Below are 288,358 nucleotides of genomic sequence, written 5' to 3'. Positions count from 1 at the left end.
ACAATGTCATACATTCACCCCAGTACAGAGATCTGGGCCTAAATCCATTGTTTTTTTGCACTCCACACCACCCCAGGTCAGACATGGCCATATGCAAATCAGCCTTGACTCTGTGCCTCATGGGAACAGTCCAGCCCGAACTGCCAAGCCATGTCTTTCCTGGACCGGAATCAAGCATCCAAGGACTGGTTTCTGGCTATCAGCCGTCATCAGCCTGGATAGCTTGACTTCAGTGGTGTGGAGAGCATGGGACTCACGTCTGAGCATACCCATCCCACTCGAGGTGACAAATGCAAAAACAACAATTGGTGGACCAAAAAATAAGAGTCAGAAGAACAGCTAGAAAGCTCAGCTTCCAAACATGAGACTATGGGCGATTGAATACCACCTTTGGTTCCTCTAACATAGATATTAAAGATCTCTAAGGTTCTTCCCCCATTATTTCCCCTAAGAGTAAGCCTTAAGAGATCGGGAGAAGTACATTGGTGCTGGATAATTGTACAGTCCAGTGAGATACTGACCCATATTAGAAGACCCCCAGAGGTGCGCCCCTTTCCTAACGATATTGCTGGGATACAGTAAGAGATGTAGCCCACTTTATGGAGGGGCACCATGCTTCATGTCTCTTGGAAAATACAAATGGTATGGCCCTCGACCAAATTGTTCCAGTCGGGCAAAAGGAGCTTTTTGGGGAGACCCACTATATTAATCTTAAGGTTAAAAGCATAATCCCTAGCATACTCTAATTCGCATGTTGGCTGGTCCTGCATATGGTGAAATGCAGCTATTTGGCTCGTAGCTATTAATGGGCTTGGACTTATGTCTACAGTCCTAGTGGCATATGTACTTTGGAGTATGCTCAATGAGCTTGATAGGGGTGACGATTCCTGGTCGTGTTTACTAGGTGGAACAACAGAATCAGTACTCACAGGAACATGTTCAAATTCTAGGGAATATTCAGTACTATCTTGCACATTTTTTGCCAGTCAATCGATATCATTTAGTTGAGACCCCCTAGATGGTCTTCGCTCAAAAATATTGTCCCTGGTTCTTGCGGTATTGACTGATGGAAAACGTCGATCTGTATACCCGAAGAGCCAGGTGGGCAGGTCTTATACTCTAGTGTTAATAAGCCCTCAGCCAAAAGGGGAGTGGTCAATGTGAGCTCAATTGTGTCTAATGGTTGGCCATAAAAAGAGTGCCTCCAAGCCTTGACAATATCTTCTCTTATTACCGAGCAGCACCCTCTAGTGTGTCGAATCCAATGTTGGTTAGTGAGTCCCCCTGTTCGTAGCCCGCATGTTTAGGGACGTTCACCATAAAAACTGTATGCTTTTCGGGAAAGGAAGGATACTCAGGAGACGGTGAACAGAGGGCTGTAGCTGTGTAACTTAGCTGAAGAGATGTTGGAGTCAGTGCAGTTAGTCCCATCAGGGGCACTAGTTCGAAAGTGACCTGGGATTTGGCTCATGGAGTGTGCCTGCGAAGATGTCTTAGTAAGCACAGGCGATGAAAGCAATGCAGGAGTAAATGTGGATTGCTTTGATGTAGGTATTGGGGTAATTCTCCCTGCATTCTTGATAGCTTTTGGCAAAGGTTTTGGAAGCTGAGAAATATCTGGTAGTTTGCATGACGAATGGAGCAAGATTACATTTTTGATGGAGGCTGCTAAATCGTGGCCAAAAGATTTTAAATCGCTAACTTCAGCTCTTAGAGAGTTTACAACTGACACTAGATTCAAGGGGTCTGTGCTATGTACTACTTCGCCCTCCATCTGATGTTCAATTAGGGCGTCCAACGGCGCCTGGGTAATTGTGTCGTCAGGGGAGGCTAACTCATCGGCCAGGGCAGAGAAGCGATTGGAGCAAACTATAACAGTAGGCTCCAAGTGCCTCTGCCCAGGATGTGCCGGTGACAATGGGGGCAGGAGAATAGCGACTTCTGGACTAAGCTGCCCTAATGGTGCCTCATCTTTGCTGGTGGGTGGATTCAAGCCAGACGATTTGTAAAACATCTGGGGTATGCGTAACGGCTGGGATCAATTACCAGTTTCAGCAATCTGAACGTTGGTGAGATCTATGTTCAGGGGAGGGTCTGCCACTAATATGTTTTCACATTCGTCAACAAATGACTCAATCCGATTGAAAACACAAGTATTGGTCAATTTCTTGTTACTTTTCCTGGCCTTCTTCACTTTCCTGGTTCCCTAGGCTATATTCAATCTCGTGGTCCCCCCTGCCCCTTCCATGTCTTTCCTTGTGCCCATTCTAACAATATTACACAGTCAACAGTCCACCTTTATAGATTTTAAACTTGGGACAAGAGACGGTACCTTTGATGATGGTATAAATTCAGTACAGTACCTTCTATCTGGTAGATGTCGGTTGATGTAAGGAGGGTGGCCCTGCCCTGCCTCTTCCTGTCTATGACGGGCTAGGACGGGCCCGCCCTTGGCCCGGGCTTCACCCGCAACGCGCCCACACGTGTCCCGCGTAGCGGGAGGCGCAAGCTGCTACAAATGGGCTGCCGGCAGTGAGGGAGGGGCTGAAGCACGCCCTCGTGGTCCCGCTGACTCCTGGGACAGGTAGTATCAAAAGATGCCCCCGCTGCTGTACGAAGCGCCTCCCGCAAAGCGGGAGGCGCAAGCTGCTACAAATGGGCTGCCGGTAGTGAGGGAGGGGCTGAAGCACGCCCTCATGGTTCCGCTGACTCCTGGGACAGGTAGTTTCAAAAGATGCCCCCGCTGCTGTACGAAGCGTCTCCCGCATGGGGAAAATGTGTTTTGAAACCCCTCTTTTTTTCGGCACTGCTCAATGGATCACCACAAAACTTTCCAGGAAGGACCTGCAGTAGATGAGATAAATTTTTTGGGGAAAGTTTTGTGATGAATTGTCAAACAGCACCACCATTATTCGCAAACCAAAAAATCTATTTACTATGAAAACATGGTCCTACTTATAAATTCTCAATGATATATATGAGCAAGGCTCCAAGGAGCCGAAACGTCATGCGGCATACTCTGCGTTAAATAAATGATATGCACTTAACTGGTCCGTGTCCTGCTGATCTTTGGCGTCTTACCTGGCGTTGATGTGGATATTCGAAATATATATATATATATATAATTGTGTTAAAATTATTTAAAACTTTTATATTTCTTTAGTTTAATAATAAATGTAATTAAAAAAATAATGAAACTTTTATTAAAAAATAAAAAAGAATGTAAATTAATTCTGCACAACTATTAACAAAATTTACAACATACTATATTTTAGATTTTTGTTTAAAAAAGTATTTATAAATGAAATTAATGTGTATTTTAATTATTTTATACACATTTAATTTAAGTGAATGTGCAGCTATATTTTATTCTATTAGGTCTACGTCAATAGTTCAATTTAAATAACATTGTTATTATACATTTAAAATAATGTATCTTTTTTTAAACAATAATAAAATGTAATCATTTTACGAATATTTTTCTATAGAAAGCTCTTTACCTTCGTGGGCAAAGTCAAAATGAGTAACTTTAGAGTCACAAATCCTGTTTTAAGAAGCTACTCCTCCTGCTTTGAAGGGGTGAAGACAACACAAGTAACTTTGTCCCCAAAATGGTAAAATGTTTGTTAATGGGTACAATGATGATGTTATATAAAGTTTAAGGTAAAGGATATGGAGCATCAAGATGACAAGCTAACTCTACTACCTCAGTACATAAGGATGTAAATTCATATTTCCCAACTAAACATAATATTGATGAAATAAATATGAATTTGTCATTAACAAATTACCTGTAGATTAGCACAACTCAGAAGCAGAATGTGGAAACTTTCTCAAGGAGACACAGTTAGTCACGTAATAAACAGGAGCATTCTGTTCATTCATGATAGGCAAATTAAAAGTGATGAAATTTGTTTGTAGAAAGAATTGGGAATTTGGCCAGTGACAAGGCCTTCCCTCCCCAGTTCGTATGATACGGGTCACTTATATACCATTGCTAACCGCATGTGTGCTGTTTGTGGATACCATTTGTCTGCAGGGAGTTATGTGAGCTGTTTGGTGTAGTAAGGATGTCATCACGATAAATTGAGTAGGAGCCATTGCCAAACGATTTACAACAAGAGTCTATGGGCCAGATGTAGGTAAATCTTTTTTCCCGACTCTTAAATACCGACTCATACCGAATCGGTATTTCAGAATCGGAAAACAGGATCTAGGTAAAAAATCGGTAACATTTACCGATTCGGTATCACTTGGAATTCAAAATCGGTATTTACCGATTCGGTATTTTCCGAATCGGTAAATACCAAGTCGGTAATACCCATTCATTCCTATGGTCCTTCTGGCCCATAGGAATGAATGGGATTTACCGAATCGGTAAATACCGAATCGGGAATTTGAAAAAAACAAACATGTGAGCCTGTAAACCAATCAGGAACACCCACCACCCCCAACAACAAAGGTACAGAGGAACCAACCAATCAGATTCAAGCACCCCTCCCCAGTACCTGGCAGTGGCCACACCCATGCAGGTGCAGAGCAACTGAACAGTTTGGAGAGCAGGAGGAAAGACAGAGGAGCTGGCTTACCTGAGCATACCTGAGCAGCAGAATGGAGACCCATGATGGCCAGAAGGATGCAGCAGAGCACAGGAGGAAAATCCAATTCAGCCCAGCAGAACTGCAGGTGCTAGTTGAGGAGGTGGTTAAACACCAAACCCAAATTTTTGGAAAACAGTCTCTGCAAGTTGCAGAGTCTGTGAAACGTACTACCTGGCTTGACATCCAAGCCAAGGTCAATGCCATTGGGGTCACCCACAGGGACATAGATGACCTCAAAAAAAATGGTACGATCTGCGTATCATCACTAAGAAAAAACTTGCTACACACAGAAAAGAAGCTGCTGCCACAGGTGGAGGAAAACACAGAGCACCACGACTGACAGACCTTGAGGAGCTGGTTGAATCCACCCTGGAGCCGGAAAGTATCCATGGCTATGGGGACGCTGACAGCTCTGCCAGAGCTGCAAGGAAACAAGGTAAGAAACATGGACATTAATCCCCTCCCATTTCCCTGTCCCCCGTCCCCACTGTGTGTGCCTGCATCACACTCCAGAACAGGTTTTACTTATGTCCAGCAACGCATCATGGGAGGCGTAGTCATAGGTAGATACATCAATGCAGTCACCATAGAATTCAGCAAGGCATGCCACACACTACTTCCAGAAGCTGATGAAGACCAGGCAAATGTGTGATAGAAATGTGATTTAATCATGACACACAGGTGAACTACACCACTGACCCAATGTCCATATCTGTCCACAGGAGAGTCATCGCGCAAGACAGCACAGGAGAGGGCACCGACAACAGAGAGGAGGGAGAAGACAAGAGAAAGAGCAGGTCACAGCGCTGTTCAGCAAGGGAAAACCACAGCGTAGGCAGCCACTACACCTGAGCGACCCACCACACCACAGCCTCAGTCACCTCTGTTGTTTGTGACTCAAGAGTCAGAACCAGCAGCACTTTCCCCCACACCAACATCACAGTCACGCAGGGAAGGGCAAGGAGGCTTGATGTGCCCCCTCTCCGGATTCTTGAAACATCAGAGGAGGAAGATGAGGAGGGTGACATGCCAACCAATCCACCTGTGTCAGACAACACTGGGCAGCAGACTACTTCAAGAGCTGTGCGGTCTAGTGTCCGAGGCCAAAGGGCACGGGAGAGAGGTGAAGGCCAGGATGGTGAGGGGGTCTTCTGCGGTCTTGAGGCCACCATGGTGAAGGTACAGCACCTGCAGGCAAAGGCAATGTTTGCAGTTCACAGGCAGGTGCGCAGTATGAATTGCAAGATGGCAAACATCGACCAGGGCATAGGCAACATGACAGTGAGCATGCAGGCGATGGCAAAGGGGATGACAGACATGACCCAGTGCATGAGTGCTCTATGCAACAAATTAGATAGGGACCACTCAGAGAGGTGCAGAGATCGTCTGTGTAAGCGGCAACAGAAAAAAGCATTGAACCACTTTGCCACTGCAACCTCCCTGCTGTGCCGCGGTTCTGTTGCTATGCAGAATGCAATTGTGCACTGTTGCACCGATTTGTCAAGGGGGATGGGTAGAGTCACCTCTGCCATGGAGCTGATGCTCACGCAACATACAGCCACTGCTGGAGACACAGGTGTGGGGGAAACGGATGAATCCACCAGCAGGAGTGGCTCGAGCACTCCTGTCCCTGAAATGCGTAGGAGTAGCAGGCGCCAATCTGCTGAGCCAGGCACCACCGAAAGCCTTGAGAACCAGCCTCGTGCATCCTGCACTGTACTGCGTGGACGCAAACATTGAAAATGCCCTCAATCCACAGGACAGGTCACAGTGAGGTTAACTGTGACCACCCAGTCATGATAATAGACATTGTAATACCATGGTGTGGTATAATTTGAATGCCGTAGTGACAATTAAACTAAGTACTTCATATTCTAAGCCTGTCTGTGTCTCATTACTTACTTAAAAAAATGTTGCCGTGTGATCTCTGCCCGTCTCAGTCTCCCATCTGTTGCTGGTGCTCCTCCTGTTGCATAGGGCTCTGCCTGTTCTGTGTCGTCATCAATGTCCTCATGATGTGTAATCTCCACCTCTGTGCCTTCCTTGGTGGCAAGATTGTGCAACATGGCACCAGTAGCTATAATTTTGCAGCACAGGATTGGAGTATACTGGCGTGCACCTCCGCTCTTGTGGAGGGAGCGGAACTTGCTCTTGAGGAGTCCAAATGTGCGTTCCACAACGTTGCAAGTAGATCTGTGAGCCACATTGTAACGCCTCTCACTCCTGGTAGATGGATTGAGGTAGGGGGTGAGCACAAAGGACCGCAGGGCATATGTGCAATCGCCTAGGTGGAAAAGAGAATGCCATTAGTTACATACTCATGATACATTCATCTGCTATGACTGTCAGGGTGTGTCATAGTAATTTACCTAGCAGGTATCCGTCCCCAAAATCTCCAGCAACTAGGCGTGTGTATATTCCACTGTTCTGGAATATGTACGAGTCATGGGTACTCCCAGGGAATTTAGCCACAATGTCTGTAATGATGTTGCCAGCGTTGCATATCACCTGCACATTGATGGAGTGCGTTGACTTCCGGTTCCTGTATATGTTTTCTGTGGCTGCAGGTGGGCAGAGTGGGATGTGGGTGCCATCTATGCAGCCTATCACGTGTGGGAAGTGTGCCAGTTGATATAAATCTGTCTTGGTCTTTGCAAGTTACGCAGGTGTGTCAGGGAAACAAATATAATGATGCATACTCTGCATCATGGCCTCAAGGAACTTCCTATAGAAACGGGACAGGCAGCTCGGGGACACACCACCTACTGCAGCAATCACATTTTGGTAACTCCCAGAGGCAAGCAGGTGTAGGCTACACAGCACCTGCACATGGGGTGGGATGGCGTGCGCCCTTGGTGTTGGGTGCTCCAGGAGTGGGAGCAGGTCCCTGATCAGGTCCAGGATGGTTTGGGGGTGTAGCCTGTACCTTTGCAGTATCTCTGGCTCAGTCAGTTGGAAAAGTGTTATCCTCTGCCTGTACACTTGCTCCCCCCTTATCCATTCCCTCTCTCCTGCTGCCTGTAGCCGTTGCCGCCTTGCTATGACGTAGAAAGCCGCCATTCTGGTTACACTGTTGCATTTTGGGGCCTTATTTTATAGCCTGCACCTGGTTACCACCTGCTTTCAATCCATGGTAAATACAGACTCTTAAATACCGAATTTCATTGATTTCGGTATTTTTTTGGTTTCCTACATCTCCATTGGCATTTTGTACCATTTCTTATTTACCGATTCGGTAAATAAGATTTCGGTAACTGAGGATTCGGTATATTCCGATTCGGGAAAATACCGACTCATATTTTCCGAATCGGTAAAATTTTAACTCCTACATCTCATTTTCTACATACTGGTCGGTAACGTCCGAAATTACCGATTTTCGGCCGTTACCGACCGGTATTGGGCTACCTACATCTGGCCCTAACTGAGGATATGTGTGGCCCGATATATTTCGGGCCACACATATACATTACAAGGGAGTGGCGTGCAGCCTCTCACTTCTATTATTCAATATGCTAGACAATTACGCCCTTTCTAAGTGTATCTTTATGCAAAAATGTCCACTGTTATTTGGCTTGATACCTACCTCTGACTTAAATTATCGTATGAGGAATTGTATGCCTTTAACCTCCCTAGAGATTACTAAACCAAATACTGGAAAACCCGTTTCATGGCCTGTCACACATACATGAATTTCTCTATGATGACAGCACCTCTTTATAATCATGCAGCCTATTCAGTTATGAACCTAAAACTCTTTGATCGTTAAGCACTCCGCTTATGGTTTGGTGTTCAGAATAGAAATTATTATCTTTAGTGACTGTCTTCCACAATATCAAGATGAAAAGTGCAGTTCTACTTTGTTGGATGCACTAGAGATATTTATAGAGATAATAGAAACAAATTATTGCAGCGCGTACAACAGTGAAATCCTCAGAAGACATATAGGGTTTCAGAAAAAGAAAGAACAAATAGCTGATAATGTGGAAATTGATGTGTATCTAGTGGAACAGGCCCATATAAATATAAGACATCAGTTAAAAATACATAAAATTGCTTTGTAGAATGCTGCTGACACTGCGGTCTTATTACCAACATACAGATGATTGATGGTGGGTTTGGTGTGAAACCAGGAGTAAAAAGCAAGTTGTAACTTTACTGTGGATTGATAACAAAATTTGCAAGACACGAGTATATAATACTTTTTTGACAGGACATTTTTAAGTGAATATATGTTTTCATGACAAAGTCAGGAGTAACAACAAACATGAATCACAATTAGAGAAGAAGGGAATAAGACCAGTTATTGCCCGGCCTATTATAAAATGCTACAAACCTACTTCCCTCAAATATTTTTCTTAAGGTATCAAAAATAATGTAAGAAAAATAAAGGCCTGTTATGGCTGTACATGGAGTCCTGTGAAAAGATAACAAGATCTGACATGGGAAAGCATAAAGTATCTTTAAATTTCCATGTCTAACTCGTCACACAAAGTCAGATCCTTTCCACAATGCATTGTAAACGGTATACATCCTTTACAACGCAACTTTTACCACGCAGTGCCTTTACGACGCAACTTTTACAACGCAAACTATTACAACGCATTGCACTGGGGGGCGCTCTAAGATAGGGAATAGGTTTAATGTACTATCCAACACGTTCCCTACTATCCAAGGGGACTGGAGTTGAAATAGTAAATTAAACTATTCACTATCCAGCGCCTAAAAGCACTATGCGTTGTAAAGGTATGTGTTGCAAAACTTGCGATGTAAAGGTAGGCGTTGTAAAAGTATGTGTTGTAACGTCATACATCCATTGTAAACCACTGACTTCAAATTCTGCAATACACCAATGACTTTGATATGCTTGACCTCAAATGCATTACATAACTATTTTTTATTAAACATTATTTTTCACTGTTATTCATAAACAAAGACAACTGGCAGTTTTGAAGCAGGTTACACATGTCAATGATCATAATGATGAATACAAGTATGGTAATAGTAAGTGCATTAATAAACAAAAAAAGAGTGTCTAGGAAAAGTAGGTTTTGCCACAGCGGGGAGCAACGAACTCAAGTTTATGAGACGACCTCACTGGGAAGTTTAAAGAAAGCCCTCACTCACCACCTAGTGATGACATGCTTCATCATCGGGCTTCACCCAAAAGACCGAATGTCTCTTGGGTGTGCTGCAACGCCAGAATTACTGCGGAGCGGGATAGTGACGAAAGGACGTGTTGAGTGAAAACTAAATTAGTGAGTGATGAGGGTATTAAAAAAGGTCAGTAGTGTATCACAATGAAAATTTTATTCTATGGTCACTAAAGACAATGATTAAAATAATGTGTATGGAAGCAGTCCACAATAAGTTGAGTGGAGGATTCCTATGCATCAGTCGACATGTTTCTTGCCATTGAAACGGTGTAATTTTACCCGGCAATTCTTCAGGACTAAAAAGTGTTCTATACCCTGGTGGTATGGACGCGCTAAGGCCCACCCTTACCTAGGGGCGTGAAAGTGAAAATTAAACAAAAAGTGAAAAGTGCAAAAATTAGGAAGAAATAATGGCTTCCTAATAACTCCTGGTTTAAGAGGTTTCGATTTAGCGATTACTGCACCTGAAAAAGGAAGGGACATAGACATACATATAAGACATAACACACATTTAGTCATGAAACCGAATGTTGCTGTAGGTCTATGGTGCTCCATTCAGTGGCAAAGAGACAGTAGTGGTAGAATAACGTTATTTTTATCACCACCTATTGTCCCTGGGTCCATAACTGTAAACTCTGGGAAGTGCTGTGCACTATACGTGGACTTGGTGTGATTAAAAACAGACGGGGAGACAACAAGGATAGCGATCAAATTAATTTGCATTGTTCGATCGCAGCTGGTAAGTAAAATAAATTAAAATGTCTCACTTTTCTGGCGTTAAATTAAATCACCATGGATCTCAGGAGGGGGGTGGGAGCGTATTCGGCACACCCTGTCCAGTGTCGAAATTGAAGGAAGAAAGGGACATGACATAACTGTAAATACGGATAAGCACTTCTAGTAAAGTCGGTACTTAGCTTGGTGCTGAAGATCATAAGGAACTAGAGAAATTACTCACGCCCTCGAAGCTCGGCACCCTCAGTCTACCTGCATCGCTCTCGGACTGGATCCTGAAGATGTCCGGGCGGCGTGCGGTAGCCGTTTTTGTTAGTAAAACACCGAGGCGGCAATTGCTTCCGGGTGGGCGCGGCCTCAGGGGTGTTACATCACAGATCGTCTAAGCCACTAGGAGTGCAGCGAGGTCCATGACGCGTGAGTCACGTGAGCGGGACTCGCTGCAAAGTGGTTGCTAAGTGACGGCGAGTAGCCTGCATCTGCGCAAGCTATGGTGATATTTCAAAACTGCAGAGGAAGTTGTTTATGAGAACGTTCGGCTCAGTTATTTTAATGGACACCGAAATATTGGCCATGCTCGCAGGGATATTGGTAAACACTGTAACTACTGCTAATATAGTGGGGGCCACCAGGTACATGATAAAGTAATATGTAGATCGTGCTGGTATTCTCCTTCACTAGCGTAAATTGGTACGGTGTCCATTATCAGACGGACTTTATTTCATCACAGTATTCCAGGCAATATCGTCATTCAGACCGATGAGGTGTGTCCCCAATCTGTAAACCCACCTCTGTTCTTTCTCAAAGAGGCGGTTGACAATGTCACTGCCGCTATTTACATGTTCAATAATAGTCCAGTGCATGTCGTTGGTAGTATGATTCGTTTCCAAAAAATGTCTGCTCATTTTAGTGGTTAGCTTTTTACATCTTATGTTGGAACGGTGCTCGCAAATTCTTTGTTTTACTTTGCGGCTGGTCATTCCTACATATCGAAGATTGCAGGGACATGTGATGAGATATACCACGTTTTGTGTATTACAATTTGTGTGGTCTCTTTGTGTCCAGACTTTCCCTGGTTCAAGGTCTAATGTTTTAGATTGTGACATCAGGTGGCAGACACTGCAATTTGTGCAGGGGAAGTGTCCGGTCACCCTCGGTAGACCCCAAATCTCGGTGACAGGTCTATCTGTAACCGGGGCTGTGGATTTCGGTCGTGTATGTACCAAAATGTCTTTTAAGCTGCGTCCTTTTTTAAAAGAAAATAATGGTTTCTCCCAGTCTTTTTTGTTACTGGATAGAATTCTCCAATTCTTGTTGATTGACTTTTTCAAGTAATTGGACAGGGTGCTGTATGTTGTTACACATGTGAGCAGTATCTCTTCACTGCTGGGGACCTTGTCTTCTAGGAGAGCTTCCCGTGGTTGGTTGCGAGCCCTTTTAAATCCTTTATTCAGAGTGCCCAAAGGTTAACCCCATGACTTTAGTTTCTCGGTGAGTTCTGCAGATTGTGTTTTAAAATCCTGGAGGCTCGAGCAATTACGTCTAATCCGTAAGTACTGACCATATGGCAGATTCTCCTTTAAAGGGCGAGGGTGAAAGCTGGTGAATTCCAGAAGATTATTCCGTGCAGTGGGTTTTTGATACGTTTTTGTGGTGAGTCTAGAATCGCTAACTTTTATTGTCACATCGAGAAATGTCACTTCCGACTGACTGAATTCAAAGGTGAATTTCAAGTTAGGGTCAAGTGTGTTTATCCAGGTAAGGAAGGCCTGTAACTCCACGTTATTACCTGTCCAAACCACCAGGACATCATCAATATAACGTTTCCAGATTTTCACGGAGCTAGTGTGGGGGCTGTGGGGTCGTAATATGTATTTTGCTTCAAAATCAGCGACATACAGGCCCGCCACACTCGGGGCAAAAGTACTCCCCATAGATGTCCCAGTGGTTTGTAGGTAGAGATTGTTCTTAAAGGAGAAAAAGTTCTCCTTTAGCGCTATTGTAGCGCAATCCAGGATGAAGCTTTTTGAAGTCTGATAGTCCCAAGACACTGAGTCTAGAGCTGTACCCAGGTCCTTGATGGTGTCATCCTGGGGGATGCTGGTGTACAGACTCTCAATGTCTAACGTGACCAGTGTCACTGTATCACCTGTAAGGTCTAAGTCTTGGAGCAATTGGAGTAGGCTCTTGGTATCTTTAAGGTAGGAAGGGGTATTTTGGACAATAGGCTTTAGGAAGTGATCGCAAAAGCATGACAAAGGCTCCAATAACGAGCCTATGCCCGACACGATTGGCCTCCCTGGTGGTGGTAGCCGGTTCTTATGTGTCTTAGGTAGCGTGTAAAAATAAGGAGTGACACTTTCACTCGTGATGAGGAAGTCTGCTTCATTTTTGGAGATCTCTCCCATCTCTTCCGCTCTCCTTACACGATTGGTGATTCGCTCTCTGAGATCTGGTGTAGGGTCCCTTGGTAGGAGCTTGTAGTTCTTCCTGTCGTCTAGAAGGGTTTGGCATGTCTTGTCATAATCAGCTGTGTTTTGTATTACCAGGCCTCCACCCTTGTCCGCAGGCTTAATTGTGATATTCTGATCATTTTGTAATGACTTCAGTGCATGATGTTCTGCCGTACTGAAATTGTTAAAGGATGGGGTATCCTGGTAACTTTCGAGATCCAGAAAGACCGCTTGTTCAAATGCAGTGATAGCTGCTGGTACTGATTGAGGAGGGGGAATGAAGGTTGAGCTTAATCTCAGTCCAGTGTCTCCTTTTCGTAGCATTTCGTTAGGATCTTCCTTATTCTCAAAGAACGCCTTGAGTTTCAGTTTTCTAAAGAAAGCCGCAAGTTCGCAATGGAGTCTGAATTTATCTGGGCATGCTGTGGGGACAAAGCCAAGTCCTTTTTCGAGAACCTTGACTTCGGTTGGGGACAGAACTTTGTCCGAAAGGTTAGTTATGAGGCTTACAGGCCGCTCGGTCCCGGCTGTTGGTCTCTGTTGCGGGTGTGGTTGCTCACCGCATCGTTGTCTTCCCACGATACATGATTTGTCGGTTGCTTGGTTCCTCTTCTCTTCCCTCTCCCCCTCCGGCCCCCATCTAAAAAAGGCTGGCGGTATTGCTGTTGGAAGTCCAGGGGGTGGCATAAAGGCTGGGTTCCAACCCATCATAGGGTACGGGGGTTGGTGAAAGGGGAATTGGTGACCCATGACTGGCATCTGCGGTGGGGCTGGCCATCTTGGTGGTTGATTGTGAAAACCTTGGCGTCCACTGTTGTTACGGTTTCCCCTGTTACCCCGTCTTCTACCTTGACGGTAGGATCCGGTACTGGATCCACTGCTGTTAGATGCATCGTCGTCCGACTGATCATTAGTGTTTAGATTTCTTGTTGGCGGTGTAAATGTGGGAGCAGAATAAGGGTATATTTTTTCGAATTCGAATTTTTTCAGATCTTTCTGAAATTTGTTCACCTTCGCTTGTGTTAAGTTCTCCTTATATTCATTAAGTTCTTTATTTATTTCCTCAAGTTTTTTCTTATAGCCGGTTATTGTTGTTCGGAATTGAGACTCCGTCTCCTGAATTTCCACCTGCAGGGCATCAGAAAGTCTTAAGGCAGTTTTAATAATAAGAACGAGCCAGTCGCGGGTACAGTGCCACGCGATCATGGCCCATTCTTTTCTGAAGGTGGCATCATTTAAAAAAATACGGGGAGCATTCGTAACTAGCAGTCCACGTGGAGCAGCATTTTTCAGGAGGTACTGTTTTAATATTGTGCCATGGAGAATAGTCCTGATTCTATCACGTTTAATCTCAGTGAGTTTATCCCATTCAGAGGTGTGGGTTATCACCTGTGAAATAGCTGGATCCGCAAATAAGTTAGTATCCGACAGGATATCTGCTACTTCCGACTCAGAGTATGTCAGTCCCAGGTTCGACATGGTGGCTACTCAGTTGAGGAGACAGGTAGAGATAAAAATCTTAAAAGAGACACAACGTGCGCTCATTAAGAAAAACTCTCACAGCTGCGCGCTGCTTAGTATAGTTCAACAAAAAGAGAGATAGGGAGAGTCGTGTGACACTCTTGGTCCCCGGTCAATCATTAATAAACAAAAAAAGAGTGTCTAGGGAAAGTAGGTTTTGCCACAGCGGGGAGCAACGAACTCAAGTTTATGAGACGACCTCACTGGGAAGTTTAAAGAAAGCCCTCACTCACCACCTAGTGATGACATGCTTCATCATCGGGCTTCACCCAAAAGACCGAATGTCTCTTGGGTGTGCTGCAACGCCAGAATTACTGCGGAGCGGGATAGTGACGAAAGGACGTGTTGAGTGAAAACTAAATTAGTGAGTGATGAGGGTATTAAAAAAGGTCAGTAGTGTATCACAATGAAAATTTTATTCTATGATCACTAAAGACAATGATTAAAATAATGTGTATGGAAGCAGTCCACAATAAGTTGAGTGGAGGATTCCTATGCATCAGTCGACATGTTTCTTGCCATTGAAACGGTGTAATTTTACCCGGCAATTCTTCAGGACTAAAAAGTGTTCTATACCCTGGTGGTATGGACGCGCTAAGGCCCACCCTTACCTAGGGGCGTGAAAGTGAAAATTAAACAAAAAGTGAAAAGTGCAAAAATTAGGAAGAAATAATGGCTTCCTAATAACTCCTGGTTTAGGAGGTTTCGATTTAGCGATTACTGCACCTGAAAAAGGAAGGGACATAGACATACATATAAGACATAACACACATTTAGTCATGAAACTGAATGTTGCTGTAGGTCTATGGTGCTCCATTCAGTGGCAAAGAGACAGTAGTGGTAGAATAACGTTATTTTTATCACCACCTATTGTCCCTGGGTCCATAACTGTAAACTCTGGAAAGTGCTGTGCACTATACGTGGACTTGGTGTGATTAAAAACAGACGGGGAGACAACAAGGATAGCGATCAAATTAATTTGCATTGTTCGATCGCAGCTGGTAAGTAAAATAAATTAAAATGTCTCACTTTTCTGGCGTTAAATTAAATCACCATGGATCTCAGGAGGGGGGTGGGAGCGTATTCGGCACACCCTGTCCAGTGTCGAAATTGAAGGAAGAAAGGGACATGACATAGTAAGTGCATGACATCACAAAATACTTTAGTATCTGATTAGTAAACACCCTCCCCTTCCCCCCCGACCCTCCTTGCGATGTTCCCTCTTTTCAATTCATTTAGCCGTCTCTAATCTAGGTTATTAGGATTGTTCCCTCCCCCCTTGTGCCCTCTCTGCGCTATTGCGGGTGGTTTCTCCCGCCCCTGGGTCCGATTCCGAATGTCTGACAAAATATAGAAAGACAAAATATCGACCTACAAAAATATCGGAGCAATAATATCGATGTCAACAATATAGACATCCTATCTACAAAAAGGTAAGTACAAAAATATCGAGAAAAAAATATCGATGTCAAAAATATCGTTAAAAAAATGGAATTAAAAAATATGTACAATTAAATTAAAAATACTTAAAAAATATAATAAATATAGTAAATGTATTATATTATTTAAAATTAATAAGTAATATACATAATTTAATAAAAAAAATACCTAAACATATACATATAATATGTATACTTAATAATCAGCAATAACTTATAAGTATGAATGCTGAGAACAGTGAAAATGAAATACCTTAATGAAATGTAAAATACTATTACAGCATAACACATCTATACTGTTTTGATTATAATATGCACCTATGCACTAGAAAAATTAAAAGCTTATTATGTCATTTAGGAAAATTTTATACTAACCCATTTATGTTTTTTTGCTTTTATGGAAGAGGTGAATGTCCTGGAGTAATGTAATATCCTTGTTAATTCTTTGTATGTTTTTATAACTTATATTGTCAAGTTACATGTCAAGGCAGAAAGTGAAACGGCCACTAACACATCTAGCAACCCACTGATACAGCCATTCACACACCCGCACTAGTAAATACAGTCACACCCACTTGCTCATCTATACAGTCATTAACACACCCACTAAACAAACCAATACAGCTAGTTACACTAAACAAACCAATCCAGCTAGTTACAGACACACACACTGATCTATATAGGTAGTGACACAGTTACTTTAGCAAAGATAGAGCCATTGAGATAGGCTCTCAGTCAACCATATACCCACTGACATACCCACTTGGTAACCCATACAGTTAGTAATGCATTTACTAACTCACCCATACAGCCATTGACACATCCACAAACATACTCATGCAGACAGAGTCTCTCCCTCTCCCTCTCCCTCTGCCTCTGCCTCTCCCTCTCCCTCTCCCTCATACCCACTGACATATACACTCACACACTCTCACTATAGCCAGCCAAAGTGGGCTATACTGGCCAATATAGGCCCAAACCAGCGTTAAACTAGGGGGGAAGCCTTTCATGGCCGTTCTAGCCCACTAGAGGGGGGGGGGCTATAAAGCTATTACAATATTCCACCCCTAGAGGATAGAATGCTCCAATTAGTTAATCACAGGCCTCATGGAGCCAGTGGTGGTTGAAATCCCGAAAGGCTCCGTAAGGCCTTTGTTCACAGCAATAGCTGGGAAAGCAGAACATTGAAATATTAATTATTCGTGCTTCTACCAGCCATTAGTAGCCCAGAACACTCCATTGTCTTCAATGGAGCACTTAACATTCCATTGTTCCAATCATGAACACACCCATTCACTCATCCATACAGGCGTTTATGCACCCACCCATACACCACTCATGTACTCACTTATAAAACCACTTATGCATCCTTTCACTCACCCATATAGGTACTCACCCAGTCACTCACTCATGCACCACTCACACACAGTCACTCACCCATTTAGTCACTGAAATACCTGCTCACTCACCTGTTAAGCCAGCTATGTGCCCTATCACTCACTCATACAACTACTCACACACCCACTGAGTCACCCATACAACTACTTACAGACACATTCATTCACTGATACAGGCAGTGCTTCCTGCACTCACTTGCCTATACAGCCCCTAATTCACCCACTCACTTATCCATACAACCACTAATACACCCACTCAATCATTAATATAGCCACTCACACAGGTACTCACTCATACAGCCAGTCACAAACACAGTCACTCACCAATGCAGGCAATCACACACACACTAACTAACCTATGTAGCCACAGACACAGCCACTCACACACTGTCATACACATATACCATTGATGCAATCACTCACTTACCCACACAGATAGTCACACACTCAGTTATCTAATCATAGCTAGAGATACACTAACTCCCTCACTCACCCATACAGCCTCTCCTGTACCCATTGACTTATCCACTCATGCCTCCTTTCACTTACCAATACAGGCACTCATGCACCCTCTCACTCACTGCATACAGCCACTTATGCCCCCACTCACTTACTGATAGAGCTACTCACATACCCACTGACTCACCCATACTGCCACTCATACATGCACCGACTCACCCATATAGCCACTTATGAACCCAATCACCCATCTAGCCACTCCCATACCTACTCAGTTATCCATACAGCCACTTATGCACCCACTCACTCACCTATACACCTTCTCACAAACCCACATACTCACTCATACAGCCACTCACACCCTACTGAGTCACCTATGCAGTCACTCACTAATACAGACAGTTCCACATGCACTCACTCACCCATACAGTCACCCACACATGTACTCACTCACCCATACAAGCAATCACACACCCACTCACAGACCCATACAGCCACTAACATACCCACTCACTCACTCACTCATTTAACCAGCAACTCACACAGGTATTCCCTCACTTATACAGCTACTCACATACCCATTCACTCACTTATATAGCTAATCACAAACACAGTCACTCAGTGATAAGGCACTCACATATACTAACTAACGTATGCAGCCACTAACACATCCAGTCACTCACTCACCCATGCAGACACTAACACACCCACTCACACATCTACACACTCACTGATACACTTGGACAATACCAGACATATTCACATTGTTACAAACATACATGAAACATATAGTTTTTCTTTTTTAACCAGAATAGGTGGTTCTAACAGAAACCATTTTTTTTATTTTCTAACAATTTGTTTTTTTGTTTTTCACATAAAGCAGTAACACATATTGCTTTGTCACCAAACAAAAGTTCTGCAAAAAATGATATAACAAAAAAACTATTGGGTGTGTTACAGAGCAGGGATTGACTGTTACCCTCCCTGCTTAAAATCTTCTTACAATTGGGGCAAAATTGCCTGACCTTCGTGAACTCCGGTCGTCACAGGAACATCTGATGACATTTGAGGACCTGATGATGTCCCTGGCTGTTTCCATCATCTCCAGCAGTTGTTCCTTGCTGGCTCTTCTCCCGCTCTTTCTGAGCTCATTCAAGATGTTTATGGTGGACTGTTTTAAGGTGCTTTAGCATGCTGGAAATACCGCACAAGTATTTCTTGTCTGTGCCCCTCGATAGTATCTTCTGGCAGATGTTGCATTCCACCTTTTTCGCCACAACTTTTTTTCCGTCCGATGGAATTGAAAAATACTGTCAGGTAATACTCTCTTTTTTTGGCTTTAAGTCCTTCTCCGATGCAGAGCTTCTTTGATCTTCTCCGTGAATCTCAGGAGCAGTTGCCATTTTTTGCAAGAAAAACTAACCAAAACAAAATCAAGAAGGAAGATGGAGAAGTGTGAAAATTCACACCCGCTCCTAAACAATACAGAAAATGGGAGTAACCTTCCTCTATTAATCATTGAAAGGTGTTTAAACCAATCAAATCCATTTTTCATGTGTAACATGGGATTCGCTATCATGCCGCAACATCATTGCGAATCTGGAAAATGAATTTAAATGAACTTTAAATAGTTTTGTCTAGAATTATAACACTTTTATCCCTTTATTAGTAAACAACTTACCTTAACTAATCAATTCAAAGTCTCTATATATGTTTTTAACTATTGCCAAAAAACCTCTGAGTCGCAACTCTCCCGTGGCCACCGAAATATGAGACAGAACAAATTTGAGACCCCCCTCCCCAAAAATACTCAATAACATAAACCAAAAGATTATGAGGAATACCGCTCTTTAATTTCCACTCTAATAATTTCATTGGGCCGACAGTGGTCTCTGCCATATGGTACTGGGAGTAATGGAGGCTCAACTATAAAGCTGTGCATTCGATCACATTACCAAATGCACACAACGTCACTGGAGACATTTCTTCACGGTCCATTGCAAATCTGTTAAGTAGAATATGCACTAGATATTATCCATCAACGTAGCACTTACTAATTAACCAGTAGAAAGTACTCCAACTGAGTAGAAATTTTGTGCAAAACTGTGAAACCTTGTAGGATAAATGGCAGGTAAGGTTGCATTCTGGCCCTCGTGCTGATTTCAGAAAATCGTAATCTCAACAGAAAGCACTTACAAATATAAACATATCAAGTGCCCCAGAGGAACCTCAATATCTGTGTAAAGCACAAATGATCTTAAGTCCGTCACTTACCCAGCCGGTCATCAGTCACAGTTCCTCCTTGTCTCCCTCCTTCGATTTTTCACAACATTGTTTTGTTTACTGTACCCTACCTAACTCTTGTAAATGATGTAACCTGTAACGCAACAATCCTAAACGTAAAGCGGTCTGATACCTTCTGGGGTCTAGTTCGCGCTATATAAAACTTTATAAATAAATAAATAAGTTGTTATGCTTGGTAAACCCAAAGGAAGTGTTTTTTCTCTACAATTCTACCTTGAAAAAGAATGTGAAAACCTTGATGCAGCGTTTATCTGTCAAACCTCAATCTCTATATAGTGAGTGTCACAAGTGAGTTCTTACTTCTCTTGTCCTGGTGAGAGCAGGCTCCATCATTCTTTCTTTACATTACTACAAATAGGCAAATGTGCAAAATTACTTAAAAGCTCTGACCATTTGCTTTTGCACCGTCCCCATTAACAGTAGGCAAAGGTCTAACCCCCCGCCTCCCCCTTTTACCATGTTGATGGAATGTTTGTCAAAGGGCCTCTTAGGCAGCTTTCCCAACGGTTGTGGTGACCCATGCTTGATGCAGAGGAATATGAGGACAGCTCCACCAAACAAAGAAACACATGGTTCCTATAGTTAAGAGAAAGTATTATTGTTTGGAGGATATTCACACTTTAATAGTCTTGTCGTCTTCTTTATACGAGTATTCAAGTTACCAGAGACTTCTGAGACAAGACACTAGAGGAAAAATCACTTTGCCAAAGTTAAATACACACAAGAGCACTGGAGACATTACTTCATGGTCCTTTACATAGCTGTAGTATAGAATGTGCACTAGAAATGTACCCAACGAGGTAACACTTACTAATTAACCAGTATATATTTACTGTAAAAACAAAAGGTTATAGTGATTTTACAATTTGGGGTGGGCGAAATTTGCGTAGTCTCGATATGCAAAGCTCATCGAAACGGTAAAAAATCTCGCGAGCAGACAAAAGTTCAGCAAACACGCGGAATTTCTTGTTCCGTCCGTTCGTGATGCTTTTTTCCTGTTTGCGGATGCTGTTTGCGTGCTCGGGGAGAAATATCTTGCGAAGACACATTTTGAAAGCGCGAACAAGCAAAAAATTCCACGAAGCTGCGGATTGCAGAATTTTTGGCAATTCCACGTTCTCCGCGGAACGCGAAATTACCCAAATTCCGTGAGCGGAATGGAATTTACTGCCCAGGCCTAGTTACAATTAGGAAATGGAATTTAAAAAAAAAACTTAGAATTCATGAACAAAAACCAAAGGTTACAGGGACATCATAGTTAGGAATTACAATGCAAAAAACCCTTAGCAATTCTTTAAAAATCCATTACAGGAACGTTATAGATAGGAAATAGAATTACTTTTTTTTTTTTTTAAATGCACTAAAAGACCCAAAGGTTACAGGGACATTATACTTAGGCTCAATTTCACTTGTATAAAACCACAGACATTCAGCAGTTATAGTTACCTGAGCCAACTATAAGTTACGCCCCCGTAATGTACTGCTTATGACCTCACATATTACATCACTCATTACATAGTCAGTGAAATCACTGATGACATCGATGTAACCAGGCCCTATGGCCAATCCCTTTAAAGGCAGCTAACGTCAAGCTGCACAGGCCCTTCAATTATGCATGGGAGGGGGTTAACCACAGAGCCTGGCCCGAGAGCTCCATCCCCCAGGGCCTGTTTTTTTTATTTCAAAGTGGAAGGGGTCGCGTAGCACCGCCGCCCCAGACCTAATATGGCCCTGGGGACTCCATTCCCCTGGGCCATATATATTTTAAAGGGGAGGGGGCCATGTGGCACTCCACCCTGAGCCTTATTAGACAATGGAGACCCCATCCCCCAGGGGCTTTTTAATTTTATTAAAGGGGAGTTGGGCCACAAGGACCCCTCCTTGAGCCTAATATGGCCTGGGGTCTCCATCCCCAGGCCAAGGTCAGGCCTGTGGCTAATCCCCCTCTAAGCACAATCAAAGGCCAAGCGCAGCAGGAGGTTAGATTTATGTATGGTAATTAAATATTACTTTGCATTAAAAAAAATCTTAGCAATTCACTAAAAAACAACGTTTTTTATATTTATTTTTCAAAAACCTTTATCGACAAATTCAACATTACCAAAATACAATTTTGTATCAAATCAGAGCATCATACTTATTAGGCCATTTGGGGAGTACTTCAAAAATAGGGAAAACAATCAGACAGAAGTATTATCTTGTACAACACGGCAGTAGCACTATTGAACAATACATAGCTGCATAATGTGGTGACTGCACTGCAGAGGAAAGAGCAGGTCCGGCCGGGGAGAGATGGGGACAGGGAACAAAGGGGCTACTGACCAACACTGGTGGCCGCCACGGGTGGAGTGCCAGCGGGGAGCGCGGGAAAGGCAGTTTGGCTCGGGTGTGAAGGTACGTTACTAGGGGGCCCCATATGTCGGGTGGGCGAGATCTAGCAGGCATAAGGTCCCAGAATTCAGATAGTAGGGTATGACATCTCAAAGCATCATCAAGCCAGTGGGCGAACTTAGGCGCCGGCCTATGCCCCCAGAACATGTACACCCTACGCCACGCAAGGACGAGCAGCATTGCGACCAATCGGTGAGAGGCATCCGGGCAAAACTTAACAAAGCCCAGCAGGCATAATGGTGTGTCGGGCTGGATCGGTGTGGAGGTGATCTCAGAGAGGGCGGCACAGACCTCCTGCCAGAAATCCGACACCTTTGGGCATAACCAAGCAAGATGAGAAAAAACTGCGGCAGGGGCAGAGCAACGCAAGCACCTATCGTTAGGGATGAGTCCTAATTTATGTAGCTGAACTGGGGTGCGATATAGCCTGTGCAAGTATTTGAAGTGTATAAGACGGATGCGATAGTTTGGAGACAGTTTCTTCGTCTGATTGCAGCAATAGAGCCAGTCGGATTGGGAAATGTCCTTACCAAGATCCTCGCCCCACGCCACCCGGGTGCGATCAGTGGAGGCAGAGTAGGTCGACAGCGTAAGGGCGTATCATTTGGTCACCAGCTTCCGGGGGGTTGGGGAAGGAATATATGAAGTCAACGGTGGAGCAATGTGTCCATAGGACAAGAGTTAGCAGGAAGAGAATAGAAGGTGTTTCCGGGGGAGAGATCCGCCAATGTCTCCAGCCCCAGGCGGGTGTGTTTGGACATACCAGATGGTTGGAGGGGAGTGAAGGCAAGGTGACGTACAATCGGCATAGTATTAGCCGATAACATCGGGGCGTTAGTGATGGAGCGAGATAGAAAACAAAATTTTGTTTAAACTCGCAAAGTCATATTTCCATAACATGAATAAAAATATTAATGATTTGTGATATGTCGTGCTAATACAACCTAGATTAAACTTTACACGTGGGGGGACTAACATGTGTGCTCATAAACGTGCATAAATGTTGCATCTTTTTGTTCGTGCAAAATAATAAAATAAATTATTGTTTTCGTTTTTGTCATTACTAACTGCTGCAAACTTAAAATAAGCATGTGCTTGTTTTGCTTTTCCTTGTCTGTGTGATGTCATTTCTACTATTCTAGGTGCATATGGGTCTCATAGATAAACGGAGACTGGTAAATATAAACGCTGCTTTATTTGTTTGCAATGGCTAGGTAACATTTTGATTAATCGGGTGGGTTAATTATTTAGTAAACTATGGGGTGGATACAGAAAATACTTTATTTCTTACATTAATACTTTTCTTGTGTTTGTTTTATACTAGAAATCATAAGTTGCCTGCTTTGAGGCCTAACTATTTGAGCCGCAAAATAAAAGCTGATCTGTAATTCTGCAGAAAGTCACGAGACGCCCATTCTGAATTAAAACGTTTATTGAAGCTGCATTCACAAAGCAAAAACTGATGAGCTGACATCATTCTGTCGGACATGGCCAAGGTCGAAAGTGAACTTTTTGTCAGTCCTTAACTTGGCATCCGCGGAAGTTGTGCTGTAAAACTATGGAAGCTGCGAGGATGACTTAAAACAAAGTTGCAATCGCAGGAAGCCTCTGGCTTCACGTGGAAGAGACAATGGTCTTTGTAAGACATGATTTTGTGGAACTTTTTAAGAATCTGGTGACATGTCACTTGTCACTCTCAGCCAATGGGACGTCGAGTATTTCTGAAAACTTTCCTTTGCTAGTTTAGTTAGCGTAGAAAGGTATAAAAAGTCATGCCCTTAGGGTTGGGCTGGCTGCTGCTTTCTGACTTTCCGATGAGGGTGATGTGCTGCTGGACTTTGCGTGGAGCACGTAAGAATCCTCAAAGAACTTTACTTTAATTTCTATCTATTTAGCTCAGTTAGGAAATTAGGTTTTAGAAATGCTAAACTTTATATAATTTCTTTAAATTTGATTCAATTGCTTAAATTGTGTTTTTCCATATTTCTTACCATCATGTTTGCTTTATTGCTAATAAATTTCATTTATAAAACTTTCAACATATATACCATAATTTAGAAAATAAAATCTTACTTTTGACAAACAAGCTGGTCTTGGTTATTCATGAGTGTAGGTTACCATTAGCTAGATCACGTCGCCTATGGTGGTCGTTTAAATGGTTGGGTTTTATTCTAATGACAATATTCTTTCTGCAAATGTATAAAATGTTTATAGTTTGTAAATAATGTGTATATAGATTTATTCTGACCACCTGATTCAGTAGGCCCAAAATATATCAGGTTCATAAATGGGTCCATGTATAGTATAGAATTTTGTTTATAGGTTATGAAGTTGGGTAGCGTAGTTTATGATATATTTTCTATAGCCCGCTGGATCAATTATCTGGTAGCAGAAATTGATGGTTGCTAAGAGGTAACCAAGGTAACATGTTGGTTGCTAAGGGTTGCGTCATGGTATGGAAATAGGATCGATGTTTTAACACTTGTTAAGTTCGTTTTTCGTGCCTATCTGTAAGCTATACCGGTATAGATTGTGTGGCGAGAAATTAGTCACGCAAGCCATCTGTTCTGTTTGTAGTGATATCGCCGAGTATCACAAGAGGTATCGCCGTGTACCATAGTGTTGTCGCCGAGCAGCACAGTTTTAGGGCTAGGTCTGAATCTTGAATAGTGAGGATTTTCTAAGAAATCAAAGCAGCATGAGAATAGGGACAAAGCGCCTTCCATAAAACTCACTGTGATGAGAGTATTAGTTATATCCGAGCTTGAGTGAAGGGTAAATTTTGCGTCGGTGCATGATTATCTATAAACAGGTTAGAGTCCTGTACGGGTACATGTTTCATATCTATAAACAGGTGAGAGCCCTGTACGGATAACGTCGTTATTTTTGCTAACGGTGCATGAATTCTATAAACAGGTGAGAGTCCTGTACGGATTTCATGTGTGTTTGAATTTAGGGAATTTTCCGTGTAAAAGTGCGAGTTTGAATTGTATTTTATGTTCAAGTGGAACTCTTAGAACTTTCACTTCGCGGTGGGTTCAGAGCAAAGCGAGTTCATAATTATACGTGTTAGAAGGGTGGGGTAAGGTTACTCTACTGACAATTGAATATTATCCTTAGTGTGAATAGCGCCGTCTATTCCGAAGTGTGGATACTTGAATGTATGTAAACTATCCTAATTAGTGAAACGAACAGATGTTGTCTTTATAAGTCATTGTTAAGAATTAATTTACACTGAAAAGTGTTCTTAAAATGGCGCTGTGAAAAGATTTTGTGAAGGAGGGGTAAGTGCCAAGAGTGAGAAGCAAGAAACCGCAGCTGCTGTGTACGTCACAGAGCCGCGCTGGGATTGGGTGACCTACGTCACAAGCTGTATTCTGATTGGCTCCTGAGTCTCTGACGGCCTGTGAGCTGATTGGTCCTTCGGAAATTCTCCAAATTTATTGGTTGAACAGGAAACTGACGTAGCTCAACTGCCATTGGCTTGTTGGTGTGTTTCGCGCACGGATTGGTTATTTTGCGGAACATCCCGGAAATATTTTAGGAACGATTTTGTGAATTAAATTTAACTTTTAAAAATGAGTTATCATTTTAAATATGCTGAGAAAAAGACAACTTTATTTCAGAAATTTAAGAATTTATTTTCACCTGATAAGAAAATCGAAACGCGAGGTGGTAAACTACTTCATAAGTATAAAACACCTGCAGCGTACATGGAAGGTGAATACGGATATCATACTGTCTTATGGTTCGACAGTTGGAAACGTTATACTAAAAACGATGGTGTTTTGGCTTGGCCTGATGATGGTTCATTTAATGTAAGAGTTCTAAGAAACTTACGAGAGAAAATGAATGCTCTAGTTCCAAAACCGAGACCAACTCAATTTGAAGCTTTAGTTGAGTGGGAAGATGAGATGTATCAGTTACAAAGAGAAGCTAGTGGAATTAAAAGACCTTCTAAAAATCCATCATGGAAAAGAGAAACTCATGAAGATAGATTGCGAATGTGGAGACAGGGAAACATGAGTGAAGGATTGTATTTAATTCATGAAATGGTAATGGGTTCTCCTACAGGAAAATCTATGGAAAGTGAATCTGAGGATGCAATTATGGAAGAAATATATACAACTGCTAGAAATAAACAGCCTAATCAGCCTTTGAGACCTCCTAGATCATGGTCTACTCCGGTGGTTTCTACTGAAACTTCACCGAGTGCACCTCCTATTAGTGAAGCTCCTAAACTTTATCCAAATAATTGTGAAATCACTGAAACTCCTAGAAGACCAGAATTTGAAAATGCTCGAAATGAGGGTAGACATTTTTCAATGACTCCAAGAGCAAGGGAACCTCCAAAAGATTATGCAAGAGAAACAAGAAATGTTGATGATGTCGATTATAATGAATATTTAAGGTCTAAAGAAGAATTAATCAAAAGAATGACAAAAAGCATGGAAGCTGTCACGGTTCCAGTAACAATAGGTCCTGTTCAGCCTGTATTTGATCAAAGAGATACAAACAAAACTGGATTAACTATTCCTTTAAATACAGAAATTCAAAAGCCTGCTGAAAAATTTTATTCAGACTTGACCGAATTAAACACTTCTAGATCGAGAATGCCTGATTTAACCTTTAATGAGGATTTATCTCCAAAAACACCAATGGGTGCTATGTCGGATGTAGGGAGTCCTGAAGTCAGGGTAACCACACCAAAACTTGATGTGGCCAAATTAAAAGCTAATATAGAAGAATTAATAATTGGAACAATTGGCCCAGATAGTTTAAATTACTATCGGGATGATGAACTACTATTTATTTGCAAAAGTATTCAGTGGAAAACGAAAAATAAATATGATCAATTAGAGGATCTAGCTGCAGAACTTGAAATCGATGTAAGTAAACAAAAGAATTTTGCAAAGCATTACAGATTAGATTTTTCAGAAAGCGACATTGAGAGTTTGAACTCAATGGGAAGAATAGTTCACATTAAAGATTTGATTGTCTATATTAAAAAGCTAGGAGAACTGAACAAATGGAGAGTGAAATGGACCAAAAAGAAGGAAGATGAAAGATTAGAAAAATTGTCAAAACAATTTCCAATGAGAGAAGTTGCAGGTGGAGGATATGTTCATGTTCCTTGGTCAAGACAGGACATTCTGTTATTCACAAATGACTTTCCTAAATTAAGAGAGAAACCTGTTGAGTGGTACAGGCAAGTCGATAGATTTATCAAAGTGTCAAAAGTTCTGTGGATTGATCTAGATGGATTTTTTGACATTGTTGTTCCATCTGATCTTTGGACAGAATGTAAAATATCTATTAGTTGGCCAAAAGCAGAACCTGAGCGAATTAAAGAAACAGGTGCCCCGAATCCACTTGTAATGGATTTTTATGAGAAAGTAATTGTTTGGATGAAAAACAAAATTCCACCCAAAGAAGTTGATTGGGTTAAAATAGAAAGAACAGAGCAGGAAACAAAAGAATCAGTTCATTCTTTTTATGAAAGACTACTGTTAATCTTTAAACAATACAGTGGTTATGAAAAATTAGATGAGAAAGACATGAGTCATTTTATCTATAGATTTGTTTATGGATTAAAACCCGAAATTGGAGAAATGATCAGAACTAGTATTGTCGGATGGCAAGCACTATCTATAGATGATATTCTGAGAAAAGCAAAATATTGTAGCGATGAATTAGAAGTAAAACAGAAGAAGCTGAAGGAGAAAGCCATGTGGGCACAGGTAAAGGTGGCTGAGCAACAAATTGCCAGCATGGGAAATAAGAACACTAATTTTGTTCAAACTGGAAATACGAACCAGATACAAGGAAAGTTTAAAAGTAATAATTTCCAAAAGAAATTTAGCCCAAAGATAGAAGAGCTGAAACAAAGATTACCTTGTTTTAATTGTGGCGAAATTGGACATTGGAGGGACGAGTGTCCTCATCCTCCTAGAAACTTAAAGAATCCCTTATTGAATCCACAGATGCAGAATGGTGTTAACCTGCAGCAACAGCTACAGATGCAACAGGGGTTAAATGAATTTAATATTCAGCGACAGTTACAACAACAGCAACAACAACAGGTGAATAATCGTCAAGACCAATTGCCACAACCACCTTTTCCGAATTGTGGGGGAGTTCAAAAATATAATCCAAACGTGGGATTTCAGGGATGTGAACAGGTAATAAAACCACAAAAACAGCAAAAGCAGCAAAAGGTTCAAATGCAAAATGCTTCACAACAGTTTTTATTAACAGAAAGCCAAGACAGTGATTCTGACGATTATTGCTGACGGTGCCCGAGAGAGGAGGAAGAGTGTGTTGTTGGAGCCACTCTTGAGGTTGACCAGTCTGGTCCTTATGTAAACGGGAAAGTTAATGATGTAGACATCACTTTTCTAGTGGACACTGGTGCTACCCGTTCTACTGTTAGATCAGTAGAAATTGAAAACCTACCTCTCTCTGGGGATACCATCCAAGTTGTCGGAGTAAGTAATCAGCAAATTAAAACAGACTTAACTGATCCAGTACCAGTTGAAATTGGAAATTACAGAGACAAACACAGATTTGTGGTTTGTAATAGTAGTCCAGTAAATCTATTAGGCAGAGACATCCTATGTAAAATGAATTGCAGAATATATTGTTCTCCTGAAGGAGTTGAATTACAAACAATGGAGGAAGATGGTTTGTACAGAATGACAATGATGATGATGGAAGCAGAAGAAACAAAATTGTTTCCTGCATTTGAAGAAAAAGATTTACCTGAAGAGCTAAAGAAAACAGTGAAATCTGAAATATGGGATTTTACTGGGAATGAGATGGGTCTGATGAAAAACGTAGATCCTGTTAAAATTGCATTGAAACAGGGAATAGAATTTCCAAACACTCCACAGTATAAAATGAAAACAGAGACAATTGAAGGTATTACACCTGTAATTGAAAAGTTAATCAAGCAAGGTGTATTAAAAGAAATGAAGAGTAGCTCTTGTAATTCACCAATTATGGGAGTTAAAAAGGCTAACGGAACGTTTAGGATCGTACAAGATTTGAGAAAGGTTAATCAAATTGTTATTCCATGTTGTCCTGTGGTTCCAAATCCAGCAGTAATTCTATTTCAGATTCCATATGATGCTGAATGGTATACAGTCATTGACCTTTGCAATGCATTCTTTACTGTTCCTCTACACCCAGACAGTTATGAAATTTTTGCTTTCAGATTCCAAGGTAAGACCCTTGGATGGACAAGAATCCCTCAGGGCTATACAGAAAGTCCTTCAATCTTTAACGAACTGTTAAAAAGATCACTAGAAGATTTAGACTTACCAGGTAGGTCTACGCTGGTGCAGTATATTGATGATTTGTTAATAGCTGCAAAGACAAGAGAAAATTGTGTAACAGACACAATAATTCTGTTAAATCGCCTTGCAGAAGAAGGACATAAAGTGTCCCCAGCAAAACTACAGTTTTGCAAACAAGAAGTGAAATATCTTGGTCACAGAATTGCAAAAGGAAAAAGACAAGTTACAATAGAGAGAATAAAAATGATTCAAGCAATGTTACCGCCAAGAACACAAAGACAGGTCAGAATGTTCTTAGGAATGGTAGGTTACTGTCGACAATGGATAAGTGGATTTTCAGTAATTGCGAAACCACTACAAAGACTGACCAAATCAGATGTAAAAGATCCAATTATTCTCAATGATGTTGAGATGGAATCTTTTGAAAACCTGAAAAAGAGCTTATGCCAAGCTCCTGCTTTGGGTATGCCAAATTATGAAAAAGATTTTGAACTGTATTGCAGTGAGAGAGAAGGATGTGCATTATCTGTATTAATACAGAGACATGGAAATCTAAAGAAACCTATTGCATACTTCTCTGCAGTTCTTGATCCAATTGCAAAAGCATTACCAGGTTGTTTAAAAGCAGTTGCAGCTACAAGTATCAGCCTTGAACAAAGTGAAGGAATCATTATGGGATTTCCTGTGAAAGTTTTTGTGCCTCATTCAGTTGAAATATTACTGACAAGAGGTAAGACTCAACATTTAACAAGTAGCAGATTGACAAAGTATGAGAAAATCATACTGGGAGCAGATAATGTTTCGATTTCAAGATGTTTGAATCTGAATCCTTCTACATTACTGCCTGATTCAGAAATCGTTAATGACATTGAGACAGAACATGAATGTTTAGATGTCATGGAATTCTGCACTAAACCAAGAAAAGACATCAAAGACAGACCTTTGCCTGAATCGGATTTTGTCTACTTTGTAGATGGCTCATGCTTAAGATCCGAAGGTGGTGTCTTGAAAGCTTCATACTCAGTTTGTACAGTCGAAGATGTTGAAGAAGCATCATGTCTTGAAGGAGTTCGTTCAGCACAAGTGGCTGAATTGATTGCTTTAATTCGTGCATGTGAAATATCAAAAGATATAAGAGTTACCATCATTACTGATAGCCAGTATGGGTACGGAGTTGTGCATGATTATGGACAACTCTGGTCACAGAGAGGATACATGACATCAACAGGATCACCAATTAAAAATGCAGTTTTCATTAGAAGATTAATTGAAGCAATACAATTGCCAAAAGAAATTGCCATAGTCAAGTGTGCAGCACACACTAGAGGAACTGATTATATTTCCAAAGGAAATGCCTTCGCAGACGAGACAGCAAAGTACTGCGCAAGAAAAAATTATTCTTACAATCGGAATAGAAGTACAGAAACTGATTCAAATTCATTAATGCTGACAACTGTTGTAGAAACATGGAATGAAATTAGAGATTTACAAAACGAAACAGATGATGAAGAAAAAGACCTGTGGTTAAGATCAGATTGTAGACCACGTGATGAAGATGGAGTGTGGGTTTACAAAGATGGCAGAGTAGTTTTACCAAATTGCATGATTTCTGACATGGCCAGATTATATCATGGTCCTGCACATTTAGGAAGAGATTCTATGGTCAGACTTTTTAGAGAAACATGGTTCAATACCAAATTCAGAACAATTGCAGAATCTTTTTGTCAAAGGTGTTTGTCATGCCAACAAATGAATCCAAACAGAAAATCAGTGGTGGGGACAGGAATAATTGGTCGAGAGGGTGGTCCCTTTACCAGGTTACAAATAGATTTCATTGAAATGCCCTTACACAACTGTTTGAAGTATGTACTTGTAATTGTATGCTTATTCTCAAGGTGGGTAGAGGCTTTCCCCACACGACATTGTGATTCAATTACAGTAGCAAAACTAATGCTCAGAGAAATCATCCCAAGGTACGGTTTTCCAGTCACTATTGAGAGTGATGGAGGAAGCCATTTTGATAACAAACTGTTGAAGTTGATTTGTGAAGCTATGAGCATTGAGCAGAAAATACACTGTGCATACAGACCAGAGGCATCAGGTGTTGAACAAATAAATGGAACTATCAAAAACAGAATTGGAAAAATGTGTCTAGAGACAGGAGTTAAGTGGACTGATGCTCTTCCACTTGTTTTGATGTCATTAAGAAGTACACCAGATAAAAAGACAGGTCTGAGTCCTCATGAAATTTTAATGGGAAGAGTTATGAGGCAAGCTTTTGTACCTGTAGGTAAACTGTTGAGCATAAATGACAGTGCAATTTTGGATTACTGTAAAAGGTTATCTGATATGGTAACTTCTGTGTCTAATCAGGTTGGAACTGAAGCTCAATCAAATGACAAAGTTTTGACACATGATCTGAGACCTGGAGACTGGGTCAGAACGAAAGTACATCGGAGGAGGAATTGTCTATCTCCTAGATGGCAGAAACCTAGGCAGGTAATCTTGATCACTACTAATGCTGTAAAGTGCAGAGGATTGAAGCGCTGGATTCATCCAAGTCATACTATTCCAATACCAACTCCTGAGAGTTCTGATGTTGAAAGTGATACCACAGATGACTCTGATTCTGAAGCAGAAGACAGAACAGAAGGTGAAGTAATTCCAGATTCTGAAGATCGACAAGAAAGTCGACATCTGGAAACTGTGCCAGAGAATGGAAATCTGACAAGAAAAGACTTAGAAATAATCGAAATAGATTCTGAAGGTGAAGAGAATCTGCTAAAAGGAAAGATAACTGAGGATTCGGTTGTCTATATTGAAGACAGAGAAGCTGAACCAAAAGAAGTTTCAGACCAGGAGAGTATCGAAAGGCAGAGAACAAGCTCTGAAGTAAGGAACAAAAATCCAAAATCTGGGAAGCTAGAGGTAATTGAGGAAGAAGAGGAAAACGAATTACCGAGTACCAGTGATGGAAGACAAAGTGAAGTTCCTGAAGGAGTGAAATTGCCGAATAGAGAAGTTCCTGAGTCAATAGAAATTTCAGACTACGAAACTGAAGAAAGTGACGTGGAAGGTGGAAGTGAAAACGGAAAGAAAAGGACTTGGAAGTCAGAATCAAATAATTCTGAACCAAAGAAAAAGTACGTGAGAAAAGCAGACTACTGGCCTGGTGGAAGATTGAGAGTCAGATTAATCAAAAAGCCAATAGAACAAGTTGAAGAAATCAGTAGTCAAAAGAGTCCAGGAAAAGAAATTGGAGTTGGAAGAAAAATAGAGGTGATATCGAGAAAAGGGAAGAGAATAATTAGACCAAACCAGAAATACAAGTCTCCTGAGTGGACTTACTTAGTAATTCCACCTGTTATTGACATATATGATAGTAGTGAAGAAGAGAACGAAATCCAAGAAATTAGTGACAATGATTAAAATACAAAATTATTAAATTGGCAAAAGGCTGAAGAAATCCTGTTAGTTGACACAAGGTCGAAGAAAAACTGTTTAGTAGAAGAAAACTTATGTATGACATAAGGTCGAAGAAATCTTGTTTAGGGTTATAAAAGAAAAATATATTTTAAAAGGGGGGTGTATATAAAATTTAAAATTTATTTTTATTTTTGAGGCTAAAACTAACCTGAAAATGCCTTACATTAAGGAGAGCACTTCAAAATGTTCTGTTTTTAAAAGATGCTGTAAGATGACTCTGGTATGTCTGCTCATTTTAGTTCTGCTCTGGTTGGTACTAGCTGTGATTATACCTTTAGAAATAAATAGAGAATTACACAAAGTTAACATAACAAGCAAAGCTCTGGTTAGTCAAACTAAACATAGTACATCTGCAAAAGTAATTGATCATCAGCCTAACATTCATCAAGATAAATCAATAGGTGATTTTTCAAGCAATACATTCACAAAGCTTTTGAGTGAATATGTAAAGGTAATGGATGCAAAGGATTGTTATGTATGCGTTAAGTTACCCGCTTCTGTTTCAGAGGGAGTAACATATAATATGCTTCCTCTCACTTATGCTGTTACATGTAGTGTATTAACTAGTTTATTTTATCAAACTGGTCGTTTAGAATATTACTATTCAAATTATGATGAAATTTTTGCTAATGTCAAGATTGATAATGCTTTAAATAAGCATAAGAAAGCTAAACAATTGAGAGAATATTTCCTTGTTACTAATGAACTCACTTATGAGTATGCTTATAAGAATAATCTAACATGTAAATTAAGTGCTGAAGGAAAGAAATTTCTGAATATGGTTGAGGAGAGAAGAGCAATTTATAAGAGAAATGAATTAGTCAAACAGACTAAGTCATCCTTCTGGCAAAAAGAGGATGAGAAACTAAATGGCAAAATGCTTGAAAATATTGCAATTCACATAGACAAACCTGTTAGTGGAAAGCTTTGCATTAGAAGAGATAACACACTTTTTGATAATTATTTTGTAGGTGCAAGCAACTGTGAAGATACTTATCAGATTATGGGAGGTTGGGGATTTAAAGGTGGAAAAGATCCTATCTTTCCTGGAATTTATTTTGTTTGTGGTGATAAAGCCTACTACAACCTTCCAGACCATTGGTATGGAACTTGTTATGTGGGAATTGTTTTTCCTAAAGTGTTTCATGTTGACAGAGATTCAGAAGGATTATTTAAAATTCATAATTATGTAAATAGAGCTAAAAGAGAAACTTTTACTGAAGTTTTGGGAGATATTTTTCAAGCTGTAATACCTTTTGTTGGTATAACCTTAAATGCAGGGAGAATCAGAAAATTGTCCACTATAGTTGATAGATTATCAACTGATACTGCTGATGGATTTCAATTAGTGAATGTTGAAGTTATTGCAATTAGATCCATGGTAATTCAAGATCGTCTTGCTTTAGACATACTCCTAGCAAAAGAGGGAGGAGTCTGTGGCATTTTACATGTCCAACATTGCTGTACATATATACCAGATGAAAGTAAGAATATTGAAATGTATATTAAGAATATTACACAAATACATTCAGAAATAATTCCTTTAGAAGAAGAAGATTTTACTGGGAAACTTTCAAAAAGGTTTCAAGCAATTAAAAACTGGTTTCATAATATCGGAAGTTCAATTCTTGGCAAGATTCTGGCACCTTTGATTATAATTATATTCATTTTTATTTTGACTAAAGTAGGTTGTTTGTTGCATAAGAGAAAGAAGCATTTGAGAGAAAAGAAAAGAATCTATAAACTCAGAAAAGAAGAGGAAAGGGAGATCGAGTTGCAGGAGTTACATAGAGAGCGTCATGTTAATTGCAAAGATTATGCTGAAACTGACTTTTAGGTTTACTAATACAAATGAATTTGAATCGATTTCTTTAAAATTTAATTTACCAAAATTTTGAGTGCTGGTGTGGTGATTTGTTAATCACCAGATGAGGGAGTTGATGGAGCGAGATAGAAAACAAAATTTTGTTTAAACTCGCAAAGTCATATTTCCATAACATGAATAAAAATATTAATGATTTGTGATATGTCGTGCTAATACAACCTAGATTAAACTTTACACGTGGGGGGACTAACATGTGTGCTCATAAACGTGCATAAATGTTGCATCTTTTTGTTCGTGCAAAATAATAAAATAAATTATTGTTTTCGTTTTTGTCATTACTAACTGCTGCAAACTTAAAATAAGCATGTGCTTGTTTTGCTTTTCCTTGTCTGTGTGATGTCATTTCTACTATTCTAGGTGCATATGGGTCTCATAGATAAACGGAGACTGGTAAATATAAACGCTGCTTTATTTGTTTGCAATGGCTAGGTAACATTTTGATTAATCGGGTGGGTTAATTATTTAGTAAACTATGGGGTGGATACAGAAAATACTTTATTTCTTACATTAATACTTTTCTTGTGTTTGTTTTATACTAGAAATCATAAGTTGCCTGCTTTGAGGCCTAACTATTTGAGCCGCAAAATAAAAGCTGATCTGTAATTCTGCAGAAAGTCACGAGACGCCCATTCTGAATTAAAACGTTTATTGAAGCTGCATTCACAAAGCAAAAACTGATGAGCTGACATCATTCTGTCGGACATGGCCAAGGTCGAAAGTGAACTTTTTGTCAGTCCTTAACTTGGCATCCGCGGAAGTTGTGCTGTAAAACTATGGAAGCTGCGAGGATGACTTAAAACAAAGTTGCAATCGCAGGAAGCCTCTGGCTTCACGTGGAAGAGACAATGGTCTTTGTAAGACATGATTTTGTGGAACTTTTTAAGAATCTGGTGACATGTCACTTGTCACTCTCAGCCAATGGGACGTCGAGTATTTCTGAAAACTTTCCTTTGCTAGTTTAGTTAGCGTAGAAAGGTATAAAAAGTCATGCCCTTAGGGTTGGGCTGGCTGCTGCTTTCTGACTTTCCGATGAGGGTGATGTGCTGCTGGACTTTGCGTGGAGCACGTAAGAATCCTCAAAGAACTTTACTTTAATTTCTATCTATTTAGCTCAGTTAGGAAATTAGGTTTTAGAAATGCTAAACTTTATATAATTTCTTTAAATTTGATTCAATTGCTTAAATTGTGTTTTTCCATATTTCTTACCATCATGTTTGCTTTATTGCTAATAAATTTCATTTATAAAACTTTCAACATATATACCATAATTTAGAAAATAAAATCTTACTTTTGACAAACAAGCTGGTCTTGGTTATTCATGAGTGTAGGTTACCATTAGCTAGATCACGTCGCCTATGGTGGTCGTTTAAATGGTTGGGTTTTATTCTAATGACAATATTCTTTCTGCAAATGTATAAAATGTTTATAGTTTGTAAATAATGTGTATATAGATTTATTCTGACCACCTGATTCAGTAGGCCCAAAATATATCAGGTTCATAAATGGGTCCATGTATAGTATAGAATTTTGTTTATAGGTTATGAAGTTGGGTAGCGTAGTTTATGATATATTTTCTATAGCCCGCTGGATCAATTATAAAGACGACGCAGTCCCATCCAGGCCCAGAGCAAGGTCTCGACCGTGTCCACCTCAGCTCGTGGGCGACTGGCCGGGGCAAACATGGCAGTGTTCAGCGGCCAAGGGATAGCAAGGTCAGCTTCAACGTGCGGCTGGTAAGGGGTGGGGTGAATCCAGAAATGTAAAAAGCTGGCCTAGGCACGTAAGGCATAAAGTTTGAAATTGGGGGCGCCCATGCCACCAACCAACAGGGGGAGAGTAAGGATATCGTATGCAATCCTGGGTTGTTTGCCAGCCCAGACAAGAGATATGATCAGGGAGCGGATCTTATGAAAAAAATGGGCAGTTAGTGGTATGGGGATATTCAAAAAGAGGTAAAGAAATTTCAGGAGGACCACCATCTTGGCAATGGCTATACGACCAACCAGTGACAGGGGGAGCCAGTTCCAATGAGGTATTTTGGACTCAAGCCAGTCCACCGCACATTTGAATCTCGTCACAGAAGACGGAGTCGCGGAGAGCATTCAGGGGGAGCCGCCAGGTGAAGGCCCACCGTGGAAAGGGAGGAAGGAGAAGACTACGCTGGACTGGCGCATGATCAGAAAGAGTGCGTGCCATATTATTAATGGAAGTTAGCCAGGTGGGGACCTCAGGAGTGGTGATCCAAAGAGCAATACGGGACCAGCAGTCTTGGCACCGGTGACACAAGTTCCCTCGCGGGCCTCGGGCCACATGTGATGCCACGCATCATATAGCGAGTTGTCAGCAAGTATGGACTGAAGGAGGGCCGTGGAGCGTGGGTGGGAGGAGTAGGGGCCAGAGCGATCCAGGACTGCAGAAAACGTAACGTTAAAATCCCCCCTCAGAGAAGTGCTGCGGTTCCCAAAGACAAGATAAGGTGCCACATATGAGTAAAGAAATCAGGGTTGTCCATGTTAGGGCCGTACACTGCCACAGTCGCCAAAGGTTGGGACAGTAGGAAGCCATGCAAAATAACGTACCGTCCATCAGGGTCAGTGAGTACCTGAGTTGTATGCCACAAAAGCCCCCTTCGTATCAAAATGGACACTCCCCGGGAATAGTTGGAATAGAAAGAGGAATGCGTTTCTCCACAGTATCGAGACTGGTGTTTAGCAGAAATCGCAGGTAACAGGTTTCTTGTAAAAGGCAAATGTCCACTTTGTGCCAGAGTAGGTGGGAGTGGATAAGCCTTATGGTAATCATTGAGACCGCGGATATTCCAGGTCCAACATATGGTGTCTGTCATACCGTGTTAATACAAGGAAGAATGGGGCGCAAGGCAGCGAGTACAGTCAGTGGCCAAAAACTGGTGTTAATAACAAGGCAAGCATACTTGGAGAGAGAAGGGGCGAAGTAATCGAATGGAGTCTGAAATGGGGCTAGCAAGTACCTGCAAGTATGAATGGCAGAGCAATGGGGGTGAAACATGAGTAGACGAGAGAGGGGAGGCAGGCGCAAATCACGCCGGGTGCCCTTTCAAGGATGTGCAGGGCCGGGCGGTGCGACGAGCGCGCTCCCAAGCCCACTGTGGTTCGCCCTCGCAGCCGCGAGACTCAGCGGCTGAAATGTCAGAGTTGTGGCCGCAGCGTGAGGAGTTGGACGTCCAGCCTCCAGCCGGTGCAGAGCAGGCAGCACAGACCAGGCCCAGCCGAGCGAGCAGGAACCAGGGCCCGGGATCCCGGAGGCACCGCAACCAAGCGCAGCCGGGTCGTAGGGCATCGATAGACAGCTCAAAAGATGCCCCAGATAAAGGTGAGCAGCGATGGTAGGGTTCCAGGCAGCGGTTAGCAGGAGGTCTGCAGGATGATGACGGATTAAAGGCTTGGCCGGCAGAGCCCACTCAAGGTGCGGCCATCTTGCAGCCGGCTAAGCCACGCCCCCCAAAGAACAACAAAGGTTAAAGGGACGTTATAGGTAGGATATGAGTTCTAGGTACATGAGATACCTAAAACTGGGAAATTTCAGTGGTCTTTAGAGTTTTAAACATTACGTTGTTACTGAACATTTCCTCTAACTATAATGTTACTTTAATCTTTGTTTTTTTCAGTGATAATATATATTACACGTTGGCAGACGTCACTAGGTAGTTAGACACAGGCTGTGTTCTCCCTCCTCTTTTTGTGATTGGTTTCTTGCTGAGTTATTTGGCTGACAGTGCTCTGGGACTGGTACTAACCCTGAGAAGACAGTAAATAGCATTGCCAGCACCCCCAAATTTCACTTGTTAGTCTCTACTGAGGAAGGACAACAATCTTGAAATGTGTCTAGAGATACACAGCACTGGCTGCACCAACAGAGGTGACTACTAAAGAATTTCAACTGAAGTGAGTGTTATCAAGCACAGCATTTACCAAAATGCATCTGGACTACTTGTATGCGGATCTGTCAGGCAGTGTGATCCCTCCTCTATTTGTGATTTGCTCAATTCTAGGTAGCTACAGGGAGGTCTGGGTTTCCCTAGACAGAGTGTTTTTTTGTTTGCTAATAACGTTGGCCCTGTTTGACAAATCTTCACAACATTTTTAAAAAAAAATCTCATCCACCTCAGGTCCTTCCTGAAAAGTTTTGGGGTGATCCCCAAAGCAGGGGCGGGAAAAAGAGGGGGGTCCCAAAATGCTAAATCCCCATGCATTTTCTATAGGCTTCTTTAAGACGGGCTATAGCAAAAAACACTGAACGGAATTACACTAAATTCGTCTGGAAGGTCGATTTTGGTCTGCAGAGTGGGCTTTTTGTGCTTTGGTGTAAATCTGTTCAGCGTTTTTTGAGACTTTAAGGGACAAAAAATATAGGGGCTTATTTATGAGCACTTGGGTCACTTTTGCGCCGCTGGTGCGTCACTTTTTGCGATGCACCAGCAGGGTAGGAAATGCGCCATGTTGCGTCATATTTATGAAGTGACGCATCTAGGTCGATGCGTCACTTTGGAAACCCCTGCGCCACATTCTACCTACACCAGGTATAATGTATGCAGGGTGGGTGTTTTGACGCAAGTAAGCCTCATAGAAGTGACGCAGTGAAATCTATGAGATTTCACTGCGTCACTTCTAGGATGCAAATGCGTCAATATCTTACGTCTACCTCACAGCAGGCATAAGACTGATGCAGGTACATTTTAAATGGGACTTGCCCATGTGAAATGACCCATTGATGGAGTTGCGGCACTTTTGTGACACACTCCAGAAATGCGTCATTTTTGCGCCTACAGATACATCAGAAATACTGACGTATCTGTAACTCCTTGTAACATGATGCGTAATACTGTAAATATGACGCTTCCAGCATGTCGCAAGGAGGGCGCAAAGAAAAGTGACGCATCGCTGTTTTCACACAGCGATGCGTCACTTTTCATAAATGAGGCCCATAGATATTTCGACGGTTGGGCCGGCAAGAGACTCAGAGACTCTTGCAGGAACGCCAACTAAAAAAAAGAGCATTCTGATTAAATGAGGAGGAGGCGGCATCACCTCCCCCCTCCCCGAGTCTCAAAAGGCCACCAGGAGCCCACCTGAGACCGAACTGAAATGTAAACAAAATAGGGAGGGGGGCCACTCAGCTCCCCTCCCTAAGACTCAAAAGGCCCCTGGGAGCCCACTCCTTGGGCCAATTCCTTAACGGCCCTGGGGACCCCATCCTCGGGGCCGGCTCAAGGACTATGTCATGTTGAGCCCACCCCCAGGACATAGTGGTTTCCCTGCCAGCAGCGGCATGGGCAGGAAAGCCTGTGTTTGCTCTCGTTTAGGCTGTAATTGGACTAATGAGGGGGGCCCATGCCCCCCATAAAAATTAGGAAAGGGACTCGGGGATGGGAAACCCAGGGCCAAAATCAGCCCACTTAGGGGTCTGCATGACCCCCCTACCCAAAAAAACATACCTGGTATGTGGGGGGGAGGCCTTAAATTGGCTGGGCTGAGGGGCCATGCGCCCCTCTCCCCAGGCATGCTGGACTTCCTGGGGATGGGGTCCCCAGGGTAGAAATCGGCCTGGGGAAGGGGGCTGTGTGTCCCCCTGATAATAAAACCAGGCCCCGGAGGATGGGGTCCCTGGTGCTGATAACGGCCAGAGAAAGGGGGCGCGTTGCCTCCTTCTCCTCTAAAATTCTCCAGTGCCTGGTAGACAGGGTCCCTGGAGCTGAAATCGGCCTGAGGAGGGGGGCTGCGTGCACCACTTCCCCTGCAAAGGGCGCTGGGCCCCGGAGGATAGGGTACCCATGTCCAAAATTGGTTTGGGGAGGCGAGCCGTGTGCCTCCTTCTCATAGAAATCATGCCCTCCCCTTTATTTAAAAGTGGCCCCGGTGGATGGGGTCCCCATGGCCTAATAAAGCTTGAGGAGGGCACTACATGGCCCCCTCCCCTTTATTTGAATAAGTGGGTCTGGGGATGGGGTCATGAAGAATGATAACTGCTTGGGGAGGGGGGCTTCCTCCCCTTTTATAAAAGAAAAAACAACCTGGGGGGATTTGGTCCAGAGGGTCAGGCCCTATGGCCAACCCCCCTTTGGCCATGCACAGCGTGGGGTTGACTGTATAGGGGTGTTGACTGTAAGGCCCGACAGGGTGTTGCATTTATGTATGGTAATTAAGTATTACTTTATTTTGACCCGAGAAATTTACTGAACCGAATGGAGTTGTATCTGTGATTGCAGTAATGATGGCTGATATTCTCCTGAGCTATTTTGCACTTAGACCAATATGCAGGAAATTGAAGCTTGAATGATGTCATGAGTCATTTAAGATACCATGAGTGATGTCATAAATAATGCCATAGAACATGTCATGAGTGAGGTCATATGTAAGGTCATAAGCAGTGCATGACAGGGGCGTGAGTTATAGTTAACCCAGCTAATTATATCTGGCGAATTACTGTGTTCTTTTTGTTTACTTCAAAAAGTTAATGGCATCACTGACATAGTCACCTAACTATAATGTTACTTTAACCTTTGATATTTTTCTGTGAATTTCTAAGTTTTTTATCATACCTAACTATAATGTTACAACTGTGGTCACCAGTATGTAGTCATAGTTAGGATCTAGTTTCAATAGGAAAAGCGTTTTTTGACATGCCATTATCTTTGGTGCCAGTTGACGAATCCCAAAAAAGTCCCCTCAGTGATTCCTGTTGCGCATGGAAAGGTTTGGGGCAATCAGTCAAGCGGGGGCCAAGAAAAAGGGGGGGGGGATACAGAAATAAAGTGTGTCTCCCTTGTTAATTTCCGTAGAGATTTTAGGTGCGACTACAACCCGAACCACAGAGCGGAATTTACCCAAATTTGTCAGACCAGTAGCTCTTCATCCCGAAAGAATCCTTTTTGTTATTTGGTGTAAATCCGTTCAGTAGTTTTTGAGATATTAAAGGGAATGTAAATTTGTGTGTAAAGGGACGCAGATCCTTCAAGGATCTAACAGTCCACGGGCTGAAATGCAGGTGTTGGCAGCCATCTTGGGATTCTGCTTCAGCTGAGTCCCAAAAAACAACTTTAAAAAAAAGAAGGGGGCAGGGTAGGAATACCCTTATTCCTTAGGCTTCTTGGAGCGGTATCACCGGGATCCCACCTGGGGCTAAAAAAGCATATTTTCTTCAGTGTCTTCTGCTGAAGGAAAAAACAAAAGCACGGGCTCCCATGCTTCTCCATTAGTTAGCCGCCGGGGGCATGTGGGCTTACATAACATTTAGAGAGGGGCACATGGGGCCCGCCTCCTTGTGCATTTTTATGCCACCGGGACACCACCTTATATTGTGTAATGGGGGCTGCATGTACCCCCCAGGCCCTGGGGAACGCCACTTCCCAAAGCAAATTCTAAATAAATTGGTATTGAAGTCACTGACCATGTCATGAGTGATGTAATATGCGAGGTCAGAAGCAGTACATTGCAGGGGCGTGAGTTCTAGTTGGCTCAGGTAACTATAACTGCTGAATTTCTATGGTTTTGTACGAGTAAAATCTGAGCCTAAGTATAACATCCCTATAATCTTTGTTTTTTTGTGGATTTCCAAGTTTTTTTTAATTCTATTTCCGGACTATAATGACCCTGTAACCTTTGTTTTTATTAGTAAAAAATAAATATATATATATATATATATATATATATATATATATATATATAAACATAAACTGGATTCCATACCAAGGAAAAAGTATAGAGAGGCACACTGGGCGGTGTCAATATTTAATTATCAAGGCAGAGAAAATAGCGTACTTTCTCTGCCGTGCCAATTTAAGAATAAGAACACCCCCCGGAATGCTGCTCTGTGCTTTTTCCTTGGTATGAAATCGAGTTTGCATTTGAATTCGCCTGGGAGTTGACGAGTACCCCATGCGTTCTGGTTGCATGTTGGCTGTACGCCTTCTAAGGAGATATATATATATATATATATTCAACCACTAATTATTTGAACATTAGTTCCTAAAGGGTGTTGTTTTAGTTCCCTGCCTCCAGCTTCACTATGGAAGGGTGTTGCTGTACCCAGGGGTGCCTATGTGTGGTGCTTGATTTACTCCAGGGCTTAGCTGGAATCCATTTACACCAGTTTTTACACCTTTAGGGCTGTAGAAGTGTGTGTAAATAGCAGTGATCTTACTCTTTTGCATGGTGTGTTTGTAGAAGCATATCTCTTCCTAGACCGTCTTCTTAAATCTCCTTAACACCCCCTCTCCCCCCACACACACTTTTTCGTAGTGGAGTCGAGGTACATCCCTTTTTTTAATAGAGTACTTAGTATAGAGTGTGTGAAAGCTTTGGGTGTTGTATGTGACGTATGGAGGATTGCTCCAATTTTATCATTGCAAATTTGCAGCAGCTGTTCTACATGAAATGAGGCAGAGGCAGTTATTTGAAGATGCATACTGCCCTTTGAGATGCATTTTGATTAAGGTGGTCTTAATATCTTTCCCTAGGAAACAGGGTTCCTTGGTTGATTACGACAAAGATTTGTAACTAGTAGGGTTGGGGATAGAGAACTACATTTTGATCTGTGCTGGAGAGCTCTTGGGCATGGGAACTGTAGGCAGTGAGATCTCTGAAAGGATAGACTCCAAAAGAACATACTGCCTTGCCATCAACAGCAGTGACTGAGTAGATGTGGTCATTGATAACTCTGCTTTGTGGGAGATCTTATCATCCTTCGGTGTTCCAAAATGGAGGCGTACCTTAACATAACATTTCTTGGGTGCCTCAATATCAAGCATGGGGGTGATGGTGTTACTCATCTGAATGCTGCTGCTTTTGGAGGGGCCATTCAAGTTCCAAAGTACAGGAAGGACTACTGCCTTGAAGCTTGCTCTAGGACTCCTTGGTACAGAGTTCCGTGTATTTTCCAAGAAGGCTCAACGGAGCTCACAAGCCTCAATATCCTTCAAGCTACTAAACATCAGTTCATGGCAAATTCCACAAATGAGTCCAGAAAATAAAAGTTGTATTTTCTTCGAGGACTTGACTTACCACCTAATAATACTTGTCAAAAAGATGACATGGTGATGAGAACAAAAGTGAAAAGAGGCTCACTTTGGCATAATAAAGAAGAAAACTATGTTAACTTCATGAAATGAAGGAAAACAGTGACTAAAACCCCAAAACGTGGAGAGAAGTAAAAATGTCCAGAAAAGGCAGCATCTTTACTTCATGAGGCACATAAATTAACTGCCTGACACTGGACAGCATAATAAGACATTGCACCGTCGAGAATACCTGCAAGGAGCAAGGTCAGATTTCCTCTTTTAAAAACAATGCCTATGTCATAATTTCAAATTCATTTTTCTTCGTACAAGGGTTGATTTTTTTTCTCCAGCCAAATGTAACCTAAAGTGCTGAATTACAAATGATGCTTGGCATACTGATAAGAAGTCTGAATGCCTTGATTATGATAGATATGATTTGTAAGCAGAAATGCATGTAGCCGTAATAAAACTGTTTACATTTTAAATGTATTCCTGGATCCCCTGATTTGATTTGATTATCATATTTCTAAAGCGCACGATTGCCCGAGGGCGTCTTGGCTTGCTTGGTAGGATATACTGTTTAGCATAATCGGAAGTAGGAGGCTAGTATGTACAGACCTTAAATTAACATAGGCATTGATATGTTTATCTTAGGATACATTATTTTATCCATTTATAATTAAATATATGTTCTAGTCAAATTAGTCAGCATTGAAAAAATCAAATCTGCAGATTTCTTAGATTTAAAGTATATCTCAATGACAACAAAAGGAAAATAAGATAAGTCAGTTTTAGAAAGTTACAAGATTATTTCCCTAGCAAGAAATTAAAGAATACGATGTGAAATGTGATTGTCAATATAATTAAAGGATAAATCAAGAGTCAAACATAGGTTTGCTTCATTCTGGCTTTTCTATATTTTTGCAAGCTACAATGGACTCTACAATGATTTATGAAACCTACATTACTAAGGTGGTAAATATGGTGCTTGGACAACATATAGAGTTAGAAATATTAGGAGACAGAAATATCAGAAATTAAATATTGTGACAGAGAAATATTGTGATGCACAAATATCGTTGACAAGATTACAATTTTTTGAGGCAAGTCATTTTAAATAAATTTGTTTTTAATAATATAGTGGTTAGAAATGTTTTAATTATTCAATGTGTTTAGTTTTTTTTTTATTTGCATCAGAAGGGACAAGCAAGAAAATACAATAATAAACAAGATTTGTCTGCAGGAAATTCAGCCAAAACAATAACATTTATAATACAAAGATGCATAAATCATAAGCAATGTAGAGGTCATACAGAAGAGAGAGAAAGAAATCATACTATTATTAAGACATAATTAACCCCCAAATTCTGTCCATTTTTCGTTTAGCCTGCAGGCCCCTTGTACCAGCAAGGGCAAGCTCCATATTATATGTTTCCTTAACCAGGCTCCACCATTTCATAACCGTTGGTGGATTTTTTAGAATCCAAGCTCTAGCAATAACAAGCCTTGCACAAGTAACTAAGATATTCAACAAATCACAAAAAACACTCGTACCCCCGCATATACCCACCAGTACATCAATTGAAGAAAATGAAATAGGATGAGCAAGTCTATCAGAAATCACCTTAGTTATTCCATCCCATAATTCACTGAGATGAGGGCAAGAAAAAAACATGTGGATAATATCAGCACCACTTAGATCGCATTTTGGGCATTTGGTACGCTCACTGAAATTAATATTCGTTGCCCATTTAAGAATTCTCTCGGGGGTATGATATAATTGGCATACCGTTTTAAACAACTGTAATTTAAGACTAGAAGATTGAACTGATACATTTAGGCTTTTGAAAGATTGAGTAATTAAATCGGATGGTACATTCATTGCCAGTTTTCTATTCCATTTCTCGGTCAATTTGGTAATGTCGCTAGTATTAAAACCTGAAAAGATCTTATATCCAATACTAATATCCAATACTAATCATGGCTTTATCTGCTTCTCTATAAATGCAATCCCAGACCTCAGAATCTAATACCGAGGTAAGCTCTAATTTCCTCACTAGATAGTCTTTGATCTGATAGCATTTAAACCTAGCCAGTTCCGGTAAATTGTAGCACCTCTTCAGTTGTTCATATGCCATGAATCCCTTGTGATCATATAGATCACCCAAGAATCTAATACCGGAATCTAAAAGTAAACAACAAGCTGAGTCATGAAAAATTACAGGTAAACCCGGATTACCCCACAAGGGTGTTTTACAATGTAGAAGAGAAACTTTACATTTAACCATAATGGAACGCCAGATATTAACTGTATCTCGTATCGTCTTGAATTGAACCCTTTTAAAATAATTAGGGTCGTTTAGCCTGTAGAGGAACATATTAACATCTTGTCCAAGTAGAAATCTATGGAAGTACAAACATTTATCGGAGACCATTAGGCTCGAAATCGAGTCAAAAAAGCCGACCAATAATAAAATTTCAAAGCCGGGAGGGCCAATCTGCCTTGATTAAAAGGAAGTTTTAGTAAAGAAACAGCCCGCCGGGCTTTTTTATATCCCCATATAAAGCTGCTAATAGTTCCCTCTAATCTGAGAAAGTAAGAATTATTTACCCGTAAGAGAATTGCACGGAATAGATATAGATATTTGGGTAGAATTTTCATCTTAACTAAGTTTATTCGGCCAATAATACTAAGCGGTAATTTATGCCATTTCTTAAACTGCATAGCAGTCTCTTTTAGTAATGATTCATAATTTAATGCCACAACTAAATTAATAAGAGATTTTAACCCCCAAATATGTTGCTATATGGCAGATTCCTGGAAGAGGGGCTGGCGATTGGTAATTCATAATAATTTGAGTTTTAGTGGTGTTGAGTCTATAGCCAGAAACTGATCCATATATACCCGCTTCTATTATAATACCCTTCAGGGCTTGGGGCACATCAGAAGAAAAAACTGCAACGTCATCCGCATAGACAGTGATATCAAGTTTATTTGAGCCATTAAAAAAAGGACAAATTAAAGCCTTACGTTGAAGTGCAACTAGGAAAGGTTCCATACCTAAAGCAAAGAACCGGGGTGATAGAGGACACCCCTGCCTTGTCCCTCTCTTAATTGGGAACATAGAGGAGCATTTTCCCATATAGGATACCTTGCCCATAGGGTTATCATAAAGCGATTGGATCCATCTAAAAAATTGGCCTTTAACGCCAAATGCCTGTAGTGCCGCCCATAAAAAGCCCCACCCCACTCGGTCAAATGCCTTTTCTGCATCTAATAAAATCATACCGAGTGGGGCGGGCTGAGTCCGAGCAGCATCAAAAGCGGAGATAGCCATATTAATATGCGCTGTAGTGTCTCGCTTAGGAATAAATCCATGTTGCTGGGAAGAAACGAGCTGGGACATTACTGGCGCCAACCTAGTAGCCAATATTTTACAAAAAAATTTTGCATCGCTGTTGATAAGCGAAATCGGTCTGTACGAGCCTCTCTCTTGAGGTATTTTGCCCTTTTTAAAAAAAAATAATAATTTGGGTTAGGTTCCAAGATTTTGGTACTTGTTGCCCATTGCCTATAGCACGGATCACATCAATTAATAATGGTATTAATTCCTCAGAGCAGCATTTAAACAATTCCAAAGGAATAGAGTCCTCACCTACAGCTTTGCCCATTGCTAAGGAATCAATGGCACCCCTAATTTCTGTTGCTGTAATATCTACCGCTAGTTGTGTGGATTGTTCCGGCATTAAAGTTTTGACTTTATTTAACTCTATATAGTTTTTAATACTATCATCCGAGGCCACAGTTTCAGGTGTATATAGAGTTTGATAGAATGATGCGAACTGTTGCAGAATTGATTTAGAGTCACAGAATAGTTGGTTGTTATCCCCTTTAATTTCTTTAACAACATTCTGAGATCGATCTTCAGCAACTTTATAGGCCAAAAGTTTTCCGATCTTATCACCATTTTCATATTGATCGAGTTGATATTTCTTTAATTTACTGATACTCTTGGCCCTAAGAAGATCATATAATGCAGCTTTAAGTTCAATTAGTTTGAAACTTAATACATCCAAGTTCGTTACCCAAATTGATAGAGCTTCTGATATTTGATGTTCAATATCGGGTATTTCTCCGAGCCTTTTCTCATTTAGACATTGACGTTCTTTATTTTGTCGCCATATATATTGTTGTGTAAATCCGCGTATGCTAGCTTTACAAGCATCCCAAACTATCAAAGATTGAGTAGAATGTATATTTATGTCAATGAATTCCTTAATGTGTTCTTTAAGTTGGTTCACAAACCCAAGATCAGTGAACAGGTATCTTGGAAATGAGAAAGGGCGAGGAGAAGACTCAGCAACTGTAACCTCAAAAGTTAAGGAAATCGGGTTGTGGTCCGAGGTTACCCTTGGGCATATAGCCATGGAGCTAGTACCAAGAATAAAGTCTGAGACCCAAACCATATCTATGCGTGAGCATAGTTTATGTGCCGCAGAGTAATATGTGTAACCGGCCAAATTAGGGTATAGGCATCTCCAGGCATCTTTAAGGAGATGAGTTGCTGCCAAATCCAAAATTGCAGCTCTAGTTTTCCTCATTCACTGAAGGGAGTTTTTCCTAGTGGTATCTAAATTATAATTCATAATACAATTAAAATCACCCAACACAATATATTCCCCATCCCATACAAGCAATTCCATATTAATCTGGTCAATAATTGTTGGCTCATCTTGATTTGAAGCATAGACCCCACATATTATATATTTTCGACCTTCCAGTTTCATCTGTGCAATTGCCCATCTGCCCGCTCTATCAGTTAATGTCTTAAGTATTTCAGCTTTTAGATTTTTATGCTTTAAAATCGCCACCCCCCGAATTGAAGCATTAAAGTCCGTACAAACCAAAATATCGTATCCTAATTGTTTAAGTAAGCTCTTATCTTTATAAGCTATATGAGTTTCAGTAATGACCGCGATTTGAGGATTATACATCCTAAGCTCCTCATATACAAGGCTCCGCTTTGTTCTGTTATTTAAGCCCGCCAATTTAATGTGTTTAGTTGATATAATTTTATATTACAACATATAAATGTTAATAAGTTGTTTAAGAAAGCTTGTAATTTTAAGTGATTTAGAATGCTTTATTTATATTTTATAAGTAATTTATAGTCAAAGCGGTTTGTTGAATTTGTAGGGGACATAGTGGGATGTTAATTAGGCAATATTTAAATATGAATTATTTAATACATTTTATTTAAATATACGACTGATTTATTATGTAAATTATGTAATACTGATTTGTTTTTGCTATATATTATTTGTGGCAAAATACAATGTCTCAACTGGACAATATTTCAAAACAAGACAATTCAAAACAGTGATCTCGGATGCTTCATTCGTCCCAGCACCTCTCGCAGCGCAGAGGCTTCATTTCTCCGCTGCAGCTACTACTGTCCAGCCCGGCCATCATGCCACCCGGCCCCAGGACTTTCTGCCTACTGAAATTCAGCCAATTGCCCTATTACCGGTTGCGGTCTTCCTTGATTTACACAGCTCTCGCATGCTCCTTACACACTTGTTCTTACCCTCCAGGACCCGTTCTGCATCTACATATTCGCTTGATGCCCCACTGAACTTGAACAATTTTGGATCATTCCACTCTTTGTTAGAGCACCACCCTAAACAGTATGACCATTGTCCTGATGATGACCGCAATCATTCAGATTGAAACGTTATTGACTACCCAGCCTAGAACTCAGGCGCTGTTGTGGTCAATCTATTTACCTGAATATCTTGTACAAAAACATTGTATATAACTTGCAATTCTGAAAACCTTAACCTTAATTTTCTCCCTGTTTTTCACACCCCAGTATCACTGCGCCGCCCTACTCTCTCTCTCACTTATACGCCCTGTGCTTACCTTGTGTGTTATGGTCATTATATATTTATGTACTGTAGTGCTTCTTTACTTATGAAATTATAGTTTATTTCACTTCATCCTACCATTACGTTGTGGTCTACCTTTCCTTTTTTTTCCCCTTTCCAATTGCGATTTACATCACTGCTTTGAATGGTCTTTTTTTAAAATATTGTCCAGTTGAGACATTGTGTTTTGCTTTAAACTGCGCCCGGTCTCATCTGGGTTAATGGGCCTTACTCTTGTTATTGATCATATATTATTTGTGGGCTGTTAGGTATGTAGGGGTATGGTGTGTGAAGTTAATTAAGTAATAATTATCAGTTAATTATTAATGATTTAATTGATTTTTAACTATGTAATACATGAAATACTTATTTATATCACTTATATTTTAGTTGTTGGTCGTTAGGTTTGCATGACACGAGGGTGGAAAATGAATTAAGGAATAATTAACAATGTATTATTCATTAATTATTAAATAGATTTTTACTTATGCAAATTATGAAATATTTATTTTAATTATATTCTACTTGTGGGTTGCTAGGTTTGTAGTGGTCTAGGCTGGGGAGTTAAATAAGTAATGATTAAATAAAAAATAATTATTGTTCATTTTTAATTGATTTGAAACATGTAAATTAGGGAAAACTTATTTTAAAAAAAATATTTTAGGTGTAGACTTCTAGGTTTGTAGGGATATAGGATGCAAAGTTACTTAATAATTGAATGACAATTATTAAATCAATAATTATTTTATTGAGTTATTATGTAAATAGATTGTTTTAGCTTTTAAAATACATATCTAGAAAATCGTGTACATTAATAATCTTTATATTAAAAGTGTGATATTTTTTACACATTCATGGGGTTCCTTATATATGTAATGTGTTTGAAGTGAAGTACTTTCCTTCCTCTTGTTTAGGCAGCAGTAGGAATAGCAAAATTAACCTCTTCATAGTTTAACACTTTCCCTTCTGTTGCACTGTTTGGAGAGGGAATAGTAAATTTGAGCCCTCTGAAATACGCTTTCCCTTTTGTTGCATAGCTTGGAGTGAGAACACTAAACTTCGCTGTGGGAGGTCTGGGCGGATAAATAGGCGAGGAGGCTTTATATATTTCTTAATGATTAAGTTTTATTGTCTCCGACCGACATTGTAGGTTTAAAGTCTGACTGCTGTATTATGATGACAGCAGTATAGTTTAAACCGGCCGGGGAATCTGACGCGGTTACAATGGGCTAAAGTTTGGCCGGTCGGAAAGCCCTCATAATCCCTTAAGGGCGGGGGGTTCCGCCATCAGGATTATGATGTTGGTTTCTGACAGCTAATCCATGTTGGCCTTTCTGACATGGATTGAGAGTCGGAAACTGACTTTGGGGGCCCCTAACAGGGCCCCTTTCCTCCTGGCCCTCCGCATTTGGCCCTGGGGCCACCTAAGGTGCCCCCTAAACATCCCTCTACCATGTGGCAGGTCCCGCAAGGTGTCTGTCACATGGTGCAGGGATGTTTAAAACTTCAATTTTCAAATCAAGCTGGTGCTGCAGGCAGTTTCAGCGCACCACACATGCTCCCATTGAAAAATTGATGTTTCCGACCGCATCCAAATAATGCGGTCGGAACCGCTGACCTGAGGTCGGTCGGTTCTCTATCCTCAATGGTGTCGGTCGCAGGCAACTCCAACGGGCATCATAATGAGGGCCAAACTATTTTGTAACATGACCCCTGGGTCTAGTAGGACTCCGTATGGTCTCATGAGACTTGCTTCTCTTAATGTCTTCCTTCGGATTTTCTGTCCATCAAGAGGGTACCACCTGGCAGTTCAAGGAAAAGAAAGAGCAACAGTAAGTAAGAGTTCTGCAAAAAAACCTTCTTCCAGACCCGTCACCACACCTTATAGTTTGGTGTTTGTTGGCAGGGAGAAAAAGGAAAGAGGAATGTGCCAATACTAACAGATGAAGTAGGGTGCCTGAGAGAATTAAACATGCATTCCATTTCCTTTCTTATGTCGCTTTTATTCCCAACTTGTCGTTTCTGAGTTTAGGAGGATGTAGGTATAATCTTTCCCAAGTGTGTTAGTTCCCGTCTGCTTTGCGGTAATGCTTAAAATGAATGATATAATTTTACTCACAACAGCACCTCTACCCAGTATTAGAGATTTAAAGATATTTAGAACCTCAAGGGGCCCAGGGTATTTCCCCTGTGACTTGACAAATAGAAAATAAACAATGTTGTGTTCCCATTCACAGTGTTCCCGTTACCTCCTCTACCTTCCTCAATACAACCCCTACCTGTCCGCCTTCAACGTACCCACAGCGAGGCCACTCTCTTGAGTTGCAGCCGCTCATCTGCGCCCTTGGTGGGGGTCCACCACTCTTCACTCCATGAGTTGGGCTATTGTCAGAATCAGCGTCTTCCTTCCACCAGTAGGCAAACTGGTCTTTCATCCTGCTATCCGGATCGTTCTCTCTTCCTTTCATGACTTCAGTCTTTTTCGCACTTGTCTTTCTTCCTGCCTCAATGTCTTTTCACTGCCTCCAGGATCCAGGGATTGCTTGCTGCCCCCAGGCACTCCTCTCCTCTACCCAAGACAACGACAGTCCTTTGTTAGTGTTGGGGTTTTGTTTACTCTAATGGTCTTTTCTATTTTTTTTTACAGGTCCTGCGAAGGAATTGGGAGCCAGCTGCGGGAGTCGACAGTAGGATATATGAAGTAGGAGGGGGGTCGGGGATCGCTTCCTCACATTCACCCCTCCAAAGCCCAACACTTTTCCTAATGTTGTTTAGACTGGAGTGATTAGCCCGTTTTTTGCAGATCAACACCCCTCAAGAGTGGGTTGTATTATCCCTGGTGATAGATGGGTCAAACATTTTGAGCGAATCTATAGATGGGTGGACCTAGGGATGAATGACAATCAGTGGGAGCCCAGCATAGACATGCATCCATTGATTTTTGGGGTACACGAGGTTCATAAAGCAATTGTGGCTACGGCTGGGAGAAAAGCACCTGGGCCAGAAGGGGTTCCCGCGAACCATTATAAAGCTGATCCCGGGAAATGGGCTAAGATTCTGACCCAGGTTTTTAATGCGAGAACGAGTGACCTACCGCCCTCTATATCCACTGGTCTACTGCGGTTATTTTACCAATTTTCAATTTTTTTAAAAGGTGCTAGGGATGACCCCGCTTGTTATCGCCCGATCTCTTTACTAGATTCGGCTACAAAAATTAAGGGGAAGGTGATTGTGGATCGCCAAAAACAATGGCTAGATGATAATGTAATCTCAGACCTGCATTATGGCTTTAGGAAAGGAAGAGGGACCGTGGACCAATGCATCAATTTGCTTATGATGATTGGAAAATACACAAAAGCCAAAAAGGGTTGTATGCACATGGCATTTATGGACTTAACGTCCACATTTGACAGAGTTAATAGGTCGAAACTATGACCCTTGCTACTAGATATTGGCATGGACGTCATTCTGGTGGCCTTTTCCCACTGGTCATATTTAAATCTGACTGCATCGGCCAGATATAATGAAAATGGCTCTCTCTTACAGCATCATGGGATATTTAAGCATGGGGTAAGACAGGGATGCATCTTAGAACCCGTTTTATTCACCCTATATATTAATAAATTAGGGTCTGCAGTGTCAGCTGCAAGTAAAGATATCCCCAGAGTAGGTTTTAAACCCATCCCGGCTCTCTTCTATGCAGACGATGCAGGTTTTGCTTGCCAGGACAGCTGTGGGGCTGCAAAGACTTTTAAAAACATTTATTGATTTTATGGTCTCACTTGACCTTTCCATACATTTTTTCAAGTCACATATAATGACGACAAGTAACATAAAGCTCAACAAACGCAGGTTTGCATGAAGAGGGGGAGAATTGACTAATGTTGCCACATTTCCATACTTGGTGTCTTGTTTGAAAGAGAGTCATGGGTGGCTCAGCGAACACTCAAACAAAATACCTTGGCAAAAGCAGTAGGAGCCACTATGGACTTCGCAAGGAGATTGGGGGCCAAACCGTTATGCCCACTACTGAAGGCCTATAATGATAAATGTAAACCAATGGCCACATAAGCCAGTGATGTTTGGGCTTATTAGGATGCCTGTGATTTGCAGGTGTCTGAGAATAAATTCCTCCGCAAACTCATAGCAGTACCCCACTGCACCCCGTCCTTCATGGTACATGAAGAACTTGGGCAGGGTAACATTTCTGATCTTATAGTTATGGCCCCTTTAATACGGTGGTTAAAAATATGGTCTAGTCTCACTCCTACCTTGACCCAGCCTGTTCTGAAAGACTGTATGAGGTTTGACAGGGCTGTTGACATTACCTGGCTGGATACTTCTCAGAGCAGTTGATGAACTTAGGGCGCCCAGAGCTGTTTATTCACCGTAGACTGATGCACCCCAACGAGTTGAGAGTCATAAAATCACTATTTCTAGCCAGGAGGATAGCAGAAAGGGAAAATAGGGAAACTCACCAAGCCCACGGTAAGGAAATACACAATATTGAGCCCAGGGACTTTAGAACAACCCTATTGGACCTATATTAATAACCAACACCATTGTTTTCTTTTAATTAGGTTCAAGTTTAACTATATCCACTGGTGCCTATCTGTGACTTAGGGTTTTCTAAGCCGGGTGCCCTAAAGCCTTGCTCTTGTGATGATTTTTCGGAACAAGAACTTTTACATTTTCTTTTGTGAAGTCTACGGTGATCTACAGCAAAAATATTTTACCACTTTTAAAGCACCGTCATTTTGCACAGGTGAAGCCAGCCTTGATATACTTTCAAATGTTGTCTTCACCCTTGATTCGTTTTGGTGTTGCTAGTTTATCAGGTGCACTAAGACAAAGAAAAAAACTGTATAAAGCTTAAGTGAGATTAACTGTATACATCTATCTCTCATTTTTCATGCACTGAGCTGGTTTCAGAAATTTTAACATATTATAATAGTGTCCTTTCCTTTATAAAAACTATGGGGCAGATTTACAAACCCCTTGCGCCACTTTTGCATCACTTTTAACATGGAAAAGTGACGCAAAAGTGGCGCAAGGGGCTTGTAAATCCGCCCCTATGTACTGTATAATAATGCACTTTTAAAGGTCCGTCAAAGTTTAGTCTTCCTGTCTTCTGAGTTAATACTCTCAGATTGTTAAATACAGCTTATGAAAAGGGTTTAGATGGTTCAGTGATCTGTATTGTCAATTGTATATGAAAAATTGATCTGTCCTTTTACCACGTATTGACTAATTTTAGTATTTATTTTTTGTGTGCTTTATGGTCAATATCGGCCGAAATAAAGTTGTATTTCACTTGATAAGGGATTCACACAACAGGCAAATCCAACTAACTCCACCTGCCAGTAGGGGAAGACCCCATGCAGGGTCTGAAGACAGACTGCTAGCCAGCAGCCTCAAAAGACCAGGGCAGAAACACTGATCTTGCAACTGATGCCACGCAACGCACATAACAGCGTGACAATAACAAGGGAAAAAGGGAAGGGGGGTAAGCTAAGAGTCTGACCCTCCTCGACTAGCCCAAAACCTATGTAAGACCACATCTGCTTGGGCTTCAAAAAGATGAACCCCATCAAATGGCATGTCAGGCAAGGCAGACTGGACAGCTTCAGAAAACCCACATACCGGAAGCCAGGGATGCCGGCGCAATGCTACAGCAGACACCAAGGCTCGACCAATGCAATCGGTGGAGTCCATTCCACACCAGATGAGCAGTTTGACTGCCTGACGACCATCTAAATTCAACTGGTACAACTCGCCCTCTTTGGTCTCTGGGAAGAAAGGTAAAAGTTGTGCCAAGGACTCCCACATACATAGAGAAATCATCTCAGGATGCAAATCGTGTTGGTAGAGTGCAACACTGCACTAAAGGAGGAAAAAACGTGTTTGTCGCAAGAACCTTGCTTCCTGGACTCCCTTTCAAGGGGGGAGTGGGCAAGGTTCTCCATCTCAGGGGACACCGTGATGGCCTGGAACATGATTCTGCCGCAGGTCAGCTGTCGAAGAAAGCAATCAGGGTCCCCTGGGGCATGGTGATATTTGTGGGTAAAAGTATGTTTCAGTGGTATACCTGACTCAGGTTATGTCCATGCCCCCAATAAAATATCAGGCAGTGCCTCGCAAAAGGGGAGTACTGGTTCAACCCCCAACTGGCCAGGATAAAAGGACCTCAATAAGAGAGTCAGTAGCCTTCTCCACTGCAGATAGAGTTAGATGTAAGACATCAGCCACTGTTTTCAAAACTTCTGCCAAAGAAGAACTGGCTTCCAAGGCAAGGCCAGGAGGCGATAAAAAAGAGGAAGCAGGGGATTCATCTAGCCTGCTCAATTCACTTAGCTCGGCAATCCAGCAGTCCAACATAGTAGGAGCCACAAGCATTGCCTGCTCCAAGGGGGCTATCCCCTAACGTCCTTCCACAAACTGGTCCTGTGAAACATCCACCAAAACCATTGGTGCCGAAAACGGCTCCGTATCGACCTCCACATGGGAAGGAGGAAAGGCATCAGACAACAATGGTGCAGATGCAAGGAGCCGAGCTGAAGCTGACCCTACGAAACACACAGTGTCGTGCATGGACTCCGGCTGGGAGTCCTTCGGCACCGTAGAAATAGGCAGTGGTGGGTTACCGACGTCACTAGTGGAAGCTCGAAAGGACTGTGCACAGACGCCTCTGTGTCTGAGACTGGAACTGCCATCGAGGGTGAACTCGCTGGCGATGATGCAGTTACTGCCCCTTCGACCTCCTAGGTGCTCATATGCGCTCCTGAGGGAGACAAGGGCCCAAAGAAAGCATGAAGAGCCTAGTAGTACTCCTGCATCTGGTTCCAGGTCTCCCTGGCTCCAGCAAAAGCTGGGAGGCGCGGGAGCGATACCGGAGCGGAGGTAGAAGAGTGTCTGCAATCCACATTGCGAGTTGAAGGAGCCAGAGAGGGTTGGGACTTCGATCTCTTGTGAAGCCACTTACCATGAAATGCAGCAGGAGACGAGGACCACTGCCGTTGACCACTGGGTGAAGAGCGGCGCTCAAGGGAATGACCCCTGGACTGGGAGGATGACCGACGCTGCGAGGAGCTGGAGGCCCGCGACAACCGTGCTGTCAGAAGTTTCATGCACCACAACCGCAGTGCCTTTGGCTTAAACCACTTGCTGGTGTCACACTCATTGGCGTCGTGATGCTTGCCCAAGCACCACATACAGATAGAATGTGAGTCCGTACCAGACATCTGGCAAGCACAGGGCCCACAGTACTTAAACCCAGAGGGCAGAGGTATTTAACACACAGTTTCAGATGGGAAAAGTTCATCACAGAGGGGCGAAAAATGGCCAGAGATACGCTACTTCGAATCCGTGTGCAGTGCGGAAAAAGAAGAAACTGATGTCAGTGCGCCAGAGGGGACTTATATGGTTCCACTGATGTCATATACGGAACCAACGTCATACGGAGCCATGCAGCACAACCCCCTGGAGCGCAGAGAAAACATTTCCAGCTCGAGTCTGACACCTGGGGAGAATTCAAATGTTAAGGAATCTACAACTAGATGTCTCTATCAGATCACACTAATAAAGCCTGCACAGAATCAGAGATATTTCTCAATAACAGGCAGAAATAAAATGATAGAATACAAATTGGCATGCTGCATCCTGGCTCCCCTCCTTTACTGGAGTGCTGGACCTAAAATTGGCACTCCGGTTCAGGAGCACTAAGATAAATGTATGTATCATATTGTACAAATATTCTAAAATCATAAATATGACAAATATGTCAAGATGGAATCTTGTAAACTGTGACCTGGATTTTGTTCTCTTAAATCCAAGCAATTTCGTCCATTTATTTTTTTTAGTAAGAAAATGCACAAGACGATAAAAACATTAGTAGCACCGACTTTCACACTTTAAAGAATTACCTTGGGCCACTTTTCAATTTTATTCAACATTAAAAAATAAATTGGTTAAAATCTCAGGAAAAAAACACAATGGTAACTCCAATAGTCAAAGTACCAATGGCACCAGAACAAGTCTGTGCATGTTCTGTATAATGTGCATAGGCAATCTTATTTAATACGTAAAATTAGAAGAGTTGGCCCTGCGGACCATACATTTGGTACATCATGAGTTCCAGTTAATAATGCAAACCACCAATTTAAATTTTGGAATCAATATACTTAGAACGTGGTGCTTGAATATCAAATGTCAATCTCAGTATCTCAAATCCCTTCACTGATCATGACATAACCACTCTATTGCACTGCAGTAATGGTATTTTTTCTACCACTGAAGGATGGGCTAAATTGATCGTGTTTAATAGTCCCTTGAATATGATTATTGACTCATACCATTGATAGAAGGAATTCAGCTCTTTCACGCATAGCAAAAGTTTGCTTTTGCTGAGGGAACAAGCATAAAGTGATTGTTCTGCTGTATAGATCATGAGCGGTACAGCCCATGCTTTTCCTGTTGCCTGTAAACAGATCTGCATTCTTAAAATGCAGACAGAAAAATGTCCATATTTAGAATTTCAAAGCCTACCAAATAAGTACATGATAGAGAGACATGGAGCGTGTCCTCCGACCCCGTAAAAAGAGGAAAGAGCTGAATTCCAACATTATGATTCAAACTCGTAGAAAGCAAAACAAACCCTACTATTGTATAAAACCTACGCATTAAAAGCAATAGGCTATGCGGAAAGACAAATGTGAAATACTTTTTTAGGGTAGCACAACATTTGATTAACATTCACAAATTCAGATAAATATTGCATGTTTTTGAATACGTCCAAGCCCCCCGCCCCCTCCTGGCCCATGTTACCAGTTCACCTTTTCAGGGTATATTTAAATACAAAAAAAAGCAGCAACCATTTAATACAGGGTACATTTTTCAGTCTGAGAACATGATATTTCAGAAAAGAAGACAATGGTTATGCTTCAACTTTCATTTTAGTTAAAAAAAGAAACTTTGAAAAATGTATATAAATTCCATTCACTGGTCAAGGATGCCACTTTCCAAGTAAGACTGTATATTTCGGACCCTGCGATAGGAGGAGAAAAATTGTCTGATGTCATCTACAACTATTAACAAGAGTACAGATTTGTACATTCACAGATATTTTTAAATGTTTATCTTCCTTTATAATCTTGAGAATACTCATTGTATATAAATTCAGTATTAAAAATGGAATATAACTAAATGCTCTCGTTTTTTTAAATACATGAAAACAACTCAAGAAAACATCATGGGCAGGAGTCCTCTGTAAAACCAATATCACTACAAAACATTTAAAGGAAAAAAAACATTTGATGCTTTTTTTTTAACCTACATTGGCAAATACAATTGAAGATGTAAAGGCACTTTGAAAACCCAATATGGTTTGGATCATTAAGTTTGCAAAGTACAAACAGGTTTTATGAACATATGACTATGCAGATGAATGTCAACATGGGTGACATTACGGCATGAAACAAATGTCCAATACATGATAACATTGGTTTTGGGAAGAAAAAGAGGTATGAACTATAAGCAAAACAAAGTATAATGGAATAGATCCCAATTATGCTTTTGTACAAATCAAAAATAAAGTACAATAGCAGAGGAACAAAAAGGGTTGGTGAGTTGAGAAAAGACAAAACCAATGGTCCAGCACACATTTTTTAATGATTACTCCCCAGAAGTAAATTCCATGAGTAGACATTCGAAGGCTGAAGAGTCTACTTAGTCCAGATGCTTTGTAGATGGTGGCTCAGCTTCCAAATGAGGAGCACAATGTTTTAGATCAATACAGTACCAGGAAACTTTGGTCCACAATTCAGAACGTAAGATGTTTCTTACATAACCGCAAAGTCAATCTGTACATAAAGTTGCCTCACCCCAGCCTGTAAAAAAAAAAAAGAGAGGAGGAAAAGAAAACATGAATATGTACATAATGTCACAGGCAGACTAACCAGCCATAGTAGGAAGGAAAGGTACTATAAGTAGGCTTGATAAAACCTCATGGAGCATTTGCCAGTGTAGAATCACAGCCTCCTGCCGAGAACTAGAATGGTTGTTAAAGGCACTGAATCTGAGTTATAACCGGGAGGAGGGATTTTAACAACCAAGGCATTAGAGTTATAAAGCTATTTGAACTTTCCAACCACTGTGTGTAGAATGTTCTAAATTAAAAAGAGAGAAACAGTAACACAGGCCTTGGAATGCACTAGTAGCCATTATTTGCCATGAGCTACTAAAGCCGTAAAGCCCGCCGTAGTGGGCTCTACAGGGCATTAAAGGCTGGCTCCAGCGTTGGCGAGGGCCTTTAACAAGTGAATGGGCCTTTAATGACCGGTAGAGCCCACTACGGCAGGCTCGAAGGCTATTAGAACATCCCGCCCCAAGAGGGCAGAATGTTCTAATTTGAAAACAAAGGCCTCACAGAGTCCGAGGAGTTTGAAATCCTCTCGGGCTCCGTGAGGGTTTGTTCACAGCAAAAGCTGTGAACAAACATTGGAATGTTTAGAGATCCGAGCTTCTATCAACCATTAGAAGCCCAGAGCACTCCAATGTTTTCAATGGAGCTTCCAACATCCCAATATTCTAATACACTTTCTTCAATACAGCACTCAACATTCCCATGTTCTAATCTGATTTGGTGATATCCTTGCCCATTCTTAACTTGCTAGGATGCTTTGAAAAATCATGATATTTGGTTCATTACGACCACAGGCAATATAACTGGAGAAAAAAGCTGCAAATTACAATTAATTGACATGCTTTGCCTGGTTTAAGGTTTGCAGGCATAAAAATGAAAATGCTAAGATTCAAGAAGCAAAATGCATATTCATGCTGTTGAAAACAGTCAGCGCCCGTTCTTTAAAGAGGCTACTCTCTCTTATATTAATCCTTGAACAGTGTTATGACTCCTGTCTTACAATGTTCTTTCCTTGTCAGATGTTTTTCCCTTTAGAAAGTTGTTTTTTAAGTACAGCGCCTCTTACTCTATTCCAGCAGTTTCTAAGTGCTGTAACCAGTGTTACTATTAATAACTTGATGACATTACCTTTTTTCTTTCTAACATTGTCAAATTTAGACAAGGCCCTACCCGGAGCTCAAACAAAACTTCTATCACTGTTTTTTACAGTAATGACAGTTTATATCAGGGAGCTATCTAGTCAGTCTCACTCTCTCATTCCTTTTCTTCATATTCTGTCTGGACCTGTTATTCAAAACGGTTCAAACTCTCAATTCTCTGCCAGCCCACATCAGAATTTTACATGTCCTCATTAGTCTAAAGATATGGTCTCAAATACAGTGTAAGTATACTCTAAATGATATCGAAGAAATGACCTCTACACTAGTATTAGGATTCTTTTCTTTAAAAAAAATACGCCAAGAAACCGTCTCGGTGTATGTGCGCGGTATAAATATTTTAACATAACAATGTAGTTGTTTAGTATACAAACACTCTGTTGCAACAAGAGAATCCCTAAACAGGGAATCATGAAATTAAACATATGGGGCCTATTCTGACGACATCTTCGGTTTAAATTCCGAAGGGTTGATTTTGATTCAGCCGGACGGAACTGAAACCAGTCAGTCATACCGGCTGGCTTCCGGCGGGCAGCCGGAACCAGCACGTAATCCAAATGGACGGCGCTTTATGCCGTCTGGATTACGATGCACTGTTTCTGGCAGGGTTTCCATGCTGACCTTTCTGACATGGAACCCTGTCTGAAAGATTTTTTGGCTCCTAGTAGTGCCCCTTTCCCTTGCAGGACCTGTTTGGAGGCAGAGTTGCCTGACATACTAATAGGCCCCAGAGTGTATAATTGGTGTCAACACGCAGATGTGCAACGCTGAACACAGGGTATACATTTAATGCACAAGTTACTACTTGTGTAACGATATATCTGTAAGAGACATTAGTTAGTGATCGATTTCTTACCTTAGAATATCCCCAGGCGTCAGACTGGATCCGGACATTTTTTGCGTAGCAGTACCCATGCGCGTCGGTAGGCGTCGTCCGCGGCTCCACGTCCGTCGTCGGCGCCGTGATGACGTCGTCGGAGTACTTAGACGCCGCCTCCGCGTGCTGACGTTAGTTCTTATACACAGCTTTTCCGTGCCAGAAACGCAGAGCCATGATAAAAACCAACACTGGTGCCATGAAACTAGGGCCCTGAAAGAGGATGACCTTAACCCTAGATATCGGTTCGCAGAACGGGGAGGATGGGTGGGTCGGTAAGGAATCTATCACTAACTAATGTCTCTTACAGATATATCGTTACACAAGTAGTAACTTGTGCATCTCAAAGAGACACGTTAGTGATAGATTCCTTACCTTAGAATAGGTACCGCAGCAATACCAACCCCGGTGGTGGGTCTGTGAACCAATAATCACACCAGAAAGTCCTGGAGGACGGAACGGCCAAAGAAGCCATCCCTCCGGACTTGGCTGTCCAGGCAGTAGTGTCTTGCGAACGTGTGCAGCGAGGCCCACGTAGCTGCCTGACAAATGTCCTGTAAGGGGACTCCCCGGCCCAGGGCAGTAGTAGTCGCCGTGGCCAGAGTGGAATGGGCCCTCAGCCCAACAGGAGGTTCCTTTTTAGCCAAAGAGTAGCATGCCTGGATGCACAACACAATCCACCGAGAGATGGTCCGTTTGTGCACCGCCCGTCCCTTCTTAGCGCCCACGTAACCAACAAAGAGTTGGTGATCCACCCGGAACTGGCGTGTGCGATCCAGATAGTATGAGAGCGCACGTTTTGGGTCCAGACGGTGGAGCCTCTCTTCCTCTTTCGAGGGATGCGGAGGCGGAAAGATGGTGGGCAAGGTGATGGACTTCCGATGTGGAAAGCTGTGACTATGTTGGGCAGGAAAGAGGGTCTTGTCCGCAACACAACCTTGTTTGGATGGACAGAAAGGAAAGGAGGTTTGGAAGAAAGAGCCTGGAGCTCACTCACTCTCCTGGCAGAGGTGAAAGCAGTCTTCAGAGTAAGAAGGCAGAGAGGACAGTTATGAAGTGACTCAAAGGGAGCGCACATCAAATAAGTAAGTACAAGGTTCAAGTCCCACTGAGGCATCACGAATGGAACAGGAGGGAACATGTGTGGGATGCCCTTCAAAAACCTATTTACAATTGGGGACTTGAACAAAGATGGCTGATCAGGTAGCCTTAAGAAGGCGGAAAGGGCAGAAAGGTAGCCCTTAATAGTGACCAGAGCAGAGCCCTGCTGGGCAAGAGAAAGAAGGAAGAGGAGAACCTCAGAAAGGGGGGCAGAGAGTGGATCCACAGCCTTTGCTGTGCACCATGCCACAAATCTGTTCCACCTGCAGGCGTATACCGACTTTGTGGAGGGACGCCTGGCTGCCAGAATGTCATTACAGACTTCAGGAGGCAAGTCAAATGGCCTCAACTGTCGCCGCTCAATCTCCAAGCATGGAGGTGGAGACTGGACAGGTTCGGGTGGAGGACCGTCCCCTGCTGCTGCGACAGAAGGTCCTCCCGAAGAGGCAGACGAATCGGGGGATCGACAGACATGCTGAGTAGCTCTGGATACCAATATCTTCGTGCCCAGTCCGGAGCCACAAGGATAACCTGGGCCCGGTCGCGCCTGATCTTCTTCAGCACTCAGGGCAAAAGTGGTATAGGCGGAAAGGCGTACAATAGACCGCAACTCCACTCGCGACGAAAAGCCTCTCCGAGCGAGTGCCGCCTTGGAAATTCCAACGCGCAGAACTGATGACATTGCACATTCTCTTCTGTGGCGAATAGATCTAACCAAGGCTCACCCCACTGCTGAAAGAGGCCTTGCGCCACGTCCGAGTTCAGACGCCATTCGTGATCCATCATGCACCGACGGCTGAGTTCGTCCGCCCTGGCGTTCAGAGAACCTGCCAGGTGTTGAACCACCAGGGTCACGCCCTGATGTTCCAGCCACTGCCAGAGGCCCCGCCCTGTTTGTTGCAGTACCACATGGCGGTGGTGTTGTCCGTGAACACCTGCACTACACTCCCCCGGACAGAGGGGAGGAATGCCTTCAGTGCAAGTCGGATCGCCCGCAGCTCCAGAAGGTTGATATGGAGCTGGGACTCCGCCGGAGGCCAGAGGCCTCTGATCTCTGCCTCTCCCATGTGACCCCCCCAGCCCTGGAGGGACGCGTCCGTCACAACTACGTGCTCCAGTTGGGGTAGGGAGAGGGATCTGCTGCTGACCCAATAGCGGTCCGTGAGCCACCACTGCAACTGTCTTGCAGTGCCCTCCGAGATCAAGACATGGTCGGACAAGTTGCCCTGATGCTGGGCCCACTGAAACTTCAGGTCCCACTGCAGAGCCCGCATCCGCAACCGGGCGTGATGCACCAGAAGGATGCAGGAGGCCATCAGCCCCAGAAGCTGCAGTGTCAACCTGACCGAGACTCGGGATAAAGGCTGAAAGATCGGAATCAGAGCCTGAATATCCCGAACCCGCTGTTCGGGAGGATAACCCCGAAACTGCGCCGAATCTAGAACCGCTCCGATGAAGAGGAGCTTCTGAGAGGGACACAGGTGTGACCTCGGCACATTGATGGAGAACCCCAGCAGGTGCAGGAGGTCGGCCGTAGTCTGGAGGTGGCTGAAGCCTGTCTGGAGCAAGTCCGCTTCCAACAACCAGTTGTCGAGGTAGGGGAAGACTGAAACCCCTAACCTGCGCAGATGAGCTGCGACCACCGCCATCACTTTCATGAACACCCGTGGGGCGCTCGTAAGGCCGAAGGGGAGCACGGTAAACTGAAAGTGCTCGTGGCCTACCGTGAACCGCAGGTAACGCCGGTGGGCCGGCAGGACGGGGATGTGAAAATTAGGGTCCTGCACGTCCGACGCTACATCCAGTCTACAGGGTCTAGGGCAGCTAAGACCTGAGCCAATGTCAGCATCTTGAACTTCTCCTTTCGGAGGAAGCTGTTGACGTTCCGTAGGTCCAAGATAGGGCGTAGGCCCCTTTGCCCTTCTTGGGTACCAGAAAGTAGAGGAAGTAACAACCACACCCTACTTCTGGCCCAGGAATGCGTTTGATCGCCCCCTTGGCCAAGAGGGCTGTAACTTCCTCCTGTAGAAGTCTCAAGTGATCCGACACGCGGTGGCACTGCGGTGGCATGGCTGGAGGGGACGTCTCAAAGGGGAGGGAGTAGCCCCTTCGGATGATTTGCAGCACCCACCTGTCCGAAGTGACTGTGCGCCAGTGGTGGTGGTGATGGCGAACCCTGCCCCCCACTGGCGTCACATGGGCCTGAAAGCACGGACTAGGAGGGTTTTGAGTCGGATGCTGCAGGGGTAGGTGTGGACTGGCCTCGCGGTTGTCCCCGACCGCCGCCACGGCGGTTTCCACGTCCGCCACCGCGCTGGATGGTGGTCTGCGGCCCGTGGCTGGCAGAACGTGTGGGGGCGCCCCTTCCTTGGCCACGAAATGAGCGAAAGGCAGCCGTTTGCTGGCGCGGGGCTGCGAGGCACAAGGACTTGGCCGTAGCCCTGGAGTCCTTAAAGCGCTCAAGCGCATGGTCTGCCTTGTCGCCAAAGAGGTGACGGCCATCGAACGGCATGTCCATAAGTGTGTTTTGGACATCAGCCAAGAAGTTGGCAGATCTCAACCAGGCGTGGCGACGAATCGCCACCGTCGTTGCCATCGCTCTGCCCAGTGAGTCAGTAGTGTCCAGCCCACACCGGATGGAATAACGCGCCGCATCTCGACCCTCCACAAGGGCTTGGCCGAATTTAGCCTGGACCTCCACCGGGCATTCTGGCAGCACGTCCGTGACCGTATCCCACAGAGAGTGGGTATAGCGGCCCAAGAGGCATGCGGTATTGACTGACCGCAATCCTAAACTTAGGGAGGAGAATACTCTCTTTCCGTATTGCTCGTACCTCTTGGATTCCCGGTCGGGGGGAGCCGATGGGAATGCGGTCTGGGAATTAGAGGCCTGGATGACCAGGCTCTCGGGAGTGGGGTGGGTAGACAGAAAGCAAGGGTCGTCCGGAGCCGGGCGGTGGCGACTGGCCACGTTCCTATCCACAGGCTGACCTGTGGCGGGCTTGGACCAAGTGCCCAGAAGAACGTCTGATAGGGCCTCATTAAACGGCAGCAGAGGCTCGGCCGAGCTTGCCTGCGGTTTAAGGAGCTCAGGGAGGAGGTTAGTCCTAACGGCCGCGACGGGGAGCTCAAGGCCCAAGGCCTTGGCAGCCCTCATCAGCACCACGCTATAGGCAGCCCCCTCCTCCATAGCCACGCTAGGAGGGGGGACAAAACCAGTGTCGGGCGAAGTATCCAGACCACTGGCATCCCTAAGCTCTCCTGTCCAGTCCGTAGAATACTGACACTCGCGTGCCAGAGGGTCCTCGCACACCCCCCCCGTCCCCCTCGTCACCCATCGCCTGGTACTCAGGCTCAAAGGATGGGGCCGGGTCATATAAATAGAAATCTCCCATCGGCGCCGCTCCGACGCCGGACCTGAACCGAGGGCAGGACCAGGGACGGCGTCGTCCTGGGACGGCGCCGGGGGTGACACCCTTGGGGTTGGCGCCGGCGAGGTCGTGTGGTCGCCCGGCGGTGACCCGGATCCGGAACCGAATCCAGTGGGGCCCTGCACCCGACGGCGCCGGGGCATAAGCACCCGGCCCGCGTGGGGACCCAGTCGGGACCGCTTGGCCATGGGGAAGTCATCAATCTTCCCCGGCGTCGCGTTCTGCCTAGGGACCGGCGGGTATGGCGCAGGCCGTGACACCTGCGGCTCCAGCAGAGTCGCGTGGGTGGTGTCGCCCGAACCCCCGGCCGCATTGCGCGAGCGCCAGGGGGAGTCAGAAGAGCGATGACGTCTCTTCGACTTCTTGTGCTTACCTGAGGAGCCCGAAGACCGTGGACGACACCCGGAGCCACGGTGGCTCCGACCCCGCGACCGGTCCCTCGACCTCCTCGCGGACCGGGACCTCGAGCGGCGCGGGGCCGACTGCCGGAGCTCGAGTCGCTTGCGGGACCGCTCCCGCCTAGCCTTAGATGTCAGGGCTCGACAGTCGGAACAGGCCTTGTCGTCGTGGTCGAGGCCTAGGCAATGAAGACTCCGGCGCAGTCGGCGCAGGGTTTGAACGCAGGCATCCCTACCGGCACCGTCGGAGTCGTACAGACTTCGAAGCAGATCAAAAATGATCGAAAAGTTTAGTCAAAAATAGACTAAGGGTACCACTTTTTCCAGATCAGCGCTTGCTGGCGCAGAAAAAAGAAAAACTGACGTCAGCACGCGTAGGCGGCGTCTAAGTACTCCGACAACGTCATCACGGCGCCCACGACGGACGCGGAGCCGCGGACGATGCCTACAGACGCGCATGGGTACTGCTACGCAAAAAAATTCCGGATCCAGTCTGATGCCTGGGGCTATACTAAGGTAAGGAATCTATCACTAACGTGTCTCTTTCAGATATAGCAGTACAGTATCATCAACTCTTTTCTTATAACGTGTTGTCGCTGTAATCCCCTATCCATTATCCTGTCCCTCATGAGCGAATAATCACACTACTGGCTCCGTGAAAGACATCCAAGATCACCATTTTGTTTGATGGTTTTGAGAACCTTCTAATTGACATGAACATCCCCTTGGAAGAACAAGCTATATAATAAACCTTTCAAAACATTTTTGCATACATCGACAATAGCCTTGACTAACTTTCTATTCGCTATTGTATTATTGTTTCTCTTTACTTTGCTTAGTAGATGAATACAAAATAATGTTGCTAACTTGGCTGTACAATATTGGTAGGGACTTTTTAGTTATCCTCTTAGGAATTCTTAGCACTACTAGTAAGTAGATGCATGTTTACAGGGCATAGTGGGAAAGAAATTGTTGTGAGATCAATGCGAGGCACACCAACCTGGACTCCCCCGGATGTCTAGTTTTGAGAACTGTGTTGGTTTGGTACGTTTCCCTCGGTTCTGCCTGAACTAAGGCCCAAATTCCACAGCTTGCAAGTTGCAAAAAAAAAAAAAGGGGAGTTGTGAATGGAAAAAGTTGATTTATCCATGTTGTGTATTGGGCCCTTTACTGTTGCAGGGACCCTTTCCTGTTGCAGAGGCTGGGCCCACCCACATAAGTGAGATACCACTTTTTATCGGGAAACTTGAGTGAACACAGGGTAGTAGTAAATGTGTGACTCCCAGCAGATTCCAGAACTTTTCATCACAGAAATGTGAGTAAAATGTTTGTTTTTAGCCGAAGTTTGATGTTTGCAAGGGCCTTTGGGTAAAACAAAATCCTGCCACCCTGGACTTCCCTGTGTGTCTAGTTTTCAGAAATGTGCAGTTTTGGTAGGTTTCCCAAGGTGTCGGCAGAACTAGGGCCAAATTCTGCAGCCACCAACAACGCAGAAAAGTGTAGGTGTTTGGGTGGAACATTTTGATCAGTTCATGTTGCGTTTTGGACATTGTCCTGATGTGGGTGCATGGCCCACTCCCACATGTGAAATACCAAGAGGGGGGCCATTGCATGGTAAGAAACGCGCGCTTCCCTGCAGATTCCAGAAACTTCCCTTGCAGAAATGTGAAGAAAATGTGGTGATCTTTGGCACAATTAGAGATTTGCAAGGGCTTCTGGATAAAAACACTGCATTAGAACCTCAAAAGTCAAACCACCCTGGACACCCCCCGAGGGTCTAGATTTTAGAAATGTCTGGGTATGTTAGGTTTTCCTTGGTGACGGCTCTGCTGGGGCACAAAATCTACAGCTACCCACATGGTAAAAAATCATGGATTCTGCTGGTTAAAATATGATGTCTTCAGGTTCTGCTTTGGGGTGTATGGGGCTGCAGGTGCTAGGCCCAACAACAAAAGTGTGGTGCACATTTTATTGTGAGAAACGTGGAAATACAGAACAGCAGAATGTTTTTTATTACCAATTGGATTTCTCTGCATTTGTGCTTTACAAATGTTAGTCAGAGTGTAAGAAAGAAGGCATTTTGTAAAATATCCTCTTAATCACATGCTAGTATGTGAACCTACATATTCAGAGTGGCACAAATAATCACTGCTCCTAATCAGGATAAGGTGTGCAACCAATCCAGGCAAGCAGATCATCCCACCGCTCACCAAACCCCTAGACACCCACAATGGCAACGCATGCAACGAAGATAAAAAGTCAGAACTGCTACCAGTCCCGCAACCTGAGGAACCATCAGGACATGAAAGCAGAGGAGGACGCCATAGAAAACAGTAACAATAACTGCCAACACAACAGCCAGGAAGGCAAGTTGCCAATCCATATGAACTCGGACATCCGACACACTCGCCCCACCAGAATAGCACCTGTCAGAGCTACTAACTTTTTCCCCAAGGATTTCACTGTCAATGTCTCCGATGTTGCTGCCCTTAGAACCAAACTAGAGACCGGGAAAGACTCTGTCAGGACAACCTACATCATGCACACCACAGAGACCGAAGGCCCCAACTCCACTGAATCAATTAAGCACTGCCAACAAGATGGGCCAAGAAGGACCCAATCAGGAGGGATGGGAGCTAAAGCACCAGGAATCCACAGGAATCCACCACATCCCAAACATACTCACCCCCGCCGGAGAGAGGCATTGCAGACTACCAGTCGGGCGAACAGCACCATGGAGCAAGGACAAGCCAGACTCTTTGGTTTGGCTCCACAAAGAGAGCCCCGTAAGCCAATCAGCTACTAGCCGAGAATATACCCCCTGCCCCCTCATGTAACCTAGATGTCCCCACTCTGGCTGGAGGAAGGCACCACAGACCTCCGCCGGAAAGCAAAGTGTGCAAACAAACCAAAATTAACAGCAGGAAGCCACAACAACCCAACTCACTCACCTTGGGCGGAGAAAGGCAGGGCAGACCACTGGCCGGGCGAACAGAACAGCAGAGCAAGAAAAAGGCAGCAGCACCGTGTGCAGTGCTACTCCTCTTGCTTGCCTGAGGAGAAGCTGCACTAGATGTACAGCGACTGCACAGAGCACAGTTAGGTTGCTGAAATCACACCGCTCTGGCATAACACAGAAAGCCTCGCAGGACAATCAGCTGGTCACAGAGGTGACAAGGCCACCCGAGAACCCCAACATGCCCAACTCAGCTGGAGTAAAGCATCGCAGACCTCCGGCAGGACACTCCGACCAAACTAAATCTTCAGAGCAGGCCCCAATCAACCTTCTAACACCCAACACAACAGTCATGGATAAGTGTGTCAGCAGGACAATTACGAACAGGCACGACCAGAATCTCAAAAGGGTCCGCTGTCACAAACAGGAGTATTGACACAGACACAGCAGTGTTCCACCCCCTACCAGAACATATGACAAACCGAAAATAGAAAAAAATGCATTTAAACATATGTATCAAAAATGACTACCAAGCTCTGAATGACAATCCAGGGATATACAAGCAGAACGCCACAGGAATGATTACCCAAGACATAATATGAAATGTCTGTTAAGCCTGAAAACCAGAACACAGCTCTACAAATGTTTTGGACATCATGGCCAAAAAATACCTAAGGCACAAGTCCAGCCCGAAAAAAACAGCAAGTAAAATGTGAACAAACTTCATATTTAATAGACCTGGCAAGACTCCCTGACCGGACCTGAACCTCTGGCTAAAAGGAGAGGATGAAACCATAGACAAGTGCGTGCCCCAATGAGCTCTAACTCCCCTCTACCTGCCGGCCTTCTCCTCACATACATCCGTCGTACATCGCCACAATAGTGTCCACAGCCCTCACTTCCTGAAATGGTGCTTATATCAGTGTCCCCTACAGGCGTATAGCCACCCTCTGGAAAACCCACCCTCTCGTCTCCTACTCTCCACCCTCACCAGGCAGACGATGCGGAAGCGCAGCAACACAGGGGTAGGCCAGACTATCGCATTCAAAATTGTTACAGATATCACTCCATTGCATCCCCCACAGGCGCCCAGCAGCCTGGGGAGGGCCGAAATCTCACCTCCCAATCTCGCTGCTCAGCAAGGGGTAACAAAGAGGCGCCACAGCATAACCTGCATACACCAGGCCCACGAGAAAGCCGTTCCGGGCCCACATGCTCCGTCACGTAAACACTGAGCCATGACCAGTACGCAGAAGAAGGATCAGAACCTGCCGTAGCCTGCCGAGCAGTCTCAGACTCTATGCAACGGGAGGGTCTCCAAGAGAAGAATGCTGATCAGCTGGTCACCTCGGCAACACAGTCACTCACACTCTGGCCAGAGGAAGACTCAGCAGACATTTGGCCGGAAGAACTCAGCCCTTGACAAACAGGCCACACCCACTCCGGCTGGAGGAAAGCACCCGAGACATCTGGCCGCGGAAAAACTTCAACTAAGAAAAGGAAAAGTCTGCTCCACTCCATGCAGACGCCGCTCCCTTGAAACCCACCACCATATTAATTGCCAGTTACCACCAGGACCAATGCTATCAAGCCGCCCTCAGGCTCATCGCACGGCGATGAAGAAGCTGCTGACCCGGCTGGAGCACGCACACCTTGCCTGCCCAATGACGTGTAGAAATCCCCAGCCGCTCACCTCCAACGAGTTGTGCGATATGCTGCCAAACCATAAGAACTGGTAAGACAAAACAAACCAAGCCTGGCTGGAGTGAGCGCGCTGCACTCACCCTACAGTGTCTACAGACAGAAAAGAACAGGAAGTGTGGTGGGGTTGGGCCTTTTTTATGTTGGTTGGAGTTGCGTCTATGAGGTGTAGGGATCTCATTGAATAATAGAGATATTCTCCAGCATCAGATGATACTGATATATGCTGTAACTGCGTGCAGTCATTAAAAAAATGATGCTCACAACTAACTAATAACTATAACTAGCCTGCTTCAAACCTTCCGAAAACAAAACGTCCACTGAGTTTCATTTTGGAAAACTGTATTTAGATTGTTAAGGAGGGAGAAAGTTATAGGCAGCAATACATGTTTAACTAAAATGACTGCAGTGGATTACTGATAACACGAATTGCAAAACCACATGACCACGGACTATGTCTAATCAGTACTGGCGGTGAAGAATGACCAAATAGTGTGACCAAAACCTACTGGGATCAGCCAAATGTTGTGCCTACCACAATTTAAGAGACAAAGGCCAATGTAGGTACTTTCTGGTTGCAAACATTGGTCACAATTTTCTACATTGCGAGACCAGAAACTGATCTTGTACTCAAAATAAGGAATCCTAGTGAGTGCAGACCATCCTCTGTAATAAGTGTTCAACAGGCAGGTCACAATTTATGACTCGCTGCGATTGGCCACAATCACAAGGATGGTAGCCTGCAACGGGCATCCCTGTGATTGCATTTAAAAACAATCTTAAAGGAAATAAGGCTGTTTGTGAAAAAAAGTGGACCACTTCGTACCCCTCTGAAATTTGTAGCTAAATTCGCTAATGGGTTGGAGTTAAATGGCTACCCCTTTCCTTTTGCAAATAAGTTACTACCCCTACTTGGGAGTCTGTAACTTATCAATGGCTTTCAGTCTGGAATTCCGTATACAAACAATTCATACATAGGACACCAAATGGCTATTTGGAAAGGACAATGCACCCTCCAAATAGCGAGTTGTAAACCATCAATAAACTCAACGTTTTACAGACTCCTAAAATTGGTTTAGTGCATAGATTAATTATATTTAGCACAGTTTAACAAATCACAGGTTTTAATACCACTAACATGTTTTCATACATCTGGCCCGAAGAGTCTGATGTACAAAAACTCATTTACATTGGCAAAGCCTGCTATTTGCAAAATCAGAGGTTTTGCTACCACAAATGAAGAGGAAGCAATATACTAAAAGTACTTTGTAAATTAGAAATGCCTCTCAGGCATGCAGTATCATTCTCTTCAATGGGATTCACAATGAATGAATGAATGAATGAATGACCCGTATTTGTATAGCACACCACTACTCCTTCGAGAGTGTCCTGGCGCTGACAATTAACAAGTGCACATCCAAAGCGACTTAGATTTTAAATAGCCACGTTTTCAGCTGTTTTTTTAAAGTGGGAGAGTACTGTCAAAGTTCTCCGAGCTGCCAATGAAATGTATTGATGTTTTGCAATCACATTTAGGATCCCAAGCCATTGAGTAGATGCTAACATCAGGCATAAACTTAAGACCAAGTATGTCCTTTCTTTGTATTACAGTATGATGTGTTTTGCAGACACCTTGGCACACTGGTTTGGTGCTAGGTCTCTTCAGTGTGTCTTAATTCTACTAAATGTGTGTTCCAGGATACAACTCAGACTTCGGACTAATGGGTATGGCTTTTATGTTTGACTCCTAAAATAATGACTATTGATTTTGCCTTAAATATGCTACTGATGGTTCTCTGGCTGGACATAGAAGAGAGATCACAGCGATACCCACGCCACCTGGGTGATGCACTTCACCGTGGTCATTGACCGGTTGGAGGCAGAGACTATTTAGAACAACTCTTTCTCAAACGCTGGCTTTAAATTGACTAGAGAAATGCCACAGACTTTTCTTACCTTTTAAATATATCAAGATATATAACATTGAAAACTCACCATATACTTTAGTCATTTGATAATCTTTGGACAACATGGTACCTAAATAATCCTGTAAAAAATAATCATTGGATAAATGTATTTGAGGTTCCCCTTGATCCTTATACCAATAGCCGAGCTCAGGCTACTATGGAAGATTGAAAAACAGTTTAAATTCATATATAGTCATCTCTGCGGGGACAGGGATGAGACGCCTTTTCACCTACTCTGCATACACCCAAAGTTACTAAGTGGACGAATAAGATTTTTAAATCCATAGTTTAAATAGTTTGTCTTTTTTACTTACTTGTTGTAATGAGTTTAACTGTACTATAAACATGTGTAATTTAGAAATATTCATGCAAAGAAAGCTGTTACCTTAATTAGACTGTGATGAAACAATGTATTTATATTTTTAGGCTCCAGTTTAGATTAAATGGATGATGCGTGGTGCTTGATTTCTAAAAGGTAAAGTCTGACTTCACAGTTAAATATTAAACTATGCTTGGTTTACTCGAATCCCTCAACATAAATGAAAGTGGCCTAGACAGACTGTAGAAGAAAAGGTTGAGCATGTTTCTTTCAAACGTTCATTTACACTCAGACAGAAAAGTGATATTTTATTATGAGAGCTTACAAACAAGTCCTATATTGCCATAAAGGGTTATGGTTTGTAAATATTACCCATTTTGTGTCACGTGCTTAGTTTGGTGCAATTATAAACCAATATTTTTTTTAAACAGGGAATTCTTTCTTTCTTTAACTGAAAACGAGAAGTTAAATAATGGATTATACGGTTTGTAGCAAAATGAAAACTAAATTATTTAATTATGAAGTTAAGATTACAGCATTTAGAGAAAGCAGGTTTTGTTTTATGTATTAAACAGAATATCCATTCTTTGGAAGTGAGACATTTTTTGAGCTGCTGCCAGCAAGAAGGGCCTGGATGCAATAAGAATGGTAGTTTTTCATGACTGCTAATTGTAAAATAGGGAATGGTTAAACTCAAGATATTTTTGAAGTTGCTCCTGCAATATTAAGCTAGCAATGGTCCCTGACTGTAATTAAAGTAGCCAGGCTTAGCTTAGCTTTCATGAAGATAACACTAATTAAACAATGGGCAATCATACCTGCCAACTCACATGGTGCCACAGTGTGACACACAATATCGGTTGTAATCACTAATGGAGAGTGATAGATAGTGAAAACAGTTGCACTCGCTCACTATCGAACATTACAATCACCCAGGCAAATGATTCAACAAGGGTTCTCTGGAAATATATACAGGTCTCTCTTCATAACAGGGTGTCAGGTGTACTCTCTTCTCTGCCTGTTTATTTCACTTCTAAGGGGGTATCCAAAGATTTTGGGGTAGACGCCTCACTCACTTATCGTGACATGCTTCATTATTGGCGCCTATCCACACCCAGGTAAGATAATACTACCAGGGCGGACTCAACCATAGATGGAAATGGGAGTTCTTAGATAAAGCAAAACAGGATATGCAGGGATCCAGGAAAGTGATATATTAAAAATACCTCAAGGTATACCCAAAAGTTTAATTTTATTGAAAGGGTCCCAGTGGTATGAATAAAAACGTAAACATTGAGGTTTCTATTGAAAGGCAATTCTCAAATTGTACGATATCGGTTCCCATCACATGGGCTACTGGTAAGGAGCCGATATCACACTGTGGCAGGGAAAACGAGCTGAAACCCACTGTAAATAGGGGGTTTCCAGCTCTATTTCGAGAGGCTTTTAATTGTAAATATCCATTAAGGGGTGTGAATACACCCCAGGACATCGGCATCAGCCTCAGCAAACGTGTTTTTCTTTTTTTGGGAGTTGGGAGCTTGGGGGCAGTGTGGGGTTCAAAAAGTGCCCCCGTAGCACGAGATCCCGCCCCTTTCAAGGCCCTGCCCCTCCTCACACTGTGACATTGTTCTTAAAGTTGGCAGGTCTAGGCAATGGTGAAGCTTTACAGAGTGGTCTGTGACGTTCATGCATGAAAGCTAATAAGTTGAAGCGACGGAATTCAGGCTGCATCTAGGCCTCCCCTGGGGCAAAATCATTATTTCTGAAGCATCTGTGAAATGACATCCTCTTCCTGTGAAATATAGCTTTTTAAGACACTGCACTTTGTGGAGCAAAAGTATCTAAGCATGTAATATATAGGATGTCCACAGTGTAACATGTAGTTAATTACGACTATTGAGTTTGGGGAGGGGACATCAATCGCGAGAGGTGAGGTTGGATGGAGCAGACTTGTGACTGGCCCTACCCTAGACTTCATGCCTTTCATATATGTGCCTGGCATGAGAAACACTCCAAGGTGACGTTGCAGCATGAAGCAAACCTGCCCCAGAACAAGTCGCCTTTCACAGGAAAGCCTCCAGGTGCCCTCTTTCCATTTCTAGTATCTCCAAAAATTCTCTTGCACGTTCCTATGTGTGCAACATATAAGTGTTCTGTGGCTGTGGAAGTCCTGAAACGCTTGTACAGTACATGTACACATTATAGTAATTATGCAGAAAAAGTACAATCTTTTTGTAGGATCCTGCTTATTTGAACTGCACTAACAATTCATGTTCACTGTACCTTGCTTGGGGTTGGGAGGTAGAAGGATTAACAGAGTAAGGTCTCTGAGGCTGAAATTTCTTCCTGTAAATCATAGGGGAGCTGAAGTATAAAGCTTGTAACAACATAAGTTGTGTGTGATCTTTTCACATGCTAGGAACATAGCAATTCCAAAGATTACATCCCAAGCCTAATGTGATTTGCTTAAAGTTCTGCACAAGGGTGCCTGATAAAAGGATTAACTTATAAAAGGAAGATATAGCATTGGTAAATATTTAATCTAAAATGTAGCTTCTATTAATAGCTCCCTAACTAATGATATAAATGCAACACTGGAGGACATCCTCCTGATTAAGCAGACGCCTTTTGTCTGCACTGAAGATAAATGCTGATGCCACACAAAAGTATGGATTTTGTCAGTGAAGGTGTGACTGTAAACGTTATTTTTTTTATTTTATTTTTTTACTTTCAGGATTTTTCTCTGGTGGGTAATACAGAACAATCTACACCTAAATCAATTCAGAAAAGGGGTGCACTCAATTGCAATATCATAAGTACACACATATGCTCGTAACCGGGCGAGAGTCATTTCAACTTGCATCCCATAGTTCTCACTTTTTGTCCGGTATCCCACTGTATTTTTCAACAAGATCGAGGAACCTCCTTCAGACATAGGAATAACTTTGGGTAAGTCTAATATTGCTGAAACCATATATGATTGGCAGGTGAATAGAAGTGCCTCTAAGGTATTGTTGAATAATCCCCAATGTCTTCCAGCGAAAGATTAGGACTATTCACCTTCAGTTGACTTAAAGATGTAAATTTGATCACTTTCTAGAAGAGGAGACATTATGAATCGTGTTATCTTACTGGTTTTAGTGGCTCTATCCTAATGGCCTAATATTCTGCGAGGCGGGTTCTTTTCGGCAATGGGACAACCTAGAGGAAGAGGTTGTAATTGCTTCCCTTTAAACACCTGTATCAAGAATCTTCTATATCAATTGTGATCGGTTTCATAAAGGTACAGATAATAATCAAGGGGCCTGGATATATCAAATAACAAATTCTGCAACGAATCAGTTCATAATCACATAGCGAACTACTCATAGGCATGAATGGAAACGTACCTGAGTAAAAATATTGTGAGTCTGGCTTAAAATCCACCTGGCATCTGCATCGGGAGCTACAAGAAGCTTTAAAGTTCCAATGTAAACATCTGTACATAGCGTCCAAAAGTGAGGATCATGTAGACTGTAAACTCCTTGTAACTGTTGTACCTAAAATAGGAAAAAATATAGCATATTCATTTATGTACTAAGCAATAACCACACTTTACATCCTCCATAAATTGGCACGCTAGGCCTTTGGAGATGTTGCATCAGAGTTTTAATAAATGATCTTGAGAAGTCCTGCAGGTATTCTGATCTATTTTAAAAAACATTTTTGTGGATTAAAAGTTTTGTTGTGGGGTGTATGTTAGAATTATTATAAACTGCCCGGAAAGTAGCTATGGGAACTTATCATTTGATTTCCATCATAAGCTTAATGGACAAAGCTTACAGGCCAGGCGATGTGGACGCCACTGAAATAAGCATATAACAAAACAAATTCACAAACCAGGGAATTACATTTCCAGAGAGAGCACTAACCCTTTGGTAACACTGAGGCAGAGCATGGTCCAGTGAGGGAGGCGTCCGCTGCATCAGTATTCCAATTGACTGTTTCAGCAGAGGTACCACACTAACAAAAGAAGACACAATGGACAATATAAAGATCACTCACTTAAAAAGCAGAGGTACACCACTGTATAAACTCATGTAGAATAGGAGAAAGTTCAATTACATTGAGCTAGGTAGTGAAAAGAACATCTTTGTACTGCACTGCATTTAATTTCAAAACCACACAGAAAAGGGTAAGATTAGAAGCATAAAATAAGAAACTATAATTACCTGTAATCCGGTACATTGAATACGGACTTCCAAGTAGACAGCACTTTACAGATCAATAGGAGTAGGCAAAAAGTGTAATCATAAAAATGAAAATATAAATTGTAATAAGGGAAGTACTTTGACAAGGAGAAAATGGATAAAAGTGGTGTGCCATATTTTGTAAATTAAAAGAGGAAATTACACTGACAAACCCAAAAAGACATACGTCGGATTGTGTTCTTTTGATGCTGTTAAAAATAACTGAACTAGGGGGGTTTTGAGCAGCGCTCTCGCTTACCTGTGGTCACGCCAGCACTCTGCCTCAGTCCCTGGGTCCCTGGGTTGCCTACGCTGTGAGTCTCGCCGCCATCAACACCCAGGAGCGGCTAGAGACTACAGCTCCCAGTGGGCTTAGCGCGGACTTCCTGCCACCGCTGTTCCCGCGCCCGGAGGCGCTACAAAGCGGAGCCTCGCCCTCGGTGGAGCGGGGGTTTTGAGCAGCGCTCTCGCTTACCTGTGGTCACGCCAGCACTCTGCCTCAGTCCCTGGGTCCCTGGGTTGCCTACGCTGTGAGTCTCGCCGCCATCAACACCCAGGAGCGGCTAGAGACTACAGCTCCCAGTGGGCTTAGCGCGGACTTCCTGCCACCGCTGTTCCCGCGCCCGGAGGCGCTACAAAGCGGAGCCTCGCCCTCGGTGGAGCGGGGGTTTTGAGCAGCGCTCTCGCTTACCTGTGGTCACGCCAGCACTCTGCCTCAGTCCCTGGGTCCCTGGGTTGCCTACGCTGTGAGTCTCGCCGCCATCAACACCCAGGAGCGGCTAGAGACTACAGCTCCCAGTGGGCTTAGCGCGGACTTCCTGCCACCGCTGTTCCCGCGCCCGGAGGCGCTACAAAGCGGAGCCTCGCCCTCCGCGTCGCGGACGCGCGCGGACGTCGCCGGGCGGAGCCCGGGCAGAGGGCGGGCCGTCTGTGGCCGTCCGTGGTCGACTGTGGTCGGGCGGGCCACCCCCCTAAGATCTGCTTGAAAGTACGTATTAACATGGGTGATTTTACTGATACCACTACTCAAATTGACATATTATCCCAGGGGGCTGATACCTCCGTCTCTCTACTTACATCTTTTGAAACTTTGATTGATACTGCTTTTAATGAAATAGTAGAGACTGAGAGGAGGTTCTCCATGGGTTCTTTTGCCACTAACAACATACCGAGCGCTACTAACTGTGTAAACGGGAATACACACATCATCCCTGAGGTTACTGTAGTTAAGTCTTTACAACCGTCTGTTAATGTGCCTATTGTTGTGGAAGACGAAAATACTGTTATCTACATAGCTACAGATTCGGCACCTTCAACAACTGCTGCTGTTAGCCTACAGTCGATACCCTTATCAACATCGTTGGTACCGACACAAGTAGAAACTAGCCAAATCCACACAACTGTTCCCCAGGGTGATGTTATTACTTTGGATATTACAGACTCTGGTAATAATAAATTGGGAGGGGAAAAAAGAAAAAGAGGCACTATCAAACAAAGCACCAATAAAAGGAAACAACCTTTATTGAATAAAAGTCAGCCCACCCCCCAAAACCTGTGGAACAAACAAAAATCTATGGGGGCGGTATTTGTTCCTATGGAAGGCAAAGACCCAGTTGATACAGATAGCATTTCCCCTTCACCTATCATTCAGCCCAGTGACAATGGTAATACTATATGGACCCAAACAACATTAATGGGTGATAATTTCAATCTATCTAAACAAAATGGGAACCTTATAGATACTATAGTGGACACAATTTTTAACCGTTTGGAAAAACTTATGATCAACCAGTTTAATAACGTTTTTAAAAGACTGGACAGATTAGACAATCTGGTAAAAAATGACGTAGCCAAAAGGAAGGGGTCTATTATCCTGGATCAAATCAGAGCTGATCGTTTACTAAAAGATCTTGATTCCTTAAGCAGCACTTTGTCACTAAAAACACAGGACACCCGTATTATATTGGATGAGGGCATGAATAACCTGGGAACAACACTACCATCTTCTAACATACCATCTATTACCCAACCCCGATCTGCTAATACAGGGGCTAAGTGTGCTAAAACTAGTGAAGTTATTAAAACTATCCCTACACCTGCACCTAGGAAAGCCACCCCCTTGGGAACTAATGATAAAAATACTATTAGTAAGGGTGACGGCTTTACTCAACCTATCACAGCTGTAACTTCAGCTGTGGATAACAATAAAGGTACTGATTATGCTGGTTTTGATAAACCTCGTAAACATGAAGGGCGCATTCGACCCTTACACCTGCCACCGCAGCATGTCCGTTTGTCCTGGTCCTGGCAGGAGTACCAGTGCTGAGGGAGGATCAGGGGGAAACATGGGTACAACTACGAAATAAGTGCATAGATTGGCTGACCAAACACAAAGGGGTTGGATATGACATATCAAGAGAAATCATATCGGTCCGCAGGGTGCCCTGGATCGGACCACTACCTAAAGATAAGGACGGAGATTGCATAGTTCTTAACTTTAAAAATCCAGGCATCGTAAGGCATTTGCTCAACATAAATGGCAATTGTTCGGCCATTTCTACGGTTGCCACTATGCTACCTTTAGGTTATTTCTATAGACAACCCCCTAAGCATTTTCAACCACCTTTTTTGCAATTCCATCCGCCATCTAGGTATTTTCAGCCACCTGCTATGCAATTCCAGCCAGTACTCCCCCCTTTTAATACATACAATAGATTTGCACCTTTGTCAGGTTTGGATATGTTAGATTGACCCTCTCCAACAAAGGAAGCTGACCCTGCTGTTCCATCACCAATTCTGACGACTGGAAATCAGGAAACCTTGCGTTCCTTGGCAGGGACTCCTGGAAGGGGCCAAACTATGGTTAATAATCATGTGGATTCTGTCCTCTCTCTTGTAAGTTGGAATATAGCGGGTCTTAACTCCAAATTGAAAATTAAAGAATGGTTGGAGTGGGTCAACAATAACTGTGACATCTTGTTGCTTCAAGAGACTTGGTGTTTAGCCAACCCCACAGTGGAGGGCTTTTGCTGTTATAACTTAAAGGCCTCCGCTTCATCTATGGGACGCCCCAGTGGGGGGCTATCAATCTGGGCTAAGATAAAACCCGGGGTACAAACCAAACAGATCCCTACACCAGGCAAATGTTTTATGGCTGTGAAATACATTAACAGGATGATTTTATGTATAATTAATTTTTATAATAATGATTTTGTTAACCATCCAAATGGAAACTTTTTGGCTTTATTTAATTTTATCGATGACATCGTGGAGGGGAGGAAGTATGGGCCTTTTGACGGCATCTGTATTGGTGGTGATTTTAATGCTCATATGTTTCGCACTAGTGTTCCATGTCGTAATGGTGAAGAGCTTAAGAATTTATTAGCATCCCGTAACCTAGTGAATTCTATGGAAATTGCTGGAACTAATGCTGAAAACACATCTGCACCTACTTACATAGGCCAAGGCTGTGCTTCCACGATAGATTATATATTTCTTTGTTCTTCCCTGTGTGATGTTATCCAAAAAGCTGAGGTCATCTGTTCTGCATATAGTGACCATTACCCACTTAGAATATATTTAGACAATCCTCAACCCATAAAGGCTGCTTTGAGAACTGAGAATGGGCCAAAGAATCTGGTACTGTCTACCGATAGGCTAAAACTAATATGGAAAGGGGTGGATAACAAAGCTATCCTGGCTAAGGTAATCAAAAAGCATCCTCTGATAATAGAGACATGCTTGTCACTTGATAGTAATGGCGAAGCATTAACTGCTGCCTTCAGTAATTTATGCGGGGCTATTAAAAGGGAATCTTCCAAACCTTTTAGGCCTAATACAGATCATAGCCCCCGTTGGTTTGACTCCGCATGCTCAAAGGCTAACAGGGAATTGAGGGCAGGTTTACAACTTAAACCTAGGGATTTTAACCTAGTTAGAGAATTAAGAACTAAATATAAACTTGCCCTGCGGACAAGATCCGAGGCCTTAGTGGTTAACCATTGGGAGTCACTCACAAGGACAGCCTCGCTAAAAGATACTGCGGGGTTTTGGAGAGAAGTTAAATCACTCAGGTCCTTTGGTTCAAACATCCAACCAATCAACTGTAATATAAACGGTGAGGTCTGGGTGGAGCATTTCTCCAAAATCTATACTGCAGCAGCCCCTATCACAGATTCTGTATTCTCATTAAAAAAGGTTAAACAACTGAACTTCTCAATATCTGAGGTGGAAGATGCAATCTTGGAGAGCGCCAGTAATAAAGCCCCTGGTCCTGACGGTCTATCTATTGACCAGATTAAATCGGAAGTCAATTTTTGGGGCCCTTTATTATGCAATCTATTCAACAATTTGTCCGACAGCCTCATCCCTGAATCTTGGTCAAACAGTGTCATCGTACCGATATTTAAGAAAGGTGATAGGTCTGATCCGGCCTGCTACCGTCCGATTTCACTGATTGACAATACACTAAAAGTCCTCGGTAGGGTACTATTTAAGAGGATAAGGGAATGGGCTGATGATAATAACGTGCTTCATTGCAGCCAACTGGGGTTCAGAAGCCATGTGGGCACGGTTGAGCAGTGTCTCAACTTAAATCTGATCATGGCCAAATATATTATTGTTAAGAAATCCCCACTTTATTTAGGTTTTATGGATTTGAGTTCAGCTTTTGATTTTGTCAATCGTTCTAAGTTATGGTCACAATTGCTTGATTATGGTTTAGATGATGCACTAGTATACTTTCTTTCATATCTACATAGGGACCTTAAGGCAAGAGTACGCATTAATAATGAAGGTGACCTATCTGATGATATTTCTATCAGAAGAGGCGTCCGACAGGGCTGCGTACTCGCCCCCTTGCTTTTCATTTTGTATATTAATGGTTTGAGCCCTGCCCTGTGTAAGAATTCCAAGGACGTTCCAACTATTAATGGTTCCCTCATTACTACTTTACTTTATGCGGATGACGCAGTATTAATGGGGCGTACTCCTAATGCTTTGCGTTCATTAATTACAGGGTTTGTTGTTTTTATGTCAGATTTAGGTTTAAACACCAATTTTAAAAAATCATTTATCATGAACTGTGGACCAAAAAGATATAATATTCTTTCAATTAAAAGTGGTGATAATGAATTAAAATGCACCAGCACTTTCCCTTATTTAGGGTTATTGTTCTCCAATACTGGCTCATGGCAGCACCACACTGCCCACGCTAGAAACAAGATTGGTAAATCCATTAACTCAATCTTGTCCCTTCGTCAACCAAGAATGGCTGATGTGATTACGCCCCTGTTAAACATCTACCGTACCCAATGTCAGCCATCTGGGACATATGGAGCAGAAGTGTGGGGCTACTGCAATAGTCTGCCTTTGCAGCTGGAGGAAAATAGATTCTGCAGGAAGGTGCTGGGTGGCACCTCATGCGCACCAACTTTCATTTGTCACCAAGAACTTATGTTGCCATATATAGCAGATTTCATTAGGTCAAGGCCTACGCTTTTTTGGATAAAATTATGGACAAATCCAGCGGCTTCCTTGACCCAAAGCATAATCACAGATTGTCTATTACATGAACAATCCCATCTCATACCCTGGCTTAATGCAGTCAAGACCAGCCTGCTGAGCGTGGGACACGGCTCTTTGTTTAGCTCTCCAAATACCATTGTCCCTGCTCACAAGAATATTGTTAAACGGGCACTATTTGAAATATATAAAGACGAACGTATGAGAATTGTGTTAATGAAACCTGCTATTATCAAATATCTTCCACTAACTGAGACAGGAAATGATAAGATAAATAAACCTTATAACCCCTGTAGATATTTGTCGAAACCAATAGCAAGATGGAACCGGAGCCTTCTATTTAGGTTCCGAGATGGTAGTATTGTAAATCTATTGAGTTTTCCACTTGGCTATAACAAGAATTTAGAAGAACTTGATTGTCCTTGTTCTGCCGGAGGGAAACAAAGTTTATTGCATTACTCTATTTTCTGTGGCCACTACAGACTGTATATCCATCACTATTTAATGCCGATATTTCGAAAATACAATTTGAGAGACCATAAATTGGCATTTAAATTTTTGCAAATGTTACCAACTGATGATGTTATATACAATATAAGCTGTTTCATAAAAGCCTGTGTGAAATCGAGGGCAAGTATGGAACATGCATAATTGGTCTATGTACGTATAATGTATTTTTATTCTACAATAGAACTAGGTCAGATGATTAATTATACGTACGGAATCAATGACTATTGGCATCGGCTAAACAGAAATCCATGATGCATCTTCTAACTGTGTAATGTTTTATACTACTGTATCATGCACTTTATACAACATGCTGCTTATGGCCAATTGGGCTGTTTTTAATCTTTTTATATGTTTTTAATGCATTTTTAATGTTTCATTCTGTATGTACTTTTATGGATTTATTATAATCCGAATAAAGATCATTTCATTCATTCATTCAACTGAACTAGTTTGTTGGAAGAGCTTTCAGGCGTGTTTCTCCTGCCAATTGAGAGCAAACGAAGAGTGCTGGGCTGTCAGAGGGGAAAGTGACATGTGGAACAAGCCCTGGGAATGCCAATGGGTCTCACTTTTGTAAGCCAGTGGGACTAGCTTGCAGCTGAAAATGCAAGTCAGACCTATAAGCTTTGGCAATGCTTGTTCATACTGCACACTGAATCCAATTATTTTACCATTTTATACTTGACAGAGACTCGACATTGAAACAAGCAGGAAATGCACAAAAAGACCATACTCAAATGTGGTATTCAGATGTCTTCAATGTTCTGAAAAGCTGCAACCACCCGTTTCCTGATGCAGGCTGCAATACCTTAGATTGTTACTACGTGTGCCTGGAGTCAGGCACAGATCCTTTCAGTACCTTAAGCCAGACCCACCTACCTGCTTTAGGAAGCCAGAGTAACTAGAGCAGTTATCAGAGGCCCCTTGAGTCACACACAAATACTTGGTTGGCAAATTGCAGAAGCTGAGACTGTTAGTAGAGGTCTACAAGCATGCACCACAGATTATTTGCTCTCTAGACACCAAACAATTATGAAGAGGGCAGATGCCCTTGAATGACAGCCTTTGTTTAGGGTGGAAAGAAACAATGGCATAAAACGCAGCTGTGCTTTCCTTACAAAAAAGTGGAAAGATTTTGACAGGAATGGGTTTCCCACATTCATGTCCAAATAAATCCTATGGATAGATTTCAGGCGAAATGTGAATTCTTTACTTTGAATTGGGGCAGAAAAACTAGGCTTAATCGTGCACCTTTATTGCCTCTACTCATCTCTAGGAGTTTTTCTAGTGGTGGCTCTATTGCATAAAGACAATTCCAGGCTGCCCAAGGGATAATTTCTGTTCTAGAGAAGAAAGCAGATTTGATGCAGATGTCAGCTTTGTTTTAGTAACAATCAGAAACGGTCTTAGGGTTCGGTTGTTCCAGGGCTGCAATGGTCCAGGCAGTTTCATGAGCACATTGGTTAGATTCCTGATGGACCTAATGGATCCCAGTGGGGTTCAACTGCAAGGTCTACATCCTGGAGACAGATGACAGACAACCAGCTAGCCATGATTGTTGTAGGACCACTTTTGCCCCTGATAATCTTGAAAACAAACACCACCCGCTTTGGGGGTGGGGGAGAGAGGGGGATTGTGGACAACCCAGTCAATGAACCGATAACTTCCAAAAAAGCAGGAAACTCAATGACTGAACAGGGATGTCTCAAAGCTTAATATTTCTCTTCTTTCTTAAAGTATTGATACCACAAGGTCTCCAGCGAGCTAAAGTTCTGTTGAAAAAAAACATCGAAAGAAGATTGCAAAGTGTTTACAATGAAAAAGATGGTAATTGTATTCTATACATTACAAAATGTCATTTAATATAAGGTTCGGCAGAAAAAGAAAATCAGCAATCTCTGGTTTTCATCTCTGCGTTTGGAATAATTAATTAGTGTAGAAACATACTTTTCTGATGAAGAACGGTGGGGGGCCGTGGGGGAGGCAAAAACCAACATTTACTTCAGCCAAACCTAACCATGATGACATGGTAGGATATTAAAAGAGCAAGCTCTGCATATTATTGAAAAGAGACAGATTCCAGTGCCCCCTCGAAGCCTCGAGAACAAGCATTTGGAAATGATTAAACACATGCATGAGTTCCAAGCAGAAAACCTGGCTTTCCTTCTTCTGCCAATGCCAAATAAGCCGGTGTGCTGCACATAAGCATTACAATAAGAGGTAACCAGCTCCAATGCGGACAACGTGTGTGCAGCGGGTAGAAATAGAGCATTAGAACTAAAAATGAAAAAGTGTATTTAGATGAAAGTCTGACATTCTTATTTCGGTCTTGCAGAGTGTTCATATGTTTGCAGAGTTAGATCACTTGTGGCCAGGGAGTGATGTTTCTTAAAGTGTATTAGCTTCCCGCCAGTGAGCTGTACTGGAGGGGGCTGCTCATAGCCAACTACACTTATGTGGTGAAGCTCGCGGGAACACAGATTTTTGCAAATTTTGTTCGCACGGGCCAAAAAAGCTGCACGGTGTTCCACTTAGCTCTGTGGCGGTGGAAGTCATTCATTTTGGGAACATTTCTACACAAATGGAAGTTATGTTTCTGTTAATACTAATATGAATTTCTGGTGAAAAGGGCACGTAGCGAGCATATATATATTGACAGGGAAGATGCATTAAGAAACTGGAGAGTTCTGCGCCTTGGTTCAGATTATCCCAGGAAGTAAATGGTATTTGGGTATTTTATGGTAAATGCAGTTTAAATGAAGATAATATTGTAATAAATTGTATTGCACTTGCATTTATATCTATACTACTATTATAAAGGAAGAACTTTGAACCTTTGAGGCGGGTAAACTCGGGAAACACAGCGCCAATCCACACACCCGATACATCGTTGTAATCGTCAGGGTGTGCAGATGGACATAGGCTATATAAAATTAATAAATATACGTTATTTAAAAAATTTACCGAAAAAAAAGTAGTCCCTTGGAAGAAGCGCCGGCCGCGACGTGCGTGCCCGACGTGAGGAGCGCGGGGAGGAGCGACGTCCAGGAGCGCGAGGAGGAAGGGCGGACATGGCGCGGGGAGGAGCGGCGGACAGGCGGTAAAGAGCGGCGGACAGGCGGGGAAGAGCGGCGAATGAGGTAGGTTATTTATTTATTTAGGAGCGGTGGAAAAATGAAGCAAAAATGAAAACCGTGAGCAAGACAAACGGAGCATTACAAAAGTGAGACAAACGGTGCATTACAGGAGGAAAGAGTTACGTGTGCAGGTTACAAAAGCGTACATAGTGAGCAAGAGGAAGCAAACGGAGCATTACAAAAGTGAGCCAAAAGGTGCATTACAGGAGGAAAAAGTTACGTGTGCAGGTTACAAAAGCGTAGAAAGTAAACATAGAGGCATAGGAGGAAAAAGTGACGTGTGCAGGTAGCAAGAGGAAGCAAACAGAGCATTAAAAAAGTGAGCCAAACGGTGCATTACAGGAGGAAAAAGTTACGTGTGCAGGTTACAAAAGCGTACAAACTAAACATAGAGGTATAATACTGCAATATATGGAGGAAGGCTCCGGGGGACCCACGGACAACGTCGGGGCGGGGGCCCTGAAGCCTAATTGCTCCCGGACAACGTCGGGACGGGCTGCTAGTAGCATTTATAAAGCACTTATAGCCCCTGATGAGGCATCAAAGTGCTTTTTCGGCAAGTAGCGCGCTACTCCAGAACCCAAAAGCATTAATGGTGAATTAGTATAGTGATATATGGAATTAATTTGAGCAGTGGATATATTAGTCTGTTATTTAAATTGAGCAGGATAGTGGAGGAATAGAAGAACAGGGAAAGGTTTACATTTATATAGCGCTTGCTACCCCTGATGAGGTGTTGAAGTACTTGTCCGCGAGTAGCACGCTACTCCGGAACCAAAAAGATTAGTGGTGAATTAGTGTAGGGAAATGCAAAATTAATTTGAGCAGTGTGACACTGCGCTGGCACTTTGTAGAAGAATCAAGGGCACGGACTGAAATTCAGCAACATACATTTAAGCATGTGGCTCGCACAGTTGCAGTTACTTGTATAAGAGATATGACACCCATTGCACATATATGTGGGGAGCATGAATTACGCATTTTTTCCAACCTTTTCTACAACTGTTCATGTTATTTACTGTCCTTAGTGTTTATGTTTCTAAATCTTCATTTTATTAAAGAAATAAAGATGACAAAACCTTTAATATTAATCCAGGGGAAATAGCATCTGCTGAGCATGTAATTTCTCAGCGTTAATAGATCAATACACTGGAAAATAATGCGGCTGAACCTGCCCCGTCCCGCCACACTTATGTGCTAGGTGCGCAGAGAAGCATTCACCTACAAATTGTCAAACTTACAGAGCCCTACTGTAAGAGTAAATAATGGCTCCTCTTCTTATGGGGGCCGCTGCGCGGCAGTGAGAGCGACCCATGACCCTGCCTCCAGGCAGGTCGCTCCCCACGCCACGCAGCTCCACCTGACTGCGCCCGTGTCCCTGCCCAGCTGCCGCTGCTGCTGGAGTTCGAGGCCCGCCTCCACCCACATGCTAAATGTAAATGTGTAAATGTAAATGTCATCCTTGGGGGCCAGTGGCAGGCCCTAGGTTTGTTTTCTGTCATAGGCATTGTATTTGGTATTGTGCTCTATATGCTTCTGTGACCGTTTTTATTGCCTGTATTGTATTTTGTCTCATCTGTTTTCTGTGACCGTTCTCATTGCTTGTATTGTATTTTGTCTCATCTGTTTTCTGTGACCGCTCTCATTGCTTGTATTGTATTTTGTCTCATCTGCTTTCTGTGACCGTTTTCTTCCCCTTGTTTTCCGCTCGCCCATTCGTCGTTCCCCCCTCCCAGCTGCTCCTCCCTCCCACCTCCCCTTCTTATGGCGGCCCCTGCGAGGCAGTGAGAGCGACCCTTGACCCTGCCTCCAGGCAGGTTGCTCCCCACGCTACGCAGCTCCACATGACTGCGCCCGAGTCCCTGCCCAGCTGCCGCTGCTGCTGAGGGAGTTCGAGGCCCGCCTCCATCTGCAGACTATCATCTGCGCCTTATTCCTGGTGGCCAGTGGTAGGCCCTAGGTTTGTTTTCTGTCATAGGCATTGTATTTGGTATTGTGCTCTATTTGCTTCTGTGACCGTTTTTATTGCCTGTATTGTATTTGGTATCATCTGTTTTCTGTGACCGTTCTCATTGCTTGTATTGTATTTCGTCTCTTCTGTTTTCTGTGACCGCTCTTATTGCTTGTATTGTATTTTGTCTCATCTGCTTTCTGTGACCGTTTTCTTCCCCTTGCTTTTTCTGCCCTTTCGCCCTCTCTCTCCCTTCACCGACCCTTCTTCCCATCTTGCCGCCACTGCGTCCCCTGCGCCCCCGCTCGCCCATTCATTATTTCCCCCCTCCCAGCTGCTCCTCCCTCCCACCTCCCCTTCTTATGGAGGCCACTGTGCAGCCGGGCCGCTGGCACGCCAAAGGCGCGCCTAAGGCAAGCCCGTCTGTGCCCGTCCGCGCCTGGACCACGCCCAGCAGCAGAACCCCTGGCCCCTGCGAACGCCATGACGCCCGACTCCGCTACGATACCAGCACCCTCCATGCACTCAACTTCGGACGAGAACACACCTGCTACCAGGCCACCCCAAAGCGCACCCAAGGACCCCAACACCTGCCGGAACTGCAGCTTCTTGAGCATCCGGCCCGCCAGACCACCAACCAGAGAACCCAACTACCTCAGATGCATCCTCCTCAACACCAGCTCCGCCCACAAACAAGCCATCGAACCTCAGCACCCGGCATCGCCATAGCCATCCCGGAAGGCTACAAGATCTCTTGCAGGGACCGCACAAACGGAGTAGAAGGAGGAATCATCATCGTCCACAAGATCACCCTCAGAGTCTCGACCAACACCGACGACACCCTCAGCACCCCCGAACACCTGCACTTCCAGATCCACACCGGCCTAAACACCACCCTCAGAGGAACCCTCATCTACAGACCCCCCGGACCCCGACCACAGTTCAGCGACTCCATCGCCGACTTCATCAGCACACACGCCCTCGCCTCCATGGACTACATCCTCCTCGGGGACCTGAACTTCCACCTTGAGAACAACAACACCAACTCCACCACCCTGATCGACAACCTCGCCAACCTCGTACTCAGACAACTCATGACAACACCCACCCACGCCGCAGGCCACACGCTTGACTCCATCTTCTCCGCAAGCCCCCATGTCTCCTTCAACCACACCACCGAACCCCACTGGACCGACCATCACTGCATCCATTTCACCTTCAGGAAGCCACCACGCACCACCGCACCCAACAGATGCCTTGTTGCAGTTGAGGCAAAGTCACCAAAGACCAGCTAACCACCACACTCAATCAGAACCCACCCGCCCAACCCACCCACCGAACCCCCCTGACCCAGACTCCCGCAACCTCAGACAGTGGATCGACGACTGCGCCAACACCCTCGCCCCGCTTAAGAAACCCTCCACACCAGCAAGAAAGCCACCTGGTTCACTGAAAACCTCCAGGCCTCCAAACGAACATGCCGAAAACTGGAGAAGAACAGGCCCCGCGAACAAACATTGGACAGCTACGCAGCCTACAAGAGCGCCACCTGCAGACACCATCACCTCATCAGATCCGCCAAGAGGGCCTCAATCAAAGACCGCCTAGACAACAACGCACACAACAGCAAAGAGCTCTTCAACATCGTACAGGAACTCCCTAACCCCAGCTCCAACTCCAATGACATCCCACCTTCGCAAGACTTGTGCGACTCGCTGGCCACCTTCTTCCACAGCAAGATCGCCGACATCCATGACAGCTTCAATGTTACGACCGCCCAGACAACCACTGAGACCTCCGCCCCCATGACCACCACCCGCACCAACCACCTGCTCTCCTGGAAATGCATCAACGACGAGGAAACCAGCAAGATCATGAACACCATCCACTCCGGATCACCGTTAGACCCATGTCCACACCACATCTTCAACAGCCCCAGCACAGCCATCGCACCCCACCTCCGGAAAGTAATCAACATCTCATTCGAGACAGCAACCTTCCCGGAAAGCTGGAAGCACGCCGAGATCAACGCCTTACTCAAGAAGCCCAAGGCGGACCCCAAGGACCTCAAGTACTTCCGGCCCAACTCCCTGCTCCCTTTCCTGGCAAAGGTTATTCGAGAAAGCGGTCAACACAACTGACCCACTACCTCGAGGAGAACAGCATCCTGGACCGATCCCAGTCCGGATTCCGCGGCAAACATTGCACCAAAACCGCCCTCATCACCGCCACCGATGACATCAGGACCCTGCTAGACAATGGAGAAACAGCAGCCCTCATCCTCCTGGACCTGTCAACCGCCTTCGACACGGTCTCCCTCCGCACACTATGAACACGCCTACACAACGCTGGGATCCATGAGAAGGCCCTGGACTGGACCACATCCTTCCTCTCCGGCAGAACACAGAGCGTCCGCCTCCCCCCTTCTGCTCCAATGCCACCGAGATCATCTGCGGCGTACCCCAGGGCTCATCTCTCAGCCCGACGCTGTTCAACATCTACATGGCACACCTCGCCCACGTCGCCCAACAGCATGACCTCAACATCATCTCCTACGCCGATGACACCCAACTGATCCTCTCCCTCACCAAAGACCCTCACACCGCTATGCCCAATCTCCACGAAGGAATGAAGGACGTCGCCCAATTGATGAGGAACAGCCGACTGAAGCTGAATTCGGACAAGACAGAGGTCCTCATCCTCGGATCCACTCCTCCAGCCTGGGACGACTCCTGGTGGCCGACCACACTGGGAACAGCCTCGACACCCACCGACCACGCACGCAACCTAGGGGTCATCCTCCAACCTCTCTATGACTAAGCAGGTCAACGCCGTCTCCTCCTCCTGCTGCTTCAACACCATCCGCAAGCTCCGCAGGATATACAAGTGGATCCGCACCGTAACGAGAAGAACGGTCACCCAGGGCCTTGTCACCAGCAGGTTGGACTACGGAAACTCCCTCTACGCAGGAGCTTCGGCCAAACTCCTGAGACAGCTCCAATGCATCCAGAACGCATCTGCACGTCTTATCCTCGACATCCCCCGACGCAGCCACATCAACCCCACCTGAGAGACCTGCACTGGCTCCCCATCAACAAGAGGATAACCTTCAAGCTCCTCATCCATGCACACAAAGCACTCCACAACACCGGAACAGCATACCTCAACAGACGACTGAGCTTCTACACCCCCACCCGCCAACTCCGCTCCGCCGGCCTCGCCGGCGCCGCAGTCCCCCGCATCCAAAGAACGACAGCCGGCGGCAGATCCTTCTCCCACCTCGCCGCCAAGACCTAGAACACCCTCCACACCCACCTACGGCAGACCCAAGACCTGCTGGCCTTTAGAAGACTCCTCAAGACCTGGCTCTTCGAGCAGTAGCAGCACTCCCCCTCCCCCAGGGCCTTGAGACCCTCGCGGGTAAGTAGTGCGCTTTACAAGTGACATGATTGATTGATTGATTGATTGATAGATTGGCTCAAATTATTAAAGCTATGTTAGTGAACACGTTCTAATCTTATACTCCTCCATATAAAGTTTTGTTGTTAGGCGTCTTAAATAACAACATTTAAAATTATTAATGATTAAAAAATCACATCCTAATTTATTCATGTTATTTCCCAATTAGTGAGGCAAGTTCAAAGCCTATGTTAAACAACAGATCTGCGTAAAATAGAAGTGCCATCACTCACAGTCTACGTATTCATCTAATGTCATGCATTTTTAGAACTAGGAATAGGCAGTCAATCACTGCGGTCCGCCATACACTAGAACAGGGGTCCTAAGTAGGTTGAGGGGGGAGTGGTCCATGATTTATGTTCAGGATTGATTGATTCAACTGTCATCTTTCTTCTCTTCCCCCAAACTAAAAGTTAGGAATCTTGTTTGACCTGATACTGGACATTGAACCCTCCTTCGGTCCTCCGGTAAAGAAGTCAAGAGCATCGACTTGTGGCTCTCCACAGCATACTTCCACTGCTTCAATAAGACCACCAGATGGAGCCTACTAGAGCCATTGGGATGGCTTACCTTGATAACTGTAACATTGTTTGCATTGTGGTCCTAAAGAAACTCATGATGGCCGTCAAAGCATCCAGAATCAAGGCAAGAGAAGGCGCCTCAACTTATAGGAGCACACAGACATAAAACCAGGTTTAAAATCTATTGACTGCTTTCAAATATTTAGAAAAAACAAGTTCAATTTCTTTGCCCATGCACCACCCTTATGGGGTAAAAGAGCGGTATACCTGCAGAAACTGGTCACTATGTTTCCAACACAACCTTGCATTCTGATACTATCAACCTTGTTTCACAAAGAGTTTTCCAATGGACGAGAAGTAAGGCAAGTCTCTGGGAGTTCACAGACCCATACTGCAGAACACATTGAACCCATGCATCAGGGTAGAACAAAACTACCTGTTTCAGATAAGGCCTGAAAACTGGACTGTTCCAGTATAATTTCAACTAAACCCCACATCCCACTCCAGGTGAGGCGTTTTAAGAATATCGGACCAGAACACTCCTGTCTTCAATAGGACTTGAGCTCACCCTTCCCTGAATCTCATTTTCTGAATTACAGCTAGCAGGCTGAGTTAACTGTAAGGAGGCACGTATTATTCTATCAAAATAAATCTCAAGAATTAAAAAAAACGAAATAATACTCAACATTCCATATTTACGTAATGTTAACACCGGGGATTGCTAACCATTATGGCCTAAGATTATTACAGTTATGAGTCTGTAATTCTCACCACACCTGTGGAGCTGATCACTGTAGTGGAACGCGCATCTAGTATCTGTACTGTGTTACTTTATTATCCTTATTCCCAAGGTTTATGGCTTCAAGTCTTACAGGCCACATACCTGCTAAACCACTGCTGGTAAACAGGCAGGGCTGTTATTTTTACTGCACTGCCGCAGGCTCAGGGCTTGAAAGGGTCCTTACCTATTTTTCTTGAGGAACACTTAGAATATATATATATATATATATTGATACTCCAAACACGCAGCAAAACACCACGCTAGACGACACCATGTGCTGGCCAAAAGTTTATTCAAGTCAGCCCTTCGGAGGCGTTTCGCCTGACCAGCAGGCTTGATCACCGAAAGTTTATGTCTCATAGCGGCCATTATAAACGCTGTGCAACAAACCCCCATCACGTGACAATAGAACTACAGCGTGAGAGACATGGATAACAGACTCGTAGTTTCTCGCATACATTGCAATGTCAAAACATTAGACCATTAAGATCAAACATCTAATATTGTACATTTCACGGGTTACATATTATTTTGAATGCGCATATACCACATGTGTGTACAAATGGGGGTTTGTTGCACAGCGTTTATAATGGCCGCTATGAGACATAAACTTTCGGTGATCAAGCCTGCTGGTCAGGCGAAACGCGTCCGAAGGGCTGACTTGAATAAACTTTTGGCCAGCACATGGTGTCGTCTAGCAGGGTGTTTTGCTGCGCGTTTGGAGTATCAATGTTAAGGACCTGACTACGGAGGTCCTTTGACGACGACACACCCGCTGATCAGGCAGGTGGCAGCGCACTCCGTGGTGAGGAGTTGGGAAGCTGTGAAATCGCCGCCGCCTCTCCCGAGCACTCCATTGAGGAAGAGTGAGGGCGCATTCTCCTCGAGAAAACGAGAAAGTATCTGCTGCCGCATCGAGCCGCGAGTGAGCCGAAGGACCCCTGCGACGAGTTGCTGGGCGGCAGGTAGGAGACTCCGAGAAAGTGCCGGGAAGCGGGGAAGCCAGTATCCGTGCGAAGAGTCCTAAGGGTGTTACCCCGACAGACACTGGCGGTTGCTGACCTGGGACATTTGTTCCAAGATAGTGCGAAACACAATGTCAGACCTTGAGCTTAAGGAGCGGGAGGAAGCTGCCTTATACAATTTTAACGATAAAGCTGAGACAGGAACAATAACAACTACGCGGGAAACAAGTGAGAAGGCCTCCGACACAGTGACCCGTCTGAAACGCCTTGAGAAACTAAAGCGCGGTGAACTCTCCAAATGGTGGGAGCAAAGATCTCTACAACGCTATTTGGAAGTTAAAAGAATCCCACGCGGCCTCAGAATAATGGTGGCGCCAACATACGAACAGCCAGACCCAAATATGTTGCATGAGTGGGCTGTGAACAATCACGAGTCATCCAGTAAAATGCTGGGAATTTTGATTAAATATGCTGAATCTGATAGGCAAAAGATGCTGCTGGAAATTGAACAAATAATGGCAATGCTGGAGAAAGACACTGACCAAGACCTAATATTGAAGTTTTCTAAAGAAATGAAGGATAGACTGAAAAAATTGGAAACTACAATCAAAGAAAGAAAGGCGCAGAAGTTTCTGCGGGACAAATTAGATTACGAGCGTGGGCAGATATACACGTTCGCAAGAAAGTTTGACACACTAAGAAAACAAAAATTAAATGCGAAAGCGGCAAGATCTGGCCCGCAATCAGATGCTAGCAGCGTGCTGAGTTCGGATGTTGATACGGACTTGGACGAAGGTCAAAATCGTTCAATTAAACTAGTGGCTCCGTCGGTGTTGGATGAATTTGCTTTTTTAGAGGAAGAACGGAGGTTCAACCTCAGACCCAGACAACAAGTGTCATACGGAAAGCCAAGAGGAAGAGGCAGAGGCAACGGAGGCGGAAAAGCAGGAAGCAATATCAACGCAGCCTCAGAAAAAGGGAACAAGTAAACCTGGAGAACACTATGGATGACACGACTATCATCAATTTAACGCAAACACCTCTCACGAAAAAAGAAGAGGGCATTCTAAAACTTGGCCTCTCCTCCTGCCCACCAGCAGAATTTAATTATGTTGACACAAGGGTTGAATCGTACAAATTCGTAAGAACACTGAAACTGAAGAAGTTTTTTGCATTAAATAAACACCAGAAAAAGAAAGCCCCATGTGTAACTGTGGGCAATCCAATCTTGAACAAAATTTTGTCAGTGGAAGATATAGATATGATGCTAGACCTGCAAGACATTGACTGTTTGCCAACCAATGACTCAGCCTCACAATTAATGGCAACAAATAGTGAATCAACAACACCGACAACCAGCAGTCAGGCAAGACAAGTGGCATTGGAGCAAGATGTAGACATTGGCAGCAGTGTCTCGACAGACTTCAGATCTAGCTAAAAATTTGTGCCTGTGAATGCTCGTGATTCATTGGATGTGTTCCATGAACTGATTACGAATGATTTAAAAAATCTAGAGAAATGTACCAGTGTACAACAAAGTTTTCACAAAGCAAGAAAAGGAGTTGGACGCTTTAATTACTAAACTGATAAAAACTGTATAGTGCGAGATGCAGATAAAGGGGGGAATATTGTCCTCTGGGACAAGGAAAAGTACTTAACGGAAGCATACAAGCAACTAAATAATCGATCCAACTATACTAAAATACTGGAGAAAGAAATGTGGAGCAGCTATGATGTGTATAATAGTCAATTACAAGAATGGTATAGTTTAAATCTTTTGACTAGAGAAGAGCTCCATTATCTTAAAATTTTCAACCCAGTGACCCCAGTACTCTACCTGATCCCAAAGGTACATAAAAACGCAGAAAATCCCCAGGGCGACCCATTATTTCCGCCATAGGAGGTGCGTTAGAGAATGCATCGCGTTACATCGACTCTTTTCTTTGCCCCATTGTAAAACAACTCCCATCACATATTCAAGACTCAAATGACTTCCTAAGGAAAATCTATGATCTTCCTTGGGAAAAGGATCTTCTCTTGGTGACCATTGATGTCACCACGCTCTATACTAGTATCAAGCACGAAGATGGCTTACGGGCAATCAAACATTTTTTGAAAGATTGCCCAATTAATCTCTGGGCTCATACCCAGATGTTAATATCCATGGCTTCAGTATGCTTAAACAATAACTTCTTTCTCTTTGATTCAGTACTGTACAAACAAATCTGTGGGACCGCGGTGGGCACCTGCTTCGCCCCCAGCTATGCGAATTTGCATCTGGGCTGGTGGGAGGAGCAGGTGGTCCGAGCGGATTTCACAGAAGAATGGGACAACAATGTACTACATTGGAGTCGCTACATTGATCATCTTTTTATTGTCTGGAAGGGAACCGAAGAAGCAACTCGAGGTTTCATTAAAAAACTCCGGAACAATAACTTGAATCTGAAATTCACAAGCAATATTAGTAATACATCACTTAATTTTTTAGACCTCACAGTTTTTGTGAAAGACTCCAAATTGCACACAAATTTGTACAGAAAACCTACGGCTGTAAATACACTGCTTCATGCAGCAAGTTTCCACCCGAAAAATCTGATAAAAAGTATCCCCTCTAGGGAAAGCCTTAGAGCAATACGTAACTGCAGTGATACAGCAGACTTGGAAGTAGAACTCACTACATTAAGCTCAAGGTTCAAGGAAAGAGGCTACACAGATGACAACATCTGTAGTTCGATCAAAAAAGCCAAGCAAAAGAGCAGAGAAGAAATCCTATTCAGCAACAATAAAGAAAAGGGCAAAAAGAATACCTAAAAAAGCCAGATGAGAATGATTACTACCTATAATCGTAAGCACAGGAAGGTCAGAAACATTCTGAACAGACATTGGCACCTGATCTATAATGACCCAATATTACAACCATTAGTCCCAAAGAGACCAGCCATAACATTTAGAAAAGCCAAATCGTTTAAGCAAATGTTTGTCTCGAATATGCTTCCACAAAAGACAAAAATTAGCACTACAACCTGGCTAAAAAGGAAACCTGGTTTTGTAAGATGTACAAAATGTAAAGCTTGCAAACAAGGGAAAAATATGCAAGCATTTACTTCGAATTTGTCCAAAAGGGAGAAAAAGATAAGAGGAAGTTTTACCTGTAAAACTGATTATGCCATTTACGTACTTCAGTGCCCGTGTGGCCTGAGATACGTGGGGAGCACAATCAACCCGGTCCACTTAAGAATTCTACAACACATGAGGGCCATAAGAAATGCTGACAAAACATACCCTGTAGCCCGCCATTTCGAGCTGGAACACAATAAAGATGATGCAGGATTAATCTATTTTGTTATAGATAATGTGCCGCACAGTGCCCGAGGAGGGGACAGGGAGAAAAAACTAAGACGCTTGGAATCACGCTATATTGTTGAGCTGAATACTAAGGCTCCGATGGGTCTGAATGTGGAAGAGGACCTGATCACTCACCTGTAGATAGTATTGCACTATTATGATATGGATTAAGTAAGACAATGAATAAAATGAAATTTTGAAATAGATACAGCAACCCAGCCAAGCTCGATTATAAGGTTTTAATGTAGGTTTTAAATGCAAACACTTTTGCGACACTGGGATTATTGGGGTTTCACTTAGACGGTGAGTTAGGCATCAAAAGAGCATATGCCCACTATGTGCTAATTCCCTAAACAGACAAATTGTAAGATACACTCTGCATACTATGTATTCAACTAGCCCACTAGGGCGATATATGATGATGTTAAAATTGAAATTAAAATTAAAATTAAAATACTTCTTGAGGCTAGGCGCGGTAATTTCCAAACGCACATGCGCGACTGCCTAGCGAGGAATTATTGCATGAATTTATCGCCATATATAATTGTTAATGCGATGTCAGCAATGACGACTAAGATACAATAAAGTTGCATTTGAATAAAACGGGCAAGCGAGAATGAAAATAATAACTCTCCCAGTCACAAAAGACAAGCGCTAAGATATTTGTGTTGATAATGATTTGTACACACTTGTGGTATATGCGCATTCAAAATAATATGTAACCCATGAAATGCACAATATTAGATGTTTGATCTTAATGGTCTAATGTTTTGACATTGCAATGTATGCGAGAAACTACGAGTCTGTTATCCATGTCTCTCACGCTGTAGTTCTATTGTCACGTGATGGGGGTTTGTTGCACAGCGTTTATAATGGCCGCTATGAGACATAAACTATCGATGTCTCTCACGCTGTAGTTCTATTGTCACGTGCCCTGCATTCCTGAAATCCCTTATCAGTCCCTATTGTCCCTCACGCAACCTCAGATCCTCTCACCTCCGCCTCTTGGTTGTCCCCTCTTTCAAACTATGCAGAATCGGAGGTCGGAGATTCGCATATCTGGCCCCTAAATTCTGGAATTCTCTCCCACCCTCACTTAAATCCTCCAATTCGCTCTTCCAATTCCGTAGATCTCTGAAAACATGGCTTTTCCCACAATCTGGCTAACCCCCCCTGTCCACCCCCAGCACCAGATCAGGGCCAGGAAACCCACGGTGACAGAGCGCTCTATAAGCTCACCTTAACATAACATAACATAACGTGATGGGGGTTTGTTGCACAGCGTTTATAATGGCCGCTATGAGACATAAACTTTCGGTGATCAAGCCTGCTGGTCAGGCGAAACGCGTCCGAAGGGCTGAATTGAATAAACTTTTGGCCAGCACATGGTGTCGTCTAGCGTTGTGTTTTGCTGCGTGTTTGGAGTATCAATGTTAAGAACCTGACTACGGAGGTCCTTTGACGACGACACACCCGCTGATCCGGCAGGTGGCAAAAACATTGAGGGAAATCATCAGTGCTGGAAAAAATGCATGAAACTGCAAAATCCTAAGCAAAAGTCAAGGAAAAAAACAAATAGTATTCAGGTATGATAAGGACTGAGAAGCATTCACTTCAAATTCCAACACAAGGCAGAGGTGGTGGGAGAAGTGTACCGGCTGTGATGTCTTGAAGTATACTTGAAAGTCTAGTGCCCAATAATATCAAATGTCTGCTAAATACTTAAGAACTCGATTTAAAATGTTTCAAGATCATTACTGAAAACCACTGCTAATTACTCAATGAACTACGTGAGTAAATATTTGTATAGCACACATAAAAAAGATGGCTGACCGCATTTGCAGTGCATCACTCCATTGGATGAAGTGATAGCCAATGGTCTAGAGAGCAAAATGAAACACTTCATTCAGATTTACAAAATGCGGAGAAATTTGAAGCCATCTACATCTGTCAAATTCTTTACATCAGCTGACTAATCTATACCTTGATTCATAGACCTCAGCATCCTTCATATACTATCTAGTGTATAGCACCTTGGGAACGGACCACTCAAAGTTGTGTATGTAGTGGTACATGAAAATTTGAACTTGATGCACTTGCTATCAGGTGCCATTGAGCAATCGTCAGCATTGTAAACTGCTTAAGTCCGCGGATCGCTTTTGCATTGTTATTTTGGACACCATTTGCCTTTTCAATTATATTTAGTGAGCCTCGAGGCCCCAATACTGTGCCTGTTTAATTTATAATAAGTTATAGCTCAAAACACAACGACCCTAACTCATTGTTGGGAATATGGAGCAACATTTTTTGTTAGCTGATGATGGTCGAAATATACCACCTGCGCAGCAGCTTGAGTATGTCACAACGGGCAGGCTTTGCTAGCAAAACAATCATCAGGTTACTGACTTCATTCTAAATTGGGACTGTCTTTCTAAACAAGAGTTGCAGCAGTTCCTCAGAGTAGTTTATGAAGGTCACTACTGAGAGAGAAGAGCCTCTGTTGTTATGCCATTCAACAATAATCATCTGAACTTTATAAAATTCTAAATCTTGGAGAAGTATGCGTTTTTTTGCCGGTATTGCTCCAAGTGACCGTCCACTGTAATGAGAGCTGAGAATTGTCCTTATCCAGAGGACGAGGAGGATGAATATGTCTTTGACCCCCTAGAAGACTTAGAAAATGATCTCCTCGATGAAGACTTTGAGCAAGCCTCCAGCTCTAAAGCCATTAAAGGTCCAACAGGGGTGGAAATGTTTAACCCTAATCAGATCACTCACCCAAGGGGATCATACTGGTGGCCCATGGACCACGTATCACAATTTATTAGACACTGGATTCGCAGTTCTCTTGAAAAGGAAACGCGAAATTTGATGGGGGTAGAATGCCCTAGACCCTTCCTATAAAATAAAGAAGAGATGACAACAAATTTGGACCCCGAATTGATAGCGTTCTTATTTAAAAGTGGCAAAGACCCAAGAAAAGGCTTAGAGCGTTGCCTCAAACAATGCCAGGACAAGGTCTTAGATATTTTGGGACCTCTTTCAAGAATTTTGGATCTGGCAGAAGAAGCTTCACTAAAGGGCACACATGTAGATGTCGACCTACTCAGTGGCTGGAGGGAGTCAACGCGCCCTATGTCTTTTGGGCAACGCTAACGCTGGCCTTTCAGCAGAGAGTAGAAGGGCCATACTTATGAGGATTAATCCTAAACTCTCTGACTTGGCCAACAAAGATCCTAAGGGTGACTCCAATGGTTAAAAACTAGCAATAGGATTTTGGGAGGGCCCCAACTAATTCCAAACGAACTAGGAGAATGCTGTGCTCCACAGTGTCAATGGCTGCAGAAAGAGAATGCAGAAAGCGCAAAGAGATGTTGTTCCTGCCTGCAGTAGGAAGAACGCGTATCTGTGGAAGATCCAGTTAAGGAAAGCCTCAATCTTTCCCATGAGTTATACTCTCAATTGATCTATGCAAAATAACACTATTCCATTATCTTCCAGGCTCAGCTACTCCTTTTGCTTCCTTGGTGAAGAAAAGTCTAAAACTCAAGTATGGCTATGACATGCAGGCTGCTCTTTTTATGAAATAACTTTAGGCCAAGGGACTTTCAGCAAGAGGAATACTTAATGCTAACAAATAAGAAACATGTAGTGCATTTGCTATTATGCCTTCTGTACCAAGCACGGTCTTAAAAACCTTCTTAGAAATTGTGCCAAAAAGGTGTATGATTGGACAAGTCCATGAATCAATAAGGAATTGTAGGAATTTGCCACAGTATCTATTATATTTAAGCACTTGAGCATAGAGACAAACGGTCAATTGATAGGAATAAAAAATATAAAATTAAAATATGTCAAAGAAGAATCTAAACATCACCAAAAGATTGTCTATTATGCAAATTGAAGTAAGTTTTCCTTGAAGGTGTAAACGAGTAGTAGTACGCCTGTGCAAGAAGTCTTCACTAAGGTTGGAATTTAGGACCGCTGAGTGGGTTGAATACTTGACAGATCACCATAATGTGACCGCATAGATAATGTATGTTTGAAAATTGCTTTAAATATATTTGGGGCTCGAGGTATGTTTTGTCTAGTAATGTAAAGCTGAAACATGTCGACAGTAGGCCTTCAGTAGTGCAGTAGGTTACAATTCACTCTAGTAGAAAACTCTGGATGCTTGATATTTAATTTGAGCTTCCTGTATACTCCTGTATATGTAATAAGAAGGAATGAGTGGATGGCGTCCTTGTGCATCCGTACAAAACACATTTATAAACAAAATTATAGAATATCGTAGGTATTTGAAAATATTATGAAAGAATAAATGTTACTGCATTTGGCTTGACTGATTAGTAAAAAAAACAATTATTACACAGTGAATATGACATAATGGGCAATTATCAATGGAATAAATGTATATATTACACTAATTGTGGACTCAATAACTTGTTGATTAAGACAATAGCATCCTGATATTTGAAGTCACTTGTGAATGAGGATTTAATTATGATCTTATGGAATTCCAATGACTACAATACAGGGCGCAAGTATTCCATAAAGCAAAATACATAGATATAGGATAATTGTCTGAAATTCCATAACCTTTTAGGGGCGCTTTATGGCCTACAAGATGTTCATTTTTGAGTATTTATAATGCAATTTCAGTTCCAGGGTGGTTTGTTTGGGCAAAGAAAATTGAAGGAAAAAAGACGAATGGAACGGAAGCAGAGGGCAAAGCTTGCTGTGACTTGATTGGTGGACCATACTGATTTTGACTGGTGAATTTTTTTTCTTTCAAAGTCTCTTTTTTCTTTTCGTAGTAAAAATCATTGTGCATAATGGTATATTGTATTTCTTTTGGTGGTTTTGTAAAGCACTGATAACCACCCTATGGTGGCTTTGAAAGGTTTTGGGAATGAGTGCCCATTTAGGAGGGGGCGGAGAGGAGCTGGTGTTGCAGAACCAATCAATAATCTCGCAGCAATGGACAGTGCTTGGAGATAAGCCACCATCAAACTCGGCAAAGACTTGCGAGAACAAGGGATGTGAGTGCCTGGGTGAAGGGACGAGCCAACCTTCGGGGCCTAATGAGGCTGGACTTAATATACACCAAGGAATGCCAGTCATGGTATTTGAGCCGGTATCTAAACACCAAATTCAGAAGGGGAGTTGCTTATCTTCTGAAACTGATGCAGTCACTTTCAAATCTCATTTGAAGAAATAAGGAATTCTACAGGGGGAACCATCGATGTGGAGAGACCGACCTCCTAAACCTGAATAGTCAGATTGACATTATATACTAACTGGCAGACCTATGATTTCTGGTTACAAACAAATGAGCATGAGTGTTTGGAGCATGGCTGTGGAGTACGATGTGTGGGAGGTAAAGTGTTTTAAAGGACACATTTTCTTTTACTGGGAGCAAACAGAGCAACTTACGGGTTGGTGTGATGTCGTTGTGTCATTTTAAGCAAGCAGCAGGTGAGCTGCACTGTTTTGAACTCTGAAGTTTTGACGAAGATGTGTTGGGCAGACCAGGGTACAGTCTGTTACAATATTACAGGCTTGCTATGACCATATTGAGGCTTACGGCAATGTTCAGCGAGCAGTGGTGTGATGGCAGGTCCACATTCAGGAGCACAGATAATCAAATGCTGCTTTTGATGACCTCATTTTTGTGGCGAGTACATGAACAACCGAGGATCATTCCCAAAAGGGACGGCAGCTGCATTAACAGGATTTAGGAGTAGGATTTAAGTTTTTTCGGTGCTTAGGCAGAGCCAGTTCCTTTGCACTTATCGATGAACTTGAGAAAAAGTAGAGACATAGATTGGGAAGGTTGCCAGCAACATCTTCAAGCTTGAAGTTCTAGTGATAAGGCAGTAGGGTACAGAATTTAGATGCACCATTTTTAATATTGAATATCTCAAAGAGGAATGAGCCTATTTTGACTTGATGAGTACGGGTCTGCAGGAAAGAAGCAAACCATGACAATGCTATTCTGCTGATCGTGGTTGAAGTGGATACATGTTTCAGTACGTTTTTAAAGGACCAGGGTAGGATTCTATTGGAAAGGTAAGTATTCATTAGTTTGATGATGATCAGTGTAAGTGCTTGGAGGCCAAGGTTGATGGACGTAGCTGATGTCCCAAGGAGGAGAGGAGCTTTTGAAAGACACTGAGATTCATTATGTCGAGATTTGGAGTTGGGCATAAAGTGGCAGAAAAGGCTTGCAAATGACGGAATAGGAGAGTGAGGACAAGGCCCCATGGTCTGTGGCATCATAGGGGCACTCCAAGCCCAAAATAAGTCACTTTGCTTTTGAAAGAGAGGTGATCGCAGGGATCTGATGAGATAGTTAGCATGCTAGTCGAGAAAATGAAGATGCAATCTGCGTACAGAGCAATACTTTGGCAGCGTTCGCAGGATCAGCAAGGCAGGCTGGAAGTATTATTTGTCTACCCTGGCAAAGGTTCTTTTATACCCTCTGGAGCTGGCCTGACAAGTCTTGCAACAGGATGATAGTTTGGTTTTATTCCAGTGTCTTTCTAAGGCGCGGTAAAACAGACTCTGGCTGCCAGAGGATTACATTAGTTGACAATCTCTCTATTTTTAATCCTCCATGTCTTTTGAGGACAGTATGGCACCCTTTATGGGAAATAAACGACACTTTTTGGTGTTCTAACACACGGTGTGCATTCTGACCCATGGGGTTTATGAGGCATGCGGATATCCCAACAAGTAGGAGAAAAAGTCACCACACTCGGCACGTTTCGCGACAACATTTAATGTCAGCATATTTCAACGTGAGCAGTATGTGAAAATGCACATTTAACTCCAAGTATGCACATAAACATTCATGAAGCCCTAGAAAGGAGGACAGAAGAATAGACCAGATTTCCCATGACTTGCAAAACTGAAAAATATCTATATCCTACAGTGTATACTGGCGGGTGGGGGAGGGAGATATAATTTACGATTTCGATTAGCAAACTGTAACCTGTTTTACTGAAGATTTTTTTTTTTACAAATCTTTGTTTAAACAATCACTTCATTATTTTACAAGTCTAATAAGTTGGGTCACAAATGGACCATTTATAAGGGGAACCTGTGAGGAAAGAGTTAAAAGGTACTGACGGCCTGAGGAAGCATTGAAGTTGGTTTTGAGCTGGGCTCAGGTTAAAGCCTCCACGCTGTGATGTGTGGTACATAAGAGCCTCTGCAAACACAGGGACGCCAGAGTAAACACCTTTTAACATTTCTGTCGCTGTTTGAGCCAGCAGGGTATCTATCACACCTGTCGCCTGAGGTGGCAGCTTCCCTGTGAACAGGAAATTTAAGCTCGCAGCCTGCACAGTGAATGCGCTGTCTGATGGGAATGTTACCACATGCTACGCCACTGAACGGCTAAGTACTGCACAATCGAGGAAGTGCAGTACTCTATCACTAGCACCACCTGCAAACACAAAGAGTACGTGTTCTCTTCTACAAATACTGTAAAAGTTCCTAAATGGGCAGTTATGCTTTCCAACTATAATGTACAGTGCTTCATTTGTAAAGCATTAAGTGCCAGGGCCCTCGTCAGGAGGCCATTGCAGATTGTGCCATCCACTTACCTGCCAGTGACGGTTACAGCCCAACTACTAACCATCACACTCCTACAAGTGTGACAATTCAGACTATTGTCGGCCCTCAAAGTTACAAGAGTGGCTTGTGAGGAAGGTATCAGTCAGTCAAACGTATATAGAATTAATAAACCACTGTTTGCCTGCTCATCTCTAAATGAGTCAAACAATGCCACCATGTGGCAGACTGTAATAAGTGCCGGTGTTGACAATGAAGTGCCGGTGCCAAGCACCGGAAACCACCTGCTCAAATTAAGCACTGCATTCACATTACTCGCCTCACACCAGTGCTCTTAATATTCGGGGTCATTTTTACATACATCTTTCACTAAACTCGATGGATAACGACAAAGGAGAAAAAAAACATACATTGTATGTATTAAACGGATGAAAAGTGCACCCCTGCGGCAGAAGTGCCTAGTTAACTTTTTTAGCGCTTTAAAAATGTCAACGAGATGATGAGAAAAAAAAAGAACAGTTTTACAATAATATATGGTAAAACAGAAAATAAAACAAATAATTTCCAGTGATAAACCCCTCTTACTAATATAAATCAAGTTACAACAGATCAAAGAAAACAGTAAAGAATAGACTCTAAAGTACACTCTAAAGGATAACTTGTAGAAAAAAAAATCAACATTGGACAATGTGCCAAATATCTGCACTCCTAGCAATAAATAAACATGAATGGAATCACAGTGAATGGGTTGGCAAGTGGCGAGACGTGGAGGAAACATTTAAAAATAACGATACAAATGTGCGTTTTATACATACGGCTCATACAACATTTTTATGAATTCTATGCGCTATAAATAACAGCCAATCCCCAAACTCACTTCAATGGTGAGAAAGCGGTGTCAAAACTAGCGACCTACAGATGACGGGATACCTCATTAACTTTGACCTCACTGGACCCCTCCTCCCTGCTTTACCTGGAGCCCTTCAACTGCACTCTGCTTTGAAAGACAACTAGCTTACACGACAGAAAGTCCCGAAATACTAGATCTTAAAATAGGAAAACAGGCTTGATAATGGGAACCGGTTTAGTGCATTTAGTATGCTATCCAGGCGCTTGGATCACAGTCTGAGGTTAACAAATGCTATGACAAAATACAGTGGCAAACATGGAGAACCTGTAAGTGTTACAAAATGAATAATTTGTGAGATACATGAAAGACAGACAGCGTAGAGTGATTTTGAAACCTCCCCCCAGGGTTTGTGATATATTAACATTAACAGCGACAGTTACAAAGCAGTATGGCTCTGCAAGGGGAAAGCCACTGATCTCGCATCTTCCTGCATATCAGAGCAACCAATAAGAACAAGCATTGGTAAAGCCAACAAGTATGGCGAGGGCAGCCCCGGTTTTTGATTTGTGGGTCCTTGTTTTGTTTCTTAATGGTTTTTGCAAGAATTGTTTCTTGGGCAAGCTGGAAGGCCCTAATCAAAGGAAAAAAATCAATTGGCTACATGCAAAATTATTTTTGGGGGTCTTGTAAAGCACACAAGGCTATAACAGAGCCTGGCACCGAAGGAAACTACTTGCCACTGAAGATAACCAGTGGGTGAAGGGGGCTGACCCATTGCCTGTGCTGTATGCTATAGTGGGTGGAAGAAAAATGTGAATGACACAATAACTGACCAATGGAATAAGAAGGCTATAAGCATGGCCACTGGAATTATGCAGCATGAGAGGGGCAAATTGTGTGGCAGGGTTGAGTAAATTATGTGGCAAGAAAAGGCAAAATATGTGGCATAATGTGGAGCATTTTTTTTTATTTGAGTTTTATGTAGGGCAAGCTCGACCCGAAGGTATCAGAGCACTTTATATGAGCACCAGTGGCGTTACAGACAGACACATTCATGTTTGCTAGTTTTTGTGATAGTATAACTTTATTATTTTAATCAGTTAAGTAGTACTTTTATAGCGGAGTTTATCACCCTAGAGCAGAGGTCTTCAAACTTTTGGATGCCGAGACCCCCCGTCAACATTTTCAAGCATAAGGACCCCCTCCTGACAAAAATTTCTAAACCTCTAGGTTATGAGGAAGGTGAGGACCAAATTATGCGACAGGCTTGACTAAATTGTGTGAGTAGAAAATGTAAATAATGTTCTGTGATGCTGCGTATTTTGGGGTAGCATTGCTTTATTATTTAGAATTATTTTAAACACAGTAATACTGAGGAAAGATTTCGCCCCATCAGTACCAGTTTATAACCAAAATACAGCAATTAACATCAGAAAGATGTCTAGTCAACCTCTGTGAAGGGCCTCCCAATCCGCAGGGATACGCGCTGCCACATTAGAAGCTCACCTGGCCATGACCGGGAGCAGCAAGGTTGCATTCAAACCGTGGCGGTCTTGTGCAGAGTTAAGCAGTTTACCCATGCCCCTTTCCTCTCACCCCCTTCCTTCCATCCCTCTCTTCTCTCCTCTCCCAACCCCGGATCCCTCTCTCACCTAGCAGGCAGATGGTTATTAACCCCAGGACACCTTTTGGTAACAGTAGCGCACTACAAATTTAAATAATAGGCAGAAGCAGGGGATCCACTAGACCCAAACTTCGGGGGACGGGGGGGGTTTACACTCCCGCCAGGGCTTGTCCAAGCACTGGTCGTACACGGTGCAACAGTCTTTCCACCTTCTCCATGAATTCCCTCACTACCACTCACCAACAATACACCTCATCTCTCTATGGCACCTGTCTGACAAACATTTCATTTTTTTATAGCGCTACTCATAGTTTACTCACACTCAGTTCTGTGATGTGCATGGTACATCTTCTTTGTACCAGGCACTTTAACCTTCTGCACTGTGTGGGTGACAAGAGTGCCCATGTGACTGCACGGTGAGCAATGCAACAGTGTGAGAGTAGGGTAAAAGGAGTGATTGCAGGGTGAGTGAGGAGACCATATGAATTTGGGTTCGGCTGTAAGTGCAGAGTGGGACGAATTAGTGCATGGTTAGTGATGGCCGTGTTTGAGTGAGCTACAGATTGAGCAGTAAGGGGGGGACAGGTGAGTGAAGTGTCACATGAGTGCAGGGTGAGAAGTGTGCTTGTGTGACTGCAGGGTGAGGTACAGAGTGAACAATGCAAGCAAATTTTTAGTGCAGAGTGATCACTGTGAGAGCAGGGTGAGCGGGTGAATGTTGTGAGTGCATGGTGATCAGTGTGAGTGCATTGTGATCAGTGCGAGTGCATTGTGATCAGTGTGAGTGCATTGTGATCAGTGTGAGTGCATTATGATCACTGTGAGTGCAGGGTGAGCGGGTGAATGGTGTGAGTGCATGGTGATTGGTGTGAGTGCAGGGTGAGCGGGTGAATGATGTGAGTACATTGTGATCAGTGTGAGTGCATTGTGATCACTGTGAGTGCAGGGTGAGTGGGTGAATGTTGTGAGTGCATGGCGATCAGTGTGAGTGCACTGTGATCAGTGTGAGTGCATTGTGACCACTGAGTGCAGGGTGAGCGGGTGAATGGTGTGAGTGCATGGTGAGTGGTGTGAGTGCATGGTATTTGGTGTGAGTGCATTGTGATTGCTGTGAGTGCATTGTGATTGCTGTGAGTGCATGGTGATCAGTGTGAGTGCATGGTGATCAGTGTGAGTGCATGGTGATCAGTGTGAGTGCATGGTGATCAGTGTGAGTGCATTGTGATCGCTATGAGTGCATGGTGATCGCTATGAGTGCATGGTGATCAGTGTAAGTGCATTGTGATCGCTGGGAGTGCAGGGTGAACGTGAAAGTGAAGGCGAGAATGAGAAGTGAGTAGTCTGAAAGCAGGGTGCATTCCCAGAAACTTGAAGCGTAGGGATTCAGATATAAGTTAAACTATTGTTATAATGGCATTAATCAGGGTTCGAGGGTGGAGGAAATAAATAATGTGCTGATCCTGCAACAAACTTCCAGTCTAATGATTAGGGTTACCAGCTCATTATTTTGATGTCCCAGAAATAAGCAGTCACCTACAGCTGTATTTTTTGCACTTATCTGTGAATACTTAGAACAGCAAATATAAATAGAAAGCACTTTTAATTGTGTTCTAGGGATGCCTCAATGATCCATGACTAATAATTAAAGAGAATAAAGACAGAAAAGTCACATAACTAATTAATACATACTTTTTTATTTATAACTCGATTTAGTGTCAAGAGCAGATCTCTGCGGGATCTTTAAACAACACATAGCAGGCATGTTTCTTTTGGCAACCCAACTTTATATTTCTTTTCATTAAATGCATTCTCACACTACAGCAGTAAGTGTAAAAATACAAATGTAAGGAATAGGCAGAGTGGGGGCCCAGGGGGTACTGGAACCATAAAAAACTAAGCTTTGGTAATCAGTTAACAAAGGCATGTAAATATGCTAAGGGTCTTTAAAGACCTCTGAAAAACTCAGCCGGAGATAAGACTCCAGACACTGCCCAGCCGAGGCCCCAGGAGCGCGAGCTGCACTGCAGCAGCCCGGGCTGAGACACAGGATGGGGGAGGAGGAGGGCTGAAGCCCTGGAGGGCAGGGCAGAAGTGACACTGTGAAGGCGCGACCCCCTTTGCATCACTCCACGGCCCCCCTGGGAGTCGCACCCCACAGTTTGAAGACCCCTGGCCTAGAGGGTATACAGGCGCTGTGCTGTAAGTATCATTGATGAGCCAGGTCTTGAGTCCCTTCCTGAAGGGGGTCGTCGCGGAGCGGAGGTGCAGGGGGAGGGCGTTCCAGGCTTTGGCGGCGAGGAGGGAGAAGGATCGTCTTCTGGAATGGCAGCGGCAGATACGTGGTATCTATGCGAGGGTGAGGTGTGCGGAGCAGAGATTCCTGGTCAGTCGGTGGAAGTGCAGGCGGTGGTTCATGTATGCTGGGTCTTGGTCGTGGAGGACTTTGTAGGCGTGGCTCAACAAGCTTGGACGGGGAGCCAGTGGAGGTCCTTCAGGTGCTGTGTGATGCGTGTCCTCTTGGGCAGGTTTTAAACTTGGTAACACAGTCTGGCATTGATTGCACATCATTAGCACCAGTTTAACACCCAATTATAGCAATAAGCAAGAGAAAGGTGACCAGTCAACCTTTACAAAAGGCCTTCCACTTCGTGGCAACAAGTGTCCCTCATATTTTTAGGTCTCGCCTGTCGATGCGCATGCGCATCGAGCTTGCGAGACTATTGCGGCTTAACCACTCTTTAACTAACAAGCAAGGAATCGTGGCGATTCCTTGCAGTGCCCGTGACTTTTAAGCTCAATGCACATGTGCATTGAGCTTAAAAGCGCGTGCACATCAGTTCCCTCAGCCGCACTCCAGGCCCCTGCTGTTTTCACACCCTCTCCCCGCTCCGCCCCCTCCCCTGCCCGCCGTGTCGCAGATCACAGAAGCTTGTTTATTTACTTTCAAGCGCACGGCCGCTAGGCCGTGCCTCCCCTACTCTCCTCCCCCCTCCTCCTCCTACTCTCCTCCCCTGCCTGCCGTGTCGCACCTCTCCCCTCTCCCCGCTCCGCCCCCTCCCCTGCCCGCCGTGTCGCAGATCACAGAAGCTTGTTATCAGCCTGTGTACATTCTTATCTCTGGCTTGTTTGTTGTGACTTCAAAACAATGAAGGAGTTTTTATACATTCATTCTCGGTAGCTGTGCCTATGTTTATCTGAATCCTACGCGCTCCGCTGTTTTCCAGCACTTCTCAAATGCAAGTAGGCACTCTGCTTTAGGGTACTGCATGCCAGTTTTCCGTATGAGCCGTGCCTCCCCTACTCTCCTCCCCCCTCCTCCTCCTCCTCTCCTCCCCTGCCTGCCGTGTCGCACCTCTCCCCGCTCCGCCCCCTCCCCTGCCCGCCGTGTCGCAGATCACAGAAGCTTGTTATCAGCCTGTGTACATTCTTATCTCTGGCTTGTTTGTTGTGACTTCAAAACAATGAAGGAGTTTTTATACATTCATTCTCGGTAGCTGTGCCTATGTTTATCTGAATCCTACGCGCTCCGCTGTTTTCCAGCACTTCTCAAATGCAAGTAGGCACTCTGCTTTAGGGTACTGCATGCCAGTTTTCCGTATGAACCATTGCACTCCTAGTGCCCGCGGACAAAACTTTTACCTCCGCTGTCTGGCCTGCGGCCGTAGTACCTTCATTTGATTATGTAATCCGAGTGAGTGAGCGTGGACTCAAGCGCCCATCCGCTTACTCGTTTAACGTTGTGAAATACATTTCTTTTTGGGGAAAATTCACTTTCTATGAGGTTTGCCATTTATGTGCTGTCTGGTTATTAAATCATTCGAGTAGGCACTGCAGCCTGACTCCTTGTGTTTTTGTTGAAAGTAAAACACGTTGTACGGTCCTTGTAAACTTCTTTTTTTTTCTTTGTGTGTTTTTGCTAGTTGCGCGTCCTGGCTGTCAGATTGCGATCCGACAGGGCTGTTAAACAAGGGATTGGAGTTTTAGTCAGAGGTGCCCTGCGGTGATGCCCAGGGGAGCCCGCCAGCCCGCTTCCCGGAAGAGCCACGTGACCGACATCTCTCTTTCACCGTGACCCACAGTACTGCTGCTGTTCAGGGCTGGTTGTTCTCCGAATGCAATTATTTATAGTCAACAACACGTTCCTCTCGTCTCTCATCCATCCGTGCCCTCAAGAGATACGCATCTTATTTTCGAACGCATGTTTAAAGTGGCGGGTTCTCCGCAAACGGGTTGTTGGTGTTGCATGGGTACTCTCTGATCGAATTGTTGAGCAACTGGGGGTATATGTATTCTGCTGGTGAGCTTTAAGCTGGCTTGGCACTTCTGAGGATATGTTGAAGGTATTACTGGATTTTCCTGCCAATTGCTACTCTTAGTGTTTGAGTGCCTGATCCTTTGACACCCAGGCTGATTGCCACTTCTTTACTTGCCCTTAATTATCCGATTCACTGTTTCTCTAGGGTGCTGTGCCTATTGGTGTCAAAGCTTCTATGTTAAATAAGTACACTTTTTTTAAATTTGAGGAGACTTTATCATATTTTCAATAATTATCACGGAAGGAAGCCTATCCTTGGGTGTCTGTGATCGTTCACCAGTGGCACCCTCACCCTCACTCACCCTCACTCACCCTCACTCACCCTCACTCACCCTCACCCACACTCACCCTCACTCACCCTCAACGCCTCACCCTCACTCACTCTCAACCCCTCACCCTCACTCAACCTCAACACCTCACCCTCACTCAACCTCAACACCTCACCCTCACTCACCCTCAACCGTTCACCCTCAACCCCTCACTCACCCTCACTCTCACTCACCCTCACTCACCCTCAACGCCTCAGCCTCACCCTCACTCACCCTCACCCTCACACTCACTCACCCTCAACCCCTCACCCTCACTCACCCTCACCCTCACTCACCCTCAACCCCTCACACTCACTCACCCTCAACACCTCACCCTCACTCACCCTCAACCGTTCACCCTCAACCCCTCACTCACCCTCACTCTCACTCACCCTCACTCTCACTCACCCTCAACCGTTCACCCTCAACCCCTCACTCACCCTCACTCTCACTCACCCTCACTCACCCTCACTCACCCTCACTCACCCTCAACCCCTCACCCTCACTCTCACTCACCCTCACTCAACGCCTCAGCCTCACCCTCACTCACCCTCAACCCCTCACACTCACTCACCCTCAACACCTCACCCTCACCCTCACCCTCTCACCCTCAACCGTTCACCCTCAACCCCTCACTCACCCTCACTCTCACTCACCCTCACTCACCCTCAACCCCTCACCCTCACTCACCCTCAACCCCTCACTCACCCTCGCCCTCACTCACCCTCACTCTCACCCTCACTCACCCTCACTCACCCTCACCCTCACTCACCCTCAACCCCTAACCCTCACTCACCCTCACTCACCCTCACTCACCCTCACCCACCCTCAATCACCCTCACCCACCCTCACTCACCCTCACCCTCACTCACCCTCAGCCTCACTCACCCTCAACCCCTCACCCTCACTCACCCTCACCCTCCCTCAACCCCTCACCCTCACTCACCCTCATCCCCTCAGCCTCCCCCTCACTCACCCTCAACCCCTCACCCTCAACACCTCACTCACCCTCACTCTCACTCACCCTCACTCTCACTCACCCTCACTCACCCTCAACCCCTCACCCTCACTCTCCCTCAATCACCCTCACCCTCACTCACCCTCACTCACCCTCAACCCCTCACCCTCAATCACCCTCACTCACCCTCAACCCCTCACCCTCACTCACCCTCACCCTCACTCACCCTCACTCACCCTCAACCCCTCACCCTCCCTCAACCCCTCACCCTCACTCACCCTCATCCCCTCAGCCTCCCCCTCACTCACCCTCAACACCTCACTCACCCTCACTCTCACTCACCCTCACTCTCACTCACCCTCAGTCACCCTCAACCCCTCACCCTCACCCTCACTCGCCCTCAATCACCCTCACCCTCACTCACCCTCACCCTCACTCACCCTCAACCCCTCACCCTCAATCACCCTCACCCTCACTCACCCTCAACCCCTCACCCTCACCCTCACTCACCCTCACCTTCACCCTCTCACCCTCAACCCCTCACCCTCACTCACCCTCAACCCCTCAACCACCCTCAACCCCTCACCCTCACTCACACTCACTCACCCTCACTCACCCTCACTCACCCCCACCCTCACTCACACTCACTCACCCTCACTCTCACTCACCCTCACCCACACTCACCCTCACCCTCACTCACCCTCAACACCTCACCCTCACTCACCCTCAACCCCTCACCCTCACCCTCACTCACCCTCAACCCCTTACCCTCAATCACCCTCACCCTCACTCAGCCTCAACCCCTCACCCTCACTCACCCTCAACCCCTCACCCTCACTCACCCTCAACCCCTCACTCACCCTCAACCCCTCACTCACCCTCACCCTCACTCACCCTCACCCTCACTCACCCTTACTCACCCTCACTCACCCTCACCCACACTCACCCTCACCCTCACTCACCCTCACCCTCAACGCCTCACCCTCACTCACTCTCAACCCCTCACCCTCACTCACCCTCAACCGTTCACCCTCAACCCCTCACTCACCCTCACTCACCCTCAACCCCTCACCCTCACTCACCCTCACCCTCACTCACCCTCAACCCCTCACACTCACTCACCCTCACCCTCACTCACCCTCAACTCCTCACCCTCACTCACCCTCAACACCTCAGCCTCACCCTCACTCACCCTCAACGCCTCACCCTCAACGCCTCACCCTCAACGCCTCACCCTCAACCCCTCACCCTCACTCACCCTCACCCTCACTCACCCTCAACCCCTCACCCTCAACACCTCACCCTCAACCCCTCACCCTCACTCACCCTCACAACACATATTATGTTACAATAGGTGTCACATTTGCGGAAGATAAAACTATCTAGAGATGTAGCATAACGACCAGAGCTGCCATATAAGTCACGTAAATACAAAACATGTTGCATTCCAAATGCTATAGGTGTCACATTTGCAAACGTTATAACTATTGGCATTGTAAATGACAAAGCCATCAATATAGCAATTTTAACATCGCAAAAATAAATAATTTATGTCATTTACAAGACCAATAACTACAACTTTTCTAATGCGAGACCTATTGCATTCCAACCCCACTCATCCACGCTACGCCACTCACACACGCAACGCCACTCACACACGCAACGCCACTCACACACGCAACGCCACTCACACACGCAACGCCACTCACACACGCTACGCCACTCACACACGCTACGCCACTCACATACGCAACGCCACTCACACACGCAACGCCACTCACACACGCAACGCCACTCATCCACGCAACGCCACTCATCCACGCAACGCCACTCATCCACGCAACGCCACTCATCCACGCAACACCACTCTTCCATTTGCAAAACGAAAAATTTCTAACTATTCTATTGCGAGACCTATTGCATTTTCAATGCTTGTTTAACTTTTGAATCGTTTAAGCTAGAAACCTTTTTGGGGGATAGACATCTGCAGATTATGCAGCAGATGATGGATTATGCTGCAAATCTATAATTATGCAAAAATAGCAGAAGCAGCACAATTGCATAATTCCGTTGCCCTGGCTTTAAGCAACACCTGACCAAAAAATGTGGGAAAACATAAAAAGCACAGGCAGTTTACAAAACTGCTACAGCTGCTGATGGGGTGGCAGTAGAGCTTATTTCCTTCTGCATGAAGAACCTATCAGTTTCTAACTCAAGCACCAGCCTCTAACTCAACGAAAAACACTGTCACCAATCAAGCATCTCCTGGCAGCACAGCTAACAAACCTATTAAAGAGATGCCTTCCCATGGTACACCCTTTGATAGAAAAGAATTTCAAGTAACACCAAATCTCTTTTGATGATGAATATATTTCTAAGTACAAATGGTGAATTAAAAGATCAAAACTGAATAACCAGAACTCACCTCACAGAAGAGCATGTAATTGGTCACATCCATTACAGACACAGCATTTGCAGGTAATACTTACTCTATATTCAATGTTTGCTCTTAACCTAGATAGCAAGCAAGCATACCCATGTAAGTCTTTTATCAACAAACCGGTATTTCACCTCGGAGTGGAAGAAAAAGGAGACGGCTTGGATTCAATCTTTATTAAAATAATTCTAAAATGTATTAATCTATAATTCCCCTAGTTTGATTCCTCACAACTACAAATGAACATCTCTATACACCACTTCCTCCCCACTTTCTGTTTCTCCTCAGCTTGCATGTTTGGATAGCGGAGTCTAGTTCTTAGATCATCTGTTTTCGATTGCGCAACATCATACAGATGCCACACAGATGTCACGCCCAGCACGTGCCATAATACAACAGGGTAATCTGCCTTGGAATCTGCAAATAGCAATAACATGTTTTCTAAACACTATTTCTTGGGTATCATTTTTAAGCATCTATCACCATAGAGGGAGTTAATAATAAATGACTACCATAGGTAAACATTCCAGGGTTACTTTCAGCAGAGATACCATTAACCACAAAACTCTGTCCAATTGCAAAATAGAAACTACCTTTCTGCGGAGGGGAGGAAAAGAAAGTTATATTTAACATCAACTGGAGTATCTGTACATGATTAACGTCTTCGGATTTAAAACCCTATCATCAAAGCATTGTATAATCTCCTTCTGCGATGCCTTTCAAACCGTTGAGGTTTTCACCGCAGTCTATTTTAGCCTTATTTTAAGCTTGTTGGGTGTCTACAAGTTCCATTTACTTTACTTATTAACTCACTATCTCTTGGGAAAGGTACCTATTGACTGGTGAGTATATATTCTTTAATGATTCACTAGAGCCGTATCACTTCTGCCCTGTGGTGGGTTGAGGAGTGCAAACACATCCTTTGTGTTCATAACCGAGAGCCATCAACTGATTTTTATTCTTTATTGACAATCTGGTTTATTGTTGGTCCTCAAAGAGACATAGAAGATTGTTTTGGATATATTTAAACATTAAGGAAGCTTTAAGAAAAAAGTCTAAATATGTCTTCAAGAAAAAACAAACTTCTAAGCCCAATAAATGTTTTGCAAATACAGTTTCTATCAAAACATCACTCATCAAAGCTAAAACATCTGATTTCCACATAACATCAGCACTGACTTCCTCCTTAAAGCCACAGAGGATAAGCCATACAAAATGTAACCCTCCTCAACGTGCACAAAAATACAACGAGCAAGGCTGGGCAACTGCAACAAATAAGGAACCCACAAGAAGAGAGGGTGGATGAAGAGGATCTATCTCACCATAACAGTTATGCAAAAAAGCTGAGGTTTTAAGCTTTGTATTAAACCTACTGCTTTCAGAGGTGTTCAATACTGGATCAAAATTGCTTCACGATATCTTCAACAGATTTCCCCACACCCAATTTGTAACACAAATCTTCCAGCCAATCATCTATTTTTGGTTTATACTTCGATTTTCCATGTTACCGGATCGTTTCATTGATCACAATGAAGGTCCCCATGATGAAGGGTTACAACCATGATGCATTCCACAAAGACGCTAATCAAAGTGGAAAATTGCCAAAAAGTGGCCACCTAAGTGAAGGGTTACAGATGAACTGCAAACCTCTCAAGTACCTTGGTTCAACGCATCAGCACTCTGCTGCACAACCAACAAGCGTGGACCAGAGTAACCATGTACACTGGACATAAATATCCTATTGATTTTTTTTGCTGTGCAGGGAAGTAATGAAAGAGAGATGGTAAGTTATGCTGCCTTTCGGTTTTACCATAAAAATCATGTCCAACACAATCTAATCTTTGAAGAATATGGCGTAGATGAAGTGCACCATGACTCACGAGCACAGAGCTACATTCTTTGATGAACATGGTGAATTGGCTAGAATGACAGGCATCTAGACTCACAAGGACAGATTACGGCAAGATATGGTTAGGGAAATGCTATATTTTCAGACGGACTAATCTGAAGGACTTACTTGGAAAATATTCTAGCGTAACAGCTATATAGAAGTTGAAACTATGGCCAGGAGATAGAAGGTTTAAATGGAAAAGAACTCCAATGGATAAGGGATCAACAATGGGGTCTACTTTGTGCTCCACATTACTTTGCGCAACTCATCGGCTACCAATTGTACAGCCAGTATTTAGAAGAAGCCCACAATGGTGGCATGGGGAAGAAGGGAAAAAGCTGTATATGTAGTTATGTTGAAAGCGTAAGACACCTACCTGCGAAATTCACAGTACAAGTAATTCCAGCTCCTCATTTGCAGCTCGTTCTGCAACAATTCTTGTGGATGAGGCTCTTTTTCAATTTTAGGATAGTAGTGGTAATTGCCCTTATACATGTACGATTGCTGGAATTTCCTTTGAAACACAGATTCAATACCCCCCGAGCTCATGCATATTGAAGATCACCAATAGGCGGTTTTTACTTTCTACACCTGTTTTTACATGGTTACTCCAGTTTTTTGTTTTTTTTACTCTGCCTAATCTATAAACATTATGAAAATGTTAATATTTGACCTCAGAAAATAATTTTTCAAACGTTCATTTTGCATTTGTAATGCCTTTGTTTTATTTTCTTTGATTTCCTGTACAAATGAGTGAATTGTAAAAACCGATCCAAATTTTCTAAAAATAATAAAAATAGTTATTTTCCTACAACTAGGTTTTTTAGTTTTCAAATAAATGATGACGACATGATGGCATGCTAAAAGAGGGTGAGGTGACTGTGTAGAGAGAAGGTAGGGAATACAAGTTGTGGGGAAATTAGAAGACTGCCGAAGAAGAGGGAGGTGGGCCACTTTGTAGGAAGTGGAGGGCTAGGAATATATGCTTTCAGCAGAAAATCTGGAAGAAGCTTATAACATCAATGATCATGACTGCATTCCCTTCTTTACAATCTGTTTTCTGTCCATTCACGTGTGTATTAATGCAAAGAACGGGTCCACTTTTTAGACGAACACCCACCAGAGCATTGAAACACATTCAAAGCTGTATTTGTAAGATGCCACTGGGGCTACAAGCAGAAAGGCCCAGTTTGTAAATACAATCCAACGCTAAAATGAAGCGCAAGACAATGGTGGCAGTTGCAAAAGTGCAATGAGCCCCAATGAAAGCAAGAGAAATAGGCCACTTCCCTCTAGTTTGCTAAAGAAAATGAAAAAGCTATAATTGGGATGCAGTGGCCCCCTTACAATCATAAGACCCAGTGACGCTACATCTATTGCCCTGATTAAATGTTTACACACTCAACGGCGTGGTTACTGAAAGATAAATATATTGAGGAAGCGTGAACTCTTGTCGACATTTACACTGAGCAGGGAAGTTGTCCTGGCCGGAAGACTGAACAGCACATGCTTGCCCAATGCTGCCCAGTAGTAAATTAGATGGAGGAAGTGCAAATACAGTAGGGCACCTCATTGTCACCTATGTATGTTTATATTGCAGTATCTAGATTGTAAAAGAAAGATGCCAAGAGGTACATACTGCATGCTACATTGGGTCTAGATTTCTCACCAAAAAGGCATGAGCAACCTCTAATATTTGTAATTCGGAATGAAACTTCATACCTAAATCAAGGGTGTGGCTTACTTATTTGGGTAAGACCACAAATACATGCTTTCAGTGCCTCCTGCTTTTTTCCTCTCTTTGTGCCAGTTCTCCATTTTTTTTAATCTGTGCCACTTTTCCCATCCAACGACTGAGTTTCAAAAGAACGCAAGTACGGTTAGGGTATGAAAACGCAGCTACATATTGGCAAGACAGGAGGCATGGATGCAATGTCCCATGTGGACTCAGGTGAGCTGTGAGAATCCATCAGGATTGGAGTAGGCTGTGGTTGTAGACATTGAAGATGCTAGGTCATTGGTGGTGGGGGCACCAGAAAGACTAAGAAAAACGACACTGGCTAGTAAACTTTTTGAAGCCATTGTTTCAGTATGTATAGCAGAATAGTTGAATGTGGTCTTTAGGAGTGTCATAGGTATGCAAAGTAAGGATAAACTATGAAAAATGGCACATGAAATACAGAGATATCTTGAAACCATGGGCTTTTTCTATTACACAGTAAACTCCAAATCGGTCTCTATAAGGTGAGTGGCCATTGTCAATTTAAAACCACAAATAAAGGTAGTTAAATCAACAGCAGGCACTGGTGTGTGACTGTCAATTGTAGGGATCACCAGCAGGCAATCTATTCTCACCCTGTGCTGGATGTATGGGTCTAACATAGACATGACTAACTTTTTTCTTGAACTGGTATTGGATCTAGGAGGATGGAAGAACCATTGTTTAAGTGTGGTAACTTCAACTTTGTAATGAATACCTATTTAGACATATCTAATCATCGGGACATAATGTGGCGAAACTGTGGAGTTATTCTATAGCTAATGAATTCTTACATCTTGTAGATATTTGGTGAGTCGAAAAGTCCAGGAGGCAAATTGTTTATATTCTTCTCAATGCCCCATGAAAAGTTTTCAGGCTCAATCCATTTTTTAACTCCCTCTAATTTCCTTTACGTATGCTTGGTAGAAATGTACTCTACATTTGTTTCCATGCTCCGATCCCCCCGTTTATTTCAGGAAATTGGGGATATATAGGATCAGTCAGGTAGACTTTATTTTGGACTGTATCATAGGATAGAGAGGTCTGTATTACTGAACTTGAGACTTTTGCTCAGCATAACAAGGTCACATAGATCGTTTTCAACTTTTCACACCATGAATGACTGAATGGAGACTTGTAATGCGCGACTTAGCCCAAGGGCATCAAGGCGCCTAAAAGATGGTACAGCTTGTAATGTGAAGCGATGCGGGACTACAAATAGGCCTCTACAAAGAGCCATGTTTTTAGTGCTTTACGGAAAAGCACGATGGATGATTGCCCTTTTAGTTCAGGGGGAAGCGTGTTCCACAGCCTCGGGGCAAGAAAGGAGAAGGCCCTCCCTCCGCACCTGGCTTTTGACAACTCGGGGGACAGACAAAGGGTTTTTATTAGAAGAGCGAATGGCTCTGCTGGGAGAGTAAGGGGATAGAAGGGACCTAATACCTTCTGCACTGGTTCCATGCAAGGCCCCATGGGTGAGGCATAGGATCTTAAAATTAATCCTGGACTGGATAGGTAGCCAGTGCAGATTCTTCCTGGCTAGAGAGGCTGAGGAGAGTCTAGGGGCGTCCAGAACAAGCCTGGCCGCCGCGTTTTGTACTATCTGTAGGCGCTGGATCAGCTTTTTATTGATGCCTGAGTAGAGCGCATTACAGTAGTCCAGTCTCGAAGAGACAAGAGCCACTGTAACCTGCTTCCGGGCTTCTGGAGATAGATAGTGTGCGACCTTTCCCCAAAATCCTGATGACACCACAGCAGGTTGAGACAGTCCTACTGACCTGACGGTCAAAGGCAAGCGTGGTGTCTATCAGCACGCCCCAGTTTCGGGCGGATTGAGAAGGCAGGGGGCACACTCCAAGGGACGAAGGCCACCAGTCATTCGACCAAATGTCCTGTTTACCCCCGAAAATCAGGACCTCGGTTTTCTCACCGTTTAGCTTCAGGAAATTCTGGATCATCCACCAAGAGACTGCCTCCATACAGTTCCTGAAGTTAAGAGCGGAGATATTCACTTATTGGGAGAGGGAGACCATGATTTGAGTGTCGTTAGCGTATGACAACACTTCCAGCCCGAAGGATCTTACCAGCCTGGCAATTGGGGCCACATAGATGTTAATGCTATTCCATACCTCAGCAGATATCAGCAGGGCGGATATGGGTCAAAATTGTGGGCTGGAATAATGAGTTCTCTTAAACTGTGTTTGGAAGTTTTCTGCCTTTCGGGATGTGTGTCATACCACGGCTGTGTGCGCTCACACCGTTATTTTTTCATCAACGGTGGAATATTTTTATCGAAAGGGCCATGAAGAGGAACAGAGAATCCTGAAATGCTGCAAGTCCAAGATTATCTGCCCTACTCTGTAATGTACAACTCCAAATACCAAAAGCCCAACTCCTGCACTTGCTTTTTTCCCGCCACCAAAGCGAAGAATAATTTCAGAAAATGTATTCATAGTAAACTATCTCTAAAGATGACGGAAGATCAGTTTTCTGGTGGCAAACTGACAGCAAATCTCCTCTGTGAATAATCAATAAACGCACATGTTGCTTTTTGTATGCATTACTCTGTGTCCACCAGGACTAAACTGCAACTTGGAACACAAGACCTGCTTTTTGAAAAGCTGAGACAGATGAGCGTGAAATTCGCAAAAATTATCCATTTGCCTGAAACGCATGGGGGAAAATTAGCTACCTTAAGGCCTGTGGAAGAAAAATGCGCTCAAACACTTCTTGCTATCCTTTTTTAACCACAGCACAAAAAAAGCAAAAATCCACATTTCTCTTCAACAGAGAAGAGGGCTCACTTGGTCAAATATGCTGCTTTGCCAACACCAACCTACTTACAAACAATAGTTGGTCAATCATGCTTGCAGAGTATATTAAAGGGTTGAACAAATATTTATTGAAGCCTGCATTGTCTGCCCATATTAAAAAAAAAATCATCAACTTGAATTAAGTCTCCTATTTTTTATAACTTACCTATGAGCAGTTCTAAGAAGGATAAAGTAAAAGAAGATACAATTTGAGCAGAATCCGACAGCTAACTGGGTGTTGCCTAAGAAATAAACCACGGAAGGAAACGTGTGTTAAAATTTTCTCAGCAGTCACATGGTAGAGATTTTTTGTTGATGCAACATCGCTGAGGAAACATCCCTCCTGCAAAAAGAAGTCAGTGAATACAACCATCATATCGCCTTACAGCCAGCTGTCCAGCAATACCCTGATCATGAAACACTGTCTCCCCGAGTGGCAGTCACGACTCGCGAGTCGCAGGGGAGGTCCTAGAATGATAGAGATGGCATATAACGACCAACAGAGTGAGCCAGAGACAGAAGGGATACAATTCTTTAAGAACATTCTACAGAAGAGGAACATTGAACTGTAGAAGCAGAAAACAGATACCAGCCAAGTTATACTATTCATTGGAGCGCCCCACCATTCCAGGGTTCTGATGGAGTATTACAGTTAGGGCCACTGGAATTATGCGTCATGGGAGGACCAAGTTATGCGGCAAGCTTGATGAAATTATGCTGCAAAGCAAGGCAAATTATACAGCGTCATGCAGCAAATTTTGAAGTAGTATTACTTCACTATTTTGTCATTTTTATACGTTAACACTGTATGGAGAAGATTTCACCTCATTAATATCATGTTAAGACCTCGAAATAGCAATCATCAACTGAACGGTTACAGGTCACTGCGCAGCAACATGTGTGGAAGCATTTTTTGTAACGTCTGCCTGAGGTATAGCCGTCATTTTTCGGCCTCTGTCACAGGACTGTCTTTAGCAGTGCGGTCACGGTTTGATATTTTAATAAACGATAAAGTCTAATATGTCCACCACAACATTTTCTATCTGGTATGATCACCGCTCAATATTCTCTTTCAAGAGTAACCATTCCTGCAATACCAAAATCTTTCTAGCCTACCCCCTCATCCTCCTCCAATGAATCCCAATTTCTCATTCTGTTTAACCTCTTCTAGCTATCTCACAAAATCGAACCTCCTCCAACATATTTCCCACCCCTCTTTTTGCCAGTTGCGTCAACTCACTCGAATAATTACACCAAACTCCTATTACTTTAATACACTTAATACATCACCACTTGAAAATGAAGGCCACTCTTCAGTTTCATTTGAGCAAGAGACTAACCCAATAACCAACACATCTATAACAATAATTACTAACCATTGGATTAACTATTAAATTGCGTCCTTCGTGCCTCGTCCTAGGTACCAATCGCGACATAAATGCATTTACACTACAGTACAATTTAATAATGCTATATAGAAACATAGGGGGAAAACCTCTGTGAAACAGTTCAATGATTCTTTATATAGCGGTTTCCAAATCCTACTTTCATGGTCACAACAAAATTAACTGGCAAACAACATTTGCACAAAACAACAAAGCTGCAAAACATAGCGCCGTTATTTATTTTTACATCAAAACATAACCACTAGGGAGAAGGCAGGGTGGGAGCCCTGGCCTACACAGCAATTACTGGGCAGCACAGATACAAAATATTTGAAAGTAGTTCAATCAAAATTCGAGATTTGAGTCAGAATGGCTGACAAAGGAAATGGACGAATAAGCTTTCAAAATAAACTTTTCCAGAGAGCCGATAGTGGAAGCAGATACCAGCGCAGGTTATAATGGCACTAGTGGCAGGAAGTGGACATGGAAAAAATATAAACTCAAAATTCCTTATGCACCCCAGGCCCCTCTACAGGCGCTTCCTGGACTTTGACTGAAATAGACATGGGAACGTCTCCAGGGAAACAGAAACTTGCAAAAGCATGGGAAACTTGTTTATTGAAGATAGATTCCTCAGTATGGAAGAAGCTCAAAGAAAACCCCCAAAAGAGGAGTTTGCAATATTACAGGTTACGTAGGGCAATGCGGAACACCTGGCATGACACCATGACCCAACTCCGGCCTACATCATGTACACTGGTGGTCCTGGTGTCTGCAGACAAAGCTGGGAAAGGATAACCCGGCTATACACTGCAATAAGGAGTGACACAATGGAAATGCCAATCATGCAGAAGGGAGGGGCAGACTATGGCACTGAACTGCACCCTAAAGATTGGGATGTTGTAGTCTCTTTAATACAGACAGTAACTGGCAATGCTAGGTTTAGGTTAATTTATTTTAACATACTGTCTAGAACATGTGCAATGCCGTCATTGTTACCAAAGCTAACCCTTACTAGAGTTCACTTGGAGGTGCCCAAAACTGGACCATTATTGGGGGCAGTGTTGGGCAGATAACGAGAGAGTACTGCTGTAATTTGTCTTAGAACCCGAAATGCACCTTTTGGGTATTACACATTCGCTGTTGAGCAACCCGATCAAGAAAATGCGTGCACTCGTCCTACATTACAGCTGGCTACGTATCAAACAGCAACAGACTGACCATCTGATATGTTGGTTAACCCCTTGCATGCCGGTGACGAACCCCAGCCGTCACGCTCCGCGGTGCTCATGTGCTGATGACGGCTGGGGTTCGTCACGGCCCCGCCCTGTTCGTTTGTTTACCGCACAGCGGCGGAAACGGGCCAGCAGCGAAGGGGTTAAAGGTCCAGAAGAATGAGCAACTGCTGAAGAAATTTGGGCCAGTGTGTACAGAACAGCCAATAAATTATAGGATGAGGTGACCATGCTGGAAAGAATGCATCAGATTGATCTACCGACAGATACCAGATCACCGTACATTCTGTAAGAGGATTACAGTTCATGCTGTTCTTGGCTAAATGTGTGCTGCGTATAATATGCTTGTCTTCGGTTTAGTGGTATAACAATTATGTACAACACGTCTGATATGATGTATCCCTCTAATGACACAGCACATGTGCAATCGCTACAACTATCTCGCCGTTGGCTGATGTCCTCTTGGAAGTGCCTGTGTTTTTGATTGATCTTGTTTAAAAGTAATAAAAAGATATATAAGAACACAGCTGAGGTGGGTGGCCAAGGACTTCGATACATGTTTTGGTAATGCTTCTATCACACGCTTGCCAGGTGGACGTTACAGAGTCAAGCCAAGGACCTTATAATATTCTTGTGGTATCCACTGGTAGTATATGCCAGGGACAAGGGAGGATAAAACAACGGAAAGCTCGAACAACTACCAAAAGAAGAAGGTAATTGGTAAAACAATTGATTGAGGAAGGAAAAAATAGTTGACCTTAATTTAACAAAGGGGGGAGATTGTTAACATGCGCACACAACTTTGGCCCATTGAACAATTATTTTAAAAAATGAGAAAAATATTTTCAGTAAGACATGAGCTAGAGGCAGGTTAACTCGCAAGAATGAATAGTCAGACAGTGTAGGAATTTCTTTCTCATGCAAGCTCCAACTCTACCAGCTGAAGGATCGGTCGCAAAGATTTCTCTCAGAATGCCAAAACCAATAAACTAAGTGGCAGAAGGTGCTTCTTGGTGGCCACTGAACGATGCAAGCTTACTGGATGCTCCTGGCAGTTTCCCTCTGTAGCTTCTTTTCTGCACGTGCTGGAGCACAACTCCCACCACAGGAGAGGGATAACATAATCATAAAGACAGTGGACTCCACAGCATAGTAGCAGCTTGAAGTGGCTTGCAGCAGGATTGTGGAGAGGTCAGCAGCTCAGAATAGGGAGAAATCGCAGGGAAGCCACAATCATTTCCCTTTCCCAGACCAGTGCTGGTGCTTCTCACAGCATACTGATGGGCTGACAAAACATTTCTATTATTGCAGAAGTTACTACACTTTAGCGATGGGTTGTACAATAGACACTCAAAACCATCATTTGAAATTTTACAAAATTTCATTTCAATTGGAAACCTCTAGGTTCATGGTACCCGGTCATATACAGAGCTTGCTGAAGCCACGCTATCGGTTACCAGGAGTGTCAATCATTGGTCACTTAATCCCGTTCTGTCTGGACTGTAGAACAACAAGACTAGAACTCTGTTCCTGCGAGTAAATAAGGAAAACGGTGTGTCTAATTCTCACATTAAAGTTTTCTTGTGTATAGACTTGGGGTTCTATGAAAAACTGCCTTAAGCCAAGAATGTGGGCACAGAATGGTATTTTATTTGCAAAAGCACTAACCTTACTCGTGCAATTTCTAAAGTTCCGGGGCATAAGATCCTATGCTTTCCTTAAACTGTATAATACCAGAAATTTCCAAAGTGTAATATAGCCAAACATGAGAGACTTAGTAGGTAAATATCTTACTTCCCTTTGGATTTTAAGATGCCAGGCTCTCAGTTTGCTAGCAAGAGCAGTGTTTGGCATGTGTCCCTCCTTCTTAAGAGGAAGGTCAGGCATGCGGCTAAGCGAGTAGAGCTGCCCATCATTGAAGTGAAGGTCAGTGTTTTGCTCTTGTGCGGGGAAAACAAACAAAACTATCATCTGTATTAACTTTCACAGACAGAAGTCGTTCTTGGCTGGGTTAGATGCAACTTCCACGCTTGACTGCAAGTAGCCCACTAACATGTGTATAGCTCTATTCAGTTCAGTCTCAGATAAGGTGTTGTTTGCATTCTGGGTGTCTACCTTAATATATAAGTGATTTTTAACCTCAACAAAAATATAGTTTAGATATAAAGTCTCAAAAAACAACTCCAATTAATCACTGACATAAAAGGTTGCTCTAATACTATGTTTGGTAGAAATACCAAACTGCTCATACCGGCTCTACTTCTTTGCAAGGGGCAAAATAACTATTTTACCATTTCCCGACCCTTTTGCTGATATTCTCAAACCTGACCTCTTATTTTTTTTTTTTTTATTTGTTTAGTTTGTATAGCGCAAACAGCTACCCAGCAAAGGGTTTCCCGGCGCTTGTGATTCAGTGAAAGGGAGTTGGTCAGCGGACTTAGATGTTGAACAGCCAGGTTTTTATGGCTTTTCTGAACCTGAAATAATTAACCTCTGAGCGCAAAGCTTGTGGCATGGAGTTCCACAGGGAGGGACCAAGGTAAGCAAAGGATCTACCTCCCATGCGTGATAGTCTTATTTTGGGCACAGCAAATTTGTTCGCTGTTGTAGATCTCAGCGTCCTGGATGGATGGTAACGTTGTACCAGACTTCGTAGATATTTAGGAGCTTTATTTGCTGAGATTTTATGCATAAAGCATAGTGATTTGAATTTGATTCTGTTCTCAATTTTTAACCAGTGCAATTCACGTATGAGTTTGGTAGTGGGTGCTTGGATGGGAATTTTACCTAGCAGTCTTGCAGCAGCATTCTGCACAGTTTGTAGTTTGCGGACTGTGGCTTTGTTGGATCCTAAGTAAAGTACATTGGCGGAGTCCAATCTGGATGTAATTAGGGCGTTAATGACAATTCTTTTAGTATGATCTGGTAGCATCCAGCAGATTTTCTTTAGCCACCTCAAGATGACGAAAAAGGTGGCTGATGTTTTAATAGCCTGCTGGTGCATACTGAGTGTGTCATCAACCACAAAGCCAAGGTTTCGGGCCAGATTAGTTGGAATAGGAGGAGAGCCCATTTCTGGGGGCCAATGTTGGGGTCCCCATAGTTCTTTATTTTTTCCTAGGATTATAAGTTCGGTTTTTTCACCGTTCAGTTTTAAAAAATTATTTTTCATCCATCCAGCGATTTTTGTAAGTCCTGTTCTCAAGGTAGAAGGATCATTATTACCAGTTGGTGGAAGGAAAAAGAGAAGCTGAGAGTCATCAGCATAAGAGAACATTATCAGCCCAGTATCCTTAGCTATTTTAGCAAGAGGGCTGATCTATAAATTAAAAAGCAGTGGGCTTAAAATTGAGCCTTGAGGGACTCCATGTTTAAAGGTATAGGCATCAGAGTACGTAGAGTTTGAGAAGATTTGAAAAGTCCTATTTTCAAGTAAGGATGTGATCCAATTTAAAGCAGGACCACAGATGCCCATTGAACGAAGATTTTTTATTAGTACCGCATGTGAAACAGTGTCAAATGCGGCACTGAGGTCTAGGAGCACCAGTGCCACTGTTTCACCCTTGTCTATCATTAGACGAATATTTTCTGTGACACCTAGGAGAGTGGTTTCTATTGAAAAACCTGCTCGGAAGCCAGATTGATGGGGAGGTAACAGATCATGTGTCGTTATATAATTTGAGAGACAGCGGTGGACATGCTTTTCTAGAATTTTAGCAAAAATGGGTAAGAGAGATATTGGTCGGAAGTTTGCGGGTACCTTCGGGTCTGCATTAGCTTTTTTTAGAAGGGGATGGATCATGGCATGCTTCCACTCCTGTGGAACACATTCTTCTTGCAAGGATTTATTTAGAAGGTCTGTGATGGTAGATAAGGCTTTTATACTAAGTATTTTTAAGATGGAACAGGGTAGCGGGTCTTTTGGCGAGCCTGATTTTATCGTACTTAGAAGTTCGATGACAGTGTCAACGTTGAGTGTTGGCCAAGCACTCAGGGAAGGGGTAGAGGTTATATTAGAAGGGGTGGGAGAATTGATCTCTTCACTGTCTGAACTGTTAGCATTACTACCATCAATTTCTTCCAAGTGGAATTGTTTGCTCACTGCATCAAGCATGCTAAGCAGATTGTGAAAACAAATTCTGTAGATAGAGAAATTGAGCTTTTCTGTCCAATCTATAAACTTCATGGAGAAGACAGAGATCAAGCGAATTCTTAGCCAGGTAGATGCTCGCCTCCTGCTTAGCATGCATCAATCAGGACTACACCCATGCAAGGGCTAAATCTATCATACCGGTTTGAAGGAATGTCTGCTGAAAGACATCAAACGGGCTGTTTTTCACTCCTGAAACCTGCAAGCTACATTCAGTATTGTGGACCACATGATTCTTCGTCGACTACAAGGGATTGGCGCAGTCTGTTTGGTGTCACACTTGACTGGTTAGAATATTTACTACTGCTTATTCTAACCAGCTATGGCAAGTTATTTCATAGCAGAATTACTCCCTGGGCAATGGTTGCCTCTCATTTTCAATACTTGCACTAACTAACTGAGATCATCAAGGAGGCAACACATTGAGTTCCAAATGTATGCCAATGGAATTCATGGTGTTGTTACGCATAGGGAAGCAAGCAAATTCTCAGCAATAAGGATCTAATCTCTTCTGCCTGGACTCTCTACCAAACTGTCTGAACTTGTCCAAAATGATGACAATGCCAAAATCCTCCTGTAGACACTATGCAGATCGTGGCTTTGCCCTTTAACTGGTGCAACATTATTGAGTTCAGCAGTTCCATGCAGATAACAAGAATAAAAATCAATAATAAGCTAGGATTTAATATTACCCTTTCCTCATATACTTCAGATACAGACCATTATTCTCTTGGGCTTCATTATGCCAGATCTCTATCTTTTGTCTCTCACACCTCTCCAGACAAATATGAATATATCCAACTTAAGGCAGAACTGCTCATTCCCAAATTAAGGCATTACAACCATAAATTCACAGTTCCTAAGCCTGCCAAATTGGCTATTGATTATTTGGCACTTCAAGTTCAAAGCAATGACTCTGGCTTACAATACCTTGAATGCATTCTACCTTTCTTATCAAAGCACCTTGACTTGTTAGATGCCCTACTCATTTCCATTCACCCATAGCCGGAAAAAATGCCATATGACTACAATTCACTTCTTTTCCACTCAGCTTAATTCTGAAGGAGGAAGCAGATGAACCTAAAACACCATCTTGTCAGTTTTGAATTCTGAACTCCTGCCACACCTTCATATTTAAAAGCATTACATGCAGCATTGTCCATACCTATACCCTCCTTTTTCACCCCAAGCTGCTCTCCTGCTTTCTTCCTCTTTTTTCCTCCTCACTCTGAAGTGAAGTAATGTTTGTAAGAGTGCATTATAAATCATCAATCGAATGTTCTTGATTAAGCAACAAGCCACTGCCAAAAAAATCACCTCCTCGGATCAGAAAATCCTGTAAAATTGTGTCAATAATAGATTCATAAAAGTAGGTTCTGAGTCACACTTCTTAGGTTTGGTTACTAAAGATAGCTTAGGACCTCCTCCACTGACAGAACTTCCAGGGGCACTAATATGTAAAGGGCACACTTTAACTGTTTAATCCCGGCGCACCTTATAACAGGTGCGCCAGGCACAAACAGAGAAAGTGTGCCCTATTACATAGAATGTGCTGCCCCCAGGGCAGCTGCGAACTCGCACTGCCCCCATGGCAGTGCATTCATGTGAAAAATGGAGAGGCTGCTTTAAAGCCGCTCTGTGTTTTCACAGTGCAGGTGACTCTCCATTCACTTTTAAATGGGATGTTTGGGGGGTCCATGGAACCCCCTGCCGGAGGGCTGCAACCAGGGGGTGCCCTGTCAGTGTCCCTCCTAAGAACTTCTTTGCCTCTGCGCCCACGTTTGTAATACGGCACGGGTACAGAGGCAAAGGGAGTTCCTCATTTGCATGGGGCCAACCGATGCAAATGAGAGAACACCCTCTTGAGGAAACGCTGGCGCTCTATGTGCGCTAGCGCTTTCAGTATTACACAAGGGGTTGCACAAGCATCTGCGCCCCCTTCTGTAACACCAAAGTGCCCCAGGGGTGCGCAAAGCGGGTGCAAAGGCCTGTTGCGCCTTCGGGGCATTTGAGCAATATGGCTCCAGCAGTCTATTATCCATGATTCTAAAGAGACGCTTAAGACTCAGAATCAGGCACTCGGTGAGAATGTCTAACTGATGGGCTCACACGGAAGATCACTGAAAGGCTCACATTTCATTCTTTTACTTGCTTTTTTGTGCAAGGTTTGAGGTATAAAGATACTTGTGCCATTCAAAGCTAATGTATTCAATACCTAATTGAAGGAGTGTTGTCTCAGCTTCCTTAGGCCATTGGCTTGTTTGGCTCAGGACCATTTAGTCATTTGCTAGGACATGGTCAATTACATCTTGGATCAGCTTCCAGGGGTACTTTAGTCTTACCCACTTTTTACTGGGTGTTTGAGTGAATCCTTCCACCTCCTCTGGAAAGCATGAAAGACTATTTTACATCCAAAAAGTAGAGTCTCATAACATTTAATTCTTTATCTCATCCATGCATTGCATACACAAAACATTTTTATTTTTATTTTTTACACTGCAGCAGGCACTTTTTACTAATGTAGTCAATACTCTAGTGCAAGTGTTAATCGTTTTGACTCTGCCAATGCTTGTTCCCTGTGCCTGAAGCACTACTGTGTCTTGTCTGTAAAATGGTAGCATAAACAAACAACTGCACTTTAGGGATATCCTATAAAATATATAATGTGAATTTGGATTAAGCCCAACAAAGGGGAGGAGAAAAATCATAACAAAGTATAACCAGCTTTGTGCCTGGAGAGGTGGGAATGTAGCTTATGGATGCGGAGGCTGGTGTCAGGGTGGAGACAGCATTCAAAGTCTTGCAAATTGTCACATGGCGGTTTGATTTTCTGAGAACGGATTAAATGCTACATGTAAGAAGTTCAGAAAAGTCAGAAAAGAAAGTCTTCATATTCTTTTCAGACTAATATCTCCTGGTAAGAACTGGGAGTGAAAAGGGATGCTCAGAAAATATTTCCAGGAAGGGCAATATCAAAGCATATGAATGGACTGTGACAAGGAAAGGCGAACAGTATCACGTGGGAACAGGAAATGCTTTTAGACAGCAAGGACAGGAGTGGTAGATATAAAGCAGCAGTAGACAATGGCCAATAAAAGAACATTTGTTTCAGAAAGCTAGCTATTTGCAGGTTAAACGAGTAATCCACTGAGAGAGCTTGGGGTATGTATGGGCTAAACAACATACACATTGGGAGCTTTTTTTGTTACAAAGAACTATCCAGATTTCAGTTTTGACTCTTCAAACATTCAGGTCACTAAAGGGTTTTATTTCTGAAGGCACTTCCAGATGTCCTCCAGCATGTCGCTGTGTGCTTCAAAGAGGGCTGTTGTTGAAGCCAAAAAGGTGCACAGTTGCGTGACTATTCCTAGCCAGAACTTTCCAAGCTTTCATATGGCATTTGACATCATGAGCCTTTGAACTTCTTTATCCCATAGGCAGGAACACTGTTTTGTGAGAGTCAGAGCTGCAGGAAATGTTATACAAGATTTACTTGTCCAATGGACAGAATGATTCAGAAATCTACTTCCCTATTTTCTTTCCCCATTTGCTGCCATGCAGTGAGATATCATACTATTTCACAAAATTAAACTATAAATAACCTGAGATCATATTTGCTGCCTAGGTCCACTACCTGGGTTGCAAGCGGGGTTCAACGAAACGGTTTCCTCTCTGCTCTTCTGCAATTGGGCACATTGTGCAATTCTATGGCAAATCACTCCATCTCACGGTGACTCGGGTGCCTTGTTTGCCATAACTGTGAGCGTGGACCAGGACATAGATCCAACACGGTTTTCAATTTCAAGCTCAAAGAACTCTACAAGGTTAGAGTCAAACTGTTATGGGCCCGAGGCTGAAACTTATTTACACACGTAAGCTTGAGTTACTTGCGGTGCAAAGGCTAGTTTAGTACTGTTAAAAGGGTTTGTGCACATGAAGATTCTCGCGTGTGCAAATCAACTCACAGGTGATGGAATGAGTTGGAAAGGGTAGTTCCCAGCTTGGAATGCCCTCAGAGTTTGTGCACACTTACAAACTTACGTGTTTTACGGCATTCACCAACTTCTCTCCAACTCACTCCCACCTGGGAAAACATTGGAAATTTACTGCTGACAATTGCAGGAGTAAAATATTTCCCAGGATGGGAGTGTCTACCCTCCGCAAAAAATGAGGTAGGGTTGCAGGGGAAGAAGATTTAATAAGTTAATCTGCTCTTGCTCTGCAGCTTTTCGCAAGAGCAATATAACTGCTCCAGAGAAAAAAATGTATCCAACGTTTCCTCCTTCTGTAAACACTTGTGAAGTCCTGAAAGTCGGTAAATCTTTAGCGAAGCAATGTCAGAGAACTGCGGGTGCACTTTTGGGACTTTCTTTAGGAATGGGGCTCACAATATTTGTTGATAAGTTGCTCATAAAATTGCCTTTACTCCGATTGTCCATTACTATAATTTTTTAAATGATGGAATGCATTAACCATTGTTTATTATATAATTCCTAAGCGAAATAGTTTTGAAGTTGCCCTTAAAACTGCATAATAGTTTAGCAAAACTGCCTGTTTCCCCTGGTTTTTTAAACCAAATTGCAATTAACATTTGGGTACATTTAATTTTGAAACCATCACAAATCTTGCTTCCTTTTTCCTGCGCGCATTTTCACATAATCAAAGAGCATTTTGGGAGCACTATAAAAAGTCATGCATTGTAAAATTTTCAAACATGAATTCATATTGTCAACAATGCAAGCTGAGCTTAGAGCTTGATGCATTTCCTTAGGGTACAGCCGTAATCAAAAAGGCTTTGCATTTATGGATCACTTTTGGAATTCTGAACCTTTTCTTCAAGTTGATGTATATCTTGCTTTAGCAATAGACCATTCTTTTTCCCATAACCCTATTGTGCAGTGTAAACTTTTACTAATGTTTCCGCTGCAGGAGGTTAGGTATACTTGTCCAGTGGACAAAAGAAGTATAACCCGTTTTGGACTCCAAAGAATATGTTCTGGCCATTGAGCGCCAGGAATTTCACCCCCCTAGAGCTGGACACTAATACAAGATTCGAGACATGGTGGGTCCTTGCTGCAGATCCTAGACTGGAGTTGAGCCAACTAGTAGAAAAAGAGTAGGGGGAGCAGTAGGAGCTGTGCTCCGCTACCAGACAAATGGCTAGTTAATCAATTTCCTGGTACAGGTTGGGACCCAGTACAGCTACTCCCTCCTGCTTTGATGTCTGCTCCACCCAACTAATCCCAGGCCAAACACACCCTGTCTTCAAAGGCTTTATCCCTTTTCTGTGGGTGTCAAAAACGTTTTGAGGATAAAACTCTATGGTTACATGAACACAAATCCAGAATGTCCAGAACAGATAGACCTTGGGAGCTAGGAAGGCATAAAGCCCCAAAGCCCTTATGACACCCCCGCATTGCAAAAACTGTTCAAAAGCTTTGGCCCGCACTGGTCCATAAAGCTGGAAACCATCACACCTTCTGACTACAGCTAAAACACAGTCCAGTAATCTCAGTGGGGGTCCAGGTCTCTGCCCATGAGACCACTCACCATTGTGTTCTCGAGGCCAGACTAGGTATCTCTCTGCCCCTGGTTGGATGAACTGTTGCAACAGCTGGCCTGACGTAAAAACACATAACTCTCCAGTTCTCAGGCAAACAATGAGCTCACTGCTGGTTTGTCCCCTAAATGGAAATGCTGGAGCGGCGAATGCCCAAGCCACTCTCACTATCATCTCAGAAACAAACATCAAATCATTGTTTAATGGGAGTGAAGATCCAGGCTCTTTATGTGATTTTAGCCTTTCTGACAACCTACTGTAAAGACCTTAGTGCTGGCCGATCACAGGGAGCATGAAGAGATGTTTAGTGCGATACAGTATTAAATAGTGGGGAGCTAGACTTGTGTAGGTCCTGATACAGTACGCACAAGTCTTTGAATTCAATTCTCTGTTCCAACTGAAGCCAATGCAGTTTGCAATGCACTTATGACATGTTTGAATTTTCTTATCCCAAAAATCTGTATGATAACCACATTCTTGAGCAGATCCTGGAGTACTGCGTACTGCTGTTTTTACAGGCATATTAGGGAAGTCGGGGAAGCCGCGGTCCGTGCACGGCATTCTGAGCTGCCGCAGCTCTTTCCCTGCATCTTTGGGCAGTCCAGAGAGATATGATCCGCGTGCGGCATTCTTGCTGCCGCCAACATTCTATGATGGATGCAGGAATGGTCAACGCTTGCTGTTCGTCATGACTTTCTCTTCAGCATTTTCTGCCATATTGTGCAACCTCTTGCAGTTGGAGTTTGGAAAGATTATAAGCGACTATGATAAATATTTTTGTAACAAAATTTACTATATCATTTATTTGCTCACCAGTGTCACCTAGTGGGAAGTTCTGCATCCTTTTGTTTGCAACCTATGTTATTCTGCCCAAAACAAGATGGTGCTTTTCTTCACTTTCAGAGTGTTCAATAGGTAAATCTTCTGAATCATATTTACGGCAAACGAAAGCTGCAAGAGGTGCAGCACAACACTTTGATTAGTCTTCTTGCATTCAACAGCCCCTTGCACTTCAATCCCTAGTTTTTCACCATTCTAAAAAGTACAGAGTTACGGTTGAGCTCTTATTTCTTGTTTCTGTTATTGTGGAAGAGGTGTGGCGCAGCGGCCAGGGTGCTCGATTAAGGGGCCGATTAGGATTGCGGTTTTTCCGCATCCTCCGGGCCGGCGGAAGTGTCCGCCGGCCCGGAGGATGCGGAAAAACCGCTGCGGAGCCTTCAAAGACCCCCCGCCAGATTAGGATGGCTGGGGGGTCAGGAAGACCATCCGCAGCTTTTCCGCCGCGGTCGGAAGGCGACCGCGGCGGAAAAGCTCTAACATGGCTGGCGGTGTCTATCAGACACTGCCAGGCATATTAGGATGTTGGTGGTCCTATGCCTTTCCACGGCGGCATTTCCGCCGTGGAAAGGCATACGGTCTTTTCTTTGGGGGCCCGTTGCGGGCCCCCACGGGTGAAGGGGGAGTGGGGGGTGCAAATGAGGTGTACCTATGGTACCCCCCTGCCATTGCGTGCACGAAGCGGCAGGCACCGCGCGGTGCTTGCCGCTTTGTGCATGCAAATGCACTGCTTTCATTTTTAACATTGCGGCGGGTGCTGCTTCAAGCAGCACCCGCCGCAATGTTAAAAATACAAGATGTGACCGCCAGGGTGGCGGTCACATCCTGATTTGCTGGGAGGGACCGCCGCTGCCCCTGTAGACGGTCCCTCCTACTCTGGGGTGGCGGACGGACGCAGGTCTGTCCGCCATCCTAATCGGCCACTTAAAATTCATTTAATTTCTTGTCATATTTTGTCTAGGGCTTAAGTTTCTTGTGATTTATACCTTTGTCATGAACTGATTGTTTGAGATTTTTTTTTTTTTGCCTCATTAGGCTTTATTCCTCGAAATGCTGGAGTATCTCCACTCTTCTAGGTATCATCTTCCTTTGCTCTTGTCCTTGTGTCGTATTTTGTCTGGTCAGCAGTTGACATCAGCCTTTATCATCACCTTGCCTGTTCTCTATATTAAGATTAGGCAAGGTGGAGAACGGGTGTAGGGTCGTCCTTATCATCCTTAAAGGCGCCACCAAGATAAGGTAAGTGCGGATCTCAGAGCAGCGCTTATCAGTTGAAATTTTAAATAACATTTGTCACACACCAAGGCAAACGGGAGCAACAAAGGGCATTAGTAGAGGCATTACTGAAAGAAAAACAAGCAAGGATCAAAAGCTACACATATCTTCAGTCTTCAATATTAAACCAATTTTTGATCGTTTTCTTTTTGCTTAATGTAAAGAATAGTATCCCCACTTACCTAACTCCAATAAGTATTGATATCAGCATCGAACAGATTGGGTCTGCGATCATCCACCCATAGTTCTGCATCAGAATTGCAGACACAATAACTCCTATGCTGCCAAGGGTATCGGCAACAATATGCAGAAAGACACCTGTAATTGTAAAAACAAAAATGAGAACATGATCACTTTTCTGAAAGTAAATGAGCAAGTCTAGAAATTATAAGCCTATTATTGAGTACTGTTGGAATTTGATACGAGACATAATGTTATCTCTAGCAAAATCAGACAAGCATCTCATAGAAGGAACATTTCATGATGTACAGTCCAGCATTGTGCGTGCCACCACTGATGAAGAGCCCCCCTTGCCTGTCCACCTCACTTGAGCTCCCCGCTCTACACATTTTCCCGTCTCCCAGCGCTCACCCCGTGCAAGACCCCGGCGTTGGGCCCAAGGACAGGCAGCGACCCTCCACGGACATCGGCATGCTTCACCCCTTGACTCCCTAAGGGTAACTTGGCAACACAGTTATATACCAACAACTAGCCTTACTCCCATGAAACACTAGGGCATATCGAACATGTAATCCCCAAGTTGGCACAGTTACCCCTAATCACTGAACCCCCTTACTCTTGCTCCACCATGGTGGGAGGGCCCCCTGTGGTTCCTTGGGCATGGGCTGCGCAGTACAGCAAGGCAACACTGCCCCCTCACATGCCACTCCACCCAGGCATCGTCATGGCCCTCTCAGCTGAAATTCGTTTCACCTTGAACATCCTAAACAAGCACACCGCGAGACAGCACTACACAGTCTATTCCTATAGCACAAGTTACTTACCTTCGGTAACAATATATCTGTAAGAAACATTAGTTAGTGTTAGATTCCTTACCTTAGAATATCCCCAGGCGTCAGACTGGATCCGGAAAGTTTTTGTCAGCAGTGCCCCTGCGCGTCAGTAGGAGTCGTCCCATGGCTTCGCGTCAGTCGTCGGCGTTGTGGTCGCCGGAATGACATTGCTGGAGTACTTAGACGCTGCTCTCGAGCACGGACGTCAGATCTGTACATAGCTTTCCGCGCCAGGAACGCAGAGATATGCAAGAAACCGACACTGGTGCCATGAAACTAGGGCCCTGACAGGGAAAGTCCTTAACCCTAGATATCGGTTCACAGAACGGGGAGGCTGGGTGGGGCGGTAAGGAATCTAACACTAACTAATGTTTCCTACAGATATATCGTTACCGAAGGTAAGTAACTTGTGCATCTGAAAGAAATATGTTAGTGTTAGATTCCTTACCGTAGAACAGATACCCCAGCAATACCAACCCCGGTGGAAGGTCTGCGAACCAAAATCACACCAGAAAGTCCTGGAGAACAGAACGGCAAAAGAAGTCATCTCTCCGGGCTTGGCTGTCCAGGCAGTAATGCTTGGCAAACGTGTGCAGCGAGGCCCACGTAGCTGCCTGACAAATGTCCTGCAAAGGGACTCCCCATCCCAAGGCAGTAGTAGCTGCCGTGGCCCGAGTGGAATGGGCACACAGCCCCACAGGAGGTTGCTTTTTAGCCAATGAATAACAGATCTTGATGCACAAAACGACCCCCCGAGAGATGGTCCGCTTGTGCACTGCCCATTCCTTCTTAGCGCCCACGTAGCCAACAACGAGTTGGTCGTCCACCCGGAACTGTTGTGTGCGGTTCAGGTAAAAAGAGAGCGCACGTTTTTGGTCAAGACAGTGGAGCCTCTCTTCCTCTTTCGAGGGGTGCGGAGGCGGATAGAAGGTGGGCAAGGTAATGATCTAGCCGATGTGAAAGGCAGTAACCACCTTGGGTAGAAAAGAAGGACGAGTCCTCAGAACAACTTTGTACGGATGAACAGAGAGGAAAGGAGGCTTAGAAGAAAGAGCCTGGAGCTTACTCACTCTTCAAGCAGAGGTGATGGCAACCAGGCAAGCCGTCTTTAGAGTCAGAAGATCTAAAGAACAGTTATGGAGCGGCTCAAAGAAGCACATGTTAACACAAGATTCAAGTCCCACTGAGGCATTACAAAGGGAACAGGAGGAAACATGTGAGTAATGCCTTTCAAGAATCTATTCACAACAGGGGACTTGAAAAGAGAAAGCTGATCAGAAAGCCTCAGGAAGGCCGAAATGGCCGAAACATTCCCTTGCTGGTGCCCAGAGGAGAGCCCTGCTGGGCCCGGGAAAGAAGAAAGAGGAGAACCTCTGAAAGAGGAGCAGAGAGGGGATCCACAGCCTTTGCTGTGCACCACGCCACAAATTTGTTCCACCTGCAGGCGTATACCGTTTTTGTGGAGGGACGCCTGGCTGCCAGAATGACATCACAGACATCAGGAGGCAAGTCAAATGGCATCAACTGTCGCCGCTCAATCTCCACGCATGTAGGTGGAGGCTGGACAAGTTTGGGTGGAGGACCGTCCCCTGTTGCTGCGACAGAATGTCCTCGTGAAGAGGCAGTAGAATCGGGGGATCGATTGACAAACTGAGTAGCTCGGGATACCAGTATTTTCGTGCCCAATCCGGAGCCACAAGGATGACTTGGGCCCAGTCGCTCCTGATCTTCTTCAGCACTCTGGGCAGAAGTGGTATAGGCGGAAAGGCGTACAACAGACCGCAACTCCACTCCGAGCGAGTGCCACCTTGGAAATTCCAACGCGCAGAACTGATGACATTGAGCGTTCTCTTCTGTGGAGAATAGATCTAACCAAGGCTTTCCCCACTGCTGAAAGAGACCTTGCGCCACGTCCGAGTTCAGACGCCTCTCGTGATCCATCATGCAACCGATGGCTGAGTTTGTCTGCCCTGGCGTTCAGGGAACCTGCCTGGTGTTGAACCACCAGGGTGATGCCCTGATGTTCCAGCCATGTCCAGAGGTGCAGAGCCTCCTGACATAGGGTCCACGACCCCACTCCGCCCTGTTTGTTGCAATACCACATGGCGGTGGTGTTGTCCGTGAACACCTGCACTACACTTCCCCGGACAGAGGGAAGGAATGCCTTCAGTGCAAGCCGGATCGCCCGCAGCTCCAGACGGTTGATATGGAGCCGGGACTCCACCTAAGACCAGAGGCCTCTGATTCCCGCCTCTCCCATGTGGCCCCCTCCATCCCAGGAGGGATGCATCCGTCACCACTTTGTGCTCTGGTTGGGGAAGGGAGAGGGATCTGCCACTGACCCAATCACGGTTCGAGAGTCACCACTGCAACTGTCTCACAGTGCCCTCGGAGATCAGGACGTGGTCAGACAGGTTGCCCTGATGCTGTGCCCACTGGAACTTCAGGTCCCACTGCAGAGCCTGCTTCCGCCACCTGGTGTGATGTACCAGCATAATGCAGGAGGCCATCAGTCCCAGAAGCCGTAGGGTCAACCTGACCGAAACTTAGGATAAGGGCTGAAAGATCGGAATCCGAGCCTGAATATCCCGAACCCGCTGCTTGGGAGGATAAACCCGAAACTGCGCCGAGTGCAGAACATCTCCGATGAAGAGGAGCTTTTGGGAGAGACTCGGTGCGACTTTGGCACGTTGATGGAGAACCCCAGCGAATGCAGGAGGTCGGCCGTAGTCTGGAGATGGGAGATGACCGTTTGGGGCTAGCCCGCCTTCAACAACCAGTCGTCGAGATAGGGGAAGACTGGAACCCCTGATGTGCGCAGATGAGCTGCGACCACCTACATCACTTTTGTGATCACCGAGGGGCACTGGTGAGGCTGAAGGCGAGCACAGTAAACTGAAAGTGCTCGTGGGCCGGCAGGACGGGAATATGGAAATAAGCGTCCTGCTAGTCCAACGCTACCATCCAGTCTCCAGGGTCTAGGGCAGCCAGAACCTGAGCTAACATCAGCATCCTGAACTTCTCCTTCTGGAGGAAGCCGTTGATGCTCCTGAGGTCCAAGATAGGGCGCAGGCCTCCTTTGCCCTTCTTGGGAACCAGAAAGTTGGGGGAGTAACAACCCCTCCCTACTTCTGAGCCAGGAACACGCTGGATGGCCCCCTTGGCCATGAGGGCCGCAACTTCCTCCTGCAGCAGTTGCAAGTGATCTCCTGACATGCGGTGGTACTGCGGTGGCATGGCTGGAGGGGTCGCCTCGAAGGGGAGGGAGTAGCCCCTTAGGACAATTTGCAGCACCCAGCTGTCCAAAGTGATGGTACGCCAGTGGAGCAGGTGATGGCGAACTCTGCCTCCCACTGGCGTGGAATGGACCTGAAAGCTCGGACTAGGAAGGCTTTGAGGCAGATGCTGCGGGAGCTGATGTGGACTGCCTGGCTTTCTCGCCCCCTGCTCCGCCACGGCGGAATGCACGTCCGCGCTGAGGTTGGTTCTACGGCCTGTGGCTGGACGAACGCGCGGGGGTGCCCCTACCGTGGCCACGAAAGGAGCGAAAAGCAGAAGTTTGCTGGCGCTGGGCTGACAGTGTCCTTAAAGCACTCAGGCGCGCTATCTGCCTTGTCGCCAAAGAGGCGACGGCCATCAAAAGGCATGTCCTTGGCCGCCTAGCGCAGCACCACAGCATAAGTTGCTCCCTCCTCCGTAGCCACGGAGGAAGGAGAGAGAAAACCAGTGTCAGGCAAAGTGTCTAGACCACTGGCCTCCCCTAGCTCATCTACCCAGTCATGACTTAACTGGCACTGCTGTGCCAGAGGGTCCTCAGACCCCTCCCAGTCCTCCCCTTCATCCGTGTCCTGATAAACAGGCAAAAATGACGGAGCCGGGGCATAGGTGAAAAGTTCACCAGTCGGAGACCGCGCCGAGCGGCAGGGGCAGGGCAGGGGCTGAAACCGGAGATGGCGTCATCAGAGGACAGCACCGGAGGTGGCACCGAGGAGGTCGGCGCCAGTGGAGGAGTCATAAGGTCAACTGGCATCAACCGGAATCCAGGCCTGGATCCCACTGGGTCCTGCGGCGCCGGGACAGAAGTCGCAGGCGGCGCCGAGGCTGTAGCTGCCGGCTACACAGGGCTATGACCCCAGTCGGGCCCGCTGGGCCCGAAGGCGCACCGGCGGGAAGAGAGTCCTCATGGTCACAGGGAAGGCTCTAATCTGCTCCAGAGTCGCATTGACTTCTTTTTGCCATGCCTCGACTTACCCGAGTGCGAGGACTTGGATCCATCGATCGATGATGACTGCGGCTCCGCGACCGGTCCCTCGACTTCCTACTCGACTGGGACCTCGAGCGGCGCAGAGCCGACTGCGGGATCTTGAGGAGCTTACGGGAATGTTCCTGCTTAGCCTTCGACGTCAAAGCCCAGCAGTCGGGTCACAAATTGTCATAGTGGTCAGCCCCCAAACAATAGAGACACCGGCGGTGGGGGGCGGTTACCGACATCAGTCGGTGACAGGCGTCACACGGCTTGAAACCGGGCATCCCTACTGGCACCAGGAGTCGAGCCGACTCGAAAAAGATAGACAAAATGTCCAAAAAGTTAGTCAAAAAATGACTAATGGTACGCTCTTCCCAGAGCTGCGCTTGCTGGCACGGAAAAAAGAACTGACGTCAGCGGGCGAAGGCGGCGTCTAAGTACTCCAGCGATGTCATTCCGGCGACTACGACGACGGGTGCGGAGCCACAGGACGACGCCTACAGATGCACAGAGGTACTGCTGACGAAAACTTTCCGGATCCAGTCTGACGCCTGGGGATATTCTAAGGTAAGGAATCTAACACTAACGTGTTTCTTTCAGATTCAGGCATCAAGCGTAAATCATCTTTTTGCAGGAGACTCATGTCACTGCAGGTGAACTAGAGCACTTGTGCGTGCATTGGAGAGGCCTCATCTGTGCCACCACCTACTCAGCGTATGCACAAAACCCTGGTACGGGTATGCCCTGGTGTCCCCTTCCAGGAAACAAGCATGATCATCCACAGGGAAGGCCGCTATACACTCCTTGAAGGCTGGCTAGACGGCCGGCCACTACTCCTAGTGAGCATTTATGCACCCAACAACGGGGAGGGGGCCTTCTGGGATGCCCTCTCCACTGCACTCGCATATAAGACCACGTTGCCATGGGTGTTGGGTGGAGACTACCATTGCAAGCTCGACCAGGCGCTGGATAGGTCCTATCCGATCAAGCCTCGCTCCCTCCCCCACATGCAGGCAGGCAGCTTTCGGAACTGGGCACATCAATGGTCACTTACGGATGCGTGGCGATACAGACACCCTGGATCCTGGCTCTAATCTTTTCACTTCATACTTCTCCATTTGCATGGACAGCTCAACAACTTCCTTTACTCTGCCCCACTGGTACCCCTGGTTCAACACAAAGATAACCTAGGGTGCATTATCTCCGTTCACGACGTACACATGGACCTCAAATGGGTATTTTCCAACCCCCGACCTCTATGTGAAAGTTACCATGAGATTGCTTAAAAGACCCGGTGTTCGAGGAAGAGCAGGGAGACCACATCCAACTTTATTTGACCACAAAACTCAACACAGCCTCCTCCAGGACGCTGCAGTGGGATGTATTTAATGTGGTAATGGTGTATCCAACAGATACCAGAAGTCCGCAGGACCCTGGATAAGGACATAACGGCAGGTGAGTAGAACCTAGCTGACCTGAACAAAGCAGCTGATACTAACCCCACACTCTCCCAGCAACTCATGGATGCAAAAACCTCTTAAGCCGCCCTCCCAGAAAATATACAGCGCTACAATTTCACAGCTCATGCAGCTAAAGTCCACAGAGAAGGTGACAAATCTGGCAGACTCTTGCCTTGGCAAATCTGGCAGGCTCGCACCATCACCAAAGTGGTCGACCTTGTGGCAACACTGCCCACACACAAGCTGAAATACTGCAGGCCTTCTAAGACTACTACTCATCCATCTACAGGGCACAACCAGACGCTGCGGCAAATTATTTCGATGCGCTCCTGACAGGCATTAATCTCCTGTGAATCTCTGCCTCCACTAGACTATCCCTGGACACGCGATCACTTCAATGGATGTGGCACAGGCGATCAAGGATCTCGCCCGGAACAAAACACTGGGATTAGAAAGTCTGTCTCTGAAATACTACAGCACCTTCTCATTATTCCTGGCACCCCACCTTGCAGAAATGGACGGAACGGCATTAGACACTGGTACTCTTGGACTCGCTCTGAGACTCCCTCTTGGTTTCCCTCCCTAACAGAGACCCCATACAACTGACATCTTAAAAGCCCATAGCCATCCAAAGGGCAATTATAAAATCTTGGGCATAATCCTAGCTGACAGGTACGCCCAGCTCCTCCCAGAACTAGTACACTCAGACCAAAATGGCTTTGTCCATGGTCATAGCAACTCCCATAATATTCATTGTCTCTTCCATGTGCAGGTCCAAGGGAGGGGACAGTTCTCGCAGGCAGCCTCTCTCATTCTCCACCTAAAGAAGGCATTCAAAGGCCTAACGTGGCACTACCTCTTTACAGTACTCATCTGTATCGGGATCAGGCCCAGGCTATTAGCCTACACCAGACAACTCCAAGCCGACCTCCCAGATCCGCCCACTTACTCCCTTACTATTTGTGCTCGCAGTGGAACCCCTTACCGTGCAGCTGCGAGGAGAGAGTCGGGAGTAGGACATCCCGCTCATGGGCAGGATGCAAGCTGTATCTTTATACACAGATGATCTGCTCCTAGACATGCTAGACCTGCTCCTATACATACTAGACATAGCGGCCGACCTTACACCACTCTGAGACACTAAGCCCCGATCAACAACCATACAACATACATCTTGGCGACACCCGCCCCAGTTAGCATACTCAGGCGACCAGTCACCTAGGTGTCTATCTCTGTCTCTATCATAATCCCCAGGACCTATATGAGGGGAACAACCGCAAGGCACTGGCGGGAATCTCAACCCAGGTACATTTCTACCAGTTCATTTCCCTAGCCCCCATAGGCAATATCACCTTGGCAAAGATGGTCATTTTCCCCAGCCTTCTATATTATTTTGAGAACCTACCAGTTATTCCACCAAGCTCCCTCTTTAAGGAACTAGACTCTCTCCTCTGCTCCCTCATCTGGGGAGTCAGGCTTAGACGAGTTGCCCTTGCCAAATTACAGCTGCGGTGGACCAGGGAGGCTTGGTCGCCCCTTCCTTCGAGGCATACTTTCTTGCAGACAATTCCAATGGCTGTTCCGCTGAACGGCTGGGCGTTATCTGGACGAAGCCAGTACTGAGCTCATGTCCCTGCCAATATCCATGATCTGGGGCTTACTCCTACCGAAAGCGCTACCCACATTCCCCTGGACCTTGCAGGTGGCGATAGCAAAGACATGCCTGGCCAGGATACGCCATTTTGGGAGGGTACTGCATGACAAGGAATGGAACCAGGCAATTGAGGTTCCCAAAAAGGTCTCCCGCAACTCTTGTTTTAAAAACATCCAATTCTTTATAATTCATAGGGCATATTTAACCCCGGCTAAGCCACACCGATAATTCTCAGAGATGCAGTTTGAATGCCCATGCTGCAGAGCTCCTGGCACAGACCTCATGCACATGCTGTGGTTCTGACCTACCCTCCGAAGTTATTGCCATTCGATCCACACCACCCTGGGCAGGTCACAGAGCTACCAGACATTCACACCAGGAAAGCATGCTCCTGGGCATATTTAAGCGCAAGAAAAGACAGAGTATGAGCCCTCTTCACAGCCCTAGCACTTCTACTAGCCAAACCCATACTCACACATCACTGGCATTCCCTCACAGTCCCCCGGTGGAAGCCGGCAGAAGAAGACACCCTCCAATACGAGGTAGTGCGACAGCTGTGTAGACAACCTATATCCCTCAGTGGGCCACCCTACTTACACACTTCAGTGGGAGGTGGGAAACGACGACCTACCCCCATAAACTCGCTATAAACTTCCCACACATGATATAATCACCACCACGCCCACATTAACATTGACTCGCAGTATACCTTTGCCCACTTCCACATATCTAGAACACTCCCAAAGCCCACTCACCAGTCCTAACCATACTGCTTTCTATAATGAGCCACTACAACCGAACCTGCCTCCCCCCACTCCAACCCCTCTGTTCACCCCCAGTTATGCCATAATGATGATTTGAGGCTGGTTAAAATCGGCATGAAACAAGAACAGTGCGGACCCCGTGCCTATATGCGCCCTGCAGAAAAAACGACTGTTACAACATCAGTCCCGAATAAGATGCAATGTCACCACTGCCCCACTGGTAGAACACTATCAGCAGAAATCACACCTGCCGAACGAAATGCAGTGGTTTGTAATTGATGTCATTAAAGGTACTAGACGTTGTCAGAATGTGGATCGTCTACTTACCCTGAGGGAAAACAAGTGGATCTGGACTTGTGACACTGTGGATAAAGGTTTGAATTCCCTTATTGAATGGCATACTGTGGCCACTTTGTGATCCAATCTTTAATATTATCTGGAATTCGATATCATTACATTTTTGGCATGCTAGTTCCAGTATGTGACAATATACCAACATCACTCCTGTAGAGAGGTGGGGTGTGTGGTATGTAAGAGAGTCCTTCCAATAGATTTCGTGTATAGACTCTGCAATATATGCTTATGAACGGGGCTCCGTTCTAAGATGGCCGCCGTGTTGACGGTTTTCTGTTGAGGTTTCCTCATTAGAATTGTAACATGAGGGATATAGCCGTGGGTTGGACATCCCTGTTCCCTTCGGTTGATGTGTAAGGGAGAACTGGTAGCGCTTCATACTTCATCAAGATTGCGCTTCGTTAATATGCGTATGACGTCACGACGCCTTCAGCGTAAACACACGGAAGTGGCTGCACTCCTGTCTCGAACGCTGCAGTCGAGCGGGCAGTAACGACGGTGCTCCCTTACGTGACTAAGTAAGTATATCCTTGGGCTTAATATAACACAAAGAGTAGTCGAGGATTTTGAGAATTAGACCTTTTATGAGATCTGTGTTGATAGCACTGATTGAGGTTTTGGTTTACAGGTGACGTGATTGCTCCATTTCTTGGCAGCGCTCGTATTTGATACACAAGACGATATAGGTGAAGATCTTTGGACCTCACCTGTAAGTATGGGCTGGACATGATATGAGGCTTGATTATACAGATTTAGGTTAGTTGTTTTTGACTTAGTGCTTGCTTGGTTTCTTTTAACAGACATTAGGTTATTGCAGTGCAAAGCCTTATGACTTCCGGCTGGATGTCATTGGTAAGCTTTTTTGCTAAAAAGACAGTGTGTTTTTAAGTTAATATGCTCACGTTTGGTGGCACTTGTTAGATGGCGTTTTTGGTGAAGGAGGACTTATTAAGCAAGACGCTGGTGGTGTGTGTCACAATTTCAGTCTCACTTTTCTTTGGGTTAAGTAGACGATGCCTATCTAGCAAGGTTGCATTATATTTATATATGTATGTATTTATTTTTAGATTGATATGTGCAACGTATGGTCCTGAAGATGGTCCTATGAATTGTGTTAACCAACTAAGGACCGAAACGTCGACGCTTGACAACGTTTTGCTTATGAATGTATCATCATTTGATTTCTAAATGATTGTATGATGTTGAGTACTTTCCTGAACATGGCATTTATTCTTCCATGTGTCTAGCAAAAGTTGCCATATACTACTGAGAATCATTTTTGTCAATGTAGTAGTATTCCTGTTGCCATATTTTACATTGTTGCGTGAAAAAGAATAATTTGGAGAATAATAAAAAACAGTTTAATTCTGTTTTTTCCTTGCTTCTGTCTAATAATTGATCACTTTGGTGGCAAATTATGAATTTATTGAATACTGACTAAATAATTCCTACAGGGACATTTGTTTTTGTTACTGATGTTTTGTATAAGGCAACCATGCTTAATTTCACTGATCTCCCTGCTCAGCACTGCGGCAACATGCTGTAAGACATCATGTATTAACGTTGCTTGTGTTGTAAAAATCAATAAAAATATTTTCCACCCAAATAAAATTAAGTATTTCAGCAAAAAATGGAGGCAAGTCGATAAAAGGTTTGAGGGAAGACCATCCTAAGGCTGAGAGGTCTAACACTTAGCAAAGCTTTAGTTAGACTGTGCCATAGAGCTCTTGGGACACAACCACTCCAGGACCTTACAAAGTCCTACACAGCTTTTAAAATACCCATCAATAGTTAAACGAGGAAGCGGTCTTTTGCTGAGGCTAATGACGTCCTATCAACAGATCACATGCTTGGATGGCATTAAATGATTAAAAAATCCTCCAACCTTAGCAACAGCTTAAATCTGTAGACTCCGTTTCTAAAACAAAAATTCATGACTCAACACTTGCCATTTGTCATGTTATCGAAGCACAGAATGGACCACCGGTCGTCTACAGAGGTTAGCCAAAGAGGACTTTGTTTAACTACTTTGTATTTGTCTAGAACTCTAAAAAGGACAGGAGAGAGCTTCTGAGAGTGCCTTTCAACCAACGTGGCATCTGCTCCAGCAGACAAGCAATCCTTGCTTGTTTTAATTCTGCAGACGCAATCAGGGCCGGACTGGCCGTAGCGGGCACCAGGCGTTTTCCCGGGAGTCTGAAGGATGGGGCCTTTTTTTGTTAATGGAAAAAGGTTTTGCAGCGGTACAGCTATTTCGGCCCCCAGGAATAAAAGCAGCAAAGTGATCTGGTCCGTCAACATTGCCAGGGCTGCTGTGGATTCCAGGGCCGCAATCCTGAACTACCGGTTTATAAAATTCTTATTAAGAGCTGAAAACTAAACAGACTGTATTGCTCTAAGATCAGACCACACCGCCCCTTCATTTCTGTGAGTCTAGGCAGCCTTACACTCCATTTTACTGACAAGTGTTTCAAGTATTTCTACTACGTATAGTCTTTAAAAAACATTATCTTGTATGGAGACGTGGTACTGTATGCAGTGATTTTAATTAATGTGTAATAAACGATCTGGTTTGCAGTATACAATGTCAGATAGAAATGCCTACTGCAAAACAAGTCCATTGTTAATAAATGCTGGCATATAATTTTACATACACAGAAATAAGAAATTGTTTAATTTTTAATATGGACTGTTGTGCAGGTAATTAATTTAAACTTCACAGCCAAACAAACCTGAGTCCCCCAATTAATGGTTTTAGCTGGCACTCTATGACGATGGCCAACCACTGGTGTGATGTGACAATGACTCTGAAAGAGTTTATTTGTGAAGATCATGAACAACAGCAGTAAAATATATCATTGCAAAAGCACAAAGGTTTTAGCATATTTAAACATCTCGTTATGGATGAATAGGTTCCGAGTTGGAAAATGCACTACTTTACAGCGAATATACCTCGTTATCACGCAGTCTTTTTTCCTGCAGGGAATTACAACACGGTCGATACAATGACCGCATTGTAATTCCGCATACCATTACCCCGCAAGTCGTAACAACGACTTGCGGAGGGGGGACGCTGGATGTTGGAATAGTATAATTTACTATTCCAACTCCAGTCTGTGCGGACAGTAGGGAAGGTGTTGGATTTGAAATCCAACACCTTCTCCCCCCTCAGCAAGTCATTCTTCCGACTTGCGGAGTAATGGTATGCGGAATTAAAACATTGCAACAACCGCGTTGCAATTCCCTGCGGGGAAAAAGTTTTGTGGTAAACGTTGTTTACCCTTTCGAGCAGATGGGCTGTGGTAGGGGAATTATTAGTTGCTTTTTATTCAGGCAAAAACACTGTATTTGTGTATGTTAAGCAGGGCTACTGTAATTATTCAGCAAGGGAGGACCAAATGATGTGACTGGTTTATTAAATTATGGGCAAGAAAACGCAAATAATGGGGCACATTGTGTGATAGTATCAGTTCATTATGTCATGTTAACACTGTCTGGACAAATGTTTCACTTTATTAGTATTAGTTTAACACTCAAATACATCAATATGCCACTGAAAGCTGACCAGTCAACATCTACAAAGTGATTTCCGGTGCACAACAATATGTGTCACTGCTATTTTAATAACCTTTGATGCTTTGAGCAAGAAACACTTTTTTTGTTAAAATCTGCACATTATGCAGCAGATAATAAATTGTGTCGTTAATGTGGCAAATCTATGTCTAAGCGAAAATCACAACAGCAGCACAATAGCATAATTCCGGTGACCCTGATGTTAAGCCAGAATCACCAGTACACTGTAATTACCTATTGTTTTCTCCTAAAGAGGAACTGGATCAGTGCCTACCATTTCATTTAATAAAATGTCTAGGTTTCACATGTTATTCCAATAATTTTAGACACCTACAACTCTATGGCCAGCCCCTGCATCCAACCCTCGTAGGCAGCCAATCACCCACCCCTCTGCTGTGCATGGTGCGGGTTGGATGGGGTCCTCGGGCCCTGCAAAGGCTCGGGGAGGGTGGCTGGACACCCCCACACTCCCTCCCCAATAAAAAAAAAAAAACATATGGGCAAAGGGACACCCAAATAAAAAAAGCAATCCTAAATGGAGCTCTGTGCTCTTCAGCTGGTGTCCAAGGCCCTTTTGTGATTGTTTTTATTATTGAATTTTGTGTGCGAAAAATGTTAAGAGAAAGACTCCGAGACATGTTTCATTTAAAGAATAATAAAAACTATGTTAAAAGAAAGACTCTCAGAACTTTTTTTATTAAACCTTAATTCAACATTTTTATAATATTCACTATTGTTAAACATTGTATTGTGTGAATTACTGAAATATCCACTAGATGAAAAATATTGGTGATTTTTGGAGAAGTATGAAAAAAGACTCCCTTTTTATATTTTGGTGTTGTGACTCTTTGGCAAAGTCAATAAATCTACTTGAGTGCAGCCAAGACCTGCAAGACCAACCGTACGTGGCGCATGCCAGAAGGCTGTGCGTGGCATCGGGATGGCTGCTTGTAAGGGGTTGGGTGGAGGGCCAGACGGCAGAAATAAAGAATGAAAGGAGGCAAAAGAGAAAGATAGAAGGAACAAGAAAGAATGAATGAAACAAGAAGGAAGAGAGAAGGAACAAAAGAAAAAGAAAGGCAAAAAAGAAAAAAGGAAAGAATAATGGAAAGACTAAATAGAAGGGAAAAAGGCAGAAAAGAAGGAAAAAAGGAACACAGTGGAAAGAAAAGGGCAAAAAGAAAAAAAAATCAAGAAAGAAGATGGAAAGAAGGAAGGAAAGAGGGTTCACAGTATAAAAAACCCAAATTACATCCCACCTATGCTTAAAAAAAACGCTTGTAGGAGTGCTGCAAATTAAACAAAATACAGTTTGGTCTTTTTCCTCTGCAAAGTTTATCTAATAACCACTGGTTAAACAGAGTCCAGGAGCACAATATGCTATGCTGTGAAATAGCAGCAGTCCACTTCAAACGGAATTTCCAACAGCATCGGACCGAGACAGGAACTGATAAAGCTGGAATATGCCGTGCTCACATCAAATATGTTCTGCTACCACACTAGGCAGCACTGGGACTAAATGGAAGTCCTTGTGTGGAGACGTGCAGTTTGTGAAAGAGCAAAATGCGGTCACTCAAAATGATGTTGACCAAAGACTTAAGTAGCCTGACCCACTGTCCCATGCTGTAGTGGGCGGAAGCAAAATGGGAAAGACACAACAACAGACCAATGGGTGCTGATAGGTAGCTGAAAGCTTTAAGTAAGTATATTATTTTAGCACTATCAAAAGGACTTGGCCAATGCCAGACCTAAAAAATATACGGGGTCAGGTCATAGACTATATCCTACAGCCTCCATTGTTGAGGCATCAGGCCATGTGTAGCAGGGTCGGGTTGGAAACAGGGCCTGGGAAAAGGCAGTGAGCAGCAGCAGTTAGGTGCAGGGTTGGGCACTGGGTTTTGTCAGGCCCTGGCCAACTCACCCCCAACTTCTCCCATTATTAAAAAAGCCTACTTTAGATGCTACCAACACGCTTAATTACGGTCCTATTGCTCGTCTCCCTTTACCGGCAAAGATTGTCAACAAAATCATGAACTATCAATTGACACACTTTATCAATGATAATGGGCTGCTGGATCATTCACAGTTTGTTTTCCGGAAGGAACATAGTACCGAAACAGTGCTCATTAAGGTGACCGAAGAGATCAGAGCAGTCATGGATGGAGGAGGCACAGCCACTTTGGTGCTCCTCGATTTATCTGCTGCGTTTGACACGGTTGATCATACTCTCCAGCTACGTCGACTAAAAAATCTTGGTGTGGATGGAATGGCCTTGGCCCTTTTAGCATCCTTCCTGTAGGAGAGGAGATCGACAGTGTCTCTTGATGGCTTCAACTCAGATCCCTCCTTGCTGCCGTGTGGAGTGCCGCAGGGCAGTTAGTTGAGCCACTCTTTATTTAATGTTTATGTCTCCGAACTTGCCCCTTTGAATAGGGACTTTGGTTTTATGCTAACATCTTACGCGGATAATTCCTAGATTGTGGTAGCAGCGAACAAAAAACAGATCTCTCCTGCCTTGCAGTTTCAAAATTGCATGATTGCGATCAACAATTGGATGAGTAGGCATTGCCTTAAACTAAATTCCGATAAGACGGAAGTTCTGATATTCGGTAATATACAGCCCACTTGGAGTAATCTTTGGCGGCCAGCAGAAATGGGTGCGCCGCCTACCCAAACGGTTAAGACAAAAAATTTGAGTGTGTTGATAGACGACAGACTTACGTTTGGTCAACAAACTAATGCCACTGTGTCTGCCTCACACTTTCTCATGAAGAAAATTAAGAAGGTTCTACCCTACTTTCCAGCCCATATGCAGAAAACTGTGGTTACCTCCCTTAATCAGTCAAAATTGGATTACTGCAATGGGCTTTTTCTTAATGCCCAAAAGTATTGTCTGAAGAAACTCCAGGTAGTGCAAAATTTGGCGGCTCGTCTATTGCTAAATCTGCCTCGGTATAAGTCTGTTTCAGAGGAGATTCGGAAGTTGCACTGGCTTCCAGTGTCGCAACAAATCAAATTTAAGGCTCTCTGTGTGGCCTACAAAGCTCTGATGCAGAAAGGTCCAGCTTTTCTTCAGAATCTCTTTGTGTGGTATCAGCCAGCTAGACAGCTCCGTTCAACGTGGGCAAAACTGCTGGTGGTGCCTAGAATTCGGACCTTGCACAGGGGCGGGCAGAGCTTTCAGTACAGTACATCCAAACTGTGGAGCTCTCTTCCACTAGAGATTAGGAATGCCAGCTCCCTTTTGAGTTTTAGAAAAAAAATTGAAAACTTGGTTGTTTCAGTGATGGGCGCATTGCAGGTTACTTGTTTGTCCTCTGCGCCGAGACACCATTTTGGTATTTGTGCGCTTTATAAATAGCATTATCATTATCATTACAGCATCCATAGACTTTGATGTGGTCCCCCCTTTCCCAAAAAGGACTTTGTACACAATTCGCCTTAACTTGATCACCCTCTTGAGGAGTTCACATGACCTGTGATTTTAAGTTAAAGGATTGACAGATATGCAGTTGCCATTGATAAGACCATCTCTGCCAGGCTCTATGGATAACCCTCCGTAGTTTGGAGAAATGCATTGCATTTTTCCTGAGTTACAAGATAAATATATATTCATACATGTGAAAACATGAGTCTCCGGAACCCCTTAATGATGTACTGTCCATATTACACAGTTCCCGGTAATATATCCTGTCTGAAAAATAGGTTTAAAAAAATAAATTAAAAAACTGAAATTTGCTAAAAAAATAGAACTACAGTACAGTTATGTTTGCGTATTGAACATGAAAAACCACTGAAATGCACCAGTTATTGCTAGCTCGGCAATCTCTAACTGACAAAACAGCCATGCAAACTGTAACTAGCATATCAAAGGCTGAAGGCCGTGTGCATTGATGGTTGGTTGCATGGCCTGGCCTTCAGCAAAGGGTTGAAAGACCTATTGCGGTCTGAAGGTCCAGACAGCTCTAACTTTTTAACCCTTTCAAGCCAACCCCAAAATGAATTTAAAGGCTACTTTCTCAAAACTACCAAATTAATTTACACCAAACCAGTTTTCGAAGTAAAGCCCTATTTTCTTGCCAAGTTTTGTATAATTCTGCTATAGGGTTTTTTCCCTGTAATAGGGAGAAGAATTCCGCTGGGAATTGAAAGGGGAAAAGTAATATTTTTGACACCCCTATTTTTACCCCCTGCTGTGATGTATGCGCATGAAACATGACTTTCCCGGAAATAGTCACTATGTCTACTTGTGCTACTCAAACGTTTTTTTCCCGCTGCTATTACCTACGATAATTTAACAATACAAGATGTTCACTCCATGCTGCAATTGTAACAACATGGCCTCAGATATGCTCCATCTCAAAGGACACTATCTAAAGTTTAGAAAGTCAGGCTCTCATTCAGATCTCTGTGTGGCAAAATATGTCAGGATTATGGTTCCCGGCTGTGGCCCTTGTACTTACCTCACATTGTAACAACCCATTTGCCAAAGGAGTGGTTCCTGATTTCTTTAATATTGCTGCAGTATTAGTAAAGAGGCCTCACCCTGACTCACAAAGACAGGACAAATATTGTCCAATCCCTCTTCTGACTGTGTTGGCCAAAATAAGGGAAAGCCATGTAAATGACCATCTGCCATGCTATATAGAGGACACGGGTACACACAACCAAATCCAGTCGGGGTATTGCCCATCTCTTAGTACTAAGAACGTGCTGCGGTCTGCCTGCAAGGACATCCGGATGATCCTGGATATTGGGGGCTGCGCAGCCCTCATTCTTTTTGATCTCTATGCAGCGTTTGAGGGTCTCACATAAAATCCTCCTACATATGCTTAATATTTCAGGTCTACATGCAAAAGCACCGAGTTAGCTCGAATCATTTCTGCAAATTAGGTCTCCGGGGCGTCTTTGGCTTGCTCAAAATGTTGGGGAAATTCATGATATTTTTGTGCCTATGTGAAAACCTTGGTGTAGGTACAGATTACTAGCTATCTGGGTCCTCTAGTAGATCTGACACAGGGCTCCCCAGATCAGCCAGAATATATCAATTTAGGATTAATTTGCACTGGCTTTTGGTTAGTAAATGTAGTTTTAAAGGCTCTCTATGTTATTGACATGAAGTGGTACACAGAGCAAGATAATCAAATTAAGACTGCCCTATTTTTTAATGACTGCCCTGCTAGACAACCTTGCTCCTCGTCTGTGCTGGTGATGCATGTTCCTAGGTTCCACTGAAAGGGTTCTGGGGCTGAGCTTTCTCAGTTATCACGGCACAGATTTGGAGCAATCGGCAACTCGACCACCGTACTAAATCTGACTTTTTCAGCATGTAATTCAATTTGTCTCCTCAATGTTTCTGTGCTTAGCACTAGGACACTTTATGGCACTCCAATGCTTTATAAAACTAAAACATAAACTTGTGATATCAAAACCAAAGAGGAATTCGCTTTTTCAGTGGAAAGTAACTACGAAAAAAATGCCTGTTCAAAAGAAACTCTGACCTAACCATAACTACACAGTCGCTTTAGCAAATTGTCCAGTACAGCCAAAAACGGGGAGGGGTTTACCTGTACTCCTAGAAAACCTCAATTTTCTGTGGTCCTCCTCTGTAATCTGGTGTCACCTTTAGTTAACGGTCTAAGGCTGCTTGCTACCTTACCATGTCTTATCGAAGCAGAGGCCCTGCCCACAGAGCAATGTTACTTATTTTTTTACAAGGTTTTATGGTTCAGAAAGACAGACTGACATTCTTATACATTTCTGAATGTCTTGGAATTCTAGGGGAGCTCCTGAGAAGCAGCCACAGTCATAGCTTCTTGGGTGTACACAAATGTGTAAATATTTACGGCTTCCGGAATGTACTAATTTCTGTGCGCATGAATTTAATGCATCAGAGCACTTGAATAACTTCTGTTATTGTTTCTCTATGGGGAAAGATGTAAATGAAAATGAACTGAACTTGTGTGGCCTAAAGTAGCAACTAGCAGAAAACCATGGATAGAGCCAAGATGGAGCTAGAAATGGGTAAGGCACTAAAGGCTTGAGCCTGGCTCGACCCAGATGTCAAGCTTGGCCCAACGCCTGCTAGGATTCTCAGGCTAAAAAAACCAAATCGAGCTCCCTTGTGGCCCTTGACTCCTAACCACTAGCACGTTCGCACATTACACTTCAAAACCCCTAGATGCAGCAGAGGAGAAGCTGGTGAGCTTCTCCTCTGCTGCACCAAGTGGGAAGGGGACTCTCTGCACCAATGCGTCTTTTGATACTTGGAAGGGCCTAACACAGGAAGAAACAATGCAGAGCCTACATTGCTTCTTTTGCGTAAGACACAGCTTTTACGGTATTACTCTGCTAAAGGCTAGAGACACCACAAAGATTTTTTTTTTCTATTTAACATATCAGCACTCTGGAATGCCACTGGGGTGACCAACTGGCATGGGTGCAAATTCAGGATGGTGAGTGCAAAAATTCAGGGCAAAGGGTCAAAATTCGGGACATAAATTCAGGATAGAAGTTCAAAATTCAGTACAAAATTTGGAACAAAGGGTAAGATTTACAGACATCAGAGGAGGTTGCACAATAGTATATAAATACGTAAATGGGCAACCAATGTAAGTACAAGTTAAAATAAGTTTATATTAGGTTGAGAAATCGTCACTTCACTGTTTTTCAGTATGAGCGTAGCTTTGAGCAACTGTGCAGGTCTTTTTGTGGTATTTCATATGATTAGCATCAATTTATATGGTTACTGCACTGGGAAGTCCAGTCTGAAATCTTATTTACAGTTCATGGTCCTGAGCAGGCATGTTTGGTGAGAGAAGTGGTCAAGAAGATTTGCTCGGATGGACTTTGTTACTAACATAATATATCTGAGCGCCATTGTGAGATGTAAAGCAGCATGCACAGAATGTAGCTAAGTGGGACGTGCAGTGCTGGACTATAGTGTAGACCTCCGAGTAGCCAGCTTTAGGTGTCTGATCGCATCAGGCATTCCAGGTCTGTTCAGCTGGTGATAACTTGTTTAGGGCTGGTACAGTACTGAGTGATGGTTAAGACCCATAGCGGACAGGTCTTCTGTAAGGTTAAGGCAATTAAGCAGGAACAGGGAGTTATTAACCAGCCTCCATTAGCTATAATTGGCTGCAGACTGCGGAGTGTTATGGTATTATTGTGGGCCAGAACGGTTAAATAGGACACTGTTATATAATGCCCTGGCTAGCCATATATCAGCCCTCCTTATTTAAACTGCAGATTCTCACTGATGCACAGAAGTGTGCTACAGACTAGAAACTGTATACACCGTTGAGGCATCATTGTAGGTCAGAAGGAGGCACTGTCTTTTATATACAGAACATTTTCCATTGAAATGGCAGCAAAATGCTAACGTGTAGTTTTACTGATAAAACTATATAGCGCACAAACAATATGTGGAAAAGTGTTTTCAGCGAATATGTATCATTTGAACATCACCAAGTAAAGTGTCTTGGTTGTTTTGAACCTATTAAAACTCTGTTTCCAGCACACTTCTGAATTACAAATGTATGGTCCATTTGTGGTTTCCTAACTGCTAATGTGTTTTGAAACATTTTCACAGTTCATTTACAGGTATTTAAAAGTTGTTGTGTGTTCCAAAAAAACGGACAGCGCACAGCCTTTGTTTTCACACTCCCTTTCTACTACAACAAGACTGTCAACTAGACCAACTTTTACTATTCGGTCTTTAGGGAATTTTGTAAATCCACATGTTAAAGGATCAAGCAGAAATGTTCCCTCTATTCTTGAACACATAACACTTGTGACAAGCAGCAAACAACATTTAAAGGCATCTTTATTGCCCATTCACCTTCTCAACTCAAACTCATGATAAGGCTGGGATGTATGTGTGATAGTTTGCTAGACTTTGTGCACTTGGTCCTAGGCTGGTTTTGCAAGAGTGTAAAGTTTGTATATTTAGGGTGTTCTTGTGGTTGGTGATGTAGAGGAGATACATGGTGTTCTGTTGTTCCTTATCTTATTAATTCGGTTAGAGGAACATTTCGCATTATCACACAATAGTTTGACATAGAAAGGGTGACGGCTAGAGGTAGCATTACTGGGATTGACACACATGTCCTACATTGTGACTAATTGAATTAAGTACAAAGTGGCAGAGGGGGAGGGGGACTTACTAGATAAAAGCATCTGACCAAGTTTATATGCCTTTGTAAATAAATTAAATTATCTTGGCTTGTCTCGAATGGGCCTACAAGTGAATCAGAACTTTGGCATTCTGCATTCAGGGCATTACCCACCACCAGCAAGAAAGTGAGGGGTGAATTTCTGATGTGCCTCATATGCCCTATTTAAACATTCAGACAACTTATTTGCAAATTGTATAAAGTTTCTCCTACTATACAATCATGCTTGAGTGGGAAGATAGAGTGGTTTATGCCTGGGGAGATTAGCACAAACAATACAAGTTATTTTGATATGAAAGATAGTTAAGAAATCTGTGTATTAGGCTTCAGAACACAATCAGTTTAAGAGGGCTTTTATCAATGACACTTGATGCATATTAATACACCACTGAAGGCTGGACGTCCTCAGTTGGGGGAGACAGTAACCTCCTCACACAACAGTAACTACTTGAAAAGTAATGACACATCCATGAGTATTCTCACATTCCCTTATGTCCCACCTCAAGCAATTCACAATGTATTGCAATACCCAGATCGTATTTTATTCTTGTCACGCCAGCCATTTCCTACATAACCTATAAACTGTTAATTCACATGGTCCTTCATGAGACTCTCCAAAACACTGCTGTGCTTAAATACCTCCCTTCAGTATCTTTTTTCTGTATTAACCCTACTATTGTACTCCAAGCTCCACTCATGTATTATCTGGTGTCCCTTACATCATGGCCAATATTATTGTTAGGGATGGCGGAACATTTCTGGCTAATGAAACATATAAGTGGGATTTTTTAGCACAGTCCATCTGAAACTGAATTACTTGAAAGTGCTCTCAATTGTTACTTTCCAGTAAATTATACAGATGAAGTTAATTGATTTGACTAAGATCACACAATTTAGCCATACAGGAAATCCCAATTTGAACCCACGGTCCCATATAGTGCACTTAAACCACTGACTAGATTAATTTAATTTTCTCAAACACCTTTAAAACCAGAAAACAGCGTTTTTGTACAATCAAGTAAGATGAATAGTAAACTGTGTTAAATAAAGTTCACAGGCTAATCGGACACAATATCTAAAAAAAGGTTCATAATGAAGGTAAGGGAAGTCAGGACACCACGTTCTAATATCACGGACTTTCTGGACATTATATCGCTATTCTAGAGGCAAGCGAGCCGCTGAAAGTTTGAGCCAGGCTTCACCCTGAAGCCTGTCTATGGCTCAGCTTGAGGTCCTGTTGGAACCTTGACCCCAGAACGAGCCGAGCATTCATGTGGATTTTGCCTGCCTCCTTCCCTCTACCCAGGATGTGGCATTAGGGACAGGGCTGCTATCTTTGGAACTGCGGAACCAGGTTCAAGTTTCTGCAACGACTCGACATCCAGTGATTCTGGGCAAACCACTTAATCTCCCCATGCTTAAAAACAATGAATGTGACCTTATGTAATGTAAGTGGTGCTCCTGTTAAGTGCTCCAATACCTCTGGGTTGAGTTCTCGCTATATAAAAACTGCAATAAAAATATACAAATAAGTAAAAAGAAAGCCCTAACATAAGGAAAATCAAACCTACTACTACCTACTTCCTGGCTGATTTGTGCAAAGTTATATTAGAAACCCGGAATAAATTGTGGCTTCCCTGCTTAAATTGTGTGATTTTAGGCAAATGTTTCACTTCATCAAAACATTTTTTCTTCATGAATGTGTATGAAAGCACTTTGAAATATGTGAGTTCTGTATACCAGTTGTACAAAAAGATATTGTATTTGATTTAATATAGCCTTATAGCCCGCCGTAGAGGGCTATCCCGGCTATTAAAGGCCCTCTCCAGCGTTACAGGCCCCGAGCTTAAGGCGAGGGCCTTTAACAAGGGAGAGGGACTTTAATAGCGGTATAGCCCATCTACGAAGGGCTATAAGGCTATTAGAACATTCTGTCACTAGAGGACAGAATGTTCTAACATAAAAACAAAGCCTTATGGGAGCGTGAGGGGATTGGAATCCCCTCAGGCTCCTTGAACCCTTTGTTCACAGCCAGAGCTGTGAACAAAGAAACATTGGAATGTTGGAGCTCCAGGCTTTTACCAGCCATTATAAGCCCAGAGCACTCCATTGTTTTCAATGGAGCTCCCAACATTCCAATGTTCTAATAGACTTTAATGTGATTTAATAATGTCAATGCTACAAATGCACTTCTCCTGAATTGTATCATATTTTACATGATGTTTGTTATATGATTTACACAGCAAACATATCAGGGCTTGGCTCGTGCACGGGCTCTAAGATCTGAGCCAGACCCTTGGCTAGCTCTCCTTGTTAATTCGTTGGCTTGCCCACCTCAAATCTAATCAATGAAGCAGTTGAAGTGCATTAAAAGAAATATGGATACTGCCTTGGGTACGGGGTCAGTAAGCGCAGATGCGTAATCAAAGGTGTGACTAAACAGACCAAAATATTCTGTAACTATTTTGTTGATCTCTCACTGTCTGGTGACTACATATAAAATAACGCACCGAAAAAATTAAAAGTTCAACTAATTAGTGGTAAATGCACTATTTTATGTTTTTAAATCTGTATTGGTAAATGCGATCACCACAGATGTATATGTGTGCAACCAGAGAACCACATAATGTAATCCTGTTTGATGCAGCACGGAAAGCGACTTGTGTATTTTTAGTGCTAGGAGGTCCCTGACAGCACTAGGAACGTTAAAGTCATTAAGGCCTCTGAACACCGCTCAGCAATCCTGCTGTGTAGGACTTACTGTAGGTACCAGGAGGGCTTGTTGGCCCCCAAAGACCCTCTGCACACAAGCGGAGTTAATCCCCCAACTGGCAGTGCGTTATGCAGAGTGGTGGTGAAGGGGGCCCGGCCTCCCCTTCACAGTAAAATAATACATTTAGGTTAAAGATAAAAAGTGCTTCTAATGTATAGATTTAATTAACATGCATGATAAACCTAGTGCAAAAATCTTTTATAACTGTCCATTAAAAGCATGCACTCCACAGCTCAGCTTGGAACACCCTTACAGTACCTCACAACAAGAAAATATATTGTCATCAGGCAGCTTCAATTGATTCCATCAATGAACGCCTCCGAAACAGATTTTACATTTACCAAGTAACCACTTGCGCACATTTGCATTTCTTTGGGGAAGCAGACACCGAGACAAGGCAGCTTATTTCTTTTTAGCCGTATACCCCTCTGGAATGCAACATAGGAGACTCGCTTGCACGTCAGCTAGAGAATCTATATTGTAGAAATAAACTTTTGTTCTGTAGCTGAGAGGCTAAAATTATGAACAAATGCTGTCCGTTACAGCCGCGGCCTGTGGAGGGAGTTCCGTTGGGCAGGCAGGCGGGGCAGGGGCGGGGGAGGGGGAGGGTGGGGTGGTGGTAAACACCGGAATATGGATGATTTCAGGTAAGTAAACAATTAAATTAAAAAAATTAATTTTGTTGCGCGCAGCGACAGAGTAAGAAAGTGATTGAGAGAGTAGTCGAGTGAGAGTGTAAGAGAGAGTAGTTGAGAGCGAGAAATGTAAGAGGTGCATATGTATGTAGTAGTAAAGGTTAACCCTCGGCAAAAGGCAGTGGACCGCTGGACATGGTCAAAGTCAACTATAAAGTCAATGAGTAACAGGAGAGGTAGCTGGTTTATCCACTGATAATGCCTTGTGATGCAGTGTTCTTTGAAGAAGTGTGGCTTCAACTCGTTTGTAAACTGGGGCTGAGTTGAGATGTTGCTCCAGATCTCGGGTGCATAGGTGAAAGGTCTGCTGTCTTGGTTTTTCTTTTTTTTCTTACAATTCTTAGTCTGCAGTCTGGCTGCGAGCGTGCAACAATAGAGTTGTTAAACTGGTCTGCAAGATAAGCGGGGCTGCTGGTCCAGATAGCTTTATTAATGATGCAGCTGGGTTTGAAGATGGTGCGGGCTAGCAAGGAGAGCCACCAGCCTGCCATCAGGGTGGGGGTGATAAGAAAGAGTGACATAAAGAACGAGGCAGAGACTGAAAGTGAACAGAAGTGTGTGGATAGAGGTCACTGCGTCGGGGGTTGAGTAAAAGAAGGAGGAGGGAGTACGACTAGTCGCAGACATCATGGGAAGTTTTTTTGGGGGGGTGGGGGGCGTCTCGGCTTGTGTTTGAGGCAAACCAAGAAATACGTGTCACAGGCTTCGATGTCTTCGCTTCTCGCTGTAACTCTAAAGGAGAGTAAAGGGGATTCTACAGTGGTAGTGCGCTCGCGGCGGCGCAGAGATTTTCTGTTTGTGGGATGCGCAAGACCAAAACGGCAAAAACACAGTAAAAGTCTCGCGTTATTTTTCCGGGGGTGAATAAGGCTCGAGAACTTTGCCGAAAATAAATCACTTGCTTACTTTTCAAGAAACGACTTCCAGGAACATAACCCCTACCCTAAGAATGGAGCAACCCTGCCCTCTGCTGGCCGGACACCTGAACAATCAGTTTCTTAACATAACTGGAGTTAGGCTGCCTTGCCGTCTACAATTAAGAAGGCTCCTTGGTACAATGGATTTAATCATTTATTTTATGCGGTTTAACATAGCGCCAACATGGCGCGAAGGCATTAGAGCGCTTTACAACACAAGAGATAGTAATATAGTGGGCATATTTCTTTTATAGGACTGGGCGCATCGATCCATCAAAGGATTAAAGCCAGTCACAATTAGCGAATGGTTTGAATTAGCATATAGCAAATTTGCTGGAAATTGTTTGCTTACACACAGGGCACGAGTCCTAAAAACAAATGTGAAACTAACCAAGTTAGGTAGTGCCAAGTGGCATCAAGGCGCGTGACATCATAGGAGTGGCATAACAAACCCATACCTCTCAAAAAGTGAATTCAGATCTTAAGACATCACACATGTTTAACAGGTGTGTAATCAATACATTTGAGCGCTTTAAAAGAATTAACAAATGAAAGCTGGTATGTAATAAACCTGTGATTTGAGATCCACGTTTGAAGAAAATAATAGCCCCAATTTGCCTATTTCTTCCAGGCCTCTTTGGCCCTGGGCATGATGGGAAAAATCAAAGGGTGAATGCGAGAGATGCTTGAAAGGGTTTTCGAGGGATGCTACTGATCTATGTGTGATCCTTACAATTTGAAAAAATTTTACTCCAGGAACTCATAAATTGGGGGTCAAGGTTTGGCAACTTAAAGGGGGTGTAGTCACGACGGGCGGAGTCGAGAAAAAAAGTCTGTGGTTGGGGCCCAGATTTACAAAGATTACACGTAACATAGTGCAGCAAATGAAGCTGCCATGCTGCGATGCTTGAAAGGGAGAGAGAACAGAGCCATAGTTTGAAAGGTATGGCACAATTTCGCTCTCTCCTGGAGCTGGTGCACTCATGGCTGCCGAACACCAATGCAGGCACCCCAGCATTATGGCACAAGGGTGCCTGCGTTGTGGTCAGGATAGTTTTTGTGCAGGAAGGTATAGGTGTCTTCCTGCAAAAAAACGACTCTTTGCATGTGTGCTGCAGGATGCAGCATACTTTCGAAGAGAAAATTACGAGGAGAAATAAAGATAATTCTCCTTGTTACGGCAGCGTCTGGTAGGTTCATCATATTGGTGCACACTCAAGTTTACAAGTCTTTGAAAATATGGGTTTGCGTCAAAATACATGGGTGGATGCACAGGAATACCCATGCAACCCCCGTGTACTGCCCACCTTACATAAGGTAACACAAGGAAGCGTTATATGCTGTGTTGAATTACTTTTTTATTTACAAACCCATGCAAATCAGGAATTTGCATGGCTTCATGAATAACTAAATACATTTTGCACCGTCCTGACCTTATACATTTATTTTTTCAAAACTCTGTTCTGACTTAATTGGTTGCCAAGGCTACATTTTAAAATACCTTTAAAAGTGAAGGCAACTGCTGCAGAGATCTCTGTGTCCTAAGTAAAACTTAGGGAGTAATAATAATAGTTCTGGTGGTTAATGTGCTTGGAGAGATCTGTGTTTTTTTCTAGTCACAGTTTTCAATCAAAGTAGAATAAAGGGTTAATGTGTCTCCTACAAAGCATTTCAATTAACAACCAGAGGACTTTTTAAATTTATGTAGATAGGTAAGTGGGTTACTGCTTTTAACAAGAGATCCTTTGTCACTTACAGTTCACAAATTGCACTCCACCAAAAAAAGAAAAGTGAGCTATAATGGATGATATGAGAGTGCATGCCTATCTCTTATATACAGGGCTTGATAAAAGTCAAAAGCTTGGTCTCAAATTGTAGTTTCTCTGCAGTACCTGTTAAGTGACGAATTGATAACAAGCGTGCTCCGTTGTTTCCCCTTTATTGTATTGGCATCTATGAGTGAGGCTCAGATAGCTTCTAGCCAGGATCATATTGGAACAAGCACTGGCAAAGCCAACAGTTCTCGCCCATGTAAGAACAATTGGCTTTGCCAATGTGTTTTAGCTATGTTGTACACTAGTGTGGCTGTTGTTCAGCGTGGCTAAAAGTTAGTGACATAGAGGAGAGTGGTCTGGAGTATCAGAGAGTGCAGTCGTATAGAGTGGAATAGAGTGTTGTACAGTGGAGTGGCAGAGAGTGGTGTAAGGCGAGTAGTGTGTCGTGGAGAGGGGAAGAGTGGAGTAAAATGGCATGGATTGGCATAGAGAGAGTGGAGTGGCACAGAGTGGAGTAGAGTGTCATGGAGTGGAGGGGCATACAGTGGATTAGAGCACTGTAAAGTGAAGGAGAATGGCATAGAGAAGAGTGACAGAGTGTCGTGGAGTGAAGTGTCATAGAGTAAAGTGTTGCCATAGAGTGTCATGGAGTGCAGTGGAGTCCACTGGAGTAGAGTAGGGTGGCGTAGTGTGGCTCAGAGTGAAATAGACTGGAAAGTCAGAGTGGAGTGCCGTAGAGTTGAGGGACATACAGTGGAGTCCAAGATTGATTGAGTGGCGTAGAGGGGAGTAGAGGGATGTAGAGTTGAGTGGCATGGAGTTGCATAGGGTGGAGTAGTGTGTCGTACATTGGCAGGGCGTAGAGTGTAGTGTGTCATAGTGGAGTTTTGTAGAGTAGAGTGGCGAGGCGGAAAGTGGAGTATGCATGGTGTTGTAGACCAAAGCCATTACAGACATCACAACTTCAATTGAAACGGCTATTACATTTGCACAGACAAAACAAAATGGTGTTTCTTTTGTGGTTTCCTAATGTAAATATATATTCTGACATATATGCACAGGTCATTTACGGACATTTAATTTTTGCTGTGTGCTAGAAAAAAAGCCTTTCCTTTCACACCCTCAGATTGTCAGACAAAATCATCTCACTTTGAAATCAGAGAGAGAAAAGTAAACACCAAGCTCCCTAGGAAAACAAAGCCTGACATTTGACCTCTGCCTTTATAATGCATAGGAAATGTGACATGATAAGGACACAACTTAAAGGTCTGTTGACAGAAAGCAAACACTTGTGGAAGCATACAGTAACCAGGCTATGTTCCACAGGAGGGTCAAAGACATTCTGGAAAGAATACAATAAATAAAGCCAGCAAATAGAAAGCAAGCAAATAAGAGTAACAAACCACAAAGTCAATGGTAAGCAATGGGCAAATTGCGCTGGGCATATATTCCCTGGCATGCAGCAGTCTACCATTATTTACAAGTGACTGCTGTTAGTATATAAAAGATGGCGATCCATACTTGTATTTCATATCCCAATGGCCTAGAACCAATGCTTTGAGTCCGATGAAAAGAGTGGCGAGTCTCTTAAAGTAGTGTGACCAAAGTGGCATAACTAGGAATCTCTTCAATGAAGAAGTGTGGCTTAAAATATGTATAATAAAATCTTGTGCTTCATACAGCATGCTACCTACCCAGCATTTGGTTGCCTCTGTGTGTTTTCCGTTACTGTATCCAGACATACCACACAACAACTGACATGTGGCTCAAACAAAAACAGACCAATTGATTGGGAAAATACTTATTAGCAGAAACAAACAAACGAGTAATACAAAAGATTATGTGAATATTTAGAACTAAAAATGTTTCAATTCTGAAACTATAAGACTGTGAATTAAACATTACTAAGCTCTGTGGAAGGGGCAGGGGTCTTCAAACTTTTTCACTTAGTCCCATCCTTCCCTTCACACCAATTTACTCGCCGGTCTGTCACTCTGATAGACACTTACGCCCTTTAACTCTCCACATCTTTCCTAATATCTTCCATCTGCATCTCACACGTCATCTCTTGCCTTTTCAGCCTCTCCTTCTGCATGCACTTCCTTCCATCTCTACCACATCACCATGCCCCCCCACACAAACAATCGACCAACTCAGCTGTAAGAGCTGCATTTTCTTTTACATTGGCGCCGTCACAATTTGGACAACAGTGTAACTTTTTCACACATTGTCCCTTAGAAACACAATTACTAATGCCACTTGTGTGACCACAGCACTATGTGCTTTGCAGAGGGAAATGATGTGTTTTTAGTCTGAAAACTTTTGTGACCCACTGACAGGCACTGTGAAAAACCCACACTGCCTTCACCCTTTTATCCAATGTGCATAATCTTGCCCACTACAAACCTGGCTCACCCAGCCACCTGCAGGTGATTCAGTTCATCATATTCACTAGATGACAATTAAATGCTGCAGGAAAAAATACAGAAACACATCTCGAACAAGTACTTGCAAAGCCAATAGGTCTGACTTACGAAGCCAGCCTTCTGGCAATTCTTGTTTTGTTTGTCATGGTGTTTTCAAAACTTGATTGTTTGGGAATATGCAAGGCCATCATCAATCTCAAACAAAATCATTTGCTACAGGCAAAAAGTGCTTTTGGTCTCTAAAAACACACATTACCATAGTACATCCTGGCACGGAAGGGGATTATTTTGTGTGTAGATGTGTTCTTTGTGAAAGGGCAGCATGCTGTAACTCGAAGTGTTGTTAGACGATGGTTGAAGTGGGCTGATACACTACCTCTTAATGCATGCTGGAGTGGGTGGAAGAAAAATATGAATGACACCAAACAAAGACTAATGGATGAAGCCTGGCTGAAACCTTTTTAAGTAACTATTGTATACTCTATTTTTAGAAAATTCAAAAGGTCTTGGCTAACACAGACCTAAAAAAGTCAATCAGTCTGGCATTGGCTGCAAGCCCCTTGCCTTTAAGAAAGAAAGAACGAATGAAAAAAGAAAAAGAATGAAAGAAATATAAAATCATAATCATGTAGTCACTACTTATATATGTGTATTCCCTGAAACATTATTTGATTTATCATTTAATTAACTTACCTGCTTTCTAATGCAGGCACTATAGGCCAGATGTAGGTAGCCAAATACCGGTCGGTAACGGCCGTTACCGACCGGTATTTGGCTTTTGAGATGTAGGTGGGTCTGAATTTACCGAATCGGTATATTTACCGAATCGGTAAATTTACCACTTCGGTATTTTACCGAATCGGTAAATATACCGATTCTGTAAATCCATATGTAGGTGGGACTCTTCAGAGTCCCAAAGGCCCTACAAATTCGGTATTTTAACACCCGATCCAATTGGGTGTTAAAATACCGAATTCAGGTGTGCATACACATGTGTGCATGCACACCTAGCCATGTGACAGACAGACTGGCATGTCTGTCTGTCACATGGCTAGGTGTGCATGCACACATGTGTATGCACACCTGAATTCGGTATTTTAACACCCAATTGGATCGGGTGTTAAAATACCGAATTTGTAGGGCCTTTGGGACTCTGAAGAGTCCCACCTACATATGGATTTACAGAATCGGTATATTTACCGATTCGGTAAAATACCGAAGTGGTAAATTTACCGATTCGGTAAATATACCGATTCGGTAAATTCAGACCCACCTACATCTCAAAAGCCAAATACCGGTCGGTAACGGCCACATGGCGCACATGCCTATTTTTGGCGTGCCAGAGGGTGTCAAAGTGACACCCCCTGCACCCTTGCTAAAATCGGTATTTACCGATTCTGTAATTACAGAATCGGTATTGCCCATTGATTCCTATGGGCTTCACAGCCCATAGGAATCAATAGGAAATACCGATTCGGTATTTCCAGATTCGGTAAATACCGAATCTTAACGATTCGGTATTTCCACATCTGGAAATACCTACATCTCCCCCCTTCATATTTACCACTTCTTAAATACCGAATCGGTAAAATTCGGTATTTAAGAAGTGGTAAATAAGAATTACCTACATCGGGCCCTATGTATGAAACCATTCTTAGATGTGCTGGGGCACGAAGGATGCTGAGGGTATACTTTTGAAGCTTCCATAAAGGAGAACAGGAATAGATAAGATCCAAAGTGGGATCAGTGTCTCCATCTCAGTGACTGCCATTGGACTGTCTTCCAAAGCCTTCTAGGGCATTAAACTGCGAGATCTTCTTGGTAGCCCCTGTTTTGTCTGGGTCCACGTATAGTTTTTTTTTACCGGCGTCTCCCTTGCATACGGCATTCTCCTTGTGGTCGTCGTGTTTGCCAGACCACTGACATATCTCCAAAATGCCTTGGACTTACAAGGAGGCAGCAGGGTGTATATGTGTTTCCATTGCTCCTCTGTTCGTTTTTGTTTTAACTTCCAGGGTATTTTTCATCTTGTTTCCGTGAGAAAGGTCTTCTCTGTTCTATACTGCTGTTCTGCACACAGCACTTCTGTTTACTCTCCTAGCACTCTCTGGTCTCGGAGAGTGGGAGCAGCCGATTGCAATGCTTTTGTGCGGTTAGTGCTCCGTGGAGCTTTTCTACCATTAAAACCCATTTATCTTCCAGGTTTGCTTAATTTCCCCAAATCAGGAAAGCGTAGGCTCGTTTCCAGCGTGAGTACTTGGGCCATACTGGCTAGGCCCCATTTGATTCATTTTGTTAACGGCCAACATTGGTTGAAAGTGAGCGGCCAGCTGATTTGTAGTTCCTGTGTGTCATCACACTTACGTTGACCTCTATAATGGGATGGTGGTCACTTTCGCTTCTTTGTAGGACACAGGCGCTTATGCATCTATTTAACAAATTCCTGCTTAAAAAGATGTAGTCCCCTGGTTAAAAAATGCACACCGCTGATCGTACACAACACGTGGATGGATCCGGGAGGGGGTGGGGGTGCGGTTTGCAGTAGCTGAGGCCCAGTGGGAGGGGAGGGCCCGAAATGTAGTTACTGTTTACCTGCCACCGGCACTGGGTAGAGAGGCCTTAGCAGATCTGGGCCGAGTATTGACCAAACTTCCTGATGGTACATTGATACTAGGCGGGGATTACAATATGACTTTGGACGACACCATTAATAGATACCCGCAAAGGCAGGGGGTCAGACCGAACAAGCTTATGGCGGAATTTACCGCGGCATTGGGCCTCTCAGATGTGGGGCGGGCGCTCCAAAAAGCGGTCTCCCAATTTACGTACTTTTCCAGTGTGCACGGTAGTCTCTCCCAATAGATTACTTTTTAACATATACGGCCTCAGTAGGTAATTTCAGGCACCCCCAGACGTTGCCTAGGGGGTATCTCTGATCACTTCCCAGTGGGGGTTGAGTTCACTCACGGGGGAACGGCAGCAGCATTGTACTATTGTCATTAACCCATGGCGGTTGAAAATACCGGATATCAGAGAGGAGCTCTGTGTGTCGACTGGGTATTTTCTAACAGAAAATCGGGGGTGGGGTAGCTCGGCGCAAACTATATGGGAGGCATATAAAGTGGCCCTGAAGGGGTATGCCCTGTCACTGAAATTAAAATACATAGCTAAAAGGCGCAAGATCTTGGTGCAATTAGAGTAACTCCGGGGGCTCGAGGCTGCTCACGTGCTTAATCCCTCAGAGAATATACTACATTGTCTGAGCTTAAAGCAGGATGAGTACAGGCTCAAGGCTCGTGAACACATGATGGCCAAACAGACAGCTACACATCATAGGCTGTATGAGCTGGGGGATAGAGCAGGAAAGACACTGGCCTGGTTGGAGAGGAGGGAACAAGGTACGAGGTGGGTACCCCGACTCTCCCTCCACGACGTATACAGTGGAAGACTCGCACTAGCTTGTAGCTGATAGTGATGTACCGACTCTCTCGGAGCTGGACAGAGATATATTAGATGCAGACCTATCGAATGAGGAAATCCAAAAAGCTATTGGCCAAATTAAGTCCGGGAAGGCGATGGGGCCGAATGGCAACCCCGTGGAATTCCTTACATTTGTGGCCTCTCAGGTGGTTCCAAATCTGCGGGCACTGTATGAGGAAAGCTGTGAGAGGAGAGTTCTGCCACTAGACCAACGTCTAGCCAGTATAGTAGGCGGGAACGCCAGCGGAGGACTGTAGCTCATACAGGCCCATTTCATTGATTAATGTAGAGGCAAAAATCTTGGCAAAAGTCCTTGCCACGCGGCTTGGGACGGTGATCTCCTCCCTGGTACACCCGGATCAGTCTGGCTTCATGCCTGGTAGGAACACAGCCCTTAACATCCGGCGGCTGCATAATGTGATGGCGCACAGGGACTTTGAGGGAGGATGCAGTTATACTGTCACTGGATGCATCCATGGCATTCAATTCGATTGAATGGCCATATCTTTTTCAAGTTTTTGTGAGAGCTGGGTTGGGTCCTAAATTGATACGGTGGGTGAGGCTGCTGTATACTGACATCCAAAGGCAGGTGAGAGTTAACAATTACACGTCCCGAAAGTTCTCACTACGAAGAGGCACCAGGCAGCGGTGCCCGCTGTCCCTGATGCTGTTTTCCCTTATGCTCGAGCCCCTGGTGGCCTGGATCCGTCGCGATGTGATGGTACGGGGCTTTAGATGGTCGCTGGAGTGTGAGGATAGAATATCTCTTCAGGACGATGACATATTGTTATATCTTGCCTCCCCATATAAGTCGATTCACACAGTTCTTAATATTTTTACGAACTTCAGGAAGTACGCGGGGTACGTAATTAACTTGTGTAAATCCGTGCTATATGTGTTGCATGGGCAGACCCCCCTGTCTCCCTAGAGACTGCACGCTGGTGGTTGCAGCGGATGGATTTAAATACCTGGGAGTCTTTATTACGTCAGATCTGGCTCTCTTCTATAGCCGAAATTTGGCACCCTCGTTGGCCAGACGGCACACAGATGTTAAGAATTGGAGGTCGCTGCCTCGGTCGTTGGTGGGACGAGCTGCTCTTTTTAAATGTTGGCACTCCCGCGCTTTCTGTACATTCTCCAGAACTGCCCGCACCGAATTCCGGATGCATACTTTGTAGCGGTGGAAGGGGAGAAGCGTACACTGCTTTGGGATGGCAAGGCCCCGAGGATTGCGATTCAGAAACGAAAGGGTGGTATGATGGGGGTATAGTATTGCCTGACATAAGGTTGTATTATTGGGCCTCTCAGTTGGTGGCTGTAAATCAATGGAGGTACGCCCTGCCATATGACCCGGCATATGCTCTAGATAGATACCAGATGGATCACTTGGGTTATCTGGGATCCCTGTATTCCCGCACCAAGAAACAAAGGTATATTGGCCCCAGACTGCATACGGTGCAGATCTGGTGGATGGCTAACTCACGTCTGGGATGGGCTGGCGTTCTCACCAAGGCAATGCCATTGTGGTACAAGCAGAAACTAGGCATGTTGTGCTATCAACCGGGTTTCGATAGGTGGGATGTCATTGGTATCTCGACAGTTAATGACTTGGTTAAAAAAGGAGCAATTCTCAAATTTGAGGACCTGCAGAAGAGCTACCAATTGGCCCCAGGAGAGGTTTTCAGGTATCTGCAAATTAGACATGCCTTGCAGGCGGCTTTCCCTAGTTGCGAGGACAGACCGGAATCGTCGCCTCTTGAGGATCGCTTGTTGGATGGACCGCTGCAGTCCAAGGCGATCTCCTTGACCTATAAAAAACTTAGTATAATTTGCCTGATGCCTTTGGGAAGCTTAAGGAACAATGGGAGAGAGACCTTGGGCTGATCGACGAGGAGGATTGGTGACAGGCGCTTATGCCGCTTAGGGAAGCGGCTATTACGCTTAGATTCAGATTCAGATTAATACAGCTTCGTAGTCTACACCGCTCCTATCTGACGGGTGTAACACTGGCAAAAATAGGGTCTAGGCAGTATGACCTATGTCTGAAGGGTTGCCGGCAGCCAGCTTCTTTTTATCATTTTCTGTGGGAATGACCGCTCGTGCGGGATCTATGGGACAGGGCCACAACTCATATGCAGTCCGCATTGGGGAAAATGGCAAGCCTGACGCCCCGCCTGGGTTTGCTTAATATATGGGACGATGCAGACCTGACTTAAACGGAACAACAATTGGTGATGATGGAATACACACTAGTCAAGAGGGAAATAGCGAGGGAGTGGGGCGGAGTGGCACCGCCTGCAGTGTCAATGTGGCTGAAAGAACTTGACAGGTGTATGGTAGCGGAGAAATAAGTTTTTATAGCCAGGGGTGCCCGAAGAAATGGGAGAGGAAATGGTTGAAGTGGAACACTCACAGGGGGGAGATATGTGTATCACCCATGGTGGGATTGGAAATACGAAGGAATAGAGACAGAGAAGTAATTGTTTAATGTATATATTTTCTCAGTCTTTGTTCCAGATACGGTGTTGAATGTAACTTGCGAATATTGTATGTAATTGCTGTTTATCTGTCTGTCATACGCTTTCTTAAAAAAAAAAAAATAATAATAAATTTAAAAAATGTGTAGTCCAATGCTAAGATATCTTTAAAGGTGGGGGTTGATTTGTCCTCCTAAGTTCCTTCTTGATCAGACGATCCCAACTCAAATTCACTGAGGCAAGCTTCAAGAACGGTTCGAGGGCGATCCCTATAGATTATCTGAAACTGGCTCAGGTGTCGTATGTTGAAGTCTCTGGCCACAATGCAGTCGTGCCTTGGATGCTCATACAGAAAGTCTTTTAATCACTCAGTGAAATTCCTGATGTTAGCCATTTTTACATCTCTGTGGGGATTGACATACAGGTTTGTAAAATAGTCAAGGATTAAATAAACGAGTGAATCAAGTAAAACGTTGAAGCAAGGTGGGTTTATTAAAACCTCATCCCAAGTACAGCCTACAGCAACTGACAAAGTGAGAATCTAACAGAGAGTCTGTTCTAAGAACATAGAACACAGGTATAGAACATGGGGACTTAAAGGGGAAGGGTAGCAAGACATCACACATCTCCCTTCTATACAAAAAGAAAAGAACAGAGCTTTAAACATAGTCTTTCAAATAAGAGGGAGCTCTACGAGTTCTTTGACTTCTCTTAGGTGGATGCAAAGTTCTATTTACAGAAGAATAAGAATCAAAGTGGAAATTATTGCATGAATTATCAGAAACATCAGAAAAAGGCATGTCAGGATTAACAACAACTACACGACTCTTATTCCAAATTCTCCCATCATCAGTTTTGACAGCATTTTTAAAGATCTTAATAACAGTCCTAATGTCAGTGTATTTCGACCATGGTTTACGTCCCACAGGAGTCTTAATTTTAACAAGATCACGCAACGTTCCAATGTAGATTTCCTTGAAGCGCAGCGTTGAATTTCGCTGGAACGCACTCTTGACACGCAGCGTGAGAGACTGGACGCAAGGCTCACGTGTGAGCAGCGTCAGAATGAGCAGCGCATGATCAGCGTTAGCAGAATGCGCGCGCAGCTCAATTCAGAACACAGCGCGAGTGAAAAAAAAAAATTAACGTTATCCTCGCGCAATGCCTAAAATCTCTCACAAGTCTTATTCAATTTAAATTAGAGTCCCAAAGTTATTCTCTTTTTTTTTTTTTTAATTATCCTCCCACTCTCCTCACCAGTGAGATAGACGTCGAGTCTGCCGCTGTGAAGACAACGCTTCGCTTCTTATGTCGAGAAGCAGCCGCTGGAGGAGAAGCAGGGTAGGACTCGTTTGCTGTGTTGTCTTGATTGAGGTGACTCCCGATCGTCGCCAGTGTAAAATAGTCAAGGATTAAATAAACGAGTGAATCAAGTAAAACGTTGAAGCAAGGTGGGTTTATTAAAACCTCATCCCAAGTACAGCCTACAGCAACTGACAAAGTGAGAATCTAACAGAGAGTCTGTTCTAAGAACATAGAACACAGGTATAGAACATGGGGACTTAAAGGGGAAGGGTAGCAAGACATCACAAGGTTTATGACCAAAATTGAAGTAGTTCTTCCATCCAGTGCGAGGCAGTTTATGCTGACTGCCTGCACATCCCAAGAGACGTTCTTCCATTCTTTTACTTCCACCTGCAGATCTAATGACACATTTATTGCAAGGCCACCTATAGGTCTTCCAAACACATTTTTCTTATGTGTGACAGTATGGATTGTTTGAAAACCTGGAATGGAAATGGGAGCGAACGACCATGTTTCTTGTTAACATAATATGCTGTCAGTATTTAGGTATTCCTATGTCCTTGTGTTCGCAATGAGGAAGGTCAGGCCTGCAAAATCCCAACTAATTATCTTTAAGATGGTTCTGATAAGCTTCTCGTTTTTCCAATTCACGCTAGGAATTCGACCACCCCTTTGTTACGAGGGTTGCAGAGAGCCAAGCCCAATCAGATTGTTCTGAACTTGAGTATATTGTTGACTCCTCAATGCAATGGTTGTCACCTGTACCACTTGTCAATTGTATTACCATCTTTTTTTCCCCTAGATAAGGGCGTTAGTTGATTTGTTCCTCGCAAGAAGCGTCTTGCTTCTGTTTGTTGCACTACGGGGTGTTGCCTCTGTGATAACACATAGGGATATTTTTTGGTCGTTGGCTTACTGGTGAGTAAGTTTACAACAACGAGAAGTCCCACCTAGTATCTGCTATGTGGCAGCGACTCAATGTATGAGTAAAAAGACCCGGAAGCTGTATGACGGAGAAGGCAGGGAGGCCGACATTCGCGCTGAAGAATACCGCTAATTATAAAAGGCAATTCCAGGCGAAAAAGTAAAAATATACAATATTACTTGCCGACCCTCCGAAGATAGAAGTCCCCATGTTTTAAATACGGCGACTAATGAGGTAATCTCACTGGGAAATTTCAATCCGTAAGAAAAAGATACGGTGGCCATTCTCCATACAGCTTCATTACCAGCCCTGATTTTTAACAACAGGTGTCATTTTTACTCATACAAAGTGGAAGCCATAAGAGCACTTTCCCTGAAACCAAACGGAGTGATCTCTTACTTGAACAACATTTGTTTTTAATTAACAAGATTAACCGTCCTGAAGAAGGTGTCATATCTTCATGCAAGCACCGAAACGCCGCGTCGACTTTTTTTTGGTTTTTCTATGATACTATTGTGAAATTTTAACATGTTTTTATTCATTCTGTAATAGTGTATATTGTATTTCTTTTCTCTAACTGAGGCTATCCCTCTTATGTTTTTTAATAATAAAAGTAACACAATTTAAAAAAAAAAAACTTACATGTGGTCATATTTGTTTGACATAGAACTCCCCTCACGGAATATATTTGTGTGTGCACTGATATTGTATTTTCAAACCTCCTGCCTCCATTATGGCCTAATGGTTACTTTGATAATCATTATAAACTCTGAGACACAAGGTCTTTTTACTCATACTTTGAGTCGCTGCCACATAGCAGATACTAGGTGGGACTTCTCGTTGTTGTAAACCTGTAAAACCCCATCCCAGATAGGATTAAGGGGGAACTCCCTGTTTTGTTTTGTTACTGGTGAGTAAGCCCCATTCTTTAAAATGCTTACTTTCTTTGAGGATATTCTGAACATCAATGTTATCGGCTGACTCCTTTAATATAGATTCTCTTTTACTGATCCACGATTAGCACTTAAATTTCACACGTCAGGTGTGCTGATGTAAGATAAGAAAGTGATGGTATCAATTCTGTATAAAGTGCATAATGTTGGATCAGTTTAGGATATCCCGGGGACCTCTTGTCTTGAACTCTGGGGTATATAATAACATTGCCAATGTAGATGCCAGTGAATGTTTCTCATGGTCTCCCTTTTCTTGAGGGTTTTGAGGATGGCAGTTTGTTCTTACATTGTTATTGATCTATGGTAGATCTTGTCTAGGTCCCTGTTCGTTCCGTGCGGTCTCAGTCCTAAATGAGACGTCCCATTGTATGGCTCTTTTGACAGCTAAAACGACCTCATTCTCTGCTGAAAAACGATGGGCGTTTGCACTGTAATTATGGCAGTTCTCTATATGAGGTGCAATTGGTGGAGTTTTTGATCCCTGAAGCAGCTCTGTTGCCCTTGATGAGTTATTTTGCTGTAGGATATAATAATGTGCCCACAATCAGTTTGTTCCATGTTCTATTGCTGTCTCTTGTACTGTCACTTGTGGGGTGGTTAGACATTCAGGTAGGCAGGAGCTTGTTAATTTAAAGGCGCTACCTTTGATTTTGCAAGTCACTGCCTACGAGTATGTTCTTGTTTGATCATTGAATGCCATTCGGGACGTACTCCAAGTGTAATTTGCCTTTTTCCCTGGTGTGTCCTGCTACAAGTGTATTCCAGTGCTTGCTAGTGCAGGTTTCTCTTCTGCCAGTTCACCTGCTTGTTTGAGTTGTATTGGCTGTTTGGATAGACCATGAGTCACTGTCTTTGGTTGGAAGATGGGGTAAATCTCCAGTCACTCTGGTCTATTTTCTTCTCTATTGTCCCCGAGCTTCACTGAGCTGTTTGGTGCTGGTAGTTGCAATAGTGTTTCTAATTGCTCATTGCGACTGAGTCTGTTCTTTCTTTTGCTGGTCTTATGTGCTTTATAAAACTTCTTCTTCTGCCTTCATGTTAGCTGTGTCTTGGCATTTGTCGCCTCTGCGTTAATCCCACTTGCCTGACTGGTGCTCAGGGGTGCATCTTCTATGCATTCTGCGGAGCTGCAGTTATTGGGGACCTGCACTAATGGTTAATAATACTTGTTTTCTTCATCGGGCGAGTGTGTTGAAGTTGTTTGTTGTCTTGTTGTGTCTTCTTATTGATAATAATCCACATTTGTAAAGCGCACAATCACCCGTAAGGGTCACTAGGCGCTGGGGGCCGTCGGGAAGATTAAGCAAGCTATTGCCCAGAGTCACATGGTGCTGGGCTAATCTGCCGCCGGTGCCGGGGATCGAACCGTGATCCCCAGATTCCGGAGTCAGTCGCCCTAGCTGCGGCGCCACACCTCTTCCCTCACAAGGTCTTTCACCACTGGTGGATTCTTGTGTTCCAAGAGCCAGATGCATTTTGCAGCCAGTTACTCTGCCATTATCTGTCAATACTTTGTCATTCATTGACCCTAGCTCTGTTTGACGGGACATTTTCTCACGCTGTAAGTTACCTTTGTGAACAGTTCTGCAGTTTTTTATTAGCGTGGTTAGTAGATCCGGTAGTGTACTTAGTTTATCGATTATAGCATCATTTGCACTACTTGCTGCAGCACGCCAATCCTTGCCTTCATTTACCAAGTGGTCTACTTTCATATTGAGTGTATCGGTCTTCTTATCAATCGTCAAAACACTCTGGGCAAGTATATTGTTAACTCCACTTGTATTTCAAGTTTATGCAATTGCCAAGTGAGAGCTTTGACGGCTGCTAGTAAGGAGGAGTTTATTAAAAAAACACTAACCTGAATGGCAACTGGGCCCCCTGAAAATAGGTACAACTAGTAAATATAATTATCTTGGTGTTTGGCTTTCAGATACTTGTAAAACTTCACTGTAGGCCACCGCATTGGCAGGAAAAGCAGCCAAAACCATGTATGTTTTATTCAAACTACACCAGAAGTTAAACAGTCATTTGACAGAGCAGAGCAGAAGAGTCATAAGGGAAAAATTTCTACCCACACTAAAATACAGCCATCTTGCTTTTCACAGCAGGCTCACTGAGCCATTAGAGCGCAGCTATACAGCTTCACATGGGAAAATATTTACCATCCCAAAAAAACACTTGATTCGTCTCGGTTTGATTTGGTGAATATGAACATTGAGGGTAAAAAAGATATACTTAAGTTCCATCACCGGTTGACCAGGGCAGATCCAGAGTCCTCTGCAAGGTGCACTGAACGCAATATTTCTGGATAAAAAAGTAACTAGGCAAAGTATCTTGAGCTAGAGTCACACTAAATCTGACTTTGGCATACTCAACAGATCCGCTCATAACAGTCAGACTAAAGAAAACTTTAAAAGAGCATGGAAAGAAAGCCTCAAGAGAACTTGATATAAAATGAATTGGAAGACAAGCGTTAAAGAACATACCTATATGGGAATACAGAGCCCACTGGAAGAACTTGGCCCAAGGTCGTGGGCTATGCAAGCTATGTCAATACCACTCTGAATCAGCTGCACACATTGTATGCTGTTGCCCGGGACTGTTATGTCACAGGTGAACCTACATAAGGCCAATCTTTGTGCAACATGGGACCAGAACATCCAAAAAGGTGCTGACAGTCATTTACACTATCAATCAATCAATCAATCAATCAATCAGAGTACTTGTAAAGCGCGCTACTTACCCGTGAGGGTCTCAAGCCGCTGAGGGGAGGGGGTGCCGCTACTGCTCGAAGAGCCAGGTCTTGAGGAGTCTTCTGAAGGCAAGTAGGTCTTAGGTCTGCCGTAGGTGGGTAGGGAGGGTGTTCCAGGTCTTGGTGGCGAGGTAGGAGAAGGATCTGCCACCGGAGGTTGTTCGTTGGATGCGGGGAACAGCGGCGAGGGCGAGGCTGGAGGAGTAGAGCTGGCCGGTGGGAGTGTAGGAGCTGAGTCTGCTGTTCGGGTAGGCTGGTCCGGTGTTGTGGAGTGCTTTGTGTGCGTGGGTGAGGAGCTTGAAGGTGATCCTCTTGTCGACGGAGAGCCAGTGTAGGTCTCTCAGGTGGGGGGTCATGTGGCTGCGGCGGGGGACGTTGACGATCAGTCGGGCGGAGGCGTTTTGGATGCGTTGTCGTTGTCGTAGGTGTTTGGCAGGGATTCCTGCGTAGAGTGCGTTGCCGTAGTCCAGTCTGCTGTTGACGAGGGCCTGTGTCTTCTTGCTTCGGTCGGGATCCAATTGTAGATCCTGCGGAGCATGCGGAGGGTGTTGTAGCAGGAGGAGGAGATGGCGTTGACCTGTTTAGAGATGGAGAGGGAGGAGTCGAGAATGAATCCTAGGTTCTGTGCATGGTCGGTGAGTGTCGGTGCTGTTCCCAGTGTGGTCGGCCACCTGGAGTCGTCCCAGGCTGAGGGGGTGGGTCCGAGGATGAGTACCTCCGTCTTGTCCGAGTTCAGCTTCAGACGGCTGTTCCTCATCCAGTCGGCGACAGCCTTCATTCCCTCGTGGAGGTTGGTTTTGGCGGTGTGTGGGTCCTTGGTGAGGGAGAGGATGAGCTGGGTGTCGTCAGCGTAGGAGATGATATTGAGGTCGTGTTGGCGGGCCACTTGTGTGAGGGGGGGGGCCATGTAGACGTTGAACAGCGTCGGGCTGAGGGATGAGCCCTGGGGACGCCGCAGATGATGTCGGTGGCCTCGGATCGGAAGGGCGGGAGGCGGACGATTTGGGTTCTGCCGGAGAGAAAGGACCTGGTCCAGTCAAGGGCCTGCTCTTGGAATCCGGCTTCTAGGAGCGTGTCTTTAGAGTGCAATGGCAGACCGTGTCGAAGGCGGCTGACAGGTCCAGGAGGCTGAGGGCTGATGTTTCGCCGTTGTCTAGTTGGCGCCTGATGTCGTCTGTGGCGGCGATGAGGGCTGTCTCGGTGCTGTGGTTTCGTCTGAACCTGGACTGGGACAGGTCCAAGATGTTGTTGTCTTGCAGGTGGCGGGACAGTTGCATGTTGACGATTTGCTCGATGACCTTCACTGGGAACGGGAGCAGGGAGATGGGCCAGCAGTTCTTGAGGTCCTTGGGGTCCGCCTTGGGCTTCTTGAGGAGGGCATTGATTGTTTCCAGCTTCCCAGGAATGTCGCTGTTTTGAAGGAGATGTTGATGACCTTCCATAGTTGGGGTGCGATGGCAGCGTCTGCTTTGTTGAATACGTGGTGTGGACACGGGTCTGACGGAGATCCTGAGTGGATGGAGTTCATGACCTTGCATGTCTCGTCGTCATTGACGTTGGACCAAGAGGTCAGGCGGTTGGCGCTGGTGGTGTTCACAGGGGAGGTGGGGTCTGGCGTAGTCGGGGCGGTCATGGTGTTGAAGCTGTCATGGATGTCAGCGTTCTTGCGGTGGAAGAAGATGCCCAGTGAGTTGCACAGTTCTTGGGAGGGCGGTATGTCGTTGGGGTTGGAGAGTTGCTTTACAATGCTGAAAAGCTCTTTGCTGTCGTGTGCGTTGTTATCCAAGTGGTCTTTGAAGGAGGATCTCTTGGCTAATGTGATGAGGTGGTGATGTCTGCGGGTGGCGTCCTTGTGTGCTGCGTGGTTGTCCGGAGTGCGTTCGTGGTGCCATATCTTCTCCAGTTTCGGGCATGCGTGTTTGGAGGTCTGCAGCTCGTCGGTGAACCAGATGGCTCTCTTGCTGGCGTGGTTGCTGGAGGGTTTCTTGAGTGGGGCAAGCGTGTTGGCGCAGTCGTCGATCCACTGTCTGAGGTTGCGGGCTGCGGTGTCTGGGTTGGTGGGGTCGGTGGGTGGGTTTTGGGCAACGGGGGTGATCAGCTGGTCTTCGGTGACTTTGCTCCAGCAGCGGCGAGGTAGCTGTTGGGTGTGGTGGTGCATGGTCGGTTTATTGAAGGTGAAATGGATGCAGCAGTGGTCGGTCCAGTGGAGTTCGGTGGTGTAGTCGAAGGTGACGTGGGTGCCTGTGGAGAAGACGGGGTCCAACGTGTAGCCAGAGGCGTGGGTGGGTGCCGTAACGAGTTGTCTGAGGCCAAGATTGGCGAGGTTGTCGATCAGGGTTGCGGAGTTGGCATCGTTGTTGTTCTCGAGGTGGAAATCCAGGTCCCCGAGGAGGATGTAGTCCGTGGAGACGAGTGCGTGGGTGCTGGCGAGGTCGGTGATGGAGTCACTGAATTGAGCTTGCGGCCCGGGGGGTCTGTAGATGAGTGTTCCTCTGAGGGTGGTGCTGGGGTTCGGTGTGGATCCGGAAGTGCAGGTCTTCGGCGGTGTGGAGGGTGGCGACTGCGTGAGTGGCGACCTTGAGGGTGGACTTGTTGACGATGGCTATTCCTCCTCCGATTCCGTTGGCGTGATCCCTGCTGGTGATCTTTTAGCCGTCCGGGATGGCTATGGCGATGTCGGGCACCGAGGAGTCGTTCCACCAGGTCTCGGTCAGGAAGGCCACGTCTGGGGCAGAGGTGTCGAGCAGATCCCAGAGCTCGACGGCATGTTTGCATGCGGAGCGGGTGTTGAGGAGTATGCAGCGGAGGTGGTTGGGTCCAGTCCTTGGAGGTTTGTTGGCTCTGTCGCAGGTGATGCTGCAGGTGTGCCAATTCAAGACAGAGGTTCATGATCTTGACTAATGTTGGAAGAATGGAGTCTGCCACTTTCTTAAGGATATGCGGTGGGGCAGGGTCTAGTGGCGAGCCTGATCTCACCTTGTCCATCAATAGCTTTGCCTCCTCCGTGTGCACTGGGTGGAAGCTAGTAATGGTTTGTATGGGGGCGAACTGTCCCTCATCTCCTTCCTGCCTTGGGAGTGTTTCTCTTTTGGTCATGAGTGCGCTGTAGATGCCCGTGACTATTGTGCAGAAATAAGCTGCTAGGTCATTGTATCTCTTCTCTGAGGTTTCCGTCGTGTGGGTAGTTTGTGGAGGGGACTACAGTGAAGAGTTCCTTTGAAGAATTCTGTGCCTGGCTAATTTCTTTTTTCAAAGAATTTAGTCTGTGCTTCTTTAATGCTATTGTAGTAGGATCTGATCGCCACCTTGTACTTTACTTTAAGATGTGGCTCATAGGATTTCCTCTATTCTTGTTCAATTTTTTTACAGCTTTACTTTAAGGAAAGTAGTTGAGGGTTGAACCATGGAGTCGTTGTGGGCCTAGATTTTGATTTAATGGAGATTTTGAGAGCTATGTTATCCAGTGATTGCATTATCTGAGTTTCCCATTTGGAATAAGCTACTACCACTGTTTCTGATACTTCGGAGTTCGGTGTGGCCATGGGTGCTAAAATGTTCCCCCAAGCCTCTGTGCTCAACTTGGCCCAGCTTCTTTTCTTCATATCTACTGATGGGTGGTGGGGGTACGACTTGCCTTTCTCTCTTGGTCTGTTATCTAAATTGAATAGAATCAGGTGGTGATCTGGCCAGGGCACTGGTATTGGTGGAGCGACTACGATATTCGGGTCATTTGATTTCCTAGGACAAGTATATGAACCTTGAAATGTGTGGCGGATGTGACCAACCATGAGAGTTGAAGGCCCTCCAGATCTAGCTGCAGCCTTTTGACACTAGGGAGGTTCTTATCCTCGAAGTGTAAGTTTAAATCCCATACTATGGTGGGGTGCGGTTTCTTTACCAGAGTACTAGCTAGGAAATCCGGTAGGCTATCTAAGAACTCTCCATTGGGGCCCGGGGGCCTATAGATTAAAAGTCCTGAAAACTTATTTGTTGGAGACAAGGTGATTGAGAATTGGAGGCTATCACAGCCCTTGATAGGGAGAGCATTGATAATGCAATTGAGTTCCCTTTTTATCATGATGGCAAGTCCACCTCCCACCTGCCCTCTACGGTCCACTCTGAAAATGTGATACCCAGGTGGGAGGGCCATTGCAATGTCTGGGGTGGAGCTGTCAGTCTCTTATGTGTGGCTCCGCTATCTTGGTTATATTCTAAGATCCTATATAGGGCCCCATGTAAAGAAAATTGATTGGCAGGGTTCTCCTCTGTTCTTATTGATGAATCTGTCAGTAAGCCAGCTTTCTGTGACAAAAAGTACATCTGGCATCTGGCACTTCAGATTACTACTTTAGCATTGTTTGTTTAGGCCTATACATTACGGAACCTTGCATTTTGAAGGCCAAGTACACAGATAGAGCATATCAACGTCAGTTGCATCAGCAGGTGGCACTTTAGAGGACAGCCTTAGCTTGCTTGTTTAGGTCTATACATCACTGCACTTTGACAGCCTTGTACACAGGTAGAGCATATTTGCACTGGTATGTGGCAGATTGTTGCACATCAGTTGGATTATACACCACGGCACCTTGCACTTTGAAGCCCATGTACATAGGTAGAGCATATTTACACATGTATGTGGCGGACTGTTGCACATCAGTTGGATTACTAAGCCTGAAATTTGCATGCCAATCAATATTTTCGTACTTGCTTGTGATATCTTGGTTCAGGATTTTTTAACCCTGAGCACTTTAGTATTCTTAAGAAACTATGCAGGCCTGTTTTAAAAATATACTTGAAACAGGTTGTGCCTTGTTTACTTTAGTGACGAATTTTATAACGGTTCGTAATGTGGCCCTCAGGAAACACAAAAGATAAAGACCGTCAACCACGTGTTGTACTTTTAGTGCTATTTCATGGCCGATTTTAGTCGTATTTTGAGGCTGGATTTTATAAGGTGGCAATTTCAAATGGATGTATTTTAGAGTAAACATGTTTGTAAAGATTATAAGTAATCATACAATAAAGTTTTACGTACGTATTCCAACAGAGCAGCTTCAGTAGACTTCTGTGACGGAAATGGCTTGCTGGAGACCATTCCACTACAGGTCCGAGCTTTAAAACAGTGATTGATATCTCTCTACCTCTCTCTCTCTCTCGTCAGGACCATTGTCATTTTGTTTCACAGAACCAAGCTCCAACTTTGAATGTTTGTTTCTGTGTAAAACCTAAAATTATCATCTGGCTGGCAGCATTTTTACCCAAGTTCTATGCCTTGTCGTGAGAGCTAGATCAGTGGAACTTCCCCAACCAACGTGGTCTCACAGTATGGCAGGTGGGTCTCTGCTGGGCCAGCCAAGACATGCCTTCTGTAACACCATTGGTTTTTCTGCCAAAGGTAAATAAAGTCCTTTTTTCTGTGAAGTCTATCTTAACGCAGTACCATAGTATTAATGTTAATTAATGTTTTATGACAATTTGTTGCAAAAGTTACAATTTTCAAGTGAATGTAACAAAGCAAATCACTTTGAAGGTTGTAAAAATAGGAAAAAGAGGGATAAAGGTATGTTCACACCTACTGAAGTTTAGAGGTATTGTAAAATTATAAAGGTCTTTTGGAAATGTGAGGAGTTGTTTGTTCCTTTCAGTGGTACTAAGTGAGTTAAGGGCTGACCTGCTCAGACACGTGTAACCTGGCCAGCCCGCCAGGAACCCCTGCTGTCTCCGATAGGAAGTGGTGGGCAGCAATACCTCCAACACCTCCTTGTGTCCCTTTCCCACAGGGTGAATGGAGCAGTGACAGCCCATTCCTTGGAAACACCACGGAAGACAAAAGTAACGTCGGTCCCTTTAACTGGGCTGGCTCCTCTGACGAAGCCCCGCCCTTCAGGGACGTCAGCGACCAGCCATTGGTGAAAAGGAAGGAAGTTCAATAGTGGGCGTGCACAGACACCGGGGAGAAGTCGGACGGAGATTTGGTGGCGTTTGCGGTAGAACAGAGAAGAGAGGACTGCGACCCTGAGGAGCCAAGCCAGGAGGAAGAACACGACGCCCGGAGAGTACTGAGGACCGTGAACGACACGGTGGAGCCTGAAGGCCAAAGACCCCACGAGACGTTTAGCCACGTTCCCGGAGGAGTGTGGCTGTTCCAGGTATGGAGGAAGGTCTCGGGTTGGATTGGGAGGCGGGGGAGTCCGTCCGTGTGAAGCTCTGCTAGTACCTGGTTCCCCCCCCTCTGTTTCCAACCTTCCTTCCCACTCTCTTATTTTTGTTTTCTTCTAACCCAAAACTCAGCGGCACAAGCACTGCCCCTCCCACCTTCACGTGTGTATCCGCTGCACCGCGATACGTTTCTGCAAACACAGACAGCGGTGTTCTCTGCACTCCCGGTTCCCCTTGGGTGATTCTATTGACGTGAGAACGTCCAACTGAAACTGTGTCTTTTGTTTTGGTTTGTTATTTTTTTTAATCCTGGCGGGAGTTCTCTCCAGAGTGAAGTAACCATACTACCCGGGGAGTCTAGAATAAACATCGCTTCACAGCCATCAGCTGAAGCCCCAGTTCCGAGTATCCCCTATGCCATCATGGATCCGTCCCCCAGGGACAGAGAGAGACTGCTAAATCGTTCTGGAAAAACAATCAAAAAATAAAAGCCTTACGCTTCACGACCCGGCCTACGGTCTTTTATTCCTGCTGGGTCACAACATGCAAAGTAGGAGTTTGCATAGTACTGTTGCTGTAACATGGAGTCTATCGAATAATTTCGAGAGGTCTGCCATAGTCCATCTTTGAGGCCAGCCAAGAGACATCCTGTGGTATTCTTTATTTTAGCCACCCGAGCAAAAATGGAAGGAGTTGGCATAGTCTATTTTGGGACTGATTAAAGTGTCAATGCGAGGGACATGAATGATAAGCAGCAAGGCCGGCTTTAACACTGGTGGCGCCCTGTGCGACAATGTTTGTTAGTACCCCCTCAATGGCCACCTCTTCCATGGATTCCCTCACTAGCACCCTTAAATGGTGCCCCTCAAGTCTCCATAACCACGGTCTCTCAGATTCATTTAGTTTTATAGCATCACTCATACCAGTGTAAGGTGTCGGAACACTTTACATCACACACACACATTGCACAGAGACAATCATATGTGTGTAAAAACAGTTTCTAGGAAATGTTACATCAGACAGGACTACAAGGTGTAGTATAGGAGTGACAGGTTATTGATACTGGTAAGAAATATAGTGTAAGAGTCCTTATTTTGGAAAAGCACAAATTCAGAATTTAAAACATAACACCATTGTTAGGGGATTCTCTTTAATAATAAGATTTGTTTTCTACCTAAATTAACCCTTTTGGTAAGATTAGGCTAATGAAAGACTGTGCAAAAAAACATTTAACTCTAACATATACTTTAAAGTTTGCATGGAGTTCTTTGATGACAGTTAATAGTTCAATGTTCTATATTAGGATTTTGACTTATGAACTACAAGTAACAGAATGAGCTCTCTTACAGAGGCAGTATTCCACTGACCTATTTAAATTATATGCACTTTGTGATCCACATGATACACGTTTTTAGCAGTAGGCATTTTAACCCTCTGCGCTACCTTATTATGAGTCAAAATTTCCACTAGACAAACCTCCGGTCTCTTTCCAGGAAGTCGATTAATCACCGGAGTTATTTTAATAGATGCCTGTAAATTGCTGGAGGTCAGGCACAGGGCTGCAGGTGCTTTTAAAATGTTAATATACTTGTAAAAATGACGCCCCCACCCCAAGTCAGCGCCCTGTGCGGTGGCACAGATTGCACCGCACCGGGCGTCACAGCTCTCCTGCTGCTTTTGAGAGCTGTGACTAAAACGGATTTATAAACTGATTCACAGGTGATAGTCTACCTGGATAGCAAGTTTCGGATGAGGTCATAAAGGCTGTGACGGAGAAGGGAAAACCAGATGCAAAAAGACTTCTCAGATACTACCATAGCAGTTTATCAGAGCCCTCTTTTTTAAAAATAAATTGAGGTCGCTTCTCCCTATCGAGTATGCAAGATACCTAAATCCATGTTACCAATGACAAGTCTTCTTGGGATTTAAGGTCTTCCTGGGATTTAAAGACCTGTTTTCAGCTAGATATGCGGGTTTATTCATGAAATGAAAGGAAATTCCTGGTCCCTAATAAAGTTATCAAGTTGAGGAAGAAAATGCAAATGCAAAATTGGATGAGAGGGATATGAGGTTTATCGGACTCTACTGAGGGCAGTGCCTCTTGAAAGGGTAAATTGTAATCCAAAGAGCTGCTCCTTGCTCCAAACAATTATTCATGCCTCACAGCTTGAGAGGCAAGGGCCTATGTTGGCAGTTGTATACAGAAATGTAGCTGATGCAAGAACGTTTGCTAAGCATATCAAAAAACATGGTCAGGACAGATTCTTTGCAGCCATGGGACATAAAGCTGCATGCGAAACAGGAGTTGGTTATCTAGGCCACAGGGTTGAACATGATTGCAACTCAGTGTGTACTGGAGGGGCATTGATCATGCCAACTGAGTGATTACAGTCACAGTCAATTCTTTGCAAGGTCCCATAATACAGGCTCAAACTTAAGCAATTGTGCAAATCAATGCTTTATTAGTAAAGGACAAAGCTCTTTATTGAGTGGGTGTGTAGCGGCGTTGGAGGGAGCAGAGCTTGCAAGCACCCTGTAAGGATCTGTTGGTGGCATGTGGTGCTGCAGATTCACATGCACCCACCCTCCTCCCCAAAAGCCTGGGTTGTTGCAGATGCCTTTCTTTTTCATGCTCATCATTTTCTGCTTTCCTATGCGCCACATTCATCCTCACCCGCTGTGCGGAAAACAACCTAACAGTGGAGTCGATGCCCTTGCACATTAACAATCATGGTAGGAGTCACTATACCTCGTGCCTCAAAAGACTTCTTCGAAGAAAAACAAGACTGCACACATACAAGCCCAACACTAGATGGCAGGAGTATGCAGAGAATGTGTAACTACAGCTACACATGCCACAAACATGGTGGTGTTTAGATGTTAAACTTGACTTCAAGAAGCTGTGCATTTCATCCAGTTAAGATAGCTGCTCAACAATGCCCTTCAGTTACCTACTTGTGACATCACATGAAACGGATGCCTTCACTAGTGACAACATAGATGAGATAGATTATGTCACTGGTCACAATACAAAAATAACTATTTATCATACTTAAATGAAAATGTATAGGATTATAGAAATCCTCTTCAAACCTCAACTACTGTATTAAGCATGACAGCCGAGGTAAGACAGCAAATGACGTTCACCTGACACAGTTTGCGTGGAAAACGAAAGGTAATTGACTATTACGTGAAACATACTCCTTCAAAAACACATCACCTTAGTAAAGACACACCTGACATCTTCAAAGATACGACAGAACAGACAAATAGACAGTTCACAAAATTACAATAAAGCTAACTGTTCAAGAAGATAGATCACACAGTAGACCATTATAAACTACACACTGTTGTCCATCAGCCCAAATGCCCATGCCCATGCCTAGTCACAGGGTAAGGACCTTTGATGATGTTGCATAACACGAGAATTCGAATTAGAAGGAAATGGAACCACAACGAGAGCTATGGTGGACTTCTTTAACATGTCTTACATATCAGCCAATTACTCTCTCAAATAGGTCGCAATAATGCAAAATATGGCAATGATATTTATAGAGAAGACTAATAAAGTGCCCATAGCAGTCTGATCATAAAATAAGCAGGTACCAATTTGCTGTTGTCATACGAATTTGAAATAGTATGTATTACGGGGTTAGTATCTGTGTGTGCCTCAGTATAGTTTCATCAACTTTTATTCGATTATCAATTAATATAATCATAAAAAGTACATACAAAAAGGTTATCAGCAGATGAATGAGTTTAAAAATAAGTCAGAGTATGAAAGATTTTTGGTAAAAATGAAATTTTCGGTTCTGTATAGTTCTAGATTAGCTTGGAGCATTACGACGTATTGTTAAGACTGCTTTAAGATAAGTTACTATAAGTTTGGCTTCATGTGGCGTGTTCAAAGATTGCAAATAGAGAAACGCAGAATAACATTGTCTGTGGCCACTGGATCGAAGAAGTGGGATAATCCACGTTTTTCGTGGGAGTTTATAGTATTTGCAAAATAGAGCAACATGGATCGTAGACTGTGGGGAGATTCCATCGCAGGGACAGTTCATCAGGTTGCGGGACCAATCATGGGTTTCCGGAAATGAAACCAAGCGAAAAAAGATGTTAAAGCGAAGTCTTGTTAATAAAAACATTTCATGGTTTGATAAGAAGTACGTCAGATAGGCTTGTATGCCTTTGCCAAATTGTTGGGCACAGATTTTTTCATTTGATGGTTTTGAGATCTCTGCCTGGTTCCGTAATTCCCTCAAATGACCCAGACACACTGATTTTAACTGTTTCCTGGAAATGTCTTCTGCCGAGGCAGGATCTTCAAAGTAGGACTGATGGTCCAGGTCTTTGAAAAAGTTCCATATATAGGATAACCAAGGAATTTTTCGCCAGTTCGTCAAGGCTAGACAGTCTATGATAAGGGAACGAGTTAAGTGACATTCGGGGTTGGTCCATATTCGATGCCACAGTAAAATTGGCTGGCAACGGATGGTGTCGGTGATGTATTCCATGCCAAGCTCACGGTGGGAAGCTAGTATCGGGGAACTTTGGGGAAGAGCTAAAATGTATTTTATAAAGGCATTTTCAGTTACCTGTAGTTGATCTGTGCGACCATAACCCCAGACTCCTGCTCCATAGGTGGCCACACTATGGCATTTTGCATAATATATGGTCAGGAGTTCGGGTGGCGCTGGTTTCCCCAATTTCCTCGAGAAAGAGGTCAGTGCCGATGTTGCACGACGGAAATGAAGATTTCTGGCGTCAATTGCCTTTCGCCAGTTCATTGCTTCGTCCACTAAGATTCCCAGGTATGGGTAAACTGAGGTTTTTTCCAGTTTTGTTTTGTCAACCATTATCGATTTGGGGTTTTTAACCCTAGGACCGATGTGCATTGTAAAAGTTTTCTTAATATTTATTTTGAGGCCAAGTGAATCCATAAATGTTGCATATTTATTGATTTGTATCTGTAGTTGGTTCAGAGTCCGTGCTAAAATGACTGAATCGTCAGCATACAGCAATGTGGGTATCGGACGGTGGTTTATCTGGGGTAAGTCCTGGCTCCCTTTCAGCATAGCCTGTTCAAGCCCGTTTGTATAAAGATTGAACAGGAAGGGAGCCAGTACACATCCCTGTCTTACTCCCTTCGTTATTTGAAATGAACGGGACAGCTCACCACTGGTACCAAATCTTACTCGTCCTACGGCGTTAGAATAGAGTTCTCGTAGGAAAGTTATTATTGGGGGGTCCACTCCAAGGTCGCTGAGTGTTTGCCAAAGTTTTGCATGTTGGACACAGTCAAATGCCGCACTTAGGTCGACATAGACGAGGAAGATGTTACCTCCTTTAGCGTGAACGTATTTCCCAGCCAGGAGGACGAGGTTGAGGGCCTGTTCCACAGTCCCAAGCCCCCTCTGGAATCCATATTGCAGGTCGGTTATGATGTTATTCTCCCGGGCCCAAGATTGTAAACGGTCCAGGAGTACTCGGCCCGCGATCTTACCCATGGAGTCCAGAAGGGAGATTGGTCTGTAGCAAGCAGGATCATTACGGTCGCCTTTTTTAAAGATGGGTAAAAGAATAGATGTTGACCATGACTGGAAAAGGCCGACCGAAGTTACAGCTGACATGACCCGGGTGATTATCTGCGACCAAAAGTCTACGTTATGGAGGAACAGGTCCATTGGAAGACCATCAGGGCCAGGAGCCTTACCAGATTTGGATGCCCTGATTGCTTTTATGACTTCGCTGAGGTGGAAATGTATCTTTATCGGGTAGGTGTTATTTCCCACTGGATGGTTATCGTTTATTACTGGACAATTGTCTTCTGCGGAATCCGGAGATGATCCGAAGATTTTTGAAAAATGGGAGACCCAGTCTTCTTCAGTGACTGCCACGTCAAGATGTTGGATTTCTGTACTATTGGCCAAGAAAGGAGATCTTATGACTTGCCAGAAGGAAGTGCTGTCTTTTTTTCGGGCGCTGTCGAGTAATTTTGACCAAAAGTCTTGTTTGATTTGTTTTTTACGGTCTTGCCTAGCAGAGTTATATGCTTTTCTTAGGTTGGAGATTTCCTGGGGATCTCTCTATGTAGGGCTTCTTTAAGGGATGAGAGTGCCTTCCGACAAGCGGTGTCGAACCAACTCGTGGTGGGGAACTTATTGTTCTTTTTTAACTTGACAAATAGTTCATCCCTTATTGTTTCCTGAATGCTTTGGAAACTGCTAACGACTTTATGTGGTGGTGTCTCCAAAGACATGCATTCGGATAGCCAGTGTTTGGTTTTTTCAAGGACCCTCTGCATCGTCTCTTCTGGGTCGATCTTAGCCCATTTCACTGTATAACCATTCAATTTGTTCATGGACAGTGTTTGCTGATTGAGAGAGCTCGGCTTTGCAGGGTGTCCGTTTGCTAGTTTGATGGTGATTCTTGTACTAAGTGGGTAGTGGTCACTTGTTGGGTTAGACCCAGTTTCGAAATTTCCTAGTTGCCCTTTAAGTGAGTAGGAGGCTATTATGTAATCTATGGTTGTTGAATAGCCTCTTCCATGGAAAGTTGGTAGGAAATCCTGCTGCGGGTCGACCAATTCGTTTACATAGTCCAGGTCTAAGGAAAATATGATGTCATTCAGTTTATTTCCACATATCGAGTGCGCAAAGTGGGGTATGGGGTTGCCAAGTTAATTTTGCAATCCACAGATTCCCTTTTTGTGGTTTGGGCACAAAGGGAAATTGAAGTCACCACCCCAGATTAGATGGGTTGTAGTTGAGTTGTTATTGCTTTGCAGTAAGGATAAGAATATAGCGATCTCTTCTAAATTGGTCCAACAGTCCGAGGTACAAGAGTTATTGTAGTAGTTAATGAGAACATAATTATTACCTTTGGAAGTTGTTATCTGCATGATTTGGAAAGTTGGAGACTCCTTTAATAGTTTCACTCTAAAGGGAAGAGTATTAGCAACATAGATCGTAAGCCCCTCCTTTGGTCTGCCCATGTTTCCCTGCACTGCTGAGGTGAAAAAGGTTTTATATCCCGCAAGGTGTAACGGGGTTGTACACCATGTTTCTTGGAGGCAGAGTATCTGATGTTCCCTGGCTGTGTCAAGCCATAGCTCCAGTGTTATTTTTGAGGACAGACCTGCGACGTTCCAATAAGCGATGGAAAGGCTCAGGTTTGTGGAATCGGGGGAGGCGTGAAGGGGAGGTATTTCTATCGAAGTGCTCACAGCCAGAGTGTCTGTCAGGTGGTTTGTCTGGGCCTGTAGGAGGTTAATGGGGTCTTTAGGGATTTTGGTTTGGTGATAGTATGGATCGGGGGTAGTTCCAAGGGGGTCGGGAGGTATGATATGGATTGCATTGGTGGAATTACAAAAGAAAGCAGTGATAGTCTCCGAGTTTAAGTTTTTGTGGGTATAAGGAATGGGCTTCGGTGACACTCGCTGCTGACTTTGATTTACTGGTTGGTCTATGGTATTGAAGTTTTTACTCTTAGGTTCAACCCTGAATAGTCAATCGACCATCTCAAGGCAGTCGAAACGATTTTGTGTTGGAAAGCCCTGCCAGCCTTCGTATGACTGGAAGGGTCTATCTTGCCTGTATTGCCTTGGCCAGTCTCTCGGAGCATTTCCGCTTCTGTGGTCGTAGGTGTACTCCATCTGCTTCCACTGGTCATTTTGGGGCTGGTGCCAATTCCAGGATGGGGTGTAATGATGTTGTCTCGTTGGGGGATAAAAGAAGGAGAGATGTCGAGCATCTATTCCCCCCTTTTTCTCCAGCGAGGGCCACGCGCAGATATAATCCACAGTGGAGGGGTCTCTGCATGTTACTATGATGCAGTCCCCACGGGTCGATTTTGGTGTTTTACCTACCCATACTACCCTGCGGACTGTAGAGATCCCTCCCGAATGATGGGATTCTAGTGGCCTGTTGATGCTTAGCCATTGCATGACCTTGTTTTTAAGTGACCAGGCGGTTTCCGGTGTATCGTCCATTAGTTCTGGTACACCGGTGAGTACTAGTGTATATGGGGTGGCTTCTGGGGGCAAGTGGGCTGGACGTCTAGGTCCTGGTGCTTTTTTAGGAAACTTTTTGGAAGGTGACTGAGAGACCGTTGGTTTGGGCGGAAAAGGTGTTAACTTTTTTGTGGGGTGAGTTGTGTTTATGTTACCTGTTGCAGGCCCTGAAATGACTGGGGTAGCCGAGCCTATGTTGGTTGTTTGTTGATTCAACACCGCATTGATTTTACCCTTTTGTGCTCGGGGGGTTGCATTTTGTGGATTTTGGTTCAAAACGTTTTGTTTTGGATTTTTTGAGGGTAAAATAGTTGGGGTTGGTTGTTTTGTTACTTTGGGTGGATGTGGTTGGAGAGGAATTTTGGAGGACTGAGGGACATTTCGCGGCCCCTTTTTCACTAGATGTGTATTGGTATCAAGGAGTGTTGCAGAAAGAATTGCCAGTTGGGCTTCAAGATTCCTAATGCTTAATTGGATAGGTTTCAAATGATGGACCAGAAGGTCTTTTGTTGCAGTTAATACTTGAGAGGTGGCTTTGCATGTTCTACAGGGGTTATCAATTGCCTCGTTAGGGATTGTGCAGTGCGAGAGGTTGGTTTCTAAAAAGAATGAAGTGATTGGTTGCAGAGATTGTGTTGTATGTTTTAACGGCTCCATGGCATGACCTGGGGAAGGAGCCGTACCTACTACATTGTCAGTGGGGTTTGTACTGCCTAATTTTTTTGGAATGGCTCCTTCTCTTTCTCCTCGAAGATACATGGCTATATTAGTCTGAGATCCTTCATGTATTTGACAGGCTGCTAAATCAGGGGTTGCCTCTAGATTATCTGATGTTAATGATAAATCAGACTCGAATTGCGTTACAGATAAATCTACTATAGACGGGACTGTGTTAATATCAGGAGCAGTCACAGTCGCGGGAAGAGAACAGTTTGGGGAAATTAGATGAATAGGGGAAGTAGCGGTTGCTAGGGTGCCCAGAGATGATCGTTTTGCGTTCATGAGGTCCAGTGACACTCTTTTTTCGAGAAGGGAGATACTCTGATTGATTACCTCGTGTGTCCGTGAAATGAATAGATCGATTGGTCCAGTTATTTGTGCTACCTCTTGGGCATTCTTGGATTTGGTCTTTGTGTTACTCCTGATTTTCGGCGGCATGGTTGAGGTCTGATGGCTGTAGAACCAGAGCCGAAAGGGGGGTGGCCCGGTCCGGTCTCTACCGGTCACTAACGGACAACAACGGGCCCGCCCTTGGCCCAGGCTTCGCCCCGGGCTTCGCCCCGGGCTGCGGCCCGCGCGCGTCCCGCGATGCGCGGTACTGCTTTCACCTAAATTCCTGTTTGATTAGAGGGGGCGTGGCACTGGGAGGGGGCGCGGCTCTCACGGGAAGAGGACACAGCTGGTGTTGCTTGCTGGTCCTCGCAGTCCCTGTGCCGCGCCTCTCACCTCCGCTGCGGCCTCGATGAATGACTCCTCCTCACGCTGGACACTGGGTAGGCTGGAAAACAGATTGGCTACTCCTGTAGCACTGGTCCGAGTTCAAAGTGGCAAAAACCTCTATGCGAGCGGCTCCCGCGAAGCGGGGGCCGCGAGAGGTAAAGAGCACTGCTTGAGGGGGCGTGGCACTGGGAGGGGGCGCGGCTCTCACGGGAAGAGGACACAGCTGGTGTTGCTTGCTGGTCCTCGCAGTCCCTGTGCCGCGCCTCTCACCTCCGCTGCGGCCTCGATGAATGACTCCTCCTCACGCTGGACACTGGGTAGGCTGGAAAACAGATTGGCTACTCCTGTAGCACTGGTCCGAGTTCAAAGTGGCAAAAACCTCTATGCGAGCGGCACCCCAGTATAAGAAATTGAATGAGAGGGGCCCTCAAACCAAAGGGGCAAAGCTCTGTATTAGACTATAAAGTCAAAAATCTATAATACTTTTTGACTTTATTGTGCCTTCGTATACCCAGGAAAACGTATAAAATACTTCTGAAAAAAACACAAGGAAGCCCAAAAAAATGAACAGCCTGAATTTATAATTATAACATTGAAAGGCTGTCTCTTCCGAATTCTGAGAAAGAGAGCTTAAAGACCGCAATCCGACAGAGAGAAATTAGAATTGAATTCTAAGAAAGGCTAAAAATGGTTATTCTTTCAAATGCCCCCAACCCACGGTCGTTATTGCTTCTGCTGACGTCAGTCACACACTATCCGCAAATACTGGTGTTTGGGCGTCTCCTGGGTTTAAAAATTCCATAAATATACAAAACAACGAGGACACATAGAATCGGAAATCAAGAAACTATGTCAGATGTTACCTTCTAATATCTGCCTGTTTGGTCCTCTGGGTTCCTCATGGGGCGGTTCATCTAGAACGGAAAGAGAATATATAGTAAATCAATGACGTCAAACAGCAGTCACGTAATGTACTGCAATACACTCTCGCTACGAGACCGATACAGCATACAGACACTTTTGTTATCAATTATTAGTCAGATCATACGTTGCAAAACATACCCTTTCTCCATCTTTTAACACCTTAGGAGCTCGTAAATATACCTCCCCAGTGCTGCGCTGTCCATTATCCAGTGCTGAACTGGACGCAGCACTGGGGAGGTAGTGCCCGTGACGACCGTTGGCCGACGGCAGCACTTAAAGGGTTAAGAATAACATGCTGGATTTATCAATGGTGCCTACCAGAATACAGTCCTACTGTTTTTTTTAAATAACCAATAATTTATGATAAAAACCATTCCACACAAACAGTGGAGCTCTTCTGATTAATTATAACATTTAAAGTCACCATGTCAACGTGCTTTAAAAGGATCTACAAAACCAGTTCATGTGGTGTAATTGGACATCCTCTTAAAAAACACTACAAGAGAATCAACTGGCATACTAAGGGTAGAACATTTGAAAACAAATGTGTTATGCAAGAGCAGAGCTGACAACAACTGGCATGGTCATGTCGTGTTTGGGCTCCAGCACGTGCTCTCTTCTTGGAGCATTTATTTATTTATTTATTGAGTTTTATATAGCGCTGGCTGGACCTGGAGGTATCAGAACGCCTTACATCAGGAACAACAGCAAGTTACAACAATAATCATTTAGACATTTTACTCGAAAATTTCAAAGTGAATGCCAAATCATAGGCGGCAGAGAGGGAGAAGGGGGGTATGTATAAGACTAGAAGGATAGGTGGGGGAGGAGGGGAGAGAACCTGAGGGGGTAGTCAAGTCAAGTCACGTCAAGTCAAGTAATTTGTATAGCGCGCTACATACCCAGAGGGTCTCAAGGCGCTTGAGGAGGGAGGGGAATTACTTGTCGAATATCCAGGTGTTAAGTTGCTTTCTGAATGCTAGGTGGTTTTGAGTGAGGCGGAGGTGAATGGGGAGTGAATTCCAGGTTTTAGCCGCCAAGTAGGAGAAGGATCTTCCTCCCATGGTGGTTTTGTTGATGCGTGGAACAGCAGCAAGGGCTTGGTTGGAAGAGCGTAGCTGGCGGGAGGGGGTGTAGAAGGAAACTCGCGTGTTGAGGCATTCGGGTCCAAGTTCATAAAGTGCTTTGTGTGCGTGGGTGAGGAGGCGGAATGTTATCCTCTTATTGACAGGGAGCCAATGGAGGTCTTTCAGGTGATTAGAAATGTGATCTTTACGCGGGATGTCTAGTATGAGTCTGGCTGATGCGTTCTGGATGCGTTGGAGTTGTTTCTGAAGTTTTGCGGTGGTACCGGCGTATAGGGTGTTTCCGTAGTCCAGGCGGCTTGTAACCAGTGCGTGGGTGACCGTTTTTCTAGTTTCGGTGGGGATCCAGCGAAATGTTTTTTGAGCATGCGAAGAATGTTGAAGCAAGATGATGAAACGGCGTTGACTTGTCTGGTCATCGAGAGTGAGGAGTCCAGGATAACGCCCAGGTTCCGTGCGTGGTCCGTCGGGATGGGTGCTTTTCCAAGGGCAGCTGGCCACCAAGAGTCGTCCCATGCGGAGGGGGAGGTACCTAAGATAAGGATTTCTGTTTTGTCTGAATTCAGTTTCAGACGGCTGAGCTTCATCCACTCTGCTACTTCTTTCATTCCTTGATGTAGGTTGGTTTTGGCGGTGTTAGGGTCATTGGTGAGTGAGAGGATCAGTTGAGTGTCGTCAGCGTAGGAGATGATCTTGACGTTGTGTTGGCGTGCGATGGTCGCGAGGGGGCTCATGTAAAGGCAGAGCCGGCAAAAAGAGAAAGACGTTCAACTCAAGCGAAAAGAAAACATAGCAAAAAACATAAGGTCAGGGTATAGTAATTTAGAGACAGAGTTGCGCAGAATTAACAAGGATAGTGGAAATATTCAAAGGGGGGAGAGAAGATAGAAAGGGACAAAAGTGGTGTAATGAAAGCGGGTGCGGGGATAGAAGGGACTTGGGGGGAGGGGGGGGGGAGTAAGGCAGACCAGAAGGAGGGGGAAATACTCCGAGGATCGTCTAGGTAAGAGCGGAGGGAAGGGGGGAAAGACATGGGTACAACAAGATGGCAAGTCCAGGTACGGGAGATCTGCGATGGTCAGCAACAAAATGGCTGGCGAGTCAAAAGTCAGAGGGACAAAAGTCCACGATGCGAACCAGGGAGTAAGAATTAAGTGCATAAGAGGAAAGAAGTCAAAGGAGGGTAGGCAGTTCCAGAGTCAAAGGCAGGAGGCAGGGAGAAGAGGCGTGCAGAGGCTTCGGTCCACAAGGGAATCAGTGATGATAATCCACCGGGCGTAGCTCCCGCACCTCCATACCTGTAAAGGACTCTCAGGTCACAGAAGACGGGATCAAGGCGGATTACCTCTGAGGAGACGACCAGCATGGGGGGTGGGGGGGGCAGCGAGGCAGCAGCGAGAACTGGGGGAGCAAGTATTCTCCGGGTCGGCAGACTGCAGGTGGGAAAGTGAGTACATCAGAGCAAATAGCGCCATGGCACTCACCTTCGACCCGGAAAACGTTGTCGGTGATAAAGCGTTGGGGCAAGCAGTTACTTGCGACCTAGTGGGTAGAGGGATGGAACGGAAGAGTGGAATCTAGTCCCCGTTCAGTCTGCCCCCATCTGGAGCCTTCCGTGATGAAAGAGCTGCGCCCAGGCTGGTTTGTAGATCAGGCATCCGCGGGTCTTAGTTACGAGGGAGGTAGCAGAGGGGAAAAAACAGAAGCAGCGGGAGGGGCCTGTCATGTCCCGATCTCCAGTAGGGTAGGTGACGGCCGCGGGAGGACCTGGGCCGGACTCCTCAATAGCCGAACCAGGCGGCTCCTTTGGGCATCGGCAATGTAGTCGCGATGTCCCGGAAGTGTGGAGATCTCGCCCCCGGGTTAATCCATCACCATCCGGAGCTAGTAGAAGTGTGGTGAAGCTCCATGAGGTCTCCTCTGCCAGGAAGTAGATTGCTCTCTGTAGGATGGACATTGAAGTAGCCAGAGAACTGGCTGGAGGTGATTTACTATTACTGCATAGGGATTTTTCACTGTGCGAGAACCTCTGTTTGTGCTGTGCCGTGCTGACCCAGGTAGCCCCGCCTTGACGCGGAAGCCGAGGACGAGACAGCGGCTGTGACCGCCGAAGCAAAAGCTGCCTGCCATAGGACGCCAAGGAAAACACAAAACACAAAACTGTGCCGCAGGAATAGCTGCCACAGTGGGACCAGCCGCTGCTTCGAGGGGGAGACCCCCCAGTGTTGAACTGCGAGCTGGCGGAGAGCGCTCCCACCCAGTCCTGGGTCCGGACCTGTGCTGAGAGGAGCCTGCAGGGAGTGAAGCCCAGGCAGCAGCACTGAGGATACCGGGAGGTGGAAGTAAGGACACAGAATATAAATACAAATATAAATACAATATGAACTCTTGATAAAGAGATAGAAATAAGGCGGAGACGTCAATTGCGGTGAGAAAAAGGGCACGGGGAGCGCACTGGACTGAGGCACAACAGTAGTAAGTGAGGGCTTGGGGCTATGTTCTCCGGATTGCTACTTTAAAAGTCATTGAGCTGAAACCTGCTAGGACTATCCTAGAATAGGACAGTTGAACCAGTTTGAACCAGTTTGAACTGCTGACAACAACTTTGGTCATGTATAGGCATTAATAATGGCTCCCAGGAAAACAAAAAATACTCAGGACCCGAAGCCGAAACCAATAGAGACCTTAGCAGACCTGGGAGACTGTGGACAGCATTAAGAGCCCTGGGGTAGGACCAAAAAAAGGAGCGAAACAAATGGGAAAAAGGAACGGGGACATAGATACAAGCGCAAGCGCAAATAAGGGGGGTACGGCCTCAAGCTCACTAAAAGACGTTGTGGGGAAGTATTTTTAAAAAGTATTTTCTCCTGCAAAGAACTCTGTATTAGAGGAGGCTGAGGTAGAGGCAGAGCCCGGATTGCAAATTGGGAATACCTCACTAGCTTATGAGGCGTCTACGATGAAGTCAGTAATTTTAGCTAACCAGACTCTCCAATCTCTATTGGGACAAAAGTACAAAATATCTCCACGGCTGTCCTCTTCCCCACATGGGCTGTTTACTCAGGACCCAGAGGATATAATTCAGGATTGTCCAGGTTCAAACAGCGAGGATGAAAGAGGAGATGGAGAAGTTATACCAGACACCGAGAAAAGGGTGAAAGAGTCTGAAAAGCAAGGCCAGCATGAGAACCAGTTTTCGGTGGGAAAAGAAAGCATCGACCTAAATCAAACCTCAGGGTTGAACCTAGAACTCTCAGCAACACCTGCATCCTCTATGACAGACCTGATGTTAATTCTACAGATAATAGTATTCAAAGGAACCATCCCATGCCATAATTGTCAAAATTGCCACAACATTATCCCAGGGACAAACATTAACCATCCTAGTTCTGGCAAACTGATCTCATTGAAAACCAATGCCACCTGTGATTCCACCAACGTGGTATATCTTTTAAAGTGTCCTTGTGGATTACCATATGTAGGAAAGACAGAGCGCAAGATAAAAACACGCCTCAATGAACACAGAAGTAACATCAGGAATAAAAATGTGAAATCTTGCGTGTCTGCCCATTTCACCCAACAAAATCACACGAACAGCCAGATTCGTTTTTTGATTCTTGAAAATGTCAATAAACCGGAGGGCATGGACCCCAAAAAATATCTTTTACAAAGAGAACTGTTTTGGATCTTTAAATTGGGAACGACCGTGCCCAACGGTCTCAACGAACGCCTGGAATTTAGCAGCTTTATATGACTTTGTGTATAACAGTTTGAAGTTTTCTATCTCGCTGGTTGATCAACTTTTTTGCGCATGTTTTTACATGTATTGCACTCAGGATGCATCCCAGTTAATTTCTGGTTTTTCCTTTTTCTATTTATCTCGTCTATGCCACTTCATCTTCCCACCACTTTTTCTTCCAACCTTTTTTCTCTTCCACTATTTATTTTTTTCCCACTATCTTTTTCCCACTATTTTTTTCATGTCCCTCAACATTTCTCACACACGTTCTTTTCATTCTCTTCGTCTCTAGTTACACACATCTTTTCGTCCTCTGGTGTGTTTACGTTAGTCTTTTGCTTATGTTCATTTGTTTAAACCTCCGTGTTAGTCCGTTTTTCATTGCCACCTTCCTAATTCCTTAAACGCCACCGTGGTTTTCTAATCAGTTTCACTCGCGTATACCGGCGTCTTCACTACTGGTTTTTTCGCGGAGACTCGTCTTTCTGTATGCTAATCCTCGGTAAGCACATTTGAAAACAAGTTTGTTATCGCGCTAAATTTGCAGGACACACGGGGTATTTCCCTAATTGTATTCTTTTTGGTGACGGGTGTTTGCGTTACCTTCTTACGCAGTTAGTTAAACTTTCAAGGGTAATAGGGTTCACCGATTTCACCTATTTTTCAGACACTTTTGATTTCACCCGTGAAGCTTACTCTGATTTATTCATTTGTGTAACATGTGTACCGTTACCCGATGCATCCTTTTATGAGTTCACAGCACTGCATGTTAGTAGCTTATCACCGAATCTTGTGTTTGTTAGTTTTCACTCATTTCCGGTTCACATACTGATTCTACTCTTATTTACTTGATTTTCAGCTTATACCCCCTGACGAAGAGCCTCCGGGCTCGAAATGCATTGGGGTGAGGACATGTATATATGATGTTACCGCATTGAATGGAAATATTTTGGATAAGCTCCATCTTATGAACGAAAATGTGTTCATCATTTGACAATGATTTGAAAAACAGTTTTTGAGCTATATTTTGAACTCATTTACCTCAAAAAGAAAAAAGTGAATAAAACTTTCTGGAACAATATTTTTGGATTACATTGTCTCAATATAGCAGATCGGTGTGCTCAGGTTCAACCACCCTGTGCCTACAGGGTTCTCTCACATTGTCTACGTTCTGCTCTTTCTGGACAGTAAGAGCATCATCCTGAGCACCCTAAAGGACCTTTCTTTCATACATACCCTAAAGAACACTTGGTTTATCTAGGAGTGCAGCGGAATTTCACTTCTTTACAGTTATCCCCTTCTGTCCAATCCGCTTTTTGGCACCCACTTGTCAAGCATCATGTCGTATGCAGATATAGCAAACTTGACATCAAACAAAGCTGACACTTTCGAATTTTCTACAGAGGATACGGAACGGATATATACTTTAATTCAGGAACCGGAATGTGTGAGCTCTAGCACCGGATCAATTCAGTCTAATATTCGACAATTACTTTACGCAGCAAAAAGGGAGATCAACCAGCGTCTAAATGCTAGTACGCTTATTCGCTATCACAAGGTATCAAGAATACCAAGAGGACTACGCATTCCTTTAAAATCCACGCTATGCAAGAACAACAGCAAATTTACTGAAAGATGGTATGGGATTTTAAATAAATGTTCGCTCGACCTGATTTTACTGATTGTTGAAGAACTTTCAAAAATGTTAGAAGATCTTACCATTGAAGTAACTCAGCTTAAGGAGGAACTGAGTTCCAAACTTACTGGAGAAGAATTAAAACAAACCTTGGAAGACATCAATACCCAGTTGGAAAAGTACACAAAAGAAATCAATGAACGTAAACTACGCAAATTTAAACGGGATACCGTAGATTATAAACTGGGGGAGGTGTACAACTGGGCTGAGATATATGCAGCCAGACGACAACAAAGAACACAACAAAACAAATCTACAGAAGGTGACACATCCTCCTCAGATGACTCCACCCGTTTCCGGCAACCAAGACCTCCACCTCGTCAAACCCCACATCAACAAGGAGGCGCCTCGGCGACCCTTCAACCACAAAGTGCGGCATCTACTAGTCAAATCACTACACAAAGCACTGGACCGGTGCCTTTTTTAGGGGTAGGCACAGATGCAACCGGAGATCCCGGAGAACGCAGTACAACAGAGCAGCAACGTCCTATAGCACAGTCAACGAGGAGTCACAGAACCTAATCATAAACATTTCAAGAACGACCATTTCAACAACTCAAAATAGAGTTTTACAGAAGGGGATATCGTTTGTCCCGACCTACAACTTGAATGACCTCGAAATTCAGACCAGCCTGTTTAAATTTATGCGAAATTTGCGGTTAAGACATTTTTTTTCTAACATTTGTCCTACTCCCTCCAATACAGAGGAACATACATCCTTGGACTTACGTCCCAAAAGCAACTTCATGGCTCCAGTGAGCCACAAAACGTTGGACCTGTTCGAAACTTTGGTACAAAAAGACCTAGACAAAATATGTAAATTGCCTACAAGACACAAGCAAAATCTGAATAATCAAGAGAAAATGGCTTTAAAACAATTAGCTACCAATGATAACATTACAATCTGCCCTGCAGATAAAGGCGGATCCTTGGTCATTATGGACAGTCAATTTTACCTGGACAGCGTACAAAAACATCTTTCAGAGACCAACATCTACATGGAAATTCCATCAGACCCTACTAAGGAGTACGCTGCTATTCTTCAGACAATCGTTGATAAAACTGTGTCCTCAGGAACCATTACCACCAGAGATCGCAACTATCTCATCAAGAGTCATCCCAGTGTTCCATATCTATACATGATTCCCAAAATTCACAAGCATCCGACAAAACCACCATTCAGACCAATTGTTAGCACCATAAACTCAATCCATGAACCAATTGGAACCTATATTGACCGTCATTTACAACCATCAGTCAAATCCATGACCAGTTTTTTACAAGACACCACAGATTTCCTAGCCAAACTCAGTCAAGTCACCATTGATCCTCAAACATCCATCCTGTTGTGCACGATTGATGTAAACTCTCTTTACACTTCCATTCCCCACAATCTAGGAATACAGGCAGCAGAAGCGGCATTGTTGAAAACTGACAAACCACAAACCTTGCAAATTTTTCTAATGGAACTCATTGAATTCACCTTAATGCATAGCTATTTTAGATACAACAACAAATTTTACAGTCAACTATCCGGAGTAGCCATGGGCAACTGTGCTGCTCCGGCATATGCTAACCTGTTCATGCAGGACTTTGAAAATGAACACATCCTTTCAGTACCACATTGGAAGAATCACCTGCAAACTTACCATCGTTACATTGACGATATCTTTCTAATTTGGACAGGTACAGAAGAACAACTCACATTTGCCATTACCGATTTGAACAACATTGATGAAAGAATTCAATTCACCCACCAATACAACAGTTCCAATATCACTTTCCTGGATGTTAACATCACCAAGATAGATCACAAACTTGAAACATCCATGCACATCAAATCAACCGACCGCAACAATTATTTACACTATTCCAGCTTCCATCAATCCAGTCTCAAAATTCATTTACCATATTCTCAACTCCTCAGAGCAAAAAGAATAGCTTCCACCGATGAATCATTTGTACGGGACAGTACTAACATCATGAAAAAATTCACCAAAAGAGGGTACCCTCAAAGGATTATCAACAACGCTTACCAACGCGTTAATTCCATTGTTCGTTCCACACTATTGCAACCCAAAGAGAAAACAAGTGTGGATACACAACCTAACGTGTTTGTCTCCAAATTCTCCACCAAAAGCTATCTGATCAAAAAATCCATTAAAACTCACTGGCAAATGCTACAATTAGAACCAGACTTCAACGAGATTTTCAAGGACATGCCCATATTTGCATATCAAAGATCTAAAAATTTACGATCATTCATCAAACCACAGAAGAATGAACCCATAGTATTCAAAGGAACCATCCCATGCCATAATTGTCAAAATTGCCACAACATTATCCCAGGGACAAACATTAACCATCCTAGTTCTGGCAAACTGATCTCATTGAAAACCAATGCCACCTGTGATTCCACCAACGTGGTATATCTTTTAAAGTGTCCTTGTGGATTACCATATGTAGGAAAGACAGAGCGCAAGATAAAAACACGCCTCAATGAACACAGAAGTAACATCAGGAATAAAAATGTGAAATCTTGCGTGTCTGCCCATTTCACCCAACAAAATCACACGAACAGCCAGATTCGTTTTTTGATTCTTGAAAATGTCAATAAACCGGAGGGCATGGACCCCAAAAAATACCTTTTACAAAGAGAACTGTTTTGGATCTTTAAATTGGAAACGACCGTGCCCAACGGTCTCAACGAACGCCTGGAATTTAGCAGCTTTATATGACTTTGTGTATAACAGTTTGAAGTTTTCTATCTCGCTGGTTGATCAACTTTTTTGCGCATGTTTTTACATGTATTGCACTCAGGATGCATCCCAGTTAATTTCTGGTTTTTCCTTTTTCTATTTATCTCGTCTATGCCACTTCATCTTCCCACCACTTTTTCTTCCAACTTTTTTTCTCTTCCACTATTTATTTTTTTCCCACTATCTTTTTCCCACTATTTTTTTCATGTCCCTCAACATTTCTCACACACGTTCTTTTCATTCTCTTCGTCTCTAGTTACACACATCTTTTCGTCCTCTGGTGTGTTTACGTTAGTCTTTTGCTTATGTTCATTTGTTTAAACCTCCGTGTTAGTCCGTTTTTCATTGCCACCTTCCTAATTCCTTAAACGCCACCGTGGTTTTCTAATCAGTTTCACTCGCGTATACCGGCGTCTTCACTACTGGTTTTTTCGCGGAGACTCATCTTTCTGTATGCTAATCCTCGGTAAGCACATTTGAAAACAAGTTTGTTATCGCGCTAAATTTGCAGGACACACGTGGTATTTCCCTCTACTAATTGTATTCTTTTTGGTGACGGGTGTTTGCGTTACCTTCTTACGCAGTTAGTTAAACTTTCAAGGGTAATAGGGTTCACCGATTTCACCTATTTTTCAGACACTTTTGATTTCACCCGTGAAGCTTACTCTGATTTATTCATTTGTGTAACATGTGTACCGTTACCCGATGCATCCTTTTATGAGTTCACAGCACTGCATGTTAGTAGCTTATCACCGAATCTTGTGTTTGTTAGTTTTCACTCATTTCCGGTTCACATACTGATTCTACTCTTATTTACTTGATTTTCAGCTTATACCCCCTGACGAAGAGCCTCCGGGCTCGAAATGCATTGGGGTGAGGACATGTATATATGATGTTACCGCATTGAATGGAAATATTTTGGATAAGCTCCATCTTATGAACGAAAATGTGTTCATCATTTGACAATGATTTGAAAAACAGTTTTTGAGCTATATTTTGAACTCATTTACCTCAATAAGAAAAAAGTGAATAAAACTTTCTGGAACAATATTTTTGGATTACATTGGCTCATTATAGCAGATAGGTGTGCTCAGGTTCAACCACCCTGTGCCTACAGGGTTCTCTCACAGTTCTACAGATAACTCTTCTAGGGCTTTTAGAAGTCACTTTGTCAAATAATGAAATTTTAAAAGTACAATAAAAGCATCTATTTAGGATTGAGGGGGAGTTGGGAGGAATTAGAAACCAAATGCCAGCAATGGTAAGACCAGTACCAGACCCGCAGTCCCCTGCATCAGGTAGGGAAGAGGCAGCGAAGGTTGACCCCTCTAAGACAAATCAGGCGGTTTATATTTCGAGGTGGCCATTGAGGGTAATGAGAAGGAGAGAGAATTCTAGAAATGGGCTATATAACCGAATGAGACTAACCGGAAGGAAGTTATAGAAAAAGGGATCTGGTAAACGAGGAAAAAGAAGTGGGGTTAGAAAGGTAAGCTCGAGTAATCCGGAGCAGGAAATCCATCTAAGTCAAACTCAAAGAGAAATAGGAACGAGGATGGCAATAAAGAACCAGGTGAAAAAGGTGCCACCCCAAAACAAGCCAGTGGGCCAGGAGAACCAAGCACTGTATCTACCGGAATTAAAGATCAAGAACCCCAACAACATTGACTGTAATGGAGTAAGCTCACAAGTAGGTAGTCCTCCAGAGTAAGAAACAGAAGGCATTCCAGACAGCCATATATGGTACCAACTGGGATAAGAAAAGAGGGTGAGGAGAGCAAGTGGCTATACCTTGTACCAATTCAAACAGGTGAAGGTGGTAAGAAACAGAGGAAGAGAGGGCCGCTAAATAGGGCACAACTTTTACACTCATTTGCCCAATGCCCAAATTTGAAGGGGATAGGAACAAAAGATCTGCGGCAATTAGGATTTAAGCTGAATGAGGAAGGAAAGGAGGTCACCATGCGGAGAGAGAGATATTAAAGGAAGGGATAATGCTAATACCCGAAGAAGTTGTATAAATAAAGGTAGAAGGAACAAAGACACAAGGAAAGGTTTTTCTAAGGTGCCACGCCGGCCTAGGTAAGAGACAGGTGAGGATAATAGCGAAAGAAGTAGGTGTAAGTATGGTAAACCTCAAAATAGATGTTAACAACTCAGAAAAAAGAATGGTAAATTGGAGCCAAGATTTTAGCCAAGTAGGCCCTTCCAATAGGTATAGCGAGGAGTATGGAGAAGAGGGTTACTTAGAAGATGTCGAATAGGTAATGGGGACGCCGCGTGGCTTAAAGATTGTTTCCTGGAATGTAAATGGTCTGGGAGACCAAACAAAACTGGAAAACCTAAAGGAGCTAGCAAAAAGCTCTGAGATGAGGGGCGTGGCCAAGATGGCGGAGTGAGTGGTCGCACTTGCCGCGATCTCCTCCAAGCCTGGGCCCCTAGGCTGCTGAAATACCGCTGATCTCCCCCCACGCTGCTATCCAGCGGCAGCGGAGGGCGAGGGGATCCCGGTGTCCTGGTCCTGAGAAAAGAAGACGCCAGGGGACACGATTGGCGAGCTCCGGTCATTGTGCCGGGAACGGAGAGGGCCTTCGGGTCCGGCCGGGGGTGGAGTCGGATCCGCCCTGCGACGTTGGCCGAGCCCGGGGAGCTGTCCTGCGGCCGTGGAGCTCGCCCGGAACTGTGGGGGACTTCTGCCGGGTCTAGCTGGTGCCCCCGGGAGGTCCGACAGGCTGCTTCCCTGTGACGGAAGCACGGAGGGCTGAAGGTACGGGCCGGGCCCGGGGGCAGCGTGAGGCCGGGTCGCGGCCGCGAGGCGGACCCAGGTAGCGCTAGGAGAGGCCCCGACCTGCTTGGACCCGCAGGAGGTGTGGCGGCGGATCGGTCCGGCGGCCCGGTTGTGGCGAGCGCCCCTGTCGAAGCGGGGGGAACCTCTCGAGGCTGACCGCATCCAGAGCGGCCGTTGGGGCGGAAGGATCACGCGGGGCCCCGGCTCCACCCCCAGGAAGGCCTGAAGCGATCCGGACACGGGTCACCCAGGCGGCGAGTCGGCGCTGGTCCCCCCGTGAACTGGGGTCACACATTGAAGTAAGCTGCTTGGGACTGGCCTGGAGGCTAGGTGGGCCCGAGGAGGAGATTGGCTCGGCGACGGCCCTCGCCCCAGGGACGGACGCACCGGAGCCGAGCGGCCCGCTCGGTGGGTGCCTGTGAGGCCAGAGGGGCGGGGAGACGCACTTGCCCGACGGAGGCTGCTGGTGGCCAAAGGGGGAGATTGAGGCTCCATCCCCCTGCCCGGACGGGGCCTGGGCTGCGAGGAGGGGAATCCGGCCAGCCGGCGGGGGACCGTGTTGCCTACCAACAGGGGAATCTACGCGACGCCGCAGCTACGGCCTACTGGCCCTGAGTTACCGGTGGTTGGCAGGCCTCGAAGGCTGAGGTGAAAGCGACCCCATCCGGCCCTCCCTCAACACTGCCTGGGAGGGACTGGGCGCCTACTGGTCCGGTCCGGCGGGTGTCCCCCGGGTCCATTTGTGGCGCAGTAATACGGAGAGACGGCGGCGGGCCCGGCTTGACCTCAGGACACGACTGCCCCGGGAACGCGGGGTCCTACCCCTGCCCGGGTCGGGTGGTTGTAGACGGCAATAGCGGGGCCCCAGCGGTAATCGGCGAGTTCAGTGGTGGTGCGGAGTGGTGAATAAGTGGTGCATTGCTCTGTGTGGAGCGCCTTGCCTCCATTGCCCGCGGTTGGAACGGGACCTGCAGGTAGGACACAACTCCCAGGGTATGGCCGGACTGGGAGGGTACGGACTGCAGTCGACGGCATAAGAGCACAGGGGACTCAAGAGATCGGAGCAGGCCAGCTGGCTGGTGGCCCGGGAGAGCGGTGACCACTGGTGCCTCTGGTGGCAACTGAGGAACCCAGTATATTGCTCAGCATGGCCGGCAATAAGGGAGCTAAGAAGGGCGATCGTACCCTTCCGGATATGCTGAACAGGGGCACTGCGCGGCAAGATCGAGGACAGCACTCCCCAGGACAAGCGAGCAGTTCCCAGGGGGCGAGTGGAGGGGAGCCGCCAGTCACCAGATCCTTTCTTGAATCACTCTTTAGCTCCCTCCGAGAGGATTTTCAGACTCTGAAGCAAGAAGTGGCGGGGGAGGTCCGAGAAGTGCAGAGGGAGGTCGATGGCCTGGGTGAGAGGGTGACCTCCGTGGAGGAAGCCGGCCGCGCCCGAGATGAAGAAATCACGCAGCTTCAGCAAGAGGTAATACGGCTTCGGGACCAACATATCGATCTTCAATCACATGCAGAGGACCTTGAGAATCGTTCCCGGAGGAACAACATTCGGGTCCGGGGTGTGCCTCTCGGAGAAGAAGGGGAGGACGCTGCGGGCTACCTGCAAGACCTGTTCAAGGACATATTAGACGAGCCAACCGAATTTCTCGTCAGAATAGACAGGGCGCATAGAGTGGGCCTGCGGCGCAGACCTCCGGCGCCCCCTCCCGATCTCTTGGCCTACTTGCCGGACTACCCCTTAAAAGAAAGGATCCTTCGGGTGGCCTGAACCAAGCCTTCTCTGGAGTTCAGAGGTCATCGCGTGGCCCTCTTCCAAGATCTTTCGGTGGTCACACTGCAGAAACGCAAGTCCTTTAAAATTGCGACGAGAGCATGACACTCAGTATTCTTGGGGCCACCCGTTCCGCCTCGTCTTCCGATGGAATGGTACATTGCATCAGCTACGCTCCCTTCAAGACGTCTGCGCAGTATTGGGCATCACCGCGACTGATGAGGACGCACCCATCCCACGCCGTAGACGTGTCACCAGGGATGGCTGGCAAACAGTCCCGGGCCGCCGACATTCGGCTTCCTCGGCAAGACCAGACTCGCCTACTATACGGGCGGGAATGGACAGCGCAGTGAGAGGAGTGGCGAGAGATACGGCGACTGGTGACGTGGCGCTGACTGCCTAAGAAGAGCTCCGGGGGGAGATCGACATCGCTTTACTGGAACTGCAGGTTTGGGGGCTGAAGGATGGGGGGGGGGGCGGGGGGTTGCGTAGTGGCTGGACGTCCACTTGTGACTTTCCATAGACTTGTCCGTTACGGACCGGACAATGGTTCCTCTGGAACAGTTTGAAGGGCGAAGGGGGGGGGGGGGGGTTGGGGGGTGTGGGGGGAGTCTAGTTGGGGTGTGGGAGTTTCAGGGTGGGATCCGGGAGTTGGGTACGGGAGAAGGGGTCGTCCAGTGCACCACGCAGGTATTTGTTGGTTTAGTTGTCTTTCTTTACCTTGTTTGGGCCAGAAGGGGACATGGCGCGCATGCGGAGAAGATGGGATGGGTTGCACAATGCGCTGCGCAGCCCACGGACACGCTGGTGTCAGCCACACACAGCAGGTTGCCTAACGAGGGGAGTTTCGTACCCGCATATTGTTTCCTATTCGCCCTTTTGCCACGGGCGCTGGGGTGGGTGGCCGCACCTTCCGCGGCCTCCGTACAGAGTGGCCACGCGTCCGCGCGCTCCCTCCATCATGCCTCCTTACACTTTTAAGGTTATGACCCTGAATGTTCGGGGTTTGAATAATCCCGTCAAGCGGCGGGCGGTGCTCTCCCTGCTGGAGAATACTCATGCAGACATATGCCTCCTTCAGGAAACGCACCTGCTGCCTCAGGACACGCATAGACCGCGCTCCCATAAATTTCCAATCCAGTTCTTCTCCTCCTGCACTACTAAGACAGCAGGGGTGGCGATTCTAGTGGCCAGACGCTTTAGGGGGGGAACATCTCCATAAGTTCACTGAGCAGAAGGGCAGGTTGTTAGCACACAGGTTCAGGGTGGGGGGACTTACGTTCACGATCGGGTCCCTCTATAGCCCCAATGACAGACAGAAACGTTTTCTGCAGTTAGCGGTGGAGGATATCACTGCCTCGCCAGACAGGCATATTATACTCGTCGGAGATTTTAATATGGTCTTCGACTCTGCCATGGACAGATCGGCGCACACACCCCGCAGGTCGGGGAGTTCTCGGCCTGCTGTAAAGCACGGCTTGCAGAGGTAGATCTTCTGGACCTTTGGCGTCATATGCACCCCGCAGACAGGGACTACTCGTATTATTCCCACGCACATAAGACCTATGCGAGGCTTGATCACCTTTTAGTTACATCTCCGGTGCAGGCGTTGGTCTCGTCGGCGGACATGGGGGTCTTATCTTCATCGGACCACGCCCCCGTTGAGGCCTCGCTGTGCCTGCCCCCCGCAACTCATCCTCCAAGGACATGGCGCCTCCGAGATACTCTGCTACATAGGAAGGTGGTGGTAGACCGCATTGAAGAGGTGCTCTGTGATTATATGGCCCACAATGATAACGCTGACACCACCCGAGCCACACAGTGGGCGGCTCTGAGGGCTGTCCTCAGGGGGGGATTTTTGGCGATCTCCGCAGCTGAAAACAAGGAGCGAAGGGCCAAGAGGGACGAGCTTACTGATAGGGTTCGTGAGCTTGAATTGATCCATCGCAGGACGGGGGCGCCAAGGAATTGGCGACAGCTCAAAGAAGCAAGGAAGCTTCTGGCAGCCCTGGATATGGACCGGGCAGAGTACGCGGCTCTCCGGCTGCGACATGCCTTTTATACAGGGGGAGACCGTTGTGGCAAGCTGTTGGCCAATAGGCTCCGCGTTACCCGTCAGAGCCAGCTCGTCAAGGAGATTTCCGACCCCGCAGGGACGGTGGAGAAGGAGGATGCTCGTATCTCGGCCGTGTTCCGGGGGTTTTATGAGAACCTTTACGCCAGTGACCCCCCGGACGAGGCAACCACGACCTCCTATTTGGATTCGGTCACCTTGCCGTCCTTGGATCCCCAGCAGGCGGAGCACCTCAATAGGGATATTGGAATAGAGGAGGTGGTGTTGGCCATTGCCAGACTTAAACACGGCAAAGCGCCGGGCCCGGACGGCTATTCTGCGCTTTTTTATAAAACTTTTTGCACATCGCTAGCCCCTGTCCTTGCTCGCCTTTTTAACTCATTTGCGGAACCCGGGGCCATCCCGGCTGATCTCCTGCGAGCCTCCATCACGGTCATCCCTAAGCCGGGGAAGGACCCGAAATTCTGTGGGTCCTATAGACCGATATCCCTTCTGAACGTGGACTTAAAACTCTACACAGGAATCTTGGCCAGTCGACTAGCGCCCCACCTGCCCGGTCTAATCGACCCTGATCAGGCGGGCTTTGTCCCAGGGAGGCAGACGGTCGATAATAGAAAACGGGTGGTCCACCTGCTGGAGAAGGCCTCTCGGATTCTGGTGGAGAGAATGATGCTGGCAGTGGACGCGGAGAAGGCGTTCGACCGAGTGCACTGGCCTTTCCTGGAACAGGTACTGGTGAAGGCGGGCATAGGGGAAAGGTTCCGCTCCATGGTCCTCAACTGCTACAAAGAACCGACGGCTGTGGTCCGCGTGAATGGATACACTTCTCCGGCCTTCAACATCGAGAGGGGCACTAGGCAAGGTTGCCCACTATCGCCCTTGCTCTTTGCTTTATACATGGAGCCGTTTGCACAACGGGTTCGAGACAACCCGGCTGCAGCGGGAATACGGATGGGTGGCTTTACGCATGCTATCAGCCTCTATGCGGACGATGTCATTTTCACGTTAGCTACACCCCGGACGGCCTTGCCGGCCTGCGTGGAGGAGCTGGCCTCCTTCGGTGTAGTCTCCGGCTTTAAGATGAACGTGGGGAAGTCGGTAGCCTTGGATATCTCCTTAGAACCGGCAACTCGGACGTACCTGCAGAATAGGTTCCCCATGCTTTGGTCGTCAGAGGCGATACCCTACCTGGGGATCAGGATAGCGCCCACGTTACCGGCTATGGTTTCGGCTAATTATTCGGCTCTGGGGGCAAAGATTAGGGAGGAATTGGGTCGATGGAACCGCGGCATCCTCTCTTGGTTAGGTAGGATTGCTGCCATTAAAATGACGATTTTACCGCAGGCTCTTTACTTGTTCAGGGCTTTGCCGCTCCAGCCACCGGCCGGGTGGATTCCGCAGCTGCAATCAGAGGTGGCGCGCTTCATTTGGCAAGGGAAAAAACCCAGGATGCGCAGAGCCCTCTCACTTTTATCTCCTGAGGCAGGAGGTCTGGGCATTCCCGACTTCCGTAAATATTTTCAGGCAGCGCAACTGCGGTATTTAGTAGAATGGTGCAGATGGGAGTCGGATAAGCATTGGCTTTTCCAGGACCAGGCGGTAGCGGGCAGACCCCTGCAGGAGATACCGTTCTTGCGCCGGTCTCACCGACCTAAGAATCTATACGCCTCTTTTATCACTAGGGTGCCTTTGCGGGTCTGGGACATTACTTGCCTTAAGTATGACCTCACCTCGTTTCCGTCGCCGCTCTCACCGTTAGTGGACAATCCGGACTTTACCCCGGGCATGGAGAAAGGGGCTTTTACGCATTGGAGGCAGGCGGGGTGTAGAGCTCTGTGTCATATGTATGGCCCTGAGGGGGTCGTCCCCTTTACGCAGTTCCGTCAAGAATTCTCTCTCCCCGAGACTGAGAGACATCGCTATATGCAAGCAGTCATTGGGCTCTTCAGCCGCAGGTGAGAGAGACAGCAGACAGACACTTCTCACCGTGTGAGAGGTGGCTAATGACACGTACATCTGACTCAAAACTGATCACGGATCTGTACAGGTTCTTACAACAACCCTCAACACACTTCTACAACCCGGGGAGGGAAAGATGGGAGCGGGAGCTAGGGAGAACATTAAGTCCCAAGGAGTGGGAACATATTTCCTATAGGGCGCGTCACTCGGCGTATCACGTGGGCCTCACTGACACACTGACCAAGGTCTCCACCTATTGGTACTACACACCCGAGCGGATCCACGAATTTGACAATAGTAGGGAGGATACATGTTGGCGGGGGTGCGGACACCGGGGCACACTCACGCACATCTTGTGGGACTGCCCTCTCTTGGACGCCTATTGGAAGGAGGTGCTGGACGAAATAGACTCATTTTGGCATTGAGCTCCCGCGCTTCCCTGCATATACTCTGTTAGGGCTCCCGAATGACCTAATGTATCCCCTCAGGTCCAGTAGAGGTAGGCAAATAGCCATTGCCCTAGGCTCCGCGGTCCAGAACATTTTGATACACTGGCGCACTATCACACCGCCCACTATCACAGGCTGGCTCCATAGATTGTGGCATGTGCTGGGTATGGAAAAATTGTCCCTCACGGTGGCTGGGGACATAGCACAATTTACTGAACTCTGGCAACCATTTCATTCCTTATTGCTCACGGAGTTCAGAGAACTTACTTGTCCCAGATATCTCCGCCTCCTGCGGCTTACGAACCCGGCAACACCTGACCGGTGAATTGGTACGAGCTTCACTTTCCCCGTGAATTGTGGCCTTGATGTGCGCAATGGATGTGGCTAGTGCACTGGACGACGGGAGGGGAGGGTGGGGGGGAGTTGGGCTGGGGAAGTTGGAAGTTGGGGTTTGGGGGGTGTTAATACTGGAAATGTCGTGTCATACTGGGACAATGCACTCTCTCTATTGCTGTGCTGGACTACCATATATGGACTGCGCCTAATAGCCCTTTGCAAAGGTTGGGGTTCTCTGGCCGAAATAGGTTGCTCCATAATAGTGTGTATTTGTCTTGGTGTGTCATGCTGAATAAAATACTTTAAACATAAAAAAGCTCTGAGATCATTTGCATCCAGGAAACTTGGCTATGCGGCAAGACCCCAATATTCGACGGCTTCCGTCAATTCCACCACCCAGCAAAAAACTAAGATTTGGACGCCCAGGGGGAGGAATTATGACATTGATTTCAATAAGAATAGTAAAGAATGCAACCCAACTTAGAGTAAAATGTAAGTGGCTGCTCGCTTGTAGGATATTTTTAGCAGCCACTGACAAAAAGTACACAGCTCTAATGCTTTTAAATGTATATATGCAATGGGGAACCCAGGAGGAATATGTTGCTGAAATGAGCAATTTTAAAGAAGACATTGATTTAATTGGGGAAACGTATGGCACGGATTTAATATTATTGATGGGGGATTTTAATCATAAACTAAACCCAAAGAAATCTGATGGCTGGTTCTCAGACATATTGGAGGCTTATAATGTAAACCAAGCAACCTTCCCCAATTGTGAAACTACAACTCGGGATATAAACCTGGGAACTTATTTGGGGACTAAAAGCCTCTTTTGTTTAAATGGAAGGTCACCCCTTGACAGCCCAGCGATGAAAACATTTAAACCAGGCACACAAAATTGTCCAATAGACTACGTCTTTATGTCACTTTGGAATTTTGCCTTAGCTAAGGATTTTAGAACTTATCAAAGAGAAGGAAGCGATTATAATCCCTTGGAGTTAGAGCTCTTGGGGATCCATCTGAAGCCCTGTGATAAAGTTATTGATCAAGAGATGGGATACCCAAGGCGTATTACAACGAGGCTAACAGATGAATATATAGGAAGGCTAGAAAGATTACAACAGAACCTCGATCTTGGAAATCAGAGCGGGCAGGGGCTAGACTGGTATGTGGACAAATTAGAACAAGTGGTTCAAAGCCTCCGAGTAGAACTTAAAAAGGATACAAAAAAACGTAAAGAGGCACCAAAATGTAACAAAGAGTCATGGAAAGCGGTTCACTGAGGATTGCCTAAAAAAGAAGAAGAAGCTAATGACAGAAGCGCGTATGTTAAGGGTAAAATATGATCAGGAAAGGGCAGATAAGCTTGCACATTTAAAAAAAGAATATATTATGTTAATAAGGAGTGCAAAAAGGTGTTATAAAGATTCGTGCTGGGCAAAACTACTGGAGACAATTGAAACAAAGAATTTATGCCAGTTTTGGAAGCTGGTACAATCAGCAGCAGAACCCCCACCCGCTTCAATGAATTGTGTGGTGGAAGAAGCGGCGTGGGTGGAATACCTGCTGAAATTGTATAGCCCGGGAAGAGAATTGGCTGCTGGGGAGCCTCAGGAGTGGGGCGGGCTAGTTGAAGAGCTCAAAGCAGATTTTTTACCCTCAAATGTAAAACTTACAATAAAAACCTTAAATCTAACAAGAGCAGCAGGACCAGACAATCTCCCAGCTCTGATAATAAAATCACAACTGAATTGGTGGGCAGAATTCTTCTCATTAATGTTTCAAGTAATCTTAGAATCTGGGAAGATCCCCAACAATTGGAAAGGAGCAATAATCAGAGCGGTGCATAAGAAAGGCGATTTGCATACACCAAAGAATTACAGATTATTAAATCTGTTAGATATTGGTGAAAAGATCTTTGCGAAAATAATACAAGGAAGGCTCAAAGCTTGAGTGGAACAGTACTCGATTATACCGGCAGAACAGGGGGGATTTAAAGAAGGTCATTCCATCATAGACCACTGCTTTGCCCTTTGGGCACTTGCTCGGAAGTCATTAGAGCAGAATGGGAAATTGTATTGCTGTTTTGTTGATTTCCGGGCGGCATTTGAATCAGTGGACCGCAAGTGTCTTTGGGAATGCCTGAGAGAGTATGGTATACCGGAGGACCTACTGGTTATCTTAAAGGAACTACATACAGGAAACTGGGCCCAGGTAATTAAAGATACACAAGGGGCATTAACACACAAAATAGTGGTAGGGAACGGGCTGAGACAAGGCTGCGTTTTGGCTCCTCTAATATTTGCTTTATTCTTGGCCGACCTACCCAAAGTTTTAGAAGTGGAAAGAAGTGCAAGTCCTAGAATGAGCGGAAATAAAGTGGCATGTCTTTTATACGCAGATGACCTTGTGATACTCGATCAAACGGAGCTTGGGCTACAAAGGAAATTAAATGTTTTTATAGATTACTGTGAGAAAAAGTTTTTAGTTGTAAATATGGACAAAACGAAGATTTTATGCTTTAGAAAAAGAGAAAAAAAATGTGGTTTTTAGGGCATATAAAACTGGAGATTGTAAAAGAATATAAATATTTAGGCCTCTGGTTTGACAGTGCCCTTAAATGGTGTACCCACATGGAAGCGGAAAAAGCAAAAGCTTTTTCTTCAATTTGTGGGCTGAAAAAGTTTAATAAGGAATTTGGAGAAATGTCCCATAGACCCATGCTAAAAGCATATGATGCCATGATACCTCCTCAGATTTTGTACGGGGCAGAAGTCCTGTACCTAAGTGGCAAATGTAGATGGGATCAGGAAGAAGGGAAGATCCTAAAAACCTTATTGTCTTCACCAAGGTCTGCTATGATCCAGGTTGTAAGAATGGAGACAGGAACAACAGCTTGGAACATGCAGACCCAAATGTCATTGCTAAGATTTTGGAAACGCCAGGACCCCTGGGGTGTGAAGAAGGTCTCACAATGGTGTAGGGAGGAGATACGAAGCAGTAGCTTAAAGTGGGCAAGAGAGGTAAAAAAGAAGATCTTAACCATAGCGAAGACGTTAAATGTGAGTTTAAATCAACACACAATGGAGAAAGAATTTACCAAGGCCTCACTTAGATCCCAAGGTCAGGAACAGTCTAGGAAAAATGACTTGGTATACCTGAGCTTGAAAAAAATCGGTGAAAGAGAGAAGACATTCTTGGGTAAAAGAATCATGGTATCCGTACCTGGACACCTTGCCAAACAATGCGTTTAGGTGTGAACTACTAAGAGTATGAATCGGAATTAACCCGTGGCTAATGGAGGGGAAAACTAAGGCTGAAATGTCATATGTTGATGGAATTTGTAAATGTGGCCTCAGAACTAAAAATTATATTCTGCATATATGGAATAAGCTCAAGAGCCCAAGCTATAGATATACTATTAAAAATTACAAATCTTGATATAGCCATTGCTTTGGGGAACTATATGAAAAGCATAAAAACCTTCCTGAGGGACAGTTTGAAGGGGGTTTAGCAACTTTATCCCTCCTTCTCTTTTAGTTTTCCCCATCTAGCTTAGGCAAAACATTTTAGACAAAGATATATTTAATTGAACGGAGTTGATATGTAATATTTGCTGCTAGTGGGGTAGGAATTTGGATTATGTACCTTTATTATGAATTTTATTGTAAGGAATTTTTAATGCATTGATTGTTTTTTATTGTGATTCTTGCAGTGTTTATAGACCATGGTTTAAATAAACAAAGTGTTTCAGTACTATTACTGCATTATGCGAAACGTATGTAAGAGGTGCTGTGACCCTGTGAATGTGCCTCATCATAGGAACGGATATGGGTAAGAAGATTAGAATCGATGGAGTGTCTGGGGTTAAACCACAAACTTGGACCACCTGAGCCTACAGCTGCTACGTTAAAGAGAGACATGAATTAAGCCAGATCGAGGAGAAATAGTGGTTGCGTGTGCGGCAGTGAACCTCTCCAGGCAGCTCTCACAGTCAAGGCAAAGCCAAGACTAGAAACAAGAGATTTGAACACCAGTCACAGGTATGGTAGAGTCCAAATAACAGAGGAGTAAAGTTGCTAGTTTCATCAGATGAATATGGTTGACTAAGAAGTACAAGAACCATTTTATAACCATAATATCAATCACCCAAGGGTCTCCAGACCACATCTCCAGCCCTCAATATCTCATCATCAGGCTTCTAACTTCTTGCTGACATGCCATCAAGCCACAGAATCAGCTGCGAAGCCACAGTCATAGCTTGCTCTGCAAACTTGGAGTCACATCCCCTACAGGTACTTTAACAGGCACTGCACATACACATGACTCAATATTTATCTCTTTTGAAGAACTTGCAAATCCGAGAGCTCTAGGACACTGTCAGCCGGTTTCTTTCACTAGGGTAAGCCTAGAGCATCTTGCTTTCAACATTGGAAACTTGGCGCAACAGTCCGTGAGACTTACATCTTGCAACAGGTATCAAACCGAAAACAGGAAAAGGACCAACCATTTCCACTGACATGAGCGGGTTTCTTTAAAGGGTGGCCTAATCATCCTATAAAGTACCCATAGAACTGGTCTATACCAAAATACTTTTAAAAGGTCACCCTGAAAATCCATCATTTCCAATTTCTACAGTATTGTATACAGTTTATCAACAGGTAACATCTCCAACAATGTGTAAATGGAAACTCAGGACCTTACCCTCAGATTTATTTTCTTCAATAAATCAATGAGGGCTGACTACCCATTTCAAACTCTTTCACTTCCTCAATGTGAACTAATTAAAACAAGCATTTACAATGCAACGGTTTCGCCTTTGTAAAAGTTAGAGCTATTGGCATTGTAAATGACAATTTTTTTATTTATGTGTTGGTTTTGAAAACCGATTAATAAATGGCATTGTCATTTACAATGCCAATAGCTTAATGTCTCGCAAGACCCTAGACGTACAGTGCACAATATTATCTCTGCATCGCTGATCAGCCAAAGGTTCGCGTAATATCACTAACTGCAGTCAGAAGTTCACATTTGTTAAATTTCACTTCATGTCATTTAATTTCATTTTTCCACCCTGCCTTTGAATAAAACATTAGTTTGAGTCTATCAAGTAACTGATTATCGTTTATTTTTGATTACGCTTCACAAACTCATGCACAATCCCTGGAGAACGGGTTGTAGCAGCAAAAAGACGATGGGACCCGATTTTCTAGCAAGAGGCTCAGTGGGAAGCCTCCACAGCTAGATATTTGATGCGTTCACGCACAGTGCGTGGCCCGGAGCCGGCATGGCTGCCTTCTACAGCGGCACACAGTTTTGAAATGAGCGAGGAGGGGTGTTCACAACATAGATATGGTTCATTCCTTTGTGTTCAAAGCAGGGCCCTCCTACGCATCCGTGTTGGACTTCGAGAACTAACATCCTTCCTACACACGGCGATGAAAATAGCCCGGATTCCTGCGAGCCAAAAATGTGACCCCGAATGGTCCCGGGAAACGAAAAGCGCCCGAGTCTAATGCGCCTGAAAGCCTGTAACATGCACACTGATTCCAGCCTGTTTTACCAGTCTGAATCTAGGAATATTAACATTTCCTCTTTTACAGAAGCTCCAGATGAGCTGTTTATGTTTCGTTCTGATCATACAACAATAAATTACATTTGTTTCTAAATATTATGTTTTTTGTATGGAGACCAGCGCAAATAGTACGTGTTGTTGTCAACACATTGGAACTTAGCAGCCTATTACTGAATTTTATATAAGTTGGTTTTGCTACAACCCTGACTTTTTTAGGTGCGTGTCACTTCTCTTCGTTAAACAATATGTAAAAGGACATGCACAGACCATTCATTCCTATGTATTAGACATTGGGTTCAAATGCTGCGGGATGTGCCCCAGTGTTTTGTATTTATCAATGAGAAAGGATGCATTAAAGTGGTGTAGTGTGCTCGGCGCTTGGAAATGTGAAAGGCATTGGCAACAACACAACCATTGTTTACAATGCATACTTAAAACACGCGAGCGCACGCGCGTAGAATGCATTGGAAATACAGGGCGCGCAAACACGCTCTGAGGCAGGCACACAAAAACAACACACGAACGCTAACTGGGCACAGAGCGCAGGCACGCTTACGGACACATTTTAAAAGTGCGCTCTCGCCAACCACTCAGGTTAAAGGCACTTTTAAAATGACGAAAACATCACGGGACAAAAATAAATAAAATACACGCCCACAGCCACATGACGTCAGAAAAGAGGCAGGATGAGAAAAACATCGGCGAAACGCCCACGAATCGCCTCGAACGATGACAGGCAGATCTCACTTCCAATGGCTAGCCTCCATTTTTGGAGGTAGCCAATGGGAGAGTGAGGCGGTGCCCAAGCCACAATACTCTAAGAAAAGATTTCGACCTGTGCCGAAAAGTTGCGCGGCGCAGCTTTTCGCCAGGTCGAAACGTAAAAAGCACCACAGCTACTTAACAGAAACACAGTCAGTTGAACCATAATTAGTTGCAACCACGCGCATGCATAAGTTCTCATTCAGAACACTTAACTTGTTATATTCTCTAGAAACTGTGAACTATTTTTACTTCTACTGATTAACTTGTCCGGTGCTCTGACTTTTCCAACTACAATGCATTCCTTGCTGGTTCAACAAGAACTAATTCAACAACTCTGTAATCAGTTCCTTGGATTTACCCCCAGCTTTTTCTATCATATGACTTAATCACTCTCAACAGGCTAATCTAATTGTCCCTCTGATCCCATGTGCCTATCAAAACTCACATCCCTACTCATTCCTGGGGATGCAGCTCTAAGAACCCCTCTTACAAGACAGCTCTAGCAAGGACAACACTGGCAGAAACTTACCTATGACCCAATTTTGACCAGAGATTATACAATAATGTGCCTTGAACACTATTGAAAAAAGAAATTCCCACTCAGCGCAGGATGGTGAAATTATTGACTGAAAACAAATTTAGCCTTGGCTTATTCATCACTAAAGCCAGATTATCTCTGACTTTGATCATTCAATGATACACCAAGGCAGAATTAACAAAGCGATATTCTAAAACAAAACGTGAATCAAAAGGGTAAATGGTAATCGAGAGAAGAATTAGTCACGAAAATGTTGTTAGTATTGAATGCCTTGTGCTCTACCCTGGTGAAGTCTTGCACACCAACCCTATCATAGCCTTAAAATAGGCAACTTTTCACTGTTTTATTTCAAAGGTTCGGCTACTGTGAGAGGTTAAACACAGTATGCTTTATTCAGCTGCAATCACAGTTAGTTTTTTTCGTATATCATTTAAATACAACTGCATTGAGTTCATTAAATTTGTGTTAAGGAGTCAAACAACGTAAGGATTAAATACTAGTTATAAAGCACACTAGTGAACATCCAGGAGGGTAGTGAATGGAAGATTCTTTTTAAGCGTGGGTGTGCGCAGGGATGCTAATCTCATCCTTAAGAAAAAAACTGATAGGAATCAATCAGAGCTTCTTAACCTTCTCATTGTAAAGCTTCTTGGTGCGAACAAATTACGCTGTGCTTTAATGCTGCATGAGTGTTATTCCACACATTTTTAAATATGGATCTCAAATGTTAACTCTTAATATTCCACCTTTAGAATCCTACTCACCTGAACAGCTATGGCCAGGACCATGTGCGTGCTCATCCTCGTGGCTGTGTCCATGACCATGAGCTTCGTGACTGTGGCCGTGCCCTCCGTGACCACGGCTTCCATGGCTATGTCCATGACCCAGAGAACCGTTCACTAACGAGTGGCTGTGACCATGCCCTGTGGATTAATAATAATTTAGATTAGATATTTCCTTACAGTACATGCTTTAAACCTTACCTCACACAGAGCCAGTTGCAAACATGTATGACTTTCAATTGTGTTCAATTCTCAAATTACTGTGCCAATGACAATGTATGAATACAGACTGTAGCTCGCTCAATAAGTACAAGTTTCTGAATGCACAAAACAGCATGTCCGCTTTAGGAAATGTAAAAAATCGTCATGCAGCTGTTTGCTACCTTACTGTGAAGTACTGTTCCCTAATGCTCTCCAAAGCAAAATGGCTTGGAGAACAAAAGACCTGCTATAGAAGTGATCGGGATTAGAAGGGGCCCATCCAGTTTCAGACTCCCAAACACAGAGAAAGAATAATAAATAACAAGCATTGGCATAGCCAATAGGTCTCGCCTTTGGGACCTTATAAGTCTTTAGTTATCCAGCACAATATCCTTGGTGCAACAACATCAATAGTTGCATGGCTAAACACTTATAAGGTCCCAAAGGCGAGACCTATTGGCTATGCCAATGCTTGTCTTCACAAGGAGAGAAGGGCAGCCAGTCCCTCCTGGGGCGACCCCTTTTAATAGGACTAATGATTGAACCAGGAAGCTGGGGGTCTTGTGGGGCGAGAAGGACGAACATTATGTGCCTCCTGAAGTGTTATTTTTCTGCCCCCTGAGCCCCTGCTGGGGGACAGACATGCGTCAAAGGAAACCCTGTGGGGGTACAGTTGTCTGTTGACTCCACTGGATAGCGCCATAACCCACCCCGGTAATCTGAGTGCTGGAAGCACAGAGAGCGGGCATCTCTTGGCCCTTCACCCGGCACCCATGCAATAGCCGCTACAGTCTACAGCACATAGGAGCCCGCACTGTGATTTAAAGCGCTGCATGAAAACATATCATAATGCGCTAAAGGATACTCCCCTCCCTCTCCCCAAAACACTGCTAACTCTGCCTTCTACGTGCATCATGGCACCCTTTTGGCGGTAACTACCTCTTCACCCCTCCCTTGGGCGAAGCCACTGAACACTTCCAACAATCCTCACTATTTGTTACTGCTTAAAGCATCAGGCAGAGGGGTGCATCCATATTGGAGGGGGATAGGGAAGCTTATCCTAGAGGCTGTGTTGACAGTATCTAGGGTGGAGGGCTTTCACGGGCCCACCTGTGAAATAAACATTACATACGCTTAAGTATTATGGCCCAGTAATGCATTCTCGGGGTTCTGGTGCTATTCACAAACCCCCCCACCCATGAGCTCAATGGGCAATTGTGGTATGATTGCGCCACCCGATGGAATTCACATGGCACGCACGTGTACATACATACACAGAAGTGCAACCAGAGTCAAATTTCAGGGGGGGATGGGAGAAGAGGCAACCAAAAATTTCGGGGAGGGGTTGGGGCGCTGACTATCCCAGCATTATGCAGAGTGGAGATGCAGGGGCTCTAAGAAGGAGTGAAAACACAACAAAGCCTTGTTAGCAAGTGAATGATCTTTTAAAGACCTGTGAAGTACTCGGTGCGGCTGTGTGTGTGCCCGGAAGCTGTCTCAGCCCCGGGTGCTACACATGACGGAGGGTATGAAGCCCTTTGAGCCCAATGGGCGTTGCGCACCTGTACATACAAGTATATCGCATGTTGTATTCGTCAGTTCACTGCTGGTAGCAGGCTGCTGTTGCTCGGTATCAAGAGCATCCAGAAGGCCCCGGAGGCAAGCCCCACCGAGTACTCGCCAGGGCTGCCCCAGAGCCCGCTCCAGCTCTTGCCTCTCCAATCTTTAGCTTCCACTGCCTAGCGGGAACCCTTGCCTCGCCATCTTCTCCTTATCCTGGGTGTGCCTCTACTTCATGTTGTGGTCTGCACATAGCCCTCAATTCTGAATAGTAGGCGTGCCTGCCAGCCCCTGAAACTGTGCCATGCAATAGTGTAACATCCCCATGATTTTCTGTCTCCTATTGTGGGCTGTCATTGGCTTCGCCATCTCAAACATCACCAGAACAAATCAGCTCCTGGGACCTACTTTTATCTCTGTCCTGTGGATACAGCGGGATAGGAAATGGCGGGAAGTGGAAGCAGAAGGGTCTACAATGCTTCAGATCATTTGCTGTCCCTTCTTGAGACGTCAGGGAATTCCCGGAGCAAATAACCTTAAACTTTACCAATGAACTTACATCGCTGCTCCAATGAAATGGCAAACACTAGTCTAAAGATATTATCGGGGTAACTTTGGTCAAAAATAGCCTTAAAAGAGAAGAAGTGGCTATTCCTTACTCACTTTGGTGATATTTTCACTATTGGGCTGCCTTACTTTATTTCCTACTGAACCACATTACTCTAAGAATGCTAAAAACGTGTTAATTCATCGGCATGATAGAAATCGGACATTTATGAAGAACTGATATGAGATTATGTGGTGGGTGTCCAAATCATACATCCGCCTTGAAAAGCAAAAGCACGATAAAAAAACATAGGGGTTAGAAACCAATACTTACACCTCTTTAGAGAGTCAAACCTTGCTGAAGATGCTATGGATGGAGCTTAAGCATTACCTTCATTTCTCTACAGATGTCCCTTCAGATAATAAATGAACACAGTATAATCATTAGATGAATGGAGGCCGGAATGTGATGGAACAAATTGTGCAGCTCCAAATGGCCTCCGGCAACCTCCCACACCCCGCTGTACTGGTTTGGTTCTGGGGCATCGAAGCCGTGTGTTCATAGTTGACGGAATAGTGGGGCGACACTATAAAGTACACCCGGGGTACCCAATGTAGGAGTAACGCCAACTAGTGGAAAACACCAGAAACAATTCCTTTAATGTTACTGAAGAGTGTCCAGTAAAGCAACAGACCTCACGGAGGGGGTGAGTGCGCCAATTCTAGGAAATCATCACATTAATTTACTCAAGGGGAGGATTTTGCCCCAGGCCTAGCTCAGTGGTAGGAAAATAGAGAAAACGCCTCTTAATGGAGTGTTTTTATTTGTTGCCTTTATCAGCTTGTCTAAGGTACCAGGCAACTTATCCACAACCAAACAACAGCTCACAAGTGTGGTAAACACCTATCCTGTTGTCCAACTTCTGGACTAGTGACCCTCTGGGCACTAGTATGGAATCATCAACGTCACCTTAACTCTGGCCCCTGATAGGGTTTTTGTTTTTTTAATTCTATTTTCAGCTTCAAAATCACAATAATTTTCTATTTTCTCATATTCCTTGCTAACTTCAGCACCCAGGAGAGGTCGTGAGCAGCGCATACTGAAATATTATTTACCTTGATCACCAACCAGAACAGACAATTAGATATGCAGCTAAAATGTAGCCAGTCCAAACAACATCACAAAATACACCAAATACAGCAATACAGCAAAATAAAACAAAAAAGCAGAAACAAGTATTCAGTGAAAATCAGCCATACCAGAATCATGCGAATGCCCATGGCCCCCATGCTGGAATACGAATATTCCTACGAGGTTCACTAGGAATCCGAGGATAGAAACCGGCAGCAGTCTGTCATGGTGCACATCTGGGGGCTCCAACGCTCTCTGAAAAATCAGAACATATTTTATTTCAGTGGACATCACTTATTAATTTCCATTAATTAAGTTCCACATATTAGGCCAAATAACACTTGACAAAACACGAAAAATATATTAAGAGGAACAACTAATGGTAAAACAAGTTTTTTACATGTTTTTTGGTTAAGACATTAACTCTTCCAGTACTTGGGAAACATAGAATGGCAGGCCATAGAAGCTGCAGGATACAGGTGGACATCCAGCCCACCAGCCTCCCCGCAGTACTAGGCTCAGCACACTTGAATATAATCTGACTGTCTAAAGATCAGACCTAGAACAGACTCTTATTCTAAAGAAGAAGCAACTCGAGCCAACCATTGCTCACACTTGGAAGATCTTTATACAGCAAACTGCAAAAGTATGTTCTAATAGAGACACTGGATGGTATTGCATGCTCAGAACAGCAAAACCCACAGAATCAAACAAAGCATAAACTCAAGATTGGCGCCAACAGACTCTATGGGGTACTGTGCGCGTATTTGTGTAATTAAACACCGTGCGCTTGATGGGAAAAGTCACATTGAGGTGAGCAACCTAAACAAAGCAGTGACTTCCTGGAATAGTAACACTAATGTACTCACTCTTCAGTACTCTTTTGTACATTTCCAACTCTGGCTTTGCACTTATTACAAAACACACTAATTTACCGTTTCCTCGAAATAGCATTAAATCTAAAGTTTTTATAGGTTACCACAGACTTAAAATCCATTACATTTTAAGATCTGCAATACTAATTCAGCAGCTCTATGTAAAGAAACACACTTTAGCAAGGAAAACAAACACTTGCAGTTTAACACATAACAACATACCTCAACTCCTTCAGAGAAAATGAAAAAGGCTGTGAAGATCAGAAAAAGGCCGTTTACAAAACCAGCCAGCACTTCTGCTCGAACATACCTGTGCAAACACAAGAGGAAAGAAGACAATCAACATGACTACTACTACTACTACTACTACTAGTGATCCAAATGAAGGTTCCCCATCAGTGAACAGAAATTTACAGAGGGTGTAAAGCATATCCGTGTATAGCAACATAATTCAAATAAGTAAAAGCATTCTTTTTTACATCTATTTACAAGACGTTTAAGGAACCAAGGTGCAAAACAAGTGATGAAGGTAAGCGAATTGTAGGGCAGTCTCGTGGGTTGATGTGTTTCGACCAGACGGGGCATGGCATACAAAAGTACAACACTGAAAACTAACCATTAGTAGTGTGGTGTGTAGTGATAGGTGATGAAGAATAAGGTGCAGGCATCGCCTGTGCTTGCAGGGGTTTCATAACAAGGAAGATTTATGTACCAGGCCGTAAGTACTCACCATGTAAGTTTGAACTGCAGGATGACCAGAGACCCTTCTGGGTGTTAAGCGGAGTTGCAACTTCGCAATTACTCTGGATTTTGAAAACGTGTTTTTTTTCTCTTTCTCTTTCATCCTCCTTCTCCTATGCTAGAAAAGTGAATATTTGCGGCAGAGGACAACTAGAGTTCTCAGGAAACTGCAGCAGAAGGAGATATTTCATAGATGCATTGGGGTTGAGGCGGAGAAGCTAAAGAATGCATATGTGATGCAGTCATGAACGTAGATTAAGAACCTGATGGTGTTTAAGAGACGAGTAGTTATGAAATCTGGCCCATAAAGCTTATAGAGAGTATCGACCATTATCTGTGATGGTCCCAAAAAGTCAGCATTCACTCGGCCCTTGGGGAACAAAACATAGGTATGGTGGAAGGGAGATGCGTGAATAGACACCACTTTTAAAATATTTGTCTTCATAATATATCTGACCCTCATCACAAATAATATTAAGGTTTAGTTGTTTCCGAGCAGCAGAAGACCTCTTATACAGATCTCTCCCCACGTGTTTCATTTCATTCTCATATATTTTCGAAGGCAGCTTAAGGGTCCATCTTACTCAGGACACCTGGAACATAAACGAGAAATATAAGCTGAATTTGATGTAGTTGTAGGCTGTAGACAATATAAAGGTGCCTGTCAATGGGGTTGTCATGGACTATGATGCTTTTCTCATCATCTATCCGCAAGGCTTCTTGGAAATCCGTGAGATCAAAGTAATCAGCAAAGCTCTTGTGAAGGGAGGGGGCAGTTATTGCATATCTCATAGAGGAGGATCTTGTCAATTATTGAGATGCTAATGGGAGAGTTTTGGGCAATTAGTTAGGGACTGATGATCAAGACTAGCTAAGTGATGACCAACAATTTCCAGCTGGACATAGAGATAGTGGTCCATAAGGAATTCACAACATTGAGTGGTGCCAGAGTTTTTAATAAGTTTTTGAGGTATGGCTGCCCCATTAACAAGAGGGCAGGCTTATCTGAAAAGCACACAAATTACCCGGAGAAGGGCCAGTTCAGGCCCACACCTTTCAACCTCAAATCCTTAAGAAAAGGAACATGTTTTTGTGCCGGTGCTATTTTTTTCAGAGAAGATGGTTCTAACATATAATTACTCAAACAAAGTGGTCTGCTTGCGGGCACAAACATGCCTCCTCCACCTCTCAAGGTTTTGCTTGCGAGCTTAGTCTGTTTTTTTCACAGTTCTTAAGTAAATAGTTAGGATGTCAACAATACATGCATTTTTCTTGTGGCTCATTTACGAATATTTTCTTGAGACAGCGCATTTTCAAAAATGTCAAGTTTTTTTTAAGACACGGTTGGTTCTTGGGAAAGAAAATAAGCATAAGGAGGAACCAAAGATCGGAACATACAGGCGTTCCATCAGACCCGGTGTGGGATTTCATAGATACTTAAAATTAAAGCGGGAAGCCTCTGTGAAAAAGGTTAAATCCTTTAAAATCCTCTTATCTGTCTTGAATGTGATCATACATTGAGAACGTGTCCCCACATCAATCCTTTTACCCTTCAGAATGTACAAGGAAGATTCAGAGAGGCCAATGACTGGCAGCTAACAAGAGAAGTTGTGGTGAGAGCAGGCATGGTCAAGAAGGTGGCCAAACATACACTTTATCACAAGATTCAACGCGTCACTTTCATTTAGGTATCCTGGTGCGAATCCTGCCCCCCCCGCCCCCCCGGCAGCTACAGTGACTCGACGGTGTCCCTACAAGCCACAGCAGGCCAGTGGAGGTGCGTAGCGATCACCCACCATTGTTACTGGCCAGCTCAAGGTACAGGTGTGGCCCAGTAAGCAGTATGTTGTACCCCAAGGTGCTCCTTGATCTCAACTAAATGGATGCGCACCGCACAGGACCTGCAGACCAGATCACTCTGGAGACGTCTATCAACACCCATTCCAGAAGTGGGGAAAGGTGGAGGCTTACCCTATGGCCTACGTCGGCGCCGAGAACTATACTGGAAGGCTTGTCTCGCGTACCCGCGCTATAGACCAGCATTGATCAAGATAGTCTGTGCCCACCTCACAACCACCGCAAGCGACCCAGAGGATTAGCCCGTGCCTGGGCCCCACACCCAGGCCTGAGGTGGAATGACAAACTGGACAGCCCTATGAAGGTTGACTGAAGCACCAGCCCGACTTATCGCTCCCCATTGCAGGAGCGGGTGTTGGCTCAGGCCTTCACTGAGACCTATGGCACAGCCGAGACTGCACACTATCCTGGGAGGCTTGCCACACGTCCCCGTGACTTAGCGCAGCATTGCTGAAGACACTCTGCATCCACCACACTACCACCGCAATGGACTAGAGAACCACCAGAATAGCATGTGCTCAGTCTCAACACCCAGGCCAGAGGTGCAAGGACATAAACCGTACAGCTGACGGGACCAGCTGGAGCGACATATCTTACTAACAATTTCTCCCTGCCCTGCTCCCAGACAGTTTAAATTGGGGAGCTGAAACCCATGAAGGATGGCTGAAGCGTCAGTCTGACCTTCTCGCCTGGTCTCACAATCCGGATCAACCAGTACTACTGGCTGTGCGACACAATCAAGGACTTGTCTAATCTTGGCCCCATTCTCAGAGTCAGAAGGCTTCCCCCACCCCACTGCCTCTTTGTTCTATGTGGGAGAGCAAAATGGTGAAATCTAAGTGCGGTAAGGCACTTCAGGTGGAGGGAGGGGTGGGAGCCAGGAGCCGGACACACCCACATTCCCCTGTGGTGGAATAGACTCTCCTAGAACATTAATGGAAATTTGATGAGATTCTTAAAGCAATCCTGGATATTAAATCTTCCCAGGAACCTAAATTGGATGCCCTAGTGGTTGATGTGCGCCTACAGAAACAGGTCAATAAAAAACTGAAAGAGAGGGACGACAAAGGTAAATCTACACTGGCGACCCTGCGCCCTGCCTACGCAGACACGCAGTCACAAATGAAGACTCTACAAGATGCAATCCGGTATCTGAAGTGGTGGATCAACGATGTGGGTTGCCAGTTGTAGGAAGCTGGCTCTTTATATAGAGGACCAAAACAAGGTACACTGCGTAAAGAGTCGAGGCAGCCCTTATTGGTTTACATTGGCAACAAGCATTGGCATAACTAATAGGTCTCGCCTTTGGGACCTTATAAGTTTTTAGCCATGCAGCAGTTGATGTTATTGCACCAAGGATATTGTGCTGCATAACTAAATACTTATAAGGTCCCAAAAGCGAGACCTACTGGCTATGCCAATGCTTGTTAGATTATACTTGCTTGCTTTGAATGTCGGGCAATTGTTTGATTTCTGCTGAATAATGTTTCTTTATAGAAGACTTTGCAGGACTACAGTATGCAAAGTGGAGGCAGACAGCAGGTTTTATGTAAAACAAAACTAACAGCAAGGTTTAAAAATAAATACTTTAACGTGTAAAAATACGTAACTGGCATTAGATACAACACATCCTTAAAGAACAAATCACACAATTGGAAAATTGTCGGAAAAGAAACAAGTGCTGCAAAAGCATAAATATCCAATCAACCACAGTTGATAATAATTGAGAAAACCCAAAAGAATCCTCACTTATAGTGAAGGAGTGATTCATTACTTTAAATACCAGTGCTTTTGTTGGCATTATGCACAGAATCCTTACACTTGCTCGATGCTGGTTCGCATATGCTGCGCACACGTGCTCCTCCCATGCCCTGTGCTCTGTAACTGGACCCTGCTCGCCTCGTGGCAGTGTGGGTGACATCCACTGCGCTCGGCGGGCTGGGCTAAGGCCATAGGTTCAAGGGCTGGAACATGCGGACCCCAATCTTGCTGGCAGCCAGACCGCATGCACTCCAGGCAGCAGACGGGCAGTTCCGATCGCTGCAGAACCTACAACGAGGGAGAAGGGGGGCATAGGATGAATCCCATCTTTGTTGCCAGTGTACTGTCGGACTGGCAGAGCCTAATTGGCCTTTGTAGTGAGTTTGCGAGAATTGACATGTGACGGGTAATGACTGTACTTCTGGCGCGTGACTGCCTACACTAGCTATGCCCATGTGCTTTTATTACACTGCGCATGGAGCACAGGACTCAACCAAATCCCCACTTATGCGGGTGATGCACAACAAGACCACCCGCAATGTTTTACGAGGTGGTACAGTACATTTGTCACATGCATTTTGGACCTTCATGAAGCGAGCGTCTGGTTGCCTGACCGTCGCTAAATGAAACTCTGAAGCAGTTTTTCATTGTTCATCATATAGTTTATTTGTATGCTCTGTCAGAGTTACACTTTAAAACTACAACAGTGGTTGTAAATCCATGATTTTTTTCTAAAATCATGGAAAAGCACATCAATTCCCAACTGTTAACCCATGTTGAAGCAAGTGGATTATTACATCCATCCCAATCTGGGTTTAGACGTGGCTTCTCGACTGAATCCACTCTGCTAGGGGTCTCCGAAAACATCCGGTGCCGAGTTGATAAGGGGGAAACCGTGGCACTCATTTTACTTGATCTGAGTGCCGCATTTGATACGGTTTCCCATCCAATCCTTATCAATGCCCTCAGATCATCTGGCATTATCAGCACAGCTCTCAACTGGTTTGTTAGCTTTCTTTCAGATCGCACCTTTCAAGTTTTCTCCTCGTCCTCTGCTTCTCAAACCTTCACATTGGCGTACGGTGTGCCGCAGGGTTCCATCTTGAGCCACTTGCTATTCTATTTGTACGTCAGACCTTTGGCTACTATTGCAGAGCAAGCTGGGCTCACTATGTACTCGTACGCCGATGATACCCAGGCTATTCCCTTTCCTCTGACTCTCACTCCTCCTCCTCTTCCCTCCGTACAGGACTGAGTAACATCGCAGCCTGGATGTTGGACAACAAACTGCAACTAAACGGGGGAAAAACAGAGGTTCTTCTGTTCGGTCACAACACCACCTTATGGGGACCCCGGCAATGGCCTCTACAAATGGGCCCTTTACCTACCCCATCCAAAACAGCTCGCAACCTTGGTGTCATTTTTTACGACCAACTATCTATGAAGAACCATGTGGTCAAAACTTCCTCCACTTGCATCACTATCATTAAGTGGTTGCGAAAAATCATTTGGATGCTTCCCTTGGACACTCAGAAAACCGTGGTCCAGGCTCTTATTACCTCGAGACTGGACTACGGGAACATCCTTCTTCTGGGAGCCAGTAAAGAGGTGACGCGTAAATTGCAGACAGTCCAGAACATGGCCGCGCGACTTCTCTGCAAATTACCTAACACTTCCCCTACCTCCAATGCCCTTCGCTCCCTGCACTGGCTCCGAATTGAAAACCGGACAAAATTTAAGGCCCTCTGCATCATTCACAGAATAAATTCTGGTCTAGCTCCACCCTATCTCAACCCCTTGGCACAACTATACCATCCCCCTCGTAATTTACGATCTTCTAACCAACACTTACTTTCAGTTCCTAGAATAAAAAAAGCCAGAATGGGCGGCCGCTCTCTGGCCTGGCTGGCCCCCTCACTCTGGAACTCTCTCCCCCTCCAGATACGAACTGAACCCAACTACCTTAGGTTCCGCAGACAGGTAAAAACCTGGCTATTCAACATCTAACAGTTCTCTTCTGACTCTCCCCTCTCACCTTTTGGTTTTTAGCGCCGGGAAACCTACGGGTAGCTGAGCGCTTTAGAAACTTAATTATAATAAAAAAGGGTAGGGCCCCAGAGCCTAATTAAGAAATCACTACTTGTCTCTTATTGACGCCGTAGGCCATATATGATCATGCCCTGCTTGGTCTTAAACACAGAATAGGATCTACATTATTCTGCCCCAAGACACCTAATCCAAATGCCACAGTTGAGGAGATATGAAGATGAAGTGGGCATTTTCCCTTGTACCCTCTGACATGTAGAATGAACTCCCTGAAACAGATTTTAGTTAGATCTGTTAGAATGCTAAAAAAAGAATGGTGAAGAGCCATCTCTTTCCATGATATGCTCACCAACATGCAACATCAATTACGAAATGCTTGGATACACTTACGCTCAAATGAACATCATGTAGAAAACTCAACTTCAACTATATCTGTCAGTAAAATTAACAGTGCATCAGCAGTACAGCAGAACCCCAACTATCGTACTATCACATAACTAAATGAGACTCTGTGGCACTTATATTATCATCCTGAAATGTGTGAAAGGCAGATTTTCCCTTCCATTGTGCAAACTAGTCATTACTGGTTCATATTTGCTGAAGGGCATGGTGGCATTGGTTTAAAATCCACCGTTATGGGACAGATTCTCGGCTGTCCTGCAGTTCCCCCAGTGCACAAGCAGGCACCCACTTCTGTCCTTACAGCTGATCGTAGCAAAAAGGCAGAGGTGGATGCCTACTAGTGCCCCGGGGGGACTGACATAAAAACAAGCGCGCACGCCTCGCACTGGCAGCAGGGGGGGGGGGAGGGGGAGAGGAGGGGGCCTGCCCGATTCCCTTGCAGGAGCGTGCACCATATGGTGCTGCGCGCTTCCGCAAGGGAATCTCCACACGTGCACGCGTTGCCATTGCAAGCAATGCAACGCGTGCACGTTTTTGCCCCCAAAGCTGTGCCGATGGGATTAGGTCTCTCTCCTATGCAGCGCATGCGCGCTGCGTAGGCGAGACCTAAAAATGCTAACACTAAATGCTCTTTTTTGTGGTAGTGTGGGCAAGTAGTTTAGGCTCGTCAGAGGATAGTGCATTTGTCATACTCACAGAGGCAATAAAGGAGCCATATACTCAAGAAAAAATCCCAGGCCAAATTTGAAAAATAAGTTGAATTTTTTATATACATTTTGATACCAAGAACTTTGTTATCAAGTACTTTTTAAAATAGTGAATTTCACAGGTAAGTAAACAGTTCACTTAAATGCGTCTTTATGCAGCAATGCTTCCCTATGGGAGAAAAGGCATTTGTTGCATATAGTTATTTTTGGTTGGTTTCTGGGGTTCTCCTTCAGGACTTAGGGTTGTAGGGGGCCAAGGTACCACCAGCAGTTGCTCATTATCTGCCCTGGGGCATGTGGGTGCAAAGGTTGGTAGCTGTATGTGCTACGCAGGTGGAAAGAAGAGGGCCACCTAGAAATAGGCTACAGAGGGGAGCTTGGAGACAAGTCTGGGAGCTCATAACGGAGGGCTTGGGTCACAGGGGAACTGGGGACAATGGGGCACAGCTGGTTCGTTGGTACCCAGGCTGGGGCGCTCAGGTGCAGTGGGAAGGTCAGCTGGGCTCTGTGTGTCCTAGGGCCTTGTGGTAATCGGTTTTGCTGGTTGAGGGTGCAAAATCAGGACAGCTGGGCCACTCTGAAAGTGGGTCTCTGTGATGCCGACGTCCCTAAAAGGTCTCGGTGCCATGGGAATCCAGATTGGACTGTCACACGCTCGGTTTTCTGCAAGGGGTTGGGTACCCTGGGTATTGGTCCTGTGCAGTTCTGGTTGGTCTTGGTGTCCTCACACTTGGTGGGGGACAGATCAGACCTTTAGGAACACAGGGTCTTCTTCCTGGGAGGCTGCTGCATTGGGCTGGCCAGAGGGCCGCAACTCAGTAAACTGGACTTTGCATCTTCGGTGCCCACGGACTGCAAGGGAGTATCTCCTCTTCTCCTAGGGAGGTTGCTGGCAATTTGTGAAGGGCTGGCAATATGCAGGTGTTCTTGGAAGCTGTTCAGCTGTAGGACAAGTCACTGATCACGACTGTTGAGACAGGTGCAGACAGGCAGGATTTAGGGGCAAAAGTCCACAGCATATCTTCAGTCTCGCTTTTCTAGTGGCTCTTCATTGTCCTCTTCTTCTGGATCCATGGAATCTGACTTCTTGGTGTCAGGGGTGCCATCTAAATACTTAATTTTGCGATGTTATGGGGAGTGACAGGTAGTAGTCAATGGGCTACTTACCTTTAGGCTGTCTACACCCTCTATATGACCACTTTGTGTGGGAAGTGGGAATAACCATGACTCAGAGAGCCTAATTCTGCTAAAACTAAAATGATGTAATTCTAAAAGTTATGTCCACATCAGGTAGCTCACCTTAGGGGGGGGAACTAGACTGAGAGGGGGACACGCCTCCTGACTAGGTAATTTTCGAGTCTGTATTATTGGCAAAAGGGCCCAAGGCAGGGGGTGGAATTTCTCCTTTCTGGGGAAGCCTTGGGTCACATATCATAGGTGGCAGAGGCCTTTGAAGCGTCCTGCCTTGATATACTGATCACTTAGCCATCCTGCTTGGAGTTGGTGGCAACACCTCCGGCTGGAGCAGGCACTGTTTCTGCCCTCAGAGAGTGCGGGCTCTCACCTGCAGGAAGTAAGAAACCTGTCTGTGGTGGCAGGCTGGTCTACACCAGTAATCCAGCACACTTAGTAGTAGGCAGGTTTTCAGGGGGCACCTCTATGTTGCCCTCTGCGTACATGTATTAATAAATCCATCACCAGAATCAGTGTAGTTTTATTAATACGAGGTATTTGAAACCAAACATCTCTAGTTTCATTGAAGCCATCATGTAGATGGGCAACTCACAAATACCAGTGTCCAGCACATGTATTCAAAATGGCTTCCTTGTTCACTTTTAATAATTAGGAATCAACATCACAGGGGAATATCTGCTCACATAGATATGTCTACACATGTAGTATAGTGTAGCCTGCCTTAGGGGTGTAAGGCCTGCTGAAGGGGGTGACTTACCTATGCTGCATGCAGTGTCTGAAGGCTTGGCACACATTTCACTTTTCTCTGCAGCATGGCATGCATCCTGCTATGGCAGTTTGCATGTTGGTGCTGAGGTGTCCCTTAGAGAGGCACAATACAAGCTGCAGCCCTTAGGGGCCATCTTTAGCCTCCTTGCCAGAAGTACCATTTCCTAGGGACTTACAGGGGGTGCTAAAGATATTGCCAATTGGAGATACAAGTGTACAGTTTTTATGGAAAGAGATCTGGCACTGGGAACCCGGATAGCAGGAACCCTGTATTCTTCTGGAAAAATTACATCATCTACCAGGCAAAAGGTGGGGGTGATTAATTCAAGAAAAAGTGGTTCTGTCGGGTAAACCTGTAATTATTTCAACATACAATACATGTAATCCATCAGTTTGTACTCTCAACACACACAAGAACAAAAACCAAAACTATAAAATAATGCTCAATTCTTTATCAGAATTACTCCATTCTGTAATGAGCTAACAGTTTATATCAAAAAATGAAATTGAATTATACATCAAATACAATTTAGTGACATTTGTGCATAGTGAAACAGTGAATAAGTGCACAATATATACAATGACCAAGAATTGTTTTGTCTAAAATCATATGTACAAGGGAGGCCAGAGTTCAATTTATAACCACAGTTTCATCTTTGTTATAGGAACCGGGTCATTCTGGACCAAAAGATTACGTCGACGTTTCGACCCTTCTGCGCCCCTTTAGGTGGTCGCGGCGGGTCTTTTTCAAGACGGTGAAACAAGAATTAAATGTGAACGATCCTGACAGGCCTCGGGTTGCTATGCCTAAATCTCAAATGAACAGCACATCTGGTGGATTTAATCCGGTGTTGCGATATAGCTGTGATGCGTCAGACTGTTCTCTGTCTCGGTACTCCGTCGTAATGGCGATTACTGAACGCCCAAGATTGAATTAGAATTTTTAAAAGGTGGGGGTGACCATGTCAAAAGGGGGCACTTTCCTAAACCGGTCATTGTGCAACAACATTCGAATACTGGACCCCCTGGAACAGGTTGAAGGCCAGAGTATGGAATTCTTTCTGGAAGACTGGTTGGTTCACACAGTATTGGGGGGTAAGGGGGGGACGGTACGCCAATCTATGTTCTTATCCTTGGAACGTGCGCACAGTGCATCAAGCAGACAGCCCCACCTCATGCCTGTGATGGCCCGCCACAAGGTACAGAAAAGAGAGCTCCTTTTTATGAAGTTAAAGAGCATCTGCGTCAGCTGAATTTGGGGTACACACTGATGTTTCCTGCCAATCTTAAGGTCTTCCATCGCAAGACCACCCAGCTCTTCTCGTCACCGGCGGAGATATGGAACTGGTTAGAAAGCAAAGGAGACGTGCCATTTAGAGACTGGAGGGGCACCAATAAAGGCACTGCAGAGAAGGCTGGACCACAGTGAAAAGCTGGTGCCTCGCAAGCTCAGACCACGGATTGGATCGACTAGGGAAGAGGCTCCTTTGGAAAGGGCAAACTTGGGGTTGAAGATGGAGTAATGGAACACTCAACCCTGCCCTCCTCCAGGGCACTAAGCCCAGAAGGGATACTGACCAACAACGATGTTGCGAATCTAGCTTTGTGGAACGAGGTAATTCGGGTGGTGGAGTTTACCATGATGACTGCTGATGGTTTACTCTGGAGGGAGTACTGGTAAGAGTATGTCAATCAATCATACCATTTGTATAGCGCACTACTCACCCGGGAGGGTCTCAAGGCGCTTGTGGGAGGGGGTATGCTACTGCTCGAACAGCCAGGTCTTGAGTTGTTTCCTGAAGGCGAGATGGTCCTGGGTCTGCCGAAGGTGGACGGGGAGGGAGTTCCATGTCTTGGCAGCCAGGTAAGAGAAGGATCTTCCTCCGGCGGTGGCTCTTCGGATGCGTGGTCCGGCTGCGAGGGCGAGGCTGGTAGAACGTAGCTGGCGGGTGGGCGTGTAGAAGGTCAGGCGGTCGTTGAGGTACTTGGGGCCCAGGTCGTGGAGAGACTTGTGTGCGTGGGTGAGGAGCCGGAACGTGATCCTCTTGTCGACGGGGAGCCAGTGCAGGTCCCTCAGGTGGTTGGAGATAAGGCTGCATCGGGGGACATCCAGGATGAGTCGGGCGGAGGCGTTCTGGATGCGCTGGAGTCTTTTCTGTAGCTTGGCTGTGGTTCCGGCGTAGAGGGCGTTTCCGTAGTCCAGTCGGCTGGTGACGAGTGCCTGGGTGACAGTCTTCCTGGTCTCGGTCGGGATCCAGCGGAAGATCTTGCAAAGCATACGTAGGGTGTTGAAGCACGATGAGGAGACGGCGTTGACTTGTCTGGTCATCGAGAGGGAGGAGTCCAGGATGAAGCCCAGGTTGCGTGGGTGGTCAGTTGGCTTGGGTGCGGTGCCCAGGGCTGGGGGCCACCAGGAGTCGTCCCAGGTGGAGGGTGAAGATCCCAGGATGAGGACTTCCGTCTTGTCCGAGTTCAGTTTCAGGCGGCTGTCCTTCATCCACTCGGCGACGTCTTTCATCCCTTCGTGTAGGCAGGTTCTGGCGGCGTTGGGGTCTCTGGTGAGGGAGAGGATCAGCTGGGTGTCGTCGGCGTAAGAGATGATGTTGAGGTTGTGCTGGCGTGCGATGGCTGCAAGAGGCCTCATGTAGACGTTGAAGAGGGTGGGGCTGAGTGAAGATGCTTGCGGGACGCCGCAGATGACTTCGGTGGCCTCGGAGCGAAACGGGGGGAGGCGGACTCTTTGTGTTCTTCCGGCGAGGAACGAGATGATCCACTCCAGTGCCTTCTCTTGGATACCGATGTTGCTGAGGCGCTGGACTAGGATGCGGTGGCAGACAGTGTCGAACGCAGCGGAGAGGTCCAGGAGGATGAGGGCCACTGTTTCCCCCTTGTCGAGCAGGGTCCGGATGTCGTCGGTGGCTGCGATGAGGGCGGTCTCGGTGCTGTGGTTGGCTCTGAAGCCGGACTGCGAGGGGTCGAGGGATCCGTTCGTCTCGAGGAAGGCGGTCAGCTGTCTGTTGACGATCTTCTCGATGACTTTAGCAGGAAAAGGGAGGGGCAAGATGGGGCGGAAGATTTTGAGGTCGTGGGGTCCACTGTAGGTTTCTTCAGGAGGGCACTGAGCTCGGCGTGCTTCCAGCTCTCCGGGAAGGTGGCGGTGTTGAAGGAGGTGTTGATGATGTTCCGGAGTTGGGGTGCGATGGTGGAGTCGGCCTTGTTGAAGACGTGGTGTGGGTAGGGGTCGGTTGGTGATCCGGAGTGGATGGTGTTCATCGTGCGGGTTGTGTCTTCGGTGGTCACCGTGGTCCAGGTGCGAAGGGTGGCGGTGGGGGGCGTGGGTTCGACGGTTGGGTGCGTGGGTGGTGCGCCGAAGCTGTTGTGGATGTCGGTGATCTTGCGGTGGAAGAACGAGGCGAGGGAGTCACAGAGGTCTTGTGACGGAGTGATGTTGTTGGTGCCAGTGCTGGGGTTGGAGAACTCCTTGACGATGGTGAAGAGTTCCTTGCTGTCGTGGGCGTTGTTGTCCAGTCGTTCCTTCAGGGATTTCTTCTTGGTGGTGTGGATGAGCTGGTGGTGCTTGCGGGTAGCGTGTTTGAGGGCGGTCATGTTGTCGGTGGTCCGGTTGAGGAGCCAGGCTTTCTCGAGGGTGCGGCAGGTCTTCTTGGAGTCCTTGAGTTCGTCGGTGAACCAGGATGCCTTCTTGCTTCTGGGTCTGCTGGGAGGGTTCTTTAGTGGCGCGAGGTCGTCGGCGCAGGCGGTCAGCCACTGTGTGAAGTTGCGGGCTGCTTCGTTGGGGTCCGTTGTGTTGGCGGGTGGGCTTTGGCTGAGGGAGGTGGTGAGCTGGTCCGCGGTGATCTTGCTCCAATTCCTGTGAGGTACCTGTTGCGGGTGGTGGTGGGTCGTGGTTCTTTTGAAGCTGAAGTGGACGCAGCTGTGGTCGGTCCAGTGGAGTCCGGTGGCATGGCTGAAGGTGATGTACTTGCTGGAAGAGAAGACGGGATCAAGCGTGTGGCCGGCGTAGTGGGTGGGGGTGTTGACCAGTTGCTTGAGTCCGAGGTTTTCGAGGTTTACCAGCAGGGCGGTGGTGTTGCGGTCCTTGTTGTTCTCCAGGTGGAAGTTGAGGTCCCCTAGGAGGATGTAGTCAGCGGAGGGGAGGGCGTGCGGGCTGATGAAGTCTGTGATGTCTTCGCTGAATTGTGTGCGTGGTCCCGGGGGTCTGTAGACGAGGGTGCCTCTGAGGGTCGTCCTTGGGTCGGTGTGAATCTGGAAGTGGAGATTTTCGGCTGCGGCGAAGGAGTCGTTGGCGTCGGTCGTGATGCGGATGGTGTTCTTGTGGACGATGGCGATGTCTCCTCTGGTCTGGTTGATGCGGTCCCTCCTGATGATCTTGTACCCGTCCGGGATGGCGATGGCGATGTCGGGTGCAGAGGAGGCGTTCATCCAGGTTTCCGTGAGGAAGGCGACGTCCGGTGATGTAGCGTCGAGGAGGTTCCAGAGTTCCACGGCGTGTCTGTGGACGGAGCGGGTGTTGAGCAGGATGCACTTCAGGTGGTTGCTGCTGGTGCTTGGCTTGGCGGGTGCGGTGCAGGTTCGGAGGCAGGTGAATTTGCAGGCTTCGCAGGTGACGGGTCCGTGGATGCGTCTCGGGGTGGCTCGGCAGCAGGCGGGGTTCCGGCCGGCATTGAGTGCGTTGAGGGTGGCGGCGTCGTAGGTCCGTCGGGTCGTCTTGCTTCGGTGGGGGCCAGGGGTCCTGGCGCTGGGCGCGGGCCAGGTGCGGACGGGCGCAGACGGGCTTGCCTTTGGCGCGCAATCGGCGCGCCCGCTGCGCGTCAACGCTGCGCGTGCGTGGAGGCGTCATAAGAAGGGAGCCGGGAGGGAGGGTCCGCTGGGTGGCGGGAGCGTGGATCCAATCGGCTGTCGGGGGGCGGGGCCGCAGGGAGGCAGCGGCGGGAAAATCGAGTGCGGGCTGGCGGCAGGAAATCGAGTGTGGGCTGGCGGCGGCTCAGCGGCGGCTGGGGCACCTGCAGGAGATGCGGCGTGGAGAGCGGCAACCAGGAAGCAGGGGTAAGGAGGAGCGTGGGGCGACCGGGCCTGTTAAAGGCACAGTGGTCGCATCCGCATGAAGGAGTGGGCCAGGAGGCTGACACACTGCAATGCGGAGCTCACTTGCTTCTTCCTTCTGTAATGGGTTCCGACTTGGTCTGTCATGCTCTCACAAATGAAAGCAACAAGGTGGAGCTGGTCAAGCAGCCATTGGCGCATTGACGTGGGTTTGGGGTGTTATCATCAATACATTTTTTTCTTACTTTTCAGTATTTTCAGTATTTTCATGGTGCCCGACACATGAAGGTGGGGAACCAGGGTTCAGCAGGACAGGGCACCAGGGGGATCACCACACACGATAAAGGAGATGATGGGGAATGGTGATTAACAAGGTGATCCTGGCTATCTCACAACTGGCGCTGGGTAAGACAGAGTACGGATGACCTCAGGGTCGAATTTTACCCAACTTTTGCTCTACAATTGGCCCCCAGATTGCTTCAAGTGTATGAGGTGGCACAGGAGAGAGGGCACCTCCCATCCAATATGAGGGAAGCGGTTCTTACGGTTCTTCCCAAACCCGGCAAGGACTCGCTGTTAGGGGGTTCCTACTGCCCTTCTATCCTTACTAGGATAATAAGAACCTAAGAAAAATCTAGCTAATAGACTGGTTCTGCAATCACTAGACCACCCAGATCAAAATGGGTTTATCCCGGGTCGAAGCATCTTTTTAAATCTGTATTGTGTGTTCATGATAATGGACTGAGTGCGTTTGGCTAGACTTTGCCACTGGAATGTGTGATGGGACTGGGAACTTGCATCCAATCATGGAAAAAACTCCTCTATTCAGCCCCTCTGGCACAAATGAGAATGGGCAAATTATCTCTAATCCAATACACACAGAACATGGCACCCGTCAGGGATCCCCACTAACACCCATTATATTTGTGCTCGTTTTTTAGTCCTTGGCTTGTGCATTGTGAGCCAGGGCCCCAGATTAGGGGGGAGCAGGTGAATAGGAGCTGGCACATAATTTTGCTATAGGCGAAGGATGCTTTGATATATCTTTGAGAGCGTGGAGTTGCCATGGACCCCTTAATCGCTCTACTTGAAGATTTTAGCAAGATGTCCCGTCCTCCAGTTTAACTGGGACACATCATATCTCTTCCCTCTGGCCCAAATGGAGGGGTCCCAGAGGTTGCCCCTCTTATTTGGGTCTTCAGCTATATCAAATTCCTGAGAGTACATAGCTATGATGCGGAAGGTGACTTGGTGGCCAGTAACTTGGGAAGGGGGTTGACCAATATGAAGTTGTCCACCCCATTCTGGTGTGGATTTCTGCTGTCAACCATGGGGCAGATAGCTATCTTCAAGATGTGGGTATTACCCTGCTAGCTAAATTGTTTCACTGCCATCACAGTAGTATTAAATCAAACGTTTTTACAGGAGCTATAATCCCAGCTGATGACCCTGGTTTGGGGTACTGGCAGGCGTAGAACTTCCATTGCAAAGTTATACACTCCGTTGACAGAGGGAAGCCTAAGAGCGTCGAATTAGGAACATTATTTTATTACCACCCAACTTCAACGGCCGGGGCGAATTTTAGCAGCTGGCTGCATCCAAGAACTGGGAAACTGGTTTCCTGATACACAAATCAAGCAAACCTTAGACTTGTTATAGGGACCAACCCCAGAAGCTCCGGCAAATAAAAGGAATGCACTGTTGAACGTGGCTAAACCCTACTGGGAAATGTGTGTTCACATCAGTAGAAGCCCAGCGCGTTAAACCCCCGCTCTCTCATTTTAGGCAATGCAGAGCTGTACAGACCTTCAATCCCAATTCCATACAAGCCCATAGCCTGAAGCTGGCATGTCTAGCTGAGGGGACCTTTTTCAGACGGACTCCTTCTGCTGTTTGATGACCTGGCTGAGGCCAATGGGACGCACGCAGGGAATTCTCTCCTAAATTACATCCGATCAAGCATAAAACCTACAATGACCCGGACACACCTCACTTACTACAAACGCTGCTTACACATGGAAGGGCAGTGACGTGCATTTATAGGGCCCTGCACAAACGGAAAACATCACTTCTCCTGACACGGAAGGGGCAATGGGAGGCCGATGTTAGATGGGAACTCACCAATGGACTCACTGTTTACTTAAAGTTATGGATATCTCTCCCAATGCACACCTCAAATACTTGCAATATAACATCTTACACCACACCACACCTACCTAATCACCACCCCCTATACCCCCAACGGTCGACTGCATGCTCACAGGGACAATCTGCACCTGCCAGCGGTGTATCGAGGTCAATGCACGACTTCTACCATATAGTGCGGATCTGCCCGACAATAGTGATGACTCACATATCTGATATTACGGGTAAGCAGATTCCCCTGGTGGCAACACGTTGCCTCTTGGGCCTGGTAAAGTGCACTAAACAGACCCAAAATATGCATAGATTCATTGGCCTAGCTTTGAGTGCAACAAGACGCATTTTCATGGCGTAGAAGTCCCCCCAAAGCCCCTTTGCTAGGACACTGCCTAAATGACCCATGTAAGGGAATATATGCAGAAATCAACACCCTGCCTGAATATCACCACACAAACATGGAAGCCCCACAATCAGTACACTGGGAGCGGTATTTTAGTGAGGTAGATACAAATCTGACCAGTGACTGCCTTGAGCCTTACCTGGGTATCACTGGTACATCAGCTAGGTAGGCAGTTCTAGTAGTTATACCACATAACTCGGGACGAGAAAGAGGTTGCCAGTGGTCATATTGCAACCCTCTGCCCCTTGGGTGTTGCACAAGACCCCTAAACTTTCTATGGGCTGCAGTGGCAGGCTACGTATCCCCCTGACCACTGACGAAAAATCAGACGGTCAGATGTCGATATGTTTGTTAACAACACGTTAGGTTTATGTTCCCTGGTGTCATATCTTCTGCCGTCATTGCTATGTATTGCTTTGTACGATGCAACGGGGGATCGGGTCAGTCTTGTTGTGCAAAAAGGTTGTATGTCCAAGAGTAATGTCCTCAAAGCAGAAATATCAATAAATACTGTGGGAATTAACCGGTGTGGTGAGAGCAGGGCAGCAATCTTCCCAAATTTGAGTAGGCAGACAAAAGAGTTTTCATGAAGTATGGAAAGCTCTTGGGAGCAGATTTATTGAGGTGTCACCTTGGCATTTTACCACACACTGATTCTCCAGCAAAGAAAACATGTCCATATTCACCAAACTTGAGAGAACAAGTAGAATGATATAGAAGGTTGAATTATATGCAGGCCCGGTTCTAAAGGGTGGGCCAGGCCCACCCAAGGAATATCTGGGCCACCCTAGTCTATACTGAACTGAAAAACAAGCGGTTTTTATCCTAATGTTCCACAGTGGCACGCAGCCCCATGGGCTCCGACTCCTTGTTTATTTCATTATTAACACCATTGACACACGCTAGTTTCAGGCCTGGGGACAGAGGGGAAATCAGCTGGGATAGTAGCTTCTATGATGTACAAATGAACAGCACAAAAATCCTGAACACTTTCACTCACTCACACTTAAGAGGATGCAGTCTACCAACACTAGGTCCTTAGGAGTTGAAAAAAGTGACATGACCTAAACACTTTGCAAAGGATTACATTTTCCCCAAAAAGTTAGTGAAAAGGTGTTTATAATTAGGATATAGATTTACTCAGGGCTTGTTCTTTTCTGCCTGCTGTAAGGACATTAATAACTAGCAGTATTACATAAAAAACAAATGTAATGGATAAAATTAACAAAAGAAATGTTTTATCTTTTCCCTGGCTAAATGAAAAAAAATTCTACACAGCATAATTCACACCACATTAATTTGTATGTAGATAGTTACAAGTGATAGAATGATTCCTTGTGCAGCAACCTATGAGCAGGGCCTCTACAATTATGTGACTGTCCGGATGTGGCGTTTTTGGCATGGTCATGGATTTGCCGCATTTGCCACATAAACTATGTCCAGTGTTAACAAGTGTAAAGATGTCAAAATAATGAACAAAAACCTATCAAAGAATGTGCTGCATTTTGCCGCATAGTTTGCCTTTTCATGCTGAATAATTTGATCAACACTGCCACATAATTTGGCCCTCCCATACCACATAAAACCAGGGTCCTGCCAATGGGTAAGCAGCAGGACACCTTTTTGATTCTCAGCAGGATTATCTCAGGATTTCATTCTTATGAGGCTTATACAATGGGTGTCTCATGGTCGACTAATAGGAACACTTGTGGTAAAATATGAGTAAGCAGATTCCACATGAAAAAAACAATTGGTAATTTATTTTAAGATTATAAAAAAAATTCTATAGGACCTGAAGGTTACAGCTGCTACAGGCTATAGCACAAACAAAAAAGGAACTTAGGGAATATAATCTAACCAATACTGAAACATAGTTGAGGTGCTTTTTAAAAAGAGAAAGCATTTTAACACTATAATAATACATCAGTTATGTGGAAACAATACAGCACTTTGTATTGTTTAATATTAATGAACATTTAAAATTAATTGAGCATTTTTCATAGTACTGTGATGTTTTTTTTAAAGCACCTTATCTGATGCATTTCAGTACATTTGCAATATGAGAATTATGGTTCATAGTGTGCACCCATTGTACCCTTAACTTATAGTGAAATCTTTGGATTTAAAATGAGTGACTTAGCAGAGCTACGTAGAGCACAGTATAGTGTTGTCTAGTCTGAGCACACCTGCTCTCTATGTTTGTTCAGTGTAGGGCACAGCCATATTATTTCCTGAATTAATAAACCTTCTTCTATGGTTGGTTCACTTACTACTCAATAAGCATAATTTACACAACTGCATGCCAAACACAATTTACAAAGCACCCAAACAACTATGTATTAAGGGGGCGATAGGAATGCTAGATGTGTCACCGCCAGAGGTAAGGATACCAGAGGACGAAATGGTCAAAAAAGCAATATCTCAGACAAAAAGACTTAAGACAGCTTCAAAGCCGGATGGAAGAAAGACAGACCCAATAGAAAATGGATCTGGAGAGGAACCATTTACCACCACCCTAAAGAATTATCAGCAAGATCTGCTTTCCATAGGTCCAAATGAACATTTTCCAGAGTGCACTACACAAGGGTTCAGCTGTGCAAATTTGGGTGTAATAATAGTGAAATGTGTCCATGAACCTGTGGGTGAGAAGGTACTTTACCCACACACGGAGCAGTTGCTTGATTATAGCGAAATAATGGGAGTAGCTTGATAAGAAGCTTGGGTTACACTAGCAAACAGGAATACAGCACAATGATGGGGCAGCCCATCATCACCAGACATTGAGAAATGGACCCCACAATATGGACGGGTGTATGGGGCAGTGGACAGAGTGGTATATCAAGGTAGGGGATGTCCCAAACATGTGAAAAAAACCATGTGAGATATGGGAAGAACATAATGGATTTGACGAAGTATGAAGAGCAAGTCAAGTGAAGTGGGAAATTATGCACCATGGCGCTGTTAGCTAAATGCTAAGTCATTACAGAAACTCAAAAATATATCCTGGGGTGAATATTTAGTAGATGAAACTACTTACAACTGTACATGTGGATTATTGTGTCATTTTTCATGTGTTATTTCCATATTTGATCATTACTACAACATGTACATTTTGCAGAGACTCCACATGTTCCTTTTGTAATGTCATGAAATGTTCACCAATTATTTGAATGAACATAACCATGAAAAACTCAACACAAGTATTTTCTAAAATTGCATTCATCCTATAAACTATAACATCTTGATTAAGGTTCACCTACCTTTGTTTATGTAACCAAATGTACATCCCTGGATGGCAGCCAAAATTTGGTAAACTTTATGAAAAGAGAAATAGCCCTAAAACGATTATGCCATATGGTCCAATATTGTCATTGAGTTGTCCTGGTGACATCATAAACCACAAGCCAAAGACTGAGTACTTTATACGCGTCATTAGAACAACTGGATGGCAATTACACCTGGTACAGTTATTTATTGATTATATCCCATGTTTATGTTTGTATAGTTAGCTTGAAAAGACTGTTTACTTCTAAGTGCAGCTAACAATGGCACTGAGGGTAAATAAAATGTTTAGGTCGAGTATACACATTATTTCAATAAATTGTTAATAAAACCCAACAGCAACAATTTGCAGAGTTCGCCTAAAATTTTGTTTCTCAGATGGTTGAAAATAATACTAGACAAAATGCCACATAACTATCATTTGTGCGGCATAATTAGATGTGTATAATTTGACCCTCCCATGCCACTTAATCCTAGTCACCCTGACCATGTTAAAGTGCTGCGAAGTGGTTTGGGGAATGTCAAGATGTTGTTAAAATTTATATTGTACAGATGAGCATGAAATATTTTCCATATTTCCCAGTTGCTTTTGAATTATGGGTTTTTATAATATTGCATTTTGTGCAATAACAACACTAATACACGGATAGCCTTGCTATATTATAGCTTCTTATATCAATCCTTAAAAAGCCAACCCTCAGCTTTGAGAAGGGCTAAGAGGGCATGATATAAAATGAATGGCAGAAAATGTTATTTGGGAAAGTTATTTAATATTGTTCACAAGAAACTAATACGCAATTTGGTTTAGGTAAACAAATCACAGCACCTTAGCACCGTGCTCCAAGACGTAATTCATAAATCCAAGACCTAATCCACCAATCGAAGATTGTAAATTTGCGGGTGTTTGCGTAGGCCATCTCTACTGTGTTCTTACTGATGTCATCTACCAATACCAAACATTCCAGAGTTATAATATGGACAATGGGGAGAAAAGAGAGCAATTCAATTATGAAATGCCAAACGTCAAGCAAGGAGGGATGGTTTAAGATCAGGGCCCTGGGAGCCACGATAATAAACCCACTCCATTCCACTGTACTCTGTCATGTACTAAGGAACTAGCTTAGGTAGATCTTAACACCCAGTGGTAAAACTCCATCTACAGATAGTGCCCAACATTGCTATCCTTCGGCACCCTTTTATGACCTTGTGCATATACATCTTATATGTTGTAAAAGGATTCAACAACTATTTATGGTAATTCCATTACTGATGTGAGATTCTTGTATGACCAGCGTCCGAAAATATATTGAAAAACATTAGTATAACAGGTCAACAGAGAACGTTAGTATATGTATTCCATTTCATGAAGCCATCAGCTAAATGGGAACGGCTGAAGAAAAAACATGGTTTAGTTAGTGGATTAGCTTATACAATTACTTTTGGAAATAGAGCTGTGCAAGTACACTCAGTAAGATCTTCCCACACATCTCTATCAGTTCCCTCAGGTCGTTTGCTTCTAGAAGTCAGGGTTGCTAACTGATTCGTGTCCTGCGGTGCTGATGTCACTGATATGCTAACAATAAGGTTTGTGATACAATATTTGAACTTGGAAAAGTCAACAAGTTCCTAAGAAAACATAAAAATCACTGTGTTTAGTTAGCTCCTTCTCTTGTGGTTGAATGTATTAATTTAAAATGTGATCAAACACCTGGTAAAAAAAACCAGCCCAAACTCAAGACAGCGGAAGTGCAACTGCATTCTGCCTGTAATCCTAATTGCTATAGTTATTCAAAGAGTCAATTACATATGTTAACTTTACGAATCAAATTCATTTTGATGACTGGGGAAATCCTATTTTATCTTTGTGAGCATCTGGCATACCTCTTATTGTATTAAACACGTACTGTATTGATAAGGGAAAATATACACTTTTGTAGTTAAAAAGTTAGTCCATCAAATCCAGGAACACAAATTTTCATTTAGATGCATCAATACTTCAAACTCTTTGGAGGTGGTCCATAGGCGCCAACCACACAGAACAGGATATTTATGTCAAATACCATTCTTTTTTTTTTTTTATATAAATCTTTTTATTTCAAAAGTAAACTTAGTGACCAATACGCACAATGGTCACATTTGTTGCTGATTGCATATTCACGGTAGCAATGAAGTACACAATTGCTGGTCCCATAGCCCACGAGATGGTATCAATACATAGCATTACGTATTTCAGTCAAGGCGTTGTCTGAACATCAAGGGCGGGGTAGCGGGGGGTTCACATAAGTTGCCTCGATATTCGTTCCAATTGGACCACACTGCCACCCATTTCCGGGGGCATCCCCGGGCCACGTACACGGTCTTCTCCTGCAGCATGCACCAATCCATATCTTTCTTCCATGTAGTGAGCTTTGGAGGTGTATCTGCTCCCCATAGGCGTGCAATATTACGCTTTGCAATTGCTAGACCTAGTGACACCCACAGCCTGCCCTTGGTTGATAGATCTGTGGGTTCCCATATATTTAAAAGACACCTTTTCGCTTCGGGACGTAATTCCACCTCCCAAGCCTCACGCATACAGTTGTGTACTTTCTGCCAGTATGCTTGCACTAAAGGGCACTCCAACATTATATGGAGAAAAGTCCCCACCCCTCCACACTGTCGTCTACAAAGCCCGTCCTCACTTCTGCCCATCAGCACCAAGCGGGTGCCGGAGATATAAACACTGTGTAGCACCTTCAACTGCACCAGCCTTAGTTTCGCTGATATTGCTACTTCCTTGGGAGAGGCAAATGCTTCCCTCCACTCTTCGTCATCGATTTCAAGACCATCCGCCTGCCACTTACTCCTGAGTGTCAGCAAGGGGTCTGGCGTATGATTAATACGTTTTTTATATGTAAGGGAGATTGCCTTTTCTGGAAGATGGCCATCCAGTAGTCTGTTCTCCAGGGGAGAGGATTCTGGGGCTATCGTCCCGGGCGGGATGTTGGCTCTGACGGAATGTCTAACCTACATGTAGCGAAAGTGCTCTGTTCATGATCATATGTGCGCTGAAGCGACTCAAATGTAATCACACCATCAGGTCCCCATAGGTCTTTTATATGTGAGATTATAGGTGGGGAATTCCTATCACCCGACGCCCGAGCCATCTAGATTTCTTAGGAGGGCAAGAGGTTTTAGATTTTGTCCAAAGGACAAGTAGACAGACTTATGGTAATCCGAAACACTGCTGTTCAACCCTGTTGGTCACAGCTATGTTAATCAGTAGCTCTGAGCAGTTTATTGGCAGTGTAAGGGTCAATGCAAAAGCTGGGGTCCTGCACTTTAATTTCCCCAGAGCAGAAGAACAAAGCTGCAGCCAGCTCCATAGGCTCGTGTGGCTCCCAGCCCCCCCCCCCCTTCCTTTTCTTTTCATTTAGAGCATGAGACAAACATCATGCTTCTGCAGCTCCGGAACACTCACAGCACAGGCATGTAAGAGGCTGCCATATCTGCCTCTTGGCCCCTTGCTCTGACTTGAACTATATGACCCCTGCCTTTTAATCTCTGCTCCACTCTTGGGCCTCATAGGGCCCCAAGCTCCCTGCTCATCCTCAACTCACCTTGCTTTTTCAACTCACTTTGCTTTCCTTCTCATGCAGCTCGTGCCTCCCCTTCTTTGCACTTTACCTTTCCTGTACACCTTATGTTTCACCGGCTACCTAAACCTGCTAACCCCACACCACCACCCTCCACAGCCCTCTCTGACAGCCTTGACCCGCTCCCCTTGGCCTCTCGTATCTTACGTTATCCAGGGCTTACATTAAAGCTCATTAGTTTCTCCATGAGGCTTTCATGCAGGCCTAAGGTCACCCCCATTTCTGTCCTTGCACTAGGCCTCTCATCTCACTTTGTGCATGCACCAGGGGCATTTTGAACACACTGCCATAGCAATCACAGCAGCTGTGGAGTCCTTGATGGGCCTCTTCAGTTTGCAGGTCGGCACACAAAGGCCCATAATGGATTTGAAATTGAGTGATAGGGTGGATGAATAGATGCATGGAAGAATAAGTGAAATAGTGGATGATAGATGCATGGATGAATGAGCGAAAGTGTGGATGGATAGATGCACGGATGAATAAGTGAGAGGGTGGATGTATAGATGCATGCATGAATAAGTGAAATAGTGGATGATAGATGCATGGATGAATGAGTGAAAGGCTGGATGGATAGGTTCATGGATGAATGGGTGGAGTGAAAGGGTGGATGATAGATGCATGGATGGATGAGTGAAAGGCTGGATGGATAGGTTCATGGATGAATGGGTGGAGTGAAAGGGTGGATGATAGATGCATGGATGAATGAGTGAAACGATGGATGTAAGGAGGGATGCGTGAAAGAATGGATGGATAAGTGCAAGGGTGAATGAAGGGATGGATGAGTGGATGGGTGGGGTGAAAGAGGATGGATGAGTGAAAGGATGGATGGCTGAATAAAAGGGTGGATTAATGGGTGAGAGAGTAGATGAATGGATGGCTGGGTCGGTGGGTGGGTGGATGGCTGGGTCGGTGGGTGGGTGGATGGATGGATGGGTGGGTGGGTGGCTGGCTGGGTGGAAGGGTTGATGGGTGGATAGTTGAGTGTAAAGGTGGATGGAGGGATTAGTGAAAGGGTGGATGGATATATGAGCGAAACGGAAGATGGATGGGTGAAAGGGTGGATGGATGTGCGAAAGCATAAACGGAGGAAGTGAAAGGGTAGAAGGATATATGAGTGAAAAGGAGGATGGAGGGATGATCTAAAGGCTGGATGGATGGGTGGAGGGATGAGTGAAAGGGTGGATGAATATGAGCGAAAAGGAGGATATGTGGGGTGAAAGGAGAGATGGATGTGCAAAAGGATGGATGAGTGATAGAAGGCGGGATGGATGAGTTTGATCGATAGGTTTGGAGTTGGAAGGATAGGTTTGAACAGGGGCTTTGTGAATGCCCCACTATAGCAATTACTGTAGAGGTGGAGCTCTAGGTGGGTTTCTTCTGTCTGCAGCTACACAGACAAAGGCTCATAATTAATGTGAAAGGGTGGGTGTGAGTGAAAGAGTGGATGGATGGATGGATGTGTGGGTGGATGGATGGATGGATTTGTGGGTGAAAGGATGGATGATGTGTGGGTGAAAGGATGGATAGATGTGTGGGTGAAAGGATGAGTGAGTGTAAGTGTGGCTGGCTAAAGGGATGAATGAGTGACAGGGATGGTTGAGTGACGGGATGGTGGATGGACAAAGGATGTTATAATGAAGGAAAGTGAATGAATGGATGCGTTACAGGGTGTATGGATTAGGGTGCGAATGATGGATGGATGAGTGGAAGGATGGATGGGTAGAAGGGTGGGTGGATGGATGAGCGAAAGGATGGATGGATACGTGAAAGGGAGGGTGGATAGATGGATGGAGTGAAAGGGTGGCTATATGGATGAGCGGAAAGATGGACGGATGGCTGAAATGGTTAGTTTGGAGATGGATGGGTAGGTTTGGATATGGATGAGCGGAGGGACTGACGAATCAACAGATGGACGAACATATTGGTGAAAGGCTGATGGATGAAACAATGAATGGATGACAATGTAAAGGTGAAATGCTAGTTATCAGTGGGTGAAAGGATGAATGGATAGATGCTTAGATGGAAGAGACAGAGCAATTCTGGAGAGGATTCCAATGACTTTTTTCGCTTGCTTGGTGGCATAAGAGCTTTGGATCAAAGTGTGTGGTATTTTAATTTTCTGATTACTCACTTGGCCTGCACTATGCTCCTTTCTCTACCTGGGGACTATCAGGTAGGCGTGGTGCTGTTTGCCAGCGCGTTCTTACTAGACAGACAGTATTTGGTCTCATAAAGGCCACATTGCCATAGAAATTCCTGGCACTGAACAAAACTACTTTGTAGAAGAGCAGAATGCTGTCACACACAATGAAGCCAGCCGATAGATAGGAAGAGAAAGCATTTTAATAAAAACAAAAAGGTCTTGGTTAACTCAGATTGAATTAGGGGCTTAAATGTTAAAGAAAGTCACAAAAGTGCACCCATGATATATTAATCTTGATTTACGTTTTTCATGAATTCACATGAATTTCCTTAAGTAGGCCAGAAAACCATAATCCTAGAAAATATTTGTGAATTGCATTTTAGCATGAGCAAAAATGAATGTGCCCCAGTGGAAATCTGTTGAGTGTTTACAAGTTCACTTTTTCTCCAACCACATTTTTCCCAGCCCTGGAAGAAGCTTTACTTCTGCCGTTGTCAGGGATACATTTACAACCTTTCTCAGTATGAGAAAAGATTACAGAAGAGCTGTGAAAAACCCCCAAAAGTCAAATCCTTCTATAGTATTAGCCTGACATTAACCAGAGAGGCTATTATCAGAGCTCTTCTATAATGAGATTGCTGCCATTATTTTACGGTGCACTGTGTGGCACCAAAGGGACAAGTGGATTTTGTTACAGGACAAGTAGATTTATGAAGCTACTTGTCCCATGGACAAGTACATATTTCATTAAATTCCACACCCCTGGAGATCCCTATCAGGTCCCAGTTATGGAACCCTTTGGTGCGCCCCAATGTACCCAATTTTTCAGAGACCCAGAGGGGGGTAGCCAACATCAGTCTGTCAGCCCATCCCAGTTTATGTTGAACAATATCCCAAAGTTGGTGGAGTGTCTAGTGGGCCCTGTCAGGGGGTATCTATTTGGTTTAGAATAGAGTGCAGCCTCAAAGTTCCCACCCAGGAGGAGCCACCTATCCATCCTATATCCGGGATCTTCCCCCCCGCTGTATGTGTCCTGATTTATAGCTGAGAGGTGTGCTGCCCAATAGTATTTCCGAATATCTGGGAGCGCTATTCCTCCGTCGTACCAACCCAATGTGAGTTTTTGGAGTGATTTTCGGGGCGCACCGACCCACAAAAGGTCTCTTTGGGTGGCTTCAAGTTCCGTGACGTATTTATGTGGGACTAAGTCGGGATAGTTCTGAAGGGCATATAGAAAACGCGGCAGCGCCATCATCTTAAAAAGCGCTGCCCTGCCCAGCAGGGACAGCGGGAGTTGCTTCCAGACTGTGGCATCCCTTTTGAACCTTTGCAAAGGCTGTAGGAGGTTCTTTTCATAGCACTTCGTCTTATTTTTAGAGATAAAAATCCCCAAGCACATGAATCCCTCCGGGACCACTGCGATTGGACACGAGTGCGGAATTGCCGGGGAGTTCCCGTGGAGGACGTAAAGGAGTGATTTCCCTCAGTTAATACTGTAACCCGAGTTCCTCCCAAAGCTGGCGAAAATGTCCAATGCCACTTTAATGGACTTGGAAGTGGACGCGAGGTATAAGAGGATATCGTCCGCATAAAGCGAAATCCTGTCCTCTCATCTGTCTGTCCATTTAAGTCCCCGCAGGTAGTGATCCGGTCGTATCCAGGCTGCCAGCGGCTCTAGTGAGAGGGCAAAAAGCAGAGGTGAAAGGGGACAGCCCTGTCGCGTTCCCCGTTCCAACTTGAACACCTCCGAGATTTTATTGTTCACAACCACCTGTGCTAAGGGCTCCGTATAGAGGAGGCGTACCCAATCAATAAAATTAGGGCCAAAGCCCAATTTTTTCAGGACCGCTATCATATATGGCCACTCGAGCGTGTCGAATGCCATCGTGGCATCTAACGATACCACCACCGCGTCTTCCTGGATCGTGTGGAATCGTCCTAGTACTCCGTGGAGGCGTCGCAAGTTGAGCGCGGTATTGCGGTGTGGCATAAAGCCTGATTGGTCTGCATGTACTACGGTGGTGATAATCGGCTTAATCCTATTTGCCAGCACCTTCGCGAGGATTTTAGGTTCCACGTTTAATAGTGATATCGGCCGATTAGACGTACATAGTTCCCTAGGTTTTCCTTCTTTAGGGATGGCCACCAATGTTGCTATGCGCTGGTCCCTCTGGAAGTATCCCTTGGTCTTTGCTATCCTCAAACATAGTTTTAAGGTGGTGACTCGGACAATCGGGCTTGAGCTTGTAGAGCTCAATAGGGAGGCCATAGGGACCCATGGCTTTCCCAGGACGAAGATTTGTGATCGCCTTGGCCAATTCCTCCACTGTTAAGTGCCCCCTCCAGAGCCTCGCTATCTTCCTCAGAGAGGGTCGGGAGCTTAATGTCAGTTAAGAGTGCTGCGAAGTCCTCCTCAGGAAGGTCTGACCTCCTGCTATACACTCCTTTGAAATGGGCATCAAATTCGCCTATGACGTCGCTCTTCCACCACTCTTGCTCTGGCCGAGCTGCACTGGTTACCCATTCAGCAGAGGATCCGGTTCAAATCTCTGTGTACCGTTTTCAAGGCTGCACATGGCTTGGGTCCCAAACCCCTGCAGGCCAAGTTCAAGTGGTATGAACCTACACGGGTCCTCCGATCCTCTTCCACCAATCTTATTAGTATACCCAGGATCAGGAAAGCCACCTATGGTGGCAGAGCTTTCAGCATAGCGGCAGCCCACCTTTGGAATAGCCTGCCTCTGGCAATTAGGAAAACCAACGAACTGATGCTCTTCCGCAAAAGGATCAAGACCTGGCTATTTCCTAATGTCTCACTTCCATAAAGCCTCCCCCCTGTTTTTGCCCTCACAAACCAGCCCATCAGTTGCATTTTTCAGCGCCAGGATGCCCGTAGGGTTACAGCGCGCTTTAGAAATGATATAAATAAATAAATAAATAGGATCTCTTGAGGTTCAACGATAAGGTCACCTGAGTCAGTCCGAAGCTCAGACACCACCTTCTGCGCCTGCTTCTTTTTATCTAACCAGGCTATTAACTTGCCCGCTTTGTCTCCTTGGTCATATAGCCTGCCGTCTCTATCCCTTGCCAGTGTTTTAGCCGCATCGGTGGCCAGCGCCTTGTATTCCGCCGTTTTAAGCAGCATCCGATGCAGTCAAAGGCCATTCTTAAGTACATGAGGCAAAATGAAAATTACAAATACACACACTTTAAAAACCTAATTAAAGCATTATTCTAGCTAATCAAAACTGAAAAGTTAAAACATATGACATGGCCTGGTCACAAGTTAAAAAGCGGGTTAAAATGGTGACTTGGAGTGTTTTAGTCTCACTGCTTTTGATAGAATCAAAACGTCACCTATGTTTTGAGAGCAAAATCTACCCATGTAAAGAATGTTATTTAGTAAATCGGTCAAGTGTTGGAAGCATAAATCCTTGATAAAGTATGTGTGGATGCAGCAATGTAACGAATCTTGTTACCCTGCACCACAGTTTGGCACTGAAAGGCCTCTACAATATACTCGGCAAAAATTGCCACGGACTTACATAGAAGGTGCACTAACAACACTAACTAAATAACTACAGCAGGGACCATTGTGTGGAACCCGCTTACACTACAGCTCAAGGAATCACACACATTCTCCCGTTTTAAGGGATATTTGAAAACATACAAACATGTTGTTAGACCAGTGTGTGCTCGAAGGGGAAGCTTCAGAGGCCTGCTGCTTTGGTAATGCAACCCCCAGCCTCTGCAGCTAGAAGCTGATGGCAGCCCCCGGTTTACACGCCCCACTTTTGGCGGGAAGACTTAGAAAGGCTAGGAGGTGGGAAACCCCTGGGCTCGGTATAACCACCTAGTGGTGATACCATGTACAGAGCCAGCTTCCTACATATTTCCTTTCCCACTTAAGCAAAAGACAAGTGATATGACTAGTCCACAGGAAACAGACATTTACAGAGTATTACTTAGGCATTCTTTGTTTCTATCTTTGTACAGCACCTTTTCTCCAGAGCAACATCATATGTTTTGCAAACTAGATAACAGCATTTACATCAACAATTGGGTTGCAAGCAACAGGGAGCCTAGGAAATGTTTTAAATGTTAGTCAGAAAATACAGTGTGTCAGCAAGTGTGTTGAGCGAGTCAGACATCTCCAATTGGCTTTTAAAGGTCATCTATGCTCCACACCAACCCCCAAGAAATTATTTTCGAAAATGGTACCAGTTTATTCATTTCCCAGAACAATTTTCCAAAAATATTACCTAAAAAGGTTTGGTTATACGGATTCCTTGAAACAAAAATAAAAGAAACTCATAAAACAGAACTGATGCAACACAGAGGAGCATTATTTTTCTACACTGGCAAATCATTAAATTCTCTGTGAGAGATGTATTTGCTGCTACTTCAGGCTGCTTTTAAGGCTGGTTAGGCTAATGATCCCCTGCCATGCCCAGCCCTGATAGCAACCTCTTGACCCTCAGCTGGGGCGGCTCCTCCGCTGGAGCGGAGTGGAGAAGCGTAGCCCCACTTAAATTCCCCCAAAGCCCTAGAGATGAAACATAAAATGGTAATTTATTACCATTTTATTTTTCATCGTCCCGAGCCGAGCATCAGGACGGGGCGGCTGCTGATTGACAGCAGCAAGGAGGAGGGTGGACTGTCTAATGCATGGTTTAAAGTGTGCATGTCTTTTTGGCCAGCCGTCTTTAGACAGCCAGCTAGACATGCGCACTTTAAACATCTCTAACCCAGCTGTCGTAAGACAGCTGGGTTAGAGAAAGCCTCCAGAGGGCTGTAAAGCGCCGCGAGAGGAAGCTCACATCAGTCCTAGCGCTGCTCTCATGCTGGTGAGAGGAGGGCTACGATTGGTGAAGGGAGTTGCATCATCCTGTTCCTGTGGGTGTCAGAAAAACAACAGCTCCGGACCGAAGGACGTTGTGTTTAGTAAGACTTTCTATTAATTTTGCGCGTGTGCCCGGCACCCTCCCCCACACTCCACCCCACCCTCTCTCCCCCAATGTCCCCCCATTACTGATGCCATCCACCATTGGCTCTCAGCCCATCAGAGGTTTTCCCCGTGTCCCAAAGAGCCAAGCTAGCAGGTTTCATCATCTGCAGGAGCATAAAATAATGCAAGACTACAAGGGATACGATAGTCTCAACGCCCACATTAAAAAGTGACATCAAATTAAGCACCGTCTTACCCATACGAGAAGGAATCGTTCGATCTCCACCTTGAAATAACAGAAGCTGCCAGTCCTGCTAAGAGGGCCGTGCAGTCGAAAAACATATGAAAGGAATCCGATATTAAGCCTAAACTGAAAAACAGATAAAATACACATCATCAGCACTTCAGCCATGAAAACATTTGGGTAAGCACTTCATCAATATTAACATAAGCAGCAAAAGGGATAATGGAAAACAAATAATCACACAATATATCTGTTAATAAAGAAAACTTGCACGAGAGTGGAACAAACTCTGGTCGTGCTGAACCTCCTTCTACAAGACCACTCGATCTACACACAGGTTTGCTTCAAGAGATGTAGTATTCAAACCCGCCCTTCAACCTTTGCCGTATCAGCGATAAATATCTTCCTCGTCATTCCCTAATTACACATAAGTATCTTCATCAACGTTAGGGTGTATTTTATATGTTTCGTTGTTTTCTCCCTCCAGGAATCATCAGTTTCCTATTTGCTCCCAGTGATCACCGTTTTCCATACTCCCACTCTACATTATAAGGATATTCCATCCTTGCTTACCCATATTTCTTTGTTCTTTTAATCATTATCATATTTCTTTGTTCTTTTAATCATTATCAATCAGCCTTTTGTCCTCACACAGTTTATCAGTATCCTCGCTCTTCGTTTCTATGACTCTTAGGAACTATACATTGGTGGCCTCCACTGTGTGCAAAATGTTAGTTTAATCCTTCAGATCCGAAAAGACTGGGATACACCCAAAAAGAATTGGCTTCATTGCAGCAAACAGTTCACGTGGTCGCATACCCTCCTTTGGGCTTATACAGGTTTTAAAGCAGGGTCATTGGTTACTTATTTCAAAACGAGGTGGAACAGTAAGCTGGGCGTCTCAATGTAATATTATCAGGTCTCTAACACTGATCTATAACAAAATACAGAGTAATAGTTCTTTACCTTGTTGTGTGCCCCTCTGCCTCTAGGTTTTCATTGGCACCTATGTCTGATCCTATCTCCTGCCCAACAACAATGCTTTCCTGAAGACAAACCTCCTTTTCAGGTCTACCTTCACCTGCTCTAAAATTACAGGTCGTCTTGTATGCTCAAGTGATATCTCTGCATACAAGGGATCCCTGAAATTCATGCAAACAGCAACGAAGGCCTCAGTCAATCGCTCCAGGCGTAAAGCAATCGTAAGTGGCAAGATAGCCAGAGTGTGCCCAGATCATAAGATCCATATGCAGGTTGCACTGCTTCTGCAAGAGGATGCTTCTTTCCCACAGGATTCAATGAATGCATCCTTCCAATACTGGTGCAGGCCAGATAGCATAGGAGATCCAAAAAGTGGTCCTTGCTTCCAGCATCCACTTTGACCTTGCAATCTTTATTTCAATATTGTCCTAAAGGAGCTACAACCAGTTCTGCTCCCTTCACCTGGCTACCACCACTAGGCACTGTGACAGATAAAGAGTGTAGATTTAGGGACTGAAAGAGTGTCGGCAGCACACTAATGCCACTGATTATGTTTAATATGGATGGCGTTCCCAAGATCTACCATCATTTGAATAATAACAGGAAGAACACTGTGGAACTGGCTCGAGGCAAACAAGTGAGAAAGGGAAGCTCATGACTGTCTCTTATAGGGATGCAATTCACAGATGTCAAGAATCTCCCATACCTGTAAAACATCATAGAAACTAAGGAAGTAACAATAAACTATCTTGAAGAACATTGCAAATCTACTGGGAAAGGGCTGACAGGTTAATAAAATCGGATGTATCCAATAGTATTTACTAAAGAATACATCTATTTGCCAACTATCCCATAACATTGCAATAAAATTAGTACATTCTCAGATTGTATATGTCAGCCTTTGTCTCTTACATCTATTAAAATGTATATGTGGCTAAACATCTTCCCCAAGACTGTGAAATCTATCATATCCCAATAGGTAACTCTAGGAAGCTCACTCAATCTTGACCTCTATGTCAAATCAAGCACTAAGAATTCTAGATTTCAACTCAGGCTGTGCAGGAACATCAGACCCGTCATCCCCAAGCATGACTTCAAAGTCACAGCATGAGACTGCTGATGCATTGCACAGAATACGGGAACTTTCTGATAGCCTGTAAACTCTCTTGAAGCCATCCTCCTCTCTGCAGCCAGGCTGATCATTTGCACAAGAAAATAAAACATAACTGATCCCTTTCTAAACTCCCTTATGAGACTAACACTCGAATCTCACTCCACTTATTGTATTACGTACAAAGAGATACACCTTTATCCCCCCCACTGCACTTCACACAATAACTGAAAATTTAAAGTGAATATCGAATCCCAAGAAGCAGTGATAAACCTGTTCACAAAATAATCATGTTAAAAAAAAATGTACATGATCAAGTACACATTTTTAGAGAATGCACCATATAACATTCGTGCTCTCATTGCAAATCTTCTAAGCCAAACTAAAGGATCACCAATTGAACTTGCTCAGAAACCCCTCACTTTGTTCATGCCTGTTGAAGTCAGGGGTGGCTGCAGGGGGTGTGGGAGTAGTGTGCACAAAGTAAGAAGAGATGATGCCAGACTGGAGAAATGTTTAGTCACACCTTTCCTGCAGCTACCTGGACATCTCTCTTGATCTTAAAATTTTAAGCTCCAAGGTTAGTTTTTCATTTCATTCGGCAGAGAATCACTCTTTTATTCTATAGGACATACCCCTAGCTTTGCCAGGGGAGGTAGTGGGCATCTAAAATAGAACACAAAACATTCAAAATCATGTCAAGCACAATCTTCCATCTTGGCGAACAGATCATATGTAGCTGAAGAGACTGACGGTCGAGTGTAGGAAAGTTCACTCCTCCAGTTCACAGCAATAAGACACACAGTCTTCTGGTGTTGACAGAGATAATCTCACATATTTACACTGGGAGATCCGCATAGCTTGCTCTCCCTCCCTCTGTCCTCACTCTCAGCCTTCAGTGGTTTGTGGCAGTTGTCTTCACAATACCTAGTATTCAGAGCTCCAACTCAGCAGACGGTGTGTGCAATTCAAATGTACATTAAGAGATTGACATTCACTGTATGCACCTTTGGATACTGGCAAAGAAGCCAATGAAGCATTGCAATTTATGTAAAAGAAACTGATGTTGAACCAGGCACAATTTGCAAGCCTTCCTTTGCGGTGAGGTGCATCCACCATACAGATGTCATGGCTGTTTTTTAACAACACACCTTTAATTTAATTTTCTTATTCACGTTTACAAAAACAGCAGGAACATGTCATTTGTCAAATGTGCAGAAAGTGCCGGAGTTTGCAACCACTTGTCAATCTACAGAGATCCATGGCTGGAGGTCTACCTGCTTCAAAAGATCCAGCGCCACATGGAAGCATAGCACTTGGAAAGGGTGAATGTAGAGGTGTTAAACATGCCCTGGATCTGTGTTTAGGAACCATCGAGATGGCTTAATGATTGCATTCAATAATGCCTTCCTGGTTTATCACTTGGTTGCGTACAGCATTTAAACTGCAGATTTGTTAGACACTGCCTATATACTATGCACTAAACAAGAAAGGGTTCTTTAGCATTGTTCTATTATTCTATATGTCATTGTTTCACTGCTTCATCACTCCTTTATATTATACCATGCAATCATGACTGCCTGTCAACAGCAGGCACCAAAGAATGACTTTGTCCCTCCCATACGTGAATAACATTATGGCCTGCAAAGTTTGTTGCAAGCATCATCCTATTTAGCCAAAGACATGAGAGCCCCATTCTCCTTTCAGAGCAGAAGCAGTGCTCAGCCATCATTTTCGTTCTTGTCTGTGCGCATGCAGTTAGGAACTGTGATGCTCTTTTCAAGAACAAGCATTGGAAGTACCATACCACGAGTAGTAAACAAATAACTACAGATGTGAGTTTAGAATATGTGATGAGCAAGTGATAAAAAGCTGGTTCTGGGAGTGCTGATCCATGAAGCACTTGGGCATATCTTCGATATGGCAGCATCACTCCAAGTTATACCTTTCTTGGTCTCACCTGTTACTCCAGATGCCATAAAGAAGCTCCACAAAAGCGAAAGAGAGGTTGAGGCACAGGAAGAAGAACAAGTTCCGCGACGTAGTATCCGAGAGAATGGATCTGAAAAAAATCATAAAGACCATTATGAGTATACACATCAGTATACAGAGAAGTATATGATCAGTCCAGGATGTGGGGCTCTGCATCTAAACAAGGGAAAATGAGCAAAGATTAAATGTGTTGGAAAGGGGGTGGTTCGTAATGGAGATATTGTGTTGGGGAACGAACAATGCTTGTATAGGGAACACCACCATTTATAGATGAAGAGGGGCTCACACTTGGTTCCCTAAAAGGACTTCCTGTGACTGGTCCCTTCTTGTACCTTCCTGACCCCAAGTTCCGCCTGTACGTTTTGCTTTATAACAACATTTTGAGTGCCCTCCCAAATTGCACATTGGTTTGGGCCCTGAGAATTCCCCTTTTTGTCTCCTCATTATGAACCCTAAGGTGTAGCCACCCTTAGCCGCTGGAATCGAGCCCTAACTAGTGGAAGCTGGTTTATAGTTTTTGAGGTGCCTGGGTGCTACCAAGCAGAGCTTTCTACTGGCTTCTCTGAGTAAAGGTAAGTGTAGAGGCTTAGGGCAAAAGACACAACACTTATGGGTTTTTTGTACTAAATGCAAGACAGATGTGGAATACCTATAGACCGACGCTCATGACTTATTTGGAATGAAGGGCAAAATGTTTTCATGTTTACTTTGTCCAATAGACAAGCAGGCCACGCTCCCTAAAGCAAAAACCCTTTGGATGCCAGTTTACGTATGGATCTGTGAAAGTACTGTTTGCACTAAAGCAAGTTGTATATGTTTATGTGTATATAGTTTAAGCTTGTATGTATGATTCATTAATGCAAAGCTATCCCTATTAGTGACGGTGCTGTAAGGAAATGCTACGAGTTACGCAGCATTATTGACAGGGTTCTAGTTCAAAAACCCGTAAACATTTGCAAAATTTAGCAATATGAGGCTACTTATAAAGTCTCAGAGTTTTCCCTGATTATATTCAGGAGCCAAAAAGAAAGACTGACTTTTTTTTTGTTTTTAAAAAAAAATGTGCACACAAAAAGAATCAAACTTGAAAAAAGTGATTTGCTAAAAGGTTGTGCAACTTTAGATACCATTTCTCGAAGGCATCTTTTAATAAAATGTTTGATGCATGCCAATATATTGAAACAAACTGAGGGAGAATCAGTGTAAAAACATTATAGTCACCATGAAAATAATTTAGGCAACCAATTCTTATAGAAAGACACCAAAGTGCCCTCGGCTATATGTCCTTGTATTAATGCAGATGTGTGACTTTTAGGAATTTGCAAACGTTTACAGAAGTATGCCCAGAAACCGTACTCCTATCAAACTTTTGTGAATTCCATTTTCGAGCCAAAACCCTTGGGCGAATGTGTGCTTTATGAATACCTGGTATGTTATATTTCTGTTAATGCAAACTTCTGGTGAGCGATTGCAAATTCACGTTTTCTAGGCCTTTTTTTCCTTCCACCCTTGAAAAGGTTGTACACGTACGCTTGCCAAAAGTTTACCTTCAACCTATACTAAGTGTGGGAAGAGATCGGAGAAGAGTTTCCGAATACCCTCCAACATGCAATTTAGTAGATGTGCACAGACTCACAGGACATTCCAAACCTGGAACCACCCTCTTCCACCTACTTCTAGCTCCTGTATGTAGATTTGCAGAAAAGTGGGAACATCAGCCTTGTTCCAATCCAATTCCTGATATAACACGAGCATAATCAGAGTGGCTGTTACCATAGCTCTGCTATAAGGAGAAAGCTGCCCTATCTTGTCACTCGCTGCATGCCACCAAATGGGACAAGTGAATTTGTTTATTTTTTTATACAGCAGGTTGATTTAGGAAAGATCGCGCCCCTTGACAGGTAGACATTTTATAAAATTCCACACCCCTGTTGGGTATGCTACTGTAACATATAGTCAATTCTAACGTTATCTTTCGTGAACTTTCATAATGATGAATCATGGTGAAGGGCTTACCGAACATTGCCACCGTAACGAAGGTGGTGTTACGTGTAAATATACGGTAACATTTATCATATTACAAGAAAAGTTGCAAGTTGGTGGACACACGATGGCCGTAGAGGAGAGTTTCATCCCCCCTCTTCTGTTTGTTCGTTCTTTCTGTCAGTTTCACTGGAAAGAAGGACCTGCAAGGCCCACCTAAGCCCATGCACTGAAGCAATGACTCTTGGTGTCCCACCACATTCTCTGAAGAGGGGAAAGGGGAGCTAGCTGACTGACTCGAACTTCTAATTCATAAGGGTGCATTGGCCACGGACTGGTAGTGGGTATCTGCCCAACTACTTGTTCTTGGACATAAAAGCTAAAGCTCCCCAACAAATCACTTATTCTTGACACTGAAGTGCATCAACAGTGTGAAGCAGGTGCGCTTCCTTCCTACTTTGGAAACTCCAGTGAGTCCCGAGAGCATGTTGATACCGCTCACCACGCGAGGTGATCAGTTCACGATTTGCAAACTGCTGATCTTTGGGAAAATCCAGAACGCCTCTCGAGTCTACAACCAAAGACGAAGGTAGGGCAGTTCGAAAGAGCGGCTAATGCAAGTGCAGGTGAGACAGCATCCCTCTCTGCAACAACTTTTATTATTTGTGTTCCATTTCTTAATTGCTCCCTTTGACACGCCAAGTGAAGTGATCCAGGACCTGGTGGTTGCCTACTCAGGTCCTTGGCTGAAGGAGGCTTTGTGGTTTACTGTGCCCTCCATGCGGTCAGCAAAAAAGGGGCTGGGCCAACTGAAAGTGGTACGAAAGATGCCCCTCCTGATATCAATAGTCTAATTCTGTGGCTAACACAGTCTAGAATATGGCAAATGAGGTAATTAGCAATGTGTTCCTACATATTGTCTAACAAAATGATATAAACTGTTTAATTAAAAAGTACTTGTGAGCTTATTTGTAAAAGACGGTCATTTCAAGTGTACTGTTTTTCACAGAATAAAACTAATCATAAAACTAATGATAACTAATGAGGCGCTTTTTTGTGCTAGATTTTTGTCTTACAAAACCCCTGAGAGCAGCATACCATCATCATACACCCATGTACATTCTACAACAGGAAATGCAAGACATTGCATCTTTGCTGGCATCATTGATACCGTTGTGCTTGCTTTCTGCTGCATTATTTCACTTTTCACACGCATCTTAGTTTGCAGTGTACAGATAACAGTGTCACTGCATAGGGTAGCGTGGGGGGAGGCGCCTCAGTCTCTTTATAAAATGCTGTGGTGGGTAGTGACATTGATTCCATGCATAGGTGTGAAACTGGAGGGTACGGCAGGGTTCAATCCCAATGGAGCGGATTTTCCTCTTATTCTTCTGAGGGTGAGAAATTGTTTGTCAATGACTTAGTTTGACAGTAATACGCGCCATCAGCACTTTAAATTTGACGTGTGTACCGTTTTATGCAATGCTTAATTTGTAAAAAGTTAAGTGCCAGGGGCATCGTCAGCAGGCAACTGCTAGTTTGCAACACCTATTGCCCCCACCAGCGCTGCCATTGACAGAACCAACAGAACAGCTAACCATCACACTCCTACAAGTGTGACAATTCAGACTATTCAATGCACCCAATGCTATAAGAAAGGCTTCGGCGGCAGGTTTAGTAATTTTTATTGTATGCTGAACGATTAAACAACTGTTGTTGTGCTAATCTCTAAATTAGATATACAGTGCCACCATGTGGTAGACTGTCGTAAGTCCCGGTGTTGACAAATAAGTGCTGGTGCAGAGCACCTGAAACCACTGGCTCAATTTAAGCACTGATTTTACGTCTAAAACAATCTAATAACAACCTAGTCATTGGTTGCTAAAGCGTGCTTCCTCCAGTACGCTATTACTGCATTTTCATACCAAGCAGTGGATTGTGAAGTACAGAGGTACCAGTTGGCAGGGGTTGCTGGCTAGAGCTGTGGGCTGGAGAGCTGGGGCTAGCGGCCTTGCAGCCACATGGCCATTAGAGGAATCTCGTTCCTACTGCCATGGAACTGAAAGCTCCTCCATACTCCACCTCCCTCAACCTCGTGTTTGCTCCTCCAGTTACAGCCGACTCCCTCTCTGATGCTGCTGGCTAGATTTCCAGGAAATGCCAAGTTTGCTCTCCGGGAACTTAAACGTTTGCTCTACCATGTAAACATAAGTGTATTTGGTAAATCCATCAGTTCAGTGGCTTTTGCTATGGTATTTGCATGTTTTTGTGTAAAGGTAAATCCTACTTCGCTGCATCACAGGCTTTCACAAATAAGTTACCGAAATTTCAAGATGTCTTTCATTGTAAATGACGGAAAACATTCAGCCCTGCTCCTTGTTTTACCCATAAGGTCTGGTGTTGGTTTACTTGTTTACATTTCTGTGGTAGGCTAATGCATTCTGAAATGTACTGGTGTAATGTTGGTCTGAATAGTCCTTTGACCTAGCTCAGAAAAATACGAGTTAGTAAATGGTCACGTGTGCACCAACACCCAAAAACAGTTTCACTGATCAGTGCTTATGCCTCATGGTGCACTCATGTATCACTGCCAGAATGACCAACTAGCATCACTCCTCCAATGACTCAGAATCAGTGACAGTGTCCCTCAGTGACTAACATTATTCGCCTGGCTTGATTCACATTAAGCGACCACAGCCCCAGTTTGCACAATGAAACATGCATTTCTCATGCCTTACAACGATCAGGTGCACACCCACTGTGAATATACGTAATAACCAAGTTAAGTTGCCCATTTTCTAGAATTGTCCCAGTAAATATAAGTTGCATTTATGACTATGTGCCGAAATATAGATTTTCCTGATTCCCCTATAGGTGGCGCATTTCCACAGCACCCAATAAATACACGACATCAGGTTTCATTTTCAGCCACACATACACAAGTACACACATGGCACACATTCCAATTCCATACTCAGGTGCAAGTGCATATAATCTCTTGCTCAATCACAGAAATAAACTGCAAAAAAGTGGGACAGACTGGTGAGGTGTTTAAGTGTCGTCTGGAAGAATGAGCTCCCTCCATGCTCTAGCTACAGTGATCCAAAGTAGTGGGGAGTCCGAACACCGAGAACACAAGTGCGCCCTGCTTATTCTAGCACAGTTTCCACCAAAAATATAGAAGCAGAGGTAACACTCTGCAGTAATCGCAGAGCCAAAGGCTCCATAATTACAAGAAGGGCTCCATGATGTGCCTCTGCAGGGAGCTCCAGCAAACAAATGATGGACGGAATGCTGAAAATGCAAACATTCTCCCCCAGGCAAAAGAACTGGGTTAAATCCATCGTTCTTTTGCCCACTACGCCACCCCAGTTGGGACCCAGCCATATGCAAATCAGTCTTGACCCTTGAATCCATCGTAGCCCAGATCTTTTGACTGGGGGAGAATGTTTGCACTGTCTGCATTCCGTTCATCATTTGTTTGCTGTAACACTTTTTGCCCTAAGTGGGATGGGTATGCCCAGACGTGGGTCCCTTGCTCACCGTGCCACTGGATTCAAGCTGGCCTGGCTGAAGAAGTGTGACATACCCTGAAACCGGTACCAGGATGCTGGTTTCCAGTCCAGGCAGGACCTGGCTTGGCAGTACGGTCAGGACTGCTCCCATGGGGCACAGGGTCAAGGCTGATTTGCATATGGCTGGGTCTAAACTGGGTTGGCGTAGTGGGCAAAAGAACAATGGATTTAACCCAGATCTTTTGAGTGGGGGAGAATGTTTGCATGGTCAGCATTCCGTCCATCATTTGTTTGCTGTAACAACTGCAGGGAGCTCAGCAGTAACCTTTCATTTCCACTATGTTTCAATCATCAGGAGCTAAATGGACTGCAGCGTAAGGTTCATTCTTCGGTCAAGCCTAGGCAGCACATGCGCTGTCTCTTGAGACATGCTGTATCTACTCTGAGGGTTTTCAAGACTACCATCACTTTTCATTTGTTCCCTGGTCGGCCTTTCAAAATTCCTTTGGTGTCTTTGGTGAATAGTTTACATTTGTCCGGCCTTTTGACTGTTTTAATCCCGCCCTGGTGCCGTCCCCCCCAGCTCCCACCCGCTGCTACGTTTCCTGCTCATGTTGGTGTCCGTTGTTGCTCGCAATTCACTTAATCTACCGATGCGGTGCAATCCTCCTACCACCTCCTACCCGTTGCTGCGTTTCCAGCTCATATCGCTGCCCATCGTGCTCGCAAATCACTAACTCTCCCTTTGCTGCGCTGTCCTCTCATCGCTGCTTATATAGTTCTCACTTCTCTGTTCCCACATGTTGGATTTTCTACGCTTTTAACATGAGCATCCTATACCACGTCTCCAACCTGAAGTGGAACCTGAGACAACTCTTTCTATGCAAAAGCCAAAGCTGCTGGCTTTGTTAACGTTTATAGCCACTGCAACTTATTTCCTCGTGCTGCATAGGTATTTCCTCTACGTCTCACTATTCAGAGACGTCCTTCTTCATCCATAGCAACTGAGTCTGTTATTCTAGTATTTTTCACCAGCAATTAATCAGAAAGGGGATCGAATTGCTGCTTGCATTTGGTACATTTAAAGGGACAGCATTACTCTACTGTTCAGCTTTCCTTAACTTTCCAGATTGGTTAACCACATTTGCTGCTGGCGCTAATCTATCATGGCCCGAGGTATTATGTTAAGGGAATTGGGGGGTGGCTTGAGGGGTTTGGGGAGCTCGGCGCAGGTCCTTAAGTTTTAATGATAGTCGGTACACTATTTCCCAAAAGAGGGCGATGCCTAAAAAGCGTGAATTCCACACACTTTATTAATTGTTTTTTTTGCAGAACACTGCCGCTCGTAGGCGTGTTTTACACTGCCGTTGCGGGAATTCCACAAACTGAGTTGATTGCTTGGATGGATTATGCATCCCTAACAAATAGTCCAGTATCAGACGTGGCGCCATTGTCCAATCCTGGCATTTCCAGTAATGGTATTTTATGTGCTGGATTTTTTTCAGCCTAACCATGCAATTTGAAAGCGAAGCTACGAGTCCCAGAATGCAACTGTTGGCTAAAAAGTTTGGCCTGCTGGAGTAACCTCTTGACAACCTCCGCATCCTGAAAAGCGCAAGACTAAGAACTTCAAACCTTACACATGAAACTGATGTTGCCCAGTTAGCGGGGAACAAGTTCCTCCTCCCACCCAAAAAAGCTAAGGTTGAGGCCATTCCATGCAAGCATAAAAAGCTTTTTTCAGTAGCTGTACAGAGCATGTTGTCGATTTTGAAATAGAATGGTTGCGTTTGAGTCTCTGTTCTGAGAAGCATTGCATTCCTATCCGTTGCTTCATTCCTGTATAGTTGCCAGGTAGTTCCACCTTCGCAAATCATTTAAAGGACCATCTAGTGGGTGGGTGGGGAATAGCAGTTTCCTTCTTCAGACCTAAATTAATAGGATTGCTTTAATTTCTTACACATCATATGTAAGGAGCGTAGGTTACTACTTTTATTGAGTCGTCCCAAGAATTCAGGCCATAGATGTGCATCCGGGTTGTTTTTGGTTTTCCAGTGAAACCACAGTCAGATCTGTGATACGGTCAGAAGTCTTGGATGCATAATGGTGCATTTCTTTTTGTGAGACTGTCCTGAAAAGTAGTTACTACCTTTAAACTAGTCTTTGTGGTCCTTCCATTTACACACGAATGCTAAGTCAGGGCTGATGTCCCAGAACAGTAAGTAGTTTGCCACAGATGGAATATGCAACAGTGTTAATAATGCTAGCTTCTGCCTGGTGATAATGGTCAACCGATTCTGAGATATAATGTGATCTTACCATAGTTGAATATAACATCATTGGAGAAATGCGTGGTAGCCTGATGACCAAGCCTTTGTCACCTTTTTAGCTGCATTTTCAGAGTTGTGCCCAATCATTAAGAAGATTTTGGCCTACAAGTCTAGGCCTGCAAAAATGTGTTGGCTAAAGAGTCCGGACTGGCATAAGGTATCCATCATATCGCGCTATAAAGCTGTAGGGTGCTGTATAGTATTAGGGCCAAAGAGAGCTGTCGCAGGGATTTTTTTTCTGCAAGACTCCATCTTGTGTGTTCAGATGTTGGCAGGTATGACAGTACATTCTGGGAGGAGGAATATGGTAGGGCTGCAGAATGAGCATGGAGGAGGATCAAGGATCTATTATGGTGGGTGAACATAGCTCAGGGGGGCGGGTGGTTCAAACTGGCAGTTGATATGGAGGATGAGATTGAATTGTGTTTGGTACACCAGGGTGTAAACTAGTTTACTACTACAGTGCCACCCAATCACAGCTGTTAGTAAAAAGCCAATGTCTAAACGTGGTAAAATGGCAGGTTCTGGTAACTCTGGTTTTCCTTGATAGCAAATGGTAAAAAAACTTGTGTTTTTTTTGTCAAGCGTTTTAGTCAATTGCCTTTAGGTGAATTTACAAACACATCTGTGAGGGGATAGTTAAGAGTGTAAGAAGACAGGCGAGAATAGCAGACTAAAAATGAGTATTCCAAGAGAGCTGCAAAGCATCTGGAAAACGTATGTAAATTGCACTGCCTCTCTGACCACCTGCCTTACTTTGAGGTAAATAAGGTTTCTAAGAGCAACTAGTCTTTCTCTCTCTCTTTTGTACTCTCTCTCTCTCTCACACACACTCTTCCCGCCTCTCTAGAGTGGTTGACTTCAGGTCTTGGAGCACAGTTTCTTTCCCTGCCTTTTCAAGGTTTCCATTCCTCAATCTCACGCACTCCTCTTCTTAGGGTGTCGTCTGCAAACAAAAGCTCCCTCTTTATGCATCCGTCATCTGCTCTTACTTTCTTTCCCTCTCTCTTTCTCACACACTCTTTCTGCTCATCTGTCTAGAGTTCATTCAGCATTTGGTGCACAAACGTTCTATCCCTCTCTGTCTTCCTGTCTATTCTATGAAGCTCTCACCCCTATCTATCCACCATGAAACATAACACCACTACACAAATCCACTCCACACCACACAATTCCACAACTAATAATTTCAATCCAACTCACATAATTCAACTCTACACCACATACATCAACTCCACTCCAAACGAAAACACATGGGTAAAAGACATTGTCATTTACAATGCCAATAGCTCTAAATCTTGCAAATGCAAGACCTACCGGCATTGCAAATCTTGTTTATCTTCTAGGTCTACTTACTGCTCACCAATACCCAGGCTTAAACTGCTGCCATTATCACATATGTGCACAAAGTCATATGCATAGAGTTAAAAAGCCGGTGACCTCTTAAGGGCGTTTACCATAGGTCAGAATAAGTAGAGTAGAAGGTACAGCTTTTTATTGTCTTGTTACTACCTTGCATTGCACCCTGACACTTCACTATCTTTCATTGAAGTGTTGGTCCACATATTGCAGTTGTGATAGTCCAGTGACCCTCTCTCTGATCTCACCATCATGATGTCTACAGTTAGAAATATTGTACCATTTAACACATTGATGTACAAAAGACCTTCATTGAGGGCATGCAGTGTGAGCAACAGGAAACGCAGTATGCTACAATCTCTTAGGATCCTTCAAGGTACCACAAGATTTCATCCTCTACTTGCACTTCGTGGATTCATGCTCATGGACAATAGCATTAAGATCCATTAATACACTGAATACACTCATTTGACGTCAAGAACTTAGCAACTCAAATTCTGTCTTGACATATCCAGAATTGGACATCAAGCCTATAAATAAAGCTCAGTCAGATAAAGAATAAATACCTCCTGTCTGTCAACATATCCAAGCAACCTCAAATTCAAGCCCCTGCTATCTGACATGAACCTAACTGGCGTCACCGCCAGCTGACTGACAATGCAAAATCCATTGGATTCATCCTTAATCCAAACCTCACACTCAAAGAATACGTCATCAGGAAAACCAAAGTAGAGTGGTACAAGCTCTCACTCCTGAAGAAACTGAAACTATTCTTTCTAGAGGAAGCTTTCAGAATGACAGCCCGCACCATTGCTCTCTCTCTGACCTGTAGAGGACTATGGATTGAGAGCACACTTGGTAAGTGTTCCCAATGGCACTCAAGTTGTTTCAGTGTGCGTGCTAGGTAACATGGAGCATGTGTTGTTCTTCCTAATTCCACTCTTGCTGGATACACATTACTACATTTTTGAAAATGCTGCTTTGGCAGACATTGGTTAGAACAGTATACATCATTTTGAAACTACTTTTCGAAGAAAATGTGACAAGTACAATTGAGCCGTTGTAGAGTTTCTCAATTCTTTTAGCAGAAGAACAATCAAAATGAGAAGTGGAATTATAAAAGGTATTGAAGAGTGAAGCCTCGTACTGTTTTACAGAATCCACATTATTAATTATAACAAATGTATATGAGCAGTATTATAAGAAACAATAGGCCCATAAGAATTGTCGATATTTTATTGGTTTTAGTATATTGCATAGACTTTTCAAACTTTGCAAACAAATGATAAAAGTTAATTATATTAATGGTTATGGCAAACAGAGTTTAAATTACCTTACTTTATTTGCACAGCTACAGCTTGAATAAACAGTCAGAGTGTTGAAGACGTCTGCTGATGCATTGGTGTTAAGAAATTATACAAACAACTGAATGTTGCAATTGAGGTGACTGGCACACAAGTAACAAATAGTGCAAGATAGTATCAGCCTGGGAAACTAAACGTTGACGTTATAATGTATCAAGTTAACAAAAAGAGACGGCCCGTCTAACAAGAACCAAAACAATCAAAGGACGCTGGCCAGCATCTATGCCAAAGGCTAGGGGCGTTGACAAGCCCTGTGTACACTGGTAGAATTGCTTTAAAATACAAGACAATATGGCAGATTAAACAGCAAGCACATGACAAGGGGAGGGCATGCCTAAAAGGGAAATGCATGTGAGAGGTCAGCAGCAATGAAGCGTGTGACACGGGCACGCCACATGGACATACATTACAGACTGCTCACATGCACTAAAACACACAACATTGCGAATCTACAATGTAAAGCATGATCTGAGATAAGGCAAACTTCCCAACACTAAGACACAGGGATCAGAGGGAAGGCAAAGACCCTTACCAGAAGGGAATGGCCCACACCTATTTATGATGCAGCACAGCAGTTAAGAAATTCTTGCTCAATGAGCCTTATTGTTAATAAGGCGAAAACATCTTTGTGAACACACTCCATACTCCTGATAGTCACTTCAAATATCAGATGACCAGCAGCAGAAAACAGCAGATATTTTAGGTGACGAAACTTAGCCCATGCAGACGGCGAAACATACAAAGCTTGAGACACATCTATCCCTACCTCGTCTAATGAGGAGACAAAGGCAATTACGTAAGAAACAATTAAACCACCTCCACTGCTGAATCAGTCCAATGCTCCATGGGCACCAGCCACAGGTCAGTCATGGGCCTAAATGTCTCCTACTGTTCTCCCCAAGCAAAAGGCTCCCCAATAGCTGCAAATGCAGACTAACGAGGCCGTAGTGCCGACAGGGACTCTCCCGCCCAGCTCATTTTCAACGAGAGCCATTGAGCCTGCTGGACAGAGCCCACTGTGGACTTGGCGCTACCGTCACAACGTTTCACTCGGAAAAGGGGGCAGCGGAAGAAGGCATGTATACTAGGGCTTTAAGTGGGATGCAAAATGTATGTGTGGGGGGGATTGCAGATTATAAAGGGGGCGTGTCCTAAATAATTGAGAGCGTAGCTTAGACAAGAAAACTAAACTTCTGTGATCCCTATAACGTGCCATCTTCACAGGTATTATGGTGCAAGATTAAGTAAAACATGTGAAATGTAAACAGGAAGTAGATCGCTGAAATGGATTACCATCATTTTTTTCACACTACTTGTTCTTCAAATAAATCGGTGTTAATTGTCAGTAAGTTTAAGGACATGAATAAGGGGTCCCACTTAAAGCTCTGCATATACCCCAGCACGCCAAACATAATGTATTCTGAAGTGAATGCAAGCATTTAACACCCCTGGTCAATTTTTATTTTTTTTGCGAAGTGGTCTAAGCTTAGGTGTGTGGGCTCACAGGGAGTGCCACACCTCTCAGATTCATTCTGCTTTAATACACAAACCATTAAGAGCTTAAAAGAAAAGCTGCCTGAAAAGACAAACTGTTTCACACACACACAACTTAATAAAGTGTGCATTAGTCAACAAGAAATAGAAACATTTGCCAAAAATGTGCTGCATCCTGTCTACCTGGTAATCTAGGAAAATGTTGTTTCTTGAATGTACACTTCACTAGAGATATAAGTGACTAATTCTGCTAATATGACCATACACACAGCACTCAAAATATTTCTTGCTTACTAACAGGTCAATTATTACCCAACTCAATTGTAAGCAGCCTGTCACTCTCAGAAGAACAACTGCTTGTGTTAGTCCTGCAGAGAGATGCAAATGTACGCTGTGGACGTGATGGAGTGAGGTAAAAAGCAAAATTTTGTATACCCCTCGTGAAGTTACTCTCTCATAACAGTAACATGAACTAATCATGTGGTTTGGGAAAAACTAACCCACATAGAATAGAACAAACATACAAAATACACGTGGGATACTAAATTGCTTGTGTTGCAACCATAATAGACTAACTGAGTGATAATGTGTTGTCTGAAAAAAACGCAAAGGCTATAATTTAACCAAAAAGTGGCATAAATGTGCTTACTGTTTGTCTATTTGTGGCAAAAACATGAAGACAGGTGAGCAAATAATTGTGGCTTTATTTGCTAGGTAATAACTAACAGGGATATCTTAGTAAGGTGGGAGGTAAACAGAAGGGCTATAATTCAATAATTAACGTTCAATTGTGTTTGTTTCTATAATAGTTCCCGTTGTGGCCTGTGAGGCCTGGTCCAAGATGGACGATTTCCATGACTCCGAAATAAATATGAAGCATGCATGCACTTGCTGAGTGGAGCTGCAGATGCGTATGAGCTGACTGTGCTGAATGGAACAGGTCAAGGACAATGCGCTCTGAAACCCTGACTGACTACCAATAAAATGGACATCCATATTGTGAACCCTGGGAAAAAAGCTTAAAATTACAATTTAAAGGACACGATGGAAGTGGCAACCTTAAAGACAATGGCGAAATTTATTTAGCTGAATCTGCGGAAGTCAAGTAATAAGATGATGAGGTTATGCTCATCCACCCCTTGAACCAACCAATCAGAATCGTCGGAGACCCCAAATGTTACTGATTTTAGATAGTTTAGCTAGGAAAAAGGGTATAAAAGAATAGGTCCGGAGTTTAGAAAAAAGCTCTCTTTTCGATTTCTATCTGCGTATCCTGACATGCTGCCGGAATGCTGAATTTCCTTGGAGTGTAAGAACTTAAACTTTTCAACTTTAAGCTTTGTTCGAATGAGTATAGAGTCTTTAGGTGAGGGAAAATAGCTTGAGGGAATAGAGAGATAGAATTTGGGAACTATTTTGTCTTTTGCTAATACTTATGTCTTGTAATGTCAAATACTGCATTCATTTTCTTTGAACTTAAAATTAAATGAAATATAAATGTGCGAGTTAAAATTCTTTATCTTTCCTTATAACTAATTGTAATAAATGAATTTAAAGTGAATAAAACTGATTATGCTAGGAGAATCTTCTTTAAATAAAAATTAGATAAATCAAGAATTAAGCTGGTCTTCTTCATCTTTAGCCTAATTTTTTACTAGCAGATCTATCGCCAACAATGGTGGTGTGTTTAAATAAATTTTCTTGTTGATATAAAACCATGGTAAATGAAATAAAACTGCTGGTGTATACAATATAAATAGTTAGTTTGACTTAAACACCCCGCTATAATACAGCAGCTCTCCTTTGATTCATACCGATCCATGTAGTAGGGAGAAAGTGTGCATGAATGATCCACAGTGTTATGGGCCCCACTGATGAATAAGTGCATGATTTGATACTTCAGGGAAAGGTAATGGAGTTCTAGAAATTATTCTCAGAGGAGCGCTGCAACAGACGTTCATGCAAGACTTTGAAGCAGGTGCAAAACCCTTTGAGCTATTATAACCTAACTGGATATTGTGAGCTGCCAGTTACAACTGGAGCTCTAAAACAAATGCATGAACCTGGCTAATAAGAACACATGTGAGTTTTTAGAAGTTTGATCTGTGGATTATATACATTGATCTGCAAGAGGCACACTAAGAACCTGAGCTCCAGTGGCATTGTTGGAATCTGAAACCAGCTGCATACATGCAAAACGCGGAAAAAAGTGTTGTAACACAATGACCTATGCTGCCAGCTGATAGACTTCGCCGGAAGATCAAATCCTCATATCTCAGTGGGTTAAATTTCCAACTCTGGAAATCTGAGGGCAGCTTTAAAGTCACCGATTTTTGTTGTTGCGGCCAACTCAGCTTTCGTTCTTCAATGGTTAATGAATTAAGTATCACTGAGCTGGGTAATAACATCTATTACTAACAGTTCCATTCAATTATGAGATTCTGGTTACAAGCGCTTCATAAAAAAGTACATATGTGTGCAGGTTTGTGTGTGTGCACATATATCGATCGTGTTAAATTAGGTGATGGAAAGGAGTTTTTTTTTTCCCATATGGGCAGTACTCTACTTCCAGATTTTCCTTTAAACAAAAAAAATGGTAATCCTAGTTAAAGGCCATCCCAGGCCATTTGCCCCTGACTGAGCTTAGCACCTATTTAAAAATGCACAAGGGAGACCCAAGGATACCCAAGGACCAAGGATGAATTAGAGATATAAGAAACAAGGGTCCCTAAGATGAGTGTGTAATTAAAAAATACTCAGGGTACACAACAATAATGCCCAGGGATTCTTCAATGAGTAGGATAAATAACTTTTATTGTATAAAATTATGAATACAATTGGGTTAGTAGGAGTGTATACCCCTACAGGGCGCAACTAAGCAGGTGTCACCTACAAAAACAGGCAAGTGAAAGGATCTTTTTGTGACAATTTATACAAAATCAAACGTCACAATTCTCATAGAAACAACACTACTGAACCCAAAGAATAATTCTACAAAATCACGTGGGTCAGAGTGATTCAGTCGAAGACATTTCGATCCACTACATATATGGAATCATCATCAGGACAATACAATGTTTGCCTGTAAACATAATGAAACCACAAAAAATACAAATTTAACCTGTAAGAGAAAGGGGGGGCAGAAGAGGGGAAGGAGAAAAATTAATTGAATTACCTAGGTAGCAGACGAAAATTCGGTGGGCAACCGTGATACAGTTGTGGTTAAAACATGCGGTAGAATACGTAGTGTGTCTCTGCAACGTCATCTGCCAGTAGGGCCAGAATAGGTGAGTGACCTCGAGGTCAACCATGATCATACGCTATACCAGGGTAGTCTGTGAGTATAAAACTAGTTATAGCAATCAAAGCTAATATGGGCTCTAGCCAGACCAGACTGCACATTAGAAGACACAGACAAGACTGCACATTAGAAGACACCTGCGCACGAGGAAGTATCTAGTTACTCCAACGAAAGGATAAATCTAATTACCCAATTCAACTTGTTAAACCACGGTCCGTTCCCACCAAGCATCAAAGCCTCCAGTCATGGGGATACAAATAGGTCTGAAAGGAGTCAAATAAATACTAAGCAATGATATGATGTAAGCGAGTATGTGAGTATAAGAGTAAAACACAATATTAGCTTACATATTAACAATGCTTCAAGGCATGTGTCAGAGTGGGACAGTACCCAATCGTGACCCTCCACAATAACGAGGTGCTAGAGCTGGTATTATAACAAGCAGAACATGACCGCAGTAACTCAAACCCGGTTTGCTGGTTCTAAAAAACGAAGGACAATACAGTATAATTAGTCATACAAAATAGGCATCTAGAAATTAACCTCAACTGCACCCAAAATAGCTGACAACCTATTCAAATACCATGATCGGTATGGAAAATGAGGATGCCAAGAAAAAGTTGCGGGGTCCCTGGCAGGCGGGAATACAGCCTCAGTATCTCTTCTTCTCTGAACTGCAATGCTATGTGCTCCATTGTACGTCGTTATGTTTTCCGGGCACCTGACAAGTACTGACTACTGAGACTTCGATAATTCCCCTATTTGCGGTAACTTGACAACATACTATGAGTAAAGGTTCCATGTAGCAATTATGATGTATAATGTGTTTGAATAACTGAAGACTATGACCTTTCACTTGGTTATACTACCATGCTAATATGAATCACTCCCATGAATGTTATTTATGTTTGTTTGTGATAACTTTATTTCGGTCAACGACCATAAAAGCACAGATAAAATATGGACATACAATAAAATACATAAATAATTAAGAACCAATAGTTAAAACATTATTATACAATCAGTTATCAAACGAAAAATGGCCATCATTATAATCAGTCACAATTAATCAAAGTGGACCTTCTACGCCACATGCCGTACAAAAAGTGGGAGACCGAAAACACAATGATGGGGGATGTATCATATTTTAAATTTCTAACGGCTTGAGCACAATGTTTTAGTCCCAGATTTTTACATAGTGGTACCAGCCAAGCTCTCCGGATTGCTCTATAAGCAGGGCAAAAGAACAAAACATGGGCAATGTCTTCATTGCTATTGTTGCAGACAGGGCAGATTCCCTCCTCTTGACCTGCCCATTTGCAGGTCAGTGTCCCAAGTGGCAGGCAACCGTGCCTTAATTGTGTATATAGTTTTCTTGCAAGGGGAGGTTCTATTTGGTCCGGAAATTCCTCCCTTCTGGGCACGAGTTTTACTTGCAAAAATTCCGAAGACAACCTGCCCATACTTGGCAAGCGGTGCAGCAAACTTAGGTTGTAGTGCCTCAGAGAGGCCAGCAGCTCAGTTCTCCGCACCACTGGACAACTCTCCGCCGGGGTCTCCCATATTTGGGGCATTCCTATTCGATAGGCAATAGTTTTAATGTGGAGCAACCAGGGTATTTTCTTAGTCTTCAACGACCCCCAGACAGCAGCGGACTCAGCTCTGTAGTCCGCAAGCTCAGGTACTGTCCAGAGCCTTCTCCAGTACAGGAGGGGTCGGGCCGCTAATAGTTCAGAGATGGGCTCCACACCTAGGTCAAATCTCAAGGGTATGAGCGGGGTGCTTTGGGGTAGACCAATCAGATTCCTCATAAAGGCCCGTTCAACCCTGAGAAGGCTTGCTATGCTCGAATGTCCCCAAAGTTCTGCACCGTAGGTTGCAGCAGGTCTAACTTGAACACTGTAGATTTCAAGCGCTGGGGAGACTGGCTTAAATTGCGTTGTCCGCTGGAACTTGCCTATGCCCCCTAGTATCTGTGAGAGCTTTAGGGTAGATTTGGCTACCTGAGGGCCCCAACCAAAGTCCTCAGTCAAGGTGACCCCCAGGTATACAAAGGTTCTCACCCTTTCGAGCGGGGTGCCGTTTAGTTCCGGGGCGGGTGCGTTTCGGGGGACCGAACATCATATATTTCGTTTTATCTAAATTAATCTCGAGTCCCCGCGAGGCGCAGAATGAAACAAAGCCGTCCAGAACCCGCTGGATGCCTGTTGATGTTCGCGACAACAATAAGGTGTTGTCTGCGAACATCAGAGCAGGCACCCGACCTGACGCCAACCAAGGGGCGTCGCTATCCCGGACTCTATCTAGTTCCCCCACCAGGCCATTTATATATAGACTAAAAAGCGTAGGAGCCAGGGCGCAGCCCTGGCGTACGCCTCTAGTTACAGGGAAACGTGCAGATAGCTCCCCGTTCTTCCCGCACCTCACCCGGGCATAGTTCCCTTCATGAAACCGCTTCAAGACCTCCAATAGATAGGGAGGAAGGCCAAGGTCTTTTAAGACCCTCCATAAACTCTCCCTCGGCACAAGGTCGAAAGCGGCCCGCAGGTCAACGAAGACCAGGTAGAGGCTGCCACCCTCGACACTTACGGTCTTCCAGAAAAGGACCTGCAGCCTAAAGAGTTGATCCATGGTCGAGATCCCTGATCTAAAGCCGGCCTGAAGGGTAGTCATTACTTCATGCTCCTCCGCCCATCCCAGTATTCTATCCAGGAGTATCCGGCCCATCAGTTTTTGGGTAGTATCCAAGAGACTGATTGGTCTATAATTTGACGGCTCCAAAGGGCACCCCTTCTTAAAAATAGGGACGATCTCGGCCCCCGCCCAGGTGTCAGGTATCTTTTCCCCCAGTAGGACTGCATTAAACAATACGGTTAGGTACGGAGCCCAGATCTTTGGCTGAGAACGGAAAAGGTCACCCGGTACCCTATCGAGGCCTGGTGCTTTGTTAGGGAGTTGACTAGTGATTGTAGTCTCCACCTCCCTAGCTGAGATACTCTCACCACTTCTCGGGGCCATCCTCGCCTCGGTGCCCCTATGGTCTATCTGGTGTCCCATGCCCGAGGCCCCCCGCAGTCGACACTTGTGCGGGGGGTCTTGGGCAGGAGAGATCCAGGAGGGACCTTCTAGCTCTAGCATCCCAGACCTATCTAAATGGTCACTGTAGCCGGTCACAGGGCTAGTGTAGAGTGCAGAGAAATGCGCCTCCCACACTGGGATATTTGTTAGGAGGGTCCCCCCACCATCATTTGCACCGTAATTTACTAATGCCCAGAATAGTTTGGTATCTTTTGTCACAAGGGCACCTCTGAGTTCTTCCCACCTGTCTTCTTCCCACTCTCTTTTGCCCCTGGTCAGCTCCTTTTTGTAAATCAGTCTAGCTGCCCTAATATTCTCTCTATCTTTTGCCTTAATTGCCGCAAGGAGCTCCTTTTTTGAGTTCCTGCATGCATCATTAAACCAGGGGTGTGTTTTTGGAACATGCTTCTTAATTCTACTTATGGGGTAAAACACGTCCCCTAGTACCTCAACTAGCTGTTTATGCGTATCTAGTGCCTGCTGCCAACCAGGCGAGTCACCCATCTGCTCTATAAAATGGATAGCGAGTTGGTAGATTTTGGCAAGCTTCGAGGTTGAATCTACAAGGTGGGGCCACTTAACCCTTCTTCTGTTGTTGGTCAGCGTGAGAGGAAGTGTCATCGTGGCAGGTATGTGGTCAGGGGTGGTTAATCCAAATGAACCTGGTTTGAAAGTTACTACCAGGGCATTGTGATCACTGTCCTGTCTTTGAATGACCCTAAATTCTTTCAGCTTGTCCCAGTTTTTAGCATCCACCATTAGGTAGTCAATGATGGTTGTTTTGTTTGCCCGATTAAAAGTTGCCATTGCTGGGCGGTCAGGGTCCAGTCTCCCATTGCACGCCCGCAGGGATGTCGCAAGGGAGAAACTTTTTATTTGGAGCACAAGGGGTGTCCATGCCCTGACAGGGGCAATATTCGGGTCCGGGATATGCCATAGTGCATCTACCACATCTTGGTCACCCAGTTCTAAACTACCCAGAGGTTCAAATTGGCAGTTAAAATACCCTCCGAGGATTATTGAGATAGAGGGGTCTAGCCCTTGAATGAAAGAGTTCAGGGCTCTAAATGTAGCTGATTCCTGGCCATTCCTAGATGGCCTCGTGTAGGTGTTTATTATTGCTACTAGGGGTTGGCTTGGGGGTTCTATTAAGATACACTGGATGTCCGGGGAATTTGTTTGGATTTTGGTTGCTCGGATTCCCAGGTGAGTTCCTATCCAAATTGATAGCCCGCCCAACGGGCGCCCTCTGCCTGTAGATACTGCCAAGATGTCAACGTTGCAAAGGTCGCACTCGAGCTCTCTTCTAGTGCCCAGGTCACTTGCATTAGGCAGATGTCATATGCTGCCATAAAGGTGGCCCACTCGGGAGTAAGCAGCTCGTTTTTTAGCCCGGCTATATTCCAGGAGACCAACTTTAGGCATCCTTCTTCTGAACTTACTGATCCTTCGACTTCCCTAATCCCCCTATTGCTAATCCTTTTCCTTACTATGTTAACAGCTTTTGGAGCCTCCCTCAGCGTTTGCGGCAGAATATTTTCCTCTGGTGCCCCTATTTATGAGAAAGGCATTTAATAGACAACCTAGATTCCTTCTTCTCTCTCCGTACATGCATAAGATCTCTTCTCTGAATTGCAATGCTAAGTGCTACAATTGTATATCCTTATGTTTTCCAGGCATCTGACCAGTACAGGATACTGAGACTTTTGCATTACAGCATACTATGATTCAGGGTCCTTGTAGCAATTATGATGTGTAATGTGTTTTAAATAATTGAAGTCTGTGAACTTTGACTTGGGTCATGGACAACCAATTTATGATCATACACCAGGTTTTCTATCTTGCATAATTTGTCTTGGTTCAACTGTCTTGGCAACATTCTACATCTCTTCCCTATATTGTTTTGTTGCTATTGGGGTCCAACTAGTATTCATAATTATCTTTACCAGTCTTAGCTTGCCATCATTCTAAGTTGGCTGCTGCGTATTCTGTTTCACTTGGAGTGTGACTCACTTAGGCTGCTTTCTAAATGAATTTCATGAAGACGCAAGCGCTTTTCATATCATTTCACCGCCAGCTTGCTCTGGCACTCGCCAGCTTGCTGCACACCACGCTCCGTCAGGGCAGGTTGGACCTCCTTATGTATCATTCTTCTTTGTTCTTCTACGATTGTATTGTCCTAGATTGAGCTTACTTCTCTCTACTCAGGTACGGCTGAGCTGTATTCTCGCCTGCCAGGGACACCGCTACCTTATCATGACATCCTCACACTCGATACAAACCCTGATATATGAATAGGTTATCAGGTGTGTTGGGTTCATCTCTAGACGTCTATTTCGTTGGACTCATTATACAGCATTGTCCTTCATTTTTTAAACCAGGTCCTGTCCACTGATTACACTTGTTGCTTGTTATAACACCAGCTCTAGCAAGCCTGTTACTGTGAAGGGTAGCGATCGGGTACTGTCCCATTGTGACATATGGCTTGATGCACTGTTGAGACAGATGCTAATAATGTGTTTCCCTCTTATTTAGTAGCGTACTGGCTTACACCAGATCATTGCTTACTATTAATTTGACTCCTTTCAGACCTATGGGTATCCCCTTGACTGGAGGCTTGGATACTTGGCAGGAACAGACCGTGGTTTAGCAAGATGAATTGGGTAACTAGATGTATTCTCTCGGTTGCTAGTAATTAGACACCTAATTGCACATGTCTTCTAATGTACAGCGTGGTCTGGCCATAGCCTATATTAGCGTTGGAGTGCTATAACTAGTTTTATACTCATGGACTATCCTGGTACAACACATGACCATAGTTGCCCTGCATGTGACTCACTTATTCTGGCCCTACTGGCAGGTCACATTTCAGAGATGCACCACGTAGTCTACTGCATGTATTACGTGTTATTATTTCTATTTTGTGTTTTGTCATGGTTTCGATTTTGAATTTAAACATGATTTTTTCTCTCTGGTTGTTTACCCTAACAGTAATTTACTATTTTGTTTGACTGACATTGCTTGCTTCCTTTTTGTAAAGTGACGTATTTATGTTGGTGGGTGAGGTGAAGATTGGGGGGACACTTAGGCTCCTTTTTCGCCATTCTGTTTTACCAAATTTGACAGCGACATTCATGGACCCTACAAGGGGGGCAGTCACCAGGTCAGAAGGAGGTGGCAGGGGCGCAGGGAGTTTCTGGGCGGTCGCTGACACAGACCTTTACCTAGCAGTCACCCGTGCATGCACAGTTGGGCATAACCGAGCACTGGCCCTTGGGGGTGACAAACCTGGGTGTAGGGGGTGCCCCGCTGTAGGTATACTAAGGGTAGCCGGGCCTCCTGCACAAGTTCTTTGATAACATTGGAGCCATCCCCTTGGGGACAGACTGGATAGGGAAAGGGGACTCTTTTCATTAGGAGGGCCCCAACAGGGTCAAAGAAGGGGTAGAGCCAGTCTTGCTCTCACTTGGAATCATCACGGAATAACTTGCTTGGTTGCACAGGAACAGACTAGTTATGCTTAGGTGATTCACATGTTCTAGAATTGATGTTAAGGCTAGAATAACAAAGAAGACCAGCAAAAAAAAAAAAACACTTACCCAGGTGATTCAATTTATTTTTTTCCTTCCTCTCTTCCCTCCACCCCCGTCCCCCATTTACTCTTACAGGCTATATTTGAATTTACATGTTTTTCACATTTAATTAAGTATATAGATAAACACTGTCTTGTCCTGATGACGATCCCATACGTCTGGTGCATAGAAAGGTCGTCGAATTAATCACTCTGACCCACGTGATTATGTAAAATTGTTCTTAGGGTGCAGTAGTGTTGTCTCTGTGAGAATTGTGATGTTTGATTTTGTATAAATTGTCACAAAAAATACCCCTTCCCTTGCCTGTTTGTGTAGGTGACATCTGTTTACTTGTGCCCTGTATGGGTATACACTCCTATTTACCCAATTGTATTTTTGATTTTATAGACAATAAAAGTTCTTTAACCTACTCATTGAAGAATCCCTGGGAATTATCGTTGTGCACCCAGAGTATTTTTTAATCATATCCTCAGCTTAGGGACCTTTGCTCCTTATAGCGCTGAGTTGTCCATCAACTGTTGTTTTTGCATTGAGGTTAGCGCCTGACAAAGACCCAGGACGATAATTAAGGCCTATTTGGCCTCTCAGTCCAACCTTCTTTCTCCTGATCCTGGTGAGGTGCAGATGTGCCCTTTGTAAATACACATAAGAGTAAAATGCTAATAAATTTACACGGCCTTCACCATCATTTTAAGAGTGATTATTTGGAGGATAATTGGAAAACTGGAACGCTTGATGGGAAGCGAGTGTAAAATGGTGATACTGACTCGCATGTTACACAAGTGTGTTCAACTTATACCTATTAAAGGCATTGAAATCTCCAAAATACGCTGGCATCCTATACATGCGAAGTGTAATCAGGCCTGAAGCATTTAACTTGAATCTTCGCTGTACGAAGCAGGCTAAAATAGACCCATGTCTTTGTTGTTAATAATGGTTTAGTAGGCTGAATTTAGTACTAGGATAACAATGTAGCTTGCTAGAAAATTCCAAGGTTGGCCGTCCACCTTGATGTGAATGCTGGCAATAGTAAGAGGTTAATGACGTGATCCTCCTGTGATCACTCACTTGGGTGGGAGAGATAAGCCACAAAATTACGGTGTTTCTCAAAGAGTAGTTAAAGACTTTTTTAAGACCATTTAATTTCTCAGTCTTTTTTTCAAACGAGCGAAACCATTAGGCATTCCCAATTTAAAGTAAGGAAACGGATATATTAAGTTCCACATTCATAAGGACTATCTGTCAGCCTTTGTAATGAGGAAGGGAGGTGTTTGGTGGATTGTAAACAGCCATGAGCACTTATCATGGTTCTGTCAGCAGCAGTACATACGCAGCTCTCTGGCAGATGTACCAGGAACTGATGATGTTACCTTCGGTCAAAACGAGCTTTCCACTAACCAATAAAACGAAAAGAAAAAACAGAAAAAGCCGGAAGGGAGGTGTTGGAGTGACCTGGTAATACATACATTATTTATCACTTACTACCATTTGTATGTGATACAGGGAGATTGAGCCTTCCATAAAACAATGATTTGGAAAGAAAAAGGCCAAGTACAAGGTTTTCACACGACTGCCGGCACAAAGAACCAATGCATCGGTTTATATTCTTTTGCTCTTTGTGTTAAAATAGTTGTAAACAAAAAAACAAGCATTGGCAAAGACAAAAGGTGTGTGTGTTGAACATTACAATACATGTAAATGAAGGCATTCACAAACGCAGTTTGCCTGCATTGCATACACAAATGCTGTTAATCACATTAAAGCCTGAACTATTGGCTTTCTCAACACTAGGGAAATAAATGAGTCAAGAAAGGACTGCTTTCTGTATACAATGCATATAAGTGGAAGAATTGAATACGACATACAAAGTAATGTTAAATGTGCTTATCAAATGTTAAAAAAAGTCCCTCATGAATAATAGTGGAAGCACTTCTTGGAAGGCATAATGATACACCAAATTGCATGAGGTGATTGACTAACACTCCTCTGGGAAGAGACAAAGCCCATGCTTTGTATATATATTTATGAATTGGTAAAAATAAGACTGCAGGCAGATGCACTGTCAAGCCAGGTCCAAAAAAAAGGCAACAAAAATCGTTATGATAATTTATTAATCTTGTAGCCACATATCCTAATTAAATCTCGAAAGAGTGAGGGAGAATGAGAGATAGGATACAGAGAAAAGGAAGAAAGTATTCACACACATAAAAGTAGCAAAGGAAATGATGTTGGAATGGTCTAATAACACAACTTCAGACAAGAGAGCGTCAGCTGCCAAAAGACCAACTGTATTATAGTACATAGATAATTAAAACCACTTGTATAGTCTAAATGACTTTGCTAGGCATAGAGCAGCTTGGAAAAAGTTTTCCTTGGATGATTTGCACCAGCATCCAAGATTTAATAAACTCGAGGTCACTGCATTAACAAAAACAAATTGTACCACAAGATTTGGTGCTAAATCCCTGGTGGGTGCAGACATTCCAAAAGATTTCGGTTGTAAACTCAGATTTATTCCCTTTCTGGATGTTTGAAACTGATCTAAATTAGATGGCCTAGCCAAGGAAAATAACACCAATCCCATATTCTATCCCACACAGTTCCCTAAATTAACCTCCCTAAAAATCCCAAGTATGTGTCCATTTCCACCGGTCCTCTACCTTGAAGCATCATCCAACAGGATCACGCAGATTCTACAGAATAGTTTCTATAAGTGGTCTTGGGGTTTTCCCATTTCTGTCTTATGGGTCGTATACCCTTTACTTCTGCAAAGATGCATAGCTGCCAAGTAGTCCTAAATCAAGTGTGCCAGTTTGAGACAGAAGTATCATGTTATGGTATATCACTTTGCATTCTGGAACTTGTAGTTTTTTACTTTTACCATTTTAAGTATATGCTTAAAAACTCAGAATCCAACTTGCTTTAGGCTAAAATAAACAAAATCAGCTGAATTTGATCGGAGGCACTAGTCAACAATGCTGATGCTCTTGTCCATATACGTAAATACACGAAGTGTTACCACCCACCCTGAGCTCCCTTTTTTTCCGTCTCCCCGACAGTCTCCAATACCTCTACACAGGCATCGTCACCCTCTGCCCCTTCTTACCTGAACCATCCTGACAACTTCCGCAGCAGATTAAACTTGGGAGGTTTGTATTCGTCGTCCTTGATTGACAAAGGTAACATCTTAGCAGAGAGCGCCTGCTCCCCTCCTGCCCCTGTGCAGTGCGCCCTCTATAGCACACCACCCTGTTCCCGGCAGGGTTCCTATATTCGAAGCTGCTGTACAGTCAGTCACACTCTGCCCAGACAGGGACACTGTCTGTGCTGCCGACAAAGAAAAGGGACGAAACACAACACTTGGCAAAAGACAGGGAAGCACAACGAGTGTATTTCCGTGTTAATAAGTGTTCATGACCGAGATGGAGTATTACCGTCATTTATCGGAAAGTTGGGGTCAAAATTACAGGAATATCAGTATGCATCATTCAATAAGAAGTAGGAAGATATGGTTAGTTTCTTGCATCATTATAACGGTTTAGTTAATGCATAATAATAACAAAAGGAAACATGTTTTATGTATTAGATATGTGCTACATTAAATGGAAGTCTGCACGTTCTTATATAAATGGTATAATATGTCCAAATACGATCAGAACTGGCATTTCCTTAAAATATCTTCATTGAAAAATGGACGCTAAGCATATCCACAGCCTGGTAAAACATACCAGGCATACCTGCCAAGGTAGCCCTTCTTCTATGTCAATGCCGGTACATTTAGCCTCTCGAGTCCTTTACATCTTCGGCCATATTCAAAAAGGAATTTTTCATTGGCAATGAGACTGCACTTAAAAAACAGCTCTGAGTCTAAGAGTAGGGTCGACATTATCGCGGGAGAAGCTACTGTTGAGTATGAAAGTACGTTTCTACAATATTGTAATTTAAAGTATTAACAATTTGTTATACACGTTTCTGTCGCTTTTCCAACTTGTTTTAAAATGTTGCTATTGCTAGTGGAGTGCTTTCGTTTTCTACAAATTGGTGGAGTTCCTGGCTGTGTTTGTGGCGTCCGGTTTATAAACGAACTGGCCGCTGTAAGATGGTGGTCACATCATACTTTGATTAAACGTGGGTGGCAGAGTGTACTTGTTTCCTGCTGGAGCCGCCAGCTCACCCTAGTGTTCCGTGACGTAAACACCATACTGCCTTCCTGAAACACGATAGAAAAGACAGGGAACAGGCAATCGCCCTCCACAGTCTCATCATGCCTTGTTATGTAGACGAAGTATCGCAAAGAACAAAACACTCTGTATAACAGGTGCTTATTCGTATGCTATTTGATTATTAATGTAATATTACACTATTTGCCAAGTATTATCAATACCGATTTGGCTTACAATTTGTACACTGAGTAAAAATGTGTTATAAAACTTCAGAATGTATTACTTCACTGTGTATTCACTAATTATCATAACTCCTTTCGATGTCTGTCAGAACGTTTAGGTACCTATGAACTGAACTACGTGGAGGTCCCTACAACATGGTTACCTCTTGCTGACGAGTACATCCATATCCCATTACGTGGCCATTCTTGCCCTACGTCTGTTTCCAAATTACCGGCATACACCAATGAAAACTGCTTCCTGCCCCGGGGCTGCTCAGCTGTCAGCAGGGCTTGTTGCGACCGCAGAGTGGAGGCTGAGCACCCAGCTGTTGTAATGC

At 44.5% G+C, this 288,358-nt stretch overlaps 1 protein-coding gene across 2 annotated transcripts; it reads right to left on the bottom strand.

Moving 5' to 3' along the window:
- Positions 1-57,993: 57,993 nt before the first annotated feature.
- On the bottom strand, positions 57,994-286,979 carry SLC30A7 (solute carrier family 30 member 7). Of its 2 annotated transcripts, XR_013594931.1 has the most exons (12): positions 286,743-286,971; positions 261,588-261,689; positions 257,548-257,661; positions 226,427-226,514; positions 225,458-225,584; positions 221,873-222,031; positions 195,508-195,558; positions 137,495-137,630; positions 77,825-77,915; positions 77,303-77,452; positions 58,718-59,968; positions 57,994-58,457 (listed from the first exon to the last, which is right to left on the bottom strand). XR_013594931.1 is itself a non-coding variant. In XM_078644589.1 (11 exons), the coding sequence occupies exons 1-11, from the start codon at positions 286,820-286,822 to the stop codon at positions 59,921-59,923; spliced, it is 1,146 nt and encodes a 381-aa protein (XP_078500715.1). In that variant the 5' UTR covers positions 286,823-286,979; the 3' UTR covers positions 57,994-59,920. The 2 variants fall into 2 exon arrangements, 1 of the variants encoding a protein (XP_078500715.1); XM_078644589.1 differs by having other exon boundaries at positions 57,994-59,968; positions 286,743-286,979.
- Between the last annotated feature and the right edge of the window lie 1,379 nt (positions 286,980-288,358).

The sequence above is a fragment of the Lissotriton helveticus genome, chromosome 1_1, assembly GCF_964261635.1.
Source record: "Lissotriton helveticus chromosome 1_1, aLisHel1.1, whole genome shotgun sequence".
Taxonomy (NCBI): Eukaryota; Metazoa; Chordata; class Amphibia; order Caudata; family Salamandridae; genus Lissotriton; species Lissotriton helveticus.
Note: the sequence above shows the minus strand (reverse complement) of the source record. Positions and strands in the feature narration are given on the sequence as shown.

Bases quoted from the DNA above. Each gene is read 5' to 3' on its own strand.
- SLC30A7 (XM_078644589.1), bottom strand. From the start codon at position 286,822: ATGTTACCTTTGTCAATCAAGGACGACGAATACAAACCTCCCAAGTTT. The intron at 225,585-226,426 runs GTATGTTGTTAT...CTGATTTTTCAG, and splicing joins TTTTCTCTGAAGGAGTTGAG to AGAGCGTTGGAGCCCCCAGA. The intron at 137,631-195,507 runs GTAACATCTGAC...TTACAATTACAG, and splicing joins AAACAGGCAGATATTAGAAG to GTGTCTTTCTGCATATTGTT.